At 33.4% G+C, this 243,793-nt stretch overlaps 6 protein-coding genes across 8 annotated transcripts; 1 reads left to right on the top strand and 5 right to left on the bottom strand.

The window, feature by feature from the left end:
* Window positions 1–2,863: 2,863 nt before the first annotated feature.
* LOC125057653 (FGFR1 oncogene partner 2 homolog) lies at window positions 2,864–7,089 on the top strand. Its single transcript, XM_047661429.1, has 5 exons — window positions 2,864–3,098; window positions 3,171–3,305; window positions 3,439–3,690; window positions 3,776–3,904; window positions 4,319–7,089. Exons 2-5 carry the CDS (start codon window positions 3,171–3,173, stop codon window positions 4,427–4,429), a joined length of 627 nt encoding a protein of 208 aa, XP_047517385.1. The 5' UTR covers window positions 2,864–3,098; the 3' UTR covers window positions 4,430–7,089.
* A 146-nt stretch (window positions 7,090–7,235) lies between these two features.
* Window positions 7,236–8,617, bottom strand: LOC125057654 (signal peptidase complex subunit 3). The gene is made up of 3 exons (XM_047661430.1): window positions 8,346–8,617; window positions 7,922–8,188; window positions 7,236–7,436 (listed from the first exon to the last, which is right to left on the bottom strand). The coding sequence occupies exons 1-3, from the start codon at window positions 8,486–8,488 to the stop codon at window positions 7,307–7,309; spliced, it is 540 nt and encodes a 179-aa protein (XP_047517386.1). The 5' UTR covers window positions 8,489–8,617; the 3' UTR covers window positions 7,236–7,306.
* Window positions 8,618–9,054: 437 nt separating this feature from the next.
* On the bottom strand, window positions 9,055–11,511 carry LOC125057655. Its single transcript, XM_047661431.1, has 4 exons — window positions 11,300–11,511; window positions 10,675–10,839; window positions 9,565–9,681; window positions 9,055–9,315 (listed from the first exon to the last, which is right to left on the bottom strand). The coding sequence occupies exons 1-4, from the start codon at window positions 11,367–11,369 to the stop codon at window positions 9,098–9,100; spliced, it is 570 nt and encodes a 189-aa protein (XP_047517387.1). The 5' UTR covers window positions 11,370–11,511; the 3' UTR covers window positions 9,055–9,097.
* A 4,911-nt stretch (window positions 11,512–16,422) lies between these two features.
* Window positions 16,423–140,754, bottom strand: LOC125057743. Of its 3 annotated transcripts, none has more exons than XM_047661612.1 (8): window positions 140,576–140,754; window positions 107,453–107,486; window positions 75,402–75,451; window positions 22,336–22,476; window positions 20,339–20,461; window positions 18,749–19,841; window positions 18,066–18,654; window positions 16,423–17,980 (listed from the first exon to the last, which is right to left on the bottom strand). In XM_047661612.1, exons 4-8 carry the CDS (start codon window positions 22,379–22,381, stop codon window positions 16,808–16,810), a joined length of 3,024 nt encoding a protein of 1,007 aa, XP_047517568.1. In that variant the 5' UTR covers window positions 22,382–22,476; window positions 75,402–75,451; window positions 107,453–107,486; window positions 140,576–140,754; the 3' UTR covers window positions 16,423–16,807. The 3 variants fall into 3 exon arrangements, with proteins under 3 accessions (XP_047517568.1, XP_047517570.1, XP_047517569.1); XM_047661614.1 differs by having other exon boundaries at window positions 18,066–18,597; XM_047661613.1 differs by lacking the exon at window positions 75,402–75,451.
* Window positions 140,755–148,885: 8,131 nt separating this feature from the next.
* LOC125058100 (trypsin-2-like) lies at window positions 148,886–152,178 on the bottom strand. Its single transcript, XM_047662137.1, has 5 exons — window positions 152,089–152,178; window positions 151,588–151,774; window positions 150,774–151,023; window positions 149,787–149,930; window positions 148,886–149,134 (listed from the first exon to the last, which is right to left on the bottom strand). Exons 1-5 carry the CDS (start codon window positions 152,138–152,140, stop codon window positions 148,976–148,978), a joined length of 792 nt encoding a protein of 263 aa, XP_047518093.1. The 5' UTR covers window positions 152,141–152,178; the 3' UTR covers window positions 148,886–148,975.
* Window positions 152,179–212,859: 60,681 nt separating this feature from the next.
* LOC125058070 lies at window positions 212,860–215,505 on the bottom strand. The gene is made up of 2 exons (XM_047662097.1): window positions 213,406–215,505; window positions 212,860–213,359 (listed from the first exon to the last, which is right to left on the bottom strand). Exon 1 carries the CDS (start codon window positions 215,327–215,329, stop codon window positions 213,992–213,994), a length of 1,338 nt encoding a protein of 445 aa, XP_047518053.1. The 5' UTR covers window positions 215,330–215,505; the 3' UTR covers window positions 212,860–213,359; window positions 213,406–213,991.
* Between the last annotated feature and the right edge of the window lie 28,288 nt (window positions 215,506–243,793).

The following is a 243,793-nucleotide window of genomic DNA, read 5'->3' as shown; positions in this document are numbered from 1 at the left end:
ATAGCTCAGGAATTTGAAAACTTTTTTATCAATATTCCCTTTAAAACTACCGAAGCTTTAAGTTCATCATCCGCACTTTCTTTTGCGTTACTTACGAAGAATGTAAGGGCATGCCCTACGGAGTTTCGATTTCAATATACAAACCCCCAGGCTGTTATAAAAGCTTTTAAAGATCTTAAAATTAAATCTACAGAAGATCTTTGGGGATTGTATGTAAAAGTCTGTAGTTCTATCATCGAAACTATTGCGCCTTATTTAGCTTTCATATTTAACACCAGCATAGACCAAGGAGTCTCTCAGTAAGGTGTTTGAAAAGTTAATGCTCAATCAAATGTTATGTCACTTTAATAAAAACTCCATCTTTCATGAACAACAGTACGGTTTCACCAAAGGGCGTTGTACAACTGACGCCGGTGTCTCACTAATCAAGAACATTTTTAACGCCTGGGAGGAAGCACAAGATGCCATTGGAATCTTTTGCGACCTTTCGAAGGCGTTCGATTGCGTAAACCATGAGACTCTTCTGCTGAAACTCAATCACTACGGGATTAAGAACAAAGCTCTGGACTTACTAAGATCTTACTTGAAAAACAGACAGGTTAAAGTTCAGGTTAACGGCATAAACTCGTTAGGGTCTGAAATTACAATGGGCGTTCCTCAAGGTTCAATATTGGGTCCATTCCTCTTTTTAGTATACATAAATGATTTACCCCAATTAGTTCAGAATAAACCGAAGATGGTGTTATTTGCAGATGACACATCATTGATTTTTAAAGTAGATCGACGGTCACAAAATCGTGACGACGTGAATAACTCTATTCTTCGGGTCCAAAATTGGTTTACGGTAAACAATTTGGCACTGAATGATAAAAAAACTAAATGTATTAGATTTACGTGGCCAAATGTTAAAAGTAAGGAATGTAACATAATGTTGAATGAAGGAAAACTGGAATTTATTAATCAAACGGTTTTCCTAGGCATTACGCTAGACGAGAAGTTACAATGGGGACCTCATATCACATCTCTTGCGGGGCGGCTGAGCTCAGCCGTTTATGCGGTTAGAAAGATAAGATATTTAACTAATGTAGAAACTGCGCGTTTGGTCTATTTTAGCTACTTTCACAGCATAATGTCTTACGGCATTTTACTGTGGGGTCGGGCTGCTGACATAGAATTCCATTTTTATTTTGCAAAAGAGAGCGGTCAGAGCCATTTATAATCTACGTCGTTGCGAATCTCTCAGGGAACTATTTAAAAAGATTAATATTATGACAGTACCTTGCCAATTCATTTATGAAAATATTATGTATGTAAGAAAGAATCTACATCTTTTTAGTAAAATAAATGAAAGACATAATTTTAGTACTAGAAATAAAGATAAAATAGCTCAACCATCTTTCAGATTAGCCAAAGTTCAAAATTCATTTATGGGGTACTGTGTGAAATGTTACAATAAAATACCTTGTGACATTTTAAAACTAAATGAACGAAAATTTAAATGTTTTATTAAAAGTACACTTTGTAAACAAGCATATTACAAATTAGATGATTATATTCAAGATAAGAATGCTTGGAAACATGCTGGTCCTGCTCCATAGGACAATCCTATGATTGGCTCTATAGCCTGGACAAAATCAAATTGGTTGCTGATTTTTTGCTTTAGCATATTTTTGTTAATATTATTATTTTTTTTTAAATTTATATAATGCTACAAATGTAATTTTTTTTTTCTTTTTTATCTCACGCACTGTTTTGTTGTGTTTTTTAAATATTTTTATTACTCTTTAATGTTAATATTCTACGGTTTCGATATTTGTAAATATGTGAGGAACATGTATACTAACTTTTTTAGTATAGTAGTTTATTCTAAGAGTACATTGTCTTCACATATAATTATTTAACAAATGTAACAAAATATTGTAAACCTATTTTAAAAGAGTAAGTGTGGAGTTTCTTGCCCATTCTTCTCCACACGAAACTACCTTTTGGAAGGGGCAACTAGAATCATCTTTATATTTTTTTTTTTTTGACGTTCAAAAGTGCCATTTTAGATGGTCTAATTGAAATAAACGATTTGACTTTGACTTTGTTAGCTACGTAAACTCGCAAAATAAATGTATACCTTTATAAAGTAAAAATCTGGCGGCTTGAAGGGTAGAAATATCAAGCTAGTCTAAATATATCGATTAAAATTTTAAAATTAACGTTATAAAGTTAAATACGTATTTATTTATACGATAAAATTTTACGAAGTCGAGTTTATTTTTATGTGGAAGCATAGACTAAGCACCTCGCGTTATAGGTATGCAAGATATATAACGCTCCTATCTAAATTAATACTTTTTTTATTATGGTCAGACAGGCGTTGGAGCGCGGGGCCCCTAAATTCGCGGGGCCCGTAGCATTTGCTACTCTTGCTATATGGCTAATCCGGCACTGATAACAGCATAACCAGACAAATTTATGATTTATTAACGATCTTAAGTTTTCCATACAAATACCGTTACATACTTATCTATTACGAAAGCAATTCGAATTTCGATTTCATGTGTTGTTCATGATAGAGAACACTGCAGTTAAAGGATCTATTTTTACTGTAGAATGTAGATATCAATAGAAATACCTTTTCTAAATCTGTAGAATTAATTATATTTCAAGTCAAACACTTCCTTCTAATTTTAGGTCTGTGGATTATCTTAGTGTCGCTGGTGTCTCTCTAGTTCGGTTTTAAAACATTTAATTGATATATAAGCTGTGGACCCTTCTGTTATCTATGCATATAACTATACTTTTGTATTTCAAGGCCATGTCATACTAGTATTATCATACCCTGTGAGGAATGCTAGGAACCTCATATTTTTTCTCTTTCTATGACAATTAATTCCCATCGTGTTATCTCAACAGCAAGATTTCTTTTAATTATCCTACATTTTAGGGAACTTCTAAATCTTCTAATGGCTGCCGAAGTCCATCCACAAAACAGCTGATGTGCGTCTTTTGCTTTTTACATAAAATTATTGTGTGTTCCCTTGTTTGTGACTCTATTTTTTAGATTAGATGGTCCGGTGTTTGAGTTTATATTGTATGCGACGTACAGGGTTAGTATATTATAGCTCTACAATCAAATGAATTAGACAAGGAATGCTACTGTAGATTGTTGGGCTTTTCAGATGTCACTGACCATACAACAAATAATTTTGGATGCAAAAAGACTTGCTGGTCGGCTTAAGGAGCGGGAGACTGAAGCGGATGCGGTGCTGACTGAAACTCAAACAGCATATAGACAGATAAGCACGATGAAACAGGTAGGAATCTCAATGTAGCAACAATATGTTATTGACGTTGTCAATTGTTGTAGTACCTATTCATGTAACTGTAGTTCTATTTGGTTAAGGCAGATTAAGTTATATTTTAGAACATTATATCCTATTATTCTAGTACAAAGAAGAAGTGGACACACTTAATGAGGCATCCAGAGAGAGACCTAGAGGGGAGTTAATTGCTAGTATAGAAAGAGAATCTCGAATAATGAGGGAGGTGCAAAGGGAAAATGTTGAACTAAGAGCTGCACTTGAGGATCACAGAAGAGCTCTTGAGTTAATAATGTCAAAATACAGGCAACATACAGAAAAGAGAATATGGGAGTCTCGGATAGATTTTACATCAGCAATCAATGAGAAACAGCAAGAGGTAAGCTTGAATTTGATATCACAATCAATCTTTCCACTGAATTTGTAAAATGCTTACATATATATAATTAAATGTATTTTTGCAGCTTATTCGCCAGCAAGCAGAGCGAATTAATGAAATGACTAGTATCATGTACAAAGCAGTGAACATGGATGCTCATGGTGATACTAGAAGAGAAGAAGAAATATACCAAAGGCTTATTACAGAGAATAAGGTAATACTATTGTTTGACATACAAGCACTGGTTTAATCCCTCTCATCTTTATTTGGTATTTTGAAAAACATACAGAGACAATAAATATACATATATTTCTAAACTAGATGATCTGTGCGATGTTAAGAAAACTTTTTTCACTTATGCCATTTGCTGGTTTATTATGTGATAGACCTTGTTTTACTTAGAATTTCAAAGATTGCAATAAAAAATACTTACTGCATTCTTTCAGGTTATAATAGCTTACAGTTTGAACATTAAACAATAGAAACATTTATTATTTTATTTTATTTCACCCACAATATATACTATTAAATAAAAAACACAATCTAATTTAAATTAATTATGTATGAAACTCAACTCAATGAAAAAGTACTTGTTTGATGATACTTTAAACTATGATCTATTTTGCAGGGTCTACGAGAAATGCTTGATATATCACGACGTTATGGTTCAGACAAGTCGTACCCTCCTATGGAGGACAAGGATGTTCAGACAGATGGGCCACCACTACCTGGAGCGTGACGACCTGCTATGACTTGTGCCACCTCTAAATAAAAAATGCACCTCTCCAAACATTCTCTTGTGACATAACTTTACATTTGTGTGAGTCTATTCCATTTCCATGCTCATCTAAATCTTGTTAATTATCTCTTAAAAATATTATGTAAATTTCATAACATTTAATTTCAAGTATTTGATTGGCATTACCACTTTATGAAATATGTGTGAGCATAAATTACTTAACTTGCCTAGATCATCTGTGATCAAGGATAATTCTTGAAAAATTATTAAGTTGTACTTCTAACATTGTTTGAGTTATCCTAATTAGTGACATTATTGGGATTATGAGATTATTTAAATCAACTTCAATTATTCAGTCCATCATCCTTTAATTATATTTTCAATTAAGTGTGTAAAATAGAAGTGTTTGAAATATTAAATCATGTAAGCATTGAAAATACCAGTTGATATTTGAGGGGTTTGTAACAACACTCTATATCAAGTTAAGACCACAATTTTGTAAACTATTTTTGATAATAATTTCAAATGTGTTAAGGTTACTTCCTGAAAATTGGTGAAGGATGAAATTGTATTGTTTATTGTATTGCTTGATGCGTTTGTAGTTGAAAGATCTGTGATGGTTAATTTAGTATGAAATTATTCATGTTATGTTGCTGTTAGTATGACTATCCAATTTACAGGAAGTTTTAACGATAATTTTAAAGCAGTTAATGTTAAGAAATTTTCAAATTTTTGGATAAATATTGAAGTGAATGTGGTTTTACTTTTAAATTACAATAATTGTTGTCATAGATGTAGCCTGTCAATCAATTTTCTGCTTGAATGTGTGAAACTTATGGCATTACTGTGATCTTTAGAATCTACTTAATGTTTATTAATATTCTATGAATACCATGAGGGCTATAGCTACAAAGACCTACCTGTTTTTTTCTATTTTTCTTAGTTTTATTGTTATACATAATTATGACTAAAAACAACTATAAGGTTTTTTACTTAATAATATAACATTTGAATAAGTTTGTATTTCTATAGTTTAAATTTCTGTTATGAAGTTTCATTATACAAACCGTTTGAAGAAGCACTTTAAGAATGGTGGCAGAGAAGTCATTGATCAATTTTTATAAATTTTTTAACAGTTTGTGTATGTGCAAAAATGATCTACAAGCTATTCAAATATACTTAGAAAATTACCATGTATTAGATGTAATGTGCTATTTAGACAATATGATACTTATTAAATTGTAAAATTTTATTGCAAAAAATAACTCCCAACTCTTTTCTTCTGTTCAGTAGATATTTCAATATAGACTATTCCTATTGTAGATGGTTATCAAATGTAATGTAGTTGTAACAAATGTAGAAAATAAGGTTAAGATAGTTTTTAGCCACATAAGCAGTGCTGGTTCAACATTCAAGTAGAGGCACAAAGCAAGCAATATCTGTATTTTTTTTTCTTCAAACATCAAATTATCATTTTTATAGAACTAAAAGTTAGAATCGTACAAAGCACAATTTTATATAATATTATATAACATGTGATTAGCTTTCAATAATTAAACCTGGATCTTTGGAACAATATGAGCACAATTAAAAGATTTTGCATACTCATAATCTCGTAAATACCCCGAACTAAAAACCTTGGTAAGAAAATTTTAGCCAATTAATTAAAACTTAAACAGAACTTATGGATAACAGTATTTTCAAGATTGTTAGTATTTTTCAATACTTCAATTTAGATGTGCCAACTGATGTATCACTTTCTAAATGGTGTTATAGTAAAAACAAAGCTCAGTCTATAATTCCAATTTATTATGTATAAAAAATCACATTACCCAAAATAATGAATAAAATATATTATTATTGGCACATTTGATCTTCCCATTGATCAATAGTAAAATATACTCTGGAATATAAATCTGTTGATTTTTTAGGCTAACAAAATTTACTAAAGTATTGTAAGATAAATTAGTTATAATGAAACACTTGATGCGATATTTTTTCATATTACAGCTTTGGATGTTAGTTGGCTAGGGTTAGTGGTTAAAGTAGTTTCTTTGTAGTTGATAAATGATATGCTAGAAAAAAGCAAGCAATATAATGTGGACTGCATAACATAAAAATTAGTCAAACTTGCTTAATAAGCCGTCCTCACTGGAAGTCGGTACTTTCATATACATAATATTATCAAAGTAAGGAAATTCTTTAATGACTATTAGCCATATTAAGGCTGTATCCTACAAATAATTGTATTTCATACTCTCATTGAACCCATTTAATGCCAAGTGGTCAAAAAATTTATTAAACCCTGGAGTTATTGCTTACTTGAATTTCTCCACTTAGTATGTAGTATTCCTCCCTGTTCTATTTTTATAGATGTCTATATAGTTTATCCGCAAAATTGTTAATAGATAAAATATAATTTTGCTAATTGTTCATATTATTTCATACCTAGTGTAACTATTACCCAATGTTATAACAGTCAAATTAAAGACCAGAGTTATTATAGTTTGATAATTATTCTGATTATATGTTGCACTTTATCAGAATAAAACCTAATTGCAAAATTTGGCAAAATGGAATTATAAGTTTTGATTTTAGGAGTCTAGTATCAAAATTATTGTATCTGTATAATATTATAGAAAATAAAAAGATGACAAATAGTAGTTTTATTTCACTGTAGTTTTCTAGTATCTTGACTTAGATTTTTCAACATTACAAAAGTCATCCTGATTAATTAATGAAGGTAGTTTGCTGGAAACTGTAAGAATTTTTTGTATAACTACATGGATATAATAAAAATGCTAACTTAGATTGAATGTATAATTTATCAAACACACACATTTATTCATCTAAAGTTGTAAACTCTTTTATTTTGAATCATACTCTTGTTTGTGTGTATTCTGTAGGGAACTTGAAAGAGTGCTGACCAATGGCTGGTATGTTAGGCAGCAGACCTGCATTTGGGATAATATTCCAGGACAAGGTTAATGTGACATTGTTGTGACCCCTGAAATATAATTTAATTAGGCTATGTACACAAAACACAATTTAAAGAATAAATTACTGAGAAAGTTAAGATGTTTTTCATACAAGAGTTTGTTTAAAAGACAAAATATGTTTGGCTATGAATAGTATATAGTCAAAACTGTTATAACAACATCAAAGCGACTACTCATATTTGGATGTAAAAACCAATAGTCGTAACAGCCAATTATATATTTAAGTACCTAATATAATAGAATTCAGCCGGGACCTTTGATCCTGGTTAATATAACCGGTATGTTGTTCTAAACACCTGTCACCGTAAACAGTTTTACTGTATTAAAAATTTAAATGAAGTCTGAGAATTACAAGAGATTCAATATTATGTACATAAATCTCTACTGCATTTTTGACAACATTGCAATGTTTGTAACATTTGTTGATTTTTACATTTGTACCAACCAAAATATTGTTTAATGCATAAATGATACGATTCAAATAATTACTTACTTTAAACCATTTCCATCATCCCAGAAATAGTATTTTATGTTCATATTCTTAAAATCTAGCAAAGCATTTTCTCCCCTTAAAATAATTTTATCCCACAGCACAACTTGATTTAATTCATTAGATGGTGTAATGTACTCTGCAGTTAGATATAAGAACAACTGTTTAACATTCCAGTTAAAGAGACTGGAAAGATCTGTTTTCAGATCAAAAGTTAAATAACCCAAATCATTCTTTTCCCTTGAGGCACCATAGTCTGGAACATTTTTTCTGTAATGTTAAGAATATAAAGGTTTACAAGGATAAGTATAGGGCAATAATTTGCGTTAGTGTTAATTCTTCTTTTGTTAACGAGTGATTGTATTTTTCACTTGTCTTAAAGAGATCCAATTTTAGGTTATTGTTAAAATAATTACTGTTTACTTACACAACTACTTTCACTGTATTCATTTGAGCAGCGGTTCTATAGTCCACCGTCAGTGTGGATAGAAAACATAAAAAAGTTAAACATGCTAGAACACTTAGAGTATACGTGAGAATTGCATTTCCTCTTGTTAATATAGAATACATGTTTATATTTTATAAACAAAACAATGTATTATTGTGATTTTATATATTTGATTTTGTATTTTTGTTCCCCTACTCAAAAGCAGCATTAAAGCCACGATCCACTTCGGTTAGCTGACGTTGTCTGTATTTGACATTGACGTTAGTAGATAACAATACTTCCTCGAGGACACGTCATTCTTAATAATTAATAAAACAGAGTATAAGACACGTAAAAGGAAAAGGTGGTACAGAAAAAGAATCGCGTTGTAGGTACTTCTTTACTTCTGGAAAGGGCATTAAACCGGTTCCGTAACTAATATTTAATATTTTGCAATAACAATGGTAATGAACTGCTAATGAAAAGTACCTACAATCTACATCAATCTTTATTTTATTTTAATAATAGTTTCTTTAAGATATAAATATAAATAAAGGCTATTTTGATTTGATAAATCGTGCAAGTTTAGAGGATCTAAGGATGAGATTCAGATACTAGACGATGGGAGTCATACTCCAATAGTATATCAACAAGTCATGGCTCAGAATCTGAAGGTTAGGTTAGGTTAGGACATTAATGATTGGCCGTATTAATTTTTGCTTGTCTTTATTCATTATATATTACTCTTTTTTTCAGTTCCTAATAATATGAAAAACTATGAAGCCTAGTAATGCTGCAAATATCGACGGTATGACAGCAAAGCCCTTGTTACACGGCACTCCCCCAGGAACACTGCGACAGAAGCAAACCCTTGTTCGATAACTTCCAGACATCTGCTCATAGCACCCACTAGTGATTGCTGTATTATTATTGTCTACGGCCCTAGTACACATGTGGGTTGAATTTTCCGCTGTAAAAAAAATGTTAATCCAGTACATTTCTAAATAGTGATACATTGCAAAGTATCTATAAATTACATTAATGTAAACTATTTTGAAACAAGAAATATTTGCACACTTTGTCATGAATGGTATATTCACGGATTTTAGTTTCAAAACCTGAAATAATAAATCCACCGTCGACAATAGGTTTGCCAACGTACCTACTCTACTAATTTTTAAGTATTACTATCAAAAACTTTAATATAATGAATACATACGATGTCCATTGAAATAGTAAGTAAATTTTGCACAGATATCATTTTGTGTGAGCACACAAGTGGTTGCGTTGAAATGGTTTGCCCAAATGTAATCCATATCTGGCCAGGTGCCGTCCTCTGTAATTAAAATGTATTTTAAACAGTTAACGTTTTAAAGTTAACGTGAGTTCTGGAACTATGAGATATTGTCAGACTTAGCTTCTAGATAAAGCAAATCCTGCAACGCGTATTTTGTTCGGTAGTAAATTTTTAACCGACTTCAATAATTCAATTTGACATGTTGTTTTTAAATTTTTTGTGTTGTTTCAATGGCGCGATACAACAATGACTGTTTCTGAATAATTGCTATAAAGGAAGCTTTGTATTAAGCTTTTCAACATTAAAATCTAACCTCTTTAATAATACTTTACCCTTTTTATAATAGAGGTTATAAATGTCTTAATTATGAAAACCCTCAAATATTCAGATTCTACGACAGTAACAGCAATAAATAAGTACCATGTTGTTGGGATTGAAGAAACATTTTCGAAAATCTGTTTAAAATAAACGATAGATCATAAAAGTAAAGTAAAAATGTTTTGACCGGCATGACATGAGCATTGACGAACCCGGTCAACTTTGGAGCGGTGTAACAGCGTTTCCAATTGACGAAATTTAAAAAAAAATATAGAGGAAAATCTTCAGAAAGAGATCCTCTACAAAATTGTTCTGTCATAATTTTTTTATAAAATCATGAGAAAAAAGTTTTTAAGCAAAAAACGATTCTTTTTCACTTTTTTTCTTATAATTTTAGAATTTTGGCTTTATGATAAAAAGTCACACGGATAGGCAAAGCGATTTGCTACAAAATATGTCTTTACAAATTTTGTTGTACGATGGATAGTTTAGACTTCAGAAGATATACCCAAAAACGTGATTTCACCCCTTTTCCAAGATGGCGGCCGGGGGACAAAGGCGCCAACCCCACAAACTTGGGTTTAAGCTTGTTTTGACCCGCCCTACATGTCCCATAAATAAAATTGCGTCCTCTAACGAATGTTCAGTAAATGTAACATTTCAATGGACTAATAGGGTACAGGCAAATTAGCTACATGAAAGTAAAGTACAAACCTGAAACAACGAGAGGCTGATAGCACGGTATTCCATCCGCAAGTCGTGTAGCATCATTGCAGGTCGCGTTCATGAAGACACTTTGATTGTCATATCGGGGACCAAGCCACGTGAATTGGAAGCATCGTGTGTCATTACGGCTCGACTGAGCTACTGCTGAAGCGTCTGTTTTACGTATTTTACGATTTAATATGACAGGAACACTTTGTACATAGTAGAATTTTAAGCTTAATAATCATGTTGTTAAATAACTTCATTTTGGAAACACAAATTTAATTATTTTATACTTGTTTCGCTAAATTGAACCTATTAAAGTCGCAAAACCATTTCTATGAGTAATATTTGCTATGTGGAATCTGTGTTTTTCACTTCAGATAGAAATTTCCATAATTAAAACTAAAACAGTTAAAAACTACAATTTGATCTAAAATATAACAATTAAATTACCGAACCGCCCAAATAAACGGCTTTATCTATATCATGAACTATGGTGTAATTATTAGGCTGAATGTAATATTTTTTTTAAATATCAGGTAATTAAGACACAATTGTTTAATAACAGTCATCAAAGCAGACAGAAATTAGAAAAGTAGACGTTTTATTTTATTTCAATACAATTACTTACATAAAATTGATGTTATTAATAAAATCCTTTCAATATTCCACATAATTAATACTGGTCTTTTTGTTTTCATTCACATTGTTTTCACTGTTCAATACTTGAAGCAATCTTGATAAATTATTATCTTTAAATTACGTACGATATTAAAATATTCAGTTAAATATCTTTGTTCCTTGCCGATATATCAATAACTGATTGCACGGATTTTGATAAACATTCTGTCTAGTTTGAGTCATCAGTACTATATTTTAATAATGGTAGGGGAGCCCACGATGCTAAATGGGGATTTACTCGAGCGTCGTAGAGACCTATTGGGATGCAAAGCTTAGATAATAAGAAGAAAAAAATGTTATATTATATATACCTTTTCATCGGTGGGGGAAGCGGCTATAGATTGTTAAATATGTAAAAAAAAACTGTTGCATCGACATCCTCGAGCGCGTCAGATATTGGTAGCATCAATGCCCTACGTATTTTTAATAATGTACGTATGTTAATCTGATCGTTTGCATGATGCGGGTCGTTGTATTTAAGGGTTGAAAATGAAAAAAAAATAAAAATTATCGAGCGCGTCAGATTTTCTAAGGGAGTGTTAAGTGCACCAAAAAAAAGCTCTCATTCACTAATCTGACGATTTCGATGGGACGCAAACCCACGGCCATTTTCATAATTTGCAAAAAAAAATCGCAATTTTGAAATACTCAAGCGCGTCAGATTAAGATATATGTGGTTCATCTTTATGTTCTAAACGTACTGTCTCATAATCTGACGATTATCTAGAGGGATTCGCCTGATCTGACAATTTTTTTTTAGAAAAACGGTTCACCTAAAGGGCCATCCCTGCAACTTCCCGCTAATTCCATTCCTGGGCGCTTAAAATTGATATTTTGAGCTCGCTGAGTTCAAAGAAATAACATTTCTATGCATTTGAGCTCTCCCAGCTCGAAAGTCTGATAGAAGTTTCATAGAACACTATTTTTGGAATTTTCAAACCGCAATAACTTTTGAATGGGTCAAGCAATTTTCACGCGGTTGGCGGCATTCGACGCAGTTTTATCATCATCATAAGTAATTTTGCAATTTTAATTGATCGAACCACAAATTTCGGAGTAATCCTGAAAAAACAATTTTTCGGGTTTCTTTCGTTCACGATATCTCTCGAACTAATCAACCGCTTTTGACCAGCTTGGTGGAGATTGACGTGGTTTTTTCAAGCTCAAAGGCGGATTAGTTTTTGAAGTTGATCGATAAAGAAACCACTTTAAAAAAAATATATTTCTTATTTTTTTAAGATTTTTCAAAATTTCTCAAAATCTATCGGTCCGAATCGGTTCAAATTCACAGGAAATGTAATTTTGAGGGAAATATTTAGAACGCCGTTTAGTAGATTCCGATCGGTTTAAGGAAATGTAGGCATCACGCAGCTGCACGCATTTAACTTTATCGACTAATTTTTGTTATTTCGGCTTGCGGAAATCGTCAGATTATATATTTTTCATTATTCTGGAATTATTTTCTTCAAAATAAAAAAAAAAATTAGCTACGCTCGAGAATGTCGAGATGACGTTTTTTTTTTACAACTTTGTTGCCCTCCCCTTTTTTTCCGTCACTCTCAAATTGTCAGATTAGTGGAATATACACTTTTTAGGATGTAATTAACTCACCCTACCTTAATCTGACGCGCTCGGGAATTTCTGATGGTCAATTTTTTTTTACTAATCTGATCCTGTCTCCTTCACGCGCGGCCTTATATATGGGCCTCATATTTTGTGGAGGTACTTAACCGGGTACAAGGTATCCCCCTATATATTAATCTGCCGCGCTTTAGTAAATCCCGAAATCCCCTCTTGGGCTCCCCTACCATAAGTGCTTATATATAGTGTTCCTGTAATTTAATCAAGAAAGTTTTCGAAGTGATTGAAATGAACACCTAATGTGTCGTCGAACTTCCTTTCCATCAGAGTATGAGATAAAATATAGCACATTCGTGTCTCTACGTACACATAATAGAACTATGTTTCTAGAAGTTTTTCTTAGATTACATAATTTATTAAATTAGAACAATATTGAATACAACATTCCGGTTCACATTTAATTCGACATAGACACGCAAATAACTCTTGCAAAAATAATAATTTAATTATTATACTGGCAACACTGTCATCAGCGACTAAGATAATATATTTATTTTTTTACAACGCTACTTAAACTTGCAACGAAATCTCATAAAGCCTATAGAGTATAAAGCTACTACCAAGGCTTGTGGTTCGCGATAGAGCTTCAAAAATCCATCGTGAATTTCGCTTACACTTCTTGTTGTTATTTAATATTTTCAGGCGTTCTGGTATTCAATAGGTAGGATATGAATATTAGGTTCTTGAAATATGAAATACGTCAAAAGGTTTAGTAAGTACTGCATTTGCAAGTGTATTGAACCTATGATATTACTTCCCTCGGGTTGTATAAGCCGATTTCGTTCATCCTTGTTCCATCAGCGAGCAACGAGTATTCCCAGGGGAATGGCTACCTACAGATATGTCTTTAATAGGAACGCAATTTATAATCTTTTGTGGCTCTTATTCTAAAGTCATGTCCGAGTATTGTCCTTGTTTTTCTGAAGTGTGTTTGATTGTTTATGACAGGAACCTCACGAGTAGGTACCGTTTTATAGAATAGGTGGTACACGGGGTGAAGACTCGGAGACGTACCCCGAGGTATTCATTAACAAAAAATCTGTCTAATTGGACTATTTCAACTAAAGAAATCATCTGTCTCTTTTCATCAAATCATAAATATAAATTAACAGATGCAAACAACAGAGTACATTTTTAAAAAGTAAGAGTAAGGCGCCGTCTCCACAAGCGAGAGAATCGCGACGATACAATCGTCCTGCCACGCATTTCTATACAATCTCATAGAACGTGTCTCCACACGGCGATCTTAACGCGGCGATGCGACGGGTGGTTGAGTGCGCGCGAAACGTCATAATATCGCTGCGAGCCTGTCGCTACTGGCGGCGCGCACGTCGCGCACTCGCCACGGAACGTGGCGCCCTCGCAGAGAGCTCGCGACGTGCGTGACCATACATCAATAAAAACAATACATCCATAGTAAATAATTATTTTATTGACTGATTTAGACACTACTTATTTCGGTCTCGTCTGGCACCACTGAACTCTAAATGAACACTGAACAAAATAAGAGCACAACGTGTCGTCAAAGAAACGCGGCGATTCCGTTACGAGTCGTTGCGGATACGCTGTGATTCCGTTACGAATCGCGACGATACGCTGGCGGAATAATCGCTCGTTCGTGGAGATTACCCGACGATAAAAACGCGGACTCGTCGCGATTCTCTCGCTTGTGGAGACGGCCCCTTAGACTGTTCTAGTTTTTATGAATAAGGTCTTAACACCTTTTCACGATATCACCGTCAACGGTCACTTGCAATTCCATAATCGTGAAGTTATAATGCAGTAATGTTCGTAGATGCCTTAAAGGCCTTTAAAAGAGAATTGTACTATTGTACTTATTCTGTCACTAATTGCTGCCAATAATTATGCCTCTTGTCTAACTGTTATTGAAACTTATTACTAGGACCAAGGAGAGGGGATATGGTTTAATTAAAGCTGCTTTATCTTTTTTTTTGTAATTTAATTCATGTATAGGCTAGAAATCGATGTAAAAAAAAATTGTTATAGAAATTTTAATAAATAATAAATAAGTAATCTGGATCTAAAGCAAAAAAAATATCTGGATCTAGTCGTTCTGCATTAGCAAGGCGTCTATATTATTGGTAAGCTAATGTTGTAGAAGTTCAAAAATTTATTTTTCGAGCTAAATACATTATATTCAGAAAAGCCGACATCATTCATAATTTGACATTTCTTCGTGCCTTTGAGCGCTCTCGGTGTGAAGTTTTAATGAGGATATCATGGTAATAGGCCCCTTATTTAATAATGTTTTATTCAAGTAAATTGTTTATTTATTCAAAATGAATTGGAAAATATGTTGCTAAGCGTAAATCTCGAAGACTGCTGGACCAACTCCACTAATTTTTATTTATTTATTCCTTAAAAGAAGGTTTTTATGGAGCGAAAAATTTAAAAATGTAGTTTTATTCACTACTTAGGTTTTTATTTCGAAAAGCGTATAGTTTCTTTTAGGTAGCATATCAAAATGTTCCATATATTGTTATGTAGCTACTAAAAAGGTAGGCTAAGTAAAAAATCATATTTAGGCGAAACAAAATCCCCAGGGGAGCTAATATAGAATAAAGCAAACTAGTACGAGTTGCATGTGCTTCTAAAAGCTCGGGTTTTGTCAGGTTTTTGGGTGAAAACTGCATTCTAATATAGGAAAGGATTTCCTAACCACAGGTTGGTGGTAGATGTCTGTTTTGATTTTAATTCCTCCTGATTTTCATTATTGTGGTATACGTGTTCCCTCATTTTAGTTTTAACTGATTTTTCTGGATAAGGATTTTAAAATTGTGTTTCTTTGTGAGCCTAGTGGTTCGCCTCAACTCTCGACTGAGGTCGGGTGGAATCACGGCTAGACTTTTTTGTCTATGTGTGCACACAACACTCACTGGAACGATGAAGGAAAATCGTGAGGAAACCGTCATGCCTTAGACGTTTAAATCGACGTCGTGTACAGGCACAGAAGGCGGATCACGTTTTTGCCAAGATCAGAGGCCAGCCTTGAGATTCTGTAACTCACTTTTCGAACTTTCACAGCGGTTTTCGCAGCGGCGGTCGCGCGAAAACCATCAGTCGTGAAGCAGTCATTTTATGATTTGTCATTCTGATAAGGAGGGAGCTTGTAGTTTATTGTTTATATAAGTATAATAGTTAATATTTATCGATTTAAACGTCTAAAGCATGACGGTTTCCTCACGATTTCCCTTCATCGTTCCAGTGAGTGTTGAGTGCACACATAGACAAAGAAGTCTATTGGCGCACAGCCGTGATTCCACCCTAACCAGCCACTATATTTTTAGCCAAGTATATGCAGGTGTGCATAGTGTCTGGTGCCAGTGTGTAAATAAAAGACTATTAATGCAAGGAAGAGTGATTGCTCCGTGCGTTATCACTATCATTCATATAATGGTCTAGAAACACCAGTTATACTATATAAAAGTTTATTTAAAGCAAATGGTCTTAACATATAGCTACACAATTTCATATTACCTTAAAGAAACATTACCTATATACAAATACAATAAAAAAAGTATAAATAGAGTATTTACAAACATTACAAGAGCTAATAGTATTTATATTTTTACAAACTCTATTCTAGATAAATCTAAGGATTAGAAAATATTTCTATTACACACCAAATAAAATGTTCATCGTCACATTATTCGAAAATGATTTCATATTTAAGTGCACTAAAGATTTAAGTTCATCTGCTATCTTTAAATTACACGAACACTACTTTCGATTTTCACTCATTTATTTTACAGGCTTAGACTAAGATTTTATCACGGGATATATTAATCTGTGGTGTCTAACCAACGTAAGGAAAGGGTGCATATGGGGGTGGGTAATATCCAGGGAAACCAGGCGCAGCACTAGCTTGTATTGGAATAGATGAAGTAACGTATGAGGTCAACACTGTTGGTACGACTGCAGTCGAAAACAATGTTGTGTAGACTGTTTTAGCGCCAAATGTCAGTTTCAAAACTTGACTGTTTGTGGCTACCACTTCTGTGTTTATCACGACTGGCGTGGACGTCACTGTGAATTGTTGTTGAGGGAAGAGCGGGTTCAATGGAAGAGCAGGAAGGCTACTGGTTCCCACTTCAAACTCAGTCCTGGTTACTGTTGCTACTGCTCGGGATATGGTACTCTGAATGGTATTCTTACCATCGAATACTGGGATGACGTGTGATTCGTAAATCGTCTCGTATTTAAGCACTGGCTTTGATGTGGTAACTACATTTGGTATTTGGGCAGCAGCAGCAGGGTTAAGTAAACGTAGTAAAGCCAGTTGTTGAGCTTGCTCTGGAGACAACGCCGGTGTTGATGGTAGGGGTGGTTCTGTAACTTGGTTGTTTTTATTTTGTCCATGTGCTTTCTTAAGTCTTAAATGGTTGTCTCTGTATTTATCAATTTCTGTGAGGTCGAAATCTGATCCAATATTTGCAAGATCTAAGTCTGATGGAAATACGCGGCGTGGTACACCCTCTTCGTCTTCGTTGCTATCACCAAAGTCTAATTCTAAATGTAGCTCTGAACCAGCTTCATCGAGTCTGCTGTTAAATTCTTTAAGGGTCTTGCTCGGTATAAATTGGAAAAAGTCCAACGGTGGTAATGTTTTCGTAGCAGTAACTAAGCGAGTCACTTGATACGTTTGAATGAAGGTTAAACTGTTTGTAACGTTAGAATCTCTTACAATTGGTAATATATGAGTCTTAAGCATATGTTGTGTAGTACTAAATGTTTCTGTCACCGTTTCTAATGGTGGTGTTTCAATATCAGACGACAGAGTAATAGCTGGCAACGTGACTATGCTTGAATCCAATAGGTGATCTTTTCCATATGGAGACGCTGTCGCTAATATATTTTCTGTCAACGGTTCGTTGAGAGAACTTTGCGAATTGTAGGATAATGTCGGTTCTATGCGCTTTTCAATTGTCGATGTTACCGTAATAATACGAGTATTTTTAACGCGTCCAACCTGCAAGGAAATAAGTACGGGTTAGTATAATGATTCTAAGTTTTATATGTGTATATATTTATATTCCTTAAGTGAAAAAGCAAACCTGGAATGTGTATGGAGACTTAAGAGTTGCAATTTCGTAGTAGACATCTCGAAAATCTGCTGGAGTGGAGATTTCTACCTTAATAGTTTCGACTGGAGGAGGTTTTTCAATAGAATTGTCATCAGATTCGTTATCTAAAAGAGTGCCAGGACCAGTTTGTGATCCCGATAACTCAAGGTCGTTATCTGACCGCGCTAATGGTGTAACATCATTTGATTGCACGTCGTCAAAAAGTGGATTTGTATTTGGAGTTGTTGGCTCTTCATCACCACTCATTTTTCGAATTGTCACTTTAGGCTTAGGACTTGTTTTGTACTGCCAACGTCCTGAACCTGGCGAGCGATTCAATTTGAATTTGTACACACTTGTTGAAGAAGCCGAGACTTGCTCAACTGCTGATGGCTGTACTCGAGGTTTGAAGCCGCGTCGTGATTGACTATCATTACTACTGGGTGGAGTAACAGTGGTCTTATGCCCAGAGTTTCTATTGCTCTTTCTTCTATTCGAAAACGCTGGTGGTGCTGGTGGTTCACTGAAAACAGAGACGGTTGCCAGTTGAGGAGTATTTGTGGGTCGGCCATATCGTGTACTGAAAATAGAATATGTGAAGGTGCATCGTTAATAATAATTAAGTAGTGCTAAGAAGAGGAAAGTTAAAGGTTATGTAAATGTTACTACGTTACCTTAATGTTTTTTGGCCAGAAGGTGAATTTCTGTTTTTAAATTTTTTAGACTGATTGATTGGCTCTGTGCTATCGTTTTCATTATTTTGAACCCTATGTCTGTTTTTAAAGGAGGTACCACTACTGGGTTGTCTTCTAGCAGCCTTAGTATGATTTTCTTCATCGCTAATTGATGGTGTTGGTTCTAGATTGTGTCTATGATTTTTTGCAATTGCAGGCGCTGCCGTTTTTAGTATTCTATGAGTAGGGCTTGGTGAAATTTTTCCTTTATGGCCAGTTTGTAAGATTTTTGAATTACTGTTTAAAACTTGAGCATATTTTCCAGATATATAAGTTCCGATAACACTCGTTTCGTGTACGGTTGTAAGTCCATCTTTGACAATTGTACCTCCCAGCGTAGTAACCAGGCCAAGAGGGTGTTCTTCGTCGTCTTGTGAAGGCGTCGGTGGGTGAACTCGCGTTTTAGGTCCTTTAGGTTTTTGGCCAAGGGGTTTAGACGGGCGTAAGTTTATAACTCTATAAGTTTCTTCTACAAACTCTGAGGGTTGTCGCGATAAATAATCGTACTCAGGCTCGCCAATGTTATTGTTTGTAACTAAAATTGCCGGTTCTTCTTGACTGGATTTTATTTCCACAATTTTATTTACCTTTGTGTTCATCACAATTGATGGTGCAAAATTTTGTTTTCCTTCAACCTTGCTGCTTACAACATTTGTAACACTTTTTATTGTTTGACTTTTCTTTGTTTCTTTTTTATTTGGTTGAGTTGCTTGTTTATTGGGTTTTGAAGAAGTTTGTTTCATAGAGTTATTTTCCACGATTTTAGAAGGTCCCGCATAAACTTCAACTTTAGTAATTATTTGCTTTTGTTCTTTAATAATAGGTTTTGGAGCATTAGCGTGCTTCTCTGCAACTTTTGGTGGAGACGTTACAACAGAAATAGCACTCGATGCCACGATCGGGGTTGGCGCTTTGTTTGTTTTTTCTTTACTTGTTGTTTTACTTGGTTTTATGGCTTCTGGTTTTATACTCGTTATAGGCGGTGGTTTGGTTTCTATTACATTTTCTTGAACTGACTTCTCGGTCACAGGTTCTGAAAAGTAAAAGTTTTTTTTAGTTCATAGCTTTTTTGATTTTTTTATAAAAATGTAATTCTTGCATGGAACGAAGCATAATAAAGAAAAGAAGAATTGACAAAATTAGTAACAAGAATTTAAGAGATAAAACAGGGTTTGCTGACGTTGTGTATAAAACAAAAGTTCTAAAATGGAAATGGGCTGGACATACCATAAGAGGAGCAGATAAATGAAACAAAATTGTAACACTATGGCAACCAAGAGGCCATAAAAGAAACAGAGGTAGGCAATTTAAACGGTGGGCCGATGAAATCATGGAAATGGCTGGAAAGACTAAGACCTGGACGAGATTTGTATACAATAAGGAAAAATGGAGGACAATGGGGGAGGCCTTTGCCCGTAGGCACACAGAATCAGTTATCGTAGATTAAGAAAAATAATAGTTATAATGTATATATTTTGTATTTCTGATATAAGGCTGTAAATAAATAAATAAATTCTTGCAAATTATTACCTGGAGGTGGAGCGGAATTTGGCGAAAACACCATTACAGTATTTCCTATTGTTGTTGTAAAGTCCAGGAAGCCATAAACAGTTTGAGTAAGAAAGTTGGCTGGATTCGCTGATGACACGCCGCCTGTAAATTGTGAAGAATCTTGCCTTAATCAATCGAATTATTTATGATTAAATAACAATACACTTTATTGGCACAAGAATGTTTATATAAAGAAAATAAAGATAATAAAGAGTCATTGAATGTGTTACTTCAATATCATTGAATGGTTAATGGTCTGTATTAGTACCATCGTGAGGCTAAAAAAGGGATTGGATACAAACAACGCCATTCAAGACATGCGTATCTTTGAATTAATGATGTGTAATGTCGTTAACCTAAAGAATATCTCCAAAAAGAAATATTTTTGTTCATGCTTTCAAGATTTACAGACAAACGTAGCTTGGTTCGAGATTAACAATGGTTGTGAAAATCTAGTTTAGAAAATATTATTAAATTTTTATTATATAATGAAATAGATTAAGTACTTCTTTATATTTTGTCCAAAATGCGATTGGTTGAAAACAAGACGCAATTCAATTTAAAATTGTATCTTTTAAATTTAAAACTTTGGTATGTTACAAATTTATTGCCTCACAATCCGTGCCAAAATCAAATTTATATTGCATTTTCGCTTTCAAAAGTAGGTAACAAAATTCAAGCATCGTTGCTCTATATTCTTGTTACTTCCGCACAATTTGCTGGCAAGTGGATTGAGATAGTCCACCATTGATAAGGTTTAGGGACGCCTAGTAATCTATGCTTTAAATTATTTTCACCCCGAATTTTCCCGTTAATATATTAACATGAAAATTCTTAGAAGAATTGAAATATTAATTCTTTTTGTCATTTGCTTAATGTTAAATTTCGGTTTTCTTTCATTTTTGTCTATTAATGTACTTATGTTTTCCGTTTCATATATACGTATATTGTTTATCTGTATTGTAATGAAAATGTAATCTGTATTGGTTTTGTATATTGTCAAGTGTTTTGTTTTATAATATGTATGTTAGCTGATAACTAATAAATAAATAAATCTTAAGAATTTGATATTACACCGGCCCAGACAAGGCTTTATTTATCAAGTTTTTGAAACTTTATGCCTACTACCTAACCTTCTTCGCATTTCGTGAGGTTTCCTTCGATCCACTAGTTAATGCATTTCCCGTCCTACGTGTAATTTTAGTGTATAGTTTAATAATTAACATTAAACGTAAACAAACCTTGGTGACTAAGAGACCTAGGTATATATAGGCTATCTTCATATTACAATAGATGAGACAATACAATTTCTGTTATATTAAACTATTGTCAATTAAGTAGCTATATTATATAAAATTTACTGCATACGTCCTCATTAGCTTCTCTGTAATTGCTTTGCATGTTTTGCAAAACACATTGTGAAATATTTTGGCTTTTGTTTTATATAGTCCTGTGATTTAAGGTTCGTAACCTTTAGGTTTTCAAGTCACGGACAAGTGTTATAAGCTTAAATACACAATATTTATAACAGCCCTGCGATTCTGTAACTCACTTTTCGAACTCGCACAGCGGTCGCTCTCAAATCAGTCGTGAAGCAGTCATTTTATGATTTGTCATTCTGAAAAGGTGAGCTTGTAGCAAGGGAGCTTGTAGTTTATTGTTTACCAGAATGCCTAATCATAAAATGACTGCTTCACGACTGATTTGAGAGCGACCGCCGATGCGTAACCGCTGTGTGAGTTCGAAAAGTGAGTTACAGAATCGCAAGGCTGTGCTGAGAATTGCTTATTAGGTGCAATATTATATTTATGTATTGGAAATTGATGTTTTTATTCAAGACTACTGTTTCTAATAGGAAATGCACCCGAGTAGACAAGGCTAACTAAGTCAGGTAAATAAATAAACTATTCGTTTCTCATATACTCAAATATTCAACGATTAAAAACGTGCTTCGATACATAAACTGTTTTACTTACATAGTGCAGCAGAAACTGCTAGAAGCAAGAATACCCTCGGACCCATGATTCTCGTCTTGATGCTCAGAGTTTCAACTAGTAAAAATCTTGTTTATCAGCTTAAACAGTGATGAATACCCATATTGTCTGAACAAGCAGGACCTGAAATAGAACATAGAATAATTGAGTAAATTATCAGACTTATAAACCGACGTTTTGTCGTGATTAAATTCTAAGCTAGACTTAGAGTTTGAGCTAGAACTATGACTTGCGTCTCGCAACAAATAATATTATGGATATTAGACTATAAACTAAACCTCGACTCTGAATCCTACCCTTATAGAGTTAAAGTCAAAGTCAGAATCATTTAATCATTTAGGTAACACAATGTACACTTATGAACGTCAATAAAAAAAAAGAGTGGTGACATATATGCCAAAAATTAATTATCTGACTAATATTGCTAGAAGACCACAAAAGCGATTGACTGACGACATAAAAGGTTTCTGGGTTGGAATGGATGGAGAGAACTAAGAACAGATGCAAATGGAAAGTTCAGGAGGAGGCCTTTACCCAAAAAGGGTTCATACTGCAGAAGACACAGTAACGGAAATAACAATAACTATGGTAGACTAAAGCGGGCCATAGACGGACGGACGGTCGGACCGTCGGTCTTGACTGCAACATGCGGTCGCCGCACGACGATCTGCAGTTTCCATACTAAATTCATATTCGCAATACACTCGAGCGGTCCTCGAGCAGTTCCTCAGCAAAATGCATGTTGCAGTCGGTCTTGACTGCAACATGCGGTCCATCTATGGCCCGCTTAAGAGTATAATAGCAAAACTAACACACATTTGATATGTATTTTTAACAGTATGGAATTAAAACAGCTTTATTATTATATTGCTTAGGGCGTTACAAACATAATTATTGTATTGTTATTATAACTGTTACAACCACTGCGGTGACGTCCGACAGAATCGCGGTAACAAAGTTATTTCTACCGCCAATATATACAATTATTCAACCATAGCCATCGGGGCCCTCTGGTCACTAAAATTCAGACTACAAAATTTACCTATTTCTAAAATATGTCTTAGAAACGGCGCCTTGATGCCTGAAAAAATTGGGTTCGTATACACTTAGAAGGCCGTTATCAAACGCGCAGTCGTCAAAAGAGTTTTTCCTTCTTAAACAAACATTTCCCCACCACGCAAAATTCAATCATTTAATAAGTTCACTTCATTAGCTTCATGTTGTAAATAAAACGAATAAACGGTTATAAAACGATTCTCCATACACTCACGCATCGACGGACAAAATAATCACTCAACATGCAAATCGTTGAAGCGGCCTCACCCTCTCATTTCATTGGCATCCCAATCCATCGCACAAAACCAATATAGCTTTTAATATAAACAAGTTTACTTGTTTACGCTATCCGATATCAGTATTCGTTAGAACTATGTAACAAAATATAGCAAATAAGGTATTGATACTTTCGTACTTTGACAATATTTCATAAGTATAAACATAAACTAATAATAATAAAATAATATACATTGAAATAAATAACTAAACTTAACATAAACTAAAATATATCATTAAAAGGAGTCAAATAAGGTTACATATTTTGTCATATACATAACAGGGGATATGATAAAAAATAAATGAATCATCCTTTTAGGCCTGACCTTTTTAGGTCTGGGCCTCAGATTTCTGTATCTGTTTCATTTGTCAATCTAATAGGCAAGTAAGTGATCAGCCTCCTGTGCTTGACACGTCATCGGCTTTTTGGGTCTAAAGCAAGCCGGTTTCCTCACGATGTTTTCCTTCAACGTTCGAGCGAATCTACGACCTCAGGAATGACAGTCGCACGTTGAAGCCACTATGCCACCACTGCTCACAAGGGGCAAATATAATAGGCTGACAAATGTTATCATTTTTCATTTGATGTGTAGAAACTGAACAGTGTGTCTAGTTGTTTGTACGAGTACTATGCTCAGTCTGAAAAAGCCCAAGGTTTTTTTTCATCAACGTATTACAGTTAATACAATACTTTATATTAAGTAAAGTACGCCGTGGACAATACAGCTAGGCATCGTTGGTATTGTTTGTATAAAAAACAATGCAATTGTATTAATTTAACCGAATACGCCAAAGAATGAAGCAGTAACAAATAATAGGTATTAAATTAGTAGTATTACTTATGTTGATCGACTGATTACATTTGGTAATTCACGATTGGCATCCATTGTGGGGTTGGCATTTGAAGGCACGGAGGATTTAAGGTCGGATAGGTTAGCTCTGGAATTTGCAGTGCACTACGAAATGTCTTAAATAGGACCGATCTATTCCTATAGGATGATTAAATTCCATTCAATAGAGGCTATTTTATGGCTTGGTATGAGATTAAAAGTATATGTTATAAGTTAAATTATATATTGAAAATATATGTTTATTTTAAATCTTGACATGAAGGGCCAAATTTGACTACTTAAATTCGTGAAATTGATTGAATCTTAATTACTTCTTAGCACGCATTTATAATAGTATTAAAACAAGGGTAAAGTGAGTTATCAAAAGCCCCGTAAGCGTCTTCGAGCTTCGGTATATTCAACATTATGAATGCAAATATAGCCGACAAAACATTATTCCTATTTGAATTAGTTTAATGTAAAGTTACCTTAATATAAAAACGGTTTTTAAATTTATACGTATTAATTGAGATTGGACTGCAGACGGAGTTACGTTCGAATTGAATAAAAACATTCATGTTTTTCTGATGGTAGCTAAATTCATGTTGATCAAATACGTTTAAAACTGTACGACGTTAGATATTTGATTGAATATTCCAGTGCATATATTATACAGTAATTGAACCGCCCGAAGATACGTCAGTATGCTGGCTGTGTCAGCGCGGAGGCATCTGAACCAAATTCCTGTGCAAATTGGCATCTATTGTGCTCCAGTCCAGTCGCTAGTCTAGCAGACTGCATTCAAACCATTTGAATGCACCCTAAGTTCCAATCGTAAGCACCCGTCATTTGAATATACTAGCTAACGGTTGTTTACTTTTGATTAAAGCCTTTCAAAGCAAAGAGTAGTACATTATCACATTATTTTTTTAAATATAGAACGCTGTAGCATCCGGCTATCGATAACAACCTTTGTGGATTTAAATTTTGAATTAAGAATTATTTATTAATACGCAATTAAAGTATCAAATAGGTGAACGGTGGTAAGACAGAAAATTATTTCCATGCGGCATAAATTAAAATAAAAAGCGAAGACCCCTTGCTATCTACGCACATGATCATGCAATTGGCTGTAAAATTCACAAGAGGTTAACGTCCTCGCAAGATGCGTGATTTAAAATTAAAATGATCTTTCAAAAGGCGAAGGGTATGCCTTTGCTAACACAAAATGATATAAAAAACGAGAGGACGTCATCAAAGTACGGTAAAGGAAGGGTGTAAAGTGTTTGCGAGTGAGATGAACGCGGTGATGTTTGTGGTACTGTCTATTCATATTGTAAACGTTCTAGCATTCCTAACGAATATAGTTTTGAGCGTTGCATTTTACTTCTAATGAAAGTTATTTAGCTCTGCTGTACGATATTTGTCTGCTGAACTGACCTGACAATGTTTCCAGGCTTCCATCTCGTACATGTGGAGTTTTTAAACTCTAAATAACATACAGTCAAAATCTGTTATAACGACATCGAAGGGACTACTCATAAAAACCGATAGTCGTACCTAATACAACGTTGACGTGTAATAGGTACCATGACGTTGTTATTAAGTACCTAATGCAATAGAATTCAGCATTTGATTTTGGCCAATATAACCGGTATGTTGTTCTAAACGATGTCGTCGTAAATAGTTTTGACTGTATTTCTTTCTAACCAGAGTTTTATTCAATATTTTAAAGAAAAAAAATAAAGGTTTGATGCAATTGTTAAAACGAGTTACATTAATAGAAAATATTCCACGCGCACTACAAGAAAGGTAATAGGGCTGTCAATAGGGTCTTTTTTTACTTTCGATAGTTAATCAAATTATCGAAAATAAAAAAAAAAGTGGCGTAACAACCTATTTTAGGTCTGGGCCTCAAGGGCCCTGTGTTTGACACACGCCGTCGACTTTTTGGTTCTAAGGCAAGCCGGTTTCCTCACGATGTTTTCCTTCACCGTTTAAGCGAATGTTAATTGCGCTATAGAAAGTCCATTGGTGCACAGCCGGGGATCGAACCTACGACCTCAGGGATGAGAGTCGCACGCTGAAGCCACAAGACCAAAACTGCTCTTCAATCAAATTATAACAATTTAATAATAACAATAACATATTTAAGACTTTCGTACAAGTTGTAACTCGAAAATACCGCGGAGAACGAGTTAAGAGCTGGAGGTGCGCAGAAATAGTTTGGCTGCAACCCAAGCACGTTTTGCATTTTATTCAAAACGTTGACGTGAAGGATAAAGTTATATTATTTTACTACTGTGACGTGATCTGCATTCTCTCGAATAAATAGCTGCAAATAATATCATCGTATTAGCTTGGTAATTGACTTTCATGTAAGACAAAGCTTTTATAGTAATTATTGATTTATAATTTTATAGGTTTTGACAGTAAACATGGGTAACAAAACTCAATAGTTTAAGTTACTGGCCTTATATTTCTTAGAAGAAACAGACTATTTTTTAAAACAGCCTTGCGATTCTGTAACTCACTTTTCGAACTCGAATCGCAAGTCGTGAAGCAGACATTTTATGATTTGGCATTCTGAAAAGGGAGCTTGTAGTTTATTGTTTATCAGAATGCCAAATCATAAAATAACTGCTTCACGACTTGCGATGCAAAAACCGCTGTGTGAGTTAGAAAAGTGAGTTACAGAATCGCAGGGCTGTTTTAAAAAATAGTCTGTGCTTATTAATGTTTAGTCGCCAAGATGAAACAAAGATGGCGCTAGATCCCAGGTTTTGGCCATTCAGTATCGGTTCATTGGTTGCTTCTGTTTATAGGCGAAGAACTACTGTGCTTGATATAGCCATCGCTTTGGGGATCATCTCACGATGTCTTCCTATAAATTATCAATCACCCATATACATAGAAAAATCCGATTTCAATCACATATATCCCTCGTCATAGTTAAGTTACTAGTAACAAGCATTACTTAGATTAGTTTCAAAGTTATTGTTTGATAAACAATCACAGTAAGTAAGTTATGTAAGGCATAACGTCAATTTTAGTTGATCAGGTGGTGGTTAGTTAGTTTATGAAGACATAATCCCTCTCAAACATTGTTTAATGTGAGCTTGCTTAACAAAGCCACAGGTACTTATTTCCTCGCTACGAATTAACTCTAAAGTTCTTGTTTACTGATACTATGGGGTTTCTCTTCATTATACTAATACAGAACTTTAAATTTGCTTATATAACGCTCTTGCCCGACCCGTTACAGCTATACCACAGATAATGTGTGACGTCATAGTAGTTTTTTTTCATTATCTGTTATTTTAATAAATTCCGATTTTAAAAATTATAAGTTTAAAATACACTTAAAGTATACGATAATAATGTTCGTTATTTGAATTGTAATATAGAGCTTAGTATATAGAGAGAAAAGCGGAATGAATACAATAAGAAGTAGCTGGATTCGTCTATAGCTAAAACAAAACCTCCTTCGATATTGTTGGTTATTTTTAAAAGAAGAAGTATTATCTATGAATTTACAATGATCTTTTGTTATTCTCGGCATTCGTGTTAGTATAGGCATTCATTCGTAATGCGCAGTCAGGTGTTTATATATGTGTTGTATTAAAAATATATTGTATGTAATTATTACTTGAGTTACTCGTGGTTCTGTGTTTTACACCATAGGTAAGGCATAGAACTAATAAAAGTTTTGCTGGAAATTATCTAAAGTATAGTTAAATTTTAAATAGAACTTTAATGGATGTAAATTATGACCATAACTCGACGTGGAGTGCTTTTCAGCAATCGTGGTCAACAACCACGCCACAGCATTTTATTTAAATGTTACTCTCGTGACCAAAGACAACATTTTATATAGATTGCATAAATAATAGTTGTAAAATATACATGTTTAATCAGTGTAATGATTCAGTGAGCAAAGTGCGAAGGGTGCGCCGTTAAAATTTAACAATCGCTAAATTCTATTCTTACATACGCCCACATTATTTTGATTTGTGAAGAGTTCATTCTATTGTTATTTACATCATGTATTTCGAGATGTCAAGGATTTTCTAACAACAATTTACACAATTTTCCTGTTAACCTAAATTAAACTTGTTATTTGCTTAATAATGACCAGAATTCGAAATTTAAAATGGAACAGATTTTTGTGTTTGTTTATGTCTACCATTTTGACAGGTTTGTCTATGGACATATAGTGCCATAGAGTTCTCATGCCAAAAGTCTAGCATCATCTATAGTCTAAATAAAAATAAATCAAATTATAGATAAAAGAAATTTAAGTCCTGGGATTTTTTAATATAATAGAAATATGTTACTATAATATTTTTTTTTTATTCGAAACCTTTATTTAAATGAAAAATAATATATTTATATTATTTTGTCCAATTGTGTTGTACGCAATTCGGATTAGGCGAGTAGACTTATTTAAATAAAAATTTATGCGGGCTTAGTTTTAAACTTAATTTATTTATTATATTAATAAAAAAACATGGATGCTTAAAATATACAAAAATATTACATCACAAATTTTACACATTTACACATCCACATCAATTAATAGTAGAACATAAAATATTAAACAAGCAACCACAAAATAAAAAAAATATAACTAAAACTAAATAGAAACTTAAACCTAGTTAAGAGCGTAATACACAAAGTTACGATTTTTATTGAAGATTGTTGTAAAATATATCAATTCTCATCAATGTTAGTAATTAAGTTGTAAGAGTGAGATAGCCTATTCACTGGACCATTAAAAGTAGCAGATAAGCGAGGCGTAGGTACATATATCCCAGCTATTCCAGACGAACGTTATGTGCTGTCAGTCGTGGCAAGCAGAAGACTGCCACAGACAACAATTTGATATTATTGATTCAATTTTGACCATTAGTATTACAAATTATTAAGCATCTACGTCAAACTCTTCGTACATATAAAGAGAAATTTTAAATTATGTAAAAATTAAGTAATACTGTTGATAGAGATATCAATACAATTTTATAGGCTCAATGGATGAAAGCAATTCGCAAATCTCATTTCATGGAAGATTATTATGTCGAAAATCTCGGCTTAATCATTGCCTACACATCAAAAATCGAACATCAAAGAATTATTCACAATATATTTCATTGCGTTTTATGAAAATCTAACTGTGGTGTGACGATATTGTGCGAGTTCTTTGGCAGATTTCATATTGAAGAGGAAGAGGATGTTAACAAAAAAATACAATAAAAATGTTTTTTAAAGTGCTTACAATATTTATAGGGATAAAACTACGTAATTAAGAATGTACCCACACATAATATTCCAATTATTACATTGTTTGAAGTTTTATTTTTTAGGAGATAATTATATTTCTAAGTAGGTATAATATTATACCGACAGAAAATGTGTAACCAATTTATGTTCTATCGTGACATAACTTTTTTTTTTAAATAAATAAATAAAATAAAAAAAAGAATAATAATAAGAGCAGTATTGCCCTAGTCGCTTCAGCGTCCGACTCTCATTCCTAAATTCATAGGTTCGATCCCCGGCTGTGCACCAATGGACATTCATTCTATGTGCGCATTTAACATTAGCTCAAACGGTAAAGGATCACACCGTGAGGAAACCGGCTTGCCTAAGACTCATAAAGTCGACGGCGTGCGTCAGGCACAGGAGGCTGATCACCTACTTGCCTATTAGATTGACCAATGATGATGAAGTAGATACAGAAAAACACGTGAACGCGCGATAAATGCGTGAGATCGAAAAATAAAACCAGCCATCGTGTAACTTTATCATTAGTATATTTTGTAAGAATGACTATTCCTACGAATCATTAGTATTCTAACGATAGTAAAAAAATAATTTGTAAGTTCTACAAGTCGTAGAAGAATTCCAAGTTATTCTAAGAATTCTTAGAGTTAGAATTAGCCAATTTTTCTATTAAACACAAACATTTTTTCCAACAATAAGTTCAATATAAAGAGCATTAAATTTTGACAATGTTACTCATTTTAAAAAATCGCTTTTATCCTTCACTCGGCGGATGCATTTTGCTTGTATTGCCACGAAAGATTTTAATTTGAGATAGTTCGAGATTTACTCGTAATACGCCGTATATTTAGATACTCTATTTGTACGAGATAAATAATATTGTGACTTTACTTTGTGGAAATTCTGAAGCTCGTTGCAAAGGTGAATTCGCCGAGTAACTATTGAATACAGGTATATTCAGTATAAATACAACCCGACCTAGGCAAGTTTTAGATTGTATGTAACTTTAAAAATAGGTTGGTTTAGCTTTAGAATTTCCTTAATCCTTTTTACTGTGCATATATAATCCCAAAGCAATTCATGGCAATGATTTATAGATATTGGGCCGTAAAACGGTATGGAGAAACTAATAAGTTAAAATCACTCATTAATATTTTCACCAATATAGTATTAATATACTATTTGTTTATATTTAATCCCGATTAGCCAGCACATGAAGCTACGCAAGTATATCCCCAAGCAGGCAGGTCCCAAGCAAACCTGGCGTAGTACAGTTGCAGATGAGGCAATGATAGTCGGAAAGACTTGAAGCGAGGTGAAATAAGAAGCTCAAGACGATGCGACGATGCGACGCGATGGAGACTCCCTTTGCCCCATTTTGGGGTTATATTAAGTCAAAAGTAAGTCAAGAATATGTATATACTCCGTGGGGTCCAAGTGCACAGGCGCTAATTAAAGTTTTAAGTTGGCGCCTGGTAGATAGTACCGGTGACCCCAGAGCTGGTGCTTTCCTCGCTCAACGAGTATCGCAATACAGTGAGAAAATGCTGCCAGCGTTAAAGGTACACTGCCACGGGGACCAAACTTTTTCAATTTGTTTTAATTTTCTTTTTATTATTACTATGTAGTTTAAGATCATTGTAAATACTGTATATTTGTTTGTTATGATTACTAATAAAATTACATTAGAATATACATTCAAAAGCTAGATTAGAAATAACAACTTAAGTATTGTCTTTTATTGACATAACCTTTACACATTAAAAGAAAACACTTTTTTACCGGATTGAAGTTATGTATGTAGCCATTTCTTCCAAAACCATGCATCTTTTAGTCGATACCAACTCCGGGGAAATAAATACAGATAATACAACTTTTTCTACAACTGTGATACTTTTTGACATTCAACACCTTTTGTCTTAAGTCACCGTGACCACGCACGCTGTAAAGCACGCGAAATGTCGGTTAAATTTAAAATCATGTAGAATAATTGTAAATTTATAATAATACATAACTTCAATCCGGTAAAAAGGGTATTCTTTAAATTAACTTACAAGCCAATAATTTATTAATATTATACAGTGACTAACTAATGAATAAAAAATTGTAATATCGTCTGAACGTATTCTAACAAAGATGCTATTATCCCCCAGACGCAAGATTACTTTTCGTATGGCTTTGATTTATTTAGTGTACAACAATTGGATAGAAGCCATTAAATATGCGCCAAGTCTTGCGGTGCAGACGTTCCTGTAGTAGTCACTTTATTGCAAAGAGACAAGTAGGTACTACGTTGTATTGTTGTGCTCGATCGATTCTCGGCCGAGGCCAGACAAAGGCACGGGAATATTGTTTGTCACAAAATTTATTATGGCGACAGGGTGCGGGCGACCAACTTAGATAACCCTCTTACCAACACAAACATATTTTTATCCTGACATCTTTCGGAGTTTCATCCGTTTCATACGTTGACAGTAGCTTAGGCTAAATTCAAATAATAGTCTACTGGCTACAAATATGCTCCAGGCTTTGTATTGCATGCTTCATTGACTATTTAAAAAAAAAAATCAATGGTGCTCAGATTTTTGTATCTGTTTCATGATCATTTGCTAATCTAATAGGCAAGTAGGTGATCACACTTCTGTGCCTAACGCATGCCATTGACTTTTTGGGTCTCAGGCAAGCCAGTTTCCTCACGATGTTTTCGTTCACCGTTCGAGCGAATTTAAATGCGCACATAGAAAGAAAGTCCATTTGTGACCCGGGGACCGAACCTACGACCTTAGGATGTGTGTCGCACGCTGAAGCCACTAGGCCAACACTGCTCTTATGAACTATTTTTATGTAGCCAATAATCTGTGACACAAATCTATAGTCGGAAATATTTAGTCTAACACATCACGCTTTTCTTACAATTTTATCCATAGAAAGAATATTGGTGACACTTTAACACTACACCTTTGTCATAGTCATGTTAACTTACGCTCGATCTAATATATACATTAATACTATATAATAAAATCGATATTACAAACCCAGATTTATATTCAGGATTGAGGCAAAACAAACAAAATGAGTGAACACGCCATCAATTTGCATGAGACACCGGCAAAGGCTTATGAGATAAGGATGTAATGTTTATCAAAGTGTCAACCATAAATCTTAAGCCCCATTTAGCATGTCTAAAATATTTTATTTTCGGTAGCGAATTGATTCATTATATCTCACTTTCTATAGGTACTTTTGTGAGTATTATTTTACGAGTTTGTGTTTTTGTGACCTGCCCTGCGATTCTGTAACTCACTTTTCGCATCGGCGGTCGCTCTCAAATCAGTCGTGAAGCAGTCATTTTATGATTTGGCATTCTGAAAAGGTGGGAGCTTGTAGTTTATTGTTTACATACAGAATCGCAGGGCTGGAAATAGATGAACAAATGCGTCTATAGAGGTGGAACCAAATACCAGCCATAAACATCGTTTATTTAAGTTTGGTATAGATTTAAAGAATCGTTTTATTGTGGTTGAAAAATTTTTAATTAATTTTTTTAATGAAAAAAGTAAATAACTTTTTCATAATTACCTACCTAGTCTATTACCTACCTTTTCGTTTTATTGTAAATAGTTTTTTTTTATGTTACAGGAGGCAGACGGGCAGGAGGCTCATATGATGTTAAGTGACACCGCCGCCCATGGACACTCGCACTACAAGGCTCGCAAGCGCGCTGCCGGCCTTTTAAGAAATGAGAGTATAAATTATTTTAATGAATTTTAAATTCAGCGTTTTCACCTACAGTTTATCTATTGAATAACTTAAGAGTTGTAAGAGAAAACGAAGAATAATCCGATTATCGTTAAAGGTTTTAAAAGTTGGCTGATTCATGTATTTGAATTTGAAAGCAATAAAGTTACCTTAAAACGTTTTAAATATACCTTCAATGCTTTATTTATATTAAGGAAAGATTTATTTCTTCAATCTGCGGTAGAGAACACATTCATTTCATTAATTACTTATTTATTTATATCCTTATATCAGAAGTAAAAAAAATATACATTAAAGTTATTGTTTTTTTAAATCTATGATAACCGATTCTGTGTGCCTACGGGCAAAGGCCTCCCCCATTGCCCACCATTTTTCCTTATTGTATACCAATCTCGTCCAGGTCCTAATCTTTCCAGCAATTTCCATGATTTCATCGGCCCACCTTTCAAATTGCCTCTGTTTCTTATATGGCCTCTTGTTGCCATAGTGTTACAATTTTGCTCCATTTATTTACTCCTCTTACGGTATGTCCAGCCCATTTCCATTTTAGTTGTTTTTATGTGTACCGTCAGCAAACAAAACAGTGTTTTATCTCTTAAATTCTTGTTACTTAATTTGTAAATTCTTCTTTCTATGGCTCTCTGGGTTACACTTAATCTTTCACATTTTGCTTTGTTAAACTTAGTTATATGTCACTATAAATAGCAATTTTGAAATAATTTCTGTCATACATACTATAAATGAATAGTAAATTTCCTGTTTTACCTTGCGTTTAACAAAGAAAAAGTGGTTTAAAGCTTAACTAGTCTTCCTGTAAGTTCTAATGCGATGTTATTTATTACCACTTATTTGCACACACGTATATTTTAAATTGAGATGTCGTTGTATGCACACAGTGATTGTAAACAACGACGTCTGTCACAAAACTGCATAAATAAATAACTTATAACATAAAGGTGGGTACAGACTGGTGAAACGTAACATGCAATGTGTCATGCAATGAAAGAATTTACCGTACACATTGCTGCAATGTATCATGAAAGGTAACACACTTTGTAACAATTTCTCATAGTTTGGACGTCTTGTGCGCGCGAAATGTGCATTTCACGCGCACGCTACGAGCATTACAAGCCGCGCGCGGAGCGATCCGTGATTTGTCGGTTTTTCGAACGAACACAAAGGGGCGCGCAGTGTGCGCGGTGCGCCAACGTGGACGGTCGTTTTGAAATCAACACGTGCACGCAACGAACATGGAGGACGACACTGCGTGGAGTGAGGAAAAGGCATTTTGCTTGATAGATATGTTAACGTAAAATTGTAAAAACCGTTAGATTGTAATCTATCGGTTATCGGTTATCAGTATTCGGTAGATTGTACTACACTAACTTAGTTATCATTCAAACTTCTTTGGTCAATTACAGATTAATTTTACTTCCCAACAATTTCATATAACTACCGAATAATAATACGTTAAATTGCAAGCAGTATGTTGAGTGGACAATCTTTCGACAGTTTACAATCTCGCGAGATAGATTACAATCTAACGGTTTTTACAATTTTACGGTGACAGATACGTACAGAGTTCGTGAAATTTTGTGGAACCCGCAAAATGAAAACTATTTTAAGAAAAATCTTAAGGTCTTCGGCGTGTTTTCATGAGTTGATGTATTATTAATAATGAAGTACTGATAATCGTCATAGCAAGAACATGGTCTTCGGACTCCATGCTTCGTGTGATCTACCGGTTTAAAAACGTGTATCGAAGGGCCGTGTTCGCGGCAGAATGGCGGATCAAGACGAACGCGGGAGGTTCGTAGTGAATGCGCGTTAAGAGCGCGCTATGCGTCCACGCTTGCAGCGAACATGCAATGAAAGGCAGAATAATACATTTCATGTTACGTTTCACCAGTCTGTACCCACCATAAGAAAGTCTAATATGTAGTTTATAATTATGAAATACTGATACCATTGCGAATATTACACCAAAACATTTTTAAAACGCCACGTTTTCACTGCTTTACAGCAGTCGTCAGTAAGTGATTTTATTTACAAGATATACATAAAATAATAATTTTATTACATTGATCTTCTTCACAGGCAACACAACCAGGAATCTTAAATTTAGTACTCAAAAATTTTTATATAGGCTTTTAGTGATACTACTATATATTCTATATAAGATAGTATAATTTCACACAATACACATTAATTCAATTAATTAATAACTAACCTTAATAATAACTTAATATATTATTAAAAGGAGTTAAAAAAACCACAAAACTTTTTACAACATAAACACATTAAATAAATGCGTAAACATTGTTATGACATTTTTACAATATTATTAACTAAAATATATTTGATAAAACCATTTTTAAATTACTATAACAAAAAACAATAACTAATCTTAAAATATAATAACTAAAATATATTATTAAAAGGTTTCCCTTTAGGCAAGGTTCCGAAGATACTGGCAGCCCCCTTTGAATAGCTAAACTAAATCTTTGTCCGAGGTAGCTGCCAGCTCTTCGGTCTCCTGTGATGTCGACTAATACTTTTATACGTATTTTATACAATATAAAATACATATTTTCCAAAAATATATACTTTTGAAAGAAACAATCGGTGTACATAACTAAAAAGTAATTATACCCGAGATCTTTAAGGCTGTCGCTCGAAGGAATTCTTTCCTACCGCCTGAATAATTCATGTGCATTTAATTGAATAACATTTAAATTCATTAGTACTGCTATTCTTTTCTGATTCTCATTTTTATTTTCGATAGCAACAGAGCATGAAAGGAATACTTGATGCAGAAAATGTCAATGGGATATTTTAAAAGGTTTCAATGGGGGTGAATATTTCGTGGTTTAAAATATGATAATATTTTCATTTGAATCAATTTTTGATGGTGTAATGATGTTCGTAATTTGAATATATACATTTGAAATGCATATAAATTAACTCTATTATTTGACTTTTAAGACTTGGAGCTTTCTACTCGTAAATTAATGTTTTTTTCTAGAAATTTAACACAGAATGTTGCATGAGACGACAATTTCTATTAAAATCATAAGTTCATTTTTAATTACTTGTCTTTGAAATTAGTAATAATTGGGTTTCTAGTTGTTTAATTTAATAACGCGTTTTCGGACGGTAACTGTAAGGTACGCTTATGACTAAAAAGTCCTTTGTAAAACGTTTCTGAAGAAAATGAGGCTAACAAAGTTACGAAATAAAAGCTAATCGTACGAAAATACGTTAAATAAACCTCACTCGGGATTAAGTTACCAGTCTTAGTGGTGCTGTCTACAAAACTAATATTCGCGTATTAGTGCTCAATTTCGAAGGCCCTCGGACGCTACCCACTTTGTCTACTGTCTGAATGTTAAATGTCCTGCTCTCGGTGTATTTGTTTAGAGGAAATCCAAGGTACAAGTCTCTACGCAAAACTCGTGTACTGAATAAATTGTTTTCGATATTTTTCTATTGTTGCATATTTGTATAGTTTGTGAGAAAAGGGTTATATATATTGTATATAAGGAAACGCTTGACAATCTTATAAATACTATTATATATTTTTTTATTTCTTATCTATTCCGTGTATAATTGAAGCCCTACATATATAAACAATTTTGTATAACAGCGTTGACGTCGCCAACATCTTACATAAAATGCTCATGTGCACCGAATTGCAGACGATAGAACTTTAAGGTAACACAACCTGTTGGGATGGAGTTAAGGACCTCGAAATAATAGGTGTTCGAAATTGGACGCAAGAAGCACGAGATAGATTTGCTTAGGCATAAGGGGCTGTTCAGCCATCATTTTATTATGTATGAAATGATTATACGATTATGTATTTTTCAATCTCTGCAGAAAGCATGTATAATATCGAAATATGTATGAAATGTTATATGTATTTAGTAATAATTCATAATATAATAATAATTTAGTTTCCCGAATTGTTGAAACTGGGGGCTTTACGATAATTAGGGTTCTAATGCATCATTTACATGACCTAAGGGGTATTTTGTGTGGATAAGTTTATACATTAACATGAAAATTATAATTGTACGCAAATTTGGATTAAGTCTTATAACGCTATTTAACAGTTTATTGTTATTTTCATACAAGAATAACACAAGTAGCAATGCCATATTTTTGGTTTCATTTATCTTTATTGCGGCATTTTTTTTATAAAATTAAACTGCGGTCATATGTAACTAAACAAAAAGCAAAATATTCGTATACGACAGGAAATAAATCTTGTTGTATTTAAGTTATTTAATATTAATTTAACCTTAAATAAATTTTGACATATCAATGTAAATAACCGTCTATTTTGAATAAGTGTTCGCTAGGTGCTAAAACGATAAGACTAATCTAACACTATTTGTTTTTTTTATTGTGTTAATTTTCTGATTATTTTTCCTTAACGACGTTTTATAGTTGTTATGACGCGCGTTAAATTTAAAGGACAGCGGTTGCATTTGTTTTGGAAGGCATACGTCATACTTGCTTATGTTGGACATAATCAGTTTATGTTAAATAGTGTACTTTTTGGTATTAATATTAAATCTGAATGCAAATAAAAGATTTCAAAATTATAACAAAAAAACAAATGCCTATCAATGCAGTGCTACAGAATAAACAAAAACAAATTTCATAATAATTTAGTACTCATAAGCTGCTCAAAGAAAATGTTCAGTTGCCCCATGGTACAAATTCTGAGAGAATTATAATCAGAAGTGACTTAAATTGAATATTTAAATCAATACTAATGAATATTAGAAAATAATAATAAATATAATATTAATAAATATTTATTTATTTAATTTTTCAAATGTAAACTGAACTTCATTGACTATAATGACTCCTTTTCCAGTCATTGATTCATTTGGCTTAAAAAACTATTTTTAATAATGCCAAAGAAGTATAACTTCTTACGCACGTACATATCACCCTTTTTTATTTATTTTTTATCCTTTAAGGTAAATTCAAATGACTAATAATTACGTAATTTCGGAAGTATTTGATATGATACTTGACTTTTTCTAAAACAGAATCATTCAGAGAAACAAGTGAATTTCCGTATACCAGAAACATCCTTGTTACCTAATGTTGACACAATGTTACCCCTATTGACGTGGGTTACTGGTGCTCTCATAGTCAATAACTAGGGGAAAAGTCAATTTTCCTTGAACTTGACTTAATTGGCTTGTTTTGTTTGGGGGTTCTAATTTTCATGACTTCCTTTATTTGTTTCTTATATAATTATTATTTGAATCTTTGATATGCATTACAGTTATTTTATATTTCGGGTTATACATTTATGGAGATTTAAACTCGTCTTTGGAAATCAATTTACTATGAGTGCTTTAATCTTTTCATATATTACAGATTTTTAAATATTTTTTTTATAAAATATACCTTCAAGTCTCAACCAAACTATTTATATCGAAATCAAAGAAAATCATATCACCTAATATGATTTCTATAAACGTTTAACCACCTTACAAACTATACTTTTATACAAAGCAACGCAGATACAGCGTCAAAGTACTTTGAAAACTTGCAAATGTAGATGAAACGACTGATGATTTACAACTAATTTGTGAGAAAAATTCTTATACTACAATACTTTCAACAGTAAAAGGGTATAAATGTCCGAATAGATATCGCTTATGGAGATTGCCCCAAGATTATAATCAAACGTAAACAAACTTCGGGTGCCACGTGCCGGGAATCCAAAAACTTGGGCTATTCTAATTTCACGGCGTGACGAAGGGAGCTCGTCATTTTCCTGACTGTAGCGGATATTTTCAATTTTCCCTGTGGCACCTCCTTTTTATTAGTTGTTGTGTCGACTTGAATACTAATTTGCGAAAATTAAAATTCACACGACAACGCTCGTTGGTAAATTCCGTTCGACTTTTATAATTTGATCGATATTCTTGTTGTCGAGATGGTTTTTATTCGTCTTATGACACTTTGGATCCTGTAGTTCTTTGGACATGAGAGAGCGTATCAGACCTCGAGGCCGATAAAGTACCATCACCAAAGCGCTGAAGCCTCCTGAAGACTAGGAGGTGGGAAATTGTTTGGCGTCACGAACGCTATGTTTAGAAATAAAGAGAGCGACTGGAGATATTTTTTCATGTATGTATGTAGGTTTTGTAGCCTCTGAAGTTGTTATTGCGTTTGTTTTTTTAATGGATTCAGACAAAATCAGTGGCGCTACAAACTCCTTAGGTCTGGGTCTCAGATTTCTGAATCTGTTTCATGATAATTTTTTTAAGGCAAGTAGGCGAGCCTCCTGTGCCTGACACACGTCGTTGACTTTTTGGGTCCAAGACATGTCGATTTCCTCACAATGTTTTCTTTCACCGCTCGAGCGAATCTTAAATGCGCACATAGAAAGATAGTCCATTGGTGCACCGCCGGGGATCGAACCTACGATCCCAGGGATGAGAGTCGCACGCTGAAGCCACTAGGCCAACAAACACAACAAATGGAGTGAGGCACTGCGTATATATATATATATTATAGATGATCAATCACGTTTATGTTCAACCCGAAACAATTATTTATTACGCCGAGAACCTAGCGTCTTAATTTTGACTAACGATGCCAAAATATTTGCGTACGTTTATTATGTGTTTAAAGTAAGTAAATCTAAGAACCTTATAAGATATCTAAGTGTGTTAAAAGTTAACCTGTTAATACGACACACACATATTTAATTAAATATGAATAAAAATCGTATATTGGAATTCTATAAACGTCATTTCATCTCATATGAAAACAGCAATTTCCATTTAATGTAAACGCTGAACTATCTATAGTGAGCTGTTTATTAATCGTCGTCCGGATTTTAATTACGGCGGTTATTACAGTGAACGTCAGTGTAATATCATTTTGCTGTACCTATATATACATTAAAGCAATTTCGCTTCGAGCGAGTTTACGTCTAATGAGGACGCTATCTTATTTATTTAATGAACGCTGAAACTTCTATATACTAATATTGTTGGTAGTTTGTGATTAAGTCCTATCAATATCTATTATTAGCGTGATATAAGTGAAGGTACGTTTGTGAAAATCGAAGAAAACGTAGTGAAATGAATATCACGCTCATTTATATATCTACACTGAACTCACAAACTCTTGATTAAACGAAACGAAACGGGTTGAAATGGCTTGATTTAGTTGATCACCCCATTTTTTTTTTAAATACATATAACTTTAACCCGACGCTGTATTTAATGAATTTAAAAGGGCCTTAACTTGCTCTTAACAGCCCAAAAGAGATTATAAAGTTAAAACTGTTGTCCGATGGTGATTCAGATAATTAAGTTCTCATGAAAAAACATGATATTATCTTTATATATAAAGTTCTTTAAATACATTTTTACGTCGTAATTTATTTGTTACACATTTGCCCAATAGTTTCTTTAATTGATCGTATCAAATACGCAATGTAATACTAAATAATAACTAATATTAGTATTCTATACTATTCAAATGTTTGCATATATATATTATTTTAATAGGCTCACTGGTAGTAATACCACCCTTGGACACACGCTGCCAGAAGGCTAGCAACATAAATGTTTGGGATTTCGGTTTTTAGCTCGAAATAGGTACGGAGCAAATTTTCCATAACATATAAAATGTCGCATATATTATGTTAACGATTGGTACGTATTGTAATAAGGACCTTGTTTACAGGTACAACGTCTACAGTCTGGTATACATCCCGAATACTATAACAAAGAATAATTCACGATTTCATTTGAATATAAATAAGTAGGTTATATATTATACTGGTTGCTTGTTTACGGAACAATTTAGTTGCAAAACTTCTGCTCCATTGTACGAATCACATAAACAAGAAAACATTTCAAAAAAAGCTTTATATTTGGGGTTGATAGCCTTTTTATGGTAATCAATTTTGATCTCAAACAATGCATTATTTCCAAAATTTTGTTGAATGTTAATCCTTATTGTATTGCCTCTGCAATAGGATAATCAAATTTATCAAATACCATAGGTGCATTAATGTGCAAGGGTCTTAAATTAACGCTGGAAATTCTTTTGTCGCGTTAGGCAAAAGCGATGAGAGTAAATTTTTACGATGCGCGCGTCACAAAAAACCGACACCCTTAAGTTAGCATAGTGACCATTTTAAAATAAAAAAATCCATTTCTTTAATTTTGTAGAAATATTTTTTTGTGATATTTAAATCAAATTTATTTAACTAGATAATGAGTTATAATAAAACTTTCAATGTATTAAATACCTCTTTTCTATTTTTAGTGTCGTTATTTCTACAAACGTAGAATAAGGCGAAAGATAAATTTTTTAGAAAGATTCTTATCTTGTCAACAAAGTATAACTTCTAACGCGTGTACATAAGTACATACACATGTATTTTTCTTTAATTTTAGCTTTAGATAAATTTTGCAAAAAGAACAAACAGTCTGCTCGATTCTGCGCAAATATTTCTATTGCATTCAAGTTTTATATTGTATTGACATTATATAAAATAATATTTTTATACACAATTCTCAATAAAGCAAATACTCTTTGTAAAGTCACTAACGTGTATTTAATTTACACTTTGAAATTTCAAAGGCCGCTCGTACAAAGCCAAAATAATTTGATAAATTTAATCTATAATGTTTACAATGACCGTCAGTTAACGTGATGAATGGTTCAAAATCAGTATAGGAGGGTATGTGTATTCAATATCGACCGTGACTGAAGACCATCAATACCAATTCTATAATGACATCATTATAGAATTGGTATTGATGTGATGATGTTTATCAGGATTGATTTGACGCCTAAAACCTCTTTGTAGCCAGCCTTATTACTCATTACATTATAATTAAATATCATTATAAACTACGTACATATATAACCTTATTCACAAAAACTATTTCTTAAATGCACTATTTTAATAATAATTTATTTGCAAGAATATGGTACAGTAATATTATTGTGGTAGGTACAATCTAAACTTCGCATATTCTGACACATATAATGGCGTGATAATTTGTCTTAAAGGGTAGAATTTTACATATTACTTTACGTTATAAATAAGAGAGTTATATATACATTAGCGAATTAATGAAAGTACTCTTTCTGTCAAATTGTCTTTACACTGCGATGAAAAGTGATAGAGGACTTTAATTAAAATGGAGCAATTGCGCTGTTAATAAAGCGGTTAAAAGATGCTCCTATAAGATAGGATATTTTGATCATACTAGTCACGTGACGCTTCGAATATAATAAACGTGATAGAAAAAAAAATCAGAGGCGCTACAACCTTTTCAGGTCTGGGTCTCAGATTTCTGAATCTGTTTCATGATCATTTGTCAATCTAATAGGCTGATCACCAAGTAGGTGAGCCTGAACATCCTGTGCCTGACTTTGCCGTCACTTTAAGGGTCTAAGGTAAGCCAGTTTCCTCACGATGTTTTCCTTCACCGTTCGAGCGAATGTTAAATTCGCACATAGAAAGAAAATCCACAGCCGGGGATCGAACCTACGACATCAGGGACGAGAGTCGCACGCAGAAGCCACTAGGCCAATACTGTGTCCAAAATACTCTTACTAATTGAGGCTTATAACCACTATTATTCATCTAACTGTAACTTATAATAATAGAATCTTACAACCTTTAATATTTTGATTGGTTCGATTCAATATGACGAGGTCGACCCATTGTTATCTTTTGTTAGACGTTCCATTCATATTTTAATTGATAGATCGAAATTGGAATTCAGAATAACTCAAATTGTTTTACGATATTTAATTGCGATAACGATAATTAAATACAGAACTATCTTCTCTTAGCTTTCCTAGTACAAATAGGAAAATAATTTGAGACTTAAAGTTTTGAACGCGTGAATCAATGAAACGCCAAAACGGGTCTTATAGTTTCGTTTGTCGTATGTCATATATGATTCGTATGTGTGTTTTTTGTATCCGAGTTCTAGTCAGACTTAGGGTATAATTTACGTTTAGACGGTATAATAACAATAGCCCACGTGCCCATAAAAAACCCATAGAAAAACGAAATTTTTAGACTATGATGTATTGAAGTGTTTCCGAACCAATTCGACTTAGGATCCTTCAAGAAAAGAGCGTACCCATTCTTCAAAGGCCGGCAACGTTCTCGACTCGGGCATGAAGTGTGTCCATGGGCGGTATTACTTAACATCAGGTGAGCCTCCTGCCCATTTGCCCTTCTTCTATAAAAAAACTGATTCTCGTTGAGATATGCGATTCAAAAATTAATTAATTCATTTGCGGGGTCTGAATGGTCTCCATATTTTTAATTGCACGCTTTTATATGCTGATTTTCCGGTATTCTACTATAATATTGAATATTAAACCCTTATACATTAGCTTAAATATGCCAGAGAGTATGACAAAATTATTGTGTAAAATCTCTCGAGTAAAACTTTTAATGCAACATAAATTACTATTTTACACGGTGATAAGGAACATTATTTCTTTCGCAAAATTGAATGTAGCATGCTCCGGGGAGCGGTCACGAAAGCCTTATCACAGTCGGAATTACAATGTCAAGAATGCTATATAAATTATTTATGAAATACTCAATTCTGTTTTAAATGTACATTTATTTGGCGTTCCTGTTTTATTTATAAGCCCTTCAGGATTAGATCAAATGGATTTTGGGCTAAATGTAATAATGTAAATGAACAACATAAACTAAATATCAGTCTCATATGAACGTTGGAGCTTGACTGTCAGTCTCTTAATACTAAGGCGATGTGTTCGATCACATTTGTGCACCAATGGAAGGTCTATCATTTTTTCTTATTTTTTTAAAGAACAGGGGGCAAATGGGCAGGAGGCTCATCTGATGTTAAATGGTACCGCCACCCATGGACGCTCTCAATGCCAGAGGGCTCGCGAGTGCGTTGCCGGCCTTTTAACCCTTCATGTGTGATTAACACTCGCTCGTTTTGTAAAGGAAAACATCGAGCGGAAAGCATGCTTTAGACCTAAAAGACAGAAGACTGCCTATTGAGGAGAAAAATAATGATCATGAAATAGATTCAGAAATCGAAGACCCAGAGGTTCCACCACTGGTTTTAATCAATTAAATATAACTATTAGTCTTATGATTGGCTCCGTTATTGTATCAAAAAGGGTTGATATCGAGTGTAAAAGATATCTCATCAAAATCATAGGAATGTTGTTGATAATATTCCGAAATTTTCCTTCACATTGATGTCAACAAATTAGTTTTTGTTTAATTGTAGATACGATTTCATTTTATCGGACATGCTTATTAGATAACCAATACAAAAATCTGTGGCGCTACAACCTCTTTAGGTCTGGGCCTCAGATTTCTGAATCGGTTTCATGATCATTTTTAAATCTAATAGGCAAGTAAGTGATCAGCCTCCAGTGCCTGACACACGCCATCGACTTTTTGGGTCTAAGACATGTCGGTTTCCTCACGATGTTTTCCTTCACCATTCTAGCGAGTGTTAAATGCGCACATAGAAAGAAAGTCCATTAGTGCACAGCCGGGGATCGAACCTACGACCTCAGGGATGAGAGTCACACGCTGAAGCCACTAGGCCAGTGGTGGGCAAACTTTTTTAATGGCGGGCCACGAAGTTTAAGAAATTCTAGAGGAGGGCCAGAATCATAGAAAATGCATTGTGTGTTAAAGCTTTTAATCATAATATTATTAAAACATTACAAGTAGAATCTACTTTTTCTTCTGAACCGTCACAACGTTATTATAACGCGCCGTATACTATCTATGTCGATGGACCCTCGGCGGGCCGGATTAAATACTTTCGTGGGCCTGAGTTGGCCCGCGGGCCGTACTTTGCCCATCACTGCACTAGGCCAACATTGCTCAGATAACATATTAAACAACAAATTAATTTACAAAGCTTCTACTATTTATAAAATATCTATTGCTTCATTGTTGAAAAATCCTTAAAACGTCATCGAGACAAGGTATTTCGTCTAGTCGTGGCGGATTTTTCGTTGTTTTGTCGTGATACCTTCAACATAGAAAGGTCATTCTTGTTCAATTACTGTGAACATAAAATAACAATACCCTTCACTCACGTCTGAACGTGTCAAATCTGAGTAAATTTTTGATACATTACATCTGATTAATATTAAAGGCCACGTTTGTCGTTATATATAAAAAGTCCCCTGCCGTTTTTTCGTGAACGCTATAAACCGAAAGTTGCCGAACCGATTCCTCCAATAATTTATCAAGATTTTAAAAGTCCGGCAACGCAATTGCGAGCCCTCTGGCATTGGGAGTGTCCATGGGCGGCGGACACTTAACATCAGATGAGCTTCCTGTCCGTTTGCCTCCTATTACATAAAAAAAAATGTGAAGTGGAGGGAAAAAGATTGAAACCGCTTGTTTATTGCAATGACAATCAGTAATCTTAATTTTTGGGTAGTTTTAGAAGACACACTACTGTTTCTTCACACTGTTTATTGTCACCGTATGGACATGTAATCGTTAGGGTTTGAACTCCAACTTCATACAATTTACCACTAAGCCAATATTGGTCACCTACCTACGTAGTTTTGTTAATCCCATTTACTGTTTTGTATAATCCAAGTTAAATTATACACACGTAAACAAATGACAGTGACGGCTTCTTACATTCGCTACCAGACTAAAACCCGTCGTAATTGCAACGAGTTGTAAAATTTGTCAAAGAAATTTACGACTCGTATGGTTTCCCGTCTACGTCCTGTCTAATGGTTTCTTTACCCCTCAAAACTCATGTATATATACCACACATTTTATAAAGCATGCAAATACAGGGGCCTAGCCTCCGAATATGATTTTGTCTCGGTGTCGAGACCCTTGGTCCGTGGGGTCCTAGCGCTACGAGGCTTTTTAAGGAAATACCAAAAAGGTTAGTCGACATCACAGGAGGCCGAAGAGCTGGCAGCTACTTCGGACAAAGAATTAGTCTAACTATTCAAAGGGGGAACGCTGCCAGTATCTTCGGAACCTTGCCTTTTAATAATATATTTTAGTTATTATATTTTAAGGTAAGTTATTGTTTTTAGTTAAGAAAATTGTAAATAAGTATTTTATAAATATGTTTGTATATTATAAAGAGAAACAATTTTCTAAGTGTTATGTATTTTTAACTAAATACTGACGCAACAGTTAAAATCCTTGACAAATTTTTACTCATAAGTCAAGGTGACGTCTATTGTATTGTTTAGAATGAGGTGCAAGTTCGATATTTCCATTTACCTAATGGTGTTATCCATCATTAATGCTTAATTGGTATATAAAGCGTAGGTTTTATCTGTAGGTTCAGTCATTATTATCTGAGGTCAAAAGTCAGCTATGAGACGTGGCGAATTGAGTAGCTATTCATGCCTAGTAGTTTTAATAGCACGTCGTGATTCAACATTTGATTACAAAGGCTTGAATGAGGTCGAATATTATTGGTATGATTTCTGGATAAACCCTTTTTGTAAATGTTAAACATATTTTTGAAGTTATACTTCTTTAGGTGCGTTATGAAAAATTGATGACAGTGAAATTTTACGATGCGCGCATACCGTGACACAAAATTAACAGAATGAAGTTGCCCACGGAAGATGCTACGGCATTGGACATAATTTAAAAACAACATTCGAATAATACTAGAATCAGTGATACACTTAATGTAAGAGAATAATAATAAATATTTATTTATTTAATTTTTCAAATGTAAACTGAACTTTATTGACTATAATGACTCCTTTTCCAGTCTTTGATTATTTAATTGTAATTAATTATTTGCATGCAATCAAAAACTATTTTTAATAATGCCAAAGAAGTATAACTTCTTACGCGCGTACTTTATAAGTACACGCACCGAGACGAGTACGAGTTAAGTGAATTAAGTGTTAATTCACAGACAAAAATATGATCGGATTTGACAGATATAATTAAAACGAAATACAAAAATATCACAAACAAATTAGGTTTATAACTATCTATTTATCATGAAAACTATCGTGAGGCAATAAAAGTGATCACAAAAGTTTACTTACATGAATCTTTTGTCTTATATAGTTGGAAATCAATACAATTTACATAGCCTATTACTATAATTGAATTTGCCTAATAGAATTTGTTTACTTATAAACTTGTTACTTAAAATATCTCTATTTACGTGAAATAAAACCAGTGGCCCTACAATCATTTGTATCAGATTTCTATATATGTTTCGTGATCATTAATTTGTCTAATAAGCAAGTAGGTGATCAGCCTTTCTAGATCTTCTGTGCCTGACACACGCCGTCGACTTTTTGTGTCTATGGTCTTTCCTCACAATGTTTTCCTTCACCGTACAAGCGAGTATTAATTGCGCACTTGACTGAAAGTCGTTTGCACAGCTGAGGTTTGAAGCTACTACCTCTCTCTCTCTGAATGATGAGAGTCAAATGATGAAGCTACTTAGATGAGACTGCTCAACACTTCTGCGTATTTTATGACCTCTCAAAGACTATATTTTTTCTAGATTTGTTATTGAATTCATGGAAAATATTTATTTCTATATAATATTATAAAGAGGAAAGATTTGTATGTAAGTACGTTTGTATCGAATTGACTCATAAAGTACTGGACCGATTTTAAAATTTCTTTTACCATTTGAATGCTACATTTTCACTGATTAATATAGGCTATTTTAATTGCAAGAAAAAAATAAGGATCCCTACTAAAAATACAAAATGTTACCCAAAGTGTAAAAAAAAATAAAATATCTTTCACAGTATGCGCTGCGAAAGCTATTGATGATAGTAAAAAAATGTTCCACAATATTAAGGAACATATAAATACCTACAAAATTAAAGAAAAAAATATTCACCCATGCGAAGCCGGGACGGGCTGCTAGTCTTAGAAAAAGGAAGGAGGTACTAGACAGTATAAAGAAAGCAATTAACTGCTAAGAATTTATTGAAATCAATACTGAATAGTTTCCTTAGAACAAGCTTATTGAAGGATAAAAATGAAAGATAAAGAACGGTTTTAATAATGTTTTAACAATGGATGAAGCTTAATTGATTCCTTCAGTCCTTCTAATAGTTTTTACTGATGGAATTTCAACCTACTGACTAAAATTTATGGTGTAAATGAATAAGGTCCAATACAGTTATCAAAGGCACCAGCAGAAACAAAATATGCTGTGATTGTTATCATTTAAGGGTTTAATTATGTACCAACTTCTTAGTTGATCATAATTTTTATGATTGGATAACACGCGATATAAATTTATTTAAAGGCCGGCAACGCACAGACAGTATGAGTGCCCATAGGCTATCCATCACTTAACATAGGTGAGCCTCCTGCCCGTTTGTGTCCCTGTACTATATAAAAATAGCTACACTACTTCGTGTGACACGAGGGTAAATTAATACATTCAAAAAATATTATATTATAATGGTATTTCTCAAGTGCTAAACAATGGTAAGGGGAAAAGTAATCGATCGTAATGTTAAATTGTATGTGTGCAGAGAGTAGAGACGATTAATATGATGGTAAGAGCGGTGTTGATTTAATGTCTTGAGCTGACTCTCAACCTTGAGGCGTCAGAATGGGATGCCTTTATCCCAGAAATTGGCATATGTCACGCACATAAGGCTGATTGCCCTAAGATTGCTACTTATCTATATATATAAAAATGAAACCTGTTTTCCGTTGTCACGACATAACATGAAAACGGCTTAACCGATTTGTCTGATTCTTTTTTTATAATATTCCTTGAAGTACGAGGATGGTTCTTACGGAGAAAAATTAAAAAAAAATGAGTGAAAAAGTCTAAAAACAACACTTTTCTATATTCCCATACAAAATATTCGTAATAATACTTAAAAGTCAATTTGAACTTTTATACCAAAGCATAAAGTTCAAGTGTTAGTGGAGGAATTCCGGGAAGGTACATTTTTATTTTTTTAATGTATTTGTTTTCTTATCAAGTTTATTTTTTTATCTTTCTAGCTAGACCGGTGTCCCGAATATCAGAATAAGTATTTAAAAACAAATAGAGAATCGACTGTTAGGCGGTACGATGTTCGCCAGGCCAGCTAGTTAAGAATAAATAATGTTAGTAGAGGTACATAAAACCAAGGGTTGTAGCGCCATTGTATTAATTCAATAAATATAAATATTGTTTTCACGTGATTTATGATACTAGAATAAAAATACTACCCAGTGTTTATCTATATGTAACATCCTTAACGAACAACAATATTTATCACTCGTATGTAACAAATGGTTATTTCTTAGCAATAAATGTCTGAAGACTACAAAATAACTCGTTTATTTTCATGGCTGAAACTTTCAAGTACTCTGGAATATTGGCTACATAAAAGATACCATTGCGATACCCATCACAGGTACTGAACAAAATATACTCTATTCAGCTCGTTTCATTATAGTTTTTCTTTTATAGCCTTGTTTACTCTGTGTATACTTACGATTTATGGTATTCTTGAATAGGTTGAGAGTAACTGTTGATACTATAAAGAATTTTCGTTAACAAACAACGGCTTGGAGGTAAAGTTAAGTTTTTATAGATACCGTATCAAATAAAGCTCAAAAACTGGTTCTTCATAAATACATAGATGAAAGTTGTGCAAACTTTCTAGATAGTTGTGCCTTTGTTTAAGAAGTTCAAAATTTTATCTCTTCCCTGTATATATTTTGGAAATGTCCTTATTTGTTGACAAAAACATAAATATTTAAGTGAACGGTAATGGACCACTGTCAAAGTAGACATGGGGAGAAATTGGCTATGCCAAAAATTAATCTGAAATTGTATAGGAAAAACACCTTTAATATGGCAATCAAGGTTTATAATAATTTACTAAACACATTCATACTTCCTACTACAGTTTTTAAAAATTGACATAATATACTACTTTTGGAAAAAAATATATTATGAAACATTCTTATTAATTTGATAACGTAATTATATATTTTATTAATGTGATGATGAAGTGATAAAAAATATAAGAATTGACGATAACGATATTAATCATAATGTAATTGTAACTTCTTTTCTACCTTTTAAGTTAAATTTGCGAACAATATGCGAACTTAAGATTGTACCACCATAACATAAAAAAAAGAAGAAAAAAAAGAGAAAGTAAAGAAGGGTGGAAGTAAACCAATTGATATATTCTATCAAAACGTAAGGGGTCTTCGGACTAAATTAGTTAACTTTAACGCAAGTGTGTTGACAGCAGAGGCAGACTTGATTGCTGTCACAGAGACAGGCTGTAATGAGTCAATAGCTGATGCTGAGTTGGTTCCAATAGGCTTTACTATACTACGATGTGATCGCGCGGACGGCCGCAAGCAGGGTGGAGCCTGTTTGATAGCCACTCCGCGTTTAGAGATGAGGCGAGTGATATTGCCTAGCGATGTATATATCGATGTATATATCGAGTGTCGGGCATTTGAACTTGTTTGTGCGACTGTTTTTTTAAAAAGTAGGTTTTTATTTTTTGTGTGTGTCTTATATATTCCTCCTAATAGTAATGATCATGAATATTTGTTATTATTTAAAATAATAGAAGATTATTGCCACAAATATAGTAGTGTATTAGTGTTAGGGGATTTCAATTTATACTCTTGTTCTAATTTGGTTAGAAATTATTTTGAGGATTATTTTTTAAATTATTGTGAATTCAGCCAGTGCAATTCAGTAGAAAATATTAATGAAAGAATTTTGGATCTGGTTTTATGCAAGGTTGGGGGGGTTAGCAGCGTAAATGTGTGTGTATCTGATCAGCCTCTGGTGTCAGTGGATAAACAATATCCACCGCTTCAAGTGTGTGTATGGCCCCGATCGGCGGCGTCCCTGGTGAAATATACGAAGGCGGTAGATAAGGTAGGTAGACCATTGAAATGGAAATTTCAAAAAGCCAATTACGATATGTTGTATTCGAGGATAGGAGCAGCAGACTGGTCTAGTATATTTTCTTCGGACTTAGATGCGAGTCTAGATAGCTTTTATAATATTTTAAATACTATCTTTGACGATTGTGTGCCAAAAGAAACCCTAAAAGGATATGTTCACTCAAAACACGCGTATCCGGAATGGTATAATGATGAAATTATTCGTAAAATAAAATGGAAAGCTAAGCTACATAAGCGTTATAAGAGAACTAAGTTGCAATGTGACTACCAAGCGTTTAGCTTGTGTAGGGCTGAGGTAAAGGTAGGGATTGCTAAGGCATTTGATAGGTATCGGAAAGTTATTGAAACGAACGTCATAGAAAATCCTAGGTCATTTTGGAAATTTGTAAAGAGCCAAAGGGCTGAAAGACAGCCTAGGGGTATTGGAAGTAACGGAAAAGAGTTAACTATGGATAAGAGGGTAGAGGAATTCGCTAATTATTTCAGTTCAGTATATGTTACGCAAAAGCCCAAGCTTGACGTTAAGAAAGCTATTGCGGAGGTGGATTGTGGAAGTGGGGGAACATTGGTTCACGTAGATAGTTTGCAATTAGAGGAGGTACGGAATGCCTTACAACGTTTAAAACCAAAAAAGTCCGCGGGGCCTGATGGTATACCTCCGTATATCTTTAGAGACTGTCGGGCAGTATTGGCGGAACCCCTTCTCCATATATTCAATCTTAGCCTTAAAGCGTCAACATTCCCAGATCGTTGGAAAATTAGCAAAGTGGTTCCGGTGCCTAAAGGTAGACAAAGTGACAAAGTAGACCATCATAGACCGGTGGCGATTCTGTCAACACCAGCAAAGGTAATGGAGTCAGCGCTTCAAAAGTGCATTCTTGATCAGGTAGGATCTCAACTCTCTGACTCACAACATGGATTTCGAGCAGCAAGAAGTACCACGAGCAACTTATTAAGCTTCTTGACTTGCATAGTACCAGTTGTGGATAGTGGAGGACAAGTTGATGCAGCCTACTTTGATATGCGAAAAGCATTTGACACGGTCGATAACGACGTGCTCTTGATGAAATTAGCAAAAGTTGGCTTCAGTGCATCATTGATTCGGTTTATGGCAAGTCACATGACAGATAAGGAGCAGTATGTGGAATATGATGGCATTAAATCTAGGAACTATTACACTTGGTCTGGTGTGACACAGGGGAGCAATTTAGGACCTTTAGAATTTTTGTTAATGGTAAATGATCTACCAGGGGTAGTAGAAGAGGCAAAATGTTTAATGTTCGCGGATGATCTTAAATTATCACGGCCGATTAATAGTGCGGAAGATTGTCTACGATTGCAGCAGGATATTGATCGGGTAGTAAATTGGTGCAGGAAAAATCGACTGCAGCTTAATTCTGCAAAATGTGCTGTTATTTCTTTTTCCAGAGCACGGACACCGATTCTTTATAATTATAACATTGAGAAACAGCCAATTCCAAGAGTAGCCGAAGTAAAGGACCTAGGGGTTCATTTAAACGTGGAATTAAATTTTCGGGATAACATAAAAATAATTTGTAAAAAAGCTTATAGGAATTTAGGGTTTATTTTACGTATGGCCAAAGGATTTTCAAATATAAAAGCGGTAATGGCATTGTATAATGCACTTGTTAGGAGCCACTTGGAATATAATTCTATGATTTGGGCCCCACAAGAAAAAAAATATTCTCTAATGGTGGAGCGCATCCAAAATAAATTTATGAGATACATAATACATATACATGAGGTTGTATGGAGTGTACCCATTTTACCCAATAATGTATCCAACTTTGTTTGTCTTGGGCATGGTTGGATACAACAAGTTAGAGGTAAGGAGGGACCTTACTATCACGCTATATTTTTTTAAGATCCTTAGAGGTCAAATATATAATGCGGAAATATTGGAAAGACTGGGGCTGCGTGTGCCAAATAACCACACTCGGCGGGGTAAGCGGTCGCAATTGCTGGCAGTGCCTCGGGCGCGGACGAACTTACTTAGAGAAGCACCATTTACGCGTGTTTTGCGCACCCTAAACACTATTGCTTGTGAGACGGATATATTTAGTTGCACACTGGCTGAATTCACAAGAATTTCATTATTTATAATTAGTTATAGAATTGTTTAGGTTTTTAAGTTTTTACTTGTTATGGTTATATTATGTTTTAAGTTAGTTTTCTATTGTATTAGTATTAAGTTACTGTAAAAATAGGAAATAAGGAATAAATAAATAAATAAATAAATAAACATTTTTGCACCAGATTCTTGCCAATAAATTATTATTATTAAAAGCTCTAAAAGCTTCCATTGACACGTTCGATAATTTATTCAAGATAATACGGTAGCTTATACTAAAGCAATTACGATGGTATGGTCATCATGAATAATATAGTCAAGTGTATTAGCAAGGCAATTATACCCTAATAGCTTTATTTTGTTGTTTCAAAGTATCTACCTACCGGAAACAATTATTGTTTGTGTATCCCACGCATCTTCGCGAAACAGAAAAGCGTAACAAAAATATTTCTGCGTAGTCCACGGAAAGCTGCTTTTTGTACTATGTAAAGAAAGGAATATTATTTACTTAAAAATACTGATTTATATAGGCTGTTGCAATAACGTTTTTTGTAGTTTTGGTTGTGAAGTCGTATATAATTTGTAAAACTTGTAAAACTTGCCCGTTTACTAATAAGTACAATAATCCTAAAAGAAGAGTGAACTAATTTTAAAAGGCTGCTAACGTATACGTGAGACTTGGCATTGTGAGCATACATCATTTAATATCAGGTGAGCTGTCTGCTTAGCCCATATTCTATAAAAAATTAAGTTAAACTAACGTATTGTGTACCATAATATATTATGTAGCGGTTCCTCGTAACTATGATGAAGGAAGCTAAAAGTGTAATGTGTTTGCTCACGTAATAGAGGTTACCTGAGATGCAGGAAGAGTTATTGCATGTCATAGATTGACCCTCTTTGGTGTTCTGTGAAACTGACTACTCGATACATCAGTAATGTGATGTTTTTTCTTGTTTCCGCTTACGTTCAGAAATCGTGCTGTGTTTTTTAAAATTAAATTAAAGATGTAAGTTTTAAAAGCAATTTCAAGTTTCTCTTTCTGAATTTTGAAAAATGTTTGTGTTTGTTATCTGAATTATAGCAGTATTGGCCAAGTAGCCTAAGCGTGCGACTCTCATCCCTGATGTCGTAGGTTCAATTCCCAGCTGTAAACCAATGGACTTTCATTCTATGTGCGCATTTAACATTCGCTCGAACGGTAAGGAAAAACATCGTAAGGAAATCGGCTTGTTAGACCCAAAGAGTCGACGGCGTGTATCAGGCACAGGAATCTGATCACCTACTTGCCTATTAGATTGATAAATGATCATGAAATAGATTCAGAAATCTGAAGCCAAAAAAAAGGTTGTAGCGCCACAGATTTGTTTTATTATTGGAATTATAAGGATCCAACTAGGGACTAAAAATCTACATAATCCGAAAAATACAAATAAATTTATAATGCTGTTTTGGGGATGTAATATTTGTTTAGGTAATGCATATTTCTTTCGGAGCGGCAATATTTGTTTTAATTTAATTTGGTTTCCCGTGGGTTGTGAAAAATTGAGCAATTGTTTAGACTATTGTCGTAAACTCAATTTATATTTATTTCCAATTCGACGCAACTCTAAATAAGAAATTATACTAAAAAACTACTATAGTATTAACGGTATTATCGAGAACTATACTACATATATTTTAAGAAAGTGAGTATGAACCTAAACAAACGACAGTTAAGTGTCAACTGTCATCTGTCAAGAGCACAATTTTGAGTAATCGCATTGCTTGCGAGCGCCCGAGTGAAGGAATTTATAGAAATGCATTTTATTTTTCCGCGTTATACAACTAAACCTAACCACATACACAAAGCTTAATTCATCGTCACGTGTGCTCCAGACGCGTCATCATTATTCGTAGACATGACGCTTTGAAGAGCGCCATATACGCATGCAATTTAATATTTTGTTAGCGGGGACAAAATCTACACCCTCAACGTATAACAAAAACTGAGGTTGTTTTGGTATTATTAATCCTACATAATTATATTAAAATCCTTTATTCTTCAACGATTTCTGTTTCTGTTTTCATTTATTTTTGGGTCTTGTTCAGCTCGAACAGATTGGCGAGCGTAGGCTTTGTTTAGTATACGAATGTTATTATTTAATTAAATTTTGACGTGATAACGTCTTTAAAATCGTTTTAGTCGGGTGACATGTTCAGAAACTTGTGTCACACCAAAACCTCACGAGCGCGATCGCAGGTATAACGAGAGAGAGACGGACCGATCTCCCGTCTCATCTCGAGCGCTGCCAGTCATTCCGTGAATGTATGAAGAAAAATGTATATCATAGTCGAATAAGTAAACTTGTCATTTTACACCCGAAATTTATCATCAAAAGTGTGAATAAAACGATAGATGTAATTTAAAATTTGAAAAAATTGTTATCTTCATTAATTCCTTACTTCCCAAAAACTTATATCACCAATAAGACGTTATCACGTAAACATCTCGATCGTAAACCTACTTTATAAACAACCAATATTTTTTTATGTATCGGCAAGCGGGCAGAGGCTCATCTGATGTTAAGTAATACCGCCGCCCAAAGACACTCATATTGCCAGAGGATTCGCAAGTGCGTTGCCGGCCGTTATTTTTTATTTATTAGGTAGACTCAGGTTTACGCACATACCGGCTAAGCTTAGTTATATTTAGAATTAAAAAGGTTTTAAAATTTAATTCTGCGAATAGTTTCGTTGCCTCACATATATCCCGAACAAATTGTTTTATCGCCATTTCTGGAAGAGGATCGCACGTAATTCTTTTCAGTCCGCATACAAACAGCCCCTAAGGAGGCGACAATCCTTACCGCAAACAATAAAAATATACATAAAAATAAATTTGATACTTGAAAACCAACGGCCGTGAATATACCTTATTTTGATAGTAGTATTTATTGGCTAGTTTAGAACAACGTTAGTTTTTATTACTACTATTCAAATTCTTGGTTATAATGCTTCAAGTTTGCTGTCGCCTTATTTTTTGAATATAGCTTTGTTACTGTCTTTGAATTTAACAGATTATATACAACACAACTTCTAAGTTTAAGCTACATACCACAGAATTGATGCATTTAGATTTCAATAAATATAGACAAGTACTAATTAAATATTGTCTATGTCTTTTTCACAGAGATTCATAAACCGAAGGAGATTAGATTCATGCAATTCGATATATGCATGAATCTGTGTCTACTTTTCAATCATTTACATTGGTGCAGTAATTCTTGAAAATACAATACAAATTAAATCGGTTAAAAAGAACAGCAGTGAGGTTTCAGCGTGCGACTCTCATCCCTCGTTAGTTCAATCTCCAGTTCACCAATGAACGTTGTCTATATGCGCATTTAGCATTCCAATGGTGAAGAAAAATACCGTGAGGTAACCGGCTTGCCGTAATAAATAAATAAATAAATCCTTTATTTGCCATGATAGTGGTACAAAATAAAAAAAAATCGAACAACAAGAAAAGTCCGCACAATCAGCCATACATAAACAGGCACGCAAATGTCATAATAAGAAGTCAAGTCATTTATGAGTAATTGTTAAACTTATGTTCTAAATATTCGGTCACGCTATAAAAGCACCTTGACTTTAAAAACCTAATCATCGTAGACCCAAAAAGTCGACCGCGTGTGTCAGGCACATGAGGCTGGTCACCTACTTGTCTGTTAAGTAATACAGAAATCTGAGGTCCAGATCTAAAAAGATTGTAGCACCACTGGTTTTTATTTGAAAGGATGTAACTTTGAAGATTACTATAGAATACACAGGGACTCTTCATGAAATTATCTATCTAAGAAAACTACGTGTGTCGAATATGTAAACGCCATATGTTGGCATAATCAAAACTCGATTCGAATACATTCACAACCTCCAAGCACGCACTTGTCCTTTAATGAGATAATAGTTACGCTCCCGTCCTAATATTCGCAAATGTACAAGGAAAAGCGCCATGTACATGAAAGTCACGATTGTATTAATAAATTAATAGCTATTTTTCTTTTACTGTATTACGATTTCCTGATTTTGGTGTATATATTGGTGTCTTGTTACTACAAAGGGTAAAATCAGCGAATTTTTTCTGTTTTCAGTTCGATATCATGGAAAAACATTGGTTGTCTGTAAAGTCGGTTTACTGACGATAGTTGAACGTGACAACGTCATAAAAAAATATTGATGGGATGGTTGCACTTTAAAAAAAAAAAAAATATTATTTGTTTGATAGGTATTTTGTATGGATGTAGAGAAGGAGGTAAATGGAAATCAAAATTGAATTGATCAAGTTACATTTATTTGTACGCATAAATACAATTATGTCAATTTTAAATGGAACGCCTCAGAGCGAGGTAACGCCTCAGAACGAGGTAACGCCGCATGAGTCATGTCTTTTCGTGCGTGCAGCCGGCTCCATCGAATTATAAGACGTTGTCACGTCAAAAAACGTGTTATATGGAAAAGGTTGGAAAATATAAGACGTTAAGGGATCTTCGTGATTAATTTCATATTAATGAGTGTTAAAGAAAAGCTGTGTAAAAAGGCTTACTATAAAGTTAACGATTATCTAGTTGATAAAAGGGTCTGGGACTAGTGCTGGACAGGCTACTTCTAATTAATTTGCGATATTTGTTTTAAAATAAGTGTTGTTTGATGATTTGCTATTTTAAAAGAGTACCGAGAGTTTTTTACGCCGGCTTTTTCTTTCGGCCTACACCCTCTGTCTTCTTTGCCGATGAGTAGGGATGTCTACCGATTCAAATTTAATGACGTGGAATAAGTGATACCTGTATCTTATGTTCCATAATAAATATATTTTATTTTATTTTTATTATAAAATGGACATAAGTATTGAAGCTATAGAAATAGATACGTCCTATGAGCAATACTGAAAGCGCTAAGGTGCTAATGTTTTTTACAAACTTTTCAATGAAATTACAAGCTATCACTAACTTATAAACTATTCAAGCTTCCTAATGGAGCTTAAAGTGAAGGCTTTTGAAAACTTGGATACCTTTCTAAACTGCTTCCGTGTTATCTTAGCGAATAATAAGTTTCAGGAAGCTACCTTTTCTAAGATCTTAAGAAGGTGCAAAAATTGTTGTCATGATGAGCAAAACATTTTAAAGCGAACGTTTTATTCGAGTAAGAATTACTATTTCTTATATTTGGTATTGGTTGATTTTTACTCATCAGGTTTTATTTTTAAATAAACTTAAGTCATATAAAAAATAACGATTCATAAAAATATGTATTTTGTGGACTATACGACACTATTACTATAATTGGCGTTCAATAAATATTAGGGCCTTACATATAAAATTGACGTTTTGTCCTACTGGCCACTTAACTCATATATCTCCTCTTTGGTTAGGAATTCTAAATTCAATTTTTTACAGCTACGCGTGCATTTGTTTTTAGAAAACTATGATTAAAAAAACTACTTTTTGTTCCTTCCATACAAAACGCCAATTTCATATGTAAGGACCATAAACATATACTCTTTCAACATCAAAACCTATTTATAATTTCGACAATTGCCAATATGTACTAAAAAGCTCCACACTTTCAGAATTGAAAAGCATAGATTTATCTAATGAGCTATTTAGGGAATTCGTATGTGATGCGAAGTCACGGCCTATCGGGGACGAGTGACAGGCCCTCGACATGCGACGTGCTACGGAATAATGACCACCAAATGAACCGCGCTAGCTGACGTGAATCGAAATGTAGATGACGCAATTGCATTAAAGAATCTGTGGACGCCAGCTTGTGTGTGAATAAATAGGACGGTAATTGCGAGCTTGATTACGCTTACATATAAACGGCACATGACGCTAAGTGAATTTTCAAATTGAAAACGAAAAGTGTGTTAGACATTTTTTTTGGCATTGAATTTTTCTATTTTCTATTTTTTTTATAATATGTACATATTATTATATACTGTATGTAATTGTTAGTATTTGGTAAACCAGCACTGAAGATTCCACTAAAATGCTGTGTACAGATCTAATTGGACTTCAGGTTTACAAATAATGTTTAATGTGTAAAATGTATGTAGTTAACCAATCTGATATCTGTTTCTGTACCTTAAATGTAAAAATAAAAAATAAAATAAAAAAATAAGACTACAGATTTTGCCTTACGAGCGACAAACAGTTTGACTTGCGTCTGCGTAACATTTTTGTATGAGGATTGCTAGGGTGAGATTTAAAGACGAAACTTAGCTATGACTCCACTATGACAAAATCCTAGTTATTTTTGAGGTTCGGAGTCAGACTTAGAGCTAATTAGTATTCCTCGTCAAAAGCTAGAATTTTCCTTAATCCCTTGTACGTTAAAAAGTACTTTTTTAAAATCTTGACACAGTATCTATACCTATCCGCATAAGCAGTACGTTAGTTTTTCTTTTCGCCCATGCCGCACGCTATAGTCTTTCGACCATACCGCCTAGTCTTTCATAGAATTTTTCCTTTAATTATATATTAATTTCATGCAGAGTACGCTAGGTCTCGTGCCATTAAAAGTAGGACGATTGGATCTATAGTCTATACTCTATTGCCAATTACAAGTAACTGTATGTCACCTTGTAAAAAATCTCATATATCCTTTCTTGAACAATATTGATAGAGATCAACTCTCAGCTATATTCTGTGAATATAAACGTCAACATTCAAATACTGTTATCCGAACACGAATAGCAAATATTATGAAGATGAAAACGTAGGACTTGTGTCGAAACTTGTATAACAAATTGCATTGTGACACAGGCGTTATACCAACGAAATTGGATTGCGCTATCTAATAATTCCAATCGTGATTTTCATTGATGATGTTCGTGACGGTGTTGCCATGTTTTACCAAGTTTTCACAGAGAAAACAACGTTGATTAGATTAGGTATTAGTTTACTGTACATTTGAGTGTACGAATTAACTGTGGTTGCTAGATCAATAGTAGCTTAGTAGCAATGTTTTAGTATATTACTCATTATAATAATTTTGGTACTTTCTGTATGGAAGTTGATATAAAAAAATAGTTTCACTATTGTCGGGAAGAAGTTATTGCTTTTTACCACACCAAACTCAGGACGCCTGATGGAAATAAACACGAATAGAATTAGGCTTTCTTAATATTATTTTCAAATTACGGTCCATTATAACGAGTTATGAAGAAACTCTAGACTTTTAGTCAAATAAAACTTGTTTAACGATCATAAAATCAATATTTGGAGTGTTATACGGGCATTGAGAAACTGCCACATCAAATTAACAGAAAACAATTTTATATTATAATAAAGCGTATTGAAATGTTGCCTTTTATTATTTATTTATTTTTGTACGCCATATATTGGCTTAATCTGTGGAAAGTATATTGCATAATACATCATAAGGTATATTTATAGCAATGTTTAAAAGCATTCGAATGCAAGCTGCATCCACCTACATGAATAAAATTAGCATTCGTGTACTAAGTGAGTTATTAGTTTGTTTCGTTTACGCCAACAAATTATTTAATTTGGTTACTGCTGTATAACCTTTTTATTTATATATTTGCAGATTATCTACAATAAGATAAAGTGAATTCCATCATTTTTAACTGTTATAAAAACCCGAATAAATTTAATATTTTTGTTTTTCTTAGCTTATCCGTCCGTGGGCCGGATGATATATTTAGTAACCGATTTGTATCTCTAAGTACAAGGCCCTCTCTTAATACAGGGACAAATAACACAAAAAAATATTGTTTTCTAATACTTTTTGGTCCCATTTTGGATATAATATTTAAAATAAATTTATTCTCTATAACCAAAAGGAGGCAATTTTAGGTCTACAGCCTTGCGATTCTGTAACTCACTAACTATAAACAATAAACTACAAGCTCCCTCCTTATCAGAATGTCAAATCATAAAATGACTGCTTCACGACTGATTTGAGAGAGACCGCCGATGCGAAAACCGCTGTGTGAGTTCGTGAAGTGAGTTACAGAATCGCAGGGCAGTTCTATTCCATGACAGCACTGCATTGAAAATGAATTTACCTCAAGGCTAAAACTACTTAGTAGTAAATATTAATAATACTACTATAATTTTAAACGTGAACCGACATAACAGTTACAATAGTAGCGTACGCCTACAGGCTCTATATGACAAATTGAGTTTTGAAACTGTATCGATAAATAACTGCTAGTGAATTTGATATATAGTTCAGAACTTCGATAACACTGAATACATCATTGAATTATTGTTTCAGTCACAATATTATATTATATTTTACTGACATAAAAAAAAAGGCTAGGCTAGGCTAGGCTTTGGATGTACAGAACACGACATTACTTCACGCATTGCCCTGGCCCAAGCAACCTTACAACTCTGGCGTGTATGGTAGTCACGGTAGGTGACGCGTCGAGTCATGGTAAAAATATTCGGATCCAACATCAAATCTGCGCTACTCTATGGGTGTGAAAAGTGGAAGATCACTTACCACATCTGGTACCGGCTCCAAGTCTTCGTAAACCGCGGTCTTCGCCGTATTCTGGGTATCTTCTGGCCCGAGAAGATCGCTAATGGGGAAGTTAGGGAGTGCTGCCGAGAAACCTCGAATAGCCAGCGGGTCAAGGGACGCACATTGAAATGGATAGGTCATACACTCCGAAGAGATTCCAACTATATCCCCAATATTTATTATGAATATAAATTTATAGCTTAAGATTCTTTATAAATACTCGCTTTATATAACAAGACTGTTCTAGTACTCTAAAAAAATTAATATTTAATTTGTATTGTTAGGAAAGCATTGAACTCATTTATAATATAGAAGCTAATTATTAAAAAAAAGTGTGGGATTCTTGTTCAGATCCAAACTTTCGAAGAATGCGAACATTAACCATTGTTATGAATTAAATTTATTAAGCTTTTACCATTCTTAAATATTTAAAGCGCATTTAAAGTGACCAAACTGTCTTGGTACCTAATAATAGAGGTAAGAAAAAAAATAGTGGCCTACCATGTAACATTATATGTAGTACAAAAATGATATTCGAATGGAATTTTACGTTTTTTTAGTTTCAAATTCTATTTTACAATAAGATTTCACATAAAGGGTTATTACATATTAGTTTTTTGTTTTATTATTATATTTATAAAAAAAACTAATTGTATTTGTAAATAATAATGTATTAGTGCGGATTTTATGTACAGAATATTACACCGTCAAGATGTCTTCAATCACGGTGAATGCACTCTTCAAAGCGAACTAGCGAATTTGCAGGACGTCAACTGATACGGCTCTCACTACTGTCGTTATTAGTCTTCAACTGCTCAAAATTCGTAAGAGAGGTATCATAAACTCTTGCTTTGAGATAACCCCATAATTGACAGTGCACGTCTCTGCGCATACGCATAAGGACAATATCTCTAACAACGCAATTCAATAGAGACCATGTCGCTTCCCAAAGTAACTATATGCTCTTTGGACAACGTCAAATGTAAGTTTTTAGAATTTTTGGATAGGTCTAAGCTTAAATTCTAATTAAAAAAAGATTATAGTCTAATTAACGAACGTGTGTACGTTGAATAAGTGACAATTGAAATAATTCGTTATTGTTGGGGTAACGCTGTCCCGTGGGAATGTCCCACGGAGAATGGCCTAATCATATACGATAATGCACTAATGCCTGCGCTGGCGCATTGCAAACATTAATAATCGGCATTGTTCCGTTTTTATTGAGGTTTTCTCACTTTGTCAATAGTTTTAAAATTGCCTGACACTTGTTTAATTACAGTCTAATATTGTTTTGTTTTATGTATAATTGGGGGCTATCGGACAGGAGGCACACCTGATTTAACCATCGTCTAAAAAAGAAGGTTAATAGTTGAGTCTATATTATGTTAAATCTATATATGTCACATAATCACTTACAGTAAGGTAAGTTTACAAATACAATACACTATTATATGTTGTTTAATATTTCTCGTTACGGACAAAGCTGGTTTATAAAGCTACGTTAAATATTTTAAACAAATCGCAACTTCAAAGCATTTCAAATAACTTTCAACACACATTCAGAATAATTCAACTTAATTAATATGAGATTGGAATAAAGAAAGGTCAGGTCAAAAGGATCTTAACCCGTGAAACACGAATGTAAATTAGATGCATGTAGAATTATTCTGTTGTACGATTTTAATTTATATATAATGTAAGAAACCCTTTGTGGAATAGACTAAGAACAGTAATTTTCTTTTCAAATGAATGGGACCATACATATATACATATTTATTATATAGTGAAACTGTTTTTAGCGGCTTCACAATTTCAAATAATTAAAATAAAAGTGGCTCGTTATGCCGTACTTGTGATACAATAAAACCGTAATTTTGTGTAATATTTGTGGTTTATTGACTATACTCTAAATTATATATATATTTTAACTTCACAATATTGCATTACAGGTTTACATTCGGCAGATTGACCATCTTTGTCAGACACTGGTGCCTATAATAGAACTATAGAAGTCCTGTAGTCACCAGCCTTCCATCGCGGATAGAAAATATACATAGATGACATACTTAGACTAAACTAAAGTAACAGAACAAAATAACACTTCAAGTTTGAGTGGTTGTGGGTGTGTGAAAGAATTAAATTTTCTAATTTTGTTGTCATTTACTGTTTTTTTCTATTTTAAATTTATTTTTTACTGTTTGTACTTAAGGAATAATTAAGTTTATTGTACAAAAATAGCCCAAGAAAGAATAGGTTATGTGAATGTTGTGAGTGAAATACTTTTGCTTTGCAAATTGTCTCCTTATGCCGTTTGTTAGTTAGTGTCACGTGGTATAAACATTCTATTTTGTTACATAATTATATGAGTAGTCTTAGTAAATAAGTTGAAAATTTGTTTGAGTGGACAAAAAACTTTGTCTTAACTACGTATTTTTAATAACTATGTATATTATAAAAATAAATGTTAAATTGGGAACGTGCGTGTGGAGTACAGTTGCGTCCTAATGAATTAATTATACAAATTAAAACAAAAAAAAAACGACACGCACTGCTTAACCCAAGCTTGTAGCATAAGAAAGCAGTATATTTGAAATATGTCCTGGCTGATAGGAACTTAAGAGAATAATTAATGTTATTTAATAAACATTGCCATTATACATTTTTAACCCGGCAATGTTCTAGAGTTTGTATTATCAGCTGCTTCTAGGAATACAGGACCATCTAGCATCTAGCAAACTATTTGAAGAATTTTTCGTAAACAATTTACTGCTATTTCTTTCCTTTAAATTCTCATCAGACGAAAAATATTCCTTAACGTTTTGCAATTTTATTATGAGAAGACTTGAATACTATATTATATTAATTAATAAAGATATAAGTTAAGCTTATGACTGTAGGCAGAGCTTATGAAAAGCTTATTGCGTGGCAAGGATGAACATCTTACCTTCACTTTAATTAATCTGATCAGACAATCTTGTGAATTATCTAGGGAACGTATGGTTTCATGAATTGTCTCATTTTTTATAGAAATAAAGCATATTGGTGGTATGTTTTTATAAATATCGTAAGCCAATTAATGCTTGTACTATAAGCTGAAGAGCTGGGAACCCTAACACAGGTAGCTTTAACTTAAAATGGTTCCAAAATCAAAAATTGTTATGCATTTGTACTTACAGCGAATAATACCTTTTTTAAGGCTTGTATATGGAATTATTAGTTATAAGTGGATCCACTTCTTTGATAAAGTAACTTCAATAACGGCTAACTTTATTGTCTATGACTTCATGTGCTTTTGTTTAAAATAAAATAAATCAGTGGCGCTACAACGTCTCTAGATCTTGGCCTCAGATTTCTGAATCTGTTTCATGGTCATTTTTAAATCTAATAGGCAAGTAGGTGATCAGCCTCCAGTGCCTGACACACGCCATCGACTTTTTGGGTCTAAGACATGTAGGTTTCCTCACGATGTTTTCCTTCACCGATCGAGCAAATGTTAAATGCGCACATAGAAAGAAGGTCCATTGGTGTGAAATTGTTTTAATATTATAATGTACTATTGTTATTTTAAGAAATGAACACATTATCCAATTTTATTTCATTATTCAAAACATTAAAGTTACTCGCCTGTATTTACCGAGGGATCCATCACGGCTGTGGGTGCATATCGGGCCACGGTGTATTTAAATAATTGTTATGCTATGGCTATGAAACTATTCAATCACCTTCCTAGAAGTTATAGATCACTGCCGTGAAATGCTTTCAAGGGGAAGGTGATTAAATTTGTGGCAAGGTGCCTTTATAGTAGGACATGGATGCCATCAATATCTGGTGTGCTGGAGTATGTCCATGCGACACATTTTTTTTACATTTTTGAAAATCTATAGCCACTCCCCCCAGCCGATGAAAAAGTATACTTTATATAACATTTTTCCTTATAAGCTTCGCAACCCAATAGGTCTCTATGACTCTCGAGTAAATCCCCATTTAGCATCGTGGTAGTACTATAGTATTGGAGAGTACTTAGACTATTAGAACAGATATCATTATGATAATTAATATGACGCATGCATGCATATTTTTATATGGCTTTTGTGCGGTCTATATAATTACTCAACCTGAATAATTCCTTGCAAATAGGCGATTTATTAATGATCGTCTGGTAGTGAATCGTGTGCACAGTTAGTCAAATACGCAGAATAGAAATCTATTTTCAAGGCGAACGTGCTATTACGCTCATAGATTAAACTTAATTATAACAAATGTCTAATTGGTTATTTAGGTTTTCAGTAATTAAACAGATAAATGGATAAATTTAGGCCTGTTTTCTAAAATTGTAACAACTTGCACTAAGGAAAATGAAACAAATATATTTATGATCAGTTTCAAAACTTTTATTAAGTCTAGTTTAAATTTAAAGCCTATTATTAGTTTGAGGGCGGCATCCTTCAAGTTTATCCATTACAAACAAACAAATCTCTTCTGTTTTTAATATTTATATACAAGTAAACTAAATTAAAGTTATCAAATACGATGCATATTGTTTTTAAATGAATTCAAATATGTATTTTTGTACATTGAATAGGACCTTAGTAATTATAATATACCTAGCATGCCGCCCTCAAACTAGAACCATTCTGAATTAATTCCCGAGGAATTAGACTAAAAATATGTATATGTTAATATAAATATATATGAAATACTGTGTTTATAAGTGACGGCGAACTTATATGAATAACATAAAACTTAGTTGTATGTTTGAAAATTGAATTATTATTCCGAGTATGTGAAATCTAAGAAGCCTTTGAAGGTTCTCAAATTAAGTTGAAACTTGAATCACGTATTTGAATGTCTTTGTACTTTGTAACATGATTTCAGATGGAGTCCAACAATATACTTCTGTAATTAATTGTTGTTTAAATATTTCACTACGTTATAGATGAAAATTATTGAGAAAGAAAAATATTACTTGGTAGGATTTTGAGCAGCTGGTTAGTGGTCACCCACTTAGTTCATAAAAAAAAATCATTTAATCACACAGGTAACATAATGTACACTTATGACTTGTCAGTAAAGAAATACATATTAATGCCTCTAATTTTACATTTACTGCCAGTTCTCAAATCAAGGGCGTAGAACGGGAGAGAAGAACTGGCAATAAACTCTCCGCACTCTTTTTGATCGCCATTATTTTGTTTTACAAAATGTTTTTAAGGAGCTGTAACCATTAACCAACCACAATGTCCCACGTGACATTAATCAATAACAATAACATAAATTAAATCAAAGATTTGTCCTCTATCAGCAGAAGGCATGGTGAAATAGGAGTACGCACTTACATTCTCGTCATAAAGAGCGTTTAGGCTGATTTTCCAAGGTCGTCAAACAATCATGCTTCAACACATCTACTATCTTCATTTTGATCATCTTCTGCCTCGTTATTAGCTACTTATATGTTAGTTACTAGTGCTAAGTTTTGCTTTTACATTTTTATTGTTATTATTTTTAGACTTTAGTTTACTTTAAGTTGTGTTGGTCTCGTGGCTTCAGCGTGCGACTCTCATCCCTGAGGTCGTAGGTTCGATCCTTGGCTGTGCACCATTGGACTTTCTATGTGCGCATTTAGCATTCGCTCGAACGGTGAAGGAAACCGACATGTCTTAGACCCAAAAAGTCGGTGCGTGTGTCAGGCACAGGAGGCTGATCACCTACTTGCCTATTAGATTAAAAATATCGTGAAACAGATTCAAAATTTGAGGCCCAGGCCTAAAGAGGTTGTAGTGTCAAATTTTTGTTTACTTTTAGTTGGTAAATTTCGGGTGTTTGCTTTTTGTTAATTACTTATGCACTTCTTATACTTTACCCTCAGTTGAAGGTGTGTTTGAAGGGGAAGTCTGGAAGAAATCGCTTGTAAGTGATAAGGCAGCCCGTTGCGTAATAACTTATGTAACCTGTTTTTACATGTATGTTTAAGGTAACGAAGTGAAAATAAATACATATATCGAACGATGCATCTATTTTATGATGACTTTATATTCAATGTAGGCATTTAAACCGAATCAATATGAACCACAAACCCCGTGAACAAATTGAAACGCGCTCAGAATGAATAATTATGCAAAAACCACATGATATGTATAATTGACATTGTTCATTTGCGACTTGCAATTTGTATTATTATAGAGGAATTTTATGAGAGCATACAAATTTTGCTTTCCTCCAATCTAAAGAGGGGATTTGCAAGCTGCCTGCGCGAATTCAGAATTAAACCTCATATTAATTCTAGTCGTAGATTATAGATGTCGCTAGTCTTTTGTTTAAACGCGGCCCTATATACTCTGTGTAATGTAAGGGAAACTTGTAAATCTCTTGTAATTTATTATTTTTTAAAGATAAAAAAGGGGAATGGCCCCTTTTTTGATACAATCACTCACTCTGGCGCAGCGTACACTATGCAATCGTTCAATATCAAACTCAAACTCAAAACATCTTTATTTATATAGGTAAACAAGCACACTTATGAACGTCAAAAATATGTTAAAGTAATTGTAAATTTACATTTACTACCAGTTCGCAAGTCAAGGGCGTAGAGCGGGTAAGAAGAACTGGCAAGAAACTTTCCGCCACTCTTTTAAATCGCCAAGTATTGAGTCATACAAATTGTTTGAACTGGAGCAAATCAATCCCAAGGATTAGGATCATTTAAGTTTTCGTAAAATTTATAAAAAGCTTTATTGATTTATGTACGTTTAACCAGAGCTTTGAATTTATTTAGTGATAATTCTCTAATTTCGCTTGGGAGTTTGTTGTAAAAACGAATACAATTTCCATATAAGGAGTGGTTTATCTTCTGGAGCCTGGTTGGTCGTACACTCAAATCGGTTCTATTTAGCGTATTATACTGGTGAAAGTCAACATTTGTTTTAAAATCGTTTATATTTTTTGTACATACAACAAGGCTTCAAGAATATATTGACCAGATAGTGTCATAATATTTAATTTCTTAAACTTATTCCGTACCGACTCCCTCGGAGAAACACAACAAATACCCCGAACAGCCCGCTTCTGCAGCACAAATATGTATAGAATATATCTGGTTCCTGGTTTCATCGTGGTGGTAGGAGCCGAATCCATAAATCGTTGGTGGAAGGAGGTGCCTTTGAAAACAAACGGATTTCCACAGAGATGGCTAGAGTATTTAACGATGTACATTATTGATTGGCAAACAATAAACAATGATATTGCAAAATTAAGTTTCTTATTCGTGATCACGCCTCTTCATCAAAAGAACGCATATCAAAGTTGCTAGACATTAATTTTATTACACGTAAACTTCGATGTTACTAGCTTTTGATCTGCTGATTCGATTTAAGTTTATTTTGTTAACTCCGAACCATATTACATACAAATATAAAGGCCGGCAACGCACTTGCGAACCTTCTGGCAATGTGAGTGTCCAAGGGTGGTATTACTTGAGATGAGATGAGCTTCCTGCCTATTTCCCCAGTTTTATATTAAAAAAACAATATTTATTCAAACCTTAAGAGATTCGACAATTGCCAAAGTGTGGTACTATACAAAATTAGAATATTGTTTTCAAAATTTTGTATATAGGGGATTTTGTGAAAAAATATCTATGCATAGATTATAAACACTTTTCATCCCATGCCAGTTTAGGCGTGTGGTGTTTGACAAGCTTTTGTTACTTTTAAGCCACAATTTAACAAATTATTGAAGTGAAACTTCTTAATCGGGGTTGGAAAAAAATTTAGTGTAACATTTTTTCGTTACGCGTCACATTTTTCCGTTACGCGCCATCTTTTGAAGTGAAACTTCTTTATCGACGTATGGGAGAAATTTTGTAGCAGGTTACGCGCCATGTTGCTTTTTGAAGTCAAACTTCTTTATCGGCGTTGGAAAAAAATTTACACACATTTGTCACATTTTTCGGTTACGCGCCATCTTTTTCTTGTCCCTACCACGGTTGATCCGAAGAGATTCGAAGCCATTAGTAACAAAAATATATAATAACGATAACAATGATAGTAATACTAATAATTCTATTACAATTAATGAAATTCTGTAATAATCTTAGTACTACATAGTAGTACAGTAATAAGTTAAAATGAAATAATTGTATTTGTATTCATGTCTATGATAATAAAAGCCTTTTGTTAAACTTTATCTAATTTAACTTTATTTAACCAATTTCTGTAAAGTTGCATATATAGTAGATCATTTTTCGAAAAATAAGGTCATAAAGAAGTTTCACTTCTTACGTGTGTACACGCAAGTGTGTGTGTGCAGTGTGTGCACTAGTACACGCACACATTTTTTAATAAATAAAGTGTATAATAATTAATTCAGAGTTAAAATATATACTTTTGTGTTTGAAGCACCCTTTTCAAACACTTGCACAGACTAGACAATACCTAGCCGTTTGTATGTTTTGACTTTGTGACCCCTTGATTAGACTGTCCCCGGTATTTGTTAGCGAGTTGAGTTGTGCATTTGAGCGACTTCAGCTTTGTCTTACACTGCTAATGATGAATGAGTTAGGGCCTTGGTTGCTTTATATTGCAATGTTATGTCTAGAATTGAAGACTTTGATTTTTTTAAGTAGCGTTTAGAAATTGTAAAAGGATTTTTCAATAACTAATCTGCAATTTACATTTCTTGACCAACAAGAAATGTAAAATTAAAAGCTTGTATGTTAATGGAAGTTAGGAAGTAAGAATGAAACAAATCTATCAGAAAAACAAACCTTTTTTCTAACTATAAACTCTACAAGAGAGAGAGAGAGATGTTGTATTACGTTGACTTAAATCTTTACGGTTCGATATTGTTTTGTCACTAAGGGTCGATTCGACCAAACAAGAGTAAATCTTAATCTTAGAATAAATCGTCAGTTAATCGAGAGTAAATCAATTTTACGTTTTACCAACTACAAATTCTAAGAATAGTGGGCTTATTCGGGAATTGCTACTATACCGCCGTTTCGCACGGAATAACAGCTATTCCTAGAATAATTTAATGGCGTCAGTCAGTCCAATCAGCTGATTTCTGTCATTTCACAAATATGTATTCTGTGTTTTAATTTCAAGTCAACGCAACGCACTAAATTAATAGTCTAGCATTGTATAATGAAACGTTTAAACAATTTATTATTTATTTATTTGTTTTTAGATTTTTTATTTTCTATAATATTAGAATGAAATTCAACTGGGCTCAACAGAAGTTCTTTTTTAGACGAAAGCCTCAAACAAACAAGAAATAAAAACTTTTTGTTGTCGTTTGACACCTGTTAAAAGCTACTTTTTCACACTATAATACAGCAAAATCGAGTTGACATGATGTATGCTCTTACACTGTCCCGTTGTAGAACAACAGTTATTTGCCGAGTTTTATTTTCGTTCACCATTCTCTCGCTATTCGCGTATTGTTATTCCTAGCACAATTATACTATATTATTAAAATCATGGGATAGATTATTCTTGGTATAGTCACTCGTGTATAAATTGAAGTTTGGTCGAATCGACCCTAAATTCACTACACTAGTTTCACTAACCCAAAAGGTTTAGTACCTTTTAGGCGTTAGTATAAACGTCTGTGGTTTTTAAATGTAATCATTTATGTTGTTTGTATATTATGAGAAGCAAATAATTGTTAAAAAAATACATTTTAATAGGTAGTGTAGTTTGAAACAAATAATTTTTAATTCATTAGTTTCGATATTATAAAAGCATTATAACGTTACACATACTTTATTGTCTCGGTTATGTATATTTTAGTCATAAATATCTTCTTAATATGAGATCCTTCGACAGCCGTTACAATTGTAATTAATGAGTGGCTTCTAAACGCCTTTTACACGTGACGTCGATATTAATTGTTTCCGAGGTTTGAGGAAAAGCTCCCAATAATTAATATTATTAACAATATATTAATTATTATCCACGTATAGCAAATGGGGAAATATTCGTTGGTATTTTTCTTATTCATAAAATATAAAGCTAATGAGAAGGTATTAAGAATACACTGTTCTCTTTCGTTCTCGTTCTATTAATATGTTAAGCAGTGATAAAAGACAATTGAAAGACAAAACACTAGCGCATTTTGTTTGATTGTCATTAGTCAATTCTACACGTCAAAGTTTCTAGACCAATCACAGACACGCGATACGATCCGTCTCTCCGTTTGAGGAAAGGAAACGCGCGATTAATTTTACATTCTATTCTTCTAGGCCCTAGCTTTAAATTTACGAAAGTTATTTCAAAAAGAACGTCAATACGATAATGATAGATTTGATAGCAGCCCTGCGATTCTGTAACTAACTTTTCGAACTCACACAGCGGTTATCGCATCGGCGGTCGCTCTCAAATCAGTCGTGAAGCAGTCATTTTATGATTTGGCATTCTAATAAAGAGCGACCGCCGATGCGAAAACCGCTGTGTGAGTTCGAAAAGTGAGTTACAGAATCGCAGGGCAGAAAGCATTAATTTTTCATGATGCATTCGCACGGGCTTCCGTATAGTTCTAACGCTTTTGAAGTTTACATAACAAAAATCAGTTGTTTGATCAGCGCGTCTCTGGTGACGACATAGAAGAGACATGTCAGTGATTTAGCTATAGCAGTGGAAATGATTTTGTTTTTATAAATCTAAAACACTGGTTAATTATTACACAATAGAAGTTCATCGGGTTATCGAGAGCGACACTCGGCCGGTGCGTGTCGCAACATTGAATAATGACGTCGGTGACATTTAATTTGGGATACAAAAGGCTCTTTATGCTGTTTACCCTAATCCATTTATCCTCGAGCCCGGAATATTGAAGGGGAGTCCTTAAAGTTGCCGATACTTAATTATATTAACAGCTTTTCGGTTATTGTTTGAGATGTATTAAGAATATTAATGTTATTTTTAGAAAACGACAATATTTGCTGCGATGTTACTTTGATTTTATTTTTTATATAACAAACACGCAAAGCACGCGAGTGCGTTGCCGGCCTTATACGTATTGGTATGCTCTTTTCTTGAAGTCGAATTGGTTCAGAAATATTTCAGTTTTGAATATTTTCGAATTCGATAAATAATGCTGGTTCGTTCGAAAGGTGTGTGTGAAGTGGCACAGGAGCACTGAAAAATTCCCGTTTCGGAGGCCAAAACAATGAGATTTCATTCTAAAGTCACTTTTATGTTTTACGATCTATGATTGTTTAATCATACGTAGTAATTGAGATAGATTCCAGGAAATTAATATATTAAATGTGTTTAAAGTTTGATCATATTTGCCAGCTAAGGTGATTAGTGAATCAAACTTCCCATTGGAGAAAGGGGATACCGTACAAGGGGTTATAATTAAATGCGATTAAAAGTGCGTTGTAAAGAATTTGCAGCGATGATTATATACATTTTTGACCCAAAATAACTTCCCTAACTCTCTAAACAGCAGTGAGTTCTCCTATACCTCAACACCTCTGGTAATGACAGCTGTTTCCACCTTAGATAATTGTTTATCTAAATAGTTGCATAAAATATAAATTGAATTGATAAAACAATCTCTTATAAGCTGAGTCACAACACGGTGACACTGCGCTTATACGACCAACAAGCGTGAAGGTGTCGATTAATTTATTTATATCAAGATACTATGACGCATTGTATTAAGGAAATAGTTAACGGAAGTCACTTGGAGTGCAGCCTTGCGATTCTGTAACTCACTTTTCGAACTCTCACAGCGGTTTTCGCAGCGGCGGTCTCGCTCAAATCAGTCGTGAAGCAGTCATTTTACGATTTGGAATTCTGATAAGGAGGGAGCTTGTAGTTTATTGTTTACTTGAGCGAGACCGCCACTGTGAGAGTTCGAAAAGTGAGTTACAGAATCGCAAGGCTGAGCTTACAAAATTACTTACAAGGGTTGACGTTTTTAGAATCAGAAATAGTCTATAGATAAGATTTTTGGTGATCTTGTTTGATATTTGGGTATTAGACTCCATTTTATTTATTTATTTTTAGTACTGGCAAATCTAAATTGCATACGTAATACATTGCACAGCCGATGTTCAAATATGGCCTGGGGTTGATGACGCTGGGCTAGCACGGTCTCTTCTCAGTCGTATTATTCATTGCTGAAGGTCACGTCAATGTAAAGCCTGCTGCCCTGCAAGTGCTATCTCTCCACTGTTTTGTCTATAGCTTCCCTTAGGGCAGCTGTTATGGGAGACTCGTCAGAAACAAGTTAAGAGAGGTAAGCTAAGAAAACAGGTAAGTAACTAACAGTTGTAACTATTATCATATTTTTATTTATAGATTATCAATCCAAGGGTATGCAGGTATTATATAAAGAGATGCACTTTTGCTTTTGCACACACACATGTACAATTTATCTACTGAGTATGTAATGTGTTAATATATATAAGTTGGAGGACATTATAGGTTTAGCTACATTATTAAAGGAATAAAATTTTCTCTATATAATAAAATGGCACACAAAATATTAATATGTGATTAACTTCGGCGCAATTAATTTTGTCATTACAACACTAATTTTAACGTTCAATTTAATATCGGTAATGTTTTTTTAATCAATATTAAATTTGGTCATTGTGTTCAGTTGAAAGAGATTTTGCTGAATCCCTGTAATTGCTATATCACGGTAAATGCTGTTACTATTAAACGATCAAGCCTTAATCCACTTCGAACAAGGATGTAAGGTCCTGGCCGGAATATTTAAAATTATATTAAAACATATGGAATGAATACATAAAAAATGTCATAACAATGTTTACGCATTAAAAAGTAATTTGTTTTTTTTAATAGGGTCTTAATCGCATAGGATCAAATTCGCACCCAAGTTTCTTTAAATGATTCCGATTAAGGAACTTAGCAAGTAAAACATCAGAAAGAGAAGAAAAAAATTATGGCATGATTTCTACAGTTTACATGTGTTTCGGCAAATATAAACTTTTCGACAATTTTGTCAGATATGCAATAATTTCATACATTTAGTGTAGCTGTATATACCACTGGCTAAATTTTCAACACAGATTTTAATTATATAATTATTGTATTTGATTTAGTCCATTTAATTTAAATTCAAGTTCAAACGACGATTTATTGATCAGTAACAAACAATTTTTAAAGCAACTGAAAGATTGCTCAATCTACATGTTGTTTTTCGTAAAATAGCTAAATTTAAGAGTATTCCTTAAGCTTAACTAGTACTTTGTTAAACATGCTTAACTTACGTTTCTTAAGGGCCCTCGTACTGAAGACGGCTCTCACGAAGTTAGGCGGCCTGAAAATAAATTTTCCTTTGAATATAATTCTTAATAGGGATATTATTTATTCACAAAGAAAATACACTTTTCTAAATTAACGTCTTGATTTCACGACATTTATATGCTAAGGTTGAGAACGTTCAAGGAAATTAATTTTACGACTCGACAGGATGAAGTCCCCGACTTCGCGTTTTGTTGTTCATTTTATTTGAAAAAGGAATTGAGTCTTTCATGATCAAACTTATTGGGCGCGGCCCATGTTCATAAAAGTCGTAACGGAAATTATTCGAAATTGTTGTTGTTGTAACGGAAAACGAATTTAAATTAACAAGAAATCTCCGTTTATATAATTATGACATAAAATATCAGTTTACTCTGTCAAGTACATACTCGATATTAAAAATAGATATACATACAATATATTGTATATTAGACATAGACATAGACATAACAGTTATTACATACGAAAAAACAATACTCAAAGAAAAAATAAAATAAGACAAATCAAAAACAATAATAAAAAAAAAGGGTGCGTGTTCTTATGTACGCGCGTAAGAAGTTATACTTCTTTGGCATTATTAAAAATAGTTTTTGATTGCATGCAAATAATTAATTACAATGAAATAATCAAAGACTGGAAAAGGAGTCATTATAATCAATAAAGTTCAGTTTACATTTGAAAAATTAAATAAATAAATATTTATTATTATTCTCTTACATTAAGTGTAACATAAATTCTATTATTATTCGAATGTTGTTTGTAAATTATGTCCAATGCCGTAGCATCTTCCGAGGGCAACTTCATTCTGTTAATTATGTGTCACGATGCGCGCGCATCGTAAAATTTCACTCTCATCAATTTTTCATAACGCGCCTAAAGAAGTATAACTTCAAAAAAAATTCCCTTTTCCCATTCGGTTCGCTTCAAGTGTGTAATGCGTGTGTGCTGTGGTTGTAATTGGCCCTGGCTCAGCATTATGCTGAGGAGCAGAAAGTTCCACAGCGCTGGTCATTCCTACTATTATTTTTATATATTAGTAATAAAACAAACGACCAAAAGAAGGCCTGAGTTTCTTATCTTAATATAATTATAAGTATTATACATACGCGAACTTATGAGGCGTATTCTTATTGATTTCTTATTTCTGTAAGAAGTTTATAATTTATTTCTTAACCACCAATTGTAGCGAACAGGTATGAGGGCAGAATTGATGTTGTCACAATTCGCAACAACGAATAATTCATGAGACGCGAGAGGGCGGTCCCGAGGTGTTTCGATGTTTTGTAATAGCTACAAGCTTGTACGAATCGATCCATTGTACTATTATTATGCAAAACCAGCTGACGAACCATCGACAAATTTCTGGCGCATTGCTCTTTCTGAAAGTACACGGAATGTAGGACATTGTTCAAGGTCGTAATGAAAATTTGCTAAGCGCACAAAGCGATTTTAATTTGAAACTGTTGAAGTAGAAAAACAATGATGCAATTTAGAACTGGTTTTGTAATGTTAATTAGCGTTGCAGTTACTTACGTTCAAACTATTTACTCGTAAATGTGCCTTAATTTAAGAATATTTTTTATATTGTGACAAGACAATTATACGGCACGTACTATTACCGATTCATAAAACGTTAGTAAGACGTTTTCTTTTCATTTATATAGACGGAAAGAACATTAGTAGCTTGCATAAGTTATTAGGCAACGGGCGGCCTTATCGCTAACAAGCGAATTCTTCCAGGAAACCCTAATATGGAACAATAAAAAAAGAAACACCTACAGAAGAAGAACAAAAAGTGCATTAATAATTAACAAAAAAATACTCAAAATAACATGTTACACTACCTATAACTAAAATAAAGTAAAAACTAAATGCAAATGTGATATTAATTTTTATAATGCCATTATAATAAGTTATTTATAATTGGTGTCAAACTTATGGTCTAAATACTCGCCCACGCTAGGCACCTTGCCTTTAAAAATTTAATCACGTTCCCCTTGCAAGTAATGGCAGTGATCTATAAGTTTTAAGAAGGTGGTAATAGTTTTAGTATATTTTTCTGGTCAACAAAATTGGTTTTGTGGGATATCGAACGCGGAGTTAGTATAATTAATTAAACCATTGAACAGTCGATCGCGAAGAAACAAGCGACTGTAAATTAATTCAAATATTCTAGTTAACTTCCGGACGAACTCCGATAACATCGCAGTCCATAACCTAATTTTTAATTAGACCTCTTGACATTGAAGTGCATTTAGAATTTCCAAACTAAAGCGGATGTCTCGTAACTCTTTGAATTACGTTAATAGTACGTATTGTCTTGTAATTATTCTGTACACATTCTCACCTGAACGTTCTCAGTCATTAATTACACATCACAGTAATCAGCTAATCAAACTAAGCTATCAACAGCCTGTTTCGCACATAGTTATATCTATGTGATGGTGACATACAACCTTGTTAAAGAAAGATCTTGACAATGTTTTTATATATTACGCATTTTTTTAAATCTAGTAATCCTCACTTCTGTGCGCAGCAGAAACGTGGACCTTGCGAGATGTGGAAAGGCAGAAAATAGACGTTCTGGAAATGTGGTGCTGGAGTAGAATGCTTGGGGTTTCGTGGACCGAGTTTCTAACAAACGTCTCGATACTTCAAGAACTCGGTATTAAACAGCGTCTGTTTTCAACAGTACAATCTCACATCCTTACATTCTTCGGACACGTATCTCGGCGTGGTGATCAGTCCATAGAACGCCTTGTCGTCCCAGGGAAGGTGGAAGGCACTAGACCGCGCGGAAGATCACCAACGCGTACTGACCAAATCAAGTCTGCCGTAGGAGGTTCACTCAATCAGTGCAGCAGGATGAACGATGGCGAAACGTCGTGAAGCGCATCTGCCCCTTCTATTACCACTACTTCATAGCGATCACGACCGCTCTGTCAAGAGTGTACTGGATAGGAAGAAGATACTTCTGTGGCTATTGTCTCACAGTTATGTGTAGAATTGTGAGACAATAGCCAAATAATAGTTCTCTTTTGCGAACTAGCGAACTGTGGAATCGACCCCCGGTGGAGGTCTTCCCTCAGAGATACGACCTCCAAATGTTTAAAAATCGAGTGTACTCCTCCCTCAAAGGCCGGCAACGCACCCACTAAAAATGGGTGTCTATGGGCTGCGAAGACTGCCCTTTTTGGTCGTCCCACAAGCTCGTATGCCCCCCTATTTTATAAAAAAGCAACTACTAAGAAGTATTTTTATTATTTAATGTATTTAGTCCTCAAATAAAAATGTATTTAGTCCTTTAATCGTATTTTTAGATTGTAGACGGTAAATTAATCAATATAATTCTTACCAAACCCAGTACTTTACACACTCGAATATTAATTATTATTTTATTACAGACACTACTGTATATAAATATAGTAAATAATAAGATTTCGCGTTTTCCTCTGGTTCACAAAAGCATATATAATTATGTTAAAGGGCGTTAAAGCCTGTATTAATTAAGTTGAATGTAACACATGCTCTCGGTATTTATTGTGAGGAGAATTAATAATTAAGATGCTCTTATCTTAACATTATATTACATGACAAACGGTTTAATATTGTATGTAATAAGGTGACGGTTATTATGTTGTTAAACATGTTAGTTTTAACTTAATTGAGGCTAAGATAATATTATATTTCGTACCTTAATGGCAAATATGAAATATATTTTAACATTTATTTGATCTCTAATAACCCGCTTATCATTGTTAATAAATGAATGCTACAGATTTGTAACAACTTCGATAATTAAATAAAGATATAATATACATGGATAATTAATATTTCAGTTCGAATAGGAACAGTATAAGGGAGCGTTCAAGTATTACGTAACGTATTTTTTGTCCTTTTGTAAAACGTTACGATGCGGGGCGGGGATTAAATTACGCGTTATTGTTAATATTTTTTTCGACTTACACCACATAATAGTAACTAAAGAGTCACTAGGTGGTCACGAAACGTTTTACTATACTTGGGTAGAGTACTGTACTTGGGTACTGAATAACGTTACGGCGAGTTACATGGGGGGGGGGTGTCAATAATCTCCAAAAATTGCGTCACGTAATACTTGAACGCTCCCTAAAACTGTTAGGTACTCACTAATACTCTCAAAACAAACGAGTTATGTACCTATTTCTAGATTTTTCTATTTATAAACGAATTTCGGTGAATTTCACAAAAGGACATTTTGCTCTTTAATAGCCGTTATCTACTGTTAACACCTTAATAACAGTATGGATACGTTTGGTAAAATTCCTATCATACAGCCGTACAATACGTCGAATTCCCATTAAGAAGACACACCCAATGAAGCGGGAAGATACAAATTAATATTGATGTTTATCGCAGGCCGACGACAAAATACCGCTTTCCATCATCCCGCGCCTCCCCCGTCAGATGTCACGAATTTTTCATCCGTTAAATCGAACAAGCTTGTCAAATTGAAATATATCGCGCTGATTGAATGAGCTATTAAATTTGGATTGATTTGGCGTTTACCCGCTTATATTTGGGTGCTATTTGTTAGCTGCCGTAACCAGTGATCGAGTTTAGAAACTGTTGTGGTGACTATCTGTGGAGGGCACCAGCGCATGACAACTATGAGTATGATATCGCATTCTAGGTAGCTTAGGTCTAGCTTCCCACATTTACTCTTGATAATAAAGGAAAAGTTGAAACAGAGTGTATAAGTAATAATAGATTCAGGTACGTTTTAATGCCTCGTGATTGTCACCACCAAGAGGTTATTTAGGAAACAACGCCAATCAAAAAAGTAATTTACAGTTAAGGTCTCAAATAAATAGCCTTCTAGGTCTGGGCCTCAGATTTCCATATCGTGATCTTTTGTCAATCTAATAGGCAGGTAGATGATCAGACTCCTGTGTCTGACACACGCCGTCGACTTTTTGGGTCAAGTCCAAGCCTGTTTCCTCACGTTGTATTCCTTTACGAGCGCATATTAAATGCGCACATGGAGGGAGAGTCCGGAGATCGAACCTACGACCTCAGAAACATTGTATTGGTAGTTCTCATGACTCGTAAATAAAATAAAATATTTTATCATTGAAAAGTAAATATTTATGAACCTAAACTAAAATACTTTTTAATATTATTCTATTAATGTTTCGTATAATCTTAGTTTCCACTTCATAAAGGTCCACTCATTTACCTCGCGCTCCCAAAATAACATTAAACGAAGGCCTTCAAGTAATAACTAAATATATTTCAAACTATTATCTCTGTAATTGATGTCTACTGTCTTGAGAACAATACTCGTTTGAACCTTTACTTATTTCGCTGTCAAGGCAATGTCAAATGCCGTATTATAATTATTGTTTGTTGTTCATAATTTGGCTTACCTTTCACCGTTTGGTTCTAATTAATTTAATAATTGACGAAAATACGCGTGTACGAAGGTCTCACGTTATTGTATTATTGTGTGATGGGCGAATGTTGAATTAATTGAATTGGCCTTCCACTGCAAGTCTTATTTCTTAATTTTATAGGTAACGCTGGCCTGGCGAACATCCTACCGCCTAACAGTCGATTCTTTATTTTTTTTAAATACTTATTCTGCTATTCGGGACACCGGTCTAGCTAGTAAGATAAAAAAAAGAAAGTTGATAAGACAACAAATACATTATGTCAAAAAACTTTACCTTCCCGGAACCCCTCCACTAACACTTGAACTTTATGTTATGGTATTAAAGTTCAAACTGACTTTTAAGTATTATTACGAATATTTTGTATGGGAATATAGAAAAGTGTTGTTTTTAGACTTTTTCACTCAATTTTTTTAATTTTTCTCTCCGTAAGAACCATCCTCGTACTTCAAGGAATATTATAAAAAAAAGAATTGGCCAAATTGGTCCAGGCGTTGTTGAGTTATGCGCTTACCAACACATTTTGCGATTCATTTTTATATTATAGATGTATCGTGTAGGGGATATGTGCGACGGCGAATGCCCATGGTTGTTTGCGATACCAAGAGTCAGAACCAGTCTGTTGCATGGATCCTCGTAAACAAAGACGGTTCGCTAACTGAATGCTGTCTCCGACACTATCGACATGTCATCTATATGTTCGCAGAGTGAGTTCCCAGTATTAGTGATATAGTGGATCTTGTATTTTTAAGTATCTAAAGTTAGTAATTCTTTTTTGGGAAAAGGGTTACTCTTCTTTAATAAAATCCCAGAGGCTCTTTTATCTCTGCCTTTTGATAAATTAAGAAATGTATTAAAGAAAAGCTGCGTAAAAAGGCTTACTATAAAGTTAACGATTATCTAGTTGATAAAAGGGTCTAGTGCTGGACAGGCTATTTATAATTAATTTGCCATATTTGTTTTAAAATAAGTGTTGATTTGCTATTTAAAAGAGTACCGAGAGTTTTTTACGCCGGCTCTCTCGGCCTACACCCTCTGTCTTCTTTGCCGATGATTAGGGATGTCTACCGATTCAATTTTAATGACGTGGAATAAGTGGTATCGTATGTTCCATAATAAACATATTTTTTTTTTAATATTTTATATTGGCGACATGATCGTGTTGGCTTAGTATTTTAAGTAATAATAAATAAATGTAGATGGCGTATGTGTCGTCGTTTTGGATTTAGGACAGACCAGTTGCGTCATCGAGTACGTGTTAATTGTGCACATAATATGTTAAAACTACCTCGAGTTTTGAGTCACACCTTTGACCACTATGCCATCATAGCTACAAGCATATGTGTTAGCTGTAATAACTAAAAAACCTGTTTAGTTTTTTTTTATATTATGTTATATATATTTTGTGTGCACATTGCATAAGTTTTATTTTATTATAGTAATAATATCTTGTCTGTTTTAAAAATGGAACGCTCAAATAAGTCAGACTTTTTTTAAAAGAGATCTCGATATAAGAAAATAAAATGTAGGTACATAAAACAATTTAACCAATATCTAGGAATCTATATGCTAAGTTTAATGACCTGCGGAATGTAATCTAGATTTCTTTGACCTAAATACTTTTAAACAAACAGTGCAGGGTCATGACAATGAACTCAAAATGTCCAATACATTATTAAATATAGATTAATCGATTTTACATAATGCAATCGCAAGCTGTCCTATTGTTTTGGCTTGATGGATTCGCGACAAGCATACTTAAAGATCAATGCCACAACCATGATATACTTAGTTGATACCACAGATTAGTTTATAGATAGATAAGAATCCTATAAAATATCGAATATAAGAAAACCAGGGACATAGTTCCAATATGCCAACAAATCAACATCTATATTGATCACAATAGTATCGAATCGACTTTATATTACACTTTTAATAAATTATTTAAAACGACATTAGGTGGTATTGACACAAAAACTCTTCATTTCCCATTCATCGCACTGAAAGATCACAAAAACCTTTCTTCTCATTGATAACTGTCGCCGCACACGGGCCACACGCCACAGCCACAAACGCCGCCACGAGAAGCTAGAAGCGGCTACAAAGGTAGCTGAAGCGCGCGACAGCCACTTGTGGCCGGTGGTCAACACTTGCGGTCGGTGGCTGCTACTTTTTTTAACCCTTGCCTTCAGTATCATAATGGACTCTGACGAAGAAGGTTTAATTGCGCTACTGTTGATAAAAAGACGTCGTCGTAGAAGTTGAAACCGTAGTTATTGGATACACAGAAAGACATTAAATATCGCCTCACCACGACAGGTCGGTAATCGACAACCATTGAACTATACATGATGAAGCATTTGGCCTCAGTGAAAATATGATGAGGCCATATTCTGGAAAATATTTCGACTTAGACAAAAAAGTTTTCAATTATAGGTTAAGCCGTGCCAGACGTTGCATTGAGTGTACCTTCGGCGTACTAGCAAACAAATGGAAAATATTACATCGCCCATTAAACACTTCTGTTCATTTCTCAGAAGACATTGTGAAATCTTGTTGCATTTTGTACAACTTTATTCGCAAAAGGTGAAATCATCCCTCCCATTTTCGTCACACTTTGAAAATAGTGGGACTCGAAAATATACAAAATACAGGCTGGCCAGTAACACGAGCGTCTACTGCAAGAGATACGTTAAAAGATTATTTTATGAATGAAGGAGCAATACCGTGGCAAGAAAATAGAATATAAATATATGGTTTTATATTATTTTATTAAACTTACCTTCAATGTTCTTTTCTTTGGCAGTTTTATTCGAAAAATTTCCCACAAACAATTCGCAGATTTCTACCCAGGCCTTCACCGTCGACTTCAGGTTAGCTGAGGCAAGGGAGAGAGGGGCGCGGAATCGCGCGAGTGGCGTGTGGCGGCTTTTTGTGTCGGCGTTTAGTGGCCGGTGCGAGCCACAAGAAGCAAGCTTCGACGATTTGTAGCGTGTGGCCGCCACCGGCGCCACCGTGTGCGGCGAGTCCATATAAAATGTATGAAAATTACAGGAAATATGCCAGTGGCGGCGTTTTGTGGTTGTGGCCGGTGGCCCATGTGCGGGGACCCTTAGTGTGGCATCGGGCAAGATTATGCCAAATTAGTATTTGTTATGTTTCTTTCTATTGCGACGAATTACATTTTTGTATGGCTTTTATTTTGTCTTAAGTCCAACATGGCCATATAATCAATTATATCATTATGAGTAGTACGCAAGCGCAAAATATTAAATTAGTGTCGCTTATTCGTGTATTAATACATATGTATTTAGTGAAAGCACATTGCTTTATAGCGTCTAATAAATACGCATAACTATCTATTTTTAACAATTAACCATTTTAATTGATTATGACTGTATCCTCCTAGGATCTCATATCTCAAACTGACATGAGATACTAACAATTTTACGAATGCAATTATTATAAAAATGCATTTGGAACAGTAGCCAATTTAAAGGCGACACAAATCATTTAATTTGCATATCTTTGTCATTGATCCGATAATTTGTTTTTGATAACTAATTACCATTCTAATAGCATATTTAATTATTAATTAAGTTTTGTTAACGGTAAAACGTAATAGTGATTTACATTGCTAAAACATTTAATTAAAGTTTCGAAGTTACTTAATTTGAAAGAGAAATTTAAATTTAATATTCAATTGGATATTGAAATTGTTAATTAAGCTAGTGGTAGTCGAGTAATTAACCGTGCGATGGACAACACTGTGGTCCTGTATTCACACCCTGATTGAGCAAATCGTCATGATCGTAGAAAAAAATCCAAAATCCACTTTTTATCATATTTGGATACTGCATTGACTAAATATTACGGCTTCATTAAAAAAAATATATGTGTATTATAGACGCTCATAGAAGCATGTGATTTTTCAAGAAAACTGTGTAATTTAATGTCATTATTTTTATTTTGTTTCAAAACAAACCCTTTTGTTTGCTTGTTTGCTTGTTTGCCACTTTTCATAATAACAGAGTATAAATAAAAAAGTTATGACAAAAAAACTAACATACCTTATATTATTCTGAACTGGCTGCCCTGTAAAGTTTACTATTTGACAGATCCGTCACTATTCTACGACTATGACGAAATGTTCATGGTATGTACGATCTTACATCCAATCTGAGATGGACATTACTACTTGATCTATAGATACGGTGATTCTATTAATTCAATATATTATATAAATAGGTATTAAAGTACAAATAAATATATTTAACCGTGCAATGTTTGCCGATAAAAACAATACGCAGTTCGTGACTCGTCTAGTGACAGGCTAAATTGTTCGCACACTACCGTGGTAATTTTAAAGCCATTCTGTAGGAATTTCATGCTATAATAATTTTAACCTTTTATATGAGATACAACATCAAATGGCAGATAAGTGGCTATTAGTAGACAATACTGTAACGATAAGTACTTAAGTACTTGCTTACTTAATTATGTTTATTGTCTAGTGCTTTATATTGATAAATGTTTTATGCTAGATCGGGGGGGACACAAAATATATTCCGACCCACGCATTTATTTTTAATAGTCATGTAAGCAAGAGCAGTATTGGCCTAGTGGATTCAGCGTGCGACACCCACGCCTGAGGTCGTAGGTTCGATCCCCGGCTGTGCACCAATGGAATTTCTTTCTATGTGCGCATTTAACATTTGCCCGAATGGTGAAGGAAACCAACATGTCTTAGACCCAAAAAGTCGACGTGTGTCAGGCACTGGAGGCTGATCACCTACTTGCCTATTAGATTGAAAAATGTTCATGAAACAGATTCAGAAATCTGAGGCCAAGACCTATAGAGGTTGTAGCGCCACTGATTTATTTATTTTTAATCGTGTAAGCAGTAAGAGTAATTTCCAGTGATATTCAAACGATTTAAACTTAAAATAAATAATCAGTGTCGCAACAACCGTTTTAGGTCCGGGCCTCAGATTTCTATATCTGTTTCATGAACACGCTTTTATGATGTAGTATAGACAACACTACTAATAAAAAAGCTCCTTTAAAAAATGTCGTACAGCTTAAAAGATGAGCTGATTGTTCACAAAAGCTCTGATCCAAACAATTTTAATATCAATTATTGTATACATTATATAACGAGGGACCTTGAAACATGACCATAGTCGTGACTCGTGAGTCGAGCGGTCAGCTTGTGTGTACCAAGTGATAGGAGTATGCGATATTATTTTGTCGCTCATTTATGCATGATTTAAGATAATGTCAAGGTTTCATTTAAGTCCTTTCCAATATATGATAAGGCATATTTGTCTTGTTTTGTATTATTAACATTAATAGATTGCTAGTGTAGTAAATAATTTAGCAAGTGTCAGACTTCGGCGCAGGAGTATTAAATGGTCATACTATTTTATTACACGCTCGACAACAAGCCCTTATTTTATAATTTATGAAAACCTTAAAGTAAAGAACAACTTTAAAGGATAAAATTCAATACAAAGTAAGCCTAAATCAGTGGTGCTATACGTTTTTATGTCGGGCCAAAGATTTCTGTACCTATCCGTTTCGTGATAATTTGTTTTTTCTCATTCGTAAGTAGGTGATCAGCCTGCTGTGGCTTGCACACACCCTCGACTTTTTGGATCTAAGGGATGCCGGTTTCCTCACGATATAAACTGTACGTGCAAGTATCGCGTACAAAGACAGAAAGTCCCTAGGCCAACACTGCTGGAAATTCTAGCCCAAGAACCTAGCTCTTTATTATGTTACAAGTTTTAATGCGGTGGTCATGATTATCATTGAAAATATTATATGTATGCTTATATTAAAAATACTACTTTTCATTGTCTATATACAGGCATTTCAACCTATTTCGTCTGTTCTGTCACAGACGTCGCTTAGACAATAACAAGTATAATATTAAAACGCTGAAGCCTATACCCACCACCATACATAGCTAAATCGTGAACACCAGTGATAGATGCCTTGAGTCACAGCTCACAACTTGATACCATATTTACGAGCACTTGAAACCGTGACAGCCTGAAAATGTCATGAAGGGCAACTAATGGCCGACACGATATGCCTTACTGATTAATAACTTATAGCACTAGAATTCAATAGACCACATACAGTGACAAATGACTATTTCAATGTGATTGTGTTATCGTAATCTATGCTTTCAAATTATGGCTTTTATTTATTATCTGTGGTGGCATTAAAAATAAAATGATCTATATTATTATTGGATTTTCTTCGTTCAAATCAGAAAGCGTCGCTTAACGATGTGGTACGTTCTATATAATGTATTTATATTTATTTAGTCTATACACATATATATTAAGAGGTTTGATTCGCGTTGCAACAATCATTATTTTCGATTACGGAAACAGAGGTAAATATTACAAAAATCTATGATTATATACAATCATTAACGTAAAATTGTAAACACCGTTAGATTGTAATCTATCTCGCGAGATTATAAACTGTCGAAAGATTGTGAACCTCAGCGTACTGCTTACAATTTAACGTATTATTAGTCGGTAGATTGTACTACACTAACTTAGTTATCATTCAAACTTCTTTGGTCAATTACAGATTAATTTTACTTCCCAACAATTTCATATGACTACCGAATAATAATACGTTAATTTGTAAGCAGTTCGTTGAGGTTCACAATCTTTCGACAGTTTACAATGTCGCGAGATAGATTACAATCTAACGGTTTTTACAATTTTACGGTGACATATATAATTCATTAAAATCGGTCAAATATACTCCTACGTAGTGTGTTGAAAATCAATTTAAATAGTGTTTTTATCATTTTAGGCATGACCTATAACGTTTTGTTAGGTAGTATATAGTTTTTGTAACCATTCAGAATTCTAATTGAATTAGCTGTGTTCCGGTAAAGTACGTGATTGTGTCTTTAGTATTGCAGATTTGTTATAAAAAACATGTTGATTTATAACTATAGGACTAGGTTGTCATATAAAGAGAGTACAAATCTTTGTTTTTAATTTATTGAAGTGAAACTTCTTTATCGGGGTTGGAAAAAAAATAAGTGTAACATTTTTTCGTTACACGTCACATTTTTCCGTTACGCGCCATGTTGCTTTTTGAAGTCAAACTTCTTTATCGGCGTTGAAATGAAAGTTCTTTATCGACGTATGGGAGAAATTTTCAAATCGTCACGTTTTTCGGTTACGCGCCATCTTTTTCTTGTCCCCACCACGGTTGATCCGAAGAGATTCGAAGCCATTAATAACAAAAATATATAATAACGATAACAATGACAGTAATAATTCTATTACAATTAATGAAATTATGTAATAATCTTAGTAGTAATAAGGTAAAATTAAATAATTATATTTGTATTCATGTCTATGATAATAAAAGCCTTTTGTTAAACTTTATTTAACAAATTTCGTTAAGTTGCATATAGTAGATCATTTTTCGAAAAATAAGGTCATAAAGAAGTTTCACTTCTTACGTGTGTACACCTAGTACACGCACACATTTTTTATTTTATTATTATTTATTACTTAAGATGTCATGTGGAACATGGTGAAATGGTTGCAGATCCTTACAAACGTTGTGTAAAAGAAAAAACTTGGCGATTAAAAAGAGTGGCGGAGAGTTATAGCCAGTTCTTCTCTTCCTTTCTACGCCATTGATTTGAGAACTGGCAGCAAATGTAAAATTAGAGGCATTTAATTTTTTTTTTGACGTTCATAAGTGTACATTGTGTTACCTATATGAATAAATGATGGTTGACTTTTGACTACTACTAATATTAGTAGTTTTAGTAGACTAGTCATAAATAGGTCTAGTCTGGCCATCTCTTAGCTTCTACACTTACTGTTTTGAGAGTATTAGTTATGCCGTAGAATCTGAGAGCGTCCCTAGAGGAAGTAAACGAGGTGGTTGTAGTGGGTATTACTATATTATTGTTATACCCAGTCTCTGAATAGCAGAGATTTTGGTATGGGATGAGTCCCATATACCCCTGCTACTTTCCGATGTGTCGGTTGTCGAAAACATGGCGTACATGACCGGGTTCCAAATGAAAGTTGCTACAGGTAAAGGAATTTAAAAACTCTTCATTTCCAGATATTACGGCCTCATCCAACTCATACAGTTACCTTTTTATTAAACTCTAGGTATCTGCTTCGCATGTTTGGAAATTTTTTAATGTTTTTGGAAATTTATTAAACATATCATCCTCTTTGTATGCTAGTAAAGCGAAACGCTTTTAAAATAACTAGACGTATTGAGTCATACATTTGCAATTTTCGATTTGAGTGAATTTATTCTAAATAGATATGATGCACACGGCACTCGGATACAGCAATTATAATGAAGTCGAACGTAAGAAGCTTCGTTATAGTAACATCGGAATCGCGTTAACACGGAAGCTTCCAGACGCTCGAGCAAAACTAATTCAATTGCGAAGCGAATACAACTTGTTTAGCAAGATCTTATTATATCAAGATTATTTTAACTTTATAAAAGAACTGTTTTGCATTATATTTATATTAAAAGTTATTGCGTGGTCATTGAATTGGGACGTTTATTTTCAATGTCGATTCGTGCTCTCGCTATTAAGATAAGGTTCTTGAACTTGAACTTGGAATGAACTAATAAATATATATTTTTTTATTAAATGCGCAGATGAAGTTTAGTTCAAAATAATTATAGCTTACGTATATTAAACAAATATCATTTTGTACTACTTTGCCTGATCAACCTACGGTATCACTAACCGTCGTAAAAACCGATAGTCGTAACAGCCGATGACGTTGTTATTAAGTACATAATACAATAGAATTCAGCCGGACCTTTGATTTTGGTCATATAACCGGTATGTTGTTCTAAACGATGTCGTCGTAAACGGTTTTGACTGTACTTACTCAATTAAGAGGAAAACTTAAAAACACTTTTGTTCTATTTAAAATATAAGTACAGAAAATATATACAAAAAACCTTAATGATAATACTTTTCCAACATCTATGCGTGGATCATTTAGTAACAGTTGTGAGTGATGAGTTATTACGATCTCGCTATTAAGCTGAGCACTCGAATTATATCACGCCGCGTGCTAACGACACCCATTCAAGTAAATGCTACGGATGAAATTTAAAATATCGGATATTAATTCAAGCTTAATCTCCGCTATATGAAATTCTTTATAAAGGCAATTTTTCAGTGTAAATACTTAATCAATTTTCGATTTAAATTTATTTTCATATAACCAAATTTATGTTTACGGATATAGCGGGATAAAATTATATATTATATCTAGTTTTATAACTTACTAGCTTCAACTTAACCGTGTTTCGCCTTAATATGATTTTTTAACTTACCTACTTGGTACATATGGAACATTTAGCTATGCATATACCAAAATTGTCATATATTTTAGAAAAGATAGCTTGTAACATATACTGTAAATATAGCATTATGAAGTGGAAAACTTCAATAAATTATAAATTTTACTATTACTTATTTAACTTTTCCGGAATAAAAACCTATGAACTAAATAAAAGTATTTATTTTTATATTAAAAAAAAATCTCCATAAAAACCTCCTCAGACTAAGGAATAAATAAACAAAATACATGAATTGGTCCAGCCGTCTTTGAGTTTTGTGCTTAGCAACATATTTTGAGATTCATTTTTATTTATATAGAAATACAGGCTTAATTAATTTTTTATAAACAATTTAAGGTACATTATTTAGCAACTACAAATTTTACGTAGTGAATATTATCCATTAAATATAATTATTTAAAATTAAACACATATACATAGTAATAATATATATATATATCTGTACGTTATTTTTATGTATGGCATCGCCTCTTTGTAATTGTTTATAATCATTATGGCAATAATTTTGGATTTGTACTGTACTATTAGTTCAATAAATCTACAAATTTAATAGCTGTAATAAACATTATAAAATTGCTCGTTGAACGAATTTTTATTACTATCGAACTTTCTTAAAGAAATTTGATTATAAAGCAAAACAAGTGTTAAAGAAGTGTTTTAGCGAAAGTTGCGGCGCGTAAAGATAACGGATACTTTCAAACAATATTTTTTTGTTTATCACTGTCAAGAACACTTTCCATAGTTGGGTGAAATAAGGTAAATATCTACATACATACATACATGAGCAGTGTTGGCCTAGTAGCTTCAGCGTGCGACACTCATACCTGAGGTCGTAACTTTGATCCCCGGCTGTGCACCAATGGACTTTCTTCCTATGTGCGCATTTAACATTTGCTCGAACGGTGAAGGACAACATTGTGAGGAAACCGACATGTCTTAGACCTAAAAAGTCGACGGCATGTGTCAGGCACTGGAGGCTGATCACCTACTTGCCTATTAGATTTAAAAATGATCATGAAACAGATTCAGAAATCTGAGGCCAAGACCTAAAGAGGTTGTACCGCCACTGATTTATTTATTTAATCAACATACATACAGTCTTTCTAACCTTATTACGACTCTTAGATTGGACTTGGCCATGACTCGGAATGCATCGGAAAGTTATTGACTTTTGATAATGAAACCAGTTTGCGCCAAGCTGACCGAGAGTACGTGGCCCCGTTCAATACCAGTTGAGCCTGCTCATAATTGTCGCCTTTTCTATCTTATCTCTTACGCAAGTGTTCATTGCGCCTTCATTCATTAAAGTCTCTCACGATAGCTATCAAAACCAGAAATGTAGTACCATCAGTGAAATGATCGTTCCCTTCTTTCGAACAATACGTAACAGAGTATATGTTGGGCTTACGGACAACGATAGCTCTTAAGTCGTCGTTAAGTAACCGGCAAATAAGATTGCCTTTACACGATAGAAAATAAACAGTGTAGACAGTTCAGCTGGTCCTTCTACAATTTAAAGGCTTTTGTTGAAAGTTTCTAAGACTATTTGGCATGAAAAAAACAACTTGATATTTCACTTTATTATTTTAAGACTAGAGAATGAGGACTAGATAATCAATTGAGGACTGGAGAATGAGGAAATTAGACCATAGACATCTTGTGAATATGTGTGACAATTATCTAGAAATATAGGGTCTGTGGCATAGAATAAATGTCTGTTGATATAATGTTATCTAAGCATGCATCGTTGCAAATAAAATTGGATGAACATTTATTTTGAATAAACGCCCATAAATTAAATACGCCTAGATATGGATGTAATCGGAAATCCATAACCACACTGCGCTTATTGAAAAAAGAAATTTCTTCTTGGCACGGCAATAGCGCGATTATAATGAAGCCAGGGGAACTAATTTCAAACTCATAACTTTCGCCTTATACAGAATAGATGCATTAAAGCTTATAAAGAAAGCACGGCTTACGAAAGTTGCGATGGTAAATTGCACATTCGGCAGATAATCTCTGTAACATCACGTACAAAAATCGCAATAATAGTCAATTAGGAAGGCAACGCTAGAGAAAACCTGTGGCTTTTTGATCACGAAAAGTTGCAAAACATCGTACAATCAGATATATTGAGTAAGCTTCTATTTTCTACCATTAAGTGTTATTTTCTATGTCCTTGCCCTAATAGAAACGCTGAGACAAAAAGCGTTTGAATTATCTAAGGAAATAATTCGATTTGCTCATTATTCTTCTATACTAATATTATACAGAGGAAAGGTTTGATTTTTTGTTTGATTGAAATGAATAGGCTCCGAAACTACTGGACCGATTTCAAAAATTCTTTCACCGTTGGCAAGCTACACTATTCCCGAGTGACATAGGCTATGTTTCATTTAAAAAAATTGGGATGCTTACTAAAACTTGAATAAACTAACCGAAGGTGTAAAAAAATAAACAAAAAACTTCCTTCAATCGTGTGCGCTGCGAAAACTATTAATGATAGAACAAAATGATGTATAACATTTTTTCAGGACACATCACTATCTATAAAAAATGTTTCTGCCGTTTCTCTTGAATAGTTTACTACTATGTAATATAACAAAAATCTTAGCCACAGCAACGCTTGGCCCAGTCTACTAGTACCGAATAAAAGTGTTGAAGTATTGGACAGTTGCAACAATATTCTGCCAAATAAGTTTTACTCAAACTGCCCATAAATTAATCAATTTTACACTTTAAATGTGCATATTGTATATAACGACGCAACGTTATAATTTTTGCCGCATTTCTGGTGATGGTTTATGAGAATTCACTGGGCTTTGTCAATTTTTAAATGGAATGCTCTTATTTGGAGCAACAATTCTGTTTTAACGACTATTTTAATATGCAGATTATGTATGTCAAATATGTTGGAAAAACTATTAGGCTTAATAACTCATTGTTTATAATTTATTTGTTACATATATAGTTGGCTGTAATGGTGTTGTTAATACACAAAACATATATATAACATGCTAGCCGAATTGAATTTCCATTAACAGAGGCCTTACTATTTAGACATGACTCTGAGGTTCGAAAAATTAACACAGACCAGCCACGCTTATAACGAACACACACACACCCATTTATACGGGATTATACCAATTGTGTTTGACTAGATGGTACACTAAGAATTCTTTAGTAATAATTAATATACAAAGAATTTTCACTTCTGACAAGTGTACTTTGTACGCACGCACTATTTTTTTTAAATATATTCTAAATTTATATCTCCTCCTTGAGCCAAACGTAATTTGTAACATAAACTTTTAAGTTACAGAATAATTAACATGCACCCAACAACTCCATCTCTGCGATATACTCGAAAGTTAAGGAGAACTAGCAGTACTCCAGAATTTATTTTATAACAAAATTAACTAGTATATCGTCGGAATACTTTATTACTAGAGACATAACACTAAAAAGCGCTTCCCTAATTGCATCATTTCAATCCAACTTTAGTTTTCAGCACGCTAGCGCTGTATAATTTTCCTCTAACAACTTGAAAATAATCTTCCACTGAAAACAGGGAATTGGAGTGAAATTTCCGTACGGCTATAAACTGTTACTTGTTTAACGTTGGGAAAATGAGAGGACCAGTATAAAGAGTGAAGGTTTTGGCCGTTTTCTTTGGCATTAATAAAGACCTGCTCCTTGGAGCGGCAATCTCGCGCCCAGGCATATTATCTACCTTGGATATCACCAAATCGTCTCACATTAGGTGATTGTTTTAAATTCTTAAAGATGTAATTATTCATATAATTTTTAAAAACTAACCAAAATTGAGACATAACCACAACTATTGTTCAAATAAATAAACTTAGTATACAAATATTACACATAAAATAAGTCATGCCGGTAATACAAGGAATTTTAAGTGAAAATTCACTTCTATTTGAAAAAATAATTTGTGCCTTTCATTATTGTAAACATTACAAATTAGTTGCTAACAATTACGCTAAAGCTGAGATAATTATATGTCGGAGCAATGGCGCTACTGTCAGCTGCCATTGTCATTATGTCACAGAGCTCATAAATTAACAACGTCAAAGTCAAATCAGTTTAAATCCGTAAATACTGGTATATTCGATTTGCTAATATTGCTAGATCTATAAATTAACGACGAAAAGTAATCAAATAAACCACTTGTAAATTTATGAGCTCTGTGACATAACTAAAATGGCAGCTGACAGTAGCGCCATTGCTCTGACATGCATAATTACTAAATAAGAAGAAAAGATTTTTAATTTTAATGTTTGTTAAATCTTTGATTACGTTATAATTTTTTCTGCATATTAAAAAATCAAAGAGTGATCTCGATACTTCCGACATGAGCTGTCATGTCACATTATTAACACAAGCGGTCAATTGATTGATGTGTACAAATTGTTAAATCGTTAATCTTTTTTTATACTCTGTGATTTATAACAATCAACTTTTTGTTAAAACAGATCATGTTTAATTAGTTGCTTAGTTTTTTATAGGTTTTTTGATAGGCATTTGTTGTATTTGGGGGTCACGGCTCATAGGGTACAATGTAAATATATAAATGCGATGTATAACAGTACCAGCAATCTTTCTATAAAACAAAAAAAACATTATATCTGTTTCGACACCACTAACTGACATGTGTGTGATTTTAAGAATTTTGTGTAAGTTATTTTTAACCATAAACAAAGGTTATATTTTTTTGTTTTTATGGCTCTGGCACGGTTTGTGCATTAGCCAGCGTCAAGTATAAGATTTTTATAATTCGCACTTGTAATTTTGCCATCCATCCTAAACCTTCACAATCTCCTTTCTTAGGTAGCATACTCACTGCTTGCCTTAGAAATTCGACCGTGCCCTCCCTGTTCGGTTTAAGCTCTCACCCGATACCGCAGAAGGGGCCAAAGGCCGAGAACAAATTTAAATTAAATTAAAAATTGCCCTCGAACCGGGAATCGAACCCGGTACCCCTTACCTAGCTGCCACTTAATAAGACCGCTAGGCTATGAGGCCCTTAAGGTTATATGTATTTACTAGCAACTACGTCCTCGCTCTAAATGTCATTTTGACAATTAACGGTTTGACTTAAACATAAGATGCACGATAAAAATAAAAATACCAACAAAATCGGTTAAAATATGTTTCTATCCCTTTACATAGGCCTTGTTCGTTATTGTACTGAGCTGTAATTTAAAATGCCTTGGCTGGTAATAACACAACATATGGATTAAGAATTAGAAGCTTAGGTAACCAATGTTTGTTTATGGCAATAGTTTTAACTTTATGCCAGTTTAAAATTTACGGAATAAAAAATAAACAAAGTCATCAAAAGGAAACACCAATGTTTTAAATTATATTAAATAGATGTAAGAAAAGTACAAGAGAATAATGTTTTACTTAAAAATCACTTAGTGTAATGCGGACCGTATCCTAGTTCCATACATTTCAGCAAAGTACAGACACTTAGTATAAAACAGGACAAAACCCTGTTTAAAAGCAAGATTTAAGCTGAGGACAAATAGTTTTGAACAGACTTCATTTGTATTTAGTGAAATTGTTTTGTTTTGTCGTATTTCTATAAAAAAGGATTAATAGTAATCTTAAACTTTTCTTGTTAGCGACGTATAGATGTTTTTAAGTCAATGGTAAGATTAGATTTTTAAAGCCACGCCTCTATGACATTAGGGTATTCTTAAGTTCGAAGACTTGACATATAGACATATAATGACATTATAGACAATTTTATTTTGACATACACGTATATCTGGATTCATTGTTTCGTAAATTGAATGTTTCATTGATAAAATATAGGTAATTAGTTTTCTGTGCGAAACAAGTATTTCTAGGCAAAGACGAAACAAAAGACAAACCAACAGTATATTGTTAAACTCTAAAAACATAATAAACACTGAACATAACACAATAAACGCTACCTTTACAAATTTTCGAGGGGCATCGACTAATGTTATTACGAATATTTTTCTATTTAAAGAAGCTAAGTTTTAGCATATTATGTAAATTACCTAAATTAAGTTAAGTTACCTAATATTAACGACAGCCTGTCATTAAGTGTACCTACCTACTTGTTTAATTTAAAAAAAAATAGCTTAATATTTGACTAAATACCAAATGGTTTTTCCAAAAGTTTTTGAAAGATTTTGTATAGAAGAGTCCGACAGTCTTTTATTTAAAAAATAAAAAAAGAAATAAATTTTTTATGTGACCAGCAAAGTGTTTGCGAAAGTTACGAGTCCAATTAGGCCCCACTTTTAGTGTTTAGTTTCAACATTGGTGACCAAATACGCAATGAAATTGTCTTTTACTTATAAGAATGAATTGCTAAAGTATTGCTGAATGACGCAAATATAAAATTATTATTATTGAAGCTTAATTGGTTAGTTAACATTTCTTAAGTTTAATTGTTCTTAGTATTAGTTGTTCTAAACCAAATATTAAGTGTAAGTGTTGCCCTAGTGGTTTCAGCGTGCGACTCTCATCCCTGAGGTCGTAGGTTCGATCCCCGGCTGTGCACCAATAGACATTCTTTCTATATGCGCATTTAACATTCGTTCGAGCGGTAAAGGAAAAACATCGTGAGGAAACCGACATGTCTTAGACTCAAAAAGTCGACGGCGTGTGTCAGGCACAGGAGGCTGATTACCTACTTGCCTATTAGATTGAATAAATGATCATGAAACAGATTCAGAAATCTGAGGTCCAGTCGTAAGGAGGTTGTAGCGCCACTGATTTATTTTTATTATTAAAAGTTTAGGTAATTTTTTTTATCCTCATAAAATTATTATTTATATATAAAAATTTTAATGATAAAAAATCGTTGTATTATTTTCAAAATTAAATAGATATACATACTATACAGTTACAGGTCACAATAATAAAGATAAATGTTTAATATAATTCGTCCATTATGACGGCATATATTTTCTTAGGAATTGAACTCCATTTAAGCAGACTAAACGCTGTACTACGTGACGGGGTAAGCTATGGATGTGTTTAACACATCATATTTGTATAATATTACACGATAATCGTTTTAAGTCAAGAATCGTAAGCAATTCATTGTAAGCCAAATAAATTGTGCACCTATTCGTAATTTATAAAGCCTTCAAAGTGCGTAACGACCCTTCAATTTCCCTTTCAGTGGAATCTATTCAAGACGCGAAAGCATTTCACTTTACCTCAAACCAATCGGATCCTTCACAATAAAATATTATGAATTAGCTATGCCCGCGAATTTGTTCGGGTTATAAAACATAATGTTTATCAAAAATTTCAGTATAAAACTTTACTTTAAAAAGTTTGTTGTGTTAGTGTGTGTAGTGTGTTAGTGGTTAGATATGTTGATTATAATTGGACCGATATTTGATTATAACTGAGTGAAACACAAACAATCGACTAAATTGGTATAAATATATTTGACAATTGACCATATATAACCACACTACCATAGATAAAATACACACTATGCATGTAGATACATTACTAATGGGCTTGTAGCTTATAGTGAAGCAAAACTTCTTAATTATTAGTTTAATTTGCATCCTAAAATGCAAAGGAATAAGATAGTAAATACACTAAGGCGTTAGAAAATATATATGCTTGTGTTCTGTGTACCTCTAACATACAAACACAGACAAACCGACCTTAATTTTCATATCAAACTTCCAGAATGGAATATTAAGAATAGGCCATCTTAATACCGAACGAGGTGAATATTAAAGTAGACTTTTTCGATGATTTTCTTCAATAATTCCTTACGCGGAAAATTCATGGCACGATCTCTAACCGAAACATGATTTATGAGTGCGTAGATTATAAATAAAATATGAATATGGGTTGCGTGTTTTCTATGGATAAATTGTATTTTTATTTTATCATAACCTCGTTCCTTCACCCTTTATAAAACATGTTTTACTATGAATAACCGGTTTTGTTTGTTTTAAAGTCAGTATAATTCCAGACAGGCCGTAGCCTCACCACATAAAACGTAAGTCCTCTGAGACAGTGGTGGTCCCGGTCGTGTCTGCCAATTTGGATGAAGCCTAAAAGCAACATGGGACTCCCACTATGGGGTTGAATGACTGCACTGGTGAAATAACTTCTGTCACGGGTAGTGACTTCCGGACGCCTAAAGTAATATTTAAAACACATCAAGCTTCACAGACTGTATCAAAATTAAAACTCCTTTATTTGTTTAAAAGGTAGATGTCATTATGGTCATTCAAAGTTCTTGGCATAGCTGCTAACTTCACGCATATTCTATATTTTCTTTTTACTAGTAGATTGTCTTATTCCCATCTCGCTCGGGCACGCTATAATCACACTGACAATTTTGTGTCTCAGGTGCGCGCGCATCGTAAAATTTCACTCTCATCAATTTTTCATAACGCGCCTAAAGAAGTATAACTTCAAAAATAAAATCAAACTATAAAGTTGGAACAACTGACTGGAGTACGAGTATTAATCACGAACACACGGCCCGTAGTAAAACGTAAACCGGGTGTTTGTTAAAATGCATGAATACGTCTAAGTGATAGCGCAAAAAGGCACTTGGACTTTAGTAATCTTATGACTCTAGTTATTGCTAGTTAGAATGTGCAATTTAATATCCATAATTAGAGCATAATCTGACACCTTGAACAGAACAGACTATATCTAGCTTCACTTCCTTTTCCTGAGTAGCATAATCATAGATTAACGTAGATCTTAATGCGTGCCTTGCCGACCGTGAAGGTGCACTTTTCTATTTCTAAGGTTACTGTTCTATTAAAGAAACGAATATATAATACATTCAATAGATTTCTTATGAATGATATTCTTCCTGCCTGCTTTCTTAGTCTTAAGTTTGAACTTTCTTTCCAATCGATAAAATTATAGTTCAATTAACACGTTATATAACATAAATAATAAGCAGATCTTTATCTGCGAGGGATAAATTGTTCATTCTATTTTTGAAATTCGAATGCAGACAATGAGCACAGACAATCCACAGATTAATACTAGTTTCGAGGTGACTACATAAATGATAACGCTCTATGCTCTGTGTTCTTAACAATGGTACCTTTATATGTTATTAGGAATAATAAATTATAAGGTAATAATATAATTATATCATATAACAAATGTGGGTTATGTCATATAATATAGTAGCTAATCAATGATTAACGACTAATGACGTGCAATTTGTTCGTTTTATTACCACTGAAGGTATTATATATTTTTTATAACCACGAATTAGTTTTGTTTTGACTTTGATTAATACAGCTATGCAAAAGGAGGTGTGAGCAACCTTAATTAATTTAATACAGAAAAATTCTGCCTTTATGTGTATTTTGCATCAGAACATTTTTTATAGGTTTTTAGCACGAATTTAACTTGAGCTAATCTGTCGCATCAGTGCGTGACGGTATTTTTTATGTTATAAAATGGCTTTCATAAAAAAGTGTTACGGCAGGTACATGTTTTTCTAGCGTACGGCAACTTTGAGGCGAGTTTATGTTTATATAATTAAATTATTAAAATTTAGTCAAAGTACCAATGGTTCTAGAACAAAATTCGAGATAAGGTAACCTCCTTTATATGTATTCTGTGATACCTTATGTTATAAAATCTATAACACAGACTACGACAATATTTAAAAAAAATAATCACCTTCTTGCGTTTCATACGAAAGGAATTCAATATTCCATAGAAAAAAGTAATTTAATTTCGAATTGCTATATTGCGTCCATTACTAGTAAGTGGATCTGCAATACGCACGTCTTGTGCAACTTTAGATCATCTCTCGATAGTGGAAGGGTTGCCACAAGGAATATATGTAAAAAACATATTTATTTTTAGAACAAGACTCATTTGATAATAGACCTTGAGCAATGAGCATATATTACCATGTAAACGTAGAGCCTACTTTCACTTCATAAAAAAGCGAATTATTCTTGTATTTATTGTATCAAATCAAATAAACAACAGTTTTATTGTAGTTTTTTCTTTAGCTTTCCTAGTGTGATGTACAGAAATTGTATTGTCAACCCTATCAATATTTTACGTGACCAGCCAACCCTAGTAGTTTCGTAAGGTGACACTTTTACTCTTGATAAAATGTGCCGAATACCGACGAGTGAAAGTGTTTGACAAAACTGTAATTTGCGTATGAATTCGTGACATTAGATACGCATATGACGTTGGTGTTATGGCGTGCTAGCTAAGATATTTCGAAATAAAATAGTTTATGCAGTTAAACTAAGCTACGCACTATAACCAAAAATGAATTAGCTTTTAGTCACATTGATTTTCAGCGATATATTGGAATAAACTGTGAGCTTATATGGTTAACTCATGCAACATTCTCCTTATATTATGTAACTGAGGTAACATAGAAATCAGTTTTCGAAATGAAAACGTTAATACAATACTGCTTTGTACCTATTTGTTTATTTTTTGCTACTAAACACAGTACATTGCTTATATCAGATTTTATGTGTCTATTCAAATATAGAACGCAATATAAAGACATGTATTCTTACTTGCGCCTTCAGTTATGCTCGCATGTCTTCAACGTATACTCTAGCTGAGTTTGTGTCAACATAGATTAATTAATTGTAGTTATTTTTATATTAAATATTTAACATATTTTATGAGTAACAGAACCTAATAAAAGGCGACAACTACTCGGAAAATATTCTCATGATAGTTATGGGCCAATAAGTTTATTTAGTTTGGACTTGAGTACGCGTTATTCACGGTTTTAATATTTATAAAACAAACATCTTTCTCTATTGATAACTTGCCCAAGAGAATTACAAAAGCGAAATTAGAATATTTTTCAAGGCGATCTTCGGTCACAGTCCACTTATTCGTAAAACTATGCGGCGTTAAACGCGCTCGTTGCACGACAACTTTGTTTTATTGCGAACACTTTTATTTACTCTTGCACCATTTTATTAGGTTTTTGTGCGGTCAGTGGTTATATACGGCTAGTTTGAGCGGTGAATTTGCCTCCATACATTTTATATGCGGAGACGTAATAATATATTAAAATTGTGATACGTTTGTAGATATTTAGTTTTAAAAAACGTGTGGCACTCGGGGACTGCCGCGGTAAGGCTATTGCATAGCATTTTTTATAAACTTATGCAATATAATTATTTATTTATTTTTTGCAGTATTTTTTTTTCTTTGATATTAATACAATCTACCACTCTACCGGACTCAGACTAACACGCCTATTCGATCACGCTAAACCGATGTGAGACGCAGCATGCGTTCTGTCCCGCTCTAACGGGTATTGGCCGCACCTATATTAGGTCATCGTGTGTTAGGTTTTTTTCGTTACGGAATTTCTTGATTCGGTCGCCGCGCTCAAAGCCCACGATAAAATCTATGCAATAGCTTAAAAATCTTTACATCGATATAAATGAAATACATATTACCAGTACAATTTTATGAATTAAATTTACGAAGCAATTAGAAACTTTATGACTACTATACATTTATAGGTTTGAAATAATTTAATTAAAATAATATTGTAGGTATTCCATATACGACAAAAGACATTAAATGTAAGTAATAAAAATAAAAATGCTGTATTTATTATTTGGGTAAAAGCCTCATCCATGGAATTTCACATTTTTTTTTATATCTACAGCCATCTTTCCCTTCATCTTTGGGGGAAATGTATAATATGTTTTAAAAGGTTACAGAACCGGGGAGCGTATTTTTAATCGCTGAGAATCGAATTAAAAAGCCAAGCCAACCTTTCTTTGTTCTCACGCACGCAGTTTCTAATTATTAATATATTAAATTAGCAATATTCAATTGTTTATATGTAGCACACACATAAATTCTTCAAGCATTTTTATATACTTGAAAAGTATGTCGAATTTTTTTCGATTTGAGTAGTTGCTACAATGGAGTTTTACTCTGTACCAATTAAACAGGACAATATTTCGACGTAGCTACTAGTATTTCGTATGTTAAAATGTAATAAAATTTAAACCAAGGTTATATATAATGCAAAATTGTGTTGCATACATAATAATAATTCAAACTGTTTATGTCTTAACAAATGAGCAATTAAATAAAGTAATTTTAGCTTATTTTAAACTACAGAGGATAACGTTTCTAAGCTGTTATTTAGTAAGACTGAATGTAATTGTTAAAATTTAATACGTTAGCGTGTTAATAATACTATATTTGTGTATGTAATTTACTCATAGACCTCGTTTTGTTTTGTAGTAGTATGCAATATAGAGCAATGGCCTAGTGGCTTGAGCGTACTTTCATCCCTGAGGTCGCTGTGCATCAATAGACAGTACTTTTTTGCACGGTTTGTGCATTAGCCAGCGTCAAGTATAAGATTTTTTTATAATTCGTGCTTGCCTTAGAACTTCGACCGTGTCCTCCATGTACGGTTTAGGTACTCGCCCGGTACCGCACAACCCTCCCAAAGGCCGAGAACAAATTTAAATTAAATTAAAACTTGCCCTCGAATCGAACCCGGTACCCCTCACCTAGCTGCCACTAAGACCGCTAGGCTATGAGGCCTCTAAGACAGTACTTTCTATGTGTATTTAACACTCGTACGATGGTGAGTGTCAGGCAAGGATGCTGCGGCTGAAAAATGATTATCACGAAACAGATTACGATATCTGAGGCCAAGGCAACACGCCCCTGTTTTTGCTTCAACATGTTGTTAATAAAAATGATATGCGAAAATTAATTAAATTCCATTGTTTTATTTTTATATGAGAGAATGATGTTATGTTATGCTTCTACTATAACTTAAACTAAAATTAATATCTACGTACTCAGTATTTGATGGATAAAATATTATGGAATATGACTTTTCCTCCATATAACTTGTCTAACTCTGGAGAACTGATTAAAATTTTATATAAAAAAAAACTAAATATAGGATAACCTTACTTCAAATCCCTATAATACTACTTTTAAGTAAGAGTCGAAACTTAAAGATAAGTACGATTCCAACATCGAAATCCAATAAATTTTTGGCATAAGGGAATCATTGGTCGCCTTAGTTTCCGCATCTGTTTGAAACACCTGCCGGTTTTCACGTGTGTTTTTCTTCACCCCCCCACGAGCAAAGAAACACCAAAACAGCCCGGTTGAATGCACGACCTCAGGGTATCTCAAATAAATAAGCGAATTTATGTAATCACAAAAATTTTTACAAAATTTCCGCATGTATGAACCGTACGATGCCAATTCGTCCGTAATAACCAATTTTAAACACGTGTTCCGCCGTCCGTAAAGTTAATAACGATAGAAAAATCGCAATCCCGAAACTGACGGGATCTGATATAGGGTAGAGCGGGGCTAGTTGAGCAATTTTTCACTTGCTTGGATATAGCTCCTTAATGATAAGTCTCAATGAGTTGTTATGTGTCCTGATGGATTAGTAATTTATCCCTTAACAAAAGTGTCCATAGTATTTTTTTGTAACAAGTCCAATATAATAGCTATAGATGTTTAAATGCAGAAAGTCAAGTATGCTCAATGTACCCCATAGGTGGGGTAAGTTGAGCAAGGGTATGGGGCAAGTTGAGCACTAAGCATGTCTAGGATAAACCATGGGTTCTATGTTAACTTGAGATGAAGTAAAATATGTGTTAGACAGTCAGCTTTTTATTTATAGTCTTTTATTGACAGAACAACAAAACTTAAAGAAATTTTCTTTGTATAATTACCCGAAACTAAAATAAACAAAACATGAGCATCCATATCTATCCATTACTTACGATAATTTCTAAAAAAGATTACCAAGGCTGGTGGGTTCTGGTAACTGTATAGATAGCTACGATTTTTTTGTTTTAAAAACATAATCAACCATTCTTTTCCATCTTATTTGCAATTCAGCTAGGTGGAATTTCAATGCTAAATTTAACAGCACACTCTTAGGCAAGGCGACGGACGTCTTTTGGAGAAAAATGCCATTTGTAGCAAGTATATTTTCAAAGAGTCCTCCTGTGAGGGAGGATATACTTCCCTCGGTGTTGTATAGCCCATAAATGAATCATCACCTTCATTTAATTTATTTCAAAGTCAACCAATACCGAATTATTTCGCGGCGGTATTCACACTTTTACCTTATCGTGGACAGTCTTTGCAGCATTATTTAAGTATTCAGTAGTGTAAGAACATCTTGTAGTCTTCCTCTTGTAAGTCCGCATCCAAACAAAAAATAAAAGATTCATTACTCATCAGTTGTTTAAGTCGTGGAGTTAGTTGCTCAACTTACCCCAACCCGGAATTTTAAAAGAAAAGTGGGATTGTAAAAAAATGCCTAGAATTAGACCCAAAACCTATTTACAAATCAAAAATACAATAATCTTCTGGAAGATTAACACTGTCCTGATTGAAAACAGAGAACATTTGACAAAGACAGACGAAAACTTGCGATAAACAATGTTTTTACTTTTTGGTCACAAAATAAACAAAACGCTGTGACACTTCACTCACTCGTCGAGCTGCCACTAGCTATCGTGCGATGATTAACCCTCCTACGACTCCTTCTTTTCGCTATTTGATACTCCCGCGTAAGTTGAATAGTTTCCGAGATATTTCGATTGCCCAACTTGCCCCTATGCTCAACTAGCCCCGCTCTACCCTACATCAGGCGGTCACTCCCGCTGCTAATTTCCCGGGAGACCTTCAGCTGGACAAATCGAAATGTTTCTTTATGTCACTCGCCTTTGCCGTGTCTTAAACAAAGCCAGCTGATATCTTCACAAACGATATGTTCTCCTGGTATATAGAGACTCTTCCTTCTTTGTATATATATGTAACTTGGCTGGTCCGATAAAAATATTTCGATAGGTTGAATAATTAGATTGGTCCATGGATTGAATATTGGCATGCTTTTCATTCGAAATGGATTGAATTAATTTGCGATATTTGTTTTAAAATAAGTGTTGTTTGATGATTTGATATTTTAAAAGAGTACCGAGAGTTTTTTACGCCGGCTTTTTCTCTCGGCCTACACCCTCTGTCTTCTTTGAGTAGGGATGCCTACAAATTCAAATTTAATGACGTGGAATAAGTGATACATGTATCTTATGTTCCATAATAAACATATTTTATTTTTATTTTTTATTTTAATTGTCAGTCTATGACAGTTAAAATTGGATTGAGATTGCATATTGGTTTTGGCCGTAAGACAATTAACATTTAAGGATTCATAGATTGGATCATTCATTCATAGTGGATATATATAACAATTATTATCGAAATCTTCATTTACTATTTCATCCGTCACCAACTTTCTTTGACTACGTGATCGTGTATTAGAATTATTATCAATATAAATAAATCTAATATCTAATTATTAAATTTTAGTAATAAAATACCGCTTTGATTTAATCTAATTCTGAGAGTGTTCCTTAACATTTTTATTCCATTCATTCATGTTTACTTACACGAAAAAGATCTTTAATTTAATCTATGTCAATTGGGATTGCTTGAATACTCAGTTGCTGAAATATTTCTAAGAAAAATATTTTTATTAGTCGAAATTGAAATTCCTAAAGGGTAAGATGTTATTTTGTGTAATTAGAATGTTGTGTACCAATTATAAACGGGATTTTGAAAGGAGGTTTTAAAATATTAAGTTGTATACTATACAGGTGGCCAAAAAGTCGTGGATCAAACGCAAATAGGGGATAGATGAGGTCATCAGCTGCAAAAAATTGTTCTACGGGAGGTCTCTAAGCTCAACCCCTGCAGAGTTAAAATTTATTTTGCGTTTTATAAGAAAATTGACTTTTTTTTACTAATTCTTATTAAAATCGAAAATATTTACATCCTGTATCTTTTTCATAATATCCACTAAATTGGGACTGATGAGTTCTTGCTTTAGACATACTATTTAAAGTTGTTTATTGAGTGTATTGAAGATAATATTGAGTTATACGATATAAATTGCAGCTGATGACCTCATCTATTGCGTTTGATCCACGACTTTTTGACCACCCTGTATATTTATTAACATTTCTAATTAATGTTGAAAATTGTGATTTTCTAAGAATAGAAGAGACTAGAAATTTTCCAGTATTTTTATTATTGTTCCTTAAAAAAAATGCTTGGAAAATATTACGTGAGCGTAATTATTTAAGGTTTTTTATTAATTTGAAATTATGATTTTCGTTTCTAAGGAAGATTAACAAATACAGTATACCAAAAAGTTAAGACCACTTTTAATTATTTTAAAAATATCACAGTGATAAAACCTTCCACATAACTATAGAAAATATTGAATTTTGCTCCCAAACTTATCCATTATTACAGCGAAGTGATTGCTCATAAAACCAAATTCAAATGCAGAAATTAGGTTCGAAATTGACAGAATAAATATGAAATTCAATTTCTCATAAGCCCCTATCCGTGATTTACATATGGAAGGCGAGTTTAATAAAGCAGTATTAAAAATTTGAACGGGGTTTGAGCTATACGTTAGAACACGTGTCGTGCTTAACAGAAATCCGTTATCGGAACGACTCTCAAAGGATTTAATTTCCTGCCGACGAAATGAAAATCGATTAGTTTGATTTCCGATGGAGGCCAGCGCTGGAGGGTCGATAGTTTCCGATGTGGTTTGGTTTAACTTAATAAGACATGCGAGGTAATATAGCTGAAGCCTCTACTGATTGTTTTCTGCTGGTAATGGAATTCTTGATTGGTCAGTGTCGTAAATTTTGTTTTGAAGTCTGGTTATGGAGCATTGTGCGTGCTTATTGATTATTTCTAATCTTTTTACTTAATGAATTTAGACTATAGTGATATTTTAAAAAGTATATAATATGTGTAACATATCTAATATATAAAATTCTCGTGTCGCGGTGTTTGTGGTTAAACTCCACCGAAACGGTTTGACCGATTCTCATGAAATTTTGTGTGCATATTTGGTATGTCTGAGAATCGGACAAAATCTATTTTTCATCCCCCTAAATATTAAGGGTAGTCCAAAACGAAGTTTGCCAGGTCAGCTAAATTTTATATATTTTCTTTGGCTTCCTTGACTTAAGCAAATGTTTCTAATAATTGATATGAATTATGATGGGTCGAAATAATGTTCTAATGTTAAAAATCAGTCTTGTTTTTTTACTTACCGAAATCTATAACTGTTTCGAGGTGATGGCAAATCTGTAAAGTAAAGATTATTTTAATAAGAAGTATAAAGTATATAAGTATTCACGAATTCTTAAAATTATACATCATAAGAAGAAACAGTTTAACAGATTAAAATAACAGAAGCACACATTGAAAAAAAGACAAATAATAAACACGAAATAAAGTTTAAAAAATCAAAAGGAATAACCACAAGCAATAGATAAAATACAAAAACATAATAAAATACGGTACGATAATGTTTTATTCAAGAAAGTGCAAGCTTTTATTTCTCGAAGGCATACTGAAGTGTTTACATCAATTTAATGCAGTTATCTGCATTACCGACACGCGAGGGCCTTGTTAGTGTATTACTGGGTTGCTTGTTCTTTAAATAACTTAATTATTTTCTAACAATGATAATATATGTAAAATAATAGTGTTAGCGAGGGATATCTTAATGCACATGAATAACAATGTTTCTTTGGTCACTTGTTCGTACGGGAGGATAAAATCGTAAAAAAAGTTATCTGTTTCATGATAATTTGTTAATCTTATAGACACTGTCATACGCCTCGACTTTTTGGGCCTAAGGAAAGCCGGATTCCTCACGATGTTTTTCTTCACCGTTCAAGTGTTAAATGCGCACATAGATAGAAAGTCAATTGGGGGATCAAACCTACGACCGATACACATGCTGAAGCCACTAGGCCACTGCTCTCAGTTCAGTTTAAGTCTATAGAAGCTACTAGTTTTACTAATACTAAAACTTATAATAATCGTGATAATACATTTTTACGTTATTATACTTCTAGAGAAGTAAACAATAGAGAGAGATGGAGCCAACTGGAGTAGGTCTAATAGAGTCTACTCTATAAGAGGTCATTGGAAAAAAAATGTTAGTATAAATTTTAAGGTGTGTGTATCTTTTGTAAAGACGGCTGAATGTTTCAAGAAACAAATTAAATTTATATACTTTACTTATAGATAAAAATCTTAAAAGATGCAAATTCCGATGAATTAAGAAGTCATCAAAATGACTTAGATTTTTCCCGATTACGCAAAGACACCTGGATTGATATTGACGTTGACACCATTAGATTATACATATTTTGTTGGTGTAGTTAAAGTATTATGTTCAAATGTCCATGGCCTACGTAGCTGCAATATATCTTTGTACATTAACTTAAAGAAACCTCAAATTATGAACGTAATTGCTATTAGTCATACATATGAGCACCGAGATTATACGAATGTCCCCGAGATAATAAAGCAAAATGGCGTACAATTCTACAAAATAACGGATAAAAACAAGTCTATATGATTATTTTCGAAGAAGCACTCTTATCACATTGAAATCATGTTTCCCAATGTCCGTCGTAATTCTATGAAGTGAATTTTAACTCAATTCAAGTACGTGATTTGCGTTTATATCGTTTACTTAACGGCTTTGTTTAAATGTGAAGGTAGTATGTCTTATATAGGTTAGAATTTCTTTGTTCTGTGATTATTCAGTGGCAAACGAGATCTCCACATTATCCCTCATAGTGCCAGTACCAACATATTTTTTGTATTCGACTTATAATATTAAAATACAGATAGTGGTACTACAATACTGGCTCAAAGCTGGTGTTGTTATATGCAAATGAATAAAAAATACTCATTGAAGTATCTCACTTTTTTTGAAGTCTAAAAATCGATTGGTCAAACACATAGAAGTCTAGAAAGATCTGAAATAAATTATTTATGAAGAAAATTGTTTTCCTGACATTTAATGTGATAAATCAAATAGTATTTATCTAAAATAATTAGTGGCTGTTTACCATATAATTTTCTTGCCTCGTAATGAAAGGTCTGTCAGTCTATCATTAGACATAAAATATAGTAAATATTATAATTAGAGTGTGACAAAAATAAATGATTTTTGCTTACTACCTATTTTATTTAAATTATATTCCAATTATATTGTCCGGCCTTACATCGCGGATAGAAAGTAAACAAACAGAAGACTACATCCTTTGACTAAACTAAAACTAAAGCATGAGTGGTTGTGTTGTGTGAATATGTGTAAGGGCGCACTAAACGTGTGTGAAATTTAATTAAAAGTTGATAACAAGACAAGATCAAAGATAACATTTAGAATATTTTTTCTTTATTGGTCCTCCTCGATCAATGGACTATCCATAAAGATTTTGCTTAGTGTAATTGGTTTTTTTTATGGCTTTGGCACGGTTTGTGCATAAGCCAGCGTCAAGTATAAGATTTTTATAATTCGAGCTTTTTGCCTTAGAAAATTCGACCATGTCCTCCATGTACGGTTTAGGCACTCGCCCGGTACCGCACAACCCTCCCAAAGGCCGAGAACAAATTTAAATTAAATTAAAACTTGCCCTCGAACCGGGAATCGAACCCGGTACCCCTCACGTAGCTGCCACTTAATAAGACCGCTAGGCTATGAGGCCCAGTGTAATTGTTATTAGTGGAGATTGGAACATTATATTTTTTATTAGTTACTGCAAGACATGACTTTAAAACATGACAAGTGTCGTTAGTTTTTTTGCTAAGACTTATTTTGATACCAAACGATATAAAGTTCGTTTCGTTCGATACAAATTTCTGATTATCAAACAAGCATATTATAGGTAACCTTTCTTATCACATATACAAAACTTTTAAAAAAAAACTTTAAATAGAACCGGAGGTTATACTAAGATAATTTTAATATGTAGTAATTCCTAATTCCATTAATTTTTACTCTCACGATAAAGATAATGGAAACACTCAAAACAAAGAACCATATGACCTTTGACAGTATCTCAGTTAATTTACTTCACCACAGATTACGCAAAATGTCAAAAATTTTGCCGCGCCTCCAGCATTTTGCTGAAACGGAGCTAATCTGTGGGCCTGACCTAAGTATAGTATTACACCATGCTAAAATTGCAATATTATGAGGGCATGTCACTGGCAACCGCAACACATCGCTCTAGTTTCCAATTATGCTTCGGTTCGACTTTATATCATCGAATTTTTACCACGTTCTATAACCGCAAATCATCATTTGAAAATAGAATCTCCTTTTTGCAATCGGCCTATTTAAGAGTGTAGAGTAATTTTATATTACCACTTCCGGTTCTCGAAAAATAATGATGTAAATAGCGGAAATTGTCGCACTTTCATGTTATCATAAACTTACTTTTATTTATTTACACTTCGTTCCATTTATATAAAAACAAATAACTATACAATGAATAACTGTTACTTTTAAAACTGTCAAATGGTTTTAGTCTTAAACATATTTATAACGTGTGCATATACATATATTCACATACATACATAATATATTCTTTGTATATTTTTTGTATTTGTATAGGTGAAACTGTGCTTAGTGTATTCCGTTTTTGCCCTTTGTGTAGAGTGTAATTGTTTGAATATTGTTTAATACGTAGCTGTAGGAATACCGTTGAGCAAATTAATAAATAAATACAGATATTTATGTTAACAACGATTCACAATACAGATAATTACGTATGATATCCATCATCTATGTTTGATGGAAAGCGAAAGCTTCAACACAGCAAAGCCATTATAGCGGTCACAATCAGTTGTGTGATATAAAATTTTTAATAAATGAATATTATTCAGCTTGATGACGTTTATTCTCGTAATAGTTGCATAAGCACGGTGTTAAAGGTGAAGAGAGAGTGTTATTTATATGGTTTTTGTTTATATGAAGCAAGATTACATCATAGGAATTTTATTAACAATGTTAACTTTTTAATTGACCTATTGCGAATAACTTGATTTTGAACGGGGTTATGTAACTTTCTTTTATTTCTATAATTTTACCTAGAGTTTTTATTTATAGACTAGCTGCTCCCGAACTTGATTCTTCTGCGAACTATGTTTCGCTTTAATATGACTTTTTACTTAGCCTACCTTTTTAGTAACATACCAACATATGGAATAATTTGTTATTCTACCCCATAAAGATTGTTTCTTTTTCCGGAATATTTTTTTTTTCATATCTAACCTTCAAATAATAATTAAACAAAAATCGAATTGGTAAAGCCGTCGAGTTTTGCGCTTAGCAACATATTTTGCAATTAATTTTTATTCATAAAAAATTTACAGTCGAGTGTCTAAATTTATTTCTGACAGCCATAATCTTTAATTTATTTTACGCATTACGAATTTTTCACTAAGAAAAATAGAAAATAGTTTCAACTTTAATCCGCCTCTTTTCATCACAGAGTAAACACAATTGTTCAGAAAGAACAAATAACTACTTAATTAAAATAGCGAAGTAAATACACATTTTGTAGCAAATCACTGTGCCTACAATTATGTCTATGTAACTTTTTATCATAAATCCAAAATTCAAAAAGTTATAAGTAAAAAAGTGAAAATATTTCCTATTTCTAAAGTTGACTAGGTGCGTCAATGCTCATGACAAGCCGATCAAAACAGCAGTTTTACCTTACTTTTAAGATCTCCCGTTTATTTTAAACAAATTTTCCAAAAAAAATTTTTTTTCTATTTTTATTCCTACAATTTTACTTATTGGTATTCCTAGTAGGCCTATTCCACAGACAACTTGCTGATATGGTAATCTTCGACATAATTATATTATCAATCAGTTATTAGAATGGTAGCTAGCTATCACTTTTTTATTTATAACTTTTTGAATTTTGATTTATGATAAAAAGTTACATCGACATAATCGTAGACACAGCGATTTGCTACAAAATGTGTCTTTACAAGTTTTATGTACGATGGATAGTTTAGAAGATTTAGCCAAAAACGTGGTTTTTGGACCCCTTTATCCAAGATGGCGGCCGGGGGACAAGCACGCCAACCCCACAAACTTGGAGTTAAGCTTGTATTGACCCCCCCTACATGTCCCATAAATAAAATTGCGTCCTCTAAAAAACGCAACTCCAAATGTAACTTTTCAATGGACTAAAGCTCGAGTGATCAATACATACCTTAGTATTGGCAAGATTCTATCAAAAATGTGACAATTTTACTTCTAAGAAGAAGTTTTACCCTTATAGCTGTAGGTAAGAAATATGCAAAATTCGATAAAATAATTATTTCTAAGCGGGTCAATTTGAATTTCACAAAGTCAGGACAAAGTTTAGTGTTAATTAAACTTGTTTCATTCAACACTGAGAATGAGTTTTGGAAATTAATCAGTAAGGTCTATTCAAAAGAAACTTCTAAATGGAGGGCTGAGATGAAATTTAATTTTATACGAACCTCACCGAGGTTATTAACATAAGTTAAAATTATCTTGACCACCTGAAATTTTTATAAAAAAGTTCATAGCTGTTGATACTCGTATATCTTATAACTTAGTTTATACTTAAATATTAACTATATTGTTTGTATACAGAAGAGAATTAAGAAACATTATTAGAAATTTCTTATTTAGTAATTAAAGATGTTTCATTATTTTTTTGCTAGCTCATTCAAGTCAGGATAACATTTCTTTCAGAAGAAAAATAGGGGTTGACCGTAGAGGGGTGAAAATTAGGAGTTAAAAAAAAAAAAACAATATTTTTTGGGGTGGACACCCCTAAACACTTAGGGGTTTGAAAGATAGATAGTAGCTGATTCTCAGAATTACTGAATATGCATGAAACATTTCATGAGAATCGGCCGAGCCGTTTCGGAGGAGTAAGGGAATGAATATTGTGGCACGAGAATTTTATATATTAGGTATATGGAGAGAATTTTGAGTGTATATATATTATATATATGCGAAATTCTCTCTACCGTTAACTAATGGTTGCCTTTGTTTTCACACTTAATTACAATGACTACATAACAGGTTATCTAATATGCCAAAACACTGAGTCGCAGTAAAAAGATTTAGTTAAAATGTTCATTTCTTAGAATCTTGCATTTAAACATTGAAGTTTTCCCATTTATTTGCTACAGATTGAAATTATTACCTCAGTGGACCGGACAACTGTAGGTAGAAATGGCTAAACTCCACGATTTATATCTGTGTTTAACAGTCGTTTTGATAAACGGACCTTGGACATTAAAGGGCGCATGATTACACCTAGTTCGAAAACTTTTATACCGAAAAAATAAATTTTAGGTTTTTATGAAGGTTTTAGACGACTTTGTACGATTGTTTACACCGCCTTTAAGTGGTCGGTATTGCGTCTGAACTTATTCTGCAGCATCAAAGTTATGGAATATAAACAAAATATGTGTTTGCGCACACATTGATGCACTAAGAAGAGGCCAGACTCAATAAAAATCAGCCCCAATCAGACTGGAAGCTTGGAGAATATAACTTACAGAATCTTTAATATTAGCTGATGTCAATGTATACAGTTTCATTAGTAAAACACTAATATATTACACTATATACACGATCAATATTTCACAGTTAATATTGAATTTAAAATTATAAAAGTCTCGATATATTCTGTGAATAACATCAAGCACGGGTTAATGACAATTTTATAATTTTAAATTACGAAATAAATATCGTTATAAACACGTTAACATCCGGCAATGTGTCTTTTGCACACTTTATTATTTATAGAGTCAACACAACTCATTTACAACATAAATTGTGACTTAGACGTCTAAGTCACACACACAAATTTAGTTTTTTTATATAGGAAGAACCTTTTATTTTTTTGATATCCGAGGTGGAAATGCATTTGCGCATCCCCTGAACAGGGGTATGTGGGACTCGACCCACGCCAAAATCTCTGCTTTTCAGAGACTGGGTGAGCAATAACCACTAAAACCACCTCGAGTAGTTCGGACAAAGCCGCGTTACAGAGGCTCCGGGGTCGCTGTCGCATTCTACCGGGACCTCAACGAAGAAGAACTACCTCTAGGAAGAACCTACGGGTAGCACAAAAAGGGCATTTATCGCAGCCCCTTGACACCCATTTTAGTGGGTGACTTGCCGGCTTTTGAGGTAAAAGTATGCTCTTTTTTTAACAGTTGGAAGTCATATCTCCTATGGTCCTCCACCGGGAGTGGATTCTGATGATGAATTACAAGCTATCTGAAATTTTTACATTGAACACACTAAAGGAACAAAGTCATACAAAACGCATCGTTACATGATTTTAGGTCCGGGCCTCAGATTTCTGTATCTGTTTCATGATGTATTTTCTTTCATAACCTTGCCAATTCATAAACCATAAAATTATATAACCTCCGAATACCATATTATAGAACACATAATAAATCATTAGTTTTAAACAAAGGAAAATATTTTTTTCGGTTTAACCTTGTTGCATTTCCACAGCAATAATTATTATGATGTCATCTAAATGTATAAGGAAGCATGAGTGTCACGACTGACATAAAGGTGTTAGCTAATACAGGGGTACAGAGACGTGACCTCACGTAAGCTTTTGGGTACACTCGGCGTCACGAAATTTGACAGTACAGACTGTTTAGGTATAGACAAACTCTATAACACATACTGATATATAGGCGTAAAGTTTATTTGTGGCGCTAATCTCAAAGCACTGGATTAAATTGAATGCACTTTAATGTTGGATAGTCTATTCTAGACGCTTCGAATTACGTATACCTTGTAGGTGGAATAAAATAATAGTTAAGTTCATCAAAACTACAGTAGTTTGTGTGCAGAAATATATTAAAAATCAAAACACCTTAGCACGCACCTTAAATAGTCTCTCGGGGTTCGCACATATATATATTAACGTAAAATTGTAAACACCGTTAGATTGTAATCTATCTCGCGAGATTATAAACTGTCGAAAGATTGTGAACCTCAGCTTACTGCTTACAATTTAACGTATTATTATTCGGTAGATTGTACTACACTAACTTAGTTATCATTCAAACTTCTTTGGTCAATTACAGATTAATTTTACTTTCCAACAATTTCATATAACTACCGAATAATAATACGTTAAATTGTAAGCAGTTCGTTGAGGTTCACAATCTTTCGACAGTTTATAATCTCGCGAGATAGATTACAATCTAACGGTGTTTACAATTTTACGGTGACATATTATATAACATAGGGCCCATTCCAGGTTCTTGTATGAAAGGCCGACGAATAAAATAAAAAACCTGCTCTGGGGTCGCTAAAAGTCCATTCCTTCAGACTTTCTTTCGTACAAACGCTTAGAAAATAACTTATCTTTTTAACTTTTAATAGATTTCGGCATTTCAACTAAACTAACTCAAGTCAAATCAACACCACACCAAACATTGACATATGACGTCAATAACAATTAATCTTCAGGATTTATTTAACATCTTTAAGATTGTTGCCATTTGAAGAAATTAGTTCTAATAGTTTTCCGCAATATGAGAGGTTTTTTTTCATTGTTTTTATCTATGTGGTGATTTATAATAAATTGATATTGCCTATAGTTGACGCTGACGTTATTAGTCATTGTTCCTAAAACCCTGCTAAGCTGGTGAAGCTTGTGTTATGGGTATTAGGCAACGGATATACATACATATTATAGATAGATAGACATATAAATACATATTTAAACACCCAAGACCTAAGCACAACACCAAATGCTCATCACATCGATGTTCGTCTCAGCCGGGGATCGAATCCAGGACCCATGGATTCGCAGTCAGGGGTACTAACCACTAGAGTCTAGTGACTAGACCAATGAGTCGTCCAATATTGCACTTAATCTTTGTGGCAATAGATGGCGTTAATATCGCAACACTCAACTTCAATAGGTAATCTAATAATATCATTCAGTTTGTTTTCTTGCAATTTCTCGCCGAACACAGTTGCTGTAATGAACTTCTTCTTTTAGTGCATCAGTTAAAATCAAGTATAAAAGATATATTAAAAGACCTATATAACTCTCCGGCCTCTATACAATGTTCATTAATGATAATGCATGGTGTTTTTCAAGGAAATTTATTGTGAGTTAGTCACGGTAGCTGTCCTTTAAAGTCATTTAATTGTGAGTGATGTCTTCAAAGGTTGTTTTTGCAGCTAGATACCGGCACAAGGCTATGTGTATTTTAGTATCACGTGTGCGGTGATTTGAATTATATTTTAACTAACTTTGATGAACCGTAATATAATGAGACAGACATTTCCTTTCAAATACATGTTGTTATAAGGTTGATTGTTCTGTGCATAAAACTTTTATCGGTGGGAATTGAACCACATAATTCAACAACACACCGGCTAAAATGGTTCACAAATTAATATGTACTATGATATTTGTCATATTGCTAACAATAATAGGTACTGTTTTTGGTAATATTTTTTATATAAAAATATAGAATGTCAGGTTATATAAGGTACAATATTCATCATATATGAATAGCCTGAACACTTAACAGATAAGTTAAAGAGTGTTTCGAATAAATTGTTTTTACGGGAGTTAATTAACTGTTTTTTCTAATACCTAGTTGTTTTTAATATACCAGACATAATTTCTAAGCATGCTCAAATATAAATAACAAGTTTTATGTTACGTCTTAAACAATAAATTCAATTAAGCTTCAACGTTATAAGGTCAAATATTTACGTAATATAAACTTAAAGTGTATTTATATAGAAAATTTATTACTTTGATATTTTCTGAAACTCGTAAGCCCTCTGCCATTGATAATATCAATCGCCCATTGGCGGTGGTATCCCTTAACATCAGGATAAGGACACTATCAATGTCAGAGGGCTTGCAGGTACGTTGCCGGCCTTTGTCATCTGTTCTATAGAAAAAAATGCATAGTTGTTTAATTAGAATTTACTTTTAAGTTTACGCTTTTATATATCAATAACGTTTTTAAAAAAAATATTTGTTTAAAATCAGATAATTCAATTTTTTCTGTAAGTTGAATTTGTCGATTAAATATTTTTTGATCAAAATTTACATCTGTCGCAGACTTTTATTTCTCGCTTATCGAACACATAAATTGTCATTTATTATTGATCCTTGAAAAACCCAGCACGCTTTTGTGTTGTAACTAATATAATAAAATACAAAAAGCCTAAAGCTCTCAAAGATACATCTCAGATAAATATGATTACATATGAATCGAGTACATTATAATCAAGTGTCATGAATGAAAGTTGACAACAAGTTGTCGGGTGAGAGCTTTGCGATATCTTGATGTGTGTCATATCATTACGAATTCCATTCAAACAATTTTATCCTATTCATTAACGAAAGTGATGGGCCAGATAAATTCTTTATTATCAAAGAGCTTTTAATATTTGTATGAGACTTTAATGTGTGCTTTGTAGTGGTTATTAATCTGAGTTTGTGGGTTCAGACGTTAGTTGTGCACCAATGGGTTCTTTTTCAAAATAAATCAGGGTTGCTACAGCTTTTTTAGGTCTGGGCCTCAGATTACTGTATATGTTTCATGATAATTTTTCAATCTAATAGGCAAGTAGGTGATCAGCCTCCTGTGACGCACGCCGTCGACTTTTTGGGTCTAAGGCAAGCCGGTTTCCTCACGTTGTATTCCTTCACTGTTCGAGCGAATGTTAAATGCACACATACAATAATAGTCCATCCAAGTGCCAGCCGGGGATCAAACCTACATCGTAGTATCGTGTAACACGCAGAGATCCAGAAAGTTTATAAAAACTTATAGTGACTGGCAGAGTAGAGGGCACTAAACCTCAAGGCCTCGCTGGACCGATCAACTAAAGATCCCTTACAAGTGTCACCATCACCCAGGCGCAGAGGCTTGCCACAGACAGGGATAGTGGAGTAAGTTATACGGCGCCACTAACTCCTTCAGAAATGGAGAGCGTAACTGAAGAAGAAGAAATATAACAAGGAAAACCAAGCACTTCATTTGGGTAAAATTTAACAAAATAAGACTTAGATCTTAAAAATATCCTTATGTCATGTTCGTGGTCTAAAATTACGCATAAAGAATGATGACTACATATATTCTTGATTATAGATTCTTAAAATGATAATTTAAAAATTGTCTAGAGTGTTGTGGACAAGATTAATTAGTAATAGCTTGTTTTATTTGAAGACAATATTGTAGCGACGTAGCGAGCGTTGAACTCTTTCAGAGCAATACATTTGTTCTACGACAAAACAAAGAAGTAAGATTGTTGCGATAGCGAATCCAGTTTTTATTTAGCTATCTGTTGGTTGCGTCCGTTGACTGCTTGTACTCAGATTATTAGAAGTTATTTCGAATCTTTGTTTCCATGGCAACCATTACTCAGCCGATCCAATGTTAATTTATATTGTTACTAAAATTGAATGAATTAATGGCGATAGAACGTTGAGTTATTCTCTAATAAACAAACTACCCGGCCAGTTATTAAATACTCTAATGTTAAAAAAAGTAAGTTAAAGAATCATCTTTATACGCATTTGCCGCGCTCCTAAACATTTATTTATTTATTTATAACAACACTCCTGCCCTAACAGGCGACCCCAAATTGACAAGAGTGACAAGAAACAAAAAAAAGCAAACATACAAAATCAACCAGGAAAAACAAAATTACATAATAAAAAAAATTATCTAACCACTATAGGCACTAACAAATAATAAAAGTTTTGCCAGTTCACTCAACGGAGAATGAAAAAGGTCCGTTAACCTATGCAGTTCTTTAACTAAACCAATACACCGAATCATATGTGCCCTTTTCAGAACATGACTGCTATGGGTTCATTAATACAAACCACAGTGGTTTTCAAATGTAACATATCGTAATTAACATTATTATTCTGTAAAATGAATAAAAAGACACACATTATCACGGATACATTAAATAAAGGTATGAATGTTGTTACCATGGCAACCGATTGACAGTTAAATTACTCTTTGGCAATGATTTATCTCTTAAATTTTCTGTGATTTGCATCAGTATTGAGTATTGCAATAATTATTGTATAACCCTTTGGAGAAAATGTGCGTTTGCCCGGATACGTAACCATAATGACGGTAATCATTAGCTACAAACATTGTACAAAGGATCTCAATTCGGGTCATGGAGTGTCATTACTTTTAATATACATATTTATTTTGTAATATTTAAATTTATCTAGACCGTGTGCTATGTCAAAATGAATGAATCTTGAAACTGACTAGCCCTCGTTTAAATCGTACCAATGTAATAGACGCAGGATCGATAAATCTATTGCGATTTTAATTTAAAGAGAATCCCACCACGAGTAGTGTTTTCCTAGTGGCTTCAGCATGAGACTCTCATGTGTTTGTAGGTTCGAATGCTAGCTGTTCACTAATGTACTTCCTGCTTGTACGGGTGAGGAAAACATCGTGAGGTAACTAGATTGTCTTAGACCCAAAACTAGGCGTCCTGTGACAGTCACAGACATAAATTAACACAAAACAGATGCACATCTGATGGCCCAGATCTAAGCTGTTTTTTTTTAAATTAAAGAAATATTATAACTAAACAGTCCTAATATTAGTATCTACAAATGTGGAAACTTTTTTAACCTAAATATATTTTATTTCGTGGTATCTCTGATTTTCGGGTTCAATTGTTTTTCCCCACGATGTGTTTTTCAACATTAACATTAGCAGTTGATATATTTTACGGGCTTTAATATATATTAAAATATATATAGTCAATTTGTTTTAACATTTAAGCCTATACGACATTTACATAGTCACGCATAAATTGCAAGGAAATTAACATTCCTTATATACGATTTATGCACGAGATTCTAGATATTCCAGAACCGGAATTGACCTAGAAGGCGGGAAACTGGGTTTTAATTATCATTATGTTTCTTCATAGTCATAGTCAATAGTATCATTTTGTAGTCCGTATGTTGTGTTATCTGTATATCTGTAAAAAGTTACCAATATAGTGGACATAAACACGTGTCTGCGTATTGAGTACAAATGTTTTTCTTTTAAAGGGAATCTCAACACGGGCAGCGATGGCCTAGTGGCTTCAGTGAGCGACTGAAGAAGTCATCAAGTTCAATATAAAACTTGTAACTTTTATATTCGTACACATTCCATTGGCATTCTAGGATTGACTAGGCAGAACAAACTAAGCAAACAAACAGCGGTTAACTTACAAATTAACTTTTTGGGAAAAATTTAATACATAAGCAATTATAATGTATAAAATTATTGGGCCAGACCTATATTTTATTGTTATTGCTTCACTATATAATATTGTGGTAATCAGAGCCGGTCTTGGTTTAAACGAATTGAATAAGCTAATCTTATAATAAGTCAGTTTTATAATTTAAACGAAGTGTTGCTTAACGTATTTTAGAACGAAATAATTATGCATTCCTTTTTAAAATTTTAAATTTGGAATGTCACATAGACTAGAAATTTTTATCTCGAACCAAAGCCTACGTAACGTCATTCATATTCAATATGGCGATGCATAACATGTGTCATGTAAATCAAACATATGATTCCGTATTTAATAAATAATTATATAATTTTTAAGCTTGCTTATGTTTTGATTGGTTCAACTTGGCAGAGTGAAAAAAATATTTTATATACAGTTAATTATGTAAACAAAGTAACGAAATAAATAGGAATTCCGTAAAATAAGTAACGCTTTTATTTAGAAGCCGAAGACAGAAAGCCAATTGTGAACCGAACAATGAAGATATATCCTTAAAGAATCCTAACATGAAACAAATAAACTCAGTTTCACAGCGGTGTCGAGAAGTTTGTTCACATAAGTGTCCGGCTCGTTTTAATCAAGTCGGTTACGAGCAAACAGCGAGGGAGTCTAGTGCACTTATCTTCTTAGTCGCTTGATTACGCCTAACATACTATGCGTATAGCTTTTGTTTAGATATTCCTACGGATCATGGACTCCTGGTACATATTATTTTATTTTACCATGACTATTAGCTTTTATATACAATTAAGACCATTTAAATGTAAAACATTAAACTATTTTTTAACTGAAAATTCTGTAGGGGTAAAAATTTTATGGAACGTCACGAGGATGTGCAGCGTTTTTGTCGAAGAAAAGGGAGATAGCAATTAAGATCAAGTGGGATAGAGCGAATTACCTTATAGAAATTCTATTTTTAAAATTAAAATTTCGTAAAGAGAATTTATGAAATCATAGTATTTTATATTTTAAACGCATTCAATTCCTAACCTATCTTCCTTTTTCGGAAATCTAACGTTTTAGATTTGTATAATTATAAACAAGACTTAAAAATTGGTTTGACAAAGAAGTTTCACTTCTGACATGTGTACTTTGTACGCACGCACTTTTTCATTAATTTTTTTTGTTTTTTTTTTATGTAATAGGAGGCAAACAGGCAGAAAGCTCACCTGGTGTTGTCATAGAAAAGGCTTACCCATTATTTTAGTTCCATTTTTGAATGCAACGGTAGCCGGTGAAATTTAAATAACAAAAAACGGGCCTTGTGACGAGATTTGAACCTGCAACTGTCAACAAATCTCATGTTCATTTAAACCCTAGTCGCTTGATTACACTGTACCTAACAATGCCTATTTCCCCTCATAGAAAAGTAGAAAAGTCCAGACGTTCAATACGTTTATTGGCTGTTAATGACCATGAATGGGGCATAAAGCGTTCAATGAGCCAGTAATAGCTGTCCTTTTGAAATTGGAAGATACGCGCTTTTATTTGATCTTAAGTGGTGTTATACTATGGAATTTGATAACGTAATATTATGATATGATTATTATCTAGCATATGACCAAATGAACGGTTTCTTAAGTTTTTTTATTTGTTTAATTATATATTAATTAATCTTCTCGACTCTTGTGGTGCGGGACCTTATATACACATATTTTGTTAAGAAATTTCCTAATATTTTTGTATTCCTATATACTTATAGGCAAGTGCAGACCCACCGTCTCGCGATACCCACCTCTATGCTTAAGATGCCGTAAGTAATGTATTTTACCATTTCATTGAAGAGACGTTCCGGTTGCGATCTGAAGCTTCTGAATATTTCGGGTAAATGCTCGGCAGTTATCTTTAGTTTGAAAGGGTTCCAAGTTCTATTATATAATTATCATTTTATTTTAAAGCATCTTTATCACACTGTAAAATTTACATTTGTTGTTTCACTGCCCGTGCGTGCGATATCGACCAAAATACGACGCCTAACGATGTCGCCAGTGCATCGGGGCCACAAGGTATCTTCTACACCGAGGTCTGTACGGCTGGCAACACTGTTTATGAAATGAAACCTAATGACGCAAATCTATAATTTATTATAAACCGTTTGATTTATTATTTAACAATATTTCCATTTAAATTAAGCCATATTTTACAGTATTAAAAGCAAGGTCTGCTTTCAATGTATTTGTGGCACTGATCGCAAATAGAGTTCAGTGAGACTTAACTGGTCAATCACGAAGTTCAACTAATTCCATTAATTGCCTAAGAGCTGAGGATTGTCGGAAGAATCCAAATGTTCTTCGGAAGCTGTTGAAGTTTTATGGGATCTTAGTTTAAGCTAAGATATTTGTTTGCATTGAGTTGTCTTACATTTAAACAAGATTACTTTAAACCCGTTTATATTATTTACATTGAGTTTCTAAGTAATCATAGTCAGCGTGAGATTAAATATTGAAAGTAAATGAGAAGTGATGGCCTAGTGGCTTGAGCGTGCGACTCCTATCCGATGTGGTAGGTTCCAATCACGGCTGTGCACATGTAGGTTTTATTTCTATGTGCGCATATGACGCACTTTTATGTGATTTAAAAAGGAGAAAGATAAAATGATATGCTATATAGGATCTGATCCCTGAGATCGTAGGTTCGATCCCCGGCTGTGCACCAATGGACTATCGGTCCATTGTCTATGTCTGTATATAATGCATCACACGCGTCTGTGCACATTTAACACCTGCTATTACGATAAGGAAAACATTGTAAGGTCACCGGTGTGCTTTAACCTACTTGCTTATGGAAACAAATATTAAAGACAGATCCGAGACTAAGATCAAAGATCAAAATAAGATCATCGTTTTTTTAATAATGTAATAACATTATTAAAACACCCTTATACTCGTTAAATAACTCTTTGGTTAAACATGTTCTTTTAATTGTTATATCAAATGGAGAATACAGGTGTATGCAAATCAGTGCGCAACAAAGCACTGCTTAGCAAAAATGCATGACGGGTGCATGTAATTATGATTTAATTCGTTTGTTGGATAAGGCATGGCCATATTCATCGGGCCAACGACTATTACGTACGTACGTGTTTAATTGTTATGGGATAAAGAAAATTGCTACTCTCTTCCCTGAGGTCGTAGGTTCGATTCCCGCCAGTGCACCGTTGGACATTAACATTTGCTCGAACAGTGAAGGAACACATTGTGAATCCGGCTCTAGTCCAAAAAGTCGACAGCGTGTGTCAGGCAAAGAAGGCTGATCACCTTCTTGCCTATCAGATTGACAAATGATCATGAAACAGATACAGAAATCTGAGCTCCAGAACTAAAAATGTTATAGCGTCACAGATTTATTTTTATTTATATCTAAAGAAAATTGTGGTAGAGATTAATTTATTTGTACACAACAACAAAGTCAGTGTTAATTTCTCTAATATCTAAATCTAATAAGATAAAATATTATAATATATGTATCTTATTTATAAACAATTCGATTAATATTCACATCTTCTTTTGTTTTAAATTTGCTTTCAGAATAGAAAAACCTTATATGACTAACGTTCTATTTCATAAAACAATTTTTAAAGTTCGAAACTGGAACGTCTAACCCAGTTGAAAAAAGCCAATAGACAACATCCCTTTTATAGGCATCATAGAGCACGCACTCTAGTTACACAATCTGACGTAATGGCACAGGTAATAATGGAATGAGAGCGCAAAACAAAACGCGTCGCTTTCATTCGAAAGTCGAGGCCGGAACTGGCAACACTCGACCATAACTCACGTGAAGCTGCTTTTTGCGTTGCACATTTCACTTGATGCATCTTAGTACTTGCGCTGTGTGGAAAAGAGACGATTTCTCGAAAGAAATAGTTTAGTCTTTTTTATATTTTACGTTATAAATTCTAATTTGTGACAGATTTAAATATTTAATCTCTCAGTAATTAATCATCTATTATTACTTTAATGTATTCATGTCTTGTTAATACAACATCAGGTATTAGCCGAGGATGATCGAATCATTACGTTGGCATCTATTATTTATGAAAATCAATCACTTGTTCAATTTAAACGGACCGGATAATATTATAAAGCTGTGAAGTCATTAATATCAATGTCTTTAAATATTTTACAGTGTGTACTGTGTTTTACAAAGAGATTTAGTTTCTAAAGTTACTGTTATGCCGTTTTTTAATATCGAGAGTATGATAATACTATCATATATATGACATTATACATGTCCTGCATATGTGATCCCGAAGACCTAAGTGGTTGATAATGAAGGTGGTGTGATATGGCACCGTATAGATCAGAGAGTTTTGAGTTGAAGACTCACTTCCCCCTAAGGGATTCCAAAGTTCATTTCCTATACATAAAAGAAAAAAAAAAGGCCTGTGGCGCAAGTCTTTTAGGTCTGGGCCTCAGATATCTGTATCTGTTTCATGATCATTTGTCGTATAATAGGAAACTAGGTGATCAGCCTCCTGTGTATGACACACGCCGTTGACTTTTTGGGTCTAAGGCAAGCCGGTTTCTTCACGATATTTAAATCCATTGGTGCACAGGCGGTGATCGAACCTACGACTTCAGGATTGACAGTCGCACGCTGAAGCCTATCATTTAATCTTTCTCGTTTTATTAAATAACGTATATACCTATAGTTTGTAAGATACTCTTCCTAACAGGTATTAAGTATAAAATTTGCCTGTCAAAAGGTGTACATTTACTTGTTGTTCTCGTTTGTTTATAGATGTTAAATTTTGATGCCGTTGCCAACCCTTTTTTTAAATAGATAGTTTAATACCACTTACCTGGTACAGTAAATTTATACTTCAGTGTTAATCATTCTATTTTGTTTAAATCGTTATAGAGATACCGCTATCGACTGATCACTGAATGAAATCATGAGACAAGAAATCATAATCGTAAATCGATCTTTTTTTCTTTTATTTATGATATTTGCTGAGATAAAATACTGGATATTCCTTATCGAGAATGTAATCGAGTGAACCGGAACTATACCGTTCCGAATTTTTGTTTTTTAATTACAAACTGTACAATTGTAAGTTATTAACAGAACTCACAATTGTATCATCTGATAGGTTACTTGAATGGAATGGAATTGGAATGAAACAAATACCTTTTACAAATTAAATTTTTTATTTAATTATTATTGCCTTATGATAGTAATTATTTATATATTTATTTCATATTATAGTAATGATTCCCACATCATTTTGCATAACATGTACAATGAACATACTATATTTTTTCATGTTTTCTATTTTGATTTTAATTTTTTTAATACCACGAAATGCAATCAGCACTACATGACGCCCTGGTGACTAGTTTCTTAAATCGACTACAGTGTAAACTTTTATCATAATAATCGAAAGTTTTGCGTAAATTTTACGAAGTTGACCTTAACTTCACTAAAATAATATCAAGTTCTTTGAAAGAAAATACTTTTCATTTTCTTTATTAAATCTAAACATTCGTAGAAATGAAATTTCCAACTACACTGCTATAAAACTAAACGCTATAAAACTCGAAAGAATTTTCACGATATTAAAGAATCAAATTAGCTTTTTCATTGTTCGTAGTTATAGTGCTTTGAGCTCATCTCCAAGTAAAAAATAAAAGTGCAAGCGAACCGGTGAACTACCGAAGTAATAGGACGTAGCAAAATGGACCGGCTACAAGACCCAAGTAATCTCAACTAAGATTGAATCTCAAACTTAGTGTATCGACTTGGAAGTGCATTATTTTGTATCAGCCCCTATTGCCTTCGGACTTAACAAAGGCAGTATCCCCGATTAGAACTTGAAACAATACGTATTCTTTATAAAAGTTAGATTAGCTTTGGGATGGAATTAGTATTCCTATCTATACTCGGAGCGAATAGAATTATTTAAAGTCGAACATTATACGAACTCAGGAATTTTGGGAAACTTGCTGAATACGAAGTACCTTTCAATTCATAATATTAAAACTGTTGGGCCATGGGGTTCAAGTGCACAGGCGCTAATTAAAGTTTTAAGGAGGCGCCTAGTAGATAGAACCGGTGACCCCAGAGCTGGTGCTTTCCTCAGTCAACGAATAAGTATCGCTATACATCGGGGAAATGCAAAGTTACATACTTTTACTTGTTGTTTATTTATAATTCGAATCTTAATCACCACTTGTTTGGACTTCTTTTGTTTTTTTTTGTCTATCGCTTTTTATTAAAAAGAATAACATATAATTGTGGATGACTTCATAAGTTTTCTCATTGACGCTTTGCATCAGTAAATAAACAGTGAGTAATATGCAGCCTCCTTGATCTTGACATAGATTCTACTACATATCCTTCTGCAGAAACCTGTATGGAGAATTACTTGCAAATATAATTTATGTGTTTACATGTTTGTACTTAAATGGGTGTAGATGAGTTTAGATGCATTAAGCCGGGCTGACTTGTGAATCTAAACCATCCAGGGCGCCACCCAAACGTACACAAAAAAGGGTGCGTGTACTTATGTACGCGCGTAAGAAGTTATGTACTTCTTTGACATTATTAAAAATAGTTTTTGATTGCATGCAAATAATTAATTACAATTAAATAATCAAAGACTGGAAAAGGAGTCATTATAGTCAATAAAGTTCAGTTTACATTTGAAAAATTAAATAAATAAATATTTATTATTATTCCCATACATTAAGTGTAACATAAATTCTATTATTATTCGAATGTTGTTTTTAAATTATGTCCAATGCCGTAGCATCTTCCGTGGGCAACTTCATACTGATAATTATGTGTCACGGTGCGCGCGCATCGTAAAATTTCACTCTCATCAATTTTTCATAACGCGCCTAAAGAAGTATAACTTCAAAAAGTCAATCAAATCGGTACAGCCGTTTAAGAGGAGTTCGGTGACATACACACGTACAGTAGAATTATATATAAAAGACAAGGAAATCAAACCTTTGAAACTCGAAAGCATGTCGGAAGTAAGCTGCTCTTCTAACATTACGTATATATTTATAAGGTCTCTTTTAGTAACGTAATAACTTTGACGCAAAAAGGTTTTGATAAAGTGATAAACAAAAGTCTTAAGAAATATGAGAATATAAAAAGACGGTGAAATGGACGGTATGAATAATGTCTATTCCCATCTTATCTTGTTTAGACAATGCGTAAGTTAATGTAACATTTGTATTGGAGTTGATTTTATTACACATTCGTAGACAAGATTTACATTGTAGTCGGAAGCTCCACTACCCATAACTAAATCAACTATTACAGTATCAATAATTGATTAAATGTATTCTTTAAGGTCGCAAACCTGGACATACTAAGAAATGAATATTGGAAGTAGAAGAGGGCGCTCCAAAAAAAGGAAGGAAAAAATGGATACAAGAGATAGAAGCGTTAACAGGAAGCGAACGGAGAAAGAAAGCCATGAACAGATTTTTAAAAAGCTGGAGTAGGCCTATACCCCTGAATCAATGGAACTGAAGGAAGCTAGGAAATTAGGATAACAAGAAAAAACAAGGGTGCGTGTACTTATGTACGCGCGTAAGAAGTTATGCTTCTTTGGCATTATTAAAAATAGGTTTTGATTGCATGCAAATAATTAATTACAATTAAATAATCAAAGACTGGAAAAGGAGTCTTTATAGTCAATAAAGTTCAGTTAACATTTGAAAAATTAAATAAATAAATATTTATTATTATTCTCTTACATTAAGTGTAACATAAATTATGTCCAATGCCGTAGCATCTTCCGTGGGCAACTTCATTCTGTTAATTTTGTGTCACGTTGCGCGCGCATCGTAAAATTTAACTATCATCAATTTTACATAACGCGCCTAAAGAAGTATAACTTCAAAAAATGTATAAAATGTATATAACAAATCTAATCCGTGTATTCTACTTTTGTAATGATTTGAAATTAAACTAGCTTTTATTATAATTGTTTTAAAACGAATGATGGCTGAATGTCCAGAGTTCGCAGGTTCTTCTGCTTATGAGGTATAATCCTCTACCCTATCCTTAAAACGGAAGAGACTTTATTATAAACATGTACATATGTACTTTGATTTTCTTTACGTCGGCTCCACATGTGGGTCCCAACGCTCGTACCAACGTTGGACTGCAAACTCGGTGAGGCGTACACACGTTGGCTAATAAACTAGTTCTGTCCCGTCAGGGCCAATGTGAAGATGTCCGATACAGATATCGAAACTGCTCTGAGCGCGTTTATAGTAATGATGAGTGCACATTTATATTTGTTACTGAGAAAAAATAAATAAAATAAATATGTGCTCATTAACGATTCTCGCTTTTTTTTTAAATCTTCAATTGAGAAATTCATTCCCACATTTTGTTGAATGGTGCACCATGCATCAGCAATTAAATTTTTATTTTTATGATCCTTTCGAGTTGCGTCCCATATTATTGGATGTGCTTGATAAAGTTCAATAAATTCTATTACTTTTTCATTAATTGTCCATGCCGGTGGCGATTTTGTGGATGAGGAAGCCATTCTCGCTCGACGTACGCACTCGCGGCGTGTTGTAACATAAATGAGCAAAGCGCCAACGTGTGGACATAGATCGCGAGCGTTGGCGCAGATTCCTTTGATGAAACCGACACGAGCCGGCCAACTACCAACACGAGCCCCAACATTGGGACCAATGCCATTTTCTAGATCCACACGTTGGACGAATAGCGTTGGGGCCAATATTGGGGCCAACGTGTGGAGCCGGCCTTATGGGTTGTAATACATTTCGATTAACAAGGTAACAAAATTAATAATAAAATCCATAATTGACGGTGTCTCACAAAAACATGATCAAGGAATGGCTGTTTTTTAAATTCATTCACAATTACCATTAAAATCATTCACGATGTTCTTGCAGATTTATCACAAAAAACTATCAAATGTCATATCACGATTTTTAAATATTTTAATTGAATAAATAAAAATCGGCTAATGAAGCAAATTAAATAACTCGGTGTTTTGTTACTAAAAAATATCTTTATGAGTTTAGACAAGATAGCTTCATACTAATTTTTCTTCAATCTTCTGGGCATGTACTGGAAATATACCATGGTTTCCATACAACTATAACGTACGAGAATATAGTCATTAAATGCTTGACCAGTTGAGCCTTTACAACAGTAGGAATGCTCCAGAAGTCTTCTGAGGCCAAGCTAGAATGCGAGTGAAGACAGAATCACTTCAAAGGGCATATGTATCTGAAGATTGTTTAGTCGCTAGATAGCAGGATCGTGGAGACGAGTCTTACATAAGTTGTATTTAACTTTTTTTTTATGGCTCTGGCACGATTTGTGCATTAGCCAGCGTCAAGTATAGATTTTTTTAAAATTCGTGCTTGTCTTTAGAAATTCGACCGTGTCCTCCTTAGGCTTAGGCACTCGCCCGGTACCGCACAACCCTCCCAAAGGCCGAGAACAAATTTAAATTAAATTAAAACTTGCCCTCGAACCGGGAATCGAACCCGGTACCCCTCACCTAGCTGCCACTTAATAAGACCGCTAGGCTATGAGGCCCCTGTATTTAACTTTTGGGATAGCGATAATACGCAAATAAAACCTCCTCGGATATAAAAAGGCTAGTAGTGTTAGTAATATTCTAATGCAGAGGTCACCTTAGCTAGTCAATACTTGGTTCTTGGTATTTCCTTACCGATAGTCAAGGCATTTACTGTCAAGAGCAATAAAGGAACATCCGTCGACTTGACCGAGTTTACGGCCAGTTTCTTCTCGTATAAACTTTAGCCTTTGCACAAGTGCAAGTTGGTATAACTTATACAGGCAATGAAATTTCATATACTTGTTTACGTTCTTTTCATCGGGTATTGTTCTAGAATGTTTTTGTTTTGTATTCTTGTGAACCCCAGTGATGTTCTTTTGTTTTATGATAAAAACCTATACTGACCTCACAGCCTCGGTTGCTAGGTAACTGTTAATTATAAGGCTGTTCTCAATTGTTCTAATTATTCTTTGTATTTGACATTCATTAATCGCTGGTCATTCCAATAAATAGTCTTCATATCTTGTATATAAATAAATTATTGTTTATTATATTTAATTCTCATCCTAACAAGACCAATAGATAGAAATAAGAAATTGCTATACAATACTTTTTAGTGTATTTTGGATCTAATTTTTTTAAGGCCTAAACTAAAATGAATATACCTATTGTATATTCATTTTAGTTTAGGCCGTTAAAAATATGGCAAAAATATTTTATTGAGAGACCTATTTTAGTATTTACTTCGAACCAAACCATAAACAAAAGATAAGTAATTTGGGAAATCGTAATAGAATCTCATTTATTCCGAATTTTAAAACATAGTTATTCGAAATTTAAAACGATGTACATGTCATGATTTAATATGCACAAGCTTTCCAGCCATTACTCAATACAAAAAATCGCCAAGCCAGTTTATCTTTTACAAGTATAAAGCTCTTTATAAATTCTGTTGGTATTCAGGACGCGGGTCTGGGATCACTGAACGCTGGTACAATGACTCCATGGTCCTCAACCCAGCAACGAGACGTTTTCTAAGAAAGCAAAAGATTTCGAGAAACTTCGATGACATAACATCGCTTTTCAAACACTCTTATCCTTTATGTTTCCATTACGTACAATTTATAAGACTAAATTCTTAGAAGAATTAAAAAAAAAAAAAAACTGCTTTAACGTAACTCACAAACTGTTTGAATGTATGTTAATTATTTTAATAGTTGTACACGTAGTAGTTACATTTGTTTTTTTTTAATTTCTGTTATTAGTATTAATTACTTGATATATCATGTGATACATGGTGTAATGGCTGCAGCTCCTTACGAACGTGTAAAAAAAATGGCGATTAAAAAGAGTGGCGGAGAGTTTATTGCCAGTTCTTCTCTCCCGTTCTACGCTCTTGTTAAGAGAACTGGCAGTAAATGTAAATTATGTTACCTATATGATTAAATGATTTTTTACTTTACTTTACATAATAATTTAGTTATCTGCTGCTTTTGTTTTTTATAACACCATGCGCCTATTTTATTAGTATAGTAGTATTTTTTATTCTAGGTACATGATCTTCACATATAATTACCAAATCATTGTATACAAAATATTGTAATAAAAGAGTAAGTATGGAGTTTCTTGCCCAATCCTCTCCATATGAAACTACTAGAGTCATTTTGTTTTAATATTTTTAAATTGTAATTTTGACTTTCAAAAGTGCCTTTTTAATTGGCCTAATTTAAATAAAAGATTTGACTTTATATTAATTAAAACCATTTTAAACTTTTATTTGATAATGGATACTTCATAAGACGGAAGTTTCATATCTAGTTCATAATAAGTTTGGCTTGTTTACCATTTCAAAGTTATAGGAATTAGCACTAAAGTTCAAGCAGAAGTAATCCCTTTTACATATAATAAGTAAATGTATAAAAAATAAACATAATAGTAACATAGTTTCATATGGTATCGCATTTGTAATATGTTTTTCGCTCCTTTTGTCATATTCACAGCAGTGTTGGTTTTGTGGATTCGTTATCACTGAGGTCACAGGTTCGAACACCGGCTGTGCACCAAATTGGGCATTTAACAGTCGCTCGTATGGTGACGGAAAACATCGTGAGGACGCCGGATTGCTTTATACACATAAAGTAGACGGTATTTGGATGGTTTAGATTCACAAATCAGCCCGGGAGATGGCGCTGCATTCGGTATCTAGGTTATTTATCTATACAGCAAATAAACAGCTGGTATATATATATAAATCTTCTGTGCATGTGTTCGTAATTAAACTCCTGAACGGCTGGACAGATTTTCATGAATTTTTTTGTGTGTTCAAGTGGAGTTGAGAATGAGTTACATTATTAGATATTTTTTGTATGTAAGACGTGTGTACAGGACAACGTCTGTCAGATCCGCTAGTATTATAAAAAATAATTATTCACATAGCTGAATCATTTGTGTATATATCATGATTATATCAATTATGTACTTATGAGCTGATCGACTAAGCGATGATAATAATATAATTGAAGGCAACATCACATCGTTAAATGTTACATTTAATTAAGTATGTTGTATAGATAAGCGTATGTCTATGGATAAAATGAATCCTACTTTAAATTATCTGCGTAGATTCCTTGTTTTAATAAAGTTCTGTATTTATTTGTATAGTTGTGGTTATATACAGAAACTATAATATATATTTATTTCTGTGATAAATAATAAAATAATAATAATCCACTATTGTAGGTAGCAATTATTATACATAAATATTAATTAAATTATTCTTATAAATGAGACAGGATATTTCCTCATCTCACTCATTTTTAAAATTAAATATTACTACTGTTTCAATCTGTCTACCAAAAAATATAAGTTCAGAATTCACAAAAGTTTGGAATATATTAGAACAATCGTATTTCATAAATATTTCTATAGATTTATCAGGGCAGCCGACATAAATCTACAGCTCTATAATTAATAATACATTCTATAAACCCGGGCGTTAGGACATAATAGACCTCACAGATTTCAGTTATTATGTTTATAACAAAGAGGTAGAATTCTCTGTTATAATAATCCCGCAAGAGGCTTTATTATGTTCAAGTTATTGACTCAATAGCCAAGTCATTACAATGTATTACGTCAGAATACCGCTATGAACGTCTCCTGCCATCTTTAGATTATGGTTGTATCACGTGTGGAGAATAACTTATGACTACTTTCACAATACAGATGGCTAAATTTGCGACGGGTTTTTGTGAATGCCGATGGCTTTGAAAAACGCTAAATTGTATATCTGTAGTAAGCAGCTAATTTCTCCTTATGAGATACTCAAATGAAAAAAAAATATAAAATGATTTGTCGATTGAGAAAAAAAGTGCGTGCGAAAGAAGTGAAACTACTTTGGCTAACTTTATTTCCGAGACTAAGAGGGAGGGAAAAAGTATATGTAAGGAATTTAACGAATTTAATTGTCATTAAAAAATTCAAAGTGTCAAAATTTATACAAATTATATTTTTTTTAATTTATTAAAAAATATATATACATACGAGATTTTTTTCTCAACGGCTATTTGCTTCATACTACGTTCGCCCTATATCACTCGGTCGGTCTCAATTGCTCTCTCCCTTTTCTTCGACAAAAACGCTGCACATCGTCGTGTCGCTTATATTATTATTATTGCGTTTCATCCGTAAAATTGTTACCCCTAAAGAAGTTTCACTTCAAAAAGGCAATTAAAACACTTTAATATGTTTATTAGCTTCACATCAGATAAACAGTATTGTACAGAATAATATTTTAAATTCTGGTCCCAAGCGTGGGCTGGGCTGTCTTTCGATATAAAAAGTTAAAAAGGGCTTCGAATAATTGATTCAGTATGGGTGTAGGTTCGATAATATAAATCAGCCTTCTTTAAGATAAGACATTTTAAGCTAATATGTTTTAGGCAAAGATGTGCAAAATTATTGGCTTGGATTCGAATAAATTTTATAATCCCACACCCGAAGTTTTGGATTAATATATTTATATACGGGTGAATGCAACAAGTATACCAATAAATAAACAGAAATGATTATTTGTACTTATTGTAAGATATTTTATATAAACATATCGAGGGAGCACTGTAGCCTAGTGCGTGTTACTCAATTATGAGGTCGAAACTCGGCTGTGTCTTATCTAATATAATAATAAATATTTAATATATTATAAACTAAAATAAATTTAAAACAGACGCGGAAATTAATCTGCACTATATCCCAAACAGTCTTCCTCCCCTCTTAGTAACGCGGTGAAGTTTTTTTTATAAACCGGGCAGAAGTCTCACTCGATGTTAAGCCCATGGACATTTAATGGCAGAGTGCTAGTGCGTTGCCGGCATTTCAAAATGCAAAGCTCATTTCTAGAAAATGTAATTAACACGTTTTGTATGACATTTATTCGACTGGTTAATAATTTGATTGTTAATTATGTAATACATTAATTAACTCTAGGCTACGTTCGAATTTTGTGGTCTAATTTTCATCGGAAATATTCTGTTTGATTATAACAATAATGGGTTCATTAAAGTTAATAATTGAATAATTTTTAGGAATGGAATACAATTTATGTTTATGAGGGAACTGTTTAATTTACAATGTATTAATTGTATGCATTTTGGGAAAGTTATTTACATATAAATTGATTTTTTATATAATCATATAAAATAACAAGAGCTTGATTGTTCTTTTTTTGTTTTAGTCTATGAGTCAGTTTGTCCCAGCTTTGCACGGCTGGACATTTATTACTTACTAAATTTTTTATTGTCTAGTCTAGAATTGAAACGATGGAAGATCGATCGAGATTAAATAGTTCAATGAGTTTTTGAGTTAATTCGTTACATACATACAAAAATACGAATACCCTTTATAATATTATTACACATTAAAACACTTGAATACCTGGTTGACACCTGTCACCAGTCTGAGTTTTATTATTCATAATATTCATAATTATTTGCTTAGTGGAACATGAATAATATCTTATATAATATTTTTACATTTGAAATCAATAATATAATTATTATAATCAATATACAATTACTTAAATGAGACAAATAATCTATATATATAAAAATGAAACCCGTTTTCCGTTGTCACGACATAACATGAAAACGGCTTGACCGATTTGGCCAATTCTTTTTTTATAATATTCTTTGAAGTACGAGGATGGTTCTTACGGAGAGAAAAATAAAAAAAATTGAGTGAAAAGGTCTAAAAACAACACTTTTCTATATTCCCATACATAATATTCGTAATAATATTTAAAAGTCAATTTGAACTTTAATACCATATCATAAAGTTCAAGTGTTAGTGGAGGGGTTCCGGGAAGGTAAATTTTTATTTTTTGACATAATGTGTTTGTTGTCTTAAATAAAGAATCGACTGTTAGGCGGTACGATGTTCGCCAGGCCAGCTAGTAAATAATAAAAATAGAAAAACAATAACTAACCTTAAAATATAATAACTAAAATATATTATTAAAAGGAGTCCCTTTACGCAAGGTTCCGAAGATCCCCCTTTGAATAGCTGCTATGCGTTTGTTGTGGTATCAGATCTATCTCTATATAATAAAATCTATTAAAGCTAGTTCATAATTTCGTATTATGATTTGCTTTAGTATTACACATTGTCTGCGCAATTTCGGTACGAATTTCGTGTAAAAAAACCATAAACGCGTAGAACATTACACGCACGAAGTAGAAAGTGAATTTTTGAAATAAGAAAAACGACCTTGAATTTCATAAACAATAGAGATTTATTGTTATATTTTGATTACAAATATGCATATGTTTTACCTTCAGTAAGCCTTTACGCCTAGTAATTTTGTGAATATTCATTAGTGTAATTAACTATTTTGCGAAACCGCTCACGATGGAGATTAAAGATTATTGTTATCAAATATTTAATATTTTAACACTTAATAGCATCCATCACTTAGTTTTTTAATTCTAGTAGACAAATATAAGGTAAATTAATATACATTTCAGATCAGAAAACAGTTTACCTACCTGAGTTTAAGTTCAAAGAATTAAATATTATTGACCAGATAGGTCAATATATTCTTGATTAAAAAAATGGTAAGTTTCACCAGTATAATACTCGAAAGTGCTAATGTATATTATATATATATATTATATATGCGACGACCACCCAGGCTTCAGAAGATAAACCACATATTATTTGGAAATTGTATTCGTTTTTACAACAAACTCCCAAGCGACCTTAGAGAATTAAACGTCAATTAATGAATAAAGCTTTTTATAAAAAAAATTTTAAATCGTCGACTACCAATCCCTCTCCGAGGGGCTCGATCGTTTGGCGTTGCGTAGAGATGTGGCGTCACTTTGCATCTTCTAACGCATTTACCATGGAGAGTGTTCAGAGGAGTTGTTCGGATTAATACCTGCAGCTTAGTATCATCATCGGACGTCGAGGCAGAATACGAAATTCCACCCGTATCACCTCGACGTCCGTCGTTCTACAACTGAGCGTTTTTCAAGGCAGTTTTTGCCGCGCACCACCACTTTGTGGAACCAGCTGCCCATTGTGCATTCATTTATACTTGAAATAAATTTTAAAGAATGCACCAAAAGTTAATAGATAGATCCTATTAAGCAAGTCAGTATAAATGATTGTCCGAGACATTTAATAAAACTTCCCTTTTTATTTTGCGGCCTTCTGGATGTGAATAGACAGAGGTAGCGCTTAATATCCGCTTAATAAAATCCTGAATTTAATAATGTAACATTAATTTAGTTTTTGATATGACAAATCGACAACACATGTAGTCCAAACAACAAAGTTTATGATAGTGTCGTGGCGTTGTTATGATTTGTGAAATATTACACAAATATTATCTTACGAAACGTTTATTAACCATTCTTATAAATCGATTACTTATTTGCTACGCTCTATTTGGTTTATGTCTTGATTTAGCATACAAATTACCTGATAAATCGAACTATATATAATTATTTAATTAGTCCCGTTATAGGCCTTAATAATGGCCGAATTATATAGGCATACAATTTTACTGACTCCCACAGTAGCGGTTTCCAACATTGAAGAGATCAATATTATGTTGTGAAAATTAAGAGCTAAGATTTTTATTTTGCGTATTTGTTACGAATAAGTCGAAATCTACTGCAAAATCGAAATTTATTTCATAATAAATAATAAGAAAAATCGTTTATTTTCAAAAATAGTTAATTATAATTGTTAACAAAACGTATGGTCTAAATATTACATTACGCGATAAAGGCACTTAAAAAAATCATTTTTTTTTCATTAGAATGTTACATTATCCCTGTATAACATGTATTTATTCCTGAAATAGAAAAAGTAGTTCAGCGAACTCGCTAGTATTAAAGCCTGTTTGTATATAATAATTGGTAATATGTTATTGGATTACATAATCAGTCAATTATGGCATACAAAAAGCAGTAATGACATTTTATTGACGTTAAGCTTCTAAGGATGTTGGATAGTTATGTCATACCGATGTTTATATCTCATTTGTCCTTCAGGAATCAGACAATAGATTTTATTCTAAGAATACATATTAATTCAAAAACGTACAACGGATAAGTGATTTGTTTGAATTAGCTGAATTATTTAAAAAAACAGCAGCAGTGTTCTCGTGACTCCTTGAGGTCGTAGGTTCGATCCCCGGCTATGCACCAATGGACTTTCTGTCTTTGTGCGCATTTAACATTCGCTCGAACGGTGACGGAAAATACCGTGAGGAAACCGGCTTGCCTTAGACCCCAACGTCGACTACTTCGTCGTCGCCTATTAAATTGACAAATGGTCATGAAACAGATACAGAAATCTGAGGCCCAGAACTAAAAAGGTTGTAGTGCCACTGATTTTATTTTTGTTTTATAATAAAATCAAATACTGTTAAAATCATGTTCCTAACCAATACTCAAAAGGAATAAAAATATCCTTTATATTGAATTGATTTACATTGTATTAATTATTATTAACTATTTATACTCGTAAATAGAAACACTCAATTGTAGAAAAATATTTTTAGAAAATTCTAGAATCACGCATTCAATACGATGCCAAAACTGCGAAAACATAGTTTTTGTTTCTCTACGACAGTGAGAGTGGTTTTCTGGGTCACCATGATCACACAGCAAGTTGTGTGAGAATGTCCGAGAGAAAACTACTAATTACAAGTTAGCGTTCATTGAACATGCTTGAGAATGCAACAGAAACAAATATTGTTAAATATTTTAACACTTTTACGCAAAGATATAATCTGTGGCATAAAATAAAATAAACGCAACAACCTTTTTTAGGTCTGGGCCAGATTTCTGTATCTGTAATAATCATTTGTCAATCTTATAGGCAAGTAGGTGATCAGCCTCGTGTGCCTGACACACGCCGTCGAATTTTTGGGTCTAAGGCAAGCCGGTTTCCTTACGATGTTTTTCCTTCACCGTTGGAGCACACATAGAAATAAAGTCCATTGAAGCACAGCCAGGGATCGAACCTACACTGCTCAAACAATATAATTCTAGTTCCATATAGGTACCATAATCCTAGGTTCGAATAATACTATTGTTGCGTTTCATTAGAATTGGCTAATCTCTTACTTATCTGAAAAAAAAATATGTTCACAATTGTGTCCGATTTATGTCCTTAAGTGAACGTTTTTAGGTTTGGAAACCCAATTACATATTATTTTTCAATTTATTTAAAATTACCACTAAGACATATAATTTCATAGTATTATATAATAAGCGAAACCAATAATAAACCTTTTCTACGAGAGCTTTTTCGAAATATTGTATGTGATTCTTAAAAAATATGTACTTGAAAAAGAGCTAGGAATTCTTCCTATTTATTAGTAATTATGATAAATTAATTGAAATTCCTTTAATCACATCCTACGCGTATGGTCTAAACCTGTCCTGCTGTAGGTGGATATTTTGTATAGAAAGTTGTTCTAAAATTTAATAATTATAGCTTGATAAAGGAGTCGAGTATGTCTTTAAATATTGAGTTCATGCTAAGAAACGAACAAAATGTCTAAGATAATTTTTATACATTTGTAAAAGTAGTAATTAAAAAGTAGTTAATTGTTTATAGAACAGGGGCAAATGGACAGGAAGCTCACCTGATGTAAAGTGATACCGCTACCCATGGAGCGAATGCGTTGCCGGCCGTTTACTTTATGTTTAAGCTATCACGTACAGCCCGAAATTTGAATCCCGGTGAACCAATAAGCTATTATTGGTTACGCGATAATAATTAAATCGCGTAACCAATAATAGTTATCGCTATAACGCTCCTTCTCTTATAAAATATGAAAATGACTTTGGTGTGTACTATGATTAGATCAATGTGTTAAAACAGTGGTAAGATATACAATTAAAACATTGATTGAACTGCCGTAACAGAATTCTTTAAAAAAATTACACGGTTTCAGAAACAGAATATTAACAAAGTAGGCTTTATTATGCAGTCCTATTGAATAATTCTCTAGGTCAAAAAGTGTTAATTCTATGCAACGGTTGTTACTATTGCAGTTACTGTGAACCGCATCGTTGCGAAAAAACAAAAAATATTGAACGGCAATTGCATACTAATCCGATAAGTTTCCACATTTTGCCTTTAACCTTAAAAAATTGCAAAGCATTTTTGTATACGTTTTATGTATGTGATATTCAGAAACAAAGAAATAAAAATTTTAGTAAATAAAAGTTTAAGAATAGTGATGAGTTGACCTATTTCCATTTGGAGTTTTCCAAGAGCTGTACTAAATAGTTGAGCATAGCATTAAGATTTATATTATTTTTATATATTGTAAACTATAGTTATGTAATACATTTTATCTTCATTTATAATCCTAATGGGAATCCAAATTATGTTCAACTTAGCTAAATAATTATATATATTTTTTAATTTTATTTGACTAATTGATTTTTATTTCCTAAATTTTTTTTTTCACCTAATACAAATAGACTAAATATTTATTATTAGATAACTTATTTATAAGGCATAATAACATATCGTGATCTACAGTAATAAATTAATTAAATAAGCTATAAATTTTAATTAAATATTATCTAATACAAATACATAAATCCTCCAATAAAACACTAAACACTTCGTTCGTAATAATTTCGATTGACGTAATTAAAAATATTAACGTCGCCTTTACACGTTTAATTAATTATTACAAATAATTTAAAGTCGGAGTTGTATAATTAAAATTTTTTTGTTTTAATTTTTATATTATATTAATTTCGTACAGAGAAATTTAAGAAAGGAAATAAATATAAAACCTTTAAGGTAACATAATAATAAATTTCAAATCAGCGTATAAAATAGAGAAAAAATTGTCGTGTTATGAATCGAGAAACTGTTTTTACGTCTTACGCTTTCTTAGCAGGAGAGAGTGACCGCGAATATTATAAACGAAAGTCGACTCACCTATGTTAACAAACACAATCACATATATCACAGAGTTCGTTCACAGTTCACGTTTAAAGTTCGGTCGCTGGTAGTGTTAAAGTTGTACTGAGCAGTTAGCGGAAGAAATGCGTGCGCGCTCAACTAATACCAAACCCACAAGCGTCCGCCGTACAGTGCTCAATCGGAAAGATATCACAGCCGATCTAACACCCCACACTGCGTTTATTAAGGTTAAGGATAGTAATCGTAGCGAAAAATGAATTCGGTAATTGATTTGTTACGAGATAAACGCTAATTGTGTCGAAAGATTCAATGAGAGCGTGCGAGTTTAAATTTTTAACGGGTTCTTAAGATATGTGTCGATGACGTTATCAGTTTATGAAATAAAAAAAATATATAACGAGTTTAATTAGTTTTTTAATGCTCCTTGTAAAATCTGTAAGTTGCCAATAAAATATATACTTCAAATAAAAAACCTTTAATACTTTATGAAATAAAAAAATAATATTTTTCGCATTTTTTAAATAGTTCTGCTCCTCCTTGTATAATCTGTAAGGCGACGATAATTTTTATTTAAAACATTGTATTAAACAGATAACAATATGTTTATTTGATATTTACTAATGTAATAAAAGTGATTTGTACTTATGTTATATAGCTAGTACTAGTTCACATCAAGATAGTTCTCAAGTACAAACATTACTGGTTTTCCTAGAAAGCTATCCTACTTATATAACTTGCGATTTTACACTTTGACATACAAGTTTGTAGTTAATCCTAAAATGAAGTTTACTGGATTTATTTTCAAGAGAATTATAAGACAATCTATTGATTGCCGATTGAAGTAGTAGTATACGGGGTACGGGATTAGCATTGTATGGAGGTCAGAGTAAGATACAATTGAACTAATTCTACTTAGGGTCCATCAAGAAAAGAGTGTACCAATTATGAAAAGGCCGGCAACGCAATCGCGAGCCCTCTAGCATTGAGAGTGTTCATGGTCCATGGCGGTATCACATCCGGCGGCGGTATGAGCCTCCTGCCCACTTGCACCCTGTTCTATATGAACACATTTGACGTGTCATATTCGAAATTTATGTATGATTTTATAAATAACATATGATAATGATAATATAACTTAGAGACATTGTATAAATAAATGGAGCAAATAAAAAAATACAGTGGCAACTTTTTAGTATTTACCTCCTGTATCTGTTTCGTGATCAATTGTTTTTTTCTAAAAGGCATGCACGATTTTCCTTCCCTGTACGAGGAAGTGTTTACACAGCCGGGGATCGAACATATAGCACAGAGATCAGAGTCACACACTAAATCCACCAGGCCAAAACTGCTCTATACGAGCTCACTAAATATATTTTACTAACTCCTTTCATTTGCAAATAAATAATTTTGTGTTCGTAATTCTATTATATTATAACATATATATTATATATTTATACATGCAGTGGCGCTACACGTCATCTACTACTTTTGCGTTTTGGCCTAAGATTTATGCACGTCTTTCAATTAACTTTTTCTTATAGGATCGCATATAATCTATTGAAATGATAGAGAAGAAAGATATCAGAGGTGGGCGTGGTGGAGTTCAAAACTGATGAGAAATTAAACCGTAAATTAGAATCGCACAAAATACAATAATTTTTAATTAAATTTAAATCAACAAAAGCTTCTAAAGGTCCTTAGTTAATAATGAAGCCTTTACGAGATGCTGGCATTACACCTGTATTATCGTGGTAATCATGTTTATTAAAGTCATACATCATGCTTTACGAGACTTAAATGGCTTGTATCTGTGGATGCCTTCTCATAAATAATTTAATTAATATTGGGACCCATATTATTCTTATTATATAGGAAAGTAAATTTTGTCCGTCTTATTTGTTCTATCCAGTTCCATTTTTTCTTGTTTTTTTATAAAAAAAGAATAGACAAAAGATGTATTATAATGGTACTCAACCTTTTTCTGTTTCTATTAAAGTGATGTATCTGTTTGTTTCCTGATAAATAATTAACAGAAAGAAAAAGTAAGAGAGGACGTCAAGTGAAGAGATAGAGCAGGCTAGACCTGGGAACAACAGAGTTGGCAAAAGTAGGAGAGGCTAAGGCTGAGAGTATGTTAGAAGACAATCTGATCATAAAACTGGAAAGAAAAAAATAGTTAATTTTAGTACTAACCTTGAAAATGACTTTATTTATTTATATATCTGTACGTACATGCCTTTGACTTTGTACATGGAAGTATGTTTTATATACTCGTATCTAGAATTGATTGACATGAATAAAACCTAGATATAAGTAGATAAAAATATATTGTCCTTTCACTTATATTTGTATGAATTTAAATTTGTATACCGTTATGGAGTAAACGCATATCCGCATTCATATTTGTTTAGTTTTTAGTGATTTATACCTGTCCTGTATGTTGATAACTTTCATACGGAAGACGATCAAAGTTCTGAGCCTGACATATGTCGTGAATTCTTAGCAAATCGAAACATGTTCTTCGGATGTCGATAGGTCTTTCGCTGACGGACGATTTCATCATCGGCCGTCAGGCACAATGCGAAATTCCACCCGTATCCACGTCCGTCGTTCCACAAGTGAGCGGTTTTAAGGCAGTTTTTGCATCACCACTATGTGAAACCAGCTGTCCACTAAAGTATTTCCGAATCTATTCGACTTAGGGTAACTCCAAGAAGGGTAACCCATTCTTAACAGGCAAACAACGCACTTGCGAGCCCTCTGGCAAGGTGAGTGTGGCGGCGGTGTCGCTTAACATCAGGTGAGCCTCCTACCTCCTGCCATAAAAAAGGTCGTTTTAGCACCTCTGTACAAGGAAGTTGATAAGTTTGATACAGTTATTCTTAACCTAAGTATACTTAACAGTATCAGCAATACAATGCATGTATGAAATCCCTAGGCCTGGTTTTTACTTATAATGATCGTTCTTTGACACGGCGTCTATTTTGGGGTCTTAAACAAACTGGTTTATTAGGAATATCTTCTCGTACCAAACGAAAGTGTAAATGCGCACGTAGTAAGATAGGTAGGTACATATAAATACATATTTAAACACCCAAGACCTAAGCACAACACCAAATGCTCATTACATCGATGTTCGCCTCAGCCGGGGATCGAACCTGGAACCCATGGATTCGCAGTCAGGGGTACTAACCACTAGACCAATGAGTCGTCACCACTAGTAGTTGCATACTGATCAGTGTTCAAAAAACAGCCGAAATCTATTGGAGATTTCCCTTTTTTAAAAATGTTATGACAGGCCAACCAGTTTCATTTTCACAGTGCATTGAATTGCTATCATAACGTTTTGAATATTCCTATTTTTATTGCAATACGTGATATCGAAATCATATCGGCAAAGTAAAAACTATCGCTGATTTCGTTTTTGTCTTTCTGCTTTTGGTTTAAACGAATTTGTATTATTACGTTAAAATGCTAAAATGGGTTGAATGTTCATTGAAGCTATTGTTTTGTTGTATTTTTCAATTATGATTTTTCTGCGTGTTACTTACATTAAAAGAGAAATACAGCAAAATTGCATGACCGACAAGCAACGCCGTCCTTGACTATTTGGGCCATATTTTCATAATAGTAATAACGCAGTTTAATTACGCGTGTGCGACTGAGTCTTTTTGATTTATATGAAATGATTCCGTGCCTAATATATTTATAGGTCTAAAGAAATATTGTAGTTTATGCAATAATTGCATTACAAAACTTATAAAAAGTTGGATTTTGTTTGGTTATAACTAATGCGACACTCATACATATTTAACTGTAATTTATTCATATAGGTAACGTAATATAATATCAACGGCTTAAAGTTTCTTTCCTCTGACTTCTGTTTTGTTCTCTTTGGAGTTGAGACTCTTGGGTGGTGACCCCGGAGCTGGTGTTCTTCTCGCTCAACGAATAAGTATCGCAATACAGCGAGGAGATGCTGCCAGCGTAAAAGGTACACTGCCACAGGGACCAAACTTTTTCAATTTGTTTTAGTTTTTAATCATTTTTATTATTACTATGTAAGTTAAGAAAATTGTAAATACTGTATATTTGATTGATAGTTTTAGGTTTAATTTAAATAAATATATAATTCACGAAAAAAATAATAATAGAAAACTTCGATGTGAATATCATCACGCACCACATGTAGTTGGTGTTGCAACCAACTGCTAGAGGTATTTCCAAATCCATCGTAGCCTTCCTTAGAAAAGATCGTGCCATTCCCTCAAAGGTCGCCAATATACCCGGAAGTCCAAGAGCAAAGAGTAGGCGTCCAAGAGCAGCGGTTAGCGCTTTAGTATCTCGTCTGCCAGTTTGCCTCCTATACTATAAAAAATATTCTAAATTATCATATCATATCATATATATAATGTATAGACATTTACTACCAGTTCAAATTTAGCCCGTAACGGTTTAGAAGATATGGGAAGAAACTCTTTTCTCTTATTAATAGTTTTTTTGTGTTTTTCAAGATGCAGCAACGATATGTTTATGGTGGTATTCTGAGTTTATGGTGTGTCATAATATCCGCCTTGACATTCTTAGTTCGAAATTTAAATTTAGCGATACGATTACTAAGGAATTTTTCACTGAATTGTATTTAACTAAAGTGAAAAACTGCTTAAAGAATCAAAAGAAGAAGAGTATACTTTCGGATTTGCATGATCAAAATAAATGAGTAAAGTTTCGACAGTTGGACAGCTCCGTCGTCCTCAAGAAAAGCTTGGAACATTGTCATCGCGAAAACAATTAACAGTGAATAGAATAAGTTCTTTTGAAGAGTTTAGATAACAAAATTGAATACAAGGAGTGAACTTTGACAACTCTTCAGTTTCCCCTAACATTGACAATTGTTGACAAAGGGAGGGTAGTCTTGAATAATATTTTTATCTTCGTCAATTGGATTAATTTTAAAATTAATAATCTGTATTACCGAACTAAGTATTTCCCTTTTTGTATTAAATAAAAATTAAATAGTTTCGTGTTTTATAAGTATAACAAGAAAAGCAATTTAATTTATTTTTATAGAACAGGGGGCAAACGGGCAGGAGGCTCACCTAATATTAAGTGATACCGCCGCCCATGGACACTCTCAATGCCAGAAGGCTCGCGAGTGCGTTGCCGGCATTTAAAGAATTGGTACGCTCTTTTCTTGAAAGACCCTAAGTCGAATTTGTTCGGATATACTTGAGTGGGCTGGTTCCACATAGTGGCAAAAAACGGCTGCCTAAACAAGGCTCGGTTCTGGAACGACGGACGTCGCGGTTATACGGAATACCTACTGAACGCAATTTATATCTATAACAGTGATAACTTGCTAATATTGGTCTCATACAAATAGGCACAGAAAAAGTATGCAACATTTTTTCGTCAATCTTTATTATTCTGTATTCGCGCTGAAACATACATCAACATAGACAAAAACAATAGTTTTTCCACTTGGTGTCCTTCCAAAAGAGTCGCATTTTTCTCCATCAACAAAAGGCAATTTCGCGGTTCGTGGAAATCGTGAAAACGATTTATGCAACTGAAAATGTTTACCTGCTTTGAATTCTCAATGAAACTAACACAAAACACTTGTGTAGCTTACAGTCGCATGTAAAATTATTTCTCTGTTAATACAAAGGGACATTGTTAATTGCAAAATTATTTTACACAGAATTCATGGATATAATTACGAGTTCAATCCTTTGTTTGAAGCTTCTAACGTTTCTAACAAGGCTGGGTTTTACTCGGTTTTTGTAATTTTGGACTACGATGGTAACATTAATGAACTAGAATTATTCTGATATATGAGTAACTAGAGTCTGGCTAATGAAAGAAAGATAATTGAATTACTTGAAAACGTTCGGATGGCAACACATAATATCATTGAATTTCTTAGGTTAGTATGATTGTCTTGATACTTCATGCAATTAGTCATTATATATTTTTTCCGAATAGTTAACATGTATAATAGCCTAAACTTTGTTTTATTTGATATAATATTTCGTTTCTTTCGCAGGATTTGATTATTCCGAATAAAGTTGTGTTTTATAATAAATATAGTTGTAGTTTTCCATGCAATGCTAGTCATTTTAAATATCAATAGTAAAAGACTAAATACGTATAGTATTTAATTTCATAGAAATAAAAGTTACTATAAATGTAAAAAATAATATCAAGTATCAAGCAAGTTTAATCCACAAAATATATGAAACTTTTAGGGATACCATATTCAATTAGACAGACTCTAGCCGTTTACTTAGCGTTCTATGTGGTTAACAAGTATAGTGTTAAGTTAGACCTTGAAGTATCCCTGAGATTTTACATTACATGTGGTTAATTAACATTTGTTTGTACCCTCCATCCGGTATCACCCACTGCAATTGCCCTTTCTTTTGACCGACAGTGTGTATTGCACACATCTCTAACTTTGTCTGGCTTCTTAATTAGTCCTTTGCCTTCTAGTTCCATATCTTTATATATATACTTCTACTGTTCATGTATTCCACTTTTTTGTATTCGTTTGGGTGGCACCCTGGATGGTTTAGATTCACAAATCAGCCCGGCAGATGGCGCTGCAGTCTGTACTTTCATACTTTGTTTAGTATCCTAACCGTTTGAATTATCATGCAGGACAACGTCTGTCGGGTTGGCTAGTAATAAAATTATATTATCTTTTTTAGTAAATACATATTTAATTTCCATTAATTTAAATGTCTGTTGGCAAACTGTGCTATGTGTAGAGATAAAGCTAAAATGCACTCCAACTCTGTACTGCAGTCCATTATTTAAAGGAACAAGATCTTATTCAGCCCACGTACACTTGGGTAATTGTGGAGTACGATTGATTTGTACGTTAAATTTGCATTGAATACGATTTTGTTTGTAATATTCTTACTAGACACAAGACGGAATGTCACGGCTGCTGTGTAAGGTATTGGTTGGTGCTGATTTCTAAATAAATAATAAGGCATTAAGAGAAAACTTAAAGATGAATCTAGTGAAAAAACGAACTTCTTGTAAATTCAGAACTCAATAGCGTAATGCCATCCACTTACTACTAGACCAGGCAAACTTTGTACCGCCTATCATGGCAGTTACAAAACAAATGAATATTTTGTACTCCATTAAATATGTTTACAAATTGTCTAATATGTTAAATTCTGCTATTCGGGACGAAGAATATATGAAATCAACTTTTTCGACCGATTTTCATGGTTTTGAACGGGTTCAGCCGTTCTTGAGATATAAGTATTTGAACAAACTCAACTTTGTATTACATACTAAGATATACATTAAAACTCAATCTCAGACAGCTAATGCGTATAATTCAGGATCTACCTCTCCAATATGTGAGAGAAAATTCTCTGTTTTCTTTGTGAGAAGTTGACCCAAATCTTGCGTTTGGGTCAAAATCCAAATTTAAATATTATTTAAATTTGGAATTTCACCTTTAAACATACTATAATTACTAAGTTAAACTATTCTAAGCCTTTAGAAGTACGAACTCCAGGAATTCATTATCAGCTTGTACATAAATTACACTGCAACCGTACATCGCAAGCAATCTTGTTCGCACCGATAAATCTCATTAGATGGAATGGGTTAATATTAAAATTAAAATATGACCTGCGAATGAGATGAGAGTTTTGAACTACATACAAATTGATGGGTCAGCGAATACGGTAACATGATGAAGAGACTGTAAATATTTTTAAGTTTTATATTAAATCGTTAGTTAGTTAGTGGCTTCAGCGTGCGATTCTCATCCCTGAGGTCGTTTTGATCACTGGCTGGGCACCAATGGACTTTATTTCTATGTGCGCATTTAACATTCGTTCGAACGGTGAAGGAAAAACATCGTGAGGAAACCAAAAAGTCGACGGTGTGTATCAGGCACAGGAGGTAGATCACCTATTTGCCTATTTAATGACAAATGATCATTAAACCCATACCTTTATATTGTAGCGCCATTGATTTATTTACTTATTAAATCGCATCAAATTATTATTATATTGGCACTAAATCTATCATCAAATGTGTATTGAAGTGAGGATTACTGGCTTTATGGGTCTTATATAGACAACATGTTATTCATAGAGTTATGAAAAAAAATTTTTTATGAATAATTCCGTAAACTTCAATACGGTCAATTCAGCCTTTTTATCTACTAACTTGAACCAATTCTTTTTATCAATTTTTTATTTAACGTATTTAGAACGACTCAACAATTCTTTACAAAAATATTGAGATCCTCAATTAAGTTATATTACGATGGTAAATAATTTAAACAAAATATTCAACAACAAATATAATAAACGTGCAGAAAACAGCGCCCTTAATTAATCAGCGTCCAAAAAACCATGGCCATCGATATGGATTCCTACTTCATGCTCCCGTATTCAATCTTATCCACCTGCGAATTTGAGGGTTGGCAAGGTTTGTGTACACTCCAGGTGTTCCCTTACGAGCACAGCCTATACCGAAGGATACTACACCAAGTTGCCGTGTGTTCGAAGAAAATACCACAGGTCCACCGGAATCACCCTAAAACGATATTCAAGTATTAACTTTAAATCAAAATCGATTTAATTGGCGGTCTTCACGTGAATCATTTACCCTTAAATTGTTTTGTGGTTATAAATAAATCCTATATAACGTACGTTATATAAATGGAACAAAAAATAATAACTAACCTTAAAATATAATAACTAAAATATATTATTAAAAGGAGTCCGTTTAGGAATGATTCCGAAGATACTGACAGCGTTCCCCCTTAGCTAACTAATTCTTTGTCCGAGGTAGCTGCCAGCTCTTCCGTCTCCTGTGATGTTGACTAACCTTTTTACTATTATATTATATAATATAATTATATAGATCTATTTATAACCAATTTATCAATATCTACAATTTAACCTTATCTTAATAGACTTATCTGTGTGAAGTAAGACTAGCGAAGAAAAGCACTTGTGTCGCAAGTACATTGCCCCTGTTTTTTCCACATTTCCATTGATGATGTAGGAAAAAAAAAGTTTTACAATATATTCTTGCCAAATGTGTGGTTATCTAGTTTCTGTCTGGTATACAAGGGAATCATGGGGATCGTGTTGGGTTTCATTGTTATAAATAAGACTTAGATTTTCTGTAAAACAACCCAGAACGGTCAATTTACTTCTACTTATATAGCTTGGTATTATACCTGGCATGAATCCTTGCCTCCTTCAGGAACTCCTGCGCAAAACATTCTGGACGTAATAGTGTTTCCGTACGATTTGCGACAATCTTCGTTGCTTACTATTTGTACTTGCACAGCCATCAAAGTGTCACTTGTGTCACCTTTTTCCTGGAAAAGGTTACCAAAACAGATTAGCTTTACTGTTCTTTTATTTTAAATTCTTCTTCTTTTGGTGCCTCTCCATTGCTTGATGTTGGCCGTCAGTCCTGTCCGTGTCCTGTGCCAGATGCAGCAACTCTTTCACAGTCACAATACCTGTCCACTGCCTAACGTTGCGAAGCCATGATTTCTTCCTTCTACCAAAACGCCGTTTAGCCTGGATTTTACCCATTATAATTAATTGAAGGAGGTGGTAGCGGTCATGGCTGACCATGTGGTCTGCAATGCTGCAGTTTTTTAGTTTAGTATTGTATAATTATAGTACTACACGTTATAGTTTTTTGTTAATTATTTATGAACTTCTTTTACCTTTACCCTCAGTATGCTATTTTTCCATACTATGGTTGCCTGGAAGATATCACTTGTTAGCGATAAAGCCGCCCGCCTAAATTATGAAACCTGTTTTTTATATGTAAAAGTTACGAAGAGTTAATAAATAAAAACTTATAATTACTGTAATAAATAGATATTTTAGGATGTCTGACAAAACATCGCTTTTTATAGAACCTGGAAAAAACGGGCAGGACGCTCATCTGATGTTAAATGAACCGCCCTTGACCACTCACATTGCCAGAAGGCTCGCAAGAGCGATGCCGGCCTGTTAAAAGTTGGTACGCTCTTTTCTCGAAGGACCCTAAGTCGAATGGGTTCGGTAATACTTAGATGGCCACTGATTCCACATAGTGATGCGGCAACTGCTTTAAAAAACCCTCAGTTATGCAACGATGGACTTCCAGGTGATAGGGATGGTACTTTGTATTCTGCCTTTGTTAGAAGACAAAATTCACTTACAGCTGTAGCTCCCCAGCCACTGACAGTGACGTTTTGGCCAGCACGAATAGCAGTGTTCCTTGCTACCAGTGTTGTTCTCTTAGTATTCTGTCCATCTATAGTCATGCGTGTAGGTAAGCGGACGTAGCCGACATCATAATCGCTTGTAGCTGTATTGTATAAAGGATGCTGGAAGAAAGTTTTGCTTTCATACTGGGTACTACCACTGAAGGAATCCGTACTCCCGGCGCGTACGAACACCTCTTCCATTCTATAACACATAATTTGATTATTAATTATATTAGTTATCTTCACATCTCTATAATATAAAAGAAAACAAAGATAAACAAAATATAAAAAAAAAACTGAAGTAAAACAAACGACGAGTATATCATAACTGCTATGAAATGAATACATTGCAAGACTGAAAAGTTAAAAAATAGGCTAAATGTTTAAATATTATCTAAATACGTGTACGTACATTAAGAAGTGTTTGAAATAATCTTTCGTGAAGTCTTTGGTTTACAATTATTACATATTTAATTAAAACATTTGACGGATATAATTATTGATAACATAATTTGATGGTTTGAGTGCTTTAAAAAACGATTGCTACGAAACGCCGAGTTATATAAACTATAAATCCGGATTTATCTGTTAATTAATGTATGTTATTTATGTATTATTACCTATTATGACTATTTTTAATACCCTTTGTATGTTTTATTGCTATCTATGTATCGTATTATTTTCTGTGGAATATGTTCTTTGTCCTACTATGTTATATATTTGTAAAGCTATATTAATGTGTCTAGTTCACTGTGGAAATAAATACCCGGTCAAGCAATGCGCGGCAGTCAAGACATTATTTTCGTTCAGAATGGATCCCCCACACTGGTAATAGTCCTTTCCCTTTCTCAGCAAGAGATATACTTGATAAGGGAAACTCTGTATGGTTGTATTGTAACCACCTACTATCCTGCCATCGTGTCTTAAGTGCACACGTCGTCGGCATACAACATCTGTAACAAATAATATATTTATGCGGTATATCGCCGTAGTATAATGACTGGGTGGATTACTAGTCCAAATTTTAATTATTCGGACATCGAATGATTAAAATTTCTATAGCTGGCCAAGATTTCCACTGTCATGCCACGAGATTTAAAGTCACATTTAGCATACATTGATGATATTTACAACATTTTTATTACAGAAAATAATCACTAACGTGTCAGGCCTAGGGGCCTTATCTCCTACTTGCCTAATAGATAAAAAAAATATTACGAAACAAATAACGAAGTCTGAAGCCACGATCACGGCTTAAAGTACGTACCTTGCACTAACAAACAGAAGAATAAGACAAAACAACTTTTTACTACATTCATTCTCGCTCACGATTGATTTGAGTATGTTTTTACTCTTCACCATATATAAATCCTTTCTTTTTCATGTTTTTCTTTGAAATAAACTATTTCTTATCATAATTGGATCGTCATCAACATATTAAAAAGTCATTACTACACTTCCTATAATTTTCGAAAATTGTTCCTTGACTTAGAAAATATTGTTATATTTACGCATTTAAAACAAAACGCTTCAACCATTCGGACTATCTCTATAAGTTTAATCTAAGTAATTGTATAGCTAACTGAATGTGTTTTTCTGATAGTAGTTCATTTTAACTAAGGCTGTTCACTAATACATAATACTTAATATACATAATTGGGCATTTGAAACACCCTTCTATCAGAAGAAATCTTGTAGCTATCGAAACTATACGTTGGCAATATTTTTATTTTAAATTAAAATTAAATATTTGTACAATAAAGAGATCGCGTTTTGATCTATGTGTTTTTAAATAAAGAGTAAGAAAAATTTATTCCATACAGAAGCGATAGAGGACTGTAGGATTACAGAACTATTTTTCCAAATTTCTTGATTTTTTAAATTTTATTTCGGTTTCGTGATTACTTTTTTATAGAACATGGGGCAAACGGGCAGGATGCTTACAGGTGCGTTGCCAGAAGCTACGTTGCTAGAGAACTAGAACGTTAATAACAAATATAATTTAAAATAATGATTCGGCCATGATTGAGAATCATAAAAATTTAATGAGATGTAACAGTAAATGTTGGTCATCAAAAGAACAATCGTTTGTAAATGTTGGGTCGACTGACGATAAAATAAACAATTCAATGAAATCAACAATAAAACAGATATCAATTGAATTTGGGACGTCCTATTATGCATTGGTTTAAATTTGATTTACAATGTCGAAATATTCATGTTAAACAGTGATGTGAGTAAATTATTGAAGCAAAATCAAGTTTAATATAAATTATTTGAAAAGAACGTTACTGGATTCATTCTGTATACAAAATAAATAATATATTTTAATGCTTTATCTCTTTTAGACGCTTTCATCTTTAACCAGCTGGATATATTCGGTAGTGGGTTGATCGGTTATAAAGAAAGCTTTGTTAAGTGCTTATCTCGAACCTAATCCGCTATTTTGCTGGTAATTTTTTATTGCTTAACAAAAATTTCTGGTATTTTTATTTTAACTTGTATATATTTTTATTGTATTTTTTAATATTTTTGTTACATTCATGTTTACCTAAATTGTGTAAATACCGTAGATTTAGTATTTTGTATGATGTGATAAACTTTAATAAACAAATAACCACTTAGTTAAAAACAAAATTTAGATAATAATAGAATCATATCACAGACGATAATTTACAAACTATGTAGCAGTGTCGGCCTAGTGGCTCCTTGAGGTCGTAGGTTCAATTCGCGGCTGTACACCAATGGATTTCTATCTATGTGCGCATTTTCGCTTGCACGGTGAAAAAATTCGTGAGGAAACCGGCCTTAGACCCAAAAAGTCTATGGCGTGTTTTAAGCACAGGAGGCCGATCACCTACTTGCCTATTAGATTGAAAAATGATCATGAACATATACAGAAATCTGAGACCTAAAAAGGTTATAGCGCCACTGTTTAAAAAATTAAGATATTAAAACAAATTACGTCACTTTTAGACAACTTTTTATTATGACAATTATAATTGCAATACCGAATTGTGTCACCCATTAACTCAAAGTTTTAAAGCGTTAACGACGATTGTTTGCACAAACTTTATACAATAAACGTCTAATTAAACGGCAACACGTCATGTCGTAGAAGGGTTCTATTACAATTAACAGTTTTAACTGATAAAATCGAGACCAAAAAAACCACCCAATTTAGGCCGGGAGATAGTGACGCAAAATAGTGGATCATTTGTACCAATATTCTAATAATTATTCTTCAGGGGTTTTGTGGAACAAATCGTTTGACTTTCGTAATTAATCCGACGAGTTCGACTATCGCCCATGCGATTGGGCCACCGGTACAAGCGCTATGACCATCATTTTTGTAATTTTTTTCATTGTGTAATAAGACCCCTGAAGAACCGCCATACTGGTAGGTACAAATGACCCACTATTTTGTGTCACTATCTCCCGGCCTAATTATACTAATATTTTGATTCATTCAAGTCCTAGTTACATAGTATGAACCTTGTCCTTGTCCAAACCTGGTCTAGTGACACAAGATTTTGGTTCAGGGGAGTCAGATTGGTGCGGACAAGGCTACGCTGTTACCGTCTACGCTCCCTCTTCGGGGGATTGCTGGTGGCGCCGTGGGGTTCTAGCACACGAGTCCCACATAACCCTCCACAAGGCAGTCACTCAGCGGGAGGGTATGCGTAACGGATTTCCCTACATAAAAAGTCAGAACAGATTTCTAGTGAAACTGATTTCACCCAAGCAGCCATTCCTGGACTTATATCTGTATTCTAGTCCCCCATAGTTAAGTCTACTGTCAAGACCTGTCAATTTATTTATATTGGAATGAAGTTCTTTATTGCGCGTTGCGAAAGGGGGCTAGACGGAAAAAATTACCAGCTCCTTCCACTTGACCGTATACAACGCAGAGCGGTTCGAATCGTCGACGACCAATCCCTCTCCGAGCGGCTTGATCCTTTGGCGTTGCGTAGAGATGTGGGGTCACTCTGCATCTTCTACCGCATTTACCATGGAGAGTGTTCAGAGGAGTTGTTCGGATTAATACCTGCAGCTGAATTTCATCATCGGACGTCGAGACAGAATACGAAATTCCACCCGTACACCTCGACGTCCGCCGTTCCACAACTGAGCGTTTTTCAAGGCAGTTTTTGCCGCGCACCACCACTATGTGGAACCAGCTGCCCACTAAAGTATTTCCGAACCAATTCGACTTAGGGTCCTTCAAGAAAAGAGCGTACCAATTCTTAAAAGGCCGGCAACGCACTCGCGAGCCCTCTGGCATTGAGAGTGTCCATGGGCGGCGGTATCACTTAACATCAGGTGAGCCTCCTGCCCGTTTGCCCCCCGTTCTATAAAAAAAAAAATAAGATAAAAATTGTAACGACACTTTTTGCTATGGTAGCTGTACGGCGTGCGCGTGTTTTTCTGTCTGTCTCTCTCTCTCTCATAGAAAGCAAGCCAGTTATTTTCGTTTCGTCTTTCTATTTTGCATTTGCATTTTCGCAGTGTATACAGGTTTTTTATAATAATTTTAATAAATAACAACAATAGTTCCTTCACTAATTAATCGAAAAGAACTTCGTTCCATCCGGGTGTCCCTTGAAGTTTTTTTGAAGTTAAGACGGTGTCCAAGTGCAGGCCGTGAGTTGTGATTCCTATTGGAAATCATGAAGTCATTAACCGCACTAACCGCAGAACGGTAAGTGTATAGTTTGCAGGTGATTTCGACAAACAAGAAGAAAGTCAAAGCGGGCGCAACATTACGCAACCCTCTACTAAGGTCCATATTTTAATTCGTCCTGAGCGCAGTTAAATATATCAAATTTCAAACCTATAAAATGGACAGCCCTTGAAGATCCAATTCGTACCTTAAAAGGCCGGCAACGCACTCGCGAGCCCTCTGGCATTGAGAGTGTCCATGGGCATCGGTATCACTTAACATCAGGTGAGCCTTCTGCCCATTTGCCCTGTTCTATATAAAAACAAAAATATTAATTTTGATTGAGTTGTGTGTTCTACAGTTGTGTGCTTGTCCTCTGCTACAGAGCTCTGAGAAAGACTAATGCAATACGATTTAAAACGGTCACTAAATGAGTTTAAAAAATTGACAAATATTCGATATTCGAGGTTTCTATTGTGAAATTTATGTGAGAAATACTTGGTGAAACCGTATCGCAATTTACATAATTTCATAGTTACAATTTAAGACAATTATTATTTTTATGATCGCGTTTCGTTCATAGTATTAATGTAGAAACACTGTTTTTGTAATAGACAAAAGTTAATATTCGGCAATTAAAACCATGTGTGATACTTTGATTTAAATACTTATTTAGTGTATTTCAAGAAAAGAGCATATTAAAAGAGCATAGCCAATTCTTAAAAAGCCGACAACGCACTAGCGGGCCGTCTGGCATTGAGTGTCCAAGCGGTATCACTTAAGGTTCGAGCCAATAAACAACTGGGATTTTTTTTTTTAATTAAGGCATTTATACAGTGTTAACGTACTATTTTTACTGTTGGTTTTTTATTATTATACCAGTAAATTAAATTTTTAGCTAGTTACTACGTATAGGTTCAGAAAACACTTTCTTTTAGTAAATACATATTTTTATTTTATATATAAAAGCTTGCCAACGCTCGGCACACTGATACATTGGTAACTTTTTTAATGTATCCTTTTTTAGTTTAGTTTGTTTTTTTTGTTCCTGTTTAGTTTCTTTTTCTTTACAACTATATGTAATACATGTATTTTTGCACTTTTTGCGTGCCTTATGTAATTTAATACATTTTTTTTCTTTTCTCACAGTGGTTGCCTCTCACTGCGGAAGAGATCGCTCGAAAGCGATAAGGCCGCCAGTTGCCTTTCCTTTACTTGTAATTTTGTTAAATTTTTATATCGTAAAGCAACAAAGTGAAAATAAATAAATAAATAAAGAACAATAAAATACAAAGAGAAAAAAAAAACTAAAAACTAAAGGAAATTTGATTTCAAGTATGTGCGTAGATTAAATTATTACAAAAAACAAGCAAATTCAATTCATCCTATACAGTGATAATAGTGTCATGTTTCCTGTCACGTTCAGACTGTAACAATTGTACTGAATAGTTTTAATTGGCGTACGATGTCTAATGATGTCTTAGGGACATACAGCCTTCGAGATTCCACGTGCATTGATGCAATAAGCTGGAATTCGTAGCTGCATTTTAGAGAAATGTCACCATATTTTTGTAATTAATTTAAGTGGTGTATTACAGATGGGAAATGTATGGTCAACATTTTACCCACATTGCACCATAAGTGCGTAAAAATAAAAGTTATTGCACTCTTTAGACTAAAGACCTCCTTTATCTCTTTCTGTGAACAGAAATTTTATATAAGCTATATAGCTTACCAACCTCGCGATCAGGCAGATCCGTGGCCAAGAAGCGTAACAGCAGGGAAGAGTTTATTCTCCCCTTTCTTAAAAAAATACTTTATTTACTTAAGCTTAAGCTTAAGTCTGGTCTGGTCTCCCAGCAGGCCCGGGGGCAACTTGGGAAATACCCTCATGATATTTAGGAGCGAGTCGGCATGACGGCCGCGGGGACCCGCGTCCCCTCTTGCACAATTCATGTTACTGATACATTTATTAATGTTGTATAGTAGCTTCTATGTGCAGCTGAATTACTTTTTAGCTGCGATTTATGCTTGATTATCATGTCAGATAACCTATCCCGGGATACCCTCATGCTAGTCTCCAGTACCCTAGATCTGTCAAAAGTCGGACAGTCAACAAGTAAATGAACTACCGTTTGGTCGGTGCTTTCGATATACTTGTTTTTTTGACTTGTTTGTATGCCACGTTTGTATCTGTGAAAAAAAAATTGTGTCTGAGGGTGTTTAGGTAATTTTTTTTACCGTTACAGCTAGCTAGTTAGCGTCTCGAGTCTCGTCTGCCGTCGCAAGTTTGTTACCTCTCATGTAGATGACTTATTAAACGATCCAATTGGACTGATGTAGTTTTTATGAATAAGGGAGTACCACTAAATAGTGTCATAAATTCTCCTGAATCTGAAATTAAGTAAGTACGTAGTATGTCTAAACTTTATACCATTATAATTACTCCTATAATATATTACTGGAAATAACGCGACTTCAACAACAAAAATTCTCATGCTAGATTAGACAAGTATTTTAAAGTAAACTTCTTTCTATAATTGCGTTTTCATTACCAATAATTAAGTATAATAACAGAAAAGCGGAAGACGAATATTAACTAAGAATGCAACCTTACATACATAATTGCCATGGAATAGTTTTAGTCCTTATTATGTTTTCTCGAGAAACTAAACCAAATATGGAGTGAAATTATGCATAGACGTTACTTTTTGATCCTTGTACATTAAGTGGTCAGTAGAACCTTATATGTGTACACAAAGTCCCATAAAATAATGTTTGCAGTATTTGTTGGCCTAGTGGCTTCAGCGTGCGACCTTGAGGTCGTAGGTTCAATCCCCGGCTGTGCACTAATGGACTTTCGCTGTACGCATTTAACATTTGATTGAACAGTGAAGGAAAACATCGTGAGGAAACCGACTTGCCTTAGAACCAAAAAGGCGATGCCTTGTGTCAAGCAAGGAGGCTGATCATTTGCGTATTAGATTGACAAATGATCATGAAACAGATACAGAAATTTGAGGCCTAAAAAGGTTGTAGCGTCACTGGTTTTATTTCTAGCACAAATAGTCAGTTTTCAGTTCGTCTAACACGCTGTTCAAAGCTGAACGGATTTTTAATGATTGCAGTTTTTACAATTAGGTTTTGCTAAGATCATTTAAGCTTTTCAAATGGAATGACCGAGATAAAGTTATCGCTAACAATTATACCTAAATGTCACCATCAGACGCGTAATAAATGAAATTCGCCGGCCGCAAGTAAAATATTATTGGAATCCAATAATATTCAGTATATAGTTTTAAAAAAATATTAGTTCAATGTTAGAGACAGTGAATCACGGTAATTCTGTAGCAAACGTGTCAGCTAATTGAGAACGTAATAGTTGACCCATGTGCAGTTCTTCGAACTAATTAGTTCAGTAGACGATGTCTTTATATTTTGTAAGATTTTAATTTACAACTTACTTTATAAGGAAAAGTAGCAGATGATTTTCAGTCATGATAAGGTAGTTATAGAAGTTTAGACTACTTTTGAGGGTTTAAGGTTGAAAAATAGATTATTTTCTGTATAGATATATCATCTGATAGATAAAAAGAGTGGCGGAGAGTTTATTGCCAGTTCTTCTTTTCCGTTCTACGCCCTTGTTTTGAGAACTGGCACTAAATGTAAAATTAGAAGCATTAATATGTATTTCTTTACTGACGAGTCATAAGTGTACAATGTGTTACCTATATGATTAAATGACTTTTTTTCTGTAAATACCAAAATCAAGCTAGCAATTTTCATATAAACTTGAGGTTGATTGACATACACTATTACTTAATGCCGTCATTTTAATGTAAGTCAAATAAAATGCGCGTTAGTTTAGTTTACTAGAAAAATAAACGTTCAATTGTAAGCATTTTCCTTAAGTATTTCGAGGTCGTTTAAAAATACGCAATTTTTTACCACATTTCAAAGCTTTACTTTGAATATACATATTCTGAGAATAAAACTAGTTCAAAGATTTACCTACTTTAGATTCTATAGATATAATAATAAGAGCCCGTTTAATTTTCAATAATTACAAAAGTAGAAGATGCAGCTGAGATTAATTATTACATACATTATTTTTTTCTGTTATCCTAATATCCTAGCTTCCTTCAGTACCTACCGTTGATCGGAACCCCTTCACAGGTAAAGGTCTCCTCCAGATTTTTCCAACTATGTATCTTTCCATGGCTTTCTTTCTCCATTAGCTTGCTGCTAAAGCTTCTATTTCTTCTATTTATAGATAGCCTTAGTTAAAAACGTGGTACTAGTCCATTGAAATCTTACAATTTGAGGGCCAAACTGAACATATTTTAGAGGACGTAATTTTATTGATGGGAAATGTAGGGGTGGGGGGGTCATTACAAGCTTAACCTCAAGGTTGTGGGATTTAACGCATTAAAAAAAAATCTAGAGGAAAATCACCAGAAAGAGAACGTCTAAAAAATTGTTTAAATATATTTTTTTGATATAATCCAATAAAAAAAAAATATAAAGCAAAAAAGGAAATTTTTAATGAAATTTTATTTACCTATAACTTTTTTTAATTTTGAATTTATGATAAAAAACAGACATAATTGTAGGCAAAGCGATTTACTACAAAATATGTCTTTAAAAATTTTTGTACGATGGATAGTTTAGGAGATATAGCCAAAAACGTGTTTTCACCCCTTTTTCCAAGATGGCGGACAAGGGCGCCGACCCCACAAACTTAGGTTTAAGCTTGTGTGTGACACACCCGACATGTTCCATAAATAAAATTGCGTCCTCTAAAAAAATTTCAGCCCATGTAACATAATTTAAATCGACTACTACAGTTTTTAACAAGGTAAATTATCTTTTGTTTGTTAGAGTAATACGAGTAGGTTTAATACGTTTACGGGATAATATTGTAACCTATGAATATCCAATTAATTGCAATATAAACGATTCGTTGCGCTTATAAATAGAAAATAATTAACTGATATACATCACTCTAGTGAGAACTCAATTACTGCAGTCGATATTTAGGTACATTTAAACCAAAATTGGTCTTGTTATCTTTGATCTATACAATAAAGCGCAATCCTATATAATTATTGGGAATACAGAGTTCTACGAAACTAGACTAGAGATGATTAATGGTTGGGTAACCTAGGGCTTTCGACATTTCCATTATAAAATCACATAATTTACTTTATATAAAAATATTATTTTGTCCAACTATACAGGTCACTTGAATGTCAATAATGATGCATCTCTCGACGCATCTCATAAATAAAAGATGATAAAATCGCTGTTTATTTATTAAAAAGTGTTTTAAAATGCAATAATAATTCTGTTCTAATAATTAAGAATCTCTCGGTAGTATTTGTCTTTGGTATATATAAGTTTAAAACAGAGTTTCTTCTTCTCGGTTCATTTCAACATTTACTCCTATATGATCCCATATGACTGTGGTTAATTGGTACTCGAAGCCCGGATCTCTCTATCAGATCTACATTCTGCACCTGTACGGAAAAAAAATAAGGAATTAAATATTATGACACTATCTGGTCCATATATTCTTGAAGCCTTGTTGTATGTAGAAAAATATATAAGAGATTTTAAAACAAATGGTGACTTTGTACACCAGTATAATACTCAAAACAACAACTAAACCACTTGTAATATGGAAATTGTATTCGTTTTTACAACAATCTCCCAAGCGAAATTAGAGAATTATCACTGAATAAATTCAAGTTCTTGTTAAACGTAAATTAATCAATAAATCTTTTATAAATTTGACGGTTATTTAAATGATCCCAATCCTTGGAAGTGATTTGCTCCAATTCAAATATTTATGGCTACTCTGTCTTACAAACAATTTGTATGACTCAAAACTGAAAGATTAAAAAGAGTGGCGGAGAGTTTCTTGCCCACTCTACGCACTTGACTTGGGAACTGGTAGTGAATATAAATTAAGAATTATTTTAACATCTTTTCTGTTGACGTTCATAAGTGTACTTGGTTACCTATATGAATAAAATTATTTTGAGTTTGAGTTTATTATTTGAATATTGATAGTTAAATGGCGGCATTCTTGTATATTTTATGTACTTACATAGCAGCCCGTAGGATGTCATCTTTAAATAAATAAATTATAATACACGTAAGGAATATTACTTCTATTTTTTACCTTCAACAGCGCATCTAAATAATTATGCTATTGTAAAAAATATCTAACAATTCACGAATAGAAACGCGAATCCGTTAGAATTTAAATGAACGAGAACAAAGTTGTGTAGCTGAAAACTTTTTTAATTTCGTCGAAAAGTGCCAGGTGCTCTCGTCACTTTGAATTCGACAGACAATATCCTATAGATAAGACTTCACCAAATTTCGTAATTATCTTTAATTGAGACTGCGTTAATTGCCTTTTTAACTTAGATCTGATGGTTTTGCCCCGCCAATTTAAGGCTTGAATTTACGATTTTTAATTACCCGCCTTTGTATTTATTAACTTTACTGTTATTACAAGTAGTTGGTAACATCAATTCATAAGTAACGTAAGAATTTAATAACACCAAAATAATATTAAATTCGTCTGTTGCTAAGCAACGTTGTTTTTGCACCGAAATTCACCGAATTCACTTCAGTTACGCTTAACTCCGCGTATAAGCCGAGACACATATCTGTCAGTGTTTTAGTTGATTTTTTTATGATATGACAAATTATTAGGCCGGGAATCGAACCACGATGCGTAGGAGGGACGTAGGACCTTTTTTGTATATACATTATGTCAGCAATTTTTTCACGGACATGGTGAATTTCCCAGTAACTGTTCCTTTAATTGTCGTGGTAAAATAGCTTGTCTTGCATAACAGCCAGTTGTTCAAAGGAGAATACTGCCCTGTTCAACCCACCCGATTTTTTTTTTAAATTGAACGGGGGCAAACTGGCAGGAGGCTCATCTGATGTTAAGTGATACCGCCGCCCATGGACACTCTCAATGCCAGAGGGCTCTTTTCTTGAAGGACCCTAAGTCGAATTTGTTCGGAAATACTTCAACTTCGGGCAGCTGGTTTCACATAGTGGTGGTGCGCGGCAAAAACTGCCTGGAAAAACGCTCAGTTGTGGAACGGCGGACGTGATACGGGTGGAATTACGTATTCTGCCTCGACGTCCGATGATGAAACTCAGCTGCTGGTATTAATCCGAACAACTCCTCTGAACACTCTTCATGGTAAATGCGGTAGAAGATGCAGAGTGACCCCACATCTCTACGCAACTCCAAAGGATCAAGATCCGATTAACATTGGTTACGATCTGAACAAAACTAAAGTAAACAATTTATCTTAAGCAATTCAATTAATTTACAAATAACGAGTTCATTACAGAGCAATCTGCGCCGTGTAGATAAACTCTGATTCAATTGAAAGGAAAGATAAATGAAAATGTAATTAAGCAACAAGAAAACTTTTTGGGGGATACTAAGTTTATTCTCGAAGCAAGATTATTTATAACTTCCGTCGACTCTCTTGATATTATTTAGTCTATACTTCCGACGGAAAGTAATCAACGTGGCCCGACTTCGAAAATTGAATCTTATCCAGATATTCTTTTTTCAAATGTGTGGACAATTTGAATTTGGAATTTACTTATAAACATAGAACTATATGAACAAATTAATTATAGTTTATACTGGAAATATGCCATTTTGAGCTTGTTAGTAATGATAAAGACCGATACTTAGAAACGAGACTATCGCTTAAGTATTGCAAACATCATTAACTATATATATACATCACGAGCATTAAGAATCGTTTGAGAGCGAGTACACATTACGTTTTAATTTATTGGTAGTACCTACCTAATAATTTTTTATTTTGTTATCTTTACTATCAAACACATCTATACTATAATATTATAAAGAGGAAAGGTTTGATTTTTTGTTTGTTTGAAATGAATAGGCTCCGAAACTACTGGACCGATTTCAAAAATTCTTTCACCGTTGGCAAGCTACACTATTCCCGAGTGACATAGGCTATGTTTTATAGGGATGCTTCCAAAAACTTGAATAATCTAACCCAAGGTGTAAAAAAATAAACAAAAAACTTCCTTCAATCGTGTGCGCTGCGAAAACTATTAATGATAGAACAAAATGATGTATTACAATTTTTTAGGACACATCACTATCTACAAAAATTGTCGCGACAGCATGTATAATTACCAACGTTTCACATAAGCTACAATTTAATGGCATAACCACTAAACAAGCATGGTGGATTGGTGTTCTCTTGCTTTTTCTCTTGAATAGTTTACTACTATGTAATATATCAAAAGTCTTAGCCACAGCAACGCTTGGCCGAGTCTACTAGTATAACATAAAACAATTCGATTAAAGAACTTTCTTCTGTAACCCGTGTAAAATGATGTTTACGGAATTTAGAGAAAACGGACGCAGACAAAGTCGAGACACTACTAAGTTAAGGGCAAATTTAATATAAAATATATTATACATTCAAAGGAATCTCATAACGTAGCTAAAGAAGTCAGAATTTGAAAAATATCACTTTTCTTTCGTTTTCCTTCATAATTACCACGAGTGGAATGTAGGGGTGGTGCGCGTTAAATTTCTTTATGTAATTTCCATTTTTTAACGTTTAACATTTCAAGATTCCAGTGAATTTACCCCGACTTAAAAGCTACTTGGCTGTACCGAATAAAATGAATAATGCGGGTGTAAGCTTTTCATTTCGCTAACAACGTAGTATTGTTCTTAAAATGGCGCGGAAAACAGCTTGAAATAATGTATTAAAGGCGGTAAGTTTATAAAGATGGGGTCAATGGACCTTGTAATAACCTTCTGTTAAAAAATATATTATGTTGATATCTAAGCAAGGATATTAAAATAAAAAAAGGGTGCATGTACTTATGTACGCGCGTAAGAAGTTATACTACTTTGGCATTATTAAAAATAGTTTTTGAGTGCATGCAAATAATAAATTACAATCAAATAATCAAAGACTGGAAAAGTAGTCATTATAGTCAATAAAGTTCAGTTTACATTTGAAAAATTAAATAAATAAATATTTATTATTATTCTCTTACATTAAGTGTAACATAAATTCTATTATTATTCGAATGTTGTTTTTAAATTATGTCCAATGCCGTAGCATCTTCCGTGGGCAACTTCATACTGATAATTTTGTGTCACGGTGCGCGCGCATCGTAAAATTTCACTCTTATCAATTTTTCATAACGCGCCTAAAGAAGTATAACAACAATAATTAATAGAATTGAATAATGATAATAAAAGCTGCATTAAAATTATCAAAATGTATGCTATGTATTTAAATATATTTTATTATAGTAACACTAATTGACTATCACTCTTGAATATAGAATTGTTCGCTTTTAGGCAGGTGAACAATTTATTGTCTAATTCTTGCAGTCAAGATTAATTTTACCTTGATGAGGAAGGTCGCAATGATACACTGATGGCTAACAATAAGTATTGTAGAAATATGGTAAAAAGATACCTTTGAAAGAACACAATTTTTACACAGATAAATACTGTAGGGTATTTGGTAAATGCACACAAGCACACACGGAACAGTAGATTTAAAGTGTACCCTAACCTAATACTGTTAATACTAACACAAAAACAGGCGTTTATCTACTGGCGCTAACTTTGGGTTTCACCTCATTGACAATTGACAATTAACACCATTTGTCAATAGTCATCATCATGGATGACTGTGTTTGTCAAATTTGACAGTGATCGAGTTGGGAATATCAAGTGAGTTCTATAACACTTTTTTTTAATTCACACTATATATAATACATACATGCACGAAACAAACATAACAGACGACTCCTTGGTCTAGTGTTTAGTACCCCTGACTGCAAATCCATGGGTCCCGGGTTCGATCCCCGGCTGAGACGAACATCGATGTGATGAGCATTTGGTGTTGTGCTTAGGTCTTGGGTGTTTAAATATGTATTTATTTGTCTATCTATCTATAATATGTATGTATATCCGTTGCCTAGTACCCATAACACAAGCTTCACCAGCTTAGCATGGGACTCGGTCAATTGGTGTGAATTGTCTTATAAAACAAAAATAATAATAATAATAATATAGTCAGACGTATTAAGCACAGATCATTATTACATATTAAATACAGAGTTTGACTTGACAGTTGACAAATGAAATATCTCCTTATTAAAATTAAAAATTATTTATTTAAAAATGTGAGTTAATAATTAATAATTTTTTAATCTGTTCAAAAGTATATTTAAAATTTTATTTTATTCATTAATTAAATTAACCCCAATTAATCCTATGGCTGGCATTAATGGCTATCTGGTCTACTAGACTAGCATAGATTTCAATCTCAATAATGACATCATCGGGCGTTACTGTGGGTGTTTTAAAAGATTAATTGTCATTTCTCCAGATGCTAATTCGTCTGTGCTATTAAAGTGTTTTTATACGAAGAAAAACATTTTTTCATTAAAACAGTAATCCACTTAAGCGTTTTATGTGACAAAAATAATCGTTAAATTTAAACCTAATACATTTCCGAGAGCTCGGGACATTCCGTAAAACTAGCGGAGCATGAAAACGAGCGTCCGACATTTTTCGAAAATTCATTTGTCCAAAATTCTCAGAACTTTCCCTTGTATCATAAAATATTTTCAACATGAGCATGGCTGTATTCGATATACAGGCTGTTCAATTTAAACGAAGACGACGGATTTTATCAGTGCGATGAGATAAGCGATTTAATTTCCTTCTAGACGGTTTGATGACATCTTTTTATGAAATTAAAAGATATTTTTTCTATAAAAGGCAACGAAGTAAGACAGGGAATTGTATTTTCTGGATTGTAAAACAACAAACCCAATGTTGGGTCGAAATTACATTTCAGTAAGATAACATTTAATACTATTTGATATGCGGTTTTCGTTTTAAAATGATGAACATTGTATTAATTCATGTATATATTATTTCGTTGTGTGTATAACTTATTTACTATACTGTTATTCTTATTATACGTTAGCTAGATAATAATTATTTTTGTTTATTTTGTTTTGATTGTCCAAAGAGTCGATTTAATTAGCGTATAAGCACCCCAGGGCTTTCCTTGAATAAATAAATAAATGCAACAAAATTAATTACATATATATATATATATATATATATATATGTATTCTATAACTATGTATATATATATATATATATAGTTATAGAATACATCAAGTGTTCAATTTATTTATTCATATTAATATTTGGGCCTTATTAGAAACGGTTTTAAAGAAGTTTAAGTATATATTATTGAATTTTTTACAAAAGTGAAAAAAATAGATTTTAATGTAAAGATATTATAAAGAGCCTATTTTTTGAAGATGTAATAAAATGGAAATATGTATTTAAATGCTGTACTAATTAATTCCTTTACAAAACCAAACGCTATTTCCTTCTAAAAACAAATCCAACTTCAAATTACATTAAAAATAAAAAAATATTTTAATCTAGAAATTGAATTGGCCTTATACAATATATAAATTGTGCCTTTATAGATAAGACATGAAGGCTTTAAACAGATAATTTTTGGATTTCGGTTCCAAAAATTACGGTTGGTTAGCTTAATATCCAAAATGTCTTTCTGATGTTTCAAGTCAGATTAAAATAACTTATTAATCCAGGGCACAAGTTAGTTAGTTGTTAGAATATTCTAAAATACATTGTGATACAAGTCTGTAGTCAGCAGCATAAGTGACATGAGCAAATTGGAGCCTGATAGCATCGGGCCAAGTTTCAAACTCCTAATAATCTAGCCATCTTGAGAGTGCAACAGAAATCCAATACGTGTACGTATTGGATTTGTTAGTTTCGTTCCTTAGTTGAAAGTACTTGTAAATATTGTATTGCCATTTGGTGACAGAAACTTCAACTTCATTGAGTCCTTTTCAGATACTGTTTTAGAATATAGTATACCAATTTAGCTGGCAAGGTCACCAAATAGTTTCCTCTATAAGGGAAATAGGCCGGCAACGCATTTACGAGGCTTATGGCAATGTGAGCCTCCATAGCGGTATCACTTAACATCAGATCTCCTGCACGTTTGCTATAAAAAAAAATATTTTAATATTCAAAGCTTTAAATATAAAGACAGTCAAAAAGCATATAATTATGTAAATTGAGCAGAATAATGTGGACTTCCGATTTAAATGACTAAATCACAAGCGTTTCGCTCTATTTGCTTGAAAAGACTTGAAAATCTTTAAAAATCTCATAAAACTTCCTCATGTCTATAAAACGCTGAAAGCGCTCTCGAGAGGTAAAGAGATGCAATTTGCATTACAATAAATTCATATTGGAGTTCTAAGAACTCCGATCAGTATGAAAGGGGTTTGAAAAGCATTATATCTGCAGTTAGCAATAATGATGCATAGGTCGCATAAAGATTTCTATAGAAGTTCTTCGCCCGACGTTTAGATGTTATTTGGTTTTGTTGGATATATTCGAAAGAACTCATTGGATAAAGCGATCACGATTTAGTATACGATTTAATCAATACAATATATGACAATATTAGGATTCTAATCCAATAATCTATTATTGAGTTATTAAGAATTATCCTTACCGATTCAAATTATGATAGGAAAACAATTGTTACGACCTCGTACAATGCTTTTTGCGACTAGTTTCTTTGTAAGACAAGTTGAAAGTATGGCAATAACGTGGATTCTGCCTTGTGATTCTGTAACTCACTTTTAGAACTCACACAGCGGTTTTCACAGCGGCGGTCGTAAGGCAGTCATTTTACGATAAGGCATTCTGATAAACCGCTGTGTGAGTTCTAAAAGTGAGTTACATAATCGCAAGGCTGATATCCACGTTATTGCCATATTTTGAACTTGTCTTACAAAGAAACTATTATGCATGCTTACAAGCATTGTACGAGGTCGTACGCATTATTTTCATATAAAAAGTTGATGTAAGATTATAATATATATTGAGTTATTAATAATTCAATGACATAAGTCTTAAAAACTCAATAATCTAATCCTAATAGGGTCATATATTATATTATGGAAAAGTAAAGTCAGCAGTAGTTTGTAAAGTGATCATAGTTGGCCTAGTCCTAGTGGCTTCATCCCTGAGGTCATAGGTTCCATCCCCGGCTGTGCACTCCCACAGGAACCAAAGTTTTTAAATACATATGTATATGTATGTATATTAATTTTCTATTTTTAATTATTGTAAAATGTCAAGCTGGACTAAATTATTAATTTACAGTGTTGTGTTAAAAAGGTCTATCTAAATCATAAAATGGAAAATTCTAAAAAAAAAAAACATTTTAAAGTGTTTGTAAATAGGTTTTGCAGATCGAATATTAAAACTTCTTCAAGATTGCGAGATATTCGAGCGATTTGTAGTCTAGTCCCAAGAGAGTTTGTTCGCCATAAATTCACAGAATCTCTCAGGTCTTAAGAAAAGAGTAACTTTAAGATAGCGCGATATAATATGTATCAAGTTGTATCAAAATTCTAGTTTTTAAAATAATTTTTATCATTTTTTTTTATTTCGAACCAGGGCATGGCATTTGTGACAGAGAGTTTATGTAAGAAGTCTAGAGAAAAAAGTATATCTAATTTGTTAAAATGGGTAATAAATATAAAATGTATGTTTCACGTTTTTAGATTAATCTGTAAATTAATAGTACGCATAATTACTCGATAACTATATCATACAGTTTTATTTGAGTTTAAACTTTAAAAATCAATGTAATAAATGTATAGTCCTTGTTATCCAATTAACCTGTAGAACGACCAGTGCTTATCGCATATGACTTTAGGGAATAATAACGTTAACGTACTAATACGATTAATTATTGAATGTTGTGTGGTATAATTTCATTTGACACAAATAAACGCGACAAAACATTTTCATACTAAATTAATTTGAATACCATACTTATTTAGTATAAAGATAAGTAAATTAATATATTTTTGAGCAGTGTTGGCCTAGTGGTTTCAGCGTGCGACTCTCATCCCTGAGGTCGTAGGTTCGATCCCCGGCTGTGTCCCACTGGAGTATGTATATAATATATTCTTTTAAAAATAAAAAATACAGAAATCAATGGCGCTACAGCCTCTTTAAGGTCTAGACCTCAGATTTCTGAATCTGTTTCGTGATCATTTTTCAATCTAATAGGCAAGTGGGTGATCAGCCTCCAGTGCCTGACACACGCCGTCGACTATTTAGACCCACTAAGACATGTCGGTTTCCTCACGAGGTTTTCCTTCAGATATATTTATAAATGATGAAAAACTTATACATAAATTTATAAATGAACCCACAAGATAAGAAAATGAACGTGTGAATTGACATTAATTGTTCCACCAAGTTCTTAATACTATTACCACTTCGATATCTGGCGTTTTTGAATGACCAACTCCCAACGAAGTCACATTACGAATGAAAAACCACGAGTTTGGCGTAATTGAAAATTCCCTGTGTAAAATACGACTTGCAATTCCCTCCTAATAGGGCTGCTACATTTTTTCTAACGATATTATTTAGGGCCACAAATTTTACCATTTCTCTTACGCCTAACAGCAATTTCATTATGGAAATCGCACATTACCTTGCTTCTCCTAAGGAGAATGCGCCTAAATTGGTGCTTCAAATGAAAAATAATCCTGATTTCGATTAGCTACTGCGTAAGCTTTATTTTTATTAGCTTCGCAAGAGTGAATTTTATGGTTTCAGATGTTATCTGTTATTCAAATTCTATTTTTGAAAATTATCTGTTAGGCATTCGTAATTTTAAGGAGAATTATAATAAGAAATTTTATTTGAGTTATTAAATAATTACTCTAATTAAAACGGGGACTATTTCAAAGGAACAGGTTATCAACACAGTCCACGTTTAATAATACGGCTGGTTGAGTAACTTATATTAATTTATTTCAGCATTATCTATTTGAATAACTTTCTGTACAGAAACGTTAATATCCTACCCAATGTACTCTTTTAGTTTTTTTTGTTTTTATTTGTAAAACAGGGGCAAACGGGCAGGAGGCTGACCTGGTGTTAAATGATACCACCGCCCACGAATACTCAATGCCAGAGGGCTCGCGAGTACGTTGCCAGCCTTTTACAATCGGTACGCTCTTTTATTAAAGAACCCTAAGTCGAATTGGTTTGGTAATACGTTAATGGGCAGCTGGTTCCACATAGTGGTGGTGCTCGGCAAAAACTGCTCTTAAAGTTCTTAAATAATTAAAAAACGCTGTTGTGGAACGACGGACGTCGAGTTGATACGGGTGCAGTTTCGTATTATGCCTCGACGTCGACGATGAAACTCAGCTGCAGGAATTAAACCGAACAACTCATCTGAACTCTCGCTTGGTTAAATGTGGTAGAAGATGCAGAGTGAACCCACATCTCTACGCAACGCCAAGGGATCAAGCCGCTCAGAAAGGGATTGGTGGTTGACGATTCAAACCGCTCTTTGTTTAATACGGTCAAGTGGAAGGAGCTGGTATTGGGGAGCTCCCGCCCAGAGGTGCAAACAGTACTCCTCGTGGGGCCGAATATGCGCTTTAAACAGTTGCAAGCGGTGGCTCGGAGTGATGTACCGTCTTGCCTTGTCAAAAGTTAATCATATAGGTAACACAATGTACACTTATGATCGTCAATAAAAGAAATGTATATGAAATGCTTCTAACTTTACATTTAGTGCCAGTTCTCAAATCAAGGGCGTAGAGTGGAAGAGAAGAACTGTTAATAAGCTCTTCGCCACTCTTTTTAATCGCCATGTTTTTTTTAAACAACGTTTGTAAGGAGCTGCAACCATTACACCATGTTCCACATGACATCTTAAGTAATTTATAATAATAACATAATAACTTGCTGAGCATACCAAGCTTTTTGGAGGCTAATTTAGCCTTTAATGGAATAAGTATTACTTTATACAACAAAACGATAGTGCGCATAAAATTGAATTTCTTAAAGTACAATAATTGCTTGGATTATTTATCTCTTTGCCTTAAGTTGAACTAATTAAGAAGAAGCTCAGGCCTGGGAATTTGAATCCAGTTAAGCGAGTTTTAATAGGAGAGGCTTATTATGAACCGGGTGTAACTAAACCGTTGGAGGCAAATATTATTTAAGGGAAATTTATTTAAGGATGTTTATAAATGTCTACAAAGGTATTGTATGTACTAAAAGCATAACTTAGTTTAATGTCTCGTGTCTCCTGGATGTCTAGTATTGTATTATGTGAGAAGCTGTCACTCCTAGATTGAATGGGTATACTGAATATCGGTATTGCTGTTGACAGCACCGCTGATTTGGCCTCGATTTTGTTTTAAGTGATTATTTTGTATCTTTTGTGTATGTTCACAGAAATATTTTTCTTTGTTTTACTCTCGGTCTTTAATAAAACCCTTAATACATTTTCTAATAGCGAGATTATGCCAAAATTAAGATTATTTATCCGTAATTTTATATTATAAAATCCCAATAGGGCAAGCACATTTCTATGACTTATAGACAGAAAAGACCAGTTTCATTTCGATATATTACAACCAAGTTCACGTAATTAACTGTTAAAAAAACTAAGCTATGGTGGTATACTCTATTTTACGCTTGATTGCAAACCTATAGGATTTACGTTTCTGAAATAATTAGTATAAAACAATATTATTTGATTATGATATTATAGTGTGGTAGTTTCTACGGACTTAATAGTTACGACTATGACGAAATTACTAAACTTTAATGTGTCAAATGTGGATAATCACTTTCCACAAATTTATGTTTTTAACTTATTTCAATACATAACTAAGTTAAGACTTAACTAGTTAAGTTAGGAACATAAATACGATGATGTTATGTAATTTCAAAAGTTATATATTATTTACAACACCTTGCTACGTTTTTCAGGTGATTCGTACCTATTTTAATGTATATAAGGGATTCCAAAAGTAAGCTCAAAATTACAATAGTAGATTTAGCAGAGTAATGAATTCTAAACTATAACGACGTAGCACGCACAAACCAAGCAAATTTTATTTATTTATGTAAAAATTACACATAAATTTTAGGAATATGAAAGCCTCTTGCCAACCCTACTCAACGGTCAATAATAATCGAAAGCTTTCATTAAAAGCATTAAAACACTCTACGAATGCTCGTCTCAACTTCGCAAACTTAAACAAATTTCAATGGTTCCTCCATACACCTTTCAATTTATTCCTTCTTAGGCACCACCTTTTCCTTGTCTTTCTCAAATCAGTACCCACTTCAACCCCTTGCAAAAGTTCTTCATAATATGCGGGGGAGGCTTAAAGTTTCCCTTTATTGAGATTCACCTTTGAGGCCATTTCACCTTTATTACGTTTTTTATTGGAAATATCCATTGTCTTTGAAACTAGTGACATTCAAGTTTGCTTTATTGGTATTTGAAAGTTATCAAAAGGAAGTTTTAATAAAGAATATTGGTCATATCGAGCTTTTGTGCTTTCTTAGTTTTCTCTTAAAATGGACTCTATCTTATAGATATAAATAAATTCAAAGCTCTCGTTAAACGTAAATTAATCAATAAAGCGTTTTATAAATTTGACGAATATTTAAATGATCCTAATCCTTGGGATTGATTTGCTCCAGTTTAAACAATTTCTATGACTCAAAACTTAGTGATTAAAAAAAGTGGCGGAAAGTTTCTTGCCAGTTCTTCTTACCCGCTCTACGCTCTTGACTTGCGAACTGGTAGTAAATGTAAATTTAGAATGTTTTAACATCTTTCTGTTGATATTCATAAGTTTACTTGTTTACCTATAGAAGGACTCGGGAAGATATATATATATATCTTTATTCATATATGAATAAAGATATTTTGAGTTTAAGTTATCTGAATTTATTTTTAATGTAACCGATGCAATTTACTTCTGGCATAGCAGTGATGAAATCACTTGAGTTATTAATGGGTATACCACATAGTAATTATAACATTATTTGTATATTAACTTCCTTATAATAAGAGGGTATGTTTGTAAATTACTAACCACGCACCACGTTACAAAAAACACAGTAACGTTTTAGTGATGTGTAATTAATTGTTTAATGTGACTTATAGAATATTAAACTTCTAAAAAAATATGGGATAAGAACTAGTAAGAAAATAAATAAACAATAATACGGCTCTCGATAGATATTTATAAAATAATTCGTTAAATTTTTTGCCTGGTTTAATTACTTACAGCCTACGCCTCGCCAAGTGAACGCTTTATCATAAATCAAAGTAATATCGAACTGTTTATATTAATAATACTTTATGTGACAATAAATTATTTGTAAACTATAACTATTTATTCCATACTATTAATTAATATTGATTTAAAAAAAATACTATAGGTACAGCAATAGTTTTAAATATATAATTTTAGCGTTCTAGTGGGTGTTTTCCCACATTTGGGTTGATTTCTATATAGAATTCACTATTTATTCTCTATCTAATTAAGGGAAAAACAACATACTCGTATTTCAACTCAAAAATCAGCGGTGCGCTTTTAGACAAATAATGTTAAAACACTTAAGACTCTAATAGCCCATAACATCTTGTGACATATCTACATATATATATATATATATTATTTGCGTTTGTCTCGCATAAACTCGAGAATAGCTAGATCGATTTGTCTTATGAAGTGTATATGTGTGGAAGTTCCGGGAAGGTTTAAACGGTGAGTAAAAACATGTATTGTATATATAAAAAAGTATAACTAATTTAATTTTCCAATACAATTCGTCGAGTCTGATAAAAATCTTTAACAGCAGAGACAAAAAATTTAGTAAGTATATCAAAAGTTTTAAATTGATTGAGTCTATAACAGTATTGCATTTAATAATGTAGATACTAAATTTGTACCATTTTTTACAGAAATATACAGATGATACGAAGTTCACCGAGTCTTCTAGTTATTGCATTAAAAAAATATGTTTATAATTCGTTTATGGACCTTTCGTTCCTTTATAAATGTCTTATCTGCCGTTTGTATGAAAAATGGACCACAAGTAATCCATTAAACTATTCGAGCAATATCGGCCACCTGGTTTTGTGACACAGGAACTTTATGAGGGTCACTTTCAAAACAATCCCACTAAATTCTCAACCGCACGACAATGCGCGATTTCCAAACAAAAAGTGGTTTAATTTATGGAGCAAAGTTATAGGTTGTGATGTTCTGAAATATGTAAATAATTGCGTTTGTAATTAATTTCGCGTTTAGTTGATCTTAGATAAAAGAGGATAAAGAAATCCAAGCTGTCAATATAAAGACGATATTAAAAAAAAACTTCTTAGATATTATGAATGTGTATTGTAAGATATTGTTAAAATATTGTATTTTATGAAATCAGAAGATATTTATTATTGATTTACTAAAGGAGCAGTGCTGGTCTAGAGGCTTCAGCTTGCGACTATCATCCCTAAGGTCGTAGGTTTGATCCCCGGCTATGAACCAATTGACTTTCTTTCTATGTGTTTAACATTCGCTCGAACGGTGAAGGAAAACATCGTGAGGAAACCAGCTTGTCTTAGACCCAAAAAGTTGACGGCGTGTGTCTGCACAGGAGGCTGATCACAGGAAACAGGAAATCTGAGACCTAGACCTAAAAAGGTTGTTGAGCCACTGATTTTTTATTTTATTTTATTAAAAGACCAATTTTTTAAGGATTATAATCTAAAAGTTTAATATTACAGCGAAATTACGCACAATCGACATAATACATTTATTGACCTTGCTGCAATTTATATTAGCATAAAATTGCAACAATAAATATAAAATTTTCGTAGTTACAAAAACTATATTAAAAATAAACTTTTAGTATTGTTGACTATACCCAGTTAATGAATAATAGTTGATAATAGTTTTTTTAATATACGAAATTAACGTTTCACCTAGCCAATGTTGGCTAAATTAAAGCTATAATTGTTGTCGTAGAAGTTTTAGTTCCATCTATAGAAACCCGATGAACGCCACCATTTATTACGAAAACAATAGAATTCAGACATTATTATTTCGTTTCTGACATTTGCGCGAACAAAAGGTCAGTTAGGTAGGGCCAACAATGCCCTGTAGCATCCATAATAGTTTGTACTATTCATTATTTAGACATTGTTACATGTATATTTTAATAAAACAATATTGTATTAGCATCATACATGCTGGTTTTGAGTTGTCCTAGAAACATTTATATTATTCATATATTTTATATACCTATCTACTTTTACAATAACGTAACACTAATTTAAAACAAAAAGAACCTAAACCTTTTCGCAACTAATAATGGACAATCAAACTCTTGTGGATTTATTTTTTATAGAAAGCGGCAAACGGAGAACGGCTTACCGGATGTTAAGTGATACCACCCATGGGCACTCTCAACGCCAGAGAGCTCGCGAGTACGTTGCCGGCTTTTTAGATATTGGTACGCTCTTCTCGTAATAGATTCTAAATCAAATTGGTTGGGAAATACTTCAGTAGGTAGCTGGTTCCACATAGTGGTGGTGCGCGGCAATTGCAACGTTCTTAAATTACGTTTAGTTGTGGAACGACGATGACGTTCGAACTGTATATGTCAGTCTTTATCTGGATATAATGGAGAGACTGGAGTACCAAGTAAAAACCTGAGGCGGAAGTCTCAATTTTTGGATGTACGGCGCCACATTCCAACTTGGAAGCGAAGAGCCACTCACGCGAGAAATACATATGATAAATAGAATTTCTTTTAAGGCAGACCTATTTGCTTGTACACTGGCTGAGTTCACAAGAGTTGCTTCCTATATTATTAGTTATAAGGTTTAGGTATATAAATATTTTTTTAAATATTTTTGCTTGTAGGTTAATCGGTGTAATTAATGTGTCGTTCTATCGAATTAGTAATGACTGTGAAGATAGAATAAACATTATTAGATGTGCGCAATACATGCGTATGTGGTGCATCTCTGAACACAGCCAGCTATAGTTGCCGTTTACCATGCCTGGTGTCTTTAATCAGTACTCGCAGCCTCACCTTTATAACACTTTTGCAGTCGTGATCAAAGGATGTCAAATAGGTCCCTCCTTACCCCTATCTGAGTGAATTATGTTAAAATAACTACAGTAGAAATTAATAATGACTCCGCCTATATTGACCAATTATTGTGACGTAATTACACTACGAAGTTTGGTTTTCATATAATATTCTTTATAAAAGAGTCGAATATAATGACGGATCGCTTATTATGAACAATTTTTAATACCACCGATGAAAATATCGTACAGAACATTAATGCTAAAGGACAACTCGAACAAAGTGATGGGGAAGAGGAAGTCGAGGAAGAACTACCTACCGCAGAAGAGGCATTAAAAGCTGTAGAATTATTATCACGATTTGTTCATAGCAATATTGAAAATGATAATTTGACCATAGCGATGTCTTCTATTACACAATAGTATTAGATACTGTTTTTACAATCAAATAAAAAACAAAAGCAGACAAAAATTACTGATTAATGACATTAAAAAATACGCTTGTATGTGCAATATGTACAGTTTATTACGTGCAATTATTATTTTGAGTTAATATGTATATTGTATACATATGTAGTTACTATGTTTCTCTATTAAAATACTGAAGTACAATATTTATATAAAAAAGGTTTTTTTTGCTTTGTATGACGTGTTTGTCAATTCCTTTCGATGTAAACGGATAAACATAACATGATGATAAACGGATTCAATTACTGTATATCATAAAAGCGCCCGTAAGATTTTTATTATTATATTTTGTGCAATGAAGCGTAAATAAATAAACTCATTAATTTCAACACCGGAATGGTTTTGACGGGTGCGTGAAGGGCATTATGAAATTAAAATGTTTGTAGAATTGATCAGTTTGAATTAATGACACTCAAGGCGCCTTTGTACTGTATATTGATATTAAATTATGATTGATTCAGTTCCTATTGAATTGACTATTAAAATTAAGATTTCATAATTTTAATTGCGCTAAATGTTTGGACTGCTGGTTTTTGAATGGATGTATTTGTGTTCTATAATTGATACTCTTTGTGTAGACTTTATTCTAATTCATAAAAGGCCGGCAACGGACTCGCACAAACAACCTAATGACGTCATCGGACGTCGAGGCAGAATACGAAACGTCGAGACAGAAATCGTTCCACAACTGAGCGTATCTTTAGGCAATGTCTGCCGGGCCCCACCACCATGTGGAACCAGCCCAATGAAGTATTTCTAAACCAACTTGACTAAGGGACCTTCAAGAAAAGAGCGAAATAATTCATAAAAGGCCGGCAACGGACTCGCGAGCCATCTGGAGATGAGAGTATCCCTGGGTAGCAGTGTCACTTAATATCACGTGAGCATCCTGCTCAATTACCTTCTGTTCTATATAAAAAATCTGTCAAGGTAATCGTATTGCAATAATTTTTGAAAGGAAAAGGTGTTGGGAATCATGGAAACATATATATGACCTTTGCTATCGGTGTTCCTATAGTTAACTGCTGGAAATGTTTAGGAAACGCTGTGTTAATACTGCAAACGTAACTATCGTTATTATATCGAGAATAATTCCTAAAGGTTAATTGATATATACTTGACTAAAGAACCAATAATCTTTTGTTCTAACACCTAGAGCTAGATTAAACATAGCAACTGAACAGTAATTCTCAATACTTAAAATTTTATTGAAATTAGAATTTATGCATATTGATAACTATGTACAAGTTTGAACGTAGATATTTAAATAAACATGAATAGTCTTAATTTTACATTTACAATATATTAATAATGTCGATACTCAAACAATTTTGAAATTGTATAAATTCAAGATCCTATATTAATTTTAAGGTTTCATATATTTTTTTGTATTATCATTATTATTAATAATTCGCACTCTTGTACTTCTTAACAATTCTTTTTTACTGTTTTATTTAATTATGTTGCCTCTAATAGATTGCTTAGTAGCAATAAGGTCACCTGTTGTATGTTTTTAAGTTTATTGTTATTATTATTGAATTAATGTGCAACATAGTGTAAATAAACGAATTAGATTACACTCAGCTAATTTTGATTAACATTAACGGAAAACAAACAAAAATTTCATGTAAATTTGTGGCATTATTTGCAATGTACCTGTTATTGGAAATACCTTCGAAACCGTGAATACTTAGCACATTTTAACGGGAACAAAATATTCCCAAGTTTTCGATGGACGTACTTTGAGAGTTTTGCATTTTAAAGCCTTGGCTTGTATACACTTTCGAAGGTTTTAAAGCTGTAATGAGAACTAAAAGTGGCAAAACGAAACTTCCAGTAGTTTAGTTAATTCATGAAGACTTATTTTATATATTTTTACTAGCGACCCGACCGGCTTCGCACGGGAGCATATGCTCTAAAGGGCCATATAGATCTATGTTAAATCAAAAATGTATTTAAGACATTTTTTTGGATAAGGATTAATGCTGTATTATTTAAAATCGCTTCGAAAATTAGCCATTATTTGTCGTAAAAAGTAAATGACAAAAAAATGTTATTGTGGGATATCCATATACCATCGTGGAGTTTTCTGTAGACCTGTTCAATGTGTCCAATACTTAGTGCATTATTTTGATAAATCTCGTAGGGTTCAAGCCTGCGTTTGCAATGTAAGCGGAAAAAATGTAGGTGTATTTACGACATCACATTAGAAACCTCAAAAATTAAAGTATTTCTCCACTATTTAATGGATGTTATTATACATAAAAACCTTCCTATTTAATCAGTATATCTATTAAAAAAACCGCATCAAGATCCGTTGCGTAGTTTTAAAGATTTAAGCATACATAGGGATATAGGGACAGAGAAAGCGACTTTGTTTTATACTATGTAGTGATGTCGACGTATAAAAAAATACTTCCTTCTTCCGTTTTTTTAAGTTAAAAATACTCCAAATGCAACGTCATGAACTTGTTATAATCTATGCTTATTTTATTATCTACGCTGACATTTATAGGTAGTAATTAAATAGTAATTATTTACTTTTACGTGACAGCTATAGTTTATATCAAAATGAAAATGATATACCCTGATGTACTGGTCTCCCTAGATTTAGTTCAGGGGCTCCAATATCTGCTAAAAACGTAACTTGTTATTGAATAAAAATATAAAGTTCTTTTTTTAAAATTTTGAATATAACCAACCAGTAGTAGGTAACCACATATATATGCAAGAATTAATAAGCGCCAATTATAATTATCTGTTCCAATTTCAAAATTATGTATTATACAGTAGCAAAAAAAGAATAAAATTAAGAGACTTCATGAGGAGTATTAACCAATCTTTTAGGACTAATAACTTTAAGCAGGTAATAAATATTTTACGTCATCGCGATATAACAAAGCGATATTTCAATTGGTTTCTTTACGAGCACAATGAAAACGCCGATAAAAGGGGAAAAGTCCACTGGAATAGTAAATTTTAGTTTATGGAACAAGTCGGGCTGTATTGGCTCATAAACATTCATATGCTGTTTGCTACGATCGGACATAACAATCGCAGTAATGCTACGTAGCACGATGGAATTAAACGCTGGCTTAAACGAGACAGTTTCTTTGGAGTTACGAGTCTATGCTTTCATAATATACTCTATGGTAGCATGCGCAGAAGCTCTTCGTTCGATTTTCAAAACGTTTGTCAAATTTTATTTGAATTTCAGTCGAACATCGCAATCTTGTGTTCATCTCCTAACGAAAGGAATGTTAGTGGTTAAGAAGACCTCAAGTAGAGATGTCGGCAGATTTGTGGATGGTCATAGCGTTAAAAGTCTTAGTAAAATCTATTAAAATATAATATAGGTGAAAATTTGAGCCCTTGCTGTATTATATGCTTATAATACCCAAATACTAATTTCACGCACGTGAAACACAAATTGCATTGCACCAATACTCCTGTGACATGAAGCGTAATTTATTGTTCAATAATGATTTTACTTATATACACGTAACAGCCAATAATAAAAATATAATGACTTAATAAAGTAATATGGAAATAATATTATATAACTTACAAAAGAAATAAAAAATCTTGTAGCTACAACCCTACATGAGTCTTGGCTATTTAGATAGCTTTCTTCTAAATAGGTGATCAAGCTTCAGTATCCAATATATATATATATATATATATTGATCCTAAGGCTTGGTTCTAAGGCGTCCAGTTTTCTTACGATGGTTTTCTTAACCGAACTAAAACTAATAGCGTACAAAGAATAAAAATGCTCAAGTCCCCGACACAAGTCACATATATATTACTAATGGTATTTTATATCAGCGAGAAAGAGCGGGTCCCGACAAAAATTGTTAGACCTTTCAGGCAAACCTCTTTCACAGGAAGGTAATAGTCGTATATAGTAAGTAACTCCTCCGGCCCTAATAATATTATAACTGACCACATTTTGGATTGTTTATCTGAAATAAAATCGTACTTTCTTGACTAAGCCAAAAAAATTAACCACGAGGTCAGCAAAACTATGTAAGCGGTCTTGAAGATAGGGTAACTAAAAATAAATAAAATTTCCGTTTTATTTCCACACGTTTGATTTATATAACATAGTTTAGTCATTTATAAGAGCCGAGTTCATGATGAAATTTGTTGCGGGTGGCATAAGCTAGATTTCCTAAGGGAATATCTCACTTCTGATGTTCAGAAGGTACCTTGACGCATTCAAATGTACTTCGAATTTGTCGAGAATGCACGCTTGGTTTAAGGGTTAGTGAACCAGTATGTTTTAAAGATATTCTGACTTATTCACAAATATATTTCAATATTTAGGTGGGTATATATATTGTTGGCCTAGTGGCTTCAGCGTGCAACTCCAATCCTTGAGGTCGTAGGTTCGATCCTGAACTGTGCACCACTATGTGCACTTCTGTCTATGTGCACATGTTACATTCGCTCGAACGATGAAGGAAACCGGCTTGCCTTAGACCTAAAAAGACGACGGCGTGTGTCAGGCACAGAAGGCTGATCACAAACTTGCCTATTAGATTGACAAATGATCATACAGAAATTTGAGGCATACACTTAAAAATTTATAGTGCTCTGTTTTTTTATATATTTTTAAGTAGTGTATCTGCGAAAATAACATTCTGTCACTTATGGGTTGAAGCGATTTTTAATGTCATGAATTTGACTGCCTATAGTGTCTATGTGGTTTAGATAGTGGTGAATAAGTCAAGATATACTTTGTACGAAATACAGATGATTTTTTGTTTATCGACAAGGATAAGAAAGACCTAATCTAGCTTCCCGGCCGGACTATGATTGTTTTGCTAAGAATCTAACTTTGGTAAACAATGTACATCTAAGCCATGAAAGCGATAAATTGTAATATTAAAGTAGGTAGGTGAACGCGTGAAATTCCTAACGTAAGAGTAATATTAAGAATTTGTATGACAATACTTGGCGATTAAAAAGAGTGGCGGAAAGTTTCTTGCCAGTTCTTCTTACCCGCTCTATGCCCCTGAACTTGCCAACTGGTATTTAATGTAAATTTACAATTAATTTAACTTCTTTCTGATAATTCATAAGTGTACTTGTTTACCTACATGAATAAAGATATTTTGAGTTTGAGTTTGAATAAAACTATAATATATATTCAAAGTCAAATCATTTATTTCAATTAGGCCTATTAAAAAGGCACTTGTGAAAATCAAAATTTAAAGTTAAAAATATTAAAAAAAGACTAGCTGCCCATAAGGTTTCATATGGAGAAAAATGGGCAAGATACTCCATACTTACTCTTTTTAAATATTTTGTATACATTGATTTGATCATTATATGTGAAGACCATTTACTTAGAACAAAAAAAAAACTACTATATTAAAATAAAATAGGCCCATGGTGTGATAAAAAGCAATGCAGCAGATAGCTAAATTATTATGTAAATCCATAGTTCTCACATATTCACAAATATTGTAACTATAGATTTTACATTTATGTCATTCTTTATAAAAAAGAAATAATTAACATACAGTCAAACAGTGTGTCGACATCAAAGTTGATTTCTTTTAAAAAAAAAAGAAGAAGGATATATTATTAGTAATAAAAACTTTATTTCTTGAAGATTCGCTACCGGACATTACAATGTTTCTTGCATTTAAAATACAAACATTACCATTTTATAGCTTGGTCATAAAATGAATCAATTTAAAATTTTTACAGATACCAGTCTGCCAACGGAATAGCTCAAAGTTTCAATGGTGCTTAGTGCATGGAAGTTGGCAGAGTTACAGAGTAATTTCATTAAAAAGCCTCAAAGACCGGAACGGAAAAATATTTTCTTAAGTTTTTTTTGTGTTTTTTTTTTTTTGTGTTTTATTTCCCACCATAGCTAAGCATAACATGCAAACAGCTGGATTTAAATAAAATTGGTGTTACAACAGATTAGTTCAATTTTTTGGATCTGTTATTTGGATGTTTTTCCTTATACACTGTGAAAATTTAAAAAAAAAATCGAGCTTCTTTAAAATCCAGGGTTCAGGGTTTGATACTATGTAGTATTTTTAAGTTAATAAAAAGTTCTGCCACCCTCTATTCGTTCTAAATCTTAAACTTAAAGGAAGACTTTAATCTTAATGTCATATAGCAGCGACTTATATCTCATGTTCTGAGCAGATCTTCCATCAGTTATAGTTTTAAAATGTAACGAGATAGTCATTTCTCTTGTTCGTTCAAAGCACTACGCGTCATTACCTTTCCATAGAATAGCGAAAATGATTCAGCAAAAACACGCTCAAAGTTATTATAGTCGTTATAAGATCCTGAAATTAAGTTCCGTTAGATCTATATTTCTAGCTGACTTGTCAGAAGCTTACAATGAGCTCACCTAGCGAAGTATGGGATATTTTCCACATCGGTTTTGTTTATGTCTTGAGGTCTCGGCCGTATTCATTAATTCATAGTGTATAGATGCTTAAAATCACTACGACGTTACACTCTGAATGCACTAACGAAGCAACGCCACTGAGGCATTCCCGATCTTAGCCAGGCCTGTGAATGGTTAGTAATTAGAGCGTACAGCCAAATAAATTTTTTCAGCTCTATATTATTAGTATGATATTTCACTGCGTTATATTAAAATCAGACTTGCCCGCACTTGCCGTAATTAGTCTCTTTTTATTACAGCGTAAACAGAATGAGACGAAAGAGTACTTTAGTTTAAAGAGCAATAAGAACGATTTTGTATTAAAAAGGGGACTAGAGTCTCTATGCAACTGGCTGTAAATATTTGACTTAAATAAAAAAATATGTTTTTGAAGTTATACTTCTTTAGGCGCGTTATAAAAAATTGATGAGAGTGAAATTTTACGATACGCGCGCACCGTGACACAAAATTATTAGAATGAAGTTGCCCACTAACGAATTCTTTTTAAACCAGCCGGGCGCCGAGCGTTCGTGAGCGAGATGGGAATTAGACAATCTACAAGTAAAAAGAAATAGAATATGCGTGAAGTTAGCAGCTATGCCAAGAATTTTGATGACCATAATGACCTTTGTAGTACCTTTTAAACAAATAAAGAATTATTTTTTCAAAGAAATTTAGCAATGCTTTTTCACAAAGACCTATTGTTACTTAGTTTAAAGGTTATGAAACATACCTAGTTATTAAATTGAATGAATAATATAATAAAAAATAAATAATAATTATTATTATTATTAATATTAACTAATAATTGAAAAATATACTAAGTATTATTAAATTATTAACGTTAAATATTTATTATTAATTATTTAATATTTAAAAAAAATAAAGAAATCCAAAGAAGTTTTACTTCTTACGCGCGTACATAAGTACACGCACCCTTTTTTTTAATAACTGTCTTCGCGACATAGCTTCCTTTGTAAAGTGTAGATAACTTTAAAATTGTGTTCAAGAGTATACTGTCGACATAAACACCTGCTCCACAATGACCTCACGATGATTGATTGTGACAAATCGGCCCCCGTGAACATTTTCTCACTCGAACTGATTCCATTCTTGATAAAATGTTAAATTAATTGCAATATGTCATTGTATTTTTAATAGGCCTATTGGTTCGTAAAAGAATTACTTAAATTGTTTAAAGCATTTGAACCAAACCTAGTACTTTATTTTCTATTAACAATGTATAATATATATATATATTACATATACCCCTTGATATAAACCTAATTTTAACCACTCAACGAAAAAACCTACATTATCGAAGGATTAATATAAGGGATCAATTAATACAGGAAAAAATAATTTTAAGCAATATTTGATGTCGTTAATTTCTTTAAGAATTCCTCCCCCGTACGCGACAAGATATTCACAATAATTGTTCCATGTGTCTACATGAATTATTATCTGCGTAATTCGCCAATGTATCGGGTTTAAGCTTACTACAATACAAATTAGAAGACGTTGACATTTTCCACCAAAGATGGTGTGAAATATTTAAAGAAGCGGGAAGATGACTTTATTTAGCAGTAGTAACAATTTAGTTTTGTAATTTGTCAAAATTAAACTAAAAACATAATACAAAATAAAAACCTAAACCTTTTATAACTAATTACAGATAATGCAATTCTTGTGAATACAGCCGGTGTGCAACTAAATATGGATATGTGTAGCTGTAAGATTACTTTCAAATAAATAAATAAATGAAAAAGACTGATATATATATATATATATTTATATTGCCTTTAAGTACACAAGAATATCACAAAACGCATAATACTGTTATGAAATAATATAATATTGTGGGGTTACACTAATAACACTTGTAACTACTACAAGAGCGAATCAAGCCATATAACAAAGAAAAAGACAATGTGAAACGTAGTAGCCATGTCAAATTTTGAATTTGCCTAACACGATTATAAAAATGTATGAACACCGAGTATTACAATTCATAAAAACGAAAAGACTTTAAAATAGTTTTGAAAAGGCCAATATAACTTATAAAAACGGCAAACTCATTCATCAAAATACTGTTATCTTCTATTACGTTATTATGTGTGAATTATTCATATACGCAGGAAAATATTTCATTTCATATACAATAGAGGTATCTATGTTCTCGTTCATAATAGAAGCGGTGAACTGTAGTTGTTTTTCAGTACTTCGTACGTAATCCACGCATGGAACTTGAAAACTCTGAAAAGTTTTCAGTTCAAAGATATGACAGCTCAGCTCAACATTCGCCTGATATTGCCAGAGTTTACGCTTTTATGTTTCTAGTTTCTTCGTGCTTCGTTCGTTAGTTCATTTAGAAGAATATAATTTTACGTTCCAGAGATTTCAGAGACATCATACGAGTATAAACTGACAACCTCTTTAGGTCTGGGCCTCAGATTTCTGAATCTGTTTCATGATCATTTTTTAATCTAATACGCAAGTAGGTGATCAGCCTCCAGTGCCTGACACACGCCGTCGACTTTTTGGGTCTATGACATGTCGGTTTCCTCACGATGTTTTCCTTCACAGTTCGAGCAAATGTTAAATGCGCACATAGAAAGAAAGTCCTTTGTGCACAGCCGGGGATCGAATCTACGACCTCAGGTATGAGAGTCGCACGCTGAAGCCACTAGGCCAACACTGCTATAATAGTCAGATTAAAATTAAAACAAAAGTTGACACATAATACTTTTTTGAATTAAAATAGTATTAGATATTGAATTAGAAAAGGAGAATGTTCGTTGGTACTTAATTATAAAAACTAGGTACTCTAAATTGAAATTGCAAAGTAGCAAAGTGAATATAAAATATATAAAAGATAACAATCTCCAATACACTCATACCAATAAGTTTCCAGGTAGTCAATATCTAATACATAGAATCGGATATACAATTTTGCAAGTGAAGGAAAGCGTCGAGATCAGGTTATTGGGCTTTGGAAATGTCGACTGACGCGAAGTCTCTGTTATTGAGACATTGAACTCACGAATGCACGTCCTAGGTCTGAGTGATGAAAGTTGGCGATTGTTAATAAGGTGAACTGAATACAGTATACGTTTCTTTTACAGAGCCATTTATTTAGTAAAACCAGCCCTGCGATTCTGTAACTCACTTTTTGAACTCACACAGCGGTTTTCGCATCGGCGGTCGCTCTCAAATCAGCCGTGAAGCAGTCATTTTATGATTTGGCATTCTGAAAAGGTGGGGGCTAGAGTTCGAAAAGTGAGTTACAGAATCGCAGGGCTGTATTAGTAACCATTTAAAAAGTAAAATATTAAACGTTATGTTTTACATAGGCAATACATACTTATAAACTAGGCAAACCCATAGCTTGAGATATATGTGACAATCGGAGAGTTTGTGGTCATCTCGCCCTACCTCCAAATCTAGTAGTCAGAATAAAATGCTCATATTGTAAGCCCCTACAAAATTTCCATTTACGGATTAAAAATATCCTTAACACCAAAATATTGTTTAAACAGCAATTTCTAGTATAAATAACTTTTACTTGTAACGAATCTAGAAAGTAGATTAAATAATTCAATAATTAGTCTCTTAAATAACATTACTTATGTAACATTAAAATCATGTATGTACTTCAAAATAAATATGATTTAAACAGAACAGACGGTAATGGCATTCTGGTGAAATTGCCTGGAAGAGGTGTCTTAAGATAAGATATCCCAAGCGCCGTCAATCATTAATTTTATTAGCAAATATGATTTGCTAACACACATAAACTAGACTTTTGTTTTTGTTAACTTTTTTCTATATTTTTTTTATTATAAATTATTTATTGTTCGTTTTTAAAAGTTGTATTAGCAATACTTTTTGCCACTATGTCCAAGAGGTACTGGTGACTTGTAATAACAGGTTTTACCAACCTTTTTCAAGCACCAGTCTCTCACAATAATAGAATATAGCATTAAGTTTAATGTCAAGTTTATTGTCAAAAAAGAAAGATGGTGAGATACCTGTATCATTAACTCGTACAATGCAATATTAGATGCAAATAAACTTTATTATTATTATTAACAAAAATCTTCACAAACATACCAAGCATTAGATTAACTGAAGCCCGCAGGTAGTCTCGAATTTAATTCATTTTGTATACTTGCACCAAACCCTTTAATCCTTTACAAATCACAGACACTACCTGTAAAGCTTATATCAGATGAATCCCTTTGAATATGTCCTACAACTTGACTTCAAATACCTCACTCGAGTCCATAGGGCGCCATCGAAAGTACGAACTAAAACGCTGTCGAACTGCAATTTTCAGACAATATGTTCCTGTAATTACGCTGCGAGCGACTCATTTCGTAATCCTTATAGCTAAGCGTGTTTCATACACTGTCAGAAACTTTGAAAAAGGAATTTGGAGAATTTAAATGTTTACTAGGAGATTTAGCGTTTGCAACGCTTTTGTAGCGTAATTTCTCCGCTTTTTACTTGATTTTTGTGGAGATCGACTGCATATTGCATGCACAAAACAAAGCACAGAGACATACTGAAAAATGTTTAGTCAACGCAATAAATAATCTACAGATTATGCCAACATTTGCAGGCAAACAAATAATCTTAGTATAGTTTTTAGTGATTCTATTATTACAATTCAACCTTTTTTTCTTGGTGTTTTACACAAAAACTGTGCAATATTCCTTTAATTTTTAGAAGGCAAACAGCATGCTTATCCTTAATAACTTCACTAACAATCTAAAAATTGAACTACCTTTTATTTAATTAAGAATTGTTGTAAATGAAATACGCAATGTGTTTTTCAGTAGATACAACATTTGCCAATTACCTTGCCGTGTTAACTGCAATTCCTAGTGCAACATTAATCTGAATCTGTCAAAGTATCACAATTCGGCGGCGCTGATCTAGATATCTTGTTCCCTTCGAAATTCAAAATAACAAGAGCCTCGATTCTCCAAATTCAACTTCGATAGAACTGTGGTAGTCCAAATATTGCCAATGAAATTTGAATATTATATATAAGTAATAAAGTTCATATTCGCTATAGATCGGTACGATGCGACCCAAGTACCACTATGAAATAAAGACCAAAAACCCTTTTCCTTCAATTCAAGTTTGTTAGATAGGTGATACCGATGGTTCGTACCGTTACCTATTAATGAATAATCTATTAATCAATGCCTCCTGTGCCTGACTCATGCCATCTTTGAGTCAAGTATTATTTATACCAAATCCTATAGTAACCAAAATGTTGGTAAAGTTTATAAAGACTTTTATGTACTTCAATTTACTAAATCAAGGATATTACTTTTCATCATATTTTATTTTATTTGATTAATTCATTCTTAAAAGACCGGCAACGCACTCGCGAGCACTCTGTCATTGTGGTCATGGGCACTAACATCTAATATCACTTAACATCAGGTGAGTCTCCGCGACCTGTCCATCCCCATAATTCTAGGAAAAGCGATTTCCTAAAAAAATATGTCTTCACAAATTTTTCGTACGATAGATAGCTTAGGCCATAACCGTACTTTCACCCCTTTTTCCAAGATGGCGCCAACCCACAAACTTGGATTTAAGCTTGTGTTGACCCCCCTACATGTCCCAAAAATAAAAAATGTTCAGCCCATGTAACATTTCAATGGACTGATAATAATTATAATACCTACATACGTATAAAGTTTGTTCTATCGATTTGGCACTGTACCATAATCCTCACACCAAACTATTAATGGGTTCAATTGTGCACATCCCTTTGACATGATCCGAACCGCAGACGAAGTTTGTATGCAAAAGTCTCGAACTTCCGAATTGGGTTGTCTACTGGTGAAGTTTGATAGCTTTAGTACTTAGATATAATTCGTATGTGCTATGAATTATGGCTCCCAAGTCGCGAATTCGATATGGTTTATTCCATGCCATCTTGGTAGTAGTGAAGTTGAATAAACATGACTTTTGATGTCCCCCTGCGGGACTTAACTTTTCACTCAACAATTGCCATTTATCGATATTACATTTAAAGTATTGTTATCGCATTATTTTACATAATAAATCCAGCTGACACCTTGCGTGCAGCTTTACAAATTAAATATCAGTATGTCAATTTTTGTTAAAGTAATCGATAATTCAGCAAGCGACTCTCATTCGCTAGGTCGTAGGTTCGATCTCCGGCTGTGCACCAGTAAACTTCTTTCAATTTTCACTCGCTTATACGGTGACGGAAAACATTGTGAGGAAACCGGCAAGCTTTAGAAGTCGACGGTGTGTATCAGGCACAGAACGCTCATCACCTACTTGCCTATTAGTAAAAAATAAATGATCACAAAACATTTACATCTGAGGCCCAGACATAAAGAGTAGCGTTGTTTTTTTTAATTATATTAATTCAGTTAGTAACATAGTATTAAAGTATGTGCCCTATTTACTAGGAGTTTTACGTTTTAACCCAACAATAAACAAATCAAGTACCAGCGTGACAAAATTTGTGGTAAGCTATCGCTGGAGTTTGGTTATAAATTGGAATAATATTGTTTGTCGAGAAAGTTTTAATTTGATTGAATCTAGCTACTTCACTCTTCCTTTGTCAGGGTTTTGATATTATTTCAATCACATTGCAGGGAAAAGTTTGTCAATCGAGCTTTAATATGAAACAATTATTATTCCTATTTAAGTTATGTTATTATTTCGATTTTTGGTTTAAACGTGAAATGTTGCTTCCATATTTGAAATATTTTATTTAAACTGGTCGTATGTCAATTATGAAAGTATGATACACAGTCATGTGACTTTAGTCCACAATTTAAATTACGAATTCTGTAGTTCCAATTTCAAACTGTTTAAAGGAATTGCGTCAGTCGAGTAGCAGTAAATGATACGACATATTTTAGTATGAACAAACCTATGCGAGTGGTTTGAGAAAAGTTAAGAAGGCACTTCAATTTCATACTGGCAACTATGTTAAACATTACGTACATTTTTGCAGTTGAAAAGCTTTTTTAAAGTTAATAACTAGAAATTTCTATAAACTTTGTAGGTCTCGTAAATGTAACAATTTCGCACAATCGCTAGAGAACTTTAACAATATTACGAGGTGCTTTACAAGTTACAACAATGTACCGCACGTAGCAATTATATATCGTAATCGGTAAGAGGCCCAACCGCACTGTAATTTTTAATCGAAATTAAGATTATTAATATAAATTTAAATATTAAACTAATTAAAAATGAATTAAATATTAAATAATTTTAATTTACTGTTAAAAATAAGGCAGTATAAAATTTGTATGGTATGATTCTTGTTATACGTTGAGAAGAATGAAATTTTAATAGTGTTAAATTAAATATAAGAGTATTAAATTGCAATTCATACAATACTTGTCAAACTTACATTTGAAAATAGGGTAGTATAAAAGTTGTATGGAATAATTCCTGTTATACGTTGAGGAATATGAAGTTTTAATAGTGTCAAATTAAATATTAGAGTATTAAATTGCAATTCATACTGGTCAAACTTACTGTTGAAAATAAGGCAGTTTAAATTAGTAAATAAATTACAATCGATAGATAGATGGTATAAAATTACTACGCGGTATTTCTTTAAATAGCAGCCCTATTCGACTAAAACGCGGCAGATTACAGATAGTGCGGTATCACCACACAGCCAGTTCATCTATAGAATGTCACATTGTTAATTTTATACCGCCGGTGCACGCAGCTTTAACTACTTTTATGAGGTTTTCTATTTTATTGCTTCAATGAAATTATATGTTTGTTTTCCTTCTACTGTGTGATTACGTATTGAAACTAATATCCCGATAAATTGCCGGTTTGAAATAAAGGCATTTAAACATTATTATAATTTCTTCATTATATTACTTATTTGCTCGCTTAAATTATTAATTCTGTTGCCAAGATGAAAATTTGGCATTTGGGTCTGTTATACTTTGTTGTTGAGTTATAGTTAAGTATGGACAATCTAAATTACAAGAAGGAAATTATAATTAATTAATATGACACAAGACACAACGATGGAACAAAGCCAGACTGATACTACTGCCTACTAATTTTCCATTTGTGTGGTATATTAACTAATTGACCAATTATATGAGTACGTGAGTAGATGTTATTACAATGCAAGATTCAAAGTAATATAAATAATTGTTGTTGTGTATGTTACTCATAGTGTTCACAGTGTAGGCTTCGTATAAATCATCACCAACATTATTAATTGTATAACATATTTAAAAAGAACAATTACCACGTTAACAAAATACTCCCCAATCCGACTGGTCCCCGTGGGGACATTTGAAAAACGAAAATCAGGTAAATAAAAATAAAAAACGTAAGATCATCAAAACGACAGATAAATCTGAAAAGACAATTCTGAACAATGTATTGAGAAAAATCAGAGAAAAAATGGAAGGGAAATGGAAAAATATGGAGGGGGCTTTTACCCTAAAGGGGCCATACAATACAAGACCGCAAAAAAAAATTACTTAAATTTTACAACTTATACTAACACAACAAATACTCATATTAATAAATGATAACAAACCAATTCCATGGATTCATTAATAAAGCTCTTACAAATAACATACTTAAATGATTTAATATATTTATAAAAACCTAACATAACTTCAAATGAAGTAAAATTATTACATTAAAGTTCCTTCGTAGTTCGAACTGCCCTATTTATCAATGGCCCCCTACATAAAATGCCATGCCAAAATTGCAATATCTGTAGATTCAGAGATACGGCCAAAACTTATTCAAGTTTTATTGTATCTATTGCACTAATATTATGGAAGTTCTATATTATTGGCAAGAGTTCGAAAATAGCACCTATATATCATATTATGTATTTTGTTGGGTAAAATTTCTTATTCTTTATATGGATACTTCCATAACAGCCTGTTTGGCCATAAAAGAGGTATCCATACTTCTTCCCAAGGTGCTTAGAAGCTTGTAGTTCGTGATATATGTCAATGTCACTTCTTGTTTTAACATATTCTTATAACAACATAATGTATATCAGTCACTGGAGGGGAAAAATAATAAAGGAATTGACATAAGGTTTTCAATTCCTTTATTTTGGTCCAGAAATGGATTTTACAACTAAAGTTATTATATTATTTATTAAGTATTAATAAATTATGCTGTATAGAATACTTTACGTTAAGAGCAGCTAATTTTATTCTACAATTGCTGAAAATTAACGCAGTTTTTTTCTAAAATTAATATTTTTTTCAATAACTTTGCATGTTATTTTTTTGTAGAAAACTGCTATTTTAAGGAATAACACAAGACTTATTAAACATTTTAAATCATTAATTAGATTCCCATCAATATTTAAACAAGCAACTTTCAGTTTGTATTTGTAAAACATCGTTCTAGTTAAAAGCTTTGAGCGAAATTGTTGATAAAAGTGTTTGTATTAGTGAAGAGATTTTAAACCTTAATTTGGGGTGACCAGCCGTGCAAAGACGTGGGACTTTATCCGGCTATTTTGCAAACGACGTGACCACCCGTTTTGACAGCTCTGTTTACGTTGTACAAACACAGGCGCTTTCTAGCTAGCCACTGCACTGGGATTAAAATGTATGCAAGAAGAGTCTTTTTTTAACACGTTGAAGCATTTTTCAATAAGTGTTTTTTACGCACGAGAACTGAAGCCGTTTCCGTGGAATTTGTTTGTTTGGCAGCTCCACGAACTCTGTGCAATTTTCTAATGAACTTTATCAACCGGCATCTCGATTGTCTGATCAACTGCAAGTGACATTTTTTTTTGAGAAATAAAGTCTTTACACCTAACTGCATGTGTCTACTGGGAACTGCACCTATAACTTGCCGAAGCTGTGTACAAATTATTTGAAGAAGTCCATTAAGTATGAGGGCTACAATTCTTAATATTAGCGTGATAACCAATTCAAAAGGGCATTAATGATACATAACAGAAAGAGCCTAGTAGACTCAAATGGGGACGGCTGATAGCGACGTGTATCTCGTTTGTATATATTAAGTTTCTCATGTAAATAAAAATACATTTTTTTTTGTAATAAGAAATAAAGTTCTTTAAACATTAACGGGAGCGTCCAGAGCAATGCGCCGATAGCGCGTATTCTATGCACCCTAGACAAAAACTTTGATAGTGAATATATTTTAAAAATGGGAGAAGTTTTTAACCCACTATATATCAATAATAACCATCTAAGCTCCTTCTGAGTCCAAGTGGTTACTTAGGCAATGTTTAAACTGAGGTCGTTCGAAAAATCTATCGTTTCAGGTTGAGAGTCAAATTTCTGCATTTGCATGATTAGTGTAAGTTGTATTTTTTGGTATAACAAAATGTATACATCTTACACAAATGTAGTTATTTACTATAATAAGAAAATGGTGTTCAATATAAACTTCATTTTTGAAGTTATATGGCGCGATGGAGAAAAATGATGAGAGTAAATTTTTACGATGCGCGCGCACACCGACACCTAAATTCTACATCGTAAAGTTAGTCCTAAATGGCATGAAAATCGATAATAACTATGTTCAAGTTGTATTTTCTAGTATTTTTATATTTAGAACACGTGTTTCGTAACAGTACAGTTAAACAGTGTGAATAAATAAATTTTATTTTGGTGTTTTTATTAAATCAATTTCATATACGACGGTGATAGTATTTACTAATAATTTATTATTTATTAGTATATCTACATATATTGAATATTAGTGATAAAACTGATTTGAATAAACTGTTCATTTATAGATTTGAGGTTAATTTTTCCATACGCCAAAGAAGTATAACTTCTAACGCGTGTACCTAATAAGTACATACACTCTTTTTTTCTTTTTACTTTAACAGAAACGTATTGTTTAGAAATAAACACTGAATGAAAAGAATATTAAAAAGTTAATTTGTAGGATATTCTTGAGTTCACGAACTCCAAGAGCACAATCATTTTCATTCCTTATTGTCGTTCAAACTCATTCACTCTCCTATTTAAGACCAACTCTTAGCGAATCTAGAATTAATGAACGCCTGAGAACTTGCTACAAATGGATTGCTGTCTTATTGATTTTTCATTCGTGTTTCTCGTCTTGGTACAAAAATAACAGTCTGTGTGACTGAACTTAAATAAATTTCACGTATTACGAGATGGATCTGGGAGATGATTGTAAAACATGTGTGATATTACAAATACAACGTCTCATTTTATATTATTGAACAGTTTATTGTACTAAAATGGAATTGTAGCAAATACATATTCATTGAAAAATTGTTGTAAAAGAATTATAACTAGACTCAGTTATTATTATTCTTTTACAACATTTTTTTAATAAAAGTTATCATATAGATTTTCTATCTAGAATTGATATGATAAAGAAAACCTTTAGAGGGAGAAACTAATGTTTTTTTTTCATAACGTAGCAGTGGCGCTAAACCTTTCAGCAATTTACCTCAGATTTAGAATATGTCACGCAATAGATGCAGAAAGTAAATCAGCCCTCTGTGCTTGAAGACGCCGTCGTATTTTTGGTTGTAAGGCATGCCAGTTTCCTGGCGAAGTTTTTTTTAATACGGAGATTGAACCTTAGGAATGGGAGTTGCTGAAGCCACTAGGGCAACACTGCTGATTATTAATACAATTTAAAATATGATGTATCCACGACTATTATATGAAATAATAAAATAGAAGTACGTGTTATATCGTAAATCTCGTGATTTCAAGCAACTGAAATAAACCCTATATCAATATATGGTTGTGTCAATGCTGAAAATTGTGTGGATTTTGAAATAGCGCGAAGTGTGATCCCGTTACGACCATAAAGTCCTAACTCGATGTCTTCAGTGAGAAATAGTTGAAATAAATTGCATCTTTCGAATACGCCGTGTAAATCTGCATACATATGAGGTATATTGAACCGAGAATAAACATATAAATCATGATATAGAGCGCGATGTTCTTGGAATTTTACTCTGTAATGGTATTATGAAGATATATCATGTACTGGTCGAAACAAACTAAATCAGTAGAGGGCTGAGTCTTGGATCGCGTAAAAATCTGAATAATCCCTTTGAAAATGGGCTTTTTACTATGATAGAAGTATACAATCGGAGATCCCAGACATAATTATGTATTATATATGTGATATTATTAGTGGGACCTAGGGGTTTCAGCGTGCGACTCTCATCTCTGAATATATAGGTTTGATTCCCGTCTATTCACTAATGGACTTTCTGTCTATGTGCGCATTTAAAACTCGGTCATACGGTAAAGAAACTTTTTGAGTCTGGAAAGGTATGGACCTTAGACTCAAAAAGTCGGTAGCGAGAGTTGGGCACCTAAACCGTCTTCTGTGCCCTATTAGAAAATGCATATTATCACGAAACAGATACATACAGATATATATATATATATATATAATGTCAGGTCCAGATATAAAAGGTTGTAGCACCACTTTTAATTTATTTATTTGTGATGTTGACTATCATCAGCATATAAATTAGCGTAATTATCCCCATTATCTATAAATAATGTTAGTAGTTAGATAGAAGTAAGTTGTCTCGCGGCTAGTCTAGGCTGTTCTCTGTTCAAAGATGTCCAAAGATATACCAGACCTGCTTGGTGGTGACAAAACTTTTCTCCAAGCGGAGTAGGTACCCTGGATCTGCAATGGATGAGCATCGGACACAAAGAAACCATCCCTGAGGTATCGCCTTCTGCAGGCGCCAACGGCAGAAGAGCGGGTGTGGGTATACACAGTAGTCCCACAGTCGCACCACAAAGTAGACGGGCCACAGAAATTTCCCTACGAAAAAATGTTGTTCTCTGTCCAAAGCGTAGAAGGAACTGAGCTTCAAGGAAGCCGAGACTTATTAGCGGGAATTATTAGTCCAGTATGTTTTAATACGTTTTTGACATACAGGTGTCATAGTTAGCGCTAAGCTCCACCCGTACTTTACCCCACGACTCCGCATTAAAATCTCTAGAAAGAGATGTATAAAATACAATTGTTTGCTTTATGTACTGGTCGAATCACAACTGGGAACATAAAATCCTTAACCATGATAATGGAGTTCCGCTCTATAAAAATTGATATGAATAAAATATTTCTTTATCTGTATATGTTAAGAATAAAAGCTATATTAGGGTATATAGTTCTAACGGAAATATCTCTTGACCTACATATGCGAGGAACGCGACCCAGTAGCTAGAGAAGTTTATTGTTATCGTGTATAGGAAGGCCGATGAGCTGAAATGCCAGAGGTAATATCACTTTATCAATATAGTGTAAACATAAAAGAAAAAAATAAATTTTTCGTAACTAATTTATATACAGGACGTCCCAAGACTATGGGACATCTATAAATATCGTTGATAGGATATTTTGCTGAAAGAAGACTTTATTTTATTTTGAAAAGAATTACTGCATTCAATGATTTTCTAAAAATTGTCTCGTCTGGGAATCGAACCGACCCAAATGTGAAAAAATTACCCCTTATTTTTTTGATGCCAATCAAGAGAAAGGACAAAAAATAATCATTATTCTTAAGTAACATAGAATTTTGATAAAAAGTACAACGTAAAATGTTTGAGTTGAAATTTCAATATGTGTGAATTATATCAATCTGTGGGAATTGTCCCGACATATTATTGAAGTGAAACTTCAATAATAGAATGATTGTGAGTTATAGAATCGCAAGACTATAGAAATATAGAAATGTGTAAGATACCTTATCCCTAGTTTCTATAACACTGTAATCTTTAATCTAAAACAGTTTCATTCGTTATCGTGACTTTTAGATTTGATATAAGATATATCAGTTAATCTCCTTCAAAATATATCTCTGCAAATCTGAATCTAGGAGGAGGAGAATCTATGCTTGACCATACACAAAAAGATATATTCTTCAGATTGATAACATCCTTCAGATTTTTCGAAGGTTCAGAAAATATGATCTATTAAATCCATTATTTCGCATTTGATTCAGATCAAACAGTTGTAAAGGATAAATGAAAGTTTGACAAAGTAAAACTGTAATCACTAACCAATTTGAAAAATACATATGCATGACAATACTTAATTTTTTTGCTTTCCAAAAACAAGAATAGACAGTAGATTAAGGTTGGTGATTCTATATACGTATAATTTTTTATAAGATTTGGTAATGCACTTCTTGCACTTTACCAATATATTCAATTACTCGGGTTGCCTGGAAGTGATCGCTTGTTAGCGATAAGACCGCCCGTTACATCCCGTATAATTCTTATGTTATTTGTTTTTCTTTAAATGTACAGAAGTGTAAATAACTAAATATACGAAGGCAGTAGAGCTTCACTTTCAATTTATTTTCTGATTTTGCGGTTATATTTTTTATTTCTTTGGACGTGGGAAAACATGTTGTTTGTCTCACCGAATAACTCTTTTTATTCCCGTTTATTTCGGTAAAATAACTAATACTGAAGGGTATAAATGCAAAAACCAATCCCGGTCGAGTACAGTATAATATAAAAGGGTTATAAGCCGATTCCCATAGAATTAAAGTACAGTACTTAGTGAGGAGGAAAAAAGGTTAAAAGAAAACTAAGCGAATGCGAACACTCATTGCCACAGAACAAGCAAAAACTATTTATTTTGGACTAAAATACTTATGGAATCAATTAAGCAAACTTCATCATAAAAATGGATTATCAAAACATAAGTTCCTTTACAATTAATTTCCATACAAAGGAATGAACAAATTATGATTATGGCCATCAATAATAATGACACTTCTCACTAATTTAAGAAGAAACAATATTAAAGCTAAATTAAAAGTATGGAATGGTCATTTCAGTAAAATATTATAAAACCTTTAGGTGAATTCGTAATCGGTGGATAAATTTTGAATTTCGAACATTTTAATTAAATAAAAACCCTCAAAGGCAAATTGTAGCTTTCCCCGCATTTTTATTTTTGTAAAAATGTTTGGTTGACCTTTCACTCCACAGGATTTGTAACGTTAAGCCTTTATTTATGTTAAAATGGATGTGTGTGAACGGCCTTTGAGTATTCAGTTTAAAATGAAAAAAAAATACAGGACACATTTTAATATATGAAAATAATATCATATCCGCTTTTAAATACGACTAAAACGAACGAATTTTAATTAAAATACCGTTCTATTGTACTCTGTCCTTATAGAAATATGGTTACATATTATGTATTAACATCCGTTATACTTACTTCATGCGTAACGGGATCGACATATTATTAGTCTTAATTTTTATCATACAAAAACTTACATATATAGTGCACAAAATAAAGCAACAGTTATTTAAGCAATAGAAGGATATGTTTGTTTGTGTGAGACTAATTCCTGTTAAAGGTAAGAGTACCTGTGTTACAGATATTCAGGCCCCCACCACTTCTTAAAACGTAGTGTAAATTTATGCTTAAAAGGACGGAAACGCACTCGCGAGCTCTTTAGCATTGAGGGTGTCCATGGGTATCACTTAAAATCAGGTGAGCCTCCTGCCCGTTGTCCCCTGTTCTACAAAAAATAACAATTATTATTTATAGATTAGAAGATTTCCTATCAGATTAAAAAAAAATATCTTTGGTATTTCTGAATCTAAATGTACCTATGTTAATATAAAGGCAAATTGATTATTTGCTATTTTCAAGTTTATCATTTATGTGCTATAAATGATTAGAGTGAAAGTACAAATTAAAATTGAAGTATGGGTATATTTTTAAGTTGTATTAATTCCTTATTTGATATTGTAAGTAGTATTGTAGTTATTGGACATTTTCTTATGTTAAATATTTTTTTTTGGAAATCAGGTTAGTTTGAAATTACTTATTAGTCTGAAGTTAGGTTAGATTGAAATCATGAAAGAATCTTAAATTGGGTCTTTGTGCAGAGACAATTTATATTTAAAAATAAGTTGTATTACAGTTAAGACATGTTATTAAACTTATCGTATATAATAAATCAATATCAGGCCAATAAGTGATAGTTCAAGCAACGCTGAACTTTAATTCGAGTTTCTCACGATCTAGCCTCGTCGATTTTGCATTAAATTATGAACACATTCTACAATGAAATCGATCCATTTTGCTCTTAGACACAAAAAGTCTGTCCTGACAGTATGACACTCATGATGTGATGTGTTCCACAGAATATAATATTCAGTTTAATTAAAATAAGTCTAACAGTAGAAAAAATTCTTTAAAACGCGAATTCACATTGTTTTCAGAACTCAAGTTTCGAGTGTTGTGTTTTTATTTTTTTATGATACAACATAAAAAAATACATAGACCTCTTAATTTTCACCCTTCTACGACCATCAACCCCTATTTTTTACTAAAATAGATGGTTATTTTTATTGAACTAAAATAAATGTTTCCTAGACATAATATACATGGCAAAACAACGTTTGCAGGGTCAGCTAGTAATTTATGTAATTTTTACATCCGTCAAGCTTTTATTCAAAGTGTGTAAGTCATAGACATTAACGGTACATATTTCTCTTAATATTATATAATGAAGTGGCCTTTGTGGGCATTATAATAAAACAAAAACTAGAAAACTATTTTTATTAAAAGAAACTCGCTGATGACCAGATCAGCTCAGCGGGCTGTTTTGCCAGCCTGAATCGAGAGTTTTTGATGAAGCGCTAAGTATAGGACCCCGGCTTCTTCGGCGGTACTCTAGACTGACTACGGTCATCCGCAAAAAGAACAAAATTAAATTACATTTCACCTTTTTGCTAAATTATTATTTCTATATATTCTAGGCGATTTTTTTGAAAGCTCAACTGCTTATTTAAACTGTGTGTAAATGCTCGTATAACAAAATTAAGCGGTGAACTAATTATCTAATGACCACACTAGTGCAGGGGAATTAATATCCATTTGTACACAACAATTAGTAAATTACATTGCATCGTTTTAATATGTAGAACACGTTAATGCACGTAATTTCAAAGTGCTCGAGAGTACGAATGCTGTAAAGTCTACGCTCTTAGAGTGTGAATGAGAATTTGACCGTTTTTTGTTACTATAAAGTGTTCATTTGTCTCGCTAAAACTCGAGAATGGCTGGACCGATTTGGCTAATTATTATCTTGAAATATTCTTCGATGTTCAGGGAAGGTTTAAACGCTGGGGAATATAAATGATAAGTAAATAAATAAACTAATGATATGGTATTTTTTTTCTAGTAATCGAGTAGGTGACGATATGCCGGTTTCTTCAACATACGAATGTCAAATGCACTTAGGAAGAAAGTCCATTGGTGCACAGCTGGGGATCGAACCTTGGACCTCAGGGAAGAGATTCGCATCCACAAGCCACTAAGCCAACACTGCAAATTAGTATTTTTACAATTTCAATATTTTCCCATTTTCCCCTGTTACTAATTACCCCACACTGATTATCCGCTGCCTTCTCATACATAACTCTACATAGTGTAGAAATAGTTAAAACCCGAAGATTCTACCATTACCATCCATGCATAGTTCGAACTTACAACCTCATATATACTAATACAATATATAGTAATTTTATAGAATTATATTTAATAATACGTGTACAAATTTATGTACAAATCAATTTAATAACTTTATATTTAATGAAATGGACGCAGAAATACGTCTGCCCAATGAAAGGATTGCGAATATAAATTATATTAAGATGATACAGGAATTAATTTTCTTTATGAAGCACGTACCACTTAATTACAAAACATGACTCCTATATTATTCAAAGATATTTACTCCTTTGAACCATATTTCATTATATAAATGCGTCGGTATAATTATTTTCATTCAAAGAACATTCAAGTTACGCCGAGTGAAACTAAACATTTAGGTTTTGTAATGAATTATTTATGCTAAAGATTTCAGTTCAATTATATCGTCTTACCAATACCTAATTAGTTATTTTAAGCACCAAATAAACCACTCAATTTCTAAATTCTTGTTTAATTTTGTCATATACTTACAGATGATTGGTACCTGCAAGTATTTTTTATATATTCGCTAACATAATGCGGAACAAATTATTTTTTTATAACTTAAATAATGTTGAATTAAGTTCATTTAGAAATAAAAAAAAAGGGGGCGTGTACGCGCGTAAGAAGTTATACTTCTTTGGCATTATTAAAAATAGTTTTTGACTGCATGCAAATAATTAATTGCAATTAAATAATCACCGACTGGAAAAGGAGTCATTATAGTCAATAAAGTTCAGTTTACATTTAAAAAATTAAATAAATAAATATTTATTATTATTCTCATACATTAAGTGTAACATAAATTATATTATTATACGAATGTGGTTTTTAAATTATGTCCAATGCCCTATCTTCCGTGGGCAACTTCATTCTGTTAATTTTGTGTCACGGTGCGCGCGCATCGTAAAATTTCACTCTCATCAATGTTTCATAACGCGCCTAAAGAAGTATAACTTCAAAAAGCAAACTTAAGTTAACAAAAAACCCTTTTTCATAAAACCTGAATGTAATTGCAGTCTTTAACTAAATTAATTAATCGTTTGTGAAATTGTGCTTACTCTCTGAAATGAGGTTTGAATTAAAACGGTACAAATATTATGATTTATTTTTTGTAACATCCGCATCGGCTATTTTGTCTTTCAAGGTAGGAACTTATTAATAGGAACACGGGGATATTGGGCCACCGCTTGCAACTCTATAAAGCGCAAATTCCCACATGGAGGACTGTTCTCACTTCTGGGCGGGAGCTCCCCAGTATCAGCTTCTTAAACTTGACCGTATTCAACAAAGAGCGATTCAATTGTCAACGACCAGTCACTTTCCAAGAGGCTTGATCCCTTTGTATTGTTTAGAGATGTGGGGGGGGGGTCTCTCTGCATCTTTACGGCGTTTACCATGGAGAATGTTCGGATTAATTTTGCTGAGTTTCATCATTAAGGCAGATTACGAAATTCGTTTACTATACAAAAATAGGGATTTGTTTTGCACCTACCAAAGGTGAATTCGGTTTACCGGTGGAAATATATTTAATGTACCTACTGTTTAAAACATCTGAGAGGAGCAATTTAACTAATTATTACATTTATTTCTGTTCGTGACTTTGTATGGGATTTGCCTTGCCTCATAACGGGATAGGAGCAGACGAATTTCTTTGTCTGTTTAATTGTTAATATTCTTTATATGTATAGAAGAATTAGCCTTCGGGGCTTATACACATTGTCATACAGTGTGGAATAACTAGGCACTGAATTATAATCATTCTAATTTAAAAAGAATGATTACTAAAAATACAAAAAAAATATCAAGAAAAAAGGCCCTGTATTTGATAAAGGCAACCTTCATATATACGCATTATTATAAATATAAATTTTAAATCTCTATAATTGGATTTAAATACGTAAACGGTATCAAAAGTCAGGTAGTCAATACATAATTATGTAAATTAAGCCGAATTCTTCGCTACGATTTCCCGGCTCAAGATGGAGAGATGGAAGTAATTTAATTTCACTAATTCCGTTAATATTTTAACAAGAACTTAGACTTGTACGCCATTTCATTCAGCGCCTGAAAGATTACACTCAAGCTGTATTAAGAGATACTTTTCCCGGATAAAGTGTGCTTAATTATGGAAATTATAAAGCATTTTCCATTTTGATATTGTTTTATGAATAAAAGAGATTTGAAAAAAGAATAAATTGGCGCGTTTGGTTTTGTATTACCAACAGTTTTCTGATTCTTCAAAAGAAGTGTAAATTTAGTAAGTTTTTACACGTTTACGAATTATTTTAGTAATTATATTTATTTATAGAAGTGATTATCGTATCATTTGTTTTATTATGGAAGCAGGTTCATTAATTAAAATAAAGATAAATACCGGTTTATCTAAGTAGGGACGATTCTTAATTCTTTTGTCATGTATTTAAACTGTCACTGGGTCAATAGGTCCTTTCTATGTGACCAATTAAAAATAACCAGCAAGAATTAAACCCAGAAATCGACGGCACACGGCACCTAGGCACAGTAGATTGTCTCTATAAAAAAAATATTAATTATATTTAAATCTTAAAGCAATTATAATTGGTAAGTTCTATACAATAATATTATTCATATGTATCCAAGTTATATAAAATGTATTCGCAAGTTTGCTGTATGCTCGACATCACACAGGCTATATTAAGTAACTTGCGATAACTTCCCCTTTACGATATAGTTGTTATTGATTGGTGTTATTCGTTCGAATGCGCTGCACCGTTATTGAAGCTAACTTGTATATGAGAAATTCCCTGCACAAGATTCAAACGTTAGTGTTGCTTACGGGGATTAGAATAATGATCTGCTAGTTTAGGCATTAGCCTACACCCTGACAAAGCTATTTTCAAGCTAGAAAGGAAATACGTAAGTTTTTACACGCTTTATATTACTGCTTCACCTGTATGTATGTATGTATGTATGTATGTATGTAACCGACTCCTTCGGACTCGATTTTGACCCACTTTTAACGGACAGATTTAATTCAAACTTTGCGCACCTGTCAAAGATCGATGACAGTGCAATAATCCGAAAAAAAATGAAAAAAATACAAAATAAATAATAGTTTAAAAAACTAAAAAACACGCTTTTAAAGCACATCAAACTAAAAAGTGAAAAATAATTCCTGTTTTAGGCTGAAAATGGTAATGAACAAAAAATACTGGTATTATTGTGAAAAAGCGTGGGGCGCTCACAGAGCGTGTTTTTTAGTTTTTTTAAACTATTATTTATTAATGTATATATGTGACTTATTAAGTGTTCTTCTATTTCTTATTTGAACTATGTAGTACATCATCGTGGCAAATAGAATGTTTTAGTAATAAATATAATTTTAATTCGTATGGCAAATGACTTGGTAGTCCTGGTTTGATGCCGAACTCGAATAAGACTATAGCAGATAGATATGTGAAAGGCTGAAGCTGTTGATCCTACATGTATTGCTTGATTGGTATATCACATAGATGCAGAAAGTATTGTCTTACGAATTATTTTCTATTTAAGAAAAAAAAAGTTTTATTAGGTACATAATATATTCAAAGTCGATGGTGTCGTTTAAACACTGAAATATTTACTACTTAGTTTAAAACGTCTTACTGCTCCGCATAACATTTGAAGACGATAATTTTTGCCACGGACGCTTGATGATTATGTACGGTGTTAATCTATGATTTCATTATAAACTCTATAATTACACTTGTGCCTTGAACGGCAATAGTATTAATTGATATAGGATAATGTCATGTTATACAAGATATATGCCCCATTAATATTAAACAGACAACTCAAAACTCATATTCAGTACCAAAAAACTTGAAGTATTAACTTTTATAGCACTGGTTTAATACTGAACAAGAATAGTTTTTATGAGTCCATTTTTAGGGCACAATTGTTACTAAGAATGGAATTCGCTTAACATAAACTGCATTAAATACTTGAAAAGGCTCGGTGCCAAATAAATAATTGATTAGTGTCAACGTTTGTGATTTAAAAATAGGTTTGCCATTTGTTGAAGGTTGTCTGTGGAATAAAGTTGTATGGGTACTGTAATAATCGTGTGAATAGACCTTGTAATGAGAAGTTATGATAGAAATCTCGTTCGGGATAATTTGTATAAAATATATATTTATGTATGTTTCAGCTGATAATTTATCAGGAGGTATATCTTTAATTGTGATTAGTGAAGAATTAATTAAGATTTTACTCACATATAATTAAAAATCAAAAACTTTTATTAACAAAATCATTTTTTCTCAGGATTCGTTCAACAGAGCCTTCTACCTTCAGTAAATCATTCCCCATCAATTTTAATTTAAAGTAAACGCGATACACGAAAATTAATCAAATTGTCTATGATGCAGCTGTCACATTGCATCACTGACACTTGACAGACTAACAAAACCGCGGGAATTTAAATTTCAAGTAGGCTCATTTATCTGGGTGTAATATGAAATTTGTATTTGCAAGCATATATCACATACTACAGAATTTATTTATAAATATTTTAAAATTAAGTCCTATTTCATCTCTTTCTCCCACATTATTTTTATTTCCGAACCAATTCGACTTAGGGTCTTTCAAGAAAAGAGCGTACCAATTCTTAAAAGTCCGGCAACGCACTCGCAAGCCCTCTGGCATTGAGAGTGTTTCTCCTGCCCGTTTGCGCCCCGTTCTATAAAAAAAAAAACGTTGTGTTTACGCTGTGATAAAACGTTTAATGAATGACCATAAATACTATACAAATTTCAAGTTCCTTACAATACTAATTACTGGTATGAAACAAAGTAAAAAAACTACGTTGAAATACTACAGCTATGTACTAGACAGCAATTTCGATACTAATCGGCGTGTTCTATCGGAATGCTATTAAAATGACGTGACACGCGCTAAACGGAGCACTTAAACGTCGATAAAAAGGCCTTTGGCACTTAACGTTTGAAATAAACGATGAAAATATTTCCGATCGGAAGTGCAGATAGACTGCAGGAAATGTTTACATTTACCAAGTATTGAATATTTAAATTTTATTATTAAATTAGTGTTAATAATCTGTATAATATCCGTAATATAATATCCATATGTATTTGTTTTGGTTTAATTATTTTAGTCTTTAGTATAAGGGAAAGGTTATTAACCAGTGATATAATAAATGTGATGAGTAGTGACCAAAATATGTTTTACTATTAACCCTAAGGTTTTGCGTTACAATGGAATGCACCATTTTCTGTGTGTGCAATTAACACATTGTGTTTGTATGGTGAAAGAAAGTTATCGTAAAAAACATGAAACCAATTCGACTTAGAGTATTATAAGAAAAAAGCCGTACAATTCTTAAAAGTCAACGCACCTACGAGCCTTTTGGCAATATAAGTGTCCCCTTATATATGTTATATATAAAAAGTTAAAATTTTTTTAATGAAAAGTTTAATTGTAATTTTAATTGGTTTATTTCAAATACTTTGCTATGGAGTACCCGTTATTGTCACTTACTTACATTAATGAGCTATAATAAGACTGGATAAAATATATATATATATATAATATATAAATTACTAGCACACACCGCTAACGACCAAGTTATCGTAGTCTAAATATGATTATTTCATATACATAATATTTAAAACTCTATGACATCGACGTCTGTATATCGCTTTAAACTCTTTTATCGGTATAGGGACTCTAATAAAGAAAGTAAAACGAAACGTGGGCGCTTCGCGTGTCGCTTGACGTTGATTGGTCGAACAGAAAGATGGAGTAGCGTTTACGTGATTGGACCTATAGACCAGTGCCGATAATCAAATCAAATCAATCAAAGTTAAACGCGCATATCGTCTATTGTTTTAATTTCTTCAGGTGTCCTGCTAACGTCATAAAATGCTGTTATGGACATCTCGCTCACGCAGGGGTTATGTGGATCTCAAACTGACGGATGCCACCAGCTCGCCAATGGTATACAAGCTACAAAAAGTGTATATATCACTTTTTGTACAATAATAATAAGACCATAGGAATATTTTATAAAACGGTTTTAGTTTTAAAAAGAACTCAAAAATAATAAATAAAAACTATTTATGTTCTATGAATCACATTTGTCTTTAATATTTGCATTGTATAAGATATGTCTTTACTTAAGTAAAATATGAATTCTATATCATGTAAGATTTTGATCCATTCAGATTAATGCTAAACACAGCGCATAGAAGCTTAGTTCGTTTTATCCTAATCACAAGTTTAATATCTGTTTACTCTAAGTTCTTATACTAACTAGAAGATACTGATTTTTAGGGATAGACTAAACCTTGACTTGATGTCTTCTTGCGTGCAATTATTTGTACCATATATACAGTTGAAACAGGGCAAAGTAAGAGTCAGTAGCTAGTGCAACAATACCTCAAATAAGGTGTGGTTGTAATGTTTTAAAAATTGTATTGTAAGCACACGCTAAGAAATATTTATGAATGGGTCGTTTGGAATAGATTAGTTTTAGAGTGGTCTTTCAATCAATTCCTTCGACACCTGCTTCTGGTTGTCCAAGGTTGCTTTGTTGGGACATATTGTTTCGAATTGAGTTGACATACTTTTTGTTTAACCTTTCGATAGTGTTAATTTTCACAACCCTTTTAGACACAGTTCTAGTTAATACAGTTTACTTTTCAGAAAGGAAGCTATTGATAGCTGAATAAATATATAAATGTACTAGCTGATCCGGCAAACGTCGTTTCGCCATGTATATCATTTATAATAAAAAAATAGGGGTTGATCGTAGAGGGGTGAAAGTTAGGGGTTGTATGTATTTTTTAATGCTGTATCATAAAAAAATAGAAATTAAAAATTTTGTCTAAAAAATAAAAATTTAGGGGTGGACTACCCTTAAATGCGCCTACGCCTTGTCTGGCGGACTGATTTGTGAATCTAAACCATTCCCAGATCCCCTTGAAGACACACAAAAAATTTCATCAAAATTGGTCCAGTCGTTTAGGAGGAGTTCAGTCACATACACACGCACACAAGAAATATATATATTAAGATATTGAACTTTAAAGCAGATTTTACCGAAGTCTTTTGAAGTTATACTTCTTTTGGCGCGTTAGGGAAAAATGATGAGAGTAATGTGATGCGCGCGCACACCGTCACAAAAAACCGACACTCTGACGTTACCATAGTAGACATTTTAAAATAAAAAATGTCCATTTACTTAATTAAGTAGAAATATTTTTTTGTGATATTTAAATAATCTTTATTTAAATAGATAATGCGTTATAATAAAACTTTCAGTGTATTATGTTACAAATGTAGAATAAGGCGAAAGATAAAAATTTTAAAAAGTATTTTATTTTGTTACGCCAAAGTATAACTTATTACACCTTATTATATTAAGGAAAATTATGACACCATTCCAGTACTAAAGTGGGTATGGTTTTACAATAATAAAGCCATAACACGCTCTCGAAACTAAAACTAAGGTTATTTCTCTCACTCATGTGTCAAACATCGCTGTGATAGTTTAATTTAAGATTTTGTGGTCGTTTAAGATTAAGGGTTTACGATTAACACTCCTAATTGTGACCACATGAGAATGAGTCTGCAATCAATTTCTTAGAATACAGATCACTTTTGACTGTATCAGCAGTGTTGGCCTAATGGCTTTAGCGTGCGACTCTCATTCCTGATGTCGTAGGTTCGATTCCCGGCTGTGCACCAATGGACTTTCTTTCTATGTGCGCATTTAACATTCGCTCGAACGGTGAAGGAAAACGTCGTGATGAAACCGGCTTGCCTTAGATCCAAAAGTCTAGCGCGTAATTTTTTTTACTGTATCAAAGCACACCGATTTTTTTCCCTTTTAATGATAATGCTTAAAATTTGATTTACTATAATTCAGTGTTTATAAGCTCTTTTCCTTCGCTACTGCATGACCAAGAAAGAGAGAATGTGTTCAATGCCTATAATTCACTGTGTTCTAGTAAACTTTAGGTAAATTATTATCTTCAATTCGTTCGTTCGTCACGTTTTCAGTATATGTACAAATGGAACCACATTAATTATAATAGTAGATAATTGTGATTGAGTAACTGATGCTCATTCATCAAGCCCGACGTTTCAAATTAAAGGCAAAATTTGTTGCGTGCGTCAAATAGTTTCCCTAACCTACGTGGTCAGTGGAAACAAAAAGAGAACGTTTAGGTTATTTGTTTACTTCACTGTGGCACATTGTGAATGAATGGCTGAGAAATTAGAAACAGCACAAAGAATACATTTCATATAATCTTAATTTTGCAATACTTATGGAAAAAAATGAAAAAAGAAATACAAAAAAGCAGCGTTCAGCTCGATCGGTGCAGAACTTTTTAAGTTTTTAAAGCGTACACAAACCAACATAACATTTATATATATATATATATATATATTATATTCATATATATAGATGGTAATGTCCCTACGTCAATTTGCTGGTAACACTCTCCGCCCTCAAAGGCCGGCAACGCTTCTACTAAGAAAATATGTAGCCTTTTATGACAGTGCCTTATCAAAAAATGTTTCGCGCTAGTTTATTGTGACTTTGGCTTACTCGACTTTGTTCACTTAGAGTAAGTACCATATATTGAATTGACGTCATAGTTGAGTTACTATGGGAGAGTTCAAGTATTTCAAAACTAATTTAGAGGGTCTTGTAAAAGGTCTCGATACGTTACAGGGGAAGAAGGGTGGTTGACGTACGCGATGCTTAGGGCTTTTATCGCAATTAAAACCATAACAAAGATATTTTAGCGATTTTCCGATACTTTACGCCACATTATTGTGAATTTTAGGTAAAAAACATTCACTTGGTGGTCACGTAACGTTTTATTAGGGGGGAGGGGAGGGTACTGAAAACGGTTACGTCGCGTTACATGGGGGACGGGGGGCGTATATAACTCTAAAAAATGCGTAGAAATAAACCCTCTATTGTGACCAAAAAATCGGTTGTCTGTAAAGTCGGTTTACTGACGATAGTTGAACGTGACAACGTCATAAAAAAATATTGATGGGATGGTTGCATTTTTTCAAAAAAAATAATTAAATTTTATTTGTTTGATAGGTATTTTGTATGGATATAGAGAAGGAGGTAAATGGAAATCACAATTGAATTGATCAAGTTACATTTATTTGTACGCATAAATACAATTATGCCAATTTTAAATGGAACGCCTCAGAGCGAGGTAACGCCGCATGAGTCGTGTTTTTTCGTGCGTGCAGCCGGCTCCAACGAATTATAAGGCGTTGTCACGCCAAAAACAAGAAAATCAAATGTAAAAGCATAGCTTTTTACTTTGAAAATAGAGGGATACTATAAACCTGTTAATCCCTCTGCGGAATATCCCCATTTATTAGTTCATATATCCACTATATGCATCACCGCACTTCAAAATATCTAACATCTATTATTGCTTGAATATTTTGAATTACATATATTGTGATTAAGTAATTAAACGAAAATTTGTATCGTAAAATTTAATTCGCTCAAACGTCGTCATAATAGTGTTCAATAATCCTAAATAATTTGTAGATTGACTTTAGTGTTTGGAAACTGGAACAAGGCGTATTGCACAATCTAGGCAGCGATTAGGGTACAGAACCCGTATGGCCTTCATTGAGCGCCTGTTACTTAATTATTATGCTATCCAAAATTGAAGCAGTTTGGTGGCTGTATTTTTGTATTGACTTTAGGCTGGGTATTCATCGCTGTGCAATTACTAAGATTATGCGTATGGTTTATATGAAAATAGAAAAGTTTCGTTTTAAAGTTCTAAGGGATTCGAGGATTGGCGCTAATGACTTCCGCAAATAAGAATTTTGACCTTACCTAAGTGTATGGACGGGAAATTATTGATTTATAAATGATTATCTTTTTATGGACCCCTTGAGTGTATTGACGTTGGGTATCCACTATGTTTTATACTATGTACCTATGTAATATATAATATTAACTATTTATTGAGAGCTAATGGGCAGGAGGCTCATCTCATGTTAAGTTATAGCCCATGGAAACTCTCAATGGGAGAGGGCTCGCGAATGCGTCGCCGGCTTTTTAAGAATTGGTACGCTCTTTTCGTGCAGGAATTGATGACCGACTTAAAATCTGTTGCGCTTACAAAAATTAATAAGAGACGTCGATATGATATTTATTTTATAGTAGAAACAATTCGAATTTATATAGTATAGTATAATATTAGTTTATTTTACCATTTTGTATGTAACAACACGCCATTGTGGTGCGGGACAGAAATGATAGTTTTGTTGTCGATTTTTTTCTCATTCAAGTGTTCTATCCCTACTGAATCAATTACTATATCAACAAGTATAGAATTTAAGATCTCAAGCTAATATGAAATTCGTAGACAATTGTGTGTTTGCTATCTCACCTTATGTCACTTGGAGGATTTGACAAGATCAGCTACATGCTAAGTTGGCAGAGCCTATATTATAAAAAAAATAAAATCAATATAAACCTTTAATAATAAAGCCCAAAAAAATAATAACTGCTGCGAAAAACTGTTGAAAGTTTGAACATTACAAATTACTTGTTGAATCATTATACAAAAAATGCTCTACAAAAAAATTGTCCTTGAAAAGGACTAGTCATTAGGTTCCCAGCTTTATATTCATACACCAAATCATTCAAACTGCTCTTGCGCAAGGCATATTTATATTGTCAGCGACCGTTCGAATTTAAGGGCAGGGCCAAAAGGTGCGGTACTCGATATTTGAAGAATTCGTTATATAATAGAACGGTGGCATTTATTTAACCTTCAGAATAGGGAAACAATTGAAAAGCTTACGCTCGAATGTAAGCACAATTCATTTCACATTTTATGTTAGGCTTAAAGTATTATTTTAGTTTTTTAAGTAATCTTTGTTTACGTAATAAATGTTCATTGTGGAAGAGAAAACACGTCAGAAAAACATGAAAGATGGTCTTACTCGGTAATATCGTTCTGGAGACATGGAATAAAAAGCTAATGTCTAATTATAATTAAGTTTCTTATGTACGACTACCCCATCTTAATTAATACTTTTGGGAAACATACTTATGTATGTATGACATTTTGATCAAGTTGAAACTACATATATCCGCGCACGGCAGTGCGACAGCCAAGTCGAGCAAAAGAGGTACGTAGCATCCTTTTCTCGAATCAGTTTAGGCCATTTTCGGATTTTTTTAATAACTTCGTTGTGGACAAAATTAGAAGCCTGACCAAGTTGACCAAGTATGAATTATATAAACACAGTATATTTCAAATTTAAATCAATTTGAACCAGTAGTTTAAGAATTAAAAAAGTAATTAGTCAACGTTTCTTAATTTTTTCACTCTCACCTTTTTGGTCAGTCACACCGATCGTCAAAACTCAATGGAATTCTTATAAACATAGAAGCTTCAAGTTTAGTATACAATTAATGTTTAGTGTAGGATCATTACGAAATCAAGGATAAAATATTTTGCAATTTCGATCCGGTTAGATAAATCAACTTATAACTTTGTAATCCCATATAAATATATAGGATTACAGTATTACACGGATTACAACGTTTTACGAAAGAATAGGATTTTTACAAGTTATGTTTTTGGCATAGCAATTTTATTGAAGTCAATGTTGCATTTTTATTACCATTTTGTTAAGTAACATAATCGTTACCGTACAATTAACTTGTAAAGATAAATTATTTTAACTTAAATAATTAAGTTGGCGTCTGGTAGTAACGGTCATCTCAGAGCTGGTACTTTCCGAGGAAATGCTGCCAGCATTAAAGGTACCTAAATTTCTAAATTTGTTTTAATTTATCCATTGTACGGTTCCTGGGTCGTCGAGGGTTGGAGATAATAGAATAATTTGAACTTACTCTATATTTATCACTCGCGTTATACAATAGAATATGAGCGGAATAATAACTATTATGTTAATTGCTATATAATAAGTGCAATCTAACAAACAGAGAGAGTGCCTACGTCTGGCTATGCTCCCGGGGTGAAACTCCAACGATTTAGTTAATTACGAATGACTGCTGTAACAGTCGAAGAGAGTGCCTGCGTCGGGCTATACTCTCGGGGCGTGACTCCGACGATTGTAGGAAATCGTCATGCTTATAAATGATCAAACTGTACAGCCAGAGCACGTACTTACATAATAAAAACATCACGCTCGTGGATGATTGGAATGTACGAGCCCTGGCACGTACTTATAAAAACATCACGGTTGTAGATGATCGGAATGTACGAGCCCTGGCACGTACTTACATAGGGAATAATTAAGCTTATAAAATAAGGAAGCCTGAGCGAGTAAAATGTACAGCCTTGGCTCGTACATACTCCCCCAGGCAAAAGAGCAAAATGTACAACCTTGGCTCGTACATACTCCCCCAGGCAAAAGTGCAAGATGAATATGTAGTGCTTTACAAGATGATTTCATTATATGCTTAACAGTCTCTAGGCTTACGCTAATACTTTTAATCACAGCACTATCACTAACACTAGGTCCCATAGCTCATGGGCCCTTGCACTACCTAACCGGAGTCCGGTCCCGGGTGGCTTCTCCTGAGGCCACTGCGAGACCGGCTGCTGATTCTGCCGATGCTGCACCTACTGCTCCGTGACGTCTCCTGAACTTTATATGATTGTAATATCCTATCCACTACCTGTCTTGAGCACATTCCGAGAACTATCATGAGCATACAAAATATATTACAGGTTTGGTGAATGCAACCATGATCTAGGTTAAAAATAATTGTTGTAAAATGCAACCGTACCTCGGTAATTTGATATCTTGCATAATATTATTTGTAGTTGACGTCTTTCACAGTAGGTCATTCCACTTGCTAACATATGATATTTTGCTTAACTGGCATTCCATTCATTGTTTATGATATTATACTATTAATCGTTTTTCACGTTTAAAATGATTTATGTAAATTGATGTATGTATAATTTAATATAAAGTTTCGACAATGTATGTTATACATAAATGGAACTGAACATACGAAACATAGTCTCTGGTTTGTATGCTTAAAGGAATTTTAAGTATTATTTTATATATAGTGCTTTTCTTTCTCTTCCTCTGATTACTCATATTTGACTCATAGGAATGCATATCCGAATAAGTTTGCTGTATGTTATTTTTACTAAATCCTGAATCGGTGAGCCTGCTATAGTGCGGAACGATAACGTTTCGCAATCTTCCCCTTTTACGAAAGATATAACCACTCTTTCTGACCTTTCCTTTTGACCTTCCTGTAAATTCCTTTCTATTCTTAACTCCATTTTTTCTTCTTCGAAATTCCTGCATTTTCACGAAAGCTTTTTGCTTATATTTCTTGCCTTTCTTGATAGGCAAACCATTTAATTTGCGTGTAACCTTTTCTGATCCTTGCGAAAATTTGCCATAACTCTTTCTAGTTATAATGCTTTTGTTTCTTACAACTACGTCGGACCCTTGTGTTAAGTTGCGTTGCAAATAGGGTTCCGTATACAATTGAATCGGTGCTTCTAACAAAGGCTTAGACAATACTAAGCTGCTATTTAAGTTTTTATTCTTCTTATAAGAAATGGATGAAGACAAGATTTCTTTATCTTCTGTTTCTTGCTTGTCTTGTAGGCATTTCATGCTTTTGATACCCACGTTAACACGATGTGATTTATCTTCTCCGCTCACTTCACAACCAAGTTGCGTTTGATGATCTGTACTATGGCGTAGAGTCTCTCCTACCCCGGAGCTGATGCTATGTTGCTCCGTGCTGTAGTCAGTTAACGACTGTGCTCCGCTTTCTGCCAATTTGGATAATTCTCCGCATTGATAAGTATCTGCATGTATACTGTGATTAACACTAAGACCTATCGGAGTCCGGTACCGGGTGGGCTCTTTGGAGTCCACTCCGAGACTGGCTGCCACTGCTTCCGCCAATGCCACTATCGATGTTTCCTGCTGCACATCAGTGGTCTTCTGTATTGGCATCATTGCTATGCCTGATGGTATCTGCTGATTGTTACCACTTTCTGCTAAACCTTCCACCATTGCCGAAGACGAAGAGATTTTCTTGTCCGATTTATATTGAAATGATTGCTCTGCTTGCGTAGAATTATAATTTAAATTTGCATTTCCTTGACCTTGTGTATCGAAATGCGTTGACAGCGAATTTTTGCTGATGCTAAAATTTGATGAAGGTCGCTGTTGTTTTGCAATTGAATCTTTCCAGGTTTGATTATTACCTGTTTCCAAGGCATATAAGAAATTTTCTGAATTATATGAATAAAGTACCGGTGAATCCATATGCGTTTCTAAAGAATGTAATTTGAGATATATCTTTCTCTTTTGGCGCCTACATATAGCTTGCTTCTCGTAATATATATTTTCATACTCAGAGTAGGATCCGCCATGATCAACAAGTATGTCGATATGGGTTTTAAAAATTAAATCCCATTGCCACTTTATTTCGTCTAGCGCTCCTTCAAGTTCATCTTTGTCGGATTCGGAGTATACATTTGATAGTTCAAAAATCTTATCAAGCGATCTAAATAAATATGCTTGTTTGCGAAGCAACTCTTCGGTTTTTCTTGAATGCCTGATGGTTTTCAGACCGTCGGTAAACGAAGCTTGGAATAAATTCTCCATTATGCTTAATATAATAATTAACTAAACGCTTTGTAAATATTGCATTATAAATTCTTAAATGCTTATACGTGATAAAATGCTCAATGAATGCTTCAGATCATTCTTAGTAAATTTATGCTCACAAATGAGATAATTCTCAGAAATATAGTGCTCAAAACAAATGGAAAGGACTTACTGTAGATGCCTCCGTATGCTGAAGATTGACGTCCGTTGACTTCTTCAAGGTTGAAAGGACGCTGATATACTTTTTGACCGCTGTGGGTCCTTAAAAATGCTGGGAGCGGACTTACTGTCGCTTGCCTCCCTATCTGACCGCTGTGGGTCCTTGAGAATGCTGGGAGCGGACTCACTGTCGCTTGCCTCCCTATTTGACCGCTATGGGTCCTTGAAAATATTGGGAGCGGACTTCCTGTCGCCTGCCTCCCTATTTGACCGCTGTGGGTCCTTAAAAATGCTGGGAGCGGACTTACTGTCGCTTGCCTCCCTATCTGACCGCTGTGGGTCCTTGAGAATGCTGGGAGCGGACTCACTGTCGCTTGCCTCCCTATTTGACCGCTATGGGTCCTTGAAAATATTGGGAGCGGACTTCCTGTCGCCTGCCTCCCTATTTGACCGCTATGGGTCCTTGAAAATGCTGGGAGTGGACTTCCTGTCGCCTGCCTCCCTATTTGACCGCTATGGATCCTTAAAAATGCTGGGAGTGGACTTCCTGTCGCCTGCCTCCCTATTTGACCGCTATGGATCCTTAAAAATGCTGGGAGTGGACTTCCTGTCGCCTGCCTCCCTATTTGACCGCTATGGGTCCTTAAAAATGCTGGGAGTGGACTTCCTGTCGCCTGCCTCCCTATTTGACCGCTATGGGTCCTTAAAAATGCTGGGAGCGGACTTCCTGTCGCTTACCTCCCTTTTCGACCGCTATGGATCCTCCTTCTCCTTGCTCTCCTCTTTTCTATTGATGCGGATGATATTTTCTTACTTGCTTGACGACCCAACAAACCAGCAGTGGGATGTTTTTCCACGGCGCCGATCTTCAGGATGACGGAGAAAAACGCGAACGCGATCAACTGTACGCGAAAGACCCGCTATTCCCGGATAGCTCAAAGGACCAAAATGTACGGTTCCTGGGTCGTCGAGGGTTGGAGATAATAGAATAATTTGAACTTACTCTATATTTATCACTCGCGTTATACAATAGAATATGAGCGGAATAATAACTATTATGTTAATTGCTATATAATAAGTGCAATCTAACAAACAGAGAGAGTGCCTACGTCTGGCTATGCTCCCGGGGTGAAACTCCAACGATTTAGTTAATTACGAATGACTGCTGTAACAGTCGAAGAGAGTGCCTGCGTCGGGCTATACTCTCGGGGCGTGACTCCGACGATTGTAGGAAATCGTCATGCTTATAAATGATCAAACTGTACAGCCAGAGCACGTACTTACATAATAAAAACATCACGCTCGTGGATGATCGGAATGTACGAGCCCTGGCACGTACTTACATAGGGAATAATTAAGCTTATAAAATAAGGAAGCCTGAGCGAGTAAAATGTACAGCCTTGGCTCGTACATCCATAATTATTATTACCTAAATAATTTAATAAATTAACTAAGTAGGTTAAGAATATTGTGAATACTGTATATTTGTGTTGGTAATAAATTATTTTAACTTCAATAGTAAATATAAAATCCGTACACATTTGACTCTAAGAGCCGAAACGTGTATCATCATATTTCCACTGAATTTAAACAGTCACGAGGAGTGTTTAAATATTTCGAAAACGACAATTCGTAGAGGTTACGAGTTCAGCGTGTTGTGCTGAAAACATGCACATATGCATCATAAGTGCTTTCATTTCTATATACTTTGATGGAATATAATAGTAGTGTCTTTTATTGACATAACCTTTTATACATTTTTTTTTTTCATTTAACTGGATTGAAGTTATGTATTATTATAAAATTCGTCTAAAAGATGGAGGGTTTTGGCAGAAATGGCTCACGGTGTCTATTAATACGCGCAAATACCAACTCCGGGGAAACAAATACAGAAAATACAACTTCTTCTACAGCTGTGATACTTTTTGACATCCAACACCTTTTGTCTTCAGTCACCGTGACCCTGTAAAGCATGCGAAACGTCGGTTAAATAATTGTAAATTTATAATAATACATAACTTCAATCCGGTTAAAAAGTTTTTTCTTTAAATGTTAATATTTTAACTAAAAAACCTTATTATTTAATTAATTTTATTTATCGACTTTTACAACAGGAGGCATACTATAGACAATCACAATGCCAGAAGACTCGCAAGTGCGTTGCCGGAATTTATTATGATGTCGCATTTAATTAGTTTATGACTTTAAATACGACACGATTCCATATGAATACACACTTTTACTTATATCTTAGAATGTGAGCCAGAAATATAATTGTCAAACCATCCTATAACGATTGAGGTTTCATAAATAAATCTGTAAAATATAGGGCTATTTCTTATTTTTGAAGTGAAACTTCTTTATCGGGGTTGGAAAAAAATTTAGTGTAACATTTTTTCGTTACGCGTCACATTTTTCGGTTACGCGCCATGTTGCTTTTTGAAGTCAAACTTTTTTATCGGCGTTGGAATGAAAGTTCTTTATCGACGTATGGGAGAAATTTTGTAGCAAATCGTCACGTTTTTCGGTTACGCTCCATGTTGCTTTTTGAAGTCAAACTTCTTTATCGGCGTTAGAATGAATTTTTTATCGACGTATGGGAGAAATTTTGTGTCAAATCGTCACGTTTTTCGGTTACGCGCCATCTTTTTCTTGTCCCTACCACGGTTGATCCGAAGAGATTCCAAGCCATTAATAACAAAAATATATAATAACGATAACAATGATAGTAATAATTCTATTACAATTAATGAAATTCTGTAATAATCTTAGTAGTAATAAGGTAAAATGAAATAATTGTATTTGTATTCATGTCTATGATAATAAAAGCCTTTTGTTAAACTTTATTTAACCAATTTCGTTAAATTGCATATAGTAGATCATTTTTCGAAAAAATAAGATCATAAAGAAGTTTCACTTCTTACGTGTGTACACCTAGTACACGCACACATTTTTTTTTAATACATGTGTACTTACTTACTAAGACATCATGGTACATTACGATCTAGCCTAACTTAAAACTTATGTCTAATCTTATTTACTAATGACGATTTTTAACATAAGAAAGTGTCCAATAACATTACATACAGTATCTATTAAAGGGAAGACACTCTGATCTTGTGTTCTATTTTTTCACTCAATGTTTTAGCACTTAATATTTGCACAATAGGTGCACTAAATCACTAGTTCAAATGGATTTGTCCTTTTCAGTCTTCTCACTAGGCCCGTGGTGGCAAGGCAAGGCCTCGACATTCACGTGATGGTGGAGCCTATGTTCGTGGGCTCCAGCAGTATTTTTTATTATTGTGGCGACGTCCTCTACATCAAGGTCCAGATGTAGGTCGTTATTGCTAATGTACCAGGGAGTATTGACCCCCTTATTATATATATTATTCCCCTGAACACTTTGTTTTGGAATCGTTAGATTATTTAGATGTGGAACGTGTACTAAAATATTAATCCAACAACACAAATAAAACAAACTCAATATATAATTCAAAGCTTCCAAAATAAATGTTTACAGGCGCATATCATATTTAGGCAACGTATGATTCGTGACAGTCATTTGTAGCGGCAGGATCGCATCTCATGAATATTTAAGCGCTCATCAATGTACCGGCTCAAGATATCGGATTTTCCGCTCCAGCGGCGATATTAGGCATCTATTTTATATGGAATACGTAATCTATATCGGTTCAATTACAATGTTATCATCGTGAACATTAGGAAGCTTTTGTGGGCTTAGTGCGGCGTTTGTTTAATGAAAATGATTCTCTTGTTTCATAAGATGCGTGTGTGTGCGTGAAGTGTTGTTGGGTTTCTTGTTTTTTAGGTCGATGACGTAGTGATCATTAAATTGGTTTACATGTGTTTTGTTACGCTAGGAAAAATGTCACTGACTTAGGTTTCATAATTCAATACAATGTTTGACGATAATGGGGATTCTTACACTCGAAATAGTCCATATTATTATAGTGTTTAAATGATAGTTAAGCTGATTTAAACTGCTAAATATAATTTGATATGTTTTGAGTTAATGACTGTTTTGAATGGGAATCATCCAGTAGTAACTCATGATTAAATAATAAATTTAAATGAATCAGTGTCGCTACAACCTTGCCTGCCTCAAATTTCTATAACTGTTTCATGATCATTTGTCAATCTAATAGGCAAGTAGGTGATCAGCCTCCTGTGCCTAACATACCTTCGACTTTTTGGTTCGAGCGAATGTTAAATGCCGGGGATCGAACCTACGGATGATAGTCGCACGCTGAAGCCACTAGGCCAGCAGTTGAATAATAAGTCGTGTTATATTTAAAAGATTTGTTTAAACTCGTTAGTATTCGTGCTGACCAATAAAACTAGACAATTTTATCCTAATTCAATCAGTTCCGTGGCGGAAGCGTTTGGTTATATATGGTATTCAGATTCGTTTCCCAAAAAAACAATAATTGTTTCAAACTTCAAAGCACACTATTTCTTACGATAATTAATGTTATCCATTGGACATCCAAATTTAAATGACTAATATTGTCCTAATTGTAAAGTACTAAAAGTTGAAAATGAATTTAAAAACTCATAAATCTCCACACAATTTCAAAGACTATTGTTTTTAATAGGATTGTTGATAAAAGGATTTATAGATCTCATTAGTCGAGTGCGATGTGAATAAGGCCGGATGCAATTAGTGGGAATCCGGAAGAGACGGTTTATATGAAGGCTGCGAGCATTTCTAAACAGTTTTCTTTATAAGAAACCCTGCACCTCACTTCACTCGGCGAAAATGACTGTTATACGTAGGTGGGGCTTCTTATTTTAAAAATAAGATTTTTAATGGCACTTACTAAATGAAAGCTTGGGCCTAACTTCACTCGTTACACTTTTGTTCTTACAAATATTTAAAGGATTTTATAATACGCAGAAAAACTATTATTGATTAAAACTACTTTTAATAACCGACGGAAATGACTTATATAGGTTTAGATTAATTTAGTATCAGCTACACAAATCTTACTTCATCTATAACGTAAAAAAAATACGCTAATATAATTATATCTTAAAATAAATAACGTGGAGAAGTACCTCACTTCACTCTAACACTGGAATACACACAAGACTCAATTCCGTTGTAAGGCAAATATTCAACTTAGGTATTCTTATTTCAAAATGTTGGACATGGTTCATTAGCTGTAAGGCCACTTGGACCTCACTTCACTTGTTAGGCTTGTATAGAATATATAACATTGGAAACCTTCTTATTTTAAAAATAATGTATTAGTTATTGTATAGATGAGTAATCATATATTTGACGACTCATTGGTCTAGTGGTTAGTACCCCTGACTGTGAATCCATGGGTCCCGGGTTCGATCCCCGGCTGAGGCGAACATCGATGTGATGAGCATTTGGTGTTGTTCTTAGGTCTTGGGTGTTTAAATATGTATTTATATGTATATCTATCTATAATATGTATGTATATCCGTTGCCTAGTAATGGATAGGCCATACACTCCGAAGTGATTCCAATCACATCCCTAAGCAGGCGCTTGATTGGAACCCGCAAGTAAAACGGAGCGTGGCGTCATAGAGTTGCAGATGAGGCGAAGAGAGTCAGAAAGACTTGGAGCGAGGTGAAATTGCACTGTGGACGCCCTCTGCCCCATCTGGGGGTTAAAGGGCATTAAGTCATATAATCATATAATAGAGACATATAGTATTTGAATCGTTTCCCATATAAAAGAGAGTGTTGGCTTAGTGGCATCAGCGTGCGACCCTCATCCCTGAGGTCGTAGGTTCGATCCCCGGCTGTGCACCAGTGGACGTTATTTCTATGTACGCATTTAACATTTGCTCGAACGACAAAGGAAAACATCGTGGAGAAACCGGCTTGCCTAAGACCCAAAAAGTCGACGGCGTGTGTCAGGCACAGCAGACTGATCACCTTCTGGTCTATTATATTGACAAATGATCATGAAACAGATACAGAAATCTGAGGCCCAGACGTAAAAAGGTTGTAGCGCAACTGAATTTTTTCCCATGTAAAATATCACGTACGTGGCTTATCACACCACTTTAACAATAAAGCTTAAGTTTTAATCTGCAAAAGCATGATTAATATTGAATAACACAAGCTCCAGTGATTAACGGCAAGCAATCAAGAGATTGAATTAAGCTATTTATTCAGCTTGTCGAATTTTTTATTAATTAAACTGTTCGAAATATATTACGTTTATATTGTTGCCATCGCAAAACAATATTAACTATATATGTGTGTGTGATACAAATGACTATTTATTTCAAAAGACGTGAAAGGTATTGTAATAAAAAACATATTTTAAGATCATTAAAATGCGTGTTCATATAACAACTAAAATTAATACGAAGTAAAACATACGGTTTTGGGCGTGGTGTCTATAAGTAGCAATAAGTTGATGTTTAGTAGACATTATCTCATACAACATGTAATTTACATCCACTAATGGATATTCCATTTGACCTTAATTTTACACCTTTTTGACACATTCAGTTCCGTTTCCGTGACTTAGTATATGTACCGTGTCTAGCCATAAGTTCTGTTACAAATGAAAATGCATTAAGTAATGTAATAGTATTAAAATCAGTCTCAGCAAAAAATAAAAAAAAATGTATTGTATTCGGCCAGTGGCTTTTATGCAGGCCTTTAATCTGTTTGGCCGAATCTATGGAGTTACGCACTGTTCGCCACTGCTCCAAAGATTTTTTATTTTTTAAGAGACTCAATGTTGCCGTGTCGTTTAGTCCATAATTTGAAGTCTAAAGAGTTGAAGTCTGGGCTAGATGAGGGCCAGTCCTCAGCTCTTATAAAGTCCAGAACGTTGGTTTCAAGCCAGGTTTGGGTAGTTCGCGCCTTGTGACCAGGTGCAGACCGGCTACATACCCATTTTGTGCAAGGCGATCATTCCAATCCTATATTCTTTAACACCTCATTCCATATTGTAATTTGATAATTAACACGAAAAAATATGTGAAATGGCGCAGAATCGAAACAAGTTTTTAAAATAATATAAGTGTTCCAAATTCAAAATAATTAAAAAGTTGAAAAATAGAAAAGTTTTTATGTAACAGTATCTATGGCCAGACTAGTTACGATCTAACAATACAGCAAGGGGCCTCATAGCCTAGCGGTCTTATTAAGTGGCAGCTAGGTGAGGGGTACCGGGTTCGATTCCCGGTTCGACGGCAAGTTTTAATTTAATTTAAATTTGTTCTCGGCCTTTGGGAGGGTTGTGCGGCACCGGGCGAGTGGCTAAACCGTACATGGAGGACTTGGTCGAATTTCTAAGGCAAAAAGCACGAATTATAAAAATCTTATACTTGACGCTGGCTAATGCACAAACCGTGCCAGAGCCATAAAAAAAAACAATACAGCAAAATCGGTAAAGCGATATTATGTAAATTAGTGTATATAAGTGTTAGTTTGATTTAGGATTCCAATTTAACGTATATTAAGCATGGATTTTCAAAGTCAACGTTGTTTATTCACATATAGTCCTGGGGCTACCCATATTATGCTTGGAAAGTCATTGATTTGACTTGCTTGTTGGCAAACATGCCTGAGGCGCCACAGTGCAATACCACGGTAAACTTTAAACTTTGCGTGCCAATACTGTTGCTAAGTTAGAAACTAGAGGTAACTCTGTTGTTTATTATTTGAAATTTATGTTTTAAGCCCATGAGACCTTGTGGAAAGGCTGTTGTAAAGTCAATCACTGTTCGTTTCATTATGAATTTTTCCTTTGCTAATTCAACTTTTTGTACCTCCCAACCTGGGGACTTAAATCCCCTCCAACAAATACTATACCATTTTTATATTAAAAATAAACTATAAAACCAAATCCCATTAGAAATGAGACTAGTCTCACAGACTGAGCCTGGTTTGGTTTATTAAAATTTGTAATTAAAGTGTTGTTAGGATTTTGGGACAATTTTACCATAGAAACAACATAGGTGTACACAAACCAATTTAATTTTCATGTATACGACGCTTGGTGGGCGAGTGACTAATTATTGCCATTAAAAATTCAATGCGCTATTACAAAATAACTGTTGAATATTTTTTACATTATTTAAGTTTAGACATATTCAAATTCAGAATCATGTATTCATTTAGGTAACACAATGTACCTTTATGAACGTCAATAAAGAAATACATGTAAAATGCTTCTAATTTTAGATTTACTGCCAGTTCTCAAATCAAGGACGTAGAACGGACGAGAACAACTGGAAATAAATTCTCCGCCAATCGCCATGTTTTATGTTTTACAAAATGTTTGTAAGGAGCTGCAACCATTACACCATGGTCCACATGATATCTTTAAGTAATTAACTATAATTATAAATTTTTTAAAAACGAAACAATGAAAAGAAAAATTTGTCCTCTATCAGCAGTAGGCATGGTGAAATAGGAGCACGCACTTACATTCTCGTGGGAACAACACGCAAATACATATTCGAAACAACTATCATCATATATGCTATAAACCTTGTTGTGGCTTTCTCTGTACAATTTATAGCCACAAGTCACGGAACTGGTGATAATAATTAGCTATACAACCTTGAATGTGTTTAATGGGTGAAGCTGTCACTCCAAGTATGGGCCCGCTGAAAATCAGTGTTGCTGGTGACAACCACTTAAAGTTATTGGACCCATTTTTGATTAAAGTTGTGTTCTTTTTTTTGTGTATGTTGCTTTAATTAAATTAAATTTTTTTGAAGTTATACTTCTTTTGGCGCGCTGGGGAAAAATTATGAGAGTAAATTATAACGATGCGCGCGCACTCCAACAAGTCTGTGTCCTGAAGTGAGCATAGTCTACCTTTTAAAATAAAAAATGTCAATTTCTTTAATTATGTAGAAATATTTTTTTTTAGATATTAAAATAAACTTTATTCAACTAGATAATGTGTTATAATAAAACTTTCAATGTATTAAATACCTTTTTTATATAGTTAGTGTCGTTTTTTCTACAAACTTTGAATAAGGCGAAATATAAAAAATTTAAAAAGATTTTTATCTTGTTACGCCAAAGAGTATAACTTCTAACGCGTGTACTGTACTATACACACACATGTTTTTATTTCTTTATGAAATAACAGCTACCTACTACTTTATAATTACTGGTTAAAAAATTTATTGCTTTATAAAACAATCACGAAAGCAAATTTATCTTTTTGTTATTGCCGTTGTAAACATAGACAATTAAAATTTTTATATTAAAACCAACCAAATGTTATTCATAATTGCAGTAATATAATAGTCTGCATTTTATGTTTTAATTACGGAAATTTATACGTTTTCAACGATATTATAAAATTTTATTGCAAATTAAAATTTCATATAAAATTTTTCATTTATATATCAGTACTGACCAACCTTATGTTTATAAATGATTTCTAGTGAATATTTTAGTAGTACTAATGTTGCTATTAAAAACGGGCGTTGGTGGTAGAAGGGTTAAAATTAAATCATAAATATATGTCCAAAAGTTAAAGAAACATTTGAGGTTACCCTTATACACACATTGTTACACTTAGAAGGAAAAACATCGATTTACGACCCATTCCCAGACCTCCCGAATATACACAAAGCCAAGTATAAATATATTTGAATAGATTGATAGTACATGGCGTATTGCCTGTCCTGCAGTAATCCAGTTATAAGGCACTGAAGACTTGCCTATGTGTAGGCAGATACGGAATGCCCACTGAATGCTGTCTCCGACGCTATGGACATATTTATATGTTCGCTGAGTGAATTCACAGTAGCGATATTGTATATATTATATTTTATTTTATTTTTTCTCGATATAATGGTATTAGCACTAGTAAGTCTGTAAGTCTGTAAGGATAATGTATGTATTTCAGGAGGCTCACCTGATATTAAGTGATACCGCCGCCCATGAACATTCTCAATGCCAGAGGGCTCGCGAGTGCGTTGCCGGCCTTTTAAGCTCTTTTCTTAAGGACCCTGAGTCGAATTGGTTCGGAAATACTTCAGTGGGCAGCTTCCACATAGTGGTGGTGCGCGGCAAAAAATGCCATGAAAAACGTTCAGTTGTGGAACGGCGAATGTCGAGGTGATACGGGTGGAATTTCGTATTCTGCCTCGACGTCCGATGATGAAACTCAGCTGTAAATGATTTATTGAAAAAAATCATTCATTCATATGGGTAACACAATATACACTTATGAACGTCAATAAAGAAATGTACATTAAAAGCTTCTAATAAGAGCTACACAGGTCCCACACAGACAAATGAAATTTGATTATTTCGAAGAGTAATAACAAAAGCTAGATTGAATCTCCACAAACAACGCTCCGGTTCACCTGAATTTTGTATTTCATCCGAACTCGTTATTTTAACCACTTGGCTATCAAAGAAGCTGTACGCTTATTAAAACTGCAACATTTGAACCAGCATGGGCTGTCTAAGGCACTCCACGGTTGTGCAAACCGAGAGGTCTGTAAAATCCACGATTTAATTGGCTACCTAGCCTTTTATTACATAACTAGCCAACCACCCTGGATTTGTTCCTTGTATTTAATATACCTTATAGCAAGCAGAATTAGCAACACTTATCCCTGTGGTCGTATATTCGATACCCGGCTTTCTATGTGCGTATTTACACTTGCATGTTATGTCGATGTCAAAGCATCGTTAGGAACTGACATGCCATAGATCCAAAAAGTTGACGGCGTGTATCATAAAAGTCTGATCACGTATTTGTCTGTCAGATAAAAACAAATGATTACGTAACAGGTACGGAAACCTGAGGGCCAGGATTGTTTAGCGGTAGACTAGATGTGAACCCTACACCGGTATAGGGTAAAGAAAAATATGTCAATTGAATTTGACATATTATAAGAAAGAAACTAATATAATATATATATATATATATATAATGTATATATATAATTCTGGCGTCTGGGGTTCCTCAACTCAACGGCGCTTAAGGCACTTTCTGCACCACCACCTCTTTGTGGAACCAGCTGCCAGTAGAGGTATATACCATAACATCCCTGAACGGCAAAAGCCCCCGGCGTTGCAGGTGTCTCACTCACTTTATTATTCAAAGTAACCCTGCTCGTTTGCCCCAGTCCCATAAAAAACTTTATAAGCGAAACATTAAACTCTTGAATACTCACGATTTTATAGGATAATTTAGATGTACAGACGTCGCTAGGTTGCAAATTTTTGTATGCATTATTACGTCATAAAATTGGTACTGAAACTCCGTCTATGTCGTTAGAGAAAACCAAATTGAAATCTTTGTTATGCTTTTATTCTTGGCTTTGCTTTGGATCTTTGACAGTGGTTAGGGTTTATTGTGTTTTCTACAATGATAATATAAAGAAAATACAAAGTTTATTTTCTTTATTACGTTACATAATCACTCCTTTTCCAAAGGAGTAGGCAGAGTCCTGACATACCTCTCTCGCTTCATCCACGTTATGACATATACCATGCATGCCCGGCGGTTATGGGTACTTCTAACTTGTCCCTTCTCTAGTACCTCCGGGATTTGGTCCAGATATGTACGACAAGGCCGAATACAAAATGTAATTAATTGTAATTAATAAAACTCCTGATATATTGTGTAATCAATAAATTAGTCTAGAATAAATAAAGATATCTTTAATTTCAAATAATGTTGTTCGAAATAGATATTTTATAAATTTTGTTGAGAGTGATCTCTATCTATTTAAAAGTCCCGATATCCACATTTTAATAATTTGCATTTCTCTGTGGTTTTGATATAACTCTGAACCGCTTACAATTTTACTTATTTAACTACACACTCAATCATTGTTTAGTTAGAGTTTGTGTGTATGGTGAACTATTTGTAATTGATTTATAGGCAAATTTTGTTATCAGTATTCTCTTTAATTGTTCCTATACTAATTTTCTTATCCTACAAATGACTGTGCATTTTTTTCGTTACTAAGTTTGAATCAAAGACATATCGTGTGTACTCAAGTTTTACAATTTATTCTATATTAACGGCCACCAAACCTTTCTTTGTGGTACATTTCAAATTAGTACTTATCGATGAACGAGATTCAGCACCCATAATAACCTCTAAAATTACTATTTAAATGAGACTGAGTAAAAAAAATAGCGATATGATTTACCATTTAACGATATTATACAAATCCTCTCCAGAAATGCGAGTATACCTATATTATATACTATTGAATCGATTTCTCTGAAACTTGGGCTTTTCTAAACTGGTATATTCCTAATATTGTGAACAAACATACATAGTTTCGTCTTCTTCACAAATTTCTGCCTTAAAGTCGGTTAAAAAAGTTATATAATCTTCTATGTTAATGGGGTATCAAAGTCATTTATAAATCTACAAACTTACACACAGGATCCAATTGCACATATGCTTGCCGATTATATATATAGTTCTATTTAATCTCCGCAAACTGCACTGTAACATTTCCATGCAATATAAAAATATACAGTTAAAAAAATATTCCTCATAATATTTTATGAGTAAACCCACTTATTCACAAGCGTACGCGCCACACATGATTTAGATACCGGCAAACTTCTTGAGCATTAAACAAGGGAGTGGGGGAAAGTTTGCGCATCTGGGACACAAACGTCAACTGATTTACCACGCGATCGACACGTCACTCTCCCGCCGCCGCCCCTCTCAGTGATACTTAAAAATCGCGTCTGCGCAGGCAAGGACATTTGTTCAAGATGTTTGCCGGTATCTGTATTAAGGATGCGATACTGATCACATTATGAAATAACGGAACAATTAGCATTCCCAGACCTTACCCCTTTTACACCACTATCAACTCATCACAATCGATTTTGGAGTTAAAATATTTACTTTTTATATACATTCTCTAAAGTTACATACCATATTTCTCATAATAGTTGCCGTATTTGAAATTATTAATTGGCTTTATAGCAGTTAAGCCATAAGCGGCATTATAAGTTAGAAGTTTTATAAACAAGGATTATACGTCAGTGATATAAAGGGGTGCTTAGTCGCCGTGCAGTGCCATTAAAACTTTAAATTGACCAATAGATTGCATGTTTATGCAATATTGTTTCAACTATTTTTAATAGTTCATGTAAATTTATTCGTCCTTTACTGTGCAAAGTATCCTGCTATGGAATTCTTTATATATCGATATCAAACGAGCTCAGTCTTTAAATTTATTTAAAATTCTTCTTTTTGATCATTTTTCTTCTGCCTCGTAATTAGCTACTACTTTTATATATTAATTGTGACTCAATTAACCCTTGGATTAGCTACTACATTTTTGTTTATATATATTATTGTTAATTTTGTTATGTTTTGTTTTTCTTTAGATTTTACCTTATTTTAGTTATAGGTAGTGTTATATGTTATTTTGAGTTTGAGTTTTTGTAGGTATTTCTATTTTCATTGTTCTATGTTAGGGTTGCCTGGAAGAAATCGCTTGTTATCGACAAGGCCACCCGTTGCCAAATATTTTATGTAACCTGATTTTTTTGTATGTATGTTTTTGTATAAGGTAACGAAGTGTAAATGAATTTTTAACGATTTTTGTGTTTAGAATTACTTTGTGTGTGGGAGTCATACTTCGTGTCGTCGTCATGTCTTGATTATGGGATTTTAATATAATTATAACGTATCAGAGATGTTTTTCTTTTTCATATTTGACTTGATATTTTCTCTATACAAAAGGCAAAGGAATTAAAATGTGAATAAAAGTTGCATGTATGTTACGACTTCCATATAGAAGGAACGGTAACCATGGCATCAAGTAACGTACTAACTTTATTCAGTTATTAATAAAGTCATAGTAGTCCCTGCCGTAAATTTCAAATGAACTTACAAGTATTCAGCGAAAAAAACAATGATAATATAATGTAACCATTTTAATAATTTCCCGGAAAAAACTTGTACGAAAATACTGCATACTTGATTGTAATCAATAAAATTATACGTATATAACTCCCAGAAAATATTATTATTTTAAGTGACTTTGAATCTTTTAAAGTGTTCTATAAAACGACCAAATGTATTGAAATAAATCAAATCGTCGGTAGAGGAAGGTTAGATCACGCAACGAATTATAACGGATGAAAGCTAGTAATATATATTAATCACTCTTAGACCACAAGCCCATGAACAAAAAATACCTGTGAAATGACCCAACCTGAATTACGCTTAGAAGGCTGTTACTATATCTGAAAATAGCTCTGAGCACTATGCCGTCATTTCTGAGCGGTACATGTGAGTACGTGAGTGAATGGACTTTCTCAGGTACAATGGGGGAATTTCGACAAATTATTAATGTACGGCTTTGTTATAAGTGTATAGATGATTAAAAATAAATGTCGAAAAACCAAGTGCCGTACAAAAGTGATGGTGCCGGAAGTCGGTGCAAATTTTTAATTCGACGACAATTGCAGAAGCAATATAGGTCATTTATTACTGTACGGCATTTGTGTGATTCCTTTTGGACACATATACAGATACTTTACCCGTAAACGCCGTACATATTCCCAGCGGAGCGGTCGAAAGCCAAGGGTCGCAACATATGTCTGATTAGCATATAGGTGATGATGATATGAAACAACATAAAATTAAATGATCTTGAGAGTACTTCACAAATAGATAACATTTTCCAGCATGCCGTACATTTTTTGTGGAACACATAGGTGTATGGGGTAAATTACTTTCCTCAGAAAAGAGTCATTTTCCGGTGACTTTTATCTGTACGGCAATAACATAGGCTATTAATACTTTAGACAATCTTCAATAAAAGATAAATGCCGTACACTTTCGATAGTCCGCTACCACCGCCTACCAATACAGGGCGTCCCAAAGTTATGGCAAATGAAGGGAAAGTACCTTAAATATCGTAGATAGGGTATTTTACTAAAATAAGACTTTATGTTATTTTTAAAAGTTATTAATTCTGCATTCAAAGATTTTTTAAAAATTACTTGCCTCGTCTGGGAATCGAACCGACTTAAATGTAAAAAAAAACACCCCTACTTTTATGATGCCAATCGAAAGAATGGCCAAAAACTAATAACTCTTCTTAAGTAACATAGTATTTTAAAAGAAAGGAACAGCGTGAATATATCTTTTTAATCAAATTAAAAACATTATCTATCGTATTCGGCCTAAAAAAATCCCCTACGAGTCTGTTCCTTTAGAAAAGTTATTAGGTTTTGGCCATACACAGGCATCATAAAAGTAGGGGTGTTTTTTTTAAATTTAAGCCGGTTCGATTTCCAGACGAGGCAAGTAGTTTTTAAAAAATCTTTGAATGCAGAATTACTAACTTTTAAAAATAACATAAAGTCTTCTTTTAGTAAAATACCCTATCTGCGATATTTAAGGTACTTTCCCTTCATGTCTCATAACTTTGGGACGCCCTGTATTATATTTTTATTTTTGTTAAAAATATTTTTCCTTTACCTCTCTCTGCTGGTACGATAAGGCTGTAAATATACTTTACAGCCTTATGGTAGTATACTCAGATATGTACAGTTATTAATGACCTTAAGGGACACCTCAAACGTCGTCGAAGTTTTTATCAGCTGTAAAGAATAATCTGGAGTAAAATGTACGGCATCTGGTTTTTTTTGTTTATTTATATTTGTTACATATAAAATAACAATAATATTTGAAAATATTACTCCCCATATTACTCTAGGAGCATTTGAAAAGTCATCTAAATTTCGGAAATTTCAAATATTTTTTATCATAATATTTTTATTTGTTACCATTTATAATGAACGGCTATAATGTACAACGGTAATATTTAGTAACATTATGTAAAAAAACAAGTTGCCGTACATTATTCTCTGATCTTACAGCAGTAAGAACCTGGTAAATCCTGAAATTTCGATAAATATTTAATTACACAAATATTAACTATAATATTTGGACGGCATAATTATAAAACATTATTGTCCGTGTTAAATAATATTTTGAACATGTTGCCGTACATTTTACATTGACCTTAGGGTATATGGGTGTAGGGGTAGGGTTCCGACCCTTGGCTTTCGACCGCTCCGCTGGAAATATGTACGGCGTTTACGGGTAAAGTATCTGTATATGTGTCCAAAAGGAATCACACAAATGCCGTACAGTAATAAATGACCTATATTGCTTCTGCAACTGTCGTCGAATTAAAAATTTGCACCGACTTCCGGCACCATCACTTTTGTACGGCACTAGGTTTTTCGACATTTATTTTTAATCATCTATACACTTATAACAAAGCCGTACATTAATAATTTGTCGAAATTCCCCCATTGTACCTGCGAAAGTCCATTCACTCACGTACTCACATGTACCGCTCAGAAATGACGGCATAGTGCTCAGAGCTATTTTCAGATATAGTAACAGCCTTCTAAGCGTAATTCAGGTTGGGTCATTTCACAGGTATTTTTTGTTCATGGGCTTGTGGTCTATCTAGTTGGAATTCACAGCGTTAAATAATACTTTTTTATAACGTTATTCAATTTAAAAAACTAACATAACATCTGATTGCAAACCAGATACACCCGATACGGAAAGATAGCGGTTTAGTTAAAAAAACAAAGTTACGAGGCTAACAGGATGCGGTAGTGAGAAATAAAGTTAAATAATAGTTGTTACTGAACTAGTTAACGTATATTTACGATTGATTAATTGATGTTTATTAAAGAGTTAAATACCGTGTTAATGATCCAACCATTTTTTCAATGTGTTAATTCAATATTCTTTATGGTCGTTCAAGTATTACGTTACCACTATAGGGGGTTCTTTGATTGTCTTATTTGTTAGTACACATTGTCTATGCTTGAAAACGAAATGCATTTTCGAGGATTCTTATTAATACGTTTATATACTATTATTTGAAAGATTTGCTTACTTTTGCTGACAAGAGGGGGGGGGGGGTGAATTGCAGTAAATCTGCTTACGTAATACATGAATAGCCCCAAGGTATGTGGAGCTTTTTCAACAACAACAAGAGAGTCAAGCATTCAATATTCAGAAGCTTCAACACGTATCAGATCCGAAAAAAATCAAAACCAGTATTATATATGTGTATATAAAAAATCAGAGGCTCTACAACCATTTTTAGGTCTGTGCTTCAGATTTATGTATTTGTTTCATGATCATTTGTCAAAATTATCTTCATATCAAAATGGTAATTGCAGTAATAGTTGTATAATTATACTATGATATCAAGTACACATTATTATTTTTGCGAGATTCAAATACGTTACCTTAGCAAAGTATAGGTACTATTGGAAATTATTATCTCGAAGGGTTCCAATATTCCATTCGATATTTTTATTGCTCCAAGCTCTTTACCATGGACGGACCCCATTTTTATTTGTTAAGTTATTTTTCGATGACCGCTATAATTTTTGAGGGAAATATTTTTATCCAAATATTCGATGTTAAAGATTTATGTTATGAAGGGTATTTGTAAGGGGAATGCGAAATTATTTATGTATTATGAGCTCATATTGCCGTGATAGTAAGTTTGTTTCCAAATTATATCTACAAACAAAATATAATATTTTAATCAAGTTTTAAATTTAGTAGGTACTGCAGTCGCTTGTCGACCACACTTATCTGTAAATGTGTTTTTACTTTACGAAACCTTCATGTATATAAGTCACTTTTATTTTTCATTGGTGTTGTAAAATCTTTCAATAGAGTATACGAAAAGATAATCTAGGTACTCGTGTACGCAGGCTTTAAAGCATCCAAAATGTTAGGACAGATTTTTAAATTTACTCTAAGTCATTTCTGAAAGAATTGTTTGATTATAATAGAACCTTTTTTAGAAATTAAGTGTGAATGTTTAATTAGTTATTCCTAAGTATGTGTTTGGTATAAATTTAGTGATATAATGTGGTTTTTGTATACATAATCCCCGCCTCATAAAAAAGTCTAAGATGCGAATCCGTTTCTATAGGGCTAAGCCATAAGGGTAAGATTATTTTTTTATTTAACAAAATAAGCTACCATTACAGATTATTCTAATGCGGTAACTATTTACATCACATAAAAAACAAAACAACATTAAACAGTAATAGATTAAAATGTATACAAAAAGACTAACTATTTTTTACAGTACTGACATGAAGCAATTATTTTGTTCACTCAACGGACAATTAAAACCGTAGGTTAATCTATGCAGTTCATTAATTATTTTTTACATAGTGTCATTTAGAATCGAGACAGTGCAAACTTGCATACTCTCTGTATGTTAAAATTGCAATACATTTTTTAAAGAGTGTGAAATAGAAAGAGTGTTAATAATAATAATAAATCGTTAAGTTGCAAGGAAAGTGGTATTCGCACAATCAGCGATATACAAATAGGCATGCAAATGTCATATTAATTTTCATAATGTCATATAATAAGAACAAAAACATACTGTCATAATAATAAGTTGAGTTATTTATAATTGTTGTCATGGTCTAAATACTTCATTAAAAATCGTATTATTTATTTTGTAATTTAAATATTCTAGTTATTCCAATAAAAACTTTAAATTTGTAAAATCCAAATTTCTTTAAGACTTTTTAACGATAATAAAATGACAATTCACGTGATTGTTAACAATACGTTGCACAGTCGCCTAATGAGGTTTCTAGATGTTAAGTGCAATTAATGAACGGAAATGAGTTGGCGACGTAATATAGTTGCAAAATATAAGCATAGGAATGCAGGATGCGCCTTTCATAACGCCCTCACTAATGAGGAGAGGGAAATTCCACCTCTTAAAAATTATTTCGCTTCTATCTCTTGCGCGCTTTTAATCTGTTTATTACGAATTTTGCTAAAGCGTACAGGTACGTCATATATTTAAATTCGAATAGCGCAATATAAATATGGTTTTTAGATTTCTAACCCAGAGATAATTTTAAGCGCGAACTGTCATCTGTCAAAATCCTGACAATTTGACAGCAATGCAAAATGACAATATTGGTTTATTTTTTTCAGTTGCTGTAAAGAAATAAATAAGTATTCTAACAAGAGACGGTAGGTATATTATAAAAATAATTTTATAATTTACCTACCTACCAAGTAATTTGTTCCTCACAATTTCAAGTCCATTTGCGGTCTTAAAATTATAATCTTGCTAGAAGACTCGGTGAACTTTGTATCACCTACATATGTTTGTGTCAAAATCTTAATACAATTATTTTATTTGTCATCAAGTATTAGAAGAGAGAGAGACATTTTTTGATTCTAAAAAGACAAAAGACCAAATATGTCCCAGCAGGGACTAGTTTTATTGGTCGTCGTTTTTAGTATTTTTATTTACTTATTATTTATATTTCCCACCATTTAAACCTTCCCTAAACTTCCAAAAATATATCAAGATTAATTAGCCAAATCGGTCCAGCCATTCTCAAGTTTGAGCGAGACAAACGAACAGTAATTCATTTGTATATATATATCAACCAGCGGATCCGGCAAACGTTGTTCTGTACTCTTACATTTAAAAAATAATAATAATAATGTTTTTTGTGTGTTCACACAAAAAATTTCATCAAAATCCGTCCAGCAGTTTAGGACAGTTTACCAGCTGTTTATTTTCTGTATAGATAAATAACCTAGATACTGACTGCAGCGCCATCTGCCGGGCTGATTTGTGAATCTAAACCATCCAAGGCGCCACCCAAACGCATATAAAATAATAATTCAAATAGGTCAAGTTTAAGAGGATTTCATTGACAAACACACGTACAGTAGGATTACATATATAAATTAATATATTTTTTGATCATCAATAAATGTAAGAAATTTTAATAGATTTAAATAAAATGCATATTTGTTCTCTGTAAAAATGAGACAATTTCTTACATCCAAGAGTTAATTAAGTTCAGTTGTGTAGAATGTTCATAATATTATGTGGAAATCGAATACTTTGAACACCTATTAGCAGCTGCAATTCACATTTATCATTCCAATAGAAAACCTAATTAAGATCGACAGTTCCATGTCATCAGAATTTACAGTTTTATTATACCTTTAGAGAAATAAAGTGTTTATTTAACATTTCTTCTTTTTATCTTAAAGGATAGTTTCCTAATCCTTGTGGACTATCCTCTACACACATTTTTTGGGGTGTTGAACCTGTACTTTAAACAAAAAAATATATAAAAACACAATAAGTAAAGGAAATTATTAATGCCCTTTAATTTTACAAGATTTTTTAATTCTTATATTTTTCATACTGTGTTGAACGACACATATAAGAACTAAAACTAAAAACTTTAAGTCATTTTAAGAATCTCATTTACAAGTCCTAATGGCTACTTACTAAGGATTCTTTTAATGTTTACCCAAGTAAGGGATAGCAGTGTTGGCCTAGTGGCTTCTGCGTACGATTCTCATACCTGACGTCGTAGGTTCGACCCCTGGCTGTGCACCAATACACTATCTTTCTATGTATGCATTTACCATTCGCTCGAACGGTGAAGGAAAACATCGTGAGGAAACCGACTTGCCTTAGACCTCAAAAGTCGACGGCGTGTGTCAGGCACAGAAGGCTGATCACCTACTTGCCAATTACATTGACAAATCTGAGGGCCAGACCTAAATGGTAGTAGGGCTTGATTACTATTTACCCATAGTAAGGAAAAGATATGATTGGAACATTTTGTAAGCATTTATTATAAGAGTAATCAATCATAAGCTCCAAAGAAAGCGTCGCAATAAAATGAATACATTTAAATCGTGTAACAAAACTCCTATATATAATTTGAAAACACATTTTTGTGTCAATATAAAATCGAATTAAGTATTAAGTTTACTCTGTTCTTTTGCAAGAAATAAAAAGGCTTTTTTATTTTTTTTTATTTATTTATTTATAAAATCGAAATGTTTTATATAGATGATTTCAGTGTCAGTTCTTAAGATAAAAATACTGTATGTGGCTCTTGAGGTATTCATATTCAATTAGGATGGATTATGTAAAACGCGGAATAGCAATTGTTTATCGTAGGCGAGGCGGGTAATAATGTCGTAAATGTTTTCGGTACAAAGAGGGAAGCCGTATTATGAATTCCTCCACATCCCCACAAATATTTCCCATTTTTATCCCTGGATTATGTGTGGAATGCGAAACCTCACAAAAAGTATATCCTATGCTTGAATGAATGAGGCATGTTTATTGATTAAACTGAGATTATATTCGAATTTCAAATGGAGTGTTTTTTTTTTTATAGAGCAGGGGGACGGACGTAGAGGTGTAACCGTTTGGGTTCAATTTCCAGACAAGGAATAATTATTCGTCGATGGTCGATAACGAACGTACCTATATATAATAAATTATTACATAAAGAAAAGTTATATTCACACCCACGCCACTATATATATATATATATTTGTATCTTATTTTAACTATAAGTAGTGTTTGTCTAGTTATAACTGCGTATGACTCAGGCCTGAGGTCGTAGGTTCAATCTCGGCTGTGCACCACTGGACTTTCTATGGTTCTACACTCTAAAATAAAACCGCGAGGGAACCGGTATGTCTTACATCGCCCTGTGTCGGGAAAGAAAGCTGATCACCTAATTGCCTATTAGAAAAAATATGTCATCACAAAACATATAAAGAAATCCCTGGCCTAAAAGGTCCTAGCGCCACTGGTTCTTTTATTTATAACCAATGAACACACGTCTCAGAACTAACGTATGTATTAGCTACTTACGACTTACGAGTATATAATGTCGCATTTTTAAATAAAATAATATAATATAACTAGCTGACCCGGCAAACGTTGTTTTGCCATATACATTATTTCTAGGAATTATTTTTGTAGTTCAATAAAAATAACTATTTACAATAATAAAAATAGGGGTTGATCGTAGAAAGTGAAAAAGGGGTTGTATGTATTTTTGTATGCTGTATCATAAAAAAAAATTCTAAAAAATAAAAATAAGAACTTGGGGTGGACACCCCTAATCACTTAGGGGTTTGAAAGATAGATAGTAGCCGATTCTCAGACTTATTGAATATGATTAAAAATTTCATAAGAATCGGTCGAGCCGTTTCGGGGTAGTATGGGAACGAACATTGTGAAACAAGAATTTTATATATTAGATATAATAATGTAGATGTCTCAGGCGAGTCCCACCTCAAAAATCATAGACAATCACTAGGGGTCTTCATACTAATAACATACTAAATAGTGATGTTACAACAAAAGGTTATATAAACTGTATATGATTATAATAGCAACTGAACAATTCTTCCACGTTACATGAATTGCGAATAAAAGTTTTCCTTAAGCATATTAGGGTCACTCAGACAAAATACATCGGCCGGAACAATTACATTGTACGGCGATCTACCGTCGAACGGAAGGCCCCTAACGTTAATAAAATAAATTATCGAAAAAAATTGAATTATCCGCGATCTGCAGGGCTACATCGTGCATGTGTGTCACGAGTTGGATTATAAAAGCTTTTTCCAATTCGCCATTGTAGGAATTCCTTGCACACGGCGGTCACGTAGGCGCCATATCTTCGCTGTGCTCTTTTATTTTAACGAAAAACCCTCCAAATTCAACTTTAGGCAGTTGGAATGACAAATAAACGTTTGAGTATATTGTATTTTTATTTTTTATTTTTTTATAGAACACGGGCAATCGGGCAGGAGGCTCACCTGATAAGTCATACACGACCACGGCTTTTCTTTGACAAAAGGCACGCGAGTGCGTTGCCGGCCTTTTACGAACATTGGAGGCTTTGATTTTAAAGTTATATTTACTTCCAGTTATGTCGTGTCGTGTTTATGTTACACATCCACTGTGCTTCAAAAAATTGATGAATTGAGAATTTCGTTGATATTTAAAACAACTGTCAGTCTACTGTGTCTGACACATTGGGTTTGTGTTAATTTTGAGAATCATAGGTGAATAATCAGTGTTGGTTTAGTGGTTTCAATGTGCGACTCTCGTCCCTGGGGTCGTAGGTTCGATCCCCGGTTGTGTAACAAAGGACTTTATTTGTGTACGTTCAACACTCACTCGTACGCTGAAGGTAACCGGCATGCTTTAGACCCAAAAAAGTTGTCAGTGAAGGCAGAGAAACTTGATTACCTACTTGACTATTAGAAATAATTACCGAACACACACATAAATACATCTAGACCTAAAAGGTTTTAGCATCATTGGTATGTCTGTACAATCAGTATTCGAACGTACCACTTTGATTAAGAATTGCTTGCACTGAACTTGACTAACATATTTAAAATTCAAAGCATTTTTTTAGACAATGGTCCAACTGTTTCACGTATCCTATGCTCCGTCACTGTCGATTACTTTCCATTGTCTTCCCGCGACACGAAACCGTATCAAATTGGGAAATATTGAAAGAAAACGTGCTAAAAGGCCTTTATACCCTGTTATCGGTTGCCGTTTTGTTCTAAGGGCCAGGCTTGAATTGAGCGCTATCGTATTGTACTTTATGTAAGGGATATTGTATACAGGCTATTATAGAGGATAGTGTTATGATAAGTTAATGTGGCAGGTCAATTTTTATATAAGTGTCTTTTCAGTTGTATTTAAAATAAACCAGTGGCGCTATAACCTCTTTAGTTCTTGGCCTCAGATTTCTGAATCTGTTTCATGATCATTTATTAAATCTAATAGGCAAGTAGGTGATCAGCCTCCAATGCCTGACACACGCCGTCGACTTTTTGGGTCTAAGACATATCCGGATTACATGGATTTTAATTATATATGTTATTACTTAGGGGTTTTTTTTGTAATTACTTAGGGGTTTTTTTTTTGTTATTACTTAGGGGTTTTTTTTGTAATTACTTAAGGGTTTGACAGATAGATAGTAGCCGATTCTCATACTTACTGAATATGCGAATAAAGTTTCATAAGAATCAGTCGAGCTGTTTCGGAGAAGTATGGGTACGAACATTGTGGCACGAGAATTTTTTATATTAGCTTATATAAACATATTATCATTAAATCAGATTTTTTTATTTAACTTAAATAATTCACAAGATTATAGCTCAGGTAAAATTATCTTAATGTTAACTCCAGTTCACAAAACAGTAGCATTACTGTTCGTTTTGACGAAATTAGATTTGACATTTTGATTTATAACAACAGAGTACATTAGGCCAGTAATGCACAGCCGGCTGCAATTTAATGCTTGACAAATATTGTTTATTGCTCTACACTCATTTTCATATTCTCTAATAAGATTTGTGTTCACACAGTTTGCTAATTCGAATAATTATGTGTGATAAATTGTCTGATTCATTTTATAGATGGTTTATAAGTAAAATAACATTTTAATTATGTATGTTGTTCTCGAGTTCAATACCCTAAAACACTTTTGATTAAAAATAAATATTTTTGTAATATTAGTACCTATAGATAAAATTGCATAGATGGATTATGCAATTTTATTATGATATTATGGATTATTATTAGTCGTTTAATAAAAGGACTGCGACTAAGTTATCATGTTTGGTTCCCGGATTTTGAACTTCCTTTCACCACTCATAGCGGGTCCCGGATATTTTCTTGCTGGTCGTAAACCTAGTCCTCTTAGATAGAAATCCACAAACGACCCTGAAACCACACGCTTGGGTAGGCTAAAACATTTTGTTAGTGAACAACTCTCCGAAAACTAAATGTCTAAACTAACAGCTAACGAACAAAGTTTTGTAAACAAAAAAATCCATCCAAACCTCAACGGTCAAGATTAAAGCGGAATGAAAATAAAAATATAAGTGTTATTTTCGGCGCAAACATCGTCCATCTAACTGGAAGTAATTTGAAGGAAACCCAAATAAAGCTATAAAGCAATCCACGGAATTTATTCCGTTTTTATATCCCACCCCAACAATAGAGGGCGCGCTATTTGTTCATACAATTCGGAAAAAATAAACAGATATTAAAGGATACCTCGTCCCGCCTCGCACATTAGTGTACCCGAAAATGTACCATTCTTATTCAAATATTTCCGGCAATTTGTTTGTCCCGTTGTCAAAGGTAAAGTAAGTTATGAAGAATAGAGTTTCCCATGCGATAGGGTGCGGGTATATTTAAATGGACATTCACATTGTAATTGAAACACTTGGAAGATATATTAGATTTATCTTTGTAGATATAAACAGACAGAATTCTCCTATTTTACCATGTTAAAACAAGATAGTCAAAGTCAAAATAACTCTATTCATATAGGTAAACAAGTACACTTATGAACGACAAAAAAGAAGTTAAAATAATTCTAAATTTACACTTACAGTTCGCAATTCAAGGACGTAGAGTAGGCAGGAAGAACTGGCAAGAAACTTTCCGCCACTCTTTTTAATCGCTAAGTTTTGAGTCATACAAATTGTTTGAACTGGAGCAAATCAATCCCAAGGATTAGGATCATTTAAATATTCGTCAAATTTATAAAAAACTTTATTGATTTATTAACGTTTAACGAGAGCTTTGAATTTATTTAGTGATAATTCTCTAATTTCGCTTGGGAGTTTGATGTAAAAACGAAATCCATATAAGGAGTCGTTTATCTTCTGGAGCCTAGTTAGTCGTACGCTTAAAATAGTATGTTTCGAGTATTATACTGGTGAAAGTCACCATTTGTTTAAAAATCGTTTATATTTTTTTGTACACACAACAAGTCTTCAAGAATATATTGACAGATATATCAATAGCTATATTACACCTTAACATAAAGCATATTGTGTTACGTGATTAAATTCTCTGACAACAAAAATTATATAAATAGTTATAACAAAGGGATTGTAACTCAATCCTGCCTTGCGATTATGTAACTCACAATGTATGTAATGCGATTCTGTAACTGAATGCCAAATCGTAAAATGACTTCTTCACGAGTGATTTGAGCGCGACCGCCACTGTAACCGCTGTGAGAGTTCGAAAAGTGATTTACAGAATCGCAAGGCTGTCTTGTCAAATAGTTAACACTACTTTTTAATTTAATACATATAATGTCCAATCTACGCTTTCTTAAGCCCTTACTGTGTAACTGCGATAGCAAACGATCACAAAACTGACCGATGTATCGATGATGTTGCTGAGTGACGCAATTTCTGCAAAACCTCACGCGGGCTAAAATATACTGACGATTATTTGTAATAATGAAAACAAAGACATTGCGATGTTAAAACCCAATTTACAAGATACGCCCAAAAGTTTCAAAACGTAACTAGCATATTTACCCACAACATAATAACATTAAATCCGCCCGCATGTAACGAAAAACAATTTCAAAGCTCTACGTGGGCAAGATAAAGTTATTGCAACGTGAGTGCACTTAACGTCTGCTTAGCAAATGTTAGGGATATTTTGTGAAATAACAATTTGCGCATACATTGAATTCTCTTGGCACCTCTCCGAGCCTGGATGACTCAATACCGAGCTAACATACCACCGTGCCAGCAAAAATTAAATTCCTCAAGGCATGGCGATAAATTATTGAAGATGCGTCGTGTTTGTTTTATTGCATTCTTATTGCAGCGGTCTGTTTTGTTTAATAATACCTTTATTAATTGTAGTTTTGTATGGGAAATCATTGTTTAGATTTAAATTAGCGTGATGATACTGTGATACTTCATTATTAATTAAAATTATTAAAACACTAACTTATTTTATAAAAAATATTTTTTTGCGTCAAAAATGTCATTTTCTTTGACTTTAGACCCAAAATCGATGGCGTGTGTGTGTGAGGCACAGAAGCCTGATCACTTGCTTTAAAAAAAATAAAAATGATTACGAAACAGATACAGAAATCTGAGGCCAAGGCCTAGGGGTTGTAGCGCCGTTGGTTTTTTTATTACTTTGATGTGTTTTAGTTATTTTGAATATGTATTTGCGTGTTGTTCCCACGAGAATGTAAGTGCGTGCTCCTACTTCAGCATGCTTACTGCTGAATGCTGATAGAGGACAAATCTTTGTTTTTTTTAAATCTATTAATTACTTAAAGATGGAATTATGTGGATCACGTTGAACATGGTGTAAAGGTTGCAGCTCCTTACACACATTTTTTAAACAAAGAACTTGGCGATTAAAAAGAGTGGCGGAGAGTTTTTTGCCAGTTCCGTCCGTTCTACGCTCTTGATTTGAGAACTGTAGAATTAGAAGCATTTAATATGTATTTCTTTATTGATGTTCATACAACTTTTGTTTGTTAAATGTTCATGTAACACAATATACCCCATATTGTGTTACCTAAATGAATAAATGATTTTCAATTTATTGAATCATATTTCGTATACAAAATAATAGTAATATAAAGTTAAAATGATAACACAAATCTATTATCATTTTCCGCGAAAGTGTATAAAATTTTTAGCCTTGACATAACACAGATTAGTGAATGTATTATAAAATTATTGAAATTAACATGTAATTAGAACAAGTGACTGTACAAATTACAAATTTCAACGTTATTTTAGACTTTATCGGTCGAATTACTTGATTATTTAGCAAATACCAAAGAACTTAGCATAAAAAACAACTAAAATGTTGTATAATTTATGGAAAATATAGTGTCTGGTCATTGTATAAACTTCCTACGAGCTAAACTGCTTACGGTAACTTGAAATTAGGTATTTCAGTAGCATAAATGTTTCGCCGGGAATCGATCCAATTAACTACCAAGACGGGTCTTTGTTGTTTTACATTGTAAATAAACGTTTCGGAGGAGTATAGGATGGAACATTGTGACACGAGAATTTTATATATTAGATAATATAATTTTAAGATACTACAAGAAAGTATAGACAATACACGTACTTACCCACACTTTTACACGATCACACAACATAGACAAATTATGTATCTATTAGTTAAATGTTTGTATAATTTTTACAGTTTGTATCCTTTTGAAAATTTTGAACCTTTTTGTAGCTAAATATGTATTCCATTTCTGGC

The sequence above is a fragment of the Pieris napi genome, chromosome 17 (assembly GCF_905475465.1).
Source record: "Pieris napi chromosome 17, ilPieNapi1.2, whole genome shotgun sequence".
NCBI classification, from domain to species: Eukaryota; Metazoa; Arthropoda; class Insecta; order Lepidoptera; family Pieridae; genus Pieris; species Pieris napi.
The sequence above is the reverse complement of the archived record's forward strand: the minus strand, read 5'-3'. Positions and strand labels throughout refer to the sequence as shown.

Coding starts and splice junctions, on each gene's coding strand:
- LOC125057654 (XM_047661430.1), bottom strand. CDS start 8,488: ATGTATTCTATATTAACAAGAGGAAATGCAATTCTCACGTATACTCTA. Junction 8,189..8,345: donor AATACAGTGAAAGTAGTTGT/GTAAGTAAACAG, acceptor TTAACATTACAG/AAAAAATGTTCCAGACTATG. Junction 7,437..7,921: donor GATGATGGAAATGGTTTAAA/GTAAGTAATTAT, acceptor ATTATATTTCAG/GGGTCACAACAATGTCACAT.
- LOC125057653 (XM_047661429.1), top strand. CDS start 3,171: ATGTCACTGACCATACAACAAATAATTTTGGATGCAAAAAGACTTGCT. Junction 3,306..3,438: donor AGATAAGCACGATGAAACAG/GTAGGAATCTCA, acceptor CTATTATTCTAG/TACAAAGAAGAAGTGGACAC. Junction 3,691..3,775: donor TCAATGAGAAACAGCAAGAG/GTAAGCTTGAAT, acceptor GTATTTTTGCAG/CTTATTCGCCAGCAAGCAGA.
- LOC125058100 (XM_047662137.1), bottom strand. CDS start 152,140: ATGAATGTAGTAAAAAGTTGTTTTGTCTTATTCTTCTGTTTGTTAGTG. Junction 151,775..152,088: donor CTTCTGTTTGTTAGTGCAAG/GTACGTACTTTA, acceptor TATTTGTTACAG/ATGTTGTATGCCGACGACGT. Junction 151,024..151,587: donor GCCGCGCATTGCTTGACCGG/GTATTTATTTCC, acceptor TATGTGTTATAG/AATGGAAGAGGTGTTCGTAC.
- LOC125058070 (XM_047662097.1), bottom strand. CDS start 215,329: ATGGATTCACCGGTACTTTATTCATATAATTCAGAAAATTTCTTATAT.
- LOC125057655 (XM_047661431.1), bottom strand. CDS start 11,369: ATGAAAACAAAAAGACCAGTATTAATTATGTGGAATATTGAAAGGATT. Junction 10,840..11,299: donor ATTAATAACATCAATTTTAT/GTAAGTAATTGT, acceptor TACGTAAAACAG/ACGCTTCAGCAGTAGCTCAG. Junction 9,316..9,564: donor TTACTATTTCAATGGACATC/GTATGTATTCAT, acceptor TTTTTTTTACAG/CGGAAAATTCAACCCACATG.
- LOC125057743 (XM_047661612.1), bottom strand. CDS start 22,381: ATGGGTCCGAGGGTATTCTTGCTTCTAGCAGTTTCTGCTGCACTAT. Junction 18,655..18,748: donor TCTGGCCAAAAAACATTAAG/GTAACGTAGTAA, acceptor TTCTATTTTCAG/TACACGATATGGCCGACCCA. Junction 17,981..18,065: donor AGTCTCCATACACATTCCAG/GTTTGCTTTTTC, acceptor ATTTCCTTGCAG/GTTGGACGCGTTAAAAATAC.